Source organism: Mustela lutreola, chromosome 15 (assembly GCF_030435805.1).
Source record: "Mustela lutreola isolate mMusLut2 chromosome 15, mMusLut2.pri, whole genome shotgun sequence".
NCBI classification, from domain to species: Eukaryota; Metazoa; Chordata; class Mammalia; order Carnivora; family Mustelidae; genus Mustela; species Mustela lutreola.
In genome coordinates, this window is record NC_081304.1 from 45,207,375 (window position 1) to 45,431,654 (window position 224,280).

At 44.9% G+C, this 224,280-nt stretch overlaps 6 protein-coding genes across 12 annotated transcripts; 4 read left to right on the forward strand and 2 right to left on the reverse strand.

The window, feature by feature from the left end:
- Positions 1–13,630: 13,630 nt before the first annotated feature.
- TLCD2 (TLC domain containing 2) lies at positions 13,631–26,590 on the reverse strand. Of its 2 annotated transcripts, XM_059148918.1 has the most exons (6): positions 26,435–26,590; positions 22,095–24,394; positions 20,094–22,064; positions 19,802–19,884; positions 19,501–19,583; positions 13,631–18,948 (listed from the first exon to the last, which is right to left on the reverse strand). In XM_059148918.1, exons 3-6 carry the CDS (start codon positions 20,267–20,269, stop codon positions 18,496–18,498), a joined length of 795 nt encoding a protein of 264 aa, XP_059004901.1. In that variant the 5' UTR covers positions 20,270–22,064; positions 22,095–24,394; positions 26,435–26,590; the 3' UTR covers positions 13,631–18,495. The 2 variants fall into 2 exon arrangements, with proteins under 2 accessions (XP_059004901.1, XP_059004900.1); XM_059148917.1 differs by having other exon boundaries at positions 20,094–24,394.
- Positions 26,591–31,926: 5,336 nt separating this feature from the next.
- Positions 31,927–47,515, forward strand: WDR81 (WD repeat domain 81). 3 transcript variants are annotated; one of them, XM_059147908.1, is made up of 11 exons: positions 32,016–32,032; positions 35,238–35,883; positions 41,044–41,151; positions 41,405–41,595; positions 41,714–41,904; positions 42,196–42,361; positions 42,452–42,617; positions 43,279–43,965; positions 44,622–44,767; positions 45,049–45,228; positions 46,288–47,515. In XM_059147908.1, the coding sequence occupies exons 2-11, from the start codon at positions 35,355–35,357 to the stop codon at positions 46,606–46,608; spliced, it is 2,685 nt and encodes an 894-aa protein (XP_059003891.1). In that variant the 5' UTR covers positions 32,016–32,032; positions 35,238–35,354; the 3' UTR covers positions 46,609–47,515. The 3 variants fall into 3 exon arrangements, with proteins under 3 accessions (XP_059003888.1, XP_059003889.1, XP_059003891.1); XM_059147905.1 differs by having other exon boundaries at positions 31,927–35,883; XM_059147906.1 differs by lacking the exons at positions 44,622–44,767; positions 45,049–45,228; positions 46,288–47,515 and having other exon boundaries at positions 31,928–35,883; positions 42,452–42,562; positions 43,279–43,729.
- A 757-nt stretch (positions 47,516–48,272) lies between these two features.
- SERPINF2 (serpin family F member 2) lies at positions 48,273–55,602 on the forward strand. Of its 3 annotated transcripts, none has more exons than XM_059147910.1 (10): positions 48,273–48,386; positions 49,559–49,625; positions 49,771–49,809; positions 49,931–49,993; positions 50,289–50,490; positions 50,944–51,087; positions 51,233–51,436; positions 51,940–52,082; positions 53,623–53,827; positions 54,469–55,602. In XM_059147910.1, exons 2-10 carry the CDS (start codon positions 49,563–49,565, stop codon positions 54,879–54,881), a joined length of 1,476 nt encoding a protein of 491 aa, XP_059003893.1. In that variant the 5' UTR covers positions 48,273–48,386; positions 49,559–49,562; the 3' UTR covers positions 54,882–55,602. The 3 variants fall into 3 exon arrangements, with proteins under 3 accessions (XP_059003893.1, XP_059003892.1, XP_059003894.1); XM_059147909.1 differs by having other exon boundaries at positions 48,291–48,433; XM_059147911.1 differs by lacking the exon at positions 48,273–48,386 and adding an exon at positions 48,794–48,960.
- Positions 55,603–63,332: 7,730 nt separating this feature from the next.
- SERPINF1 (serpin family F member 1) lies at positions 63,333–74,978 on the forward strand. Its single transcript, XM_059148171.1, has 9 exons — positions 63,333–63,462; positions 66,258–66,336; positions 67,404–67,494; positions 69,679–69,877; positions 70,470–70,625; positions 71,257–71,460; positions 72,600–72,742; positions 73,920–74,130; positions 74,591–74,978. Exons 3-9 carry the CDS (start codon positions 67,411–67,413, stop codon positions 74,848–74,850), a joined length of 1,257 nt encoding a protein of 418 aa, XP_059004154.1. The 5' UTR covers positions 63,333–63,462; positions 66,258–66,336; positions 67,404–67,410; the 3' UTR covers positions 74,851–74,978.
- Positions 74,979–77,105: 2,127 nt separating this feature from the next.
- SMYD4 (SET and MYND domain containing 4) lies at positions 77,106–129,126 on the reverse strand. Its single transcript, XM_059148169.1, has 11 exons — positions 128,848–129,126; positions 127,776–127,923; positions 108,928–109,072; positions 101,470–101,559; positions 98,837–99,974; positions 82,653–82,835; positions 82,089–82,252; positions 79,682–79,814; positions 78,737–78,853; positions 78,403–78,526; positions 77,106–77,293 (listed from the first exon to the last, which is right to left on the reverse strand). The coding sequence occupies exons 2-11, from the start codon at positions 127,907–127,909 to the stop codon at positions 77,158–77,160; spliced, it is 2,364 nt and encodes a 787-aa protein (XP_059004152.1). The 5' UTR covers positions 127,910–127,923; positions 128,848–129,126; the 3' UTR covers positions 77,106–77,157.
- Positions 129,127–129,248: 122 nt separating this feature from the next.
- Positions 129,249–207,663, forward strand: RPA1 (replication protein A1). 2 transcript variants are annotated; one of them, XM_059148172.1, is made up of 17 exons: positions 129,249–129,403; positions 144,764–144,814; positions 145,851–145,929; positions 146,800–146,908; positions 161,702–161,790; positions 184,476–184,568; positions 187,385–187,517; positions 188,677–188,779; positions 191,105–191,173; positions 191,300–191,492; positions 191,651–191,790; positions 192,181–192,329; positions 195,112–195,244; positions 198,259–198,435; positions 201,969–202,076; positions 205,516–205,602; positions 206,649–207,663. In XM_059148172.1, the coding sequence occupies exons 1-17, from the start codon at positions 129,371–129,373 to the stop codon at positions 206,751–206,753; spliced, it is 1,851 nt and encodes a 616-aa protein (XP_059004155.1). In that variant the 5' UTR covers positions 129,249–129,370; the 3' UTR covers positions 206,754–207,663. The 2 variants fall into 2 exon arrangements, with proteins under 2 accessions (XP_059004155.1, XP_059004156.1); XM_059148173.1 differs by lacking the exon at positions 184,476–184,568.
- Positions 207,664–224,280: the final 16,617 nt, after the last annotated feature.

The following is a 224,280-nucleotide window of genomic DNA, read 5'->3' on the forward strand; positions in this document are numbered from 1 at the left end:
CTTTGTTTATTGAGTGCCCAGTATGTATCAGAGGTTGGAAATGCAGCAGGGGAAGAAGCCAAACCTTATGGAGTTCATAGGGAGCGGGGAGGTCAAGCAACCCAGAATTTTTTTTTTTTTTAAGATTTTATTTATTTATTTGACAGATAGAGATCACAAGTAGGCAAAGAGGCAGGCAGAAAAGAGGAAGCGGGCTTCCTGCCGAGCAGAGAGCCTGATGCGGGCTCGATCCCAGGACCCTGGGAACACGACCCAAGCCGAAGGCAGAGTTTTTAACCCACCGACCCACCCAGGTGCCCCGCAACCCAGAATCTTATAATGCAATGTGATGGGACTTGGAGGCAGGGCATTTAACCCTGCCCATGAAGTCAAAGAGTTAGACAATGAACCCAGAATAATAAACAAGCCTTGCGGAACAACATTGCTTGGTGTCTTTACCCCTCTCCTTCCATTTCTTCTCTTCTCTCTCTGGCAATGATTGCATTATGGAGTATATAGGGGACACCTTATAAATGCTTCTTGTTTTCCTCAGGCTCTGCCCATGTTTTGCTGCCTGAATTGTGTCCCATCTCGTGCCACCCTTGTTTCACTTCCTATCTCTCTTACTCCTTCCTAAAACTTTAAATCTGCCTTGGTCAACAGGTAAATTTGTTTGAATTCACACAATTTACTGTGGAGGATGCCAAGGAATTGCAACGGATACAATGTCCTAATCTGGTTTATAATTTAGGACTCAAAGGTAAAATAATTAGAGAAGAATGCAAAGGAGAGTTCAGGCAAGAGCTGGCTGGTGCAGAGATTCACACAGGTCACAGAAGGGAGAGGAGCATTAGTAAAGATTTGATGGGAATGGGTGGATGTGAAGGATTTGATGGAACAAAGAAAGAGGAAGGAAAAAAGAATCCCAAATGATAGAAAATGCTAGAGTTGGAGTTTAGAAAGAGGAACCAAGGGGTGCCTGGGTGGCTCAGTAGGTTAAAGCCTCTGCCTTGGGCTCAGGTCATGATCCCAGGGTCCTAGGATCGAGTCCCACATCTGGCTCTCTGGTCAGCAGGGAGCCTGCTTCCTCCTCTCTCTGCCTGCCTCTCTGCCTACTTGTGATCCTGTCTGTCAAATACATAAATAAAATCTTTGAAAAAAAATAAAAAAGAAAAGCTAGTGATTAAAAAAGAAAGAAAGAAAGAAAGAAAGAGGAACCAATATGACGAGCTCTGAAAACAGCCAGTCAATCAGTAGAAATTCCACTATCATCATTTTTATGTTCATAATTGTCATTGTCATGAAGGTTCACCTGTATAAGGTTCATATGTGTGCCCGGTATTGTTCTAAATCCTGGTAATCTCCTAGTATTGTCTATGGTTTTGCTAAAAGTACTAATGTCAATTTCTGGTTTTGAATTTTTCTGCTATCATCATGTAAGAAGTTCTCAAGTGGGTGAAAGGTACATGGAAACTCTCTGTACTCATTCATTTTCTGTCCCTGAGATCAAGTCTTGAGCTGAGACCTAGAGTTGAACACTTAACCAATTGAGCCATCCAGGCAGCCCCCCCCTTTTTAAAAGATTTTATTTTTGGTAATCTCTACACTCAATGTGGGGCTCTAACTCACAACCCCAAAATCATGTTCTCCACTGACTGAGCCAGCCAGGTGCCCCTGTTCTATTTCTAAACAGTATTATTGAGATATAATTTGCATTCCATAAAGTTCACCTGTTTAAATGATTTTAATCATTTAATGATTTAAATGATTAATGATTTAAATAATTAGTGATTTAAAATTAATCATTTAATGATTTAATCATTTAATGATTTTTAAATGATTTAAATAATCCAGTGATTTTAGCATATTTTCAGAGTTGTGCAATTACCATTACTATCTAGTTCCAGAACATTCTCATCATCCCAAAAAGAAACCTTGTACCCAGGACGCCTGGGTGGTTCAGTGGGTTAAGCCACTACCTTCAGCTCAGGTCATGATCTCAGAGTCCTGGGATCGAGCCCTGCATCGGGCTCTCTGCTCGGCAGGGAGCTGGCTTCCTCCTCTCTCTGTGCCTGCCTCTCTGCCTGCTTGTCATCTCTCTCTGTCAAATAAATAAATAAAATCTTAAAAAGAAAGAAAGAAAGAAACCTTGTACCCATTAGCACTCACTGCCCATTTCCTCCTACCTCCTACTCCTCAGTTCTAGACAACCACTAATTATTTTCTAAATGTATAGTTTTACCTTATCTAGACATTTCTTATGATTAGTATCACAATAGTGATCTTTTGTGACTGGCTTCTTTTACTTAGCATGTTTTTGAGGTTTGTCCTCAAAATATACACACGTATACACACATAGGTATACACACATCTATCTATACATATATGCCTACATATATATAAAATCTTCTTTGGAGAAATATCTACTCAGATCTTTTGCCTATATTAAAATTGTGTTGTCTTTTTATTATTGAGTTCTAAAAGCTCTTTATCCTAGATACAAGTCCCCTGTCTTTTATCTGATATGCAAACATTTTCTTTCATTCTTAGGATTATCTTTTCATTTTCTTGATGGCTTCTTCGAAGGTCAAAAGTTTTTAATTTAAATAAAGTTCAACCGGGGCGCCTGGGTGGCTCAGTGGGTTAAGCCGCTGCCTTCGGCTCGGGTCATGATCTCAGGGTCCTGGGATCGAGTCCCGCATCGGGCTCTCTGCTCAGCAGGGAGTCTGCTTCCTTCTCTCTCTCTCTCTCTCTGCCTGCCTCTCTGCCTACTTGTGATCTCTCTCTGTCAAATAAATAAATAAAATCTTTAAAAAAAAATAATAAAATAAAATAAATAAATAAAGTTCAACCTATCAAATCTTCTATTGCTTATGATTTTAGTGTCAAATCTTAAAAATCATTGTCTAATCCAACTTACAAAGATGTATCCTATGTTTTCTTGTAAGAGTTTTATAGTTTTAGCTCCTACGTGTAGATCTATGATTCACATCCAGTTATTTTTTGTGTTTGGTGTGAGATAGGGGTCCAAATGACTTCTTTTGCGTGTGGATTTTCCATTGTCCCATCACCATTTGCTAAAAAAAAAACTATTTTTTTCAGTTTTGACTTGTCTTGACCCCTCTGTCAAAAATCAATCGACCATTTGTTTCTTTCTTAATACTGTTTTATTCCATTTATCTATATATTTATGTTCTCTGCGCCACTTTTGCAATCTTTTTTTTTTTAAGATTTTATATATTTATTTGACAGGCAGAGATCACAAGTAGGCAGAGAGGCAGACAGAGAGAGAGGGGGAAGCAGACTCCCTGCTGAGCAGAGAGCCCGATAGGGGATCCTGGGTGGCTCAGTGGGTTAAAGCCTCTGCTTTCAGCTCGGGTCATGATTCCGGGATCCTGGGATCGAGCCCCACATTGAGCCCCACACTGAGCCCCGCATAGGGCTCTCTGCTCAGCAGGGAGCCTGCTTCCCACACCCCCACACCCCTCTCTGCCTGCCTCTCTGCCTACTTGTGATCTCTGTCAAATAAATAAATAAAATCTTTTTAAAAAATTATTTCAAAATAAAAAGTTAACAAATAAGGTAATTCGGGGATGCCTGGGTGGCTCAGTGGGTTAAGCAACTGCCTTCATCTCAGGTCATGATCCCAAGGTCCTGGGATGGAATCCCACATCTGGCTCCTTGCTCAGCGGGAAGCCTGCTTCTCTCCCTCTGTCTCTGCCTGCCACTCTGCCTGCTTGTGCATGTGCGCGCGCTCGCTCTCTCTCTCTGACAAATAAATAAACAGAAATAAATAAAAATAAAAAATAAGGTAATTTAATCCTCAGAACAACCTTAGAAGATACTATTATTATACCTATTTTACTGATGAGAGGCCCAAGTTCAGAATGATTGAGTCATCTGCCTAGGTCACATGGCTGATTACACAAAGTATTTGTCAGGTTTTTGTCTAACAACTTTATATGCATTAGTTCATTTAATTGTCACAATAATCCAACAAGGTAGTTGCCTTTTTTTTTTTTTTTTTAGGATTTTATTTATTTATCTATTTGTTTAAGACAGAGTGAGTGAGAAAGAGAGCATGAGTAGGGGCAAGGGAGAAGAAAAAGCAGACTCCCCGGTGAGCAGGAAGCCACCCATGGGGATTGATCCCAGGCCTCTGGGATCATGATCTGAGCCAAAAGCCGATGCTTAACCAACTGAGCCCCCCCAGGGTACCCCACTTATAGATGAAGAAACTGAAGATCAGAGAAGCTGAGCCACTTGCTCAAGCTCCCAAAGAGAGTAAATAATGGAGCCTTGGTCTTACTGTAAGCAACTGGATCCAGAACACATGGGGTTTTTTGTTTGTTTGTTTGTTTGTTTAATAAATTCTGCCCCCAGCATGGGGGTTGAACTCATGACCTCGAGATTAAGAGTTGCATGTTCTACCAACTGAACCAGCCAGGCGCTCCTGGGGCTTATGTTCTTAACCATACTGCTATATCATCTCCTATGGTCATGCTAAGAAGCATAATGTTGGGTGGGAAAATCTGTCCTAAACTGTAGCTGGTCTTGAATTCCAGAGCTTGGGTAGCATTTTGACTTTTTGTCAATAATTTGATCTATTTGTCAATGTTTTCCAAGCTTTTTCTTTTCTTTTCTTTTTAAGATTTTATTTATTTATTTGTCAGAGAGAGTGAGAGCGAGCACAGGCAGACAGAGAGGCAGGCAGAGTCAGAGGGAGAAGCAGGCTCCCCGCGGAGCAAGGAGCCCGATATGGGACTCGATCCCAGGACGCTGGGATCGTGACCTGAGCCGAAGGCAGCTGCCCAACCAACTGAGCCACCCAGGTGTCCCCCAAGCTTTTTCTTTTAAAGCTGGAAAACGTTTTTGTAAGTGGAATAACTTATAAATGAAGAAACTTTAAGACTTAAAGAGTTAAGAACTTCTCTTAAAATCCCTTAACTGGTCAAAGATAGTGTGAGTTAATCTGATGAAGACAAAGCTGAGAACAGATTTGAACAGAAAATATTACCTGCCATATTATGGACCATTCATTACAACCAAGACAGTCTCCTTATTGTTTATGGAGTTTAAAACTGGACTTGATGGATGCCAGGATGGCTCAGTCAGTTGGGCATCTGTGTTCGGCTCAGGCTGTAATCTCAGGGTCCTGGGATTGAGCCCTGGGTAGGGCTCCCTGCTGAGCAGGGAGTCTGCTTTTCCCTCTCCCTTGGCCCCTCCCCTCCACTCATGTTCTCTTTGTGCTCGCTCTCTCTCTTTCAAATATGTAAATTAAATCTTAAAAAAAAAAAAACCTGGGGGCGCCTGGGTGGCTCAGTGGGTTAAAGCCTCTGCCTTCAGCTCAGGTCATGATCCCAGGGTCCTGGGATGGAGCCCCGCATCGGGTTCTCTGCTCAGCGGGGAGCCTGCTTCCTCCTCTCTCTCTGCCTGCCTCTCTGCCTACTTGTGATCTCTGTCTGTCAAATAAATAAATAAAATCTTAGAAAAAAACAACAACAACCTGGAATTGGAGGTGTTTGTGGGTTATATAAATGAAGGACTCTTCTGGCTAGAAATACACAAGTTTTGAGTCTGGGAGCTCAGGCTAGATATTCAATCAACAGACCAAAGCTGATGCTAAAGCTATAAAAAGAGTGACAGAAAGACAGATGAGGAAGCCTGGAGACACAGCCTGGAACAGAAGGATGCCGGAAAAAGCCAGGGAAGTAATAGCTGGAAAGGTTGGGAGAGGCCCATAGGAAGGAAGAGCTTCATGAGAAGGAAGTCCTCTACCATGTTAGATGATGCAAGAAGTAGAGGAAGACTGGGAAAGGACAAGATCTTGCCAAAAAAGAATTATCTGGCCGAGGAGAGCAGTTTCAGAGAAATAATGGGACAGTAAGTTTCCTGGTTGCCAAGGAGGTTCATAAAACAATGAAAACAATGGGAATCAACCATTCATTTGAAAATTTAGGCATTAAAAAAGAAACAAGAATTTGGACTGTAGCAAGAGGGTTAAGAGAAACTGAGATAAGGAGGAAGGTAGATTAGAATCATTGAAGTGGCGGAGGGGCACTTGGGTGGCTCAGACAGTTGAGCTTCGTAGACTCTTGGTTTCAGCTCAGGTCATGATCTCAGGTCATGAGATCAAGGAGCCGCAGACTCCAGGCTCAGCAGAGAGTCTGCTGGAGGTTCTCTCTCCTTCTCTCTCTGCCCCTTCTTACATGCTCATGCTTTCTCTCTCTCAAAACAAATTAAAAAAATCTTTTTAAAAAATCTTAAAAAAGAATCATAGAACTGGCAGAGGCATCAGCAATTATGTTTCCAAAGTCCTATACAACACAGTAAGTCTTTTCAAAGCATACATGACCTTAAAGATGTCTTTCTTTAAGATTTTATTATTTATTTATTTATTTATTTATTTGACAGAGACAGCGACAGTTAGAGAGGGAACACAAGCAAAGAGAGTGGAAGAGGGAGAAACAGACCCTCTGCAGGGTTGGGAACCGGATGTGGGGCTTGATCCAAGGATGAGCCACCAGGCACCCCTGAAAGTTTATTTCTACAAAAGTTTAACACACACCGCCAGGTGCTGGCTGTGCCAGGGTGCTGGGATACAGAAGACAGCCAGTCAGATCAAGGCTATCCCTACTGGGAGTTTGCATTCTAGATGGGGTTATTAAATAGCTAGTTATACAGTTAATGTTTTTAGTTTCAATTGTTACAAAGTTATATAGTCTCATAGAATTTGTTACAAAGAACAGCTGCCTAATGTTCCTCCTCCGATTTCTCCCTCTCCAAAGAAAACTACTTTCACCAATTTTAGCTGATCATTGTAGCGTTTATTTTCATATCTCCAACTAAGAGTGTAATGCTACTTTTTTTTTTAAGTAGGCTCAACACCCAACACAGAGCTTGAACTCAGGACCCTGAGATTAAAAGTCACGTGCTCTATCAATTTAGCCAGCCAGGGCCCTCTGTATTGCTATGGTTGACTTTTTGCTTTCAGAGATTTACTTACTTCCCACCATAGAAAGTGGAGATCCAATTCTCCCCCTAGCCTCCCAAATATATGTATATCCTTCCCACTACCCCATTCTCCCCATCTGGTTAGTTTATAATTTTGGCAACATTTATAAGCAATGTTTATGTAATTGTGCATGCAATAACAATAGCTAGCCCTTATACTCTGTATTAGGCACTTTTCTAAGCACTTTGCACATGTTAATTTAATTCTTATGATAATCCTATTACTGTCATTCCATTGCACAGAGGAGGATACTAGGGGGCAGAAAAATCTAGTAATTTGCCCAAGTCCACATAGCTAATAAGTGGCAGGTCTGGGATTGTAATCCAAGCAGTCTGGCTCTAGAAGCCACAACCCCAGGTCCTCTCCCCACTCCATGTGGGAGGACACAGCAATGTTGGGTGTCCAGCCTCTGACATACTCATTATTTCCTGACTTCTTGGGTACAGAGGGCTGTGCCAAGCCCCACCTCCTGGGCAGACATTTCCTTCTTGCTAAGGATCCAGGCTATAAAGGTGAATCTGCAATTTGCCTGAACCTTCCCCCTAAGTCACTGCCTCTCCTGTCCCCCTGTTTAGCGAACTCACTTCCACCTGCCATTTGTGTGTCTATCATCAGTAATTTACGTGAGGGTTTTTTTAAAGATTTTATTTATTTATTTGACAGACAGAGATCACAAGTAGGCAGAGAGGCAGGCAGAGAGAGAGAGAGGAAGAAGCAGGCTCCCCACAGAGCAGAGATCCTGATGCGGGGCTCCATCCCAGGACTCTGGGATCATGACCTGATTTGAAGGCAGAGGCTTTAACTCACTGAGCCACCCAGGCACCCCTATATGAGGTTTTAATGTAAAAAAAACCAAACAAACCAAAAAACAAAACCATATTTTAAAAATCTATATTATGCCTATCTATACAAACAGTAGGCACAGATTTGTGGCTCATTCATGTAGTAAACTACGATTAGGTTTCCTTTCCTAAGCAACTGTTCATTTTATCTATAGTTAACAGATGCATCTGCTCAGTTTTCTATAAATCCTTTGGCAATTACTCCCCTGGCTCCTCATTAGTTTTTATATCTTTTCTCAAATATACAGACATATAAGGCAGCCGGTCAGTTTCACCTTTCCCAAAAAGGAAACTTTCAGAGCTTTATGACCTCTATAGATACCAGCTCCCCTCTCTGCTTGTTTATTGCGCAGCTCTCTTCCTAGGATACCCATTCAACATCATCCTGGAAAGTCCTTTCTTCCCTTTTATCTTGATTCCCCAGTTTTCTCCATCTGTGTACTCCTCTTTCTTCTTTAACTCCCCCAGCCTTTTTTGGTGGAGTGTATCTTCTAGTAGCTTTCTGAGAAGAGTGCATGGAAAATAAATTTGGGGGAACAATGCTCACACTTGATTGGTAATTTGGCTGGGTATGAAATTCTAGTTTGAAATAATTTCCCTTCAAATTTTTGGTGACATTACTCCATTACCTTTCAGCTTCCAGGATGCTGTTAAAAGTTCAAAGTTGTATTTATTCCTTGTGTTTGTATGTAACTTTCCGTCTCCTCTAGAACATTAATCTAAATGTCCTGAAATTTACCTATGATGTTGCTTGATGTAAATCTATTTTCTTTAACTGGTCTGGGCATTCCACAGAGCCCTCAATATGTAGTAACTGCAACTCATGTTCTTTGGTTTTGAGGAGTTGTCTTTCATTACTTCACTAATGATTTTCTTTCTCCTTTTCCCCTCTCTGTTCTCTCTTTCTGGGACTCCCATTATTATTTTTTATTTTTTAAAAAAGATTTTAGGGGGGCGCCTGGGTGGCTCAGTTGGTTAAGCGACTGCCTTCGGCTCAGGTCATGATCCCGGAGTCCCGGGATCGAGTCCCACATCGGGCTCCCAGCTCCATGGGGAGTCTGCTTCTCCCTCTGACCTTCTCCCCTCTCATCCTCTCTCTCTCTCACTCTCTTTCTCAAATAAATAAATAAATAATCTTTAAAAAAAATAAAAAAAATAAAAAAGATTTTATTTATTTATTTGAGAAAAGCAGATTCCCCAGACTCCCTGCAAGCAGGGAGCCCAATGAGGGGCTTGATCCCAGGACCCTGGGATCATGACCTGAGCAGAAGGCAGACGCTTAACAGACTGAGCCACCCAGGGGCCCCTACCATTATTATTTTTTAAAATAGACTCTATCCCCCAACATGGGGCTTGAACTCACAACCCTGAGATCAAAAGCAGCATGCTCTATTGATTCAACCTGCCAGGCACCTCTTCCCACTATTCTGATGTTGGGTCTCCCAGACTGGTCCCATGATTGTCTCATCTTTTCTCTCCTAATTCTGGGAGATTTGTTCAACTTTCAAAGTACTCTTTTTGGTTTTCTCTGAGTGCCTTTTTTTTTTTTTCTAGTTCTTATTTCATGGTTACAATATATTTTCTCGTCTCTCTCAGGAAAACAATAAGAGCTTTTCTGAAGTTTTATTCTCCATGCATAGTCTCTGTTTTCTGAGTGTTTTCCCGTTTTTCTTTTACTACATATACCATATTAGAGGCTTTCCTCAAATGCGCATAATTGGTTCTTTAATTAAACTTGCAATAAATACTTCCAGTGAAAAGTACAGAGAGATTTGGCCTAATTATAGAGGGAGAGTCATAGGCATTTCTTTGGGAAAAGACATGTTGGGAATGAACACTGAGAGGTACCGGGGTGGCTCAGTTGGTTAAGCATCTGACTCTTGGTTTCCTCTCTAGTCATTAATAATCTCAGGGTAGTAAGATAGAGCCCCATGTTGGGCTCTGTGCTTAGTGTGGAGTCTGCTTGTCCCACTCCCTCTGCCCCTCCTCCCACCCTACTCTTGTTCTCTCCCTCTCTCAAATAAATAAAAATTCTTAAAAAAAAAAAATAAAGGAGGGGTGCCTGGGTGGCTCAGTCGTTAAGCGTCTGCCTTCAGCTCAGGTCATGATTCCAGGGTCCTGGGATCGAGCACCTCATCGGGCTCCTTGCTCTGCAGGAAGCCTGCTTCTCCCTCTCTCACTCCCCCTATTTGTGTTCCCTCTCTCGCTGTGTCTCTGTCAAATAAATATATAATATCTTAAAAAAAAAAAAAAGAAATGATCACTGAAAAGTGAGAATACAAAAAAAAAAGCAAAGAAAAAAGAAAAGAAAAGTGAAAGTATATAAGAGGCAGGGTGTGGGCTGGGGGAGGGGAGCCAAAAAGATGGGAGCAGTGGGTAATGGGAAGACTACCAGGCATTGGCCATTGCCTGTGCAAGGTCCTGAGAAAGAGAGAGTGAAACAGTGAAGCACACAGTGCCACGAGTCTGGAGAGTAGATAAGGGGAGATCATGCAGAACACTACAGGTCATAACCTGAGTCATGCTTTTATTGTAGAAAGAAGCGTCTGGTTGGTATCAAGCAGGGGAATGACATGATCAGATATGCCTTTTAACAATCACCGAGTGGCTGCTACATGGAGAATAGTTACGGACTCATCATGATGTCACTCAGGCTATAGATAACAGTGACTTTGACCAGGGTGGGAAAGCAGAGATAGAAAGGAACGAATGGATGTAGAATCTATAACAGACTGGGGGATTAGTTAATCAGATATGTGAATATGGGATAGGAGGTGGGATGACACGCTTGATAAGGATTCTTAAATCCCTGACTCACACAGTGAGCTGATGGCAGTGCCATGCACAGACCAGGAAAATGCTGAAAGGCTACAGGTCTGGGAAGAAAGTACCTGAGTTAGCTTCTGAACAAGTCATTGGATGTCAGAATGCAACAATCCCATCAATGAGGTTGTTCAGGGCGCCTGGGTGGCTCAGTGGGTTAAAGCCTCTATCTTGGGCTCAGGTCATGATCTCAGGGTCCTGGGATTGAGCCCCGCATGGGACTCTCTGCTTGGCAGGGAGCCTGCTTCCCTCTCTCTCTCTGCCTGCCTCTCTGCCTACTTGTGATCTCTGCCTGTCAAATAAATAAATAAAATCTTAAAAAAAAAAAAAAGAGGTTTTTCATTCTCAGTCTGTGGATGACCCATTTGTACACTTCTTACCTTTGGTTTCCCTCCTCCGAATGACTCTTCCTTTTCCAATTTCCCACTTTAACAAAATCCTGGTTCCAGGTTTCTTGTAGCCAGGCATCTGGCCTGTTTACTCAATAGTATAAATACTTTACAAATACTTGTTTGTTTGTTTTAAGATTTTATTTATTTATTTGACAGAGAGAGAGCGAACACAAGCAGGGGGAGCAGCAGTGGGAGAGGAAGAAGCAGGATCTCCACTGAGCAGGAAACCCGATGCAGGGCTGGATCCCAGGACCTCAGGATCAAAATCTGAACTGAAGGCAGATGCTTTACCAACTGGGCCACCCAGGTGCTCCTAGCAGCGCTGTTCTAGGCCAGTGTGACAGCAGGACGTTGTGGCGTTACAGTTCTTCAGGCTTCTCCATCCTCCCCTAGCCATGCCCTGACCTGCGTTCTGGGGCAAACATTGTGCTAATCTCTCAGCCCAGGATTAACTAAGCCAACCAGTGAAGTTCAAAGAGGCAAAGGAGTCCTTTCAAGGACACAGGCAGGCAGGCCAGAGTGAGGAGGACAAAGCTTAAGCCCAAGAAATTATTTCCTATCCCTGGAATGTCAGACACGACCCCAGAGTGGTTTTGGAGTTGGGCGGTCGGCAGGGAGCCCTTTGCAGGGACCCCCACATTGCACAACACAAAAGGAACTCCCATTCTTCTACTCCTAAAGGCCACTGGGTTTACATCCTTCCTTCAGTTGCGAGAGCTCTCTAGGTCTGAGAATCGCTACTGTGTTTAGTTCCTACAGGAGATGTGGCAAGTGAAGGTTTGTTTCCCACCAGGTTAGAGGCAGGAAAAGAATTTGCTCACAACATGGAGTTCAGTGGTACTCTCGTTTGCAGGGGAAAGCTGAAATGGACCTCTGTCCTGCAGTTACTATATTCCTGAAAAGCATCGAAATCAATACTTGGTGACTGTGTCTGGCTTTCAAAATGAAGCATCCTGACTTAGAAATACCACTTCAGAGGCAATTTATCTGACTTGATTGATCTGCAGTTGTCAGGTGGCTCCTATCTTTCCACTTTGAAGTTTCTCCACTTCTCAGCCTTTTTATAAAGAAAGAGCCAATATAGTATAGAAGAAGGAGTCCTGAGCCAAAGCAAAGACCTGGATTCTAATTCTGACCATGCCACAAACTAGATGGGTGTGCTTGGATAAGTCACTTAACTTTTCTAGGTTTCAATTTTTTGCCAAAGGAAATAATAAGACTGGATAGTCTCAGGGAACCTAGGTGGCTCAGTCGTTAAGCAGCTGCCTTCTGCTCAGGTCATGATCCCAGGATCTTGGGATCGAGCCTTACATTGGGCTCCCTGTTCAGTGGGAAGCCTGCTTCTTCCTCTCCCACTCCCCTTGCTTGTACTTTCTCTCTGTCATTAAATAAAATCTTAAAAAAAAAAAAAGAATGGATAGTTTTGAAGGTGATGTTATTAACAAAGACTAATGGTTACAGGGGGAAACAAACTGAACCCATACTCACGTAAGCAAATCAAAAGTTTTTTGACTTGTGTAACTGAAATTCCAGGGAAGTTCTGGCTTCAGGCAGAGTTTGATCTAGATACTCAACTGATGATAGAAATTTTCATCTCTTCCTCCTCTTTCTGTCATGGCTTCATGCTCAGGGAAGCTCTCTTGCATCCTACTGGCTTAGCAATGTTAGCACACCTAGTGTATCTTAGCCAAAATTTCGAGCAGCTCAAGGTGCTGAGGCTCAGAACTCTGCTTCTCTGTCATGAACTCATTTTAGGAAAAGAGGATATGGTGTTTTGATTGGCATGATTGGGTGTTTTGATGGCATGATTGGCATATGCCCATGGACAGGGGAGCAAGAGAGGTGTGGTTTTCAAAGGAAAATCTCTTACTGTGCTAGGCAGGCAAAAATAGCAGGTGATATAATGGGGAAAAAATGGGTTAGAGTGTAGATTCTGTCACTAACTATCTGGGTAAACCTGAGCAAATTAACCTCTCTGAGCCTCAGTTTTCTCATCTAAATAATGGGATTAGTCTCTATCGAGTGGGGTTAAGCAGGATGAAGCATAAAAGATAACTGACATGTGGAGAAGCACAATAAATGTTCAGCTTGGGGTGCTGTGACTTTAAGTTAGTGATCCCAAGCAGACATTTCATTTCAATACAAGAGCAGTTCTTTAAAGAATAGTTTCCCTTATGTACTTTCCTGCTAAGTGATGGCTCATTTTCAGCCTGACAAATCCAGATTTTATGTAAGATAAAGCCTTGACAATTCAGTTATGGAGATTTCTGTTTAATTAATTTTCTTATTAACTCATGATTAATTTGGCTAAAAGAAAATTTGGGTTTCAAACCTTGGCATTGAAAATCACTCTAAATTGTCTGAATGCATTGGCTTGCTCTAAGCCCATTCTACTGAATAAACTGGGTTTGCTTTTTCATAGTGGAGGATCTTCAAACACTTGAGGGCTTTGTAGATCAAAAAGTTGGTGCTTAGAGGAGACCTTCCCAAGAAAAGCTTCCATAATCCAGTATTTCATTATAAATCAGACCATTAGAGCCAAGAAGAAGTGACTCAAAGAGACCACATATCACAAAAGCCTGATGCAATTATTTACATAGCAATTTATTAATTTATGATCAGGATAGTGGTTTGAGACCATATAATACCAATGTCCCCCATCCAAGAGAGCCACTCCCTTGTGCCAGAAGACAAATAATTCATCAGCCAGTAGCTTGGTGGCATGGAGTCAGTCTTGAGGACCACTTCACTAGGCCATGATGAGGTCTGACAGATCACTGCCAGAGTGGCCCAACTCATTGTACCGAATATAACATTTGCCAACCTCTGCATGTTTGAGCTTCTCTTTTCTAGGGACCCAATTGACCATGCTTCTGAAGGACCCATCATTTGTATCTGGTCCACACCATCTATAACTGGTCTACTTGATGAGAAATCTACTTAATCAGTTATAATCATAATGCCATCCTGCCTTCCTGAAGTTTCGCTGGGTTACCATGACGAAAATTTGTGTGACCCCCAATTGTTCAGATATTCCTTCATGTCCTACCCCCATGAGTAGCTAATCTCACCCTTCCTGTACAAGGTTGACTAGTTAACCCACAGAAACAGCCATATTTCCATAGCGGTCAAGGTCTTGATAGATCTCATAGATACTATCAACTATTACCTGGAGGGGTACTCACTGGAACCATGAATTTATGATAGTGGTAAAAGAAAACATGGAGGGCTTAGAATGAATCAATACTGACCTCAACACATACTTAGGGAACAGATTCCTGCCATGGGTTTGACACATTTCTTTGTCTTTGAAAACTCAGGACATTGTTTTTGTTAATCCAGACATTCAGTGAAGATGGCAGATTGAGTTTTGAAGATGCTACTTCTATGAAGGACACATACAGTTTGATAGAATTCTACTATTTCTCTACGTCACCTTTTATACATTTGCCTCTCTGGCTCTTATGTGATTACATGAAGTATCTCTGCTCTTATTTTCTGTCTGTATCTGCTTCTGGCTGTGGCAATTTCTCCTGTCTCTATTTGTTATTCTTCTCTTTGTGCTTTAATGACTCTGATGGGCATCTATCACAATCCCTCCTTATTTTTTGTCTAGGCTTTCTTTCTTCTTCTCTTCATCTATTTCCTCCTCTTCCTTGTTCCTTCCTTTGGATGTTTTTGTTTTGTCTGTCTGTTTGGTGTTGCGTTTCTTCTTCTTCTTCTTTTTTTTTAGATTTTATCTTTTTAAATTTTTTAAAAGATTTTATTTATTTGACAGAGAGAGAGAGATCACAAGTACGCAAGTGAGAGGAGGAAGCAGGCTCCCGCTTAGCAGAGAGGCCGATGTGGGGCTTGATCCCAGGACCCTGAGATCATGACCCGAGCCGAAGACACAGGCTTTAACCCACTGAGCCACCCAGATGCCCCAAGATTTTATCTTTTTAATGTAATCTCTATACCCAACATGGGGCTCAAACTCACAACGCTGAGATCACACATGCTCTATCAACTGAGCCAGTCCGGTGTCTTCTTCCTTTGGATGTTTATTTAATCAGTTGTCACCAACCCCCCCCCCCCACCTCTTCTTTCCCTCTCTGTGGTTCTCAGTCCCTTTGCCCATTCTTCCATCTCAATTTATATCCCTGATTCTGACTTCTCTTCATCTTCCTACCAGTCTCTGCCTATCAGTTCCTGTCAGGCTGTCTTTGTGTTTTGCACTGTAGCTGTTTGTCCTTTGTCTTTCTGCCTGTCTCCAACTCAACATATTTCCTACTTTCTTTTTCTGCCAGTGAATCTTCCTTTTGAGTGCCTCCTCCACTTTCTGTTCTGCTTCTCAGCTCCCCTGACTAACTCCCCTCATCTCTATTTCCCCCCTCTCTCTTGCTCTGCCAATCTTTCTAAATGCCTCTCTTACCTCCATCTCTCCTGAGTCTAGTTGTTCCTCCTTGTCACTCTGTTTCGTTGTCTAGACCATCTGTGCCTTGTATCCTTGGGGTCCCTTACGTTCAGCTTTTTTTTTTCTATTTTTCTGTACTGGTTATTCTATATTGAATAATCAATATAGAATAAATGTAATATATTCTATACTATATTTTTCTATACTGAAGACTATATACTAATGTTTATGACCATTTTATCAGTTCCATAACTTTGGTTCCTGTTGGCATCCATGACACTTTCTTCACATTTCTGCCAAGGATTCCCTGTCTTGCTCTCTGTCTCTCTTCACATCTGTCTCTTCGATACAGGTGATCCTTCTCTTTCTTTCAATCTGTCCCTCAATTTATGTGTGTCTATTTCTAAAGATTTTTTATTTATTTTTAATAAGATTTTTATTTATTTATTTGATAGACAGAGATCACAAGTAGGCAGAGAGGCAGGCAGAGAGAGAGAGGAAGGGAAGCAGGCTCCCCGCTGAGCAGAGAGCCTGACACAGGACTCGATCCAATGACCCTGGGACCATGACCTGAGCCAAAGGCAGAGGCTTTAACCCACTGAGCCACCCAGGTGCCCCTAAAGATTTTTTAAAAATTTATTTATTTGACAGACAGAGATCACAAGTAGGCAGAGAGGCAGGCAGAGAGAGGAAGGGAAGCAGGTTCGCTGCTGAGCAGAGAGCCTGATGCGGGGCTGGATCCCAGGACCCTGGGATCATGATCTGAACAGAAGGCCCAGGCTTTAACCCACTGAGCCACCCGGCCACTCCTTGTGTGTCTATTTCTATCATCCCTTTTGTCTTTCTCTAGCTCAGCTTTTGGCCAGGATTTTTTTGTTTTCATCTTCCTGTCTCTTGTTTTTGCTCATGTATCTTTTCTGTGGACAATTAGGGGTTATCTCTTTCTATCTGTTGTTTAGTAGAATAGCAATCTTAATCTTCTTTACACTTCCTATAACCTGGCTGTTCTGCCTGAAGAAAGGAGAGATTCTGCACCACAGTTAAAAAGAAAGAAAGAGGGGCGCCTGGGTGGTCAGTGGGTTGAGGCCTCTGCCTTTGGCACCGGTCGTGGTCCCAGGGTCCTGGGATTGGGTCCTGTACCGGGCTCTCTGCTCAGTGGGGAGGCTGCTTCCCTTCCTCTCTCTCTGCCTGCTTGTGATCTCTGTCAAGTGAATAAATAAAATCTTTAAAAGAAAAAAAAAAGAGGGAAAGAAAAAAAGAAAGACAGACAGCAGAAGTGGTAGTGGAGAGGGGCGCCTGGGTGACTCAGTCAGTTAAGTGTCAGACTCTTGATTTTGGCTCACGTCATGATCTCTGGGTTGTGAGATCCAGCCTGGCATTGGGTGTGGAGTTTACTTAAAAATAAAATTAAAGGGGTGCCTGGGTGGCTCACTCATTAAGCGTCTGCCTTCAGCTCAGGTCATGATCCCAAGGTCCTGGATTCGGGCCCCTGTACCAGGGCTCTCTGCTCAGTGGGAAGCCTGCTTCTCACTCTTCCACTCCCTCGGCTTGTGTTCCCTCTCTCACTATGTCTCTGTCAAATAAACAAAAATAAAATCTTTTTTTTTTTAAAGATTTTATTTATTTATTTGACAGAGAGAAATCACAAGTAGATGGAGAGGCAGGTAGAGAGAGAGACAAAAATAAAATCTTAAAAAAAATTAAATTTAATTAAAAATTTTTTTTCCTGTCTCTTAAATGCGATAAGAGAATGAGAACTGGGTGGTAAGAACCTACCCTAGGGGCATCAGGGTGGCTCAGTCAGTTAAGAAGAGGACTCTTGGTTTCAGCTCAGGTCATGATCTTATTAGGTTTGTGAAATGGAGCCTGCTTAAGATTCTCTCATCCCCCTCTTAAAAAAAAATAAAAAAAACAAATGGCAGGGGAAAAAAGAGAGGGAGAGCTTGCAAATGAATCCTAGAAGAGAGTTAGATATTCCTTAATCCCTCTGCAGTCAAGTGAAAGCCTCCCTTCGTCTACTTCTGCCTGTCTTCATTCTTCCATGAAAGCCTAGGCCTTGGAAAACGCTACACTTGGCACCCAGAATGGGTGTCTGAGTCCCTGCAATGGCTCTGGACTTCAGTACTTTCCTAAGAAGACAGACCTAGTCCCATGCTCTTCCTTTAAGAAGCTGCATTTTCTTTGAAGAGGTCAGAAGATAGTAAGAAAACTTAAAAGGCAGATGCTGGGCTTTTTAAAAATTTAAAAGGCAGTAGGACTCACGTTAAGTACAAACACGGTAGTGTGGCTTCAAGAACCAGAAGTATCAGCAGCGACTGTAGTGGACCAGTTCTTCTGTTTCTTGGCCACTAGTATGTCCATCCCTACTGGCTACAGATAGCACCTGTTGTGGCCTCCTCCGCTGCCTGGAATTTGGTCACAGGTGAGGTCTCTCTTCCCTCTGAACCCACCCCCTCCACATCAGATCTCTCTGGTCCTAATAAGACCTCACCTTTGGGGGCGCCTGGGTGGCTCAGTTGGTTCAGCGTCTGCCTTCAGCTGGGGTTGTGATCCTGGGGTCCTGGGATTGGGCCCCCTGTTGAGCTGCTCTCCCTCTGCCTACCACTCCCCCTGCTTGTGCTCTCTCTCTTTGTGCCAAGTAAATAAATAAAATTCTTAAAAAAAAAAAAAAAAAGACCTTGCCTTCCTTCACCTGTTCCTGTGCTAAAAGCGGAGGATGTCATTGGCAGTTTCACTTAGCTTCATGCCTCCTTCTTCCCCTTATTGGCAGTACTGGCTGTACCTCCAGGAAGTTTGCTGGAAGAAGCAGTCATTTGATGATGGAATTCACTGAACAATAGCCCAGTTTCCCACCATCCATGAACATCAGCATTTCTTCTCAGATCCTAGGAATGGGGGAGGGGTGTGAGTTACTTGGAAGAGGGACTGAGATACTGAAAATTCAGCCCAGTCCTTACCCCACAGTGGACTGGACACTGTAGACCACGATCTCCCTGTCCTGGCCCTACCTGCCCCAGGCCTGGCAGAAGAGGAGCCTGAGGCCTCTCTCTAGTCTTTCAGGAGGAGAGTGGCATCGTCCCTGGCAACAAGCTCACCATCACGATATCTCCTTGTGCCCCCAGTTTCCTTGTACCCCAGGATGCGTGGGCAGGGCCGAGCTCGCAGGACATCATTGACCAAAATACGTATGCCTAGTGTGATGCTTATGGCACCCACAGTGACCAACCCAGTTCCACTAAGGATGACCAGAGGGGGAGGAACCTGGTGTTGCTGCCGGATTAGCCACAGACTCATCCAGCCCAGAGGCACTAGGCGGAAGAGGGCCAGGGTGGCCAGGGTGGCCCAGCTGGCCACGCTGAAGGCCAGGGATGGGGCCTGGTGAGAAAGCAACAGCAGTTTCCGTAGGTGCAGGCAGACAGAGTTCAGCTCCAGGAGCAGAGACACCACACAGAGGCCCACGTACTGGTTGGACAGAATGGCAGTGCTGAGGCAGCTCACAACCTGGGGAACAGGGGTCAGAGGTCAGAGGACCTTCCATGATCTCCTGCCCACCATGTACCAACAAATCAGGCCTTATTAAGACAAGGGCTCACAAGGGTTTTGTGGCACCCTATCAAGAACCTGCCCTTTATAGCTGCCCTTATGTTGGGCCTTAAAATAACCCTTCCACAGAATGGAAGTAGCCTTGGCCTAGAGGCTATCTCGCCTGGGGCAGCAGCAGTAACTCCCTCCCCACAACTTCCAATCCGGCGCTTTCATTCCCCCTGGCTTCTTCCTATACTGGGACTCCCCTTTGTCAAAAAAGCTCCAGACGCAACATTTCTGCAATCAGATGGGACACCAGAGGGAATAGAAGCTACTTAGGCAGTGCTCAGACTCCAGCTGTGGCTAGCACTCAAACCTCTCCCCTGCAGATGAGGCCAAAGTTGGGGAGATCAAGCACCAACAAGGGTCAGAGACTTTGGGAAGTCATTGGACAGAAACCTGAAGAGAAACCGGGGACCCCAGACTGAGCATACCACCCTTCCTGTGTCTCCTTTCCCTAAGTCTCACCACTGAATGATGACAGAGAAGTTCCCAGGCCTGGCCCAAGGTCTGATTCAACAGCATGTCAACTCCATCAGCCAAGAAATAACCTATGGGCGTGGCATGAGGGGGGAGGGGCGTTAGGGTTCCCTAAGTAGTTGTATCTACTGGAGAGAAATCTTCACCCCCTCCTTTTGCCAGGTCTTTCGTTTCCTTCAACAAAGTTGCGAGAAATATTTGACTTCTATGGAAAGGGGGAAAGTGACCTGGAATTATCATTGGTAGATTGCTCCCCGACAAAACGGCCCAGTCTTCCCTGCAGACTCACCCACGGAGACAGCCACCAGCACCAGGGCCCAGGATGGGTGGCCGTTAATGGGGTCAGCAGCCATCTGAGGGTACAGCGACAACCTGTAGGAGGTGGGGGACCGTGGTCAGCATCGTGCAGACTCAGACCCCATTCTCCCTCTGTGCACCCTCACTCACCCATTCACACCCCCATGCCATGTCAGACTCTCGAGGTTCCGGTTGGATTTCGAAGGTGCCCGCCGGGTCTTTCAATCTCAGCTTTCCACCCCTCACCCTCATCCCGGTGCCTCCCGAATCTCTATACCCCGCACCCAAGCAGCGCCCAGACCCCTGTGAGCAGGCTGTGCACCAGGGAGACACAGATGTTCCGCCATTTCCAACTGTCCTGGGCAGCAGATCCTGGCGTGGGCAGCAGCTGCAGCATCCAATGCAGCCCCCGGAAGACGGCGAAGGAGGCGCCGGTCACAAGGAGCCCCCAGGACGCCATGGCCTGGCGGGCGGGCTAGGTCCGGTTCAGTCCCTTGGACCCCCGCACTCTCAGGCGGGACTCCTCCAAAGCCGGCTGCGGAGACTGTGAGCTGGTTTCCGGACAAGAATGGGTCTTTAGCCTCCCCAGCCCACCGCGGCTTTGGAATCCGCTGTAACTTTTCCAGGGCTTGACCACGCCCCCATCATTCGGCTAGGTGGCGATTGGAGCAGCCGTGGGGCCACGCCCCGGAGCCACAGTCACCGATTGCGTCCAGCCCTAGCGGGGGATGGAGGGTTGGGGGCTCCCGGCTGCCAAGCCTGGCCCGAGAGCTCCGTAGGACTCCCATCATGTCGATAGAGATCTTCCTTTCCCAATGCCCTGTGTCCCAAACCCCTCCGAGCTCCAGAAATAGGTCGCTAATCTCACCTGACACTCCCACAGGCCCCGCCCCGTTATCTTTCACCTCCTCTCCCCACGCTAACCTCTCACCTGCTGGTCCTTCTTCCCACGGGATCCTCACCGACCTTAAGGTAGAGGCCTGCGCACACCCACTCCCAATGCTTAAACATCGCCACCGCCCTGCTCCGCACCAACCCCCTTCTCAAATGTGGGGGCACCTCACTTCCTCGGAGCCACCCTTTCCACCTCCCGAGGTTTCCAGACCTTTAGCACATCTTAACAACCCGATGATTCCAACAGTCCCGTTCCCTTACACAGTACGTTCGAACGGAACAAGAACTCCCATTTTGGAGAAGCGACCCACTGGAACTCCTCCCCCCAACCACTTTTGGGGGCTCTACAGAGGAAACCTGCTATTAGGAAGGGGAGGCGAAAGGAAACCACTCAGGAAACCACCGAAGTCTTGAAAAGCACCCCCCCCCCCACCCACCCAGGGCTTGGTAGGTGAATGGAATTCTCTCTTCCAATTTGAGGCGCCAAGGAGAGGTCACGCAGGGTCACCTCAAGGTTGGGGCAGCATCAGAGAATAACAAAGACTGATAGGATTCCAGAACCTTTCTGCCTGGAGAGGAAAATCTACCCTCCCCCCCTTCCCCATCTTCCATCTCCTGGAGAGTGACAGGTTTTCACTGTTTTCCTTACTCCACTCCACACCTCTTTAGCTGGCTAAGAGCCAGCAATTCAGAGAGCTGTTTCCCTGTACCTGGAGAGGGTAGATTGCAGCTACTCCTGGAGAATGAAGTTCTCCACATTCTCACAACCCTCTTTCTCCACCAAAACCCCATTATGTCCAAAGGGCCAGGGGCACCCCTTAATTCCTCCCCACCCACCTCTCCAAGCTTTTAAAAAAAAATTACACTGATTCTTTTAAATTTTATTGTATGAAAATCATACTCAATATAGAATATTTTAAAGTTACAGAAAAGCCAAAGAGGAAAATTACAATGACTTTGTTCCACTGTTCAAAGATAACCACTATTATTAACATTTTGTTTTTCATGTTTTATGTATACAAGAATATACCCATCTTTTAAAAAACAAAATTGAGATCACATAATACTATTTTTATAAATTTTTAATATTCAAAGAGCATTTTTCTTTCCAAATGTTCTTCTACATGACTTTTAATGGCTGCGCAGTACTCCACCATCTGGATGGATATACAATGATTTACTTAAGGAATCCCCCATTGCAAATTTTTATTACAGCAGAAAAGAAATGAATTCCCAATCAGACAGTTGCTTCTCATTTTCTCTACTGCAATACTCGGATGAGCATCTTGTGACTAAATCTTTAATTATTTTCTTAGGATAAATTCCCAAATATAGAATTACTAGGTCTAAGGCGATGGAAACTTTTAGAGTATTTGAGACCTATCACCAACCTGACATTCAGGAAGGCTGTACCAATTGGCCCCTGCTACATGCAATGTATAGGAGTGTTATTTTCTTATTTCTTTGCCAATGCTGGTTCTTGTTTTTTTTTTTTTTTAAATATAGTTTGCTGAGGGAAAAATGCTTTCGACTATATTTGTCTTTCTTTAATTACTAATGAAACACATTGTTTTTCATGGTTTTATCCATTTGAATTTCTTCTCTGAATTTCCTACTTACGTCCTTTCACAGATAGTTCTTGCTCCTTGAGTCCACTTTATATAAAAATTACAAGGTAGGGGCGCCTGGGTGGCTCAGTGGGTTAAGCCGCTGCCTTTGGCTCAGGTCATGATCTCAGGGTCCTGGGATCGAGTCCCACATCAGGCTCTCTGCTTAACAGGGAGACTGCTTCCCTCTCTCTCTCTCTGCCTGCCTCTCTGTCTACTTGTGATCTCTCTGTCAAATAAATAAAATCTTAAAAAAAAAAAATTACAAGGTAAAGAGGTAGAAGTAGGAGAATGAAGCCACAGGACACTGTGATATAGTCTCCTATCTCTGAGGGAGGCAGTAAGTACACTGGAGAGAAATAGTGAATGAGGCAGATGGCTGGGAGCTTGTCCTTGAAGGAGGCTGGCTGTCCTTCCTTCTCCTAGGGTGTTTCTGTCCTTTATGGGTCCCCTCTGAGGGGTGCCCAGACAGAGCCCTGTGCTCTCTAGGCCTGGTCCTTCACTGGTCTTCTGCCTGCCTCTGTGTTCACAGGCTGTTCTTCCTCACTTTTACTTCATGATGGATCAGGATGGGTAAGGATGGCAGAGCCCTAGAACCAGGGCTGGATGGAGACACTGTGGCCAGTGAGGCGGGGAGGGGAAGAAAGGATGGAAGCAATGTCCAGGGACAGAGCAATCTTTGTTGCAGACTCTGAACGGACTCAGTCTACCCACACCCTCCACTGCAGTCCTATACCTCCTGCAGCTTAGACTGCAGGAGGATGGATTCGATGATCTACTCTCCCCTAAATCTCTGTTTCTCATAAATGGAGACTAGGATCCTGCTATCTCCACACCTCCTGCCCCATGACAGGACAGCTCCCTGTAGCCGCTGAATTTGGCCACATTCAGGTAGGGCATCTGGGCCATGGTTGAACCACACCAGAACTGAGCCCCAAGAGTTAGACTGCATCAGGAGCTGGGGTGGGGGTGGTAGGCTTATACTGCTTGATGTTCCAAAGGGCATCACATCCCACAGTTCACCTCTCCTGGTTCCTGGAGGGAATTTCCTGCCTGCACAAGCCTGAGCAGTCTCACAAACTATCCTGGAAGGTAAAGTGAGGGAAGAAACAGAGAACAGCAGTTGGAACCCTATCAGGGGCTGCAGTCCTGTTTTGGGTGGCAGAGGAAGCCTGGGGCCACCTTTGCATGGTGGGATGTCAATGGAAAGAATGAGCTCCTCCTGGTCCCCTGCACTGGTATAAACTTACACCCCCATTCTAAACTCTCCCCCATCCTCCTTGGGTCATGGTGTTCAGGGATGGGGGGAGGGGCAATAGCTTATATGGAAAGCTGTTTTGTTCCCACCCATAGGGAGAGGAGAGCCCAGGCTCTGAGCAGTTCACAGAAGTAGGCTTCTGATTCCCTCCTGCACACTCAACTGTGTGATTCCCCATCTCACAGGTGAAGAAGCCGAGACAAGATGTCTAATGGTCCCACATATAGGTGATTATTCCCAAATCTAGAGTCTGGGCCATCTAAGGAAATAGAGGGAAAGGTAAGACCATGGGGATGACTACTCACATAGGAGTTTCAGTATGACCTTTTCCCTGAAGAAATTTACTTTGGACCTCACCTGGAAAGGCAGTAGGAAAGAAAGGGAAACAAAGAAGGAGGGCCAAGAAAGACATCTGGGTAAAGAGGCAGACAATTTTCTTTGCTCCTGTTATCTTCCTCTTGTCACAGCAGTGTAGACCAACTAACCTTACTTGGTCACAGCCATCTATTCCCCAAACCAACCAGGGTCTCTAATCTAAAATTGTTCTCTCTTGCTGGGCCAGTCTGGCTGAAGGCTCTCCAACTGAACAGGTTCCCTCTCCCAAAAGGTATCATCACTCCCACTGTTCGGACCTTCCCAGCCCCAGCTCTGTCACCTTCCAGATGAAGGGGAAAGCAGCTCCTTCTCCTCTTCCTCCTCCTCCTTGAAGCCAGCGGCAGAGGGCAACAGTTCTTCAACTGGCAGCTTTAGCTGGGTCAGGACATAAAGCTTGCCACTGAAGAACTACTGCGGCTCAGCCAGGTGAGGATGTGGGAGGGACAGGCTCCTAAAAGGAAAAGGAAGACAAAATGGGAAGGATCTGAACAGGGCCATGTCACAGGGACACTGTCCCACTGGCCAACAAAAGTCCAGCTCCAACAGATGCTCAACCTTGTAACAAAGTGTTCTTGGCTTTGACCTGGGCCTGCAGGAGCGGTTAACTTCAGTAAGAAGCAAGAGGCAGTTCTAAACATACTTCCTTGTGCCTCTTTCCAGAACCAAAGGCTGTAGAGACTCAGGTCTGCTCTCACCTCTCCTTGCCCCATATATTCATGGAGGGTCCAGCCTCTTCAGCATTCAGAGAGGGCTGGTCTTAGAACCTGGACACACTGCACCAGTTGCTCAGGTACTAGGTGAGAAGTTGTACCTTAGGTCCAGAAATGTCAGTTCAGTGATCAGCCCAACTGACTTGTTCCCAGGGAGTTCAGCTGGAAGAGTTCTGGGGGCCCACATCTGGGAAAGAGTGAGGAAGGGAGGTCCAGAGTTTGGAAGGTCAGCAGAGGCTCCAGGGACTGCGAGGAGAGGACAGGGGACCAAAGGCTGGAGGGGAGGGAGGTATGGGTAGGGTGGATGGGCAGCTTCCCCAAGACTCTTAAATGCCAGGCATTCCGCTTGCGCATTCCGGGTACATCTGGTATGAATTCCAGGCTGTCTGCCGGCCCCTCCATGTCTGAACTTTGTTCCAAGTTCCAAGCCCCGCCCCCACAGTTCCAACGCATGAATCAGCAGGAAAAGCCGGGCCCTGCAGCATGGCCCAGGGAGGGGGCTGGGGGCGTGGCAGGCTTGAGGGCCTAAAGCTGGGGAGGCCAGGTCTGTGCTGACACTCAGTCCAAGGGCATGGCCCATGCCAGTGTCAGGAGCCAAGGCAATCTTGCCTTGAGACTTCTATACTCAGAGGGTAAGAAAGATTAAAGTGAGGGTGGGAGGTTTTCAAATTACAAAAACCCTCTTGGGGAGGCATGAACTTTGTGGTATCTTCCTTCCCCCAGGTGACCAGTCCAACTCCTTCCCACTCTCCTCTGTCTGAGCCAGCTCTGTTCAGCCCATAGGACTCAAGGGCTGCTTAGAGTCTGTGCCAAGCAGGTGCCCTTGGCTGCAGGGTGGGGTGGGCCCAGGTCACTGACCCTCTGACCAGCTGCTCCATCAACCCTTTGGCACCCTGACAATCCCTAGCCCAGTCTGACAGCCAAGATGACAGGCCAAATGAGTTGGAGAACTAGGGCCGGAGGGAGGTGGGGGCGATAGCCTAGCGAGAGGCCATAGGGAGGGGCCAAGAGTTGGCCGAGAGGTGGGGAGAGAGGGAGCCCAGTGATGACTAACCCAGGCGCCCCACCCAGCCAGCCGGCTTCCCAGGCGGTCAGGGCCAGGCCTGGGCTAGGGGCCCCACAACCGGACATGCTGGGGGGAGGTGCAGAGGTGACCTTCTCTGGGCCCAAGACGGCCAGTTAGGCTGGGGAGGGGGGGGTTAGAGTTTCCAGGTCCTCCTCCAGCCCGCTTCCCCCACCAACCGCGGTGAAACCCTAACCTTTGGGTTGCATAAGGCCCCCGCACCGCCGCCCCCTACTCCTCTCCCCTCCCCCCTTACATAACATCCCCTGGAGGGAACGAGAGGAGGGGCCGGCCCGCCCAGAGACCCCTTCCCTGCCAGGGCGCTCAATTGGCCCTGACCAGCTGACTGCCTGCAGAGGAAAACTACCTCTCCGCTACCCGCCAGGTCCAAACCCTCCCCAAGCTGGGAAGCCAGTTCTCGTATCCTCTGACCAGGGAGCGCCGAGGTTAGCTGCCCCCAGCCCCCTAGCCCCTCGTCTTCCTTCTAGCCACTCTGCAAAACCCTCCGCCACGACTGTCGTCCCGGACTCTTTCTTTAAGCCTCCTGCCAAACTACTCCAGCCAGTCCAGGCCCCCTCACCCCAGAGCTTCCCAGCCCCCGCCGCCCCCTCACCCCTCCCCCGGAAGGGCAGGGTGTGGCCACTAGGACCCTACTTTCCCCTATTACCCCGTTAGCATGGTTCCCTCCAGTGCGGCCGGGGCCCCAGCTCACACCCACCTGGTGCTGGGTGGGGGGGTTGCTGAGGGTAAGGGAGCAAATCAGTGCGTCCGTTCCCCACGGCCCGCGGCGCTGTGTCTTCCCAGCGCCCAGCACACACCGGCTCCAGTCTCCGATCAGCTGGCGGCGTCGTGACGCACAAGCTGCGATTGCACCGCCCAGGGCCAATCACCGCCCACTGCTGGGCAGCGTGACCACACCCACTCGGGGGCGCCAGCACTTCGTCCAGGTCCCGCCTCTCCCGGCGTCTTAGCTCTGATTGGCAAGGAGGCCACCCCTTCGCCTGGTGGAGCTGCGATAGACCACGCCCACAAACTCACAAGTTCGCCAATACATGAAAGGGTGTGGCTGAGGCCTCCGCCTAAGGCCGCTCGCTTTGAGGAGCGCTACATCAAACCAGAGTCCTAAAGAGCAGAAGGAAGTAAAGGCGTGTGTGTGTTTGCGGTGCACACTGGTCAATGTAGTTCTCGGTCTGACACCTCGTTCCCACAATCCAGCGCGCTCTGTGAGTTGGCATTTTTAAACTCATTTCTGAATCCATCCCGGCGAAGTCCTTAAAGGGCTACAGCCCCCACTCTGGGGAGCCGTGAGTGTTTCTTTTAGACTATCCCAAAACGGATTCGCTGACTTCTGCGCATGAGGCGATAGCTCCCTAGGGAAAGATGGAGCAGGCAAAGCAGCAGGAGTGGGTAGAACTGAAGATGGAAATCAGCCTCCGCTTAGCAGGCTCTTCCATTGCATGAGGACTCCTGAGGGCTTTTGGGGAAGGAAAACTGCCCACCTCGTCTAGTGCTAGCTTTCACTGGAGAGAGCTAGTCCTCCCCTTGTGGCGGGCTCTTACTAACCAGGAGATTTTTCTTGCAGAGTATGTCTCATCCCAATCGTAGTCAGAGCCTCTCAAGCAGCAGACTCCTAACAAAAGATTCATAGTACAGTCTTCACCTGAGGGTAGAAGCAAGACTTGTGGTCAGAAACTAGGGGATGGGTCATGCCAAAGTATCAACTGGTAAGCAAGCCCATCCTCCGCCTAATACCCCATTCTGTCCCGCCCTCGAGAAGCCTTTCACTGACTCAGACCTACTTAGAAGGGATTTCAAAGGCAGAGACCAATGAGGAGTCTGGCCCTTCCCCAGGGGCCAATCAGAGCCGAGGGGGGCGGGGAATGGGCAAAACCAAAAGGAACCCAATGACTTGGCAAAAGCTGCAGAACCGCTTATTTAAAGGGACAAGTCGGGGACTCGCGGCAATTTATCACCCACCCGCTTCCCCACCCCCCACCCCGCCCCCGCCTCCAAAGACAAACGTGTCGATAGGGACTCATGACTTTTCCATAGCCTCCAAATTGAGTGTGAGGGTAACTAAGCCGGAAGGATGAATCTCGGGTGTGAGATAGTTTCTCTGTACTAAACACCGGCTCCACCAAGTAATTGCTGTGGTTCCTAGGAGCTCCAGAATTGACTGCGTTCAGAACAGTGTGCCTTTAAGGAAACTTCCTGCCTTCCACCCCAGTAACAGCTGATTGTTGGAAAGTGTGACCTCAGGGGACGAATCAGCTGTTACCACATCCTCCTCCATCCTCTTATCCCCCCACACCCACCCCCCGCGCCTCCGCCCCAACCCTCTCCGGTCCTGAGGGAAGAAAGGAAATGGAACCCCAAATATGGGGAATCTGCTTGTATGTTCTTTACTCTTTCACTCCAAGACTGTCTGTCTCCCTCCCTCCCTCCCTCCTCACCTCCCACCCCCCCCACCCCGCCCCCACAGTCTGCTGGTTAGTTCTTCAGAGGTTCTGAGCTTGGAACGAGAAGTATTTCCTGTCTGCACGGTCAGCTCAGACCCGCCTTCCCAGGTCTAGAAGGAGGCCAGTATAAGGGAAGCCTAGAATGGTGGCTGGCTGGATGTGTGGGTGCTCCAGGAATGGGTGTTGGGGAAGGTCCAAGTGAAGGAGCAAACCAAACCTAGAGGAGAGGAATGGCTGTGGAAAGCAAGCCTCCTGGGGTCAGAACCTGCTCCCCAGGCCATGTGCCCCCTACTCCCTACTCTAGTTGCCCTGTTCCTTCCCAGACAGGGACCCCCTAAGGGGACTCTCTTGACTTTGCCTATTCAGTCCACTTCTAACCGAGGTGCCACCTGACCCTTGTTTTATTTAAACTCTCACCCTCCACAGCAAGGGTGCTAATGTGGGCTGCAGGAGGAAGGCATTGATTCTAGGAACCAGGGGCTTTGGGAAGTCCTCCAAGAAGGCCCAGGTAAATATTTTACCTCAGCCCTGAGCTAGGAGTCAGGGTTATTCCAGGACAAACTTAGTGTGAAGTCCCAGGACTGACTTGGCAAGGCTGGGAGAAACTGAGCAGGGCCTTGGCCAAGCTTGGAAGAAAGAGAAACCTCACCAGCTGCCCCCATTATCCACTATCCTTATCTTGGAAGTCCCGTCCTCTTCCTTCCCAAGGCCTTTGGGGTAGGCCCATCTCCACTTTGTTCTACTAACTCTCCCTCCCCTCACTCTCCCACCCCATAGGGCGAAAGAAAATGCTTTCAGTCCAGGGTTTCTCAACCTCAGCACTATTGACATTTTGGGCTAGATAATTTCTTGTTGTGGGGACTGTCATTTGTAGCATACTTAGCAGCATCCCTGACCCACTAGATGAAATTAGCAACACCCCTACCCTGCAGTTTGGACAACCACAAGTGTCTCTGGACATTACCAGATATCCCTGGTAGCCTCAATCTCCCCCAGTTGAGAATTACTGAATTAGACAATTCAGTCTAATTCCAGCCCTTACCAGCTCTGAACTTGAAGATATTCAACATCTCTGCACCTCAATTTCCTCATCGGCAAGAGAGTGAATAATAAATTCACGGTTTATTGTAGGGATTAAAAAAGGATTTTATTTGAAAACACCTAGCACTGTATCTGGCCCACAGTTGCTGCACTAAATGTTAGCTTCCTTCACTTTTCTCCCTGCCAGATCAGCAAGAACTAACCTCACTCAGCATGGGCTAACTGCCTGGGCAGCTGCAGCTTCCCTCCCCGACTATCCAAGTCATGACCTCCAGGAAACTCAATATTGAAGTTGGCAAAAGGGAGTATCTAATTTGGTCCCAGATTCCCCAAAGCCCAAGGGTGCTTGGGTTGGGATTCCAGGGAGCTGTTACAGATTTACAATTGAGCTGTTACAGATCATTACATCAAGATGTGGCCTGCAGATGACCTGCATTAGAATGAACTGGGGTGCTTCTTAAAAATTCAGATTCCTGGGTCTCACCCCAGACTACTGAATCTGAAGTACATCATCAAGTTTGAAAACCACTGTTTTAGACCTCCGATTGGGGAAGGTGTCAGTGCCACCAGAAATCTTAGTGCGCCAGTGCCCAGCATTGTAAGGCCATCCTATTCAAGAAAAGAATCCTTAAGTTAGTTACACTCAAGGTCATTGTTGATTGCAAGCGAAACCACTAGAGGGCAGAGCACACACCGATTTACGGGAGGAAAAAGCGCCTGCTCAGTCTAGGTAAACGGACCAGAGCAGACCAGGTGGACCCAATTTCATAGGTCCTTAGCAGCAGGCACTACCTTTTATCAAAACCCGTTCTCTGGGGGCGACTGGGTGGCTCAGTGGGTTGGGCCTTTGCCTTCGGCTCGGGTCATGATCCCAGGTGCTGGGATCGAGTCCCGCATCCGGCTCCCTGCTCAGCCGGGAGACTGCTTCCTCCTCTCTTTCTGCCTGACTCTCTGCCTACTTGTGATCTCTATCTGTCAAATAAATAAATAAAATCTTAAAAATAAAAAAGAATAAAAAAAAAAACAACCCGTTCTCTGCTTTCAGGTACTCAAACCAAATTTGGGGGTGTACATCGTGGTGAAAAAATAATACTGTATGGAGTGTAGTGAGCATTGGTTTTAGAATGAGATAGTCTGGGTTTGAATCTTGGCCCTACCACTTCTTTTCTAGGTGACCTTGGGCAAGTTACCTAAGGCAGTTAGTTACCTAAGGGCAAGTTACCTCCTCATCCTAAATGGTTATAAAAATATCTTTTTTTTTTTTTTTTTTTTTTTTTTTTTTTTTTTTTTGTCAGAGAGAGAGAGAGGGAACACAGGCAGAGGCAGAGGGAGAAGCAGACTCCCTGCCATGCAAGGAGCCCGATGTGGGACTCGATCCCAGGACGCTGGGATCATGACCCGAGGTGAAGGCAGCTGCTCAACCAACTGAGCCACCCAGGTGTCCCTAAAAATATCTTTTTAAGAGGGTTGTGGTGAGGATTAAACAAAACAAGATATGCAAAGGGCTTAGCAGGGTGCCTGGCTCCTAGTCAGTGCTCCAGGAATGAAGGTTGTTAAGTTTTTACTGCCCCAGGTCATGTGACCAAGCACGTCAGGGCTTCTGCTGCTTCAAAAAAGAGGATACAGATGGAATCAGATCACTGCTGATCCGTTTGTTTCCTCTGTAATTGGGACTTTAGTTTTTCTTAAGCGTCTTTATGGATCCCCCAAACCTCTACACCAAACTCCTCCATGAGGCAAAATCTCCTTCTAGAAGAGACAAAAAAAAAAAAAAAAAAAACCACCAACAAAAAAAACCAGCCAGTGGTTTTACTGCAATGGCCTATCTGTCCTGCAAATGAGTCACAACTGAGACCCCTAGAAGTCATCTAGTTTTGGTGCCAGTTCTCTGGTTTCTGCTCCTTGTCCTATGCTGCATTCCCCCATCCATCCCCCACCCCCCAGCCAAGGTAGCAACTGCAAGGCTCTGACCATAGCAGCAGGCTCTGGCACCTCAGAGGCGGATCTTCAACGGGAAGTCTTGGGGGAACAGTTCCTCCCAAGAACCACAAGCATCTGGGCCTGGGACACTTCTCTCCCTCTCAGATCCCCCAGAATTTGAAAGAAAGAGAGAGAAAGCCCCAAGAGGGCTGGGGCGCGGGGGAAGGATGCAGAGGGAGGACTCTAGGGCAGAAAATTAGTGAAACAGGTTCCAAGTTTCCATTTTGCCACTTGGGCAAGTCTCTCTGGTGGAGCTTGGTTACCACTTGTAAAGTATAAACAATATTACTATTTTTTCTACTTCAGGGGTTGTTGTAAAGACCAGATGTAATGTTATTGAAGAAATGTGTTGGAAAACTAAAAGCTGGTTCACTTGGTAGGTAGCATGGAGGCGCTGAAGGTACCTAATGCCAAAAGCCCCAGCTCAGCCTGCGGTTCCTTATCTGTAAAACCAGAGGAGCGCGTGGGATCAGCCCGCTAAAGGCTGGAATCCCCGGGAAAATCGTCCTCAAATCCGCGTTCTGGTGCATGCAGGAGGAAACAGGGAAGGGAGGGGAAATCTCGTGGGCCGTTCAGCATCCCCCTTCCCTGCACTCCCAGGAAACGAAGCCGCCACCTGACCAGATAAGAGCGCGGAGAGGGAGGGCACCGCAGTCTGCCAGGCGGTGGCGCCGGCGGGAGGCGCGGTCCGGCCGGCCCCTCCGAGCCACGTGCGGTTGTTTCCGTGCGGGGGTGATCACGTGATCCCCGTCAGCTGACCGGTCACGGCAGAGCCCGAATCCGGCGCCCCGCAGCCCCTGCCCGGCTGCGCCCGGAGCGCAGGACTTTGCAGAGGGGTAAGAGCGTCCCCGGACTCCCCTCCTCTGTTCCCGGCCCACCCCCGCCGCCTTGGTCTCAGCCCCGGTCCCTCGCCCATCCCTCCCCGCCCGGTCTGGCACCCCGGAAGCCGTCGCGGGCAGGGCCGTGGCCGGGCTCAGCCCCGCGCTGCCCCCAGGCGGCCGGGAGGGGATGGCTTTGGGGACCAAGGGGCGGGAAGTCCCTCTTACCCACGGGACGCACGGCTGGTCCCCGCCCCCAAGCCCGGATATGGAGGAGCTGCTCCAGAGCGTGGAGAGGGACCTGAACATCGATGCCCGGCAGCTGGCTCCGGCCCCGGGGGGCACCCACGTGGTGGCCCTAGTGCCTGCGCGTTGGCTGGCCAGCCTCCGCGAGCGCCGGCTGCCCCCCGGACCCTGTCCCCGGGCAGAGGGCCTGAGCGAGGCGGAAGTGAGGACTCTTCTGCAACGCTCTGTGCAGAAGCTGCCCCACGGCTGGACGCGCGTGGAGGTGCACGGGCTGCGGAAACGGCGGCTGTCCTACCCCCTGGGCAGCGGCTTGCCCTCAGAGGACGGCTCCAGCAGTCCCGAGACCCTCACTCGCTTCATGCAGGATGTGGCTGCGCAGAATTATCGCAACCTGTGGCGCCATGCTTACCGCACTTATGGGCAGCCCTACAGTCACAGCCCTGCCCCTTCAGCTGTCCGCGCGTTGGACTTAGTCCGACAGGCTCTGCAGAGGGTCTATGGTTGTTCCTTCCTGTCCGTGGGTGAGTTTCCCCAGGGCCCGTCATCTACAAGAGAGGGTGCCTGTCCCCCTCGGGGTAACCTGGCCTGTCCCAGTCTTCTGCGAGCTGAGGCTCTGCTCGAGTCTCCAGAGATGCTGTACGTGGTACACCCATATGTGCAGTTCTCCCTGCACGATGTTGTCACCTTCAGCCCTGCCAAGCTGACCAACAGCCAAGCCAAGGTGCTTTTCATTCTCTTCCGTGTGCTGAGGGCCATGGATGCCTGTCACCGCCAGGGACTGGCCTGCGGGGCCCTAACTTTGCACCACATCGCCGTAGATGAAAAGCTTTGCAGCGAGCTCCGGCTGGACCTGAGTGCTTACGAGAGGCCTCAGGAGGATGAGAATGAAAAGAGCCCTGTGGCAAAGAACGGGCCAAGTGTCAGACCTGGAGACGAGGGAGGAGAGGGACCCAGGTGTCCCACCTGCCGGGAGGAACTTCGGGGTCTTGTGCTAGATTGGGTCCATGGCCGCATCAGCAACTTCCACTACCTCATGCAGCTAAACAGGTTGGCGGGTCGACGGCAGGGCGATCCCAACTACCACCCAGTGCTGCCCTGGGTGGTGGACTTCACCACCCCCCACGGGCGCTTTCGAGACCTGCGCAAGTCCAAGTTCCGTCTCAACAAGGGGGACAAGCAGCTAGACTTCACATACGAGATGACGAGGCAGGCATTTGTAGCTGGTGGCGCGGGGGGCGGGGAGCCACCTCACGTTCCTCATCACATCTCAGACGTGCTCTCCGACATCACATATTATGTGTACAAGGCTCGGCGGACGCCCCGCTCCGTGCTCTGTGGACACGTGCGGGCACAGTGGGAGCCCCACGAGTATCCTGCCAGCATGGAGCGCATGCAGAGCTGGACACCTGATGAGTGCATCCCTGAGTTCTACGCCGACCCCTCGATCTTCTCCTCCATCCACCCGGACATGCCTGACCTGGATGTGCCAGCCTGGTGCGGCTCCAGCCGCGAGTTCGTGTCTGCCCACCGGGCCCTGTTGGAGAGCCGAGAGGTGTCCCAGGACCTGCACCATTGGATCGACCTCACCTTTGGCTACAAACTGCAGGGCAAGGAAGCTGTGAAGGAAAAGAACGTGTGTCTGCACCTGGTGGATGCCCACACCCACCTGACCAGCTATGGCGTCGTACAGCTCTTCGATCAGCCGCACCCCCAGCGCCTGGCCGGGGCTCCTGCCCTGGCCTCTGAGCCCCCACTCATTCCCAGAGTGTTGTTCCAGACCATCCAGGAGAGCACCGGCCGGGAGGACTTACCAGGACAGCTTACGAATGGGGCGGGCAGGCTGGTTTTGGAGGGCACTCCCTGCGAGGCTGGCTGGGCCAGAGACAGGCCCGGGGCAGGGGAAGATGAGTTGGAACAGGCCACGGAAGCTCTGGATTCCATCTCCCTAGCGGGGAAAGCCGGTGACCAGCTAGGCTCCTCTTCCTTTGTCTCCAGTCAAGCCCCACCAGGCCTCCTGTCTTTCTCAGTGGCCTCAGCCTCTCGGCCAGGCCGCAGGAACAAACCTGCCAGTGCAGACCCTGGGGAAGGGGATGAGGGGAAGATTCTTCTTCCTGAGGGCTTCAATCCTGTGCAGGCCCTGGAAGGGCTGGAGAAACTTGGCAACTTTCTGACCAAAGGCCTTGGGAGCCAGCTGGAAGTGCCTGAGCAGCCCCAGATCCAACCACCCGTGCAACTGCAGGAACTTCTCCATCGGGACATGCAGGCGCTGGGGGTCCTGTTGGCTGAGATGGTGTTTGCCACCAGGGTCCGAATGCTGCCGCCTGATGCCTCTTTGTGGGTACGCTTTGAGGCCGTCCGGGGGCTCTGCCTACGTCACCCCAAGGAGGTCCCCGTGTCTTTGCAGCCCGTGCTGGACAAACTCCTGCAGCTGAGTGGACCCGAAGGCCCTGCGGTGGCAGGGAGGGGCAAACTAGCCCCACTCTTTGAGTACAGGCCGGTCTCCCAGGGATTGCCCCCTCCCTGCCCGGCCCAGCTCCTCAGCCCCTTCAGCTCTGTGGTTCCCTTCCCCCCGTACTTCCCAGCGCTACACAAGTTCATCCTCCTGTATCAGGCAAGACGCGTGGAGGACGAGGCCCAGGGGCGGGAGCTGGTGTTTGCGCTGTGGCAGCAACTGGGGGCGGTGCTGAGTGACATCACCCCGGAGGGGCTGGAGATCCTGCTGCCCTTCGTGCTGTCACTCATGTCTGAGGAGCACACGGCCGTGTACGCAGCCTGGTACCTCTTTGAACCGGTCGCTAAGGCCCTGGGCCCCAGAAATGCTAATAAGTACCTCCTGAAACCTCTCATCGGTGCCTACGAGAGCCCCTGCAGGTTACACGGCCGCTTCTACTTGTACACGGACTGCTTTGTGGCCCAGCTGATGGTGCGGCTGGGCCTGCAGGCCTTTCTCATCCACCTGCTGCCCCACGTCTTACAGGTGCTGGCTGGTGTGGAGGCCTCTCAGGAGGAAAGCAAGGGCCTGGTGGGTGCCCCCGAGGACGAGGAGAGTGAGCTCCCGGGGGCCAGGCCCAGCTCCTGTGCTTTCAGGGAGGAGATGCCGATGGATGGTGAGCCTGCAGCCTCCTCAGGCCTGGGGCTCCCAGACTACACGTCTGGTGTCAGCTTCCACGACCAGGCCTATCTCCCTGAGACCGAGGACTTCCAGGCTGGGCTCTATGTGACAGAGTCCCCACAGCCCCAGGAAGCCGAGGCTGTGAGCCTGGGTCGGCTGAGTGACAAGAGCAGCACCAGCGAGACCTCCCTGGGCGAGGAGCGGGCTGCCGAGGAAGGGGGTGCTCCCATGGACAAGAGCAGCCTCAGGTCAGGCGACAGCAGCCAGGACTTGAAGCAGAGCGAGGGCTCAGAGGAGGAAGAGGAGGAGGATGAAGGCTGTGTGGTGGTGTTGGAGGAAGAGGAGGGGGACGGGGAGCAAGACGAGATCACCAGGACCTCTGAACTCACTCTCTCTGACACTGTGCTGTCCTTGGATACGGTGGTGGCCCGCGGTGGCGAGACAGATGGGGAGGAAGAAGAGGAGCCGCTGACTGAGCAGTCGGAGGGCAAAGAACAGAAGATCCTCCTCGGTGAGTTCTCAGGCCTTAAGGTATTGGCCAAACAGTCCTCTGGTCACTTACTTATTTATTGAACGAAGTAAGTTTTACACCTAGCATGGGACTCGAACACAATACCCTGAGATCAAGAGTCCCATGTTCTTCTTCTTTTTTTTTTTTTTTTTAAAGATTTTATTTATTTATTTGACAGAGAGAAATCACAAGTAGACGGAGAGGCAGGCAGAGAGAGAGAGAGAGAGGGAAGCAGGCTCCCTGCTGAGCAGAGAGCCCGATGCGGGACTCGATCCCAGGACCCTGAGATCATGACCTGAGCCGAAGGCAGCGGCTTAACCCACTGAGCCACCCAGGTGCCCTCCCATGTTCTTCTGACTGAGCCAGCCGGGCGCCCTGTGGGTGTTTTGTTTTATTTATTTATTTTTTTAAATTTAAATTCCGGTATATTTAACCTGGAGTGTTTTCTTAGTTTTCAGGTGTACAATATAGTGTTTCACCAATTCTATGCAAGACTCTGGGCTCATCACGACTCAAGTAATCCTTAATCCCCATCACCTGTTTTCTCCACCCCATCCCCTCTTCCCCTCTGGAGTTTGTTCTCTAGAGTTAAGAGTCTTTTTTTTGGTTTCTCTCTCTTTTTTTCCTTTGCCTTTTTTTTTTTTTTTTTTTTTTTAAAGATTTAGTTATTTGAGAGAGAGCACACTAAGCAGACTGCACCAACCACTGAGCCCAATGCAGGGCTCAGTCTCACGACCCTGAGATCATGATCTGAGCCGAAACCAAGAGTCGGACCCTCACCGACTGCCCCACCGAGGCACCCCATGCTCTTGTTTGTTTCTTAAATTCCACCTGTGAATGAAATCATATGGGATTGGTCCCTCTCTCTGACTTTTTTTGCTTAGCATTATACTCTTGGTCCATTCATGTTGTTGGGCGTGGCAGGGTATGATTCTTTTTTAAGCCTGAATAATATTCCACTTATATATATAAACTACATCTTATTTCTTAAGAACTTTTTTGGTGAGGATCAGAGAGGGAGAGAGCACAGACAAGAGGAGCAGCAGACAGAGGGAGAAGAAGGCTCCCTGCTGAGTGAGAAGCCCGATGCAGGAGTCAATCTCAGGACCCCGGGATCATGACCTGAACTGAAAGCAGACACTTAACTGACGGAGTCACCCAGGCACAACTAAACTACATTTTCTTTATCCATTCATCTATCAGTGGACACTTGGGCTGCTTCCATAGTTTGTCTGTTGTAAATGCTGCAAAAACAGGGGTGCATGTATCCCCTTGATTTAGTGTTTTTCTATTTTGGGGGTGAACACCAGTAGTGCAGTTATTGGATCACTACCCTATAGTACTATTTTTAACTTTTTAAAAAAGATTTTATTTATTTACTAGAGAGAGAGAGAGAGAATGAGTGGGGGGAGGGAAGGAGGAGAAGGGGAATCCCTCTCTGCAGGGATCCCAATGCAGGGCTCAATCCCAGGACCCTGGGATCATGACCTGAGCTGAAGGCAGATGCTGAGCCAACTGAGCCACCCAGGCGCCCTGATATTATAGTTTTAATTTGCATCTCCCTGATGGTGAGTGATACTGAGCATCTTTTCATGTGTCTGTTGGCCATTTTGGGGAAATGTCTGTTCGTGTCTTCTCTCCATTTTTTAGTTGGATTATTTGTGCTTTGGGTGTTGACTTGTAGCAGTTCTTTATATATTTTGAATACTAAGCCTTTATCAGATATGTCATTTGCAGATACGTTCTCCTATTTTTTAGGGTGCCCTTTAGTTTTGACTGGTTCCTTAGCAGCGCTGAAGCTTTTTATTTTGATGTCGTCCCAGTAGTTTATTTTTGCTTTTTTTTTTTTTTTTAAGATTTTATTTATTTATTTGACAGAGAGAGATTACAAGTAGGCAGAGAGGCAGGCAAAGAGAGAGAGGAGGAAGCAGGCTCCCTGCCGAGCAGAGAGCCCGATGTGGGTCTCCATCCCAGGACCCTGAGATCATGACCTGAGCCAAAGGCAGAGGCTTTAACCCACTGAGCCACCCAGGCGCCCCTTGTTTTTGCTTTTATTTCCCTTGCCTCAGGAGACATTTCTAGAAAGATGTTGCTACTGCTGATGTTAGAGAAATTATTGCCTGTGCTCTCTTCTGGGATTTTTATGGTTTCAGGTCTCATATTTAGGTCTTTAATCCATTTTGAGGTGGTTTTTTTTTTTTTTTTTAATTTTTTCTCACCATATTGAGTTTATTTTTGTGTATGGTGTAAGGAAGTGGGCCAGTTTGATTCCTTTTTTTATTTTTATTTTTGTAGGCTCCATGCCAGGTGGAGTCCAGTGTGGGGCTTGAACTCAAGACCCTGAGGTCAAGACCTGAGCTGAAATCAAGAGTAGGATAGTTAGCTGACTGAGCCATCCAGGCATCCCCAGTATGAGTCTTTTGCATGTAGCTGTCCAATTTTTTGCCATATATTGAAGAGATTGTCTTTTTCCCATTGTATAGTCTTTTCCTCCTTTGTTGAAGATCAGTTGACCATATAATTGTGGGTTTATTTGTGGTTTTTCTATTTTGTTCCATTGATCTGTGTGTCTGTTTTGTGCCAGTATCATACTGTTATGATTGCTACAGCTTTGTAATATAACTTGAAGTCTGGAATTGTGATGCCTCCAGCTTTGCTTTTCTTTTTCAAGATTGCTTTGGCTATTCGGCTCAGGTCATGATCCCGGGGTCCTGGGACCGAGCCCCGCATCGGGCTCTCTGCTCAGCAGGGAGCCTGCTTCCCTTCCTCTCTCTCTGCCTGCCTCTCTGCCTACTTGTGACCTCTCTCTGTCAAATAAATAAATAAAAATCTTTTAAAAAATTAAAAAAAAAAGATTGCTTTGGCTATTCAGGGTCCTTTATGGTTCCATAATAATTTTAGGGTTGTTTGTACTTGTTCTGCGAAAAATGCTGTTGGTATTTTGATAGAGGTTGCATTAAATTTGTAGACTGCTTTAGGTTGTTTAGACATTTAACAATATCCATTTTTCTAATCCATGAACATAGAATGCTTTTCCATTTCTTTGTGTTGTCTTCAATTTCTTTCATCAATGTTTTATATTTTTCAAAGTATAGGTCTTTTATCTCTTCGGTTAAATTTATTCCTAAGCATTGTACTTTTTTTTTTTTTTTTGGTGCAGTTTTAAATGTGATTCTTAATTTTATTTTCTGTTGCTTTATAATTAGCATATTAGAAGTGCAACCGATTTCTATACTTTGATTTTGGATCCTGTAACTTTGCTGGATTCATTTATCTGTTCCAGTAGTTTTTTGGTTTTGAGTCTTTATGGTTTTCTGTATATGGTGTCAGTTCACCTACAAATAGTGAAAGTTTTACTTCTTCTTTTATTTCTTCCTTACCAATTTGGATGCCTTTTATTTCTTTTTGTTGTCTAACTGCTGTGGTTTGAATTTCCAGTGGTGAGACTGGACATCATTGTCTTATTCCTGGCTTTAGAGAAAAAACTCCTAGTTTTTCCCCATTGAGGATGATATTTGCTGTGGGTTTTTCACATAAGGCTTTTATTGTGTTGAGGTATGTTCCCCCTAAACCTATTTTGTTGAGGGTGGGTTTTTTTTTTAAAGATTTTATTTATTTATTTGACAGAGAGAGATCACAAGTAGGCAGAGAGGCAGGCAGAGAGAGAAGAGGAAGCAGGCTCCCGCTGAGCAGAGAGCCCGATGCTCAATCCTGTTGAGGGTTTTTATCATGAATGGGTGTTGTACTTTGTTAAATGCTTTTTCTGCATCTGTTAAAATGATCATATGTTTTTTTTTCCTTTTTTAAAATATTTTATTTATTTGTTTGATAGTGAGAGAGAGAGAGAGAGAGAGCGCACACACACAAGTAGGGGGAGCAGCAGGCAGAGGGAGAAGCAGGCCTTCTGCTGAGCAGGGTGCCTGATGCGGGGCTTGATCCTAGGACCCTGGAATCATGACCTGAGCCGAAAGCAGACACTTAACGACTGAGCCACCCAGGCGCCCCTTACTCTGGTTTTCATTCAGCATTTCTGAGTACCTTGTCTGCGCCAAGGAGTGGATTGAACAGATTCACGTGTGGCATAGGTGTGGGCCTTCCTTCCTGGAGCTCACTCCTAGCAGAGGAGGGTACCTTAGGTAAAGCAGTGCTGTAAAGAACAGGGCTAGGTACTACAAGGAACTATAAGTAGGGCTTAGATCTAGTTTTCAGGGGTCAGAGAGGCTTCCATGAAAGTAGAGTCAAGGATGCCTGGGTGGCTCAGTCAGTTAAGCGTCTGCCTTTGGCTTAGGTCATGATCCCAGGGTCCTGGGATTGAGCCCCACGTTGGGTTCCCTGCTCAGCAGGCAGCCTGCTTCTTCCTTTCTCTCTGCCCTCCGCCTCCACTTGTGCTCTCTCTCCAATAAATAAATAAAATCTTTAGGAGGAAAAAAAGAGGTAGAGACAGTTGAGGCCCAGTGAATAGGAGGGAGCAAGGCAAAAGTGGTAGGGTCTGTAGTGGGAAGAGCATACCAGGCAGAGGGATCAGCATGTGTGAGGTTCTGTGACTCCATTAAAGAAGCAGTGGAAAGGGATGCCTGGGTGGCTCAGTCCATTAAGCCACTGCCTTTGGCTCAGGTCATGATCCCAGGGTCCTGGGATCGAGTCCCTCATCAGGATCCTTGCTCAGCAGGGAGCCTGCTTCTCTCTCTGCCTCTGCCTGCCACTCTCCCTGCTTGTGAGCTAGCTCTCTCTCTCTCTCTCTCTCTGGCAAATAAATAAATAAAATCTTAAAAAAAAAAAAAAAAAGAGAAGCAGTGAAAGGCTGGCCTGGTTAGACAAGGAGACTAGAGGGAAGAAGAGGGAGCACAGGCCATAGTAGGAGGGAGCTAGGGCCTGGCCAGGCCTCATTTAGCAGCTTAAGAAGATTCACTGAAAGGATGACCTTCCTGCAAGTTGTACCCAAGGGGAGGATTCTGGAGCAGCCTGGGAGCCAGGGTCACCTGGGGCAGTCCTAAAGCCACAGGTCCCCTCTGGCACTGTGAAACAGATGGTGCTAGTGTGGGGCACAGGCTGCTTGGCAGGTTTGCACCAGGAATGTCTAGGAGGGGTGCTGGGGGGTAGGGTGAGAGGAGTGGCAAGCCACCATTATCTATGAGCTCAGGGCCTGCTCCTGCCTTGCAGATACGGCCTGCAAGATGGTCCGCTGGCTGTCTGCCAGGCTTGGCCCCACTGTGGCCTCTCGCTATGTGGCCCGGAACCTGCTCCGCTTGCTGACATCTTGCTACGTTGGTAAGACCTGCAGTCGGTGCCGGAGAGGGGGCTCCATCTCAGACCCTCTGTCTGTCCTCAGCCCCCTGTAGGGCATCCTTCCCACTTCCACGTCCCTGCCAGGTCCCTGTCTGTAAGCTACTTCCTTCCTCGGGTAGGGCATGGTGTGGGCCCCAGGCTAGAGGGAATGGGAGCGGCTACCCTAGTTCCTGGAAGACTGACCTCCCCACTGCCTGCCATGAGCTGCTCGAGGCTACTGGTTCTTCCTTGGCAGGGCCCACTCGGCAGCAGTTCACGATGAACAGCGGGGAGAGCCCCCCACTGAGTGCGGGCAACATCTACCAGAAGAGGCCAGTCTTGGGCGATATAGTGTCTGGGCCTGTGCTCAGCTGCCTCCTGCACATCGCTCATCTGTACGGGGAGCCTGTCCTCACCTACCAGTACCTGCCTTACATCAGCTATCTGGTCAGTCACTGCTGGGGCAGCCTCAGGGGAGGCCGAGGAACTTGAGGGCAGACCTGAGCAATCTGGGGGTCCCAGGGGTCCATGGGCAGCCTGGCCCTCATCTACTCTGTGGCCCTAGGTGGCCCCAGGTAGCACCTCAGGCCCCAGTCGACTGAACAGCCGTAAGGAGGCAGGGCTGCTGGCGGCGGTGACCCTGACCCAGAAGATCATCGTGTACCTCTCGGACACCACCCTCATGGACATCCTGCCCCGAATCAGCCACGAGGTCTTACTACCTGTGCTCAGCTTCCTCACTTCTCTCGTCACTGGGTAGGCTGCTGCACCACCCCTGTGCAGGGAGTAGCCCAGCTGGGGATGCTGCCTGGGAGGGGCTGGGAAGCTTGGGAGTGAGACTGGGTGTCAGGAGTCCTGGTTCTGGATCCAGTGGTGCGACCCTGAGCAAGCCGCAACTCCTCTCTGTGCCTCAGTTTCCTTATCTCATTTGGGCCAATCAGTCTTAGAGCTCTGTTCATTGAAGGCTTTTTGGTAGATTCTGGGCAAGTCCTGCAGAGTGGGGGTCAGTGTAAGGGGGGCGCTGGAGCTTGTGTGCTTTCTTTCCAGGTTCCCGAGTGGGGCCCAGGCCCGGACTGTCCTGTGTGTGAAAACCATCAGCCTCATCGCCCTCATATGCCTGCGCATTGGGCAGGAGATGGTCCAGCAGCACCTGAGTGAGCCTGTGGCCACCTTTTTTCAAGTCTTCTCTCAGCTGCACGAGCTTCAGCACCAGGTAGGCAGACTTGCTTCCCTTACCTGGCTGAACTGGGCGGGGCAGGTGCCGTGAACTTAGCTGACATGCCCTGGGCTGTCCTGCCCCCAGGATCTGAAGCTGGATGCCGTGGGCCGCAGCGAGGGCCAGCTGCCGGAGGTGGCCTTCTCCGACGGGCAGCAGCGGCTAGTGGACCCCAGCCTGCTGGACGAGCTGCAGAAGGTGTTCACCTTGGAGATGGCGTACACAATCTACGTGCCCTTCTCCTGCCTGTTGGGTACTGCCCCGTCACATTCCCTTGCAAAGCCTTTGTGGCTCTGTCTCTTCTCCTGGGAGGGCTCTGTGCTCCCCTTGCCCCCCCAGACCCTGTAGCTGGTCTTCAGCACAGTGTTGTGCGTCAGACCTCACTGTCCCAAGGTGACACATAAACAGAGTGAGCATCAGCCGGCAGGGAGGCATGGGAGCTGGTCTAGAGTATCCCTGGGGAAGGCAGGGGCCTTGGGCCGATGTACGGACATCTCTAGGAATTTCTGAGAGGAATAAGTAGCCCACCGTCTGTGTAGCCTCACACTATACCTTGCAGGCCTGGCACTGCTGCGTGGTTATGTGTGTTGTCTCTTTGAATGGGAAGAACAGCCTTGTGTTCAGATACGTTATTGTTCCTCCACTGAAATCTGGGTCCTGAGAGGGGGAGCACTGGCTGTCTTTCTCACTGTTCTGTTTCCCATGTGCCACATGGTCCCCAGCACATACAGAGGATGTGCATGTGAGTGAATCCATGTCTTCCTAGGGAAGAAACAGGCTCAGAGATGAAGAGTTACTTGCCGAGAGTTCACAGCCAGCACCTGCCCTGACTTCTGTTCCCAAGCTTTGGCGGGGTGGTGGCAGCTGCCTGCCATCTTCCCTGATCTTAGGATTACTCCTACCCTCCCATCTAGGTGACATCATCCGGAAGATCGTCCCCAACCACGAGCTGGTTGGGGAACTGGCAGGGCTGTACCTGGAGAGCATCAGCCCAAGCAGTTGCAGCCCGGCCAGCGTGGAACCTGCTGTGCCCAACACGGGCCCCGAGTGGGACCCCCAGAATGGGGGTGGCCCACGGGATGACAGCCACTCAGGGACCTTTGGGAGCGTTCTGGTTGGGAATCGCATCCAGATTCCTGACGACCCACAGCCCGAGAGCCCCGGCTTGCTGGGCCCTGTCCCAGGGGTGGGAAGTGGGGGCGTCAGCAGCGAGGAGGACAACGCGCTGAAGCGGGAGCTGCCCCGGAGCGCCCACGGGCTGAGTGGGAACTGGCTCGCCTACTGGCAATACGAGATTGGCGTGAGCCAGCAGGACGCCCACTTTCACTTCCACCAGATCCGCCTGCAGAGCTTCCCGGGCCACTCTGGGGCCGTCAAGTGTGTGGCACCCCTGAGCAGTGAGGACTTCTTCCTGAGTGGCAGTAAGGACCGCACGGTGCGCCTCTGGCCGCTCTACAACTCAGGGGATGGCACCAGTGAGACGGCTCCGCGCCTCGTCTACACCCAGCACCGCAAGAGCGTCTTCTTTGTGGGCCAGCTCGAGGCCCCGCAGTACGTGGTGAGCTGCGACGGGGCCGTGCACATCTGGGACCCCTTCACAGGTGAGTGGGTCCAAGTGAGACCTGTTCTCTTGCTGCCATCCTGGACGCTGCCAGGCCTCTGGGTTCGAGGAGCCAGTGTTGGGTGGTTGGGGTGTAATGGTATAGGGGGTGGGGTGACCCAGTGAGGCCGCCCAGAGGAGCAGTTGGACCTGAGTTTGAATTGGTTCTGCCAACATATTTGCTGGGTGACCTTGTGTAAGTCACCTTACTGATGGAAGCATTAATTTTCCTGATCTGTAAAATGGGAATCAGAACAGGGTTAGAAGATGATGTGCATAGGCGTTTGGCTTAACATCTAGCGTGTCATACAAGTTTGGCAAATGGTTGCTTGATTGTATTTTGGCATCATGGGGGAGGAGAAGTAAGGTTAATAAGGTTTTTAAAGGCAGAGGGGATTGGGTAGTGTTGAGGTAGACTGAGGAGAAGTAGTGTTTGATCAGGGGGTGCCGTGGGAAAAGAAGAGGTTGCTCTGGGGAACCGGAGCCTGGCCTGGCCACAGAAGTAGGAAGGTGGGAGAGTCAAAAAGCATCTTCAGCATTTTCTGAGGTCCTCTGGAATATGAGAAGCAGATCCAGGGTAGGTCAGGGAGATAGGAAGAGTTGGGGTGCTTCTGTCAGCTCCTGGTACCCCAGATCCACGGTGCCTTTCCTTCCCAGGGAAGACCCTCCGCATGATGGAGCCATGGGACAGCCGTGTGCCCCTGACCGCTGTGGCCGTCATGCCTGCCCCCCATACCAGCATCACCATGGCCAGCTCTGACTCCACCCTGCGCTTCGTGGACTGCAGGAAGCCTGGCCTGCAGGTCAGGGCCGTCCGGTTCCCTGAGCCCGGGCCTGGATGCCCGGCAGGGAGGAGAGACCCCAAAGAGAGAAGGCCAGAGTGTCGTTTAGACCAATGACCCACAGCAGCAAATCCTGAGTGGGGGGGTTGGGCCTGACCTGAGATGGAGGGGGGGCCCTCTGCTTGATAGAGGGGGTGGGGATAAAGGATCAGGCCTTTCAACTGTGTGGGCTTGGGAGGGAGCAGGACCTCACGGAGAAATGGGTTGGGGTGGCACTTTAGCTTATCTCCCTCTGTCTGCAGCATGAGTTCCGCCTCGGCGGTGGGCTGAACCCCGGCCTCGTCCGCTCCTTGGCCGTCAGTCCCAGTGGCCGTAGCGTGGTGGCTGGCTTCTCCTCGGGCTTCATGGTGCTCCTGGACACCCGTACTGGCCTGGTTCTGCGTGGCTGGCCGGCCCATGAAGGGGACATCCTGCAGATCAAGGTGACTGACAGGTCCCTTTCCCCTCCTCACTGCTCAGCCCCGCCCCTGTTCTAGGTCCTCTTAGGGCCTACCCAGGACAGGCTCCAGCTAAGTTAATCTCCCTTTTACCTGCCCCAGGGCTGATGGACACAGAGGGTTAGGAGCCAGAGGCAGGCTATGGGGGCGGGAAGCAGGGGGTGAGCTGACCCTGCTGCTCCCTGGGGATGTTCTAATGAGTAACCCTTGTCCATATTTGCCTTGCTTGGAGGATCAGGGGTCAGGCCCTGTCCGTGACCCAGTTCAGGTTAAATAAAGCTCAGCTGGGAGGCTGTTTACTGCCCCTAGACCACGGAACAGAGTCCATGTCCCATGCTGGGCTGCCCTCATGGGGGCAGGGACATCCCCGCCTGGGGATCCTACCCCTACCCCCTCCCATTCTTAGGCACAGACTTCAGGGAACTGCCTGGGGAGGGAGAGCAGGGGAGGAACAGGGCTCTTTGTGGGAGGATATTTCCAGGAAGCTGGCACTTCCTCCCTGTTCTGACTGCAGCCAGGGGACCTGCATTGCCACTGCTAAGGACACACTGGCTCCAGCTGTGTCCAGGACCCCAGGGGACCCAGGGGTCCAGGTAGCTTTCAGTTCAGACCTTCCAGGGACGAATTTGGAGAGCTTTGGGGTCAGCCTGGGTGTTAATCCTGGCAGTGCTACTTACTGGCTCTCTGACCTTGGGAGGATTACTTAACTTCTCTGAGCCTCGGGTTCTTTCTCTGTAAAATGGGAATAACAAGAGCATTTACGTCATTGAGTTGTCCTGAAACTTAAATTTGGTAATATGGCATGCCGCACACAATGCCTAGAGTGAGTGCCCAAGTTACAGTGATGACTAGGTTAAAGACACCTGAACACAGTGACGTCAACCAGCCCTTAAATGATGTGGTGGAGGAGGCAGCTGGTCTCCTGCCCAGGACCCCTCTGTCTTCCTGGGAGATCCTGTGCGAGTAAACAGAAGACCCTGGAACTCGTTGGGCACATGGGAGGGCTCTGGTCTGGCTGGCTCAGGCTCTCTTCTCCCCGAGCAGGCGGTGGAGGGCAGTGTCCTGGTCAGCTCCTCCTCCGACCACTCCTTGACCGTGTGGAAGGAGCTGGAACAGAAGCCCACGCACCACTACAAGTCTGCCTCTGACCCCATCCACACCTTCGACCTGTATGGCAGCGAGGTCGTCACTGGCACAGTGGCCAACAAGATCGGCGTCTGCTCCCTACTCGAGCCCCCCTCCCAGGCCACCACCAAGCTCAGCTCTGAGAACTTCCGAGGCACGCTCACCAGCCTGGCCTTGCTGCCCACCAAACGCCACCTTTTGCTAGGCTCGGACAATGGGGTCATCCGCCTCCTGGCGTAGGCTGAGGCAGGGCTGGCCCATGAGGGTGGGCAGACATCCCCCCCAGGAGTCCCTTCCTCATCCGTGTTTTCCCAGCAGCTCCCTCTGCACAAGCATCAGGCGCCACACTCCAAGTGGCCATGTGGCCTGCAAGCTTTGGGGAGGCAGGAGTCCAGGGTCCCAAACTGCCAGAACCACCAATGCTGCCAGAAAGGATCTCCTTCACGGCCTGGGGGAGCTGCTGCCCCTAGTCAGCAGGAAGCAAGAGAGAGAGCATGGGAAAGCATTGCCCTCCCTTCTCCCTGGCTCTGCCCTCTGGGTCTACATAAGGACAGGGAAGCTCTGAGAAGAGGAACGGAGATGGGCCCCGGCTCAGCCAGTCTCCAGCCGAAGATGCCCCCACACCTTGCTGAGCTCGGTACCCCAGTCTCACAAGGACAGGACAGCTGCTGCAGTCCAGGACACTGATGGTGCTTGGACTCCAGTCTCTAATGAGGGCTGGCCGTGGTCCAGGAGTTAGGGCCTTGGGCTGGGGTTTAAGTGTCCACTCAGCCGGGCCCTGCCCAGTGTGGGACCAGTAGGGGAAGAAAGAGGGCAGGACCAGGGAAGGGAAGAGGGACTGGGCCAGCTGGTGCCTGGCCAGGAGTGACCCCCTGCCTTGCCTGCCCAACCCTCACCACAGTGTTTGTGCCTTGAAACTGAGGAGGCAGCCCCTGGGCCCAGAACCCTCATGGTCCGACACCCTGAGAGAAGGGGCAAGAATGATCTCTGCATCTCAGGTCTCTCCCAGGGGACGGGAAGGCCCAGGCATCCTGGGACCCACATATTCGGGAGCAGAGATGAGGTCTGAGCCTGTGTCCCTGCTGCCTCCTCATTATTTGCAATAGATGTAAATATGACCAATAAATCCTTTGGAAGAGCCATGGAACTGAGGGATACTTTTCTTGATGGTGGTATCAGGGTGGGGAAGAATTACAAATGGGCAGCTTCCAGGGCCTTGAGGAGAGGGCGAGAAGCTGGGCAGGAAGGTGGGAGACAGCCTGATCATTGCCCGTGGGTGCTCCAGGGGACAGGCCTTCTGGTGCATGCAGCCCCAGGCCAGTTTCTTGAACCCTCAGCCTTGGGGGAGGGTAAGGAGGCAGCGCTCCTGCTGGGAGGATCCTGGCTGGGGCTGAGGCTCTCTCTCCTCTCCCCACCCCTTCCAGATCTAATCTAAAGGCAGCCAATCAGGATCCTGGGCTTGTAAGGCCTGGGGATGGGCATCCTATCTTGGGTTCTCCACGTAGGCTCCTGTGGCCTCCCTTTCCTTCCCCTCAGGATGGGGGAGAGGAAAGGAGGTTGGAAGTGGGAAGCTGGATGTGACCCTGAGCCCAGCTCTGTCCTTGGGCATGTCACATAGCCTCTCTAACTGACTAGAGTGGGGTTGCTGGGAGGCCCCTGTCCTTCCTGGATCTGCTCTACAGATGAGAACATTCTCCTCAACTTTCCTGAACCTCCTTTCTCCAGGCTTGGGGGGAAGGAAGGGGGACCCAAATCCACAGGGCCTCCAGGTAGCTGTCTCAGGATTAGATGCCTTGGTGGGAATGGGGCTTCCGGCCCCAATATCAATGTTTAACCGGATGTGCAGGTCAATATTTACCAGAAGAGAAAGCAATCTGAACAGGGGTTGGCTGAGAGCAAAGGTCCCGGTGGGAGGGGAGGGCTCAGCTAGGCTGACTGGAGCCTGAGCAAAGTGTGGGGAGTACCCAAGTGGGGCCAGAGAGGAGTACATCGTGTGCAGCAGCGAGGAGCCTGCGGAGGTACAAGGGGAGGGGTGGCTTGGCCTGCTGTTTGGGCAGGAGAGGAGGTAAGAGCTGCTGTCCTGGCTGAGGGGGCCTGGAGTGAATTGATTCAGAAGGCTTCTCATTTCCCAGCCTCCTGGGGGGGATGAGGAGCCAAGGTGGGGTTTCTGGCAGGACTCCCCCTGGGACTTGAAAAACCGGAGGACTTTTCTTGACAAAACAATTCAAAAGCCCAGGTTGGAGGTCAGGGGCCCTGTGATGGGGGTGGGGCCAGGGATGATAGAAGAATCCCTTGGAAGGACTGGCCCTGAGATGGAGGCGGGGTTGGAGTGTGTGGGACCTGCTCTGAGGCCAGACCAAGACCTGCCCATCTCCACCTGCCAGCCTGGCTTCCCGGAGCCGACCTGGACAGAGTTGGGGGCCAAGGCCTGTGTTTCCCATAAGTCCAAAGGTGGCTTTGTCCAGAGCCATTCATTGGGCTCTCTGGCTGGGTCAACAATGCTGCTCTCCAGCCTACCCCACCAACCCCGCTGAGACTTCAGGGACTCAGGCCTGTCCACCCTTGTGGTCAAGACCAGACCAGCGAGAAAAGGTGGGCCCTGTGGACAGCAGGTTGGATAGGAGCCCCAGTATACAGGAGGCTTTGGGGGAGGCTTCCCAGAGGAGGGGCCTTGGGCTAGGCGGACAACAGCCCTATTACTGAGTGCCAGGCATTGTAATCAAGGCTCACAAAGACTGTCTTATTCTGGTCCTCACAATATACCATGGGAGGAGGTAGGGACTTTTGCTACCATTTTACAAGAAAAGGCAGAGTCCAGAGGAGTTAAGGGAAATTATCTAAGGTCCTCTGGGAAGAGACAGAGTCTGGATTCCAATCCAGGTGGGACTCAAAAGGCCAGGCCTTGAAGAATGAGGATTTCTTTTGTTTTGCTATTTCCCCTATGAGCCAAACCATTTTCAGTGCCCCAAATGTGAAAAACTGGAAAATACAGAGGGGTTAAAAGCAATTCAGGGGGACATCCCATGCCACAGAGATGGGAACCACCACTGGTGTTTGGGGGTGTGCTGGCAGTAGCTGGGTGTCCCCTCAGCAGTGGAGGCTCAGGATCTGCCAAGCCAGGCAGCGTGGGGAGTGCGATCCCACGCGGAAGTGCCGCCAGGTGGGAACAGTGGCTTCCTGTCCCGCACAGGAACATGGCGCTGCTCTGGGGGCTCCTGGTGCTCAGCTTGTCCTGCCTCCCCGGTTCCAGTGTGGTGGTGAGCCTGGGCCTGGGTCTGGGTGGGGCCGGGAGTCAGGTGGGGGAAGCGCCAGGGGTCTGGGCAGGAAAAGGAGGGGGCTGAATCAGGGGAAGGTTTGGCTCTAAGGGGGTTCCCTCTCCTCTCTTCATCCTTTTCTCAACAGTTCTCTCCTGCCAGTGCCATGGAGCCCTTGGACCAGCAGGTACTGGGGAGGGAGAGGCATGAAGGGGAGGAAGGCCCCGAGGGGCCTCACCTGTGGCTCCCGCAAGGGTGGGGGAACCTGTGGGAAGGGTCACGCTCCATTTGCTTCCTCCCTTCTTCAGCTAATGAGCGGGCAGACCCAGGAAAAGCTGCCCCCGCTTACCCTCCTCAAGTTGGGCAACCAGGTACAACCAGGTGGGGCTGGGGGAAGGGTGGGCGGGGTCCGAGGGAGGAGGGCCAATCATCAAGGGGCGAGGGAACCGGGGGGCGGGGCCATGAGGCGGAGCCCAGAAGACCGAGGGTGGGAGGCACCAGAGGGAAGGACCCGGTCTCTATCAGGCCTTTGTGTGACCCTTCCTCGTCCCTCTCTCGTCAGGACTGAGACAAGGCCCTGCTGTTCTCAGGCACAGGGACTCCGAAAGGGATCCTTCACACAGAGCTGACTCCTTAACCCTCTTGACCCCTGATCTGTCCTTGTAGGAGGCCCATGGCCATACTGCCCTGAAGAAGTCCCAAAGGGACTGCAAGGGGGCCCCAACTCCGGAGCAGACCCGCAGGTTGGCCCAGGCCATGATGGCCTTCACCACAGACCTGTTCTCCCTGGTCGCCCAAAGGTCCACCAGCCCCAACCTCATCCTGTCGCCTCTGAGTGTGGCCCTGGCCCTGTCTCACCTGGCACTAGGTACCGTAGCATCGTCTGTCTAGACCAGCAGAGCTGAGAGGCCAGTAGGAACTCACTACTCCACAGTTTACTAGTGGGTGCTTCCTTCATTGGGGGCACTTGGCTGTTTGGTAAAAAGGCAGATTCCTGGGCACACCTCCAGATTCCTTGAGTCAGATCCCTGGGTATGGGACCTAAGTATAAGCTTCTGGTGATTTTTATGTAGCTCCACTGTCTTCGCCGGACCGGAGGCTCTCACTGTGGGAAACCGAGGTCCAGGGAGGGAAAACAACTTGGACGGGGTGAGGTCACCCAAGATAGCCAGCAGCAGAGATGAAGGTGGAACTTGGGGGTGTTCAGTGGATGCGAGAGGTGAATGCCTGTGCACCACGGGCATTCAACAGGGACTGGAGTGCACAGCAGGGCCGGGAAAGAGCCGGCAGCCTGGGCCACAGCCAATGTGGTCCCCTCCAGGTGCTCAGAACCAGACACTGCGGAGGTTAGAGCAGGTGCTGCATGTGGACTCAGGGCCCTGCCTCCCTCACCTACTGAGCCACCTTTGCCAGGACCTGGGCCCTGGGGCATTCCGATTGGCTGCCAGAATGTACCTGCAGAAAGGTAGGTGTTGGTGCTTGGATCTCCCTATAATGCTCTTGGGTGGACAGGGGTGATGGGGATGGGGTTGGCCTCAGGTCGCCAGTCTGAGGATTGGTGGCTCTGGAACTCAAGCCCCTGGGAACAACTTGTGGCCCCTTCTGCATAGGATTTCCCATCAAAGAGGATTTTCTGGAACAATCAGAACAGCTGTTTGGTGCAAAGCCCGTGAGCCTGACGGGTAGGAAGGGGGATGATCTGCTGAACATCAACCAATGGGTGAAGGAGGCTACAGAAGGGAAGATTGAGGATTTCCTCTCTGAGCTGCCAGATGACACAGTGTTGCTTCTGCTCAATGCCATCCACTTTCAGAGTGCGTTCCTCCTCTCCCCAGGTCCCCCACCTGCCCCATAGGCTGCCCCTATTCCTGCCCCATAGGCTGAACCGGGCTGTGAAGAAACCTTTGTTCTGAGAGTCTCTCTTTCTCCTCAGGGCTGGGCCACGAGGCAGGGAGCTCTTCGGGTTGTGGCTTGGGGGAGGGTAGGAAACAGGTAACAGTGTGCCAAGGAGGGGCCCCAGGAATTGGATGAGGCTGTTGTAAAGAGAGAACCCTAGGAGGAAACTGAGTTGGTGGGGAGATGGGGGGTGCTCCTGGGAGCATGGCGGGGCACAAGAAAAAAGCAAGCCCAGATTTCAAAAATGCTGCAGGGAAGAAACCTCAGATCAACTGAGTGTCACCTGGCACAGTGCCCCTTGGGGTTTTGACCTCTACCTTTTGTCCTTTGAATGGGTTCTGGGTGGGACAGAGAAGAGATGGGTGGTAGAGAACCTCCCCCTGCCTGGGTCTACATGGCCCCTGCCTTCTGCTGGATCTAGGTTTCTGGAGGAGCAAGTTTGATCCAAGTCTCACCCAGAGAGACAGTTTCCACCTGAACGAGCAGTTCACAGTGCCTGTGGACATGATGCATGCCCACACGTACCCCCTGCGTTGGTTCCTGCTGGAGCAGCCCGAGATACAGGTCAGCCCTGATTGTCCAGGCTGGGAGGTGGTGTAGGGAGGGGTGGGCTGTGGGCAGGCACAGGGGTGAAGGGGGGTGTGCCCTGCCTTCCCTGCAGTCATGTCCCTGATACAGGTGGCTCTGGAAGCCCCCCCCCCCCAACCTGGGGGACTGAGCTTCCAGGCTCTTGGAAGTTCATGAAGCTCATAAAACGATACTGGGCATTTGCTGTGTGCCAGATACTGTCCTAGACATGGGAACTCACTAGCACGTGGGAGACCAGGTCCCTGCTCTCAACAGGAAAGGAAAGTATACAAATGAACCTAAATCACAGGATCATTTCAGATAGGGTATGTGCTATGGGGGAAAAAAGAAAGTGATCATTTAGTGACTGGGGAAGGTATTTTAGATCCAGCGGTGAGGGAGTGTTCTTTGAAGAGGGGCCCCAATGGAGAACCAGGTGATCTTTGGTTATAGGGGTTTGTTACCAGGGTCCATGGGTTGGTGGGGCTGCAGAGGAAGCCACCCAATGGCTACAGAGCCACTCAGGCCAAGGCATGCCTGAGCCTGGGCTCTGTGACCTGTCACAGTTCTTCTTAGAAGGGAGGATCTGGTTGAGATGGATGTGTCCATATCCTTCTGGAACATTCTGATTGGATAGAGCGCTATGTGAGACTTGTCTAAGGGAAGGCCTCCCTTGCTTCTGGCCACAGTGTGGTCCTCTCAGCTTGAGTGGGGATCCCTGGGCCAGTCAGCTGTGGCAGAGGCGGCCATGTTGGTTAATTTCCCAAGGCAGCATGCCACAGGCCTCAGCCTTCTGTAGCTCTCCTGAGAGGGGCTGTGGGCAGCGCAGGCCCTTGGAGTAGCATCCCTTTTCTCTCCCTTCCACCCTGATAGGCAGCTCCTGCCAGACTGTGTCCTGCCCACTGTCTCTTGGGTCCTGGCCTCAGCCCTCTTCTTCACACCCTCTGCAGGCAGACCCAGGCAGTGAGATGTGGGGCTCCCCCTTCCCCCTCCGCCAACCCAGGGGTTCTGCTGCCTGGCTGCTCTGTCTAGAGACCAAAGAATCTGCAGCTGTCAGGAATCATGGAGCCCAGTGCTTCTCATACTTACGTAGCTGCAGGAGCCCCATTCATGTGAAATTACCTCATAGCGCAGTCTTACATACAGTGGGGCAGAGTCACTACTGAGGGGTGTGGTGTGGAGAGAACCACCCTTTGCAGTGGCTCCCCAGCAGAACCTGGAGTGGTCTGAATCTGAGACACCGAGGGGATTTCTTGACCCAAATCACAGGGCCAGCTGGTAACAGATGAAGGAAGAGGAAGTCCCCGTTTTTTGAGCCGATGTGTTGATACTCCACTGGAGTGTCACAGGTCTGCCTGCCATGTGAGCAAGTAGTATGACTCGACTTCATGGGTGAGGAAGTAGAGGCTTGGGGAGCCCAGACACACACCTGAGAAGATGGCCCTGGTCCATCTGTCTCTGAAGCGAACACTGACCCAGACCCCAGCTGGTCTGGGCACTTTCCTGTTCTCACATGGTCTCCTTTCCGCCTTGGTAGGTGGCTCATTTTCCGTTTAAGAACAACATGAGCTTTGTGGTCATTATGCCCACCCAATTTGAGTGGAACGTGTCCCAAGTGCTGGCCAACCTGAGCTGGGACATCCTGCACCAGCCCTTACTTCGAGAAAAACCCACCAAGGTCCGGCTTCCCAGGCTGCATCTCAACTATCAGCTGGACCTGGTGGCCACCCTCAGCCGGCTGGGTAAGGAGGCTGGGCAGGGGACCGCCCTCTGGGTCAGGCTAGGCAGAGCGAGTGAGCAGGGAGCCCCCTTGCTGGCTGTGGATCCGAGTCAGAGAAGACTGGTGTCCTGGCCTTTTCTGGAGCTTTGGGAGGTCAGAGGGCTTCCTAGGACCTCCCCCCCCCCCAACCCACAGGACTCTCTTTCCTGGGCTGAGCTGGGGTGCCCCAGGGAATGACAGCCTGTTCCATCCAAGAGTGAACTTTGCAGACTCCAGAGCCTGGGTAGCATGTGGGTCTTGTCGGCTGTCCTGCAGGGGCGCTGCGCTAGACACTGGGTGTCCCCAGCTGACAAGACTGAGTCACGTGCAAGTGGGCAGATAAGGAATCAGGTATTTACAGTTCAGCATAAGGGATAAGACAGAGGGCTTCTCTCCCCTTCACTGGAGAAAAGGCTCCCCTCCCGACTTTGGGGTAGGGGATTGGGAAGGGCTTCCTGGAGGAAGTGACCTTGAAGCTGATACTTGGAGGTTAGGTAAGAGTTAAGCAGGGATCTGTGGGTTGGACTAGTCCCTTGGCCAGAATGCCAAATATCGTCCCAGGCAGGTCTGGGCAGCTTGTGGGGCAGAAGGCAGCTTTGACCTGTCACCTCCTATCCTGGGCAGGCCTGCAGGAACTGTTCCAGGCCCCAGACCTGCGTGGGATCTCTGACCAGAGGCTGGTGGTAACCAGCGTGCAGCATCGGTCCACGCTGGAGCTCAGCGAGGCTGGCGTGGAGGCGGCCGCCGCTACCGGTACGGCCATGTCCCGCATGTCTCTCTCCTCCTTCAGCGTGAACCGCCCCTTTCTCTTCTTCATCCTTGAGGACACAACCAGCCTGCCCCTCTTCGTGGGCAGTGTGAGGAACCCCAACCCCAGCGCGGAGTGGGAGCGCAAGGAGCAGCAGGATTCGCCGGATGACAGGGACTACTTCCAGAATCAGAAAGCCTTCCCCCGCGGAGACAAGCCCTTCGGTCCTGACTTGAAACTTGCTCCCCCCTCAGAGGAGGACTACCCCCAACTTAATTGCCCCAAGTGAGAGGCCAGCTGCCAGCATCCTGAGTCCCTGCCTGAAACAGCCTCTCCACTCCTGGGACTCTTTCCAGACGGCTTGGTGGGATTACAGCAGGGGCCTGGGTGGGCAGTCTGGGAGCGGAGAGGGAGTCATCTTCTCCGGTCTCCTCTCCTCTCCCGGGGAGTTTGGGGTGGGTGGGGCCAGGTCGAGGGCAGGACTCCAGGAATAACGGGTCTGGACCCCACATCCTTTCTTCCAAAGTGGCTCAAATGTTGTCCTTGTTTGGAGCTTGGGCAAAGGGACAGCTGTAGGTCCACTCTTGTCAGGAAGGTAGGAAGGTCTTTCCCAAAGCTGGCTGGGGCACTTCCACGTTTTTTTACCAGAGAAGGGGGCACAGGAGGGATTGGATACCTTGGCTGGGGAGAGGAGAGTTAGGCCCCCAGCCGTGGAGCCCTGTCTGGCTCTGTGGGTGGGGGCCTAGCCTTCCATATAGGCACTTCTGCCATAACCGCCCCTGGCCCTGCAGCCTCCACCTGCCCTGATGCTCCTGTCACCACAGACGCCCCGCTGCTCCTAGGAGATACCGACATTGCCAGGACTCTCCCTTCCTCCTCTCTCCTCTTCTTCCACTGCCCAGGTGTCTCAGGGGCTGAGGCGGGACGGGAGGCCAATAGTTCCCTCGGGCTCTTTTGTAAAGTTTTTGTAGTGATTTTTATGACATCTGAATAAAGAATGAATGGCCCTGGCTGCTTTGAGGTCACTATTCTGGGCACACACGGGGGCAGGGGGGTCCCTGAGGAAGGCAGGAGGAGGTCACTGGCTGCACAGAGCACCACGCTGGGCCTGGGCTGGGACAGCAGGCAGCCCTCTCTGCCACGTCTGTTCTCTGTTCTCGGCCACTTGCCAGCCTGTCTCAGCACAGTCCCCTCTGGCCTCGCCAGCCCTCTCCACAGCCACCTCCACGCCAGCCTGGCTCTGCTCTCGGCCGGCTCCTCTCTAGAGGCCTCAAGCCGCCAGCAACAGGGGTGGCTCAGAATAGCGCTGGCCTCCCGCTTTGGGAGAAAACTGGCAATTAGGGAGCCCGTGGAGTTTCTAATTACATGCCAGTCCTTTTGCCAGGCGCAGGCGCCCGCCAGCCGGGGGGCAGGCTGCCGGGAGCAGTGGCTCCAGCAGGAGGCTGTCAGCGCCTAAGGATTTGGGGGAGGTGGCTGGACTTGCCCTGGGCCCCCTGGGGTGGGGGCAGCATGGGTGTCCACGTGTGTGGGCCCTTGTCTGTGAGTGCGGGGTGTCCCTGTGGCTGCAGCTACCCAAGACCCTGAAGGGCAATGGTCAAGAGCAAGGGCCTGGGGTGGACTCCTGCTTCCTACAGCCCAGCCATGTGGGGAGAGGTAATACACAGAACAAGTGAAATCGATGGTGAGGCAGAGGGTGGGAAGCACTGTGGGAAGTAAAGCAGGGAAGTCTTCCCTGAGGAGGTGGTGTGGGAGCAGAGACTTGAATCAGGAGTAGGAAGTAGAGGCACCTGGATGGCTCAATCAGTTAAGCATCTGACCTCAGCCTAGAGCCCACTCTGGGATCTAGCCTCACATCAGGCTTCCTGCTCAGCAGGGAGCCTGCTTCTCCCTCTCTCACTCCCCCCCGCTTGCATTCCCTCCCTCACTATATCTCTCTCTGCCAAATAAATAAATAAATAAATAAAATCTTTTTTAAAAAATGGAGTAAGAAGTAATTGGAAAGTTAAATTTAGCAAGGCACCAACTTAATTTTACCTGCAAAATCTTTCTCAGCTCTCTCTTCTCCATCCTGGCTGTAGGCCCTGGATCTAGTCGTCACGCCCAAGGGTCACTGCCCTTGCCTCCTAGGTTCTTCCTGCTGCTGGTCTGGCTGGCTCTCATCTGCATCTCCCTGCAAGTCCTTATCAGAGCCCCTGTGCCCAGCAGTGTGTTAGGCTCTGGGGATGTGGCTGTGAGCAAGCAGACACGATCCCTCCTCCCCCTCTCCCTGCCCCCCACAGCCTAAATCTAGTGGTAGAAGGGGCTAGACAGGACACAAATTGACATCTTCTGTTGAAATATAGTATGCAAAGCACATAAGTCAGAACCATACAGGAATTAATGAATTTTCTCATGAATCATATATCCCTGTGCAACCAGCACCCTCATCAGGAAATCGTACTTTCTCCTGACTTTTTTTTTTTTTAATATTTTATTTATTTATTTGAGAGAGAGTGAGCGAGAGAGAGCACAAACAGGAGAAGCAGCAGGTTCCCTGCTGAGCAGGGAGCCCAACACAGGGCTCGATTCCAAGACCCTGGGATCATGACCTGAGCTGAAGGCAGATGCTTAACTGACTGAGCTGTCCAGGCGCCCTCACTCTCCTGAATTCTTCTTCTTCTTCTTCTTTTTTTTTTTTTTTTAAGATTTTATTTATGTATTTGACAGAGAGAGATCACAAGCAGGCAGAGAAGCAGGCAGAGAGAGGAGGAAGCAGGCTCCCCACTGAGCAGAGAGCCCGATGTGGGGCTCGATCCCAGGACCCTGGGACCATGACCTGAGCTGAAGGCAGAGGCCCTAACCCACTGAGCCACCCAGGCGCCCCACTCTCCTGACTTCTAACAACAGATTGCTCTTTCCTGTTTCTGAACTCCATGTAACGGAATCATACAGTCTGCTCTCTTGGGTCTGGCTTCTTTCTTTCAACCTCATGTTTGTGACCTTCATCTGGGTTGTGGATGGCAATAATCTATTCACTGTGGAAAACTTTAAAAAAAAAAAAGATTTTATTTATTTATTTGACAGAGAGAGAGAGATCACAAGTAGACAGAGGCAGGCAGAGAGAGGGAGGGGGGAGGCAGGCTCCCCACTGAGCAGAGAGCCAGATGCGGGGCTTCATCCCAGGACCCCAGGATCATGACCTGAGTGGAAGGCAGAGGCTATAACCAACTGAGCCACCCAGGCGCCCCTCACTGTGGAAAACTTTTAACTGAGGGGTACCACGGTCTGATCTAAGCCCTAGAAGACTTGCTTGGCTGCTGGGTGGAGAACAAAATGTAGAGGGACAACCGTGGGTTAGCAGGCAAGAGACAGGCAGTGTGGCCCAGGGTGTTGACTGTGAAAATGGAAGAAAGGGGTCAGCATGCAGAAATATTTTGCAGGTGGTGCTATAGAGTTTGTGGGTAGATTGTACAGGACATGAGGGAAAGGAAAGGCTCAAGGCTCATGGGGTTTATGGTTCAGATTTCTGGATTTTTTTTTTTTTTTTTTTTTTTGAGAAAATGGGTTTCACTGAGATGGGAACCAGGCTGAGCGACAGATCTGACGACTGACTGGAGATTTCTATTTTGAACATGTCATGATTGAAATGCCATACTAATGTAGACCAACATGGGATAGTTCAAGTCATGTCTGTAGTGTTTGCTGTAGTGTTTTGCTCTGAGGAGTGTTTGGATGATAAATTGTATGTTCGTCCTACCTACTGGACATCCATATGGACTTGTCAGATAGGCTGTTGGATATCTTGGTCAGGGCTGGAAGTGTATATTTGGGAACATACAGATGCATTTAAAGTGATGGAACTGGTGGAAGTAACTTTTTTTTTTTTGAGTCCGAGATAGAGTGAGAGAGCACAAGCAGGGGGAGTGGCAGGCAGAGGGAGAATCAGGCTGCCCACTGAGCAGGGAGCCTAATGTGGGACTCAATCCCCGGACCTGGGATCATGACCTGAGCTGAAGGCAGATGCTTAACCCACTGAGCCACCAAGGCATCCCTAGTAGAATAATCTAAGAGGGGATGTAGATGGAGGATCTACAAGATCCCAGGATCAAGTGAGCAAAGGAGACAAAGGAGACCAAAAAAAACAACAAAAAACAAAAAAATGCAGCATGTGAGGCAGGAGTGTAGGAAATGGAAGTGTATGAAGAGGCAGAGTTTCAAAAAGGAGGAATGGTCTGCTCTCTACTGCCTGCTCTCCAGGGAAGAGATGTCCTTTCGGTAGTCAACATGAAGGTCACCCACGAACTTGGAGACAGTGGTTTCAGTGGAGAGATGGGCAAGATTGCAGTTGAGGAGGGAATGGCGCTAAGACAGTACAAACACAAGAATAATTAGCTCTTTCCCTCCTGGGAAAGAGTGAGAAAGGAGACAGGAGAAACAGGCAGTAGCCTTAGGGGATGTGGCATGAGAAGGTGTCCCCAAAGAGGGCAGTGACAGAGGATATTTGAGAGGGATATGGGGATTAGGCAAGAGAGTGGCCACTTGCAGGAGCAGAGCCCATGGAGAACACAGTGGAAACCCCCTCCTTCAGTAGGAGTGGGACACCCTTGATGGCAATTGGAGGAGGAGGGATGACTTTCTCTGTAAGCTACCATGAGATAACTGGAGCACACAGAAAGGTGTAGTCAACTGCACAACGCCATTGCTCAGCAGACAGATCTGTGTTGATATAAGTGGCTTCCCAGCACAATTTCTCAGGGCTGTAAGACTTCTCCACCTCCACGATAACATTCTTGTACACGCATACTTTGTGCACCCGTGTGGAGTTCTTCCAGCGCACACGCTTAGGAGTAAAAGTGCCGAGTTGTGGGTTTGGGTTTACCCATCTTTAATGCAAAGGCCAGCACACAGGGTTATGCACAGCTTTCCCCTTTGGTGCCAGATTCTTCTTTGAAGTGGTTGTGTCAGTTTACATTCCTACTTCCTCACCAGCAGGGCAGGAGGGATCCTGGTTGTCCACACCCTCACCAACACTTGGTCTTGTCAGATGTTTAAATTTTGCCCATCTGCTGAGTGTGAGATGCGCTCGTGAAATTATGGTTTTGATTTGCATTCCCCTGATTACGGTAAGGATGAAACATCTTTTTTCAGAAGTCTATTGGCCTCTTAGGATTCTTCTGTGAATTACCTGGGACTATGTTTCTGCTGAGTTTTTATTTTTTGTATTAATTTATAGTTTTTTACTATATTAGCATTCAAAATCTTTTTTGTCAGTTACCTGTGTAACAGATATTTTCTCCTAGTGTAAGGCTTTTGTTTACATTTTTTTTTTAACAGTATCTCTTCCTGAAAATGAGGTTTTAACTTTAGTATCAAATTTATCAATCTTTTGGGTGGCTCAGTTGGTTGAGGGGTCTGCCTTTGGCTCAGGTCATGATCTCAGAATTCTTGAATCTAGCCTTGGGTTGGGATCCCTACTCAGTGGAGCGTCTGCATGTCCCTCTCCCTGCTCTCTCAAATCAATATATAACATTTTTTTAAAAGAGAAAGAAAGTTTCTGCCAAAGCAGAAATTGCTGTTCATATTTAATCCCTAATGTAGCTAGAGCTACTTTTTGTGTATGGTGTGAGAGAGGGATCCAATTTTAATTTGTCCACATGGATAGTTATGCCCTTCCTGCCTCTCTGTGCTTAGTTCATTCTCTCTCTCTTTTTGTTTTTTAAGATTTTATTTATTTATTTGTCAGAGAGAGAGATAATGAGAGAGAGCACAGGCAGACAGAGTGGAAGGCAGAGTCAGAGGGAGAAGCAGGCTCCCTGCGGAGCAAGGAGCCCGATGTGGGACTCGATCCCAGGACGCTGGGATCATGACCTGAGCAGAAGGCAGCTGCTTAACCAACTGAGCCACCCAGGCGTCCCTCTCTCTCTCTTTTTTAAGATTTTATTTACTTATTTGACAGAGAGATCCCAAGTAGGCAAAGAGGCAGGTAGAGAGAGAGAGGAGAAAGCAGGATCCCCGAGGAGCAGAGAGCCTGATGCGAGGCTCAATCCCATGACCCTGAGACCATGACCTTAGCCGAAGGCAGAGGCTTAACCCACTGAGCCACCCAGGCGCCCCAGCTTAACCCATTCTTATTCATCCTTCAAGATTCAGCTTAGGTTCATATATTCCAACTACATTACCACAATTCCCTACAGAACAATGTTGTCCAATAGAAATATAGTGCAAACTACATATGTGATTGAAGATTTTCTAGTAGTCACATTAAAAAAGAAATAGGTGAAATTAATTTTAATAATATATTTTATTTAACCCAGTATATATAATCAGCATTAAAATTATTGAGATACTTTACAATATTTTTGTCATATTAAATATCCAAAGTCTGGTGTGTATTTTACACTTAGAGCAGCTCAGACAGGCCACATTTTGGGGGCTCTGTGGCCACATGACTAATGGCTATTGTACTGTATTGGCTGTAGAGACTGCTGGCATAGAACATGTCACATTATAGTGGAATGATCTGTTTTCATACCAGCCTTTGTTACTGGTCAGTAAATTTCTGGAGTGTGACACTGAATCTTATTCATCTATCTCTTCCTCCTCCTCCACATATCTATTTAGTGCCTTGCATAAAGGTACTCTATTTTTTTAAAAGATTTTATTTATTTATTTGACAGAGAGAGAGAGAGAGAGCACATTAGGCAGAACGGCAGGCAGAGGGAGAGGGGGAAGCAGACTCCTTGCTGAGCATGGAGCCGGATACAGGACTTGATCCCAGGACCCTGGGATCATGACCTGAGCCGAAGGCAGACGCTTAACCCACTAAGCCTCCCAGGCACCCCAAGTAAAAAGATTTTATTTATTTATTTGACAGATGCAGATCACAAGTAGGCAGAGAGGAAGGCAGAGAGAAGGAAGCAGGCTCCCTGGCAAGCAAAGAGCCTGGTGTGGGGCTCGATCCCAGGACCCTGGAATCACAACTCGAGCCAAAGGCAGAGGCCTTAACCCACTGAGCCACCCAGGCGCCCAAAAGGCTTGAACCCTGAGTGTTGATACATTTTTTTATTACATAAAGCTGAATCTTGTGCACTGGGAATTTCTACCCAGTTCTGTTCCCTGAAGCCTCACACAGGGTGATGTTTCCCTAAATTTTCTCTTCCTTCAGCTAAATATTCCAGAGCGCTCTCCAGCCCTACTCTGAGCTCTCCTCCAAGCCACCACAGGATTTTGGGCTGCACTCATATCTGCCTAGAAGGCATTTTGTTACACTAATTATTTCCCATGTCAGCATTTTTTTTTTTTAAAGATTTATTTATTGGGGTGCCTGGGTGGCTCAGTGGGTTAAGCCACTGCCTTCGGCTCAGGTCATGATCTCAGCGTCCTGGGATCGAGTCCTGCATCGGGCTCTCTGCTCAGCAGGGAGCCTGTCTCCCTCACTCTCTGCCTGCCTCTCTGCCTACTTGTGATCTCTCTCTGTCAGATAAATAAATAAAATCTAAAATATATATATATATATATATATATATATATATATATATATATATATATATTTACTTATTTATTTATTTGAGAGAGAGGGAGAGCGTGCGCCCATGAGCAGGGAGAGAGGAGAGGTAGAAAGAGAAGCAGACTCCCGACCTGGGGATCGTTACCTGAGCTGAAGAGAGTCACTTCACCGACTCAGCTCCCTTGGTGCCCCCCGCCCACATTACTATTTTATTTTATTTTTTATTTTTTTTAAGATTTTGTTTATTTATTTGACAGACAGAGATCACAAGTAGGCAGAGAGGCAGGCAGAGAGATAGAGAGAGGAGGAAGCAGGCTCCCTACCATGCAGAGAGTCCGACGCGGAACTCGATCCCAGGACCCCGAGATCATGACCTGAGCCGAAGGCAGCGGCTTAATCCATTGAGCCACCCAGGTGCCCCTATTTTTTATTGTTTTAAAGATTTTATTTATTTATTTGACAGACAGAGATCACAAGGAGGCAGAGAGGCAGGCAGAGAGAGGGGGAAGCAGGCTCCCCACCGAGCAGAGAGCCCGATGTGGGGCTCCATCCTAGGACCCTGGGGTCACAACCTGAGCGGAAGGCAGAGGCTTTAACCCACTGAGCCACCCAGGCGCCCCAACACATCAGTATTTTAGATTCCCAACCATGATGCAAGGTCCTAAGCATCCCAGGTGAGTGGGGCCAAGGTGTTGTCCTAAAGGTGACCTGTACAGTGCCCAGGCCGTGCCAGGCACACACTCAGCCTCCACTCAGGACCAATGGTTAAAGCACAGCTCAGTTCTTCCTCTGGTCAGATATTTTTCCCACCGCCCTTTCTGATCTTCAGAAATCACAGAATTCCAGGGCTGAAAAAGCAAAGAGACATCCCAATTCCATCTCTTCCCTTCCTTTTTCAGCCAAGGAAAGCCACGAGAATTGTCTTCTCCAACTCCCAGTTAGAGTCAGAGCCAAGGACCAGGAAAATCTAGAGTCCCAGCACAGCAGCGGGGTTTGCTCTGGTCTGGCCTGCTTTCCAGGCTTCCTCCAGAGGACTGTTCCTCAGCCCTGTCTCCCACCCAAGTGGGCCAGGGTGCCCTCTGGGGGTGGGACCTCAGGCAGGAGGCAGGCCAGGGCCCTGGAGGAAGGTCTGCTCTGTGTGTGTGTGTGTGTGTGTGTGTTGGGGGTGTGGGGTGGAAGGGCAGCAGTGGGTAAAAGTTAACATCAGGCAATGATGCAATCACAGAATCTGAATTGAGTGCAGGTCGCTTTAAGAAAGGAGTAGCTGTAATCTGAAGCTTGCTGGGCTCTGGACTGGGAGGCGCTGCAAAAGCTCTGGGTATTTGCTGGAGCCCCTCAGTGTGCAGACAGACCTAGGCCGGTGGCAACTGCGGCACACCCACAGGTAAAGCAGCTCCCCCTCCGGTGTGAGAGCATCAGGGCAAGACTGGAGAGGGTCCCCTGGGCTGGGGGAGGCAGGAGACTCCAGGGATCAGCAAAGAGGGATGCAAGGGAGAGGAGGTGGGGGGACAGTGGCCCCTGCTGCTTGGGCCCCGGGGAGAGAGGATGAGAGAGGGCAGAGGGAGTTGGGGCTCAAAGGCCCAGGGCCCACTTTTCCCCAAGCCCCACTGGGAGGAGAGTCTGGGAAGACTTTTGAATGAAGTGGGTGGGTAGCCATGGGGAGGGCTGTGGTGGGAAGGGGCAGAGGACATAGCTGCAGGCTAGTTCTGAGCAGCACCTCAGAGGGGCTCTGTGGCCCCCGTGCCTCCTCCCCCAAGGAAGGAGGTTGCCCCTGAGCGGGGCTTCCCTGGGGCAGTTAGGAGGCAGCCTGCTCCCCTCGCCCAGTGCAGCCTTGGCTTGGGCTCAGCTCCCTGCTTCTTTTTCAAGTTCAGCTGGTGCTGATTTCCAAGCCAAGCCACTACTAGCCTGTTGAGTCCTGCAGAAGACTGGAAGGGAGGACACCTGGGCCCTGTGATCCAGCACCCACCTCTTCTCTTTGGCCAAATTAGTTGCCAGTGAACACTCGGAGATCTATGGGCTTTGGCCGTTGGCAAACAATGACTGCTATTTAGTGCAGCCTGTGGGGGGGTTTGGGGGCCTGTGGCCCGTGCTGGAGAGGATGGCTGCCCGCACTCTTTCTGCTCCTGGGGGTAAGCCACAGCAAGGGGAGGGTCTGGGCCCCATAAAAGCCACAGGCTTCGCAGAAACCCCATCATCGTCTGGCCCAGGCCTGTCCACCAGGAGTACAGCCCCTGGGGGCCAGGGAGCTCTGCTTCTAGGGCCGGTCCTCCTGGGGTGTGCAGAGCGAAACTCATGGGTTCCCCTGGCCTCACTCACTCAGGTTCCAAGACTCGAGAAGGAACGCTGCCTGGGGACCGGCAGGGTCGCCAAGGTAGTGGGCCTGGAGGGCACGCCCGGGTCCGCCCTTCCAAAGCCAGGAGGGAGGGCGGTGTCCTTCCCTGCACTGCCCAGGAGGTCCACTGCCATGTGGCTTTAGGCTGTGTGGTGCTGGAAGGAGGAGGAGGAGGGATGGTGTTTGTCTCACAACTGGATTTAATCTGAAACACATGTATTGGCTCAAGTTTATCCGCCCAGCTGGAATGCAAGATCACAAAATCCCAGTGTCTCCTGATTTTGGTAAATGCAGCAGAAAGGAAAGCCTGACCTTGGCCCAGCAGAGAGAATATCTACCTCCTCCCCATGCCCTCCCACTCCTAGGGGGACCCGAGTCTGGCTTAGATACTGCCCTTTGGACGGATGGCATGAGTGTCCCTGTGTCCCTGGCCAGGCGGTGGCTGCCTGCCCTCAGGCCACAGAACAATCACCTTGGACAGGGCATCGAGTGGGCTCAGAGGGACCCCCAACCCCAAGTAGATTCTGACTCTCTGCCCTCCCAGGGCCCTTTTGGGGGGCTCTCCATAATCACTCCTCTTCCTCCATCCTTAGGGTGGGGAGGTGGAGGATTCAGAGGCCATGAAAATACTACCTGTCACAGCGACTGGCTGTGGGCCAGCTGGGGACGCATGTGCTTTTCATGGCCAGGGTCCCTCATCTTATCTTTAGTCCTCAGTCCCCCAACATGGGGACCATGATCCCACAACCTGGGGCTTGCACTGACTCTGTGAGGACTCCTACAGAGAAGGTTTGACCTCCAAGCGCATTTGAACTGTGAACTTGGTTTTCATTTTTTTTTTTTTAAAGATTTTATTTATTTGACAGACAGAGATCACAAGTTGGCAGAGAGGCAGGCAGAGAGAGAGAGGAAGGGAAGCAGGCTCCCTGCTAAGCAGAGAGCCCAATGCAGGGCTTGATCTCAGGACCCTGGGATCATGACCTGAGCTGAAGGCAGAGGCTTTAACCCACTGAGCCACCCAGGCGCCCCATGAACTTGGTTTTCTTAAACACTATGCCAGGCTGAGCCCCGTGTCCCTCCTGTCTCAGCTCCCTACCGGGGCCAGAGGTGCTAGGGGTAATAGCATTTCCTATACCCTTGCCGCCTAGAAATCTCAGGGAATTTTGTGGTCTCTGATACACCAGTCTGCTGGGGCTCAGGCAAGAAGACTCCTCCTAGCTCTGGGGTGCGGCTGGGAGGGCGGAGAGAGCAGTTGTGAGACTGTCTGGTGTTCCGGGTCTCTAGCTGGTATCAAAGAAATCTTGTCCTCGTGGCTCAAGGGGAGGTTCTCTCTGAGCTCCAGGGGCAGCTGGGCAGGAGAGTAGCTGGGTGAGGACTTGGGGTCTGTGGGACTTGCTCTGGGACACAAGCTCCAGATCAGGGTTTGAGAAGAAAGCTGGGCTACTTCCCACTTGCAGTCCAGCCACAGACTGAGCAAACTCTGAAAGGTGGTCCCTTCTTTCGTTGCCTTTCATCTCTCCAGTGTTGTCCAGTGGATTATCTGGCTTGATTCTAAGGACTTCCACCAAAAATCACACATCCCACTCCCAACTTTCCTATTTGCTCTGAGAAGTCAGAAAAGTATGTGTGTTGCGCGTGTGGGAAGGTATTGATGGGCATAGAAATGATGACCGTGAACATGCCGGAGAGCCTTGGCCAGTGTGTCCGTGCGTGTGCATAGGGCAGGTGAGGGTCAGGGAACACAGATGTTATAAATTGGTGACCTGGCAATATGGGTGGTGGCGGGGGCGAGACAGGGACCAACCGAAGGTCCTAATTACTGAGATCTTGTCCCACTTTTTAAACAGAAGGTCCCTTGGAAGATCCTATCTGTGGGACCTCCCAGCTGCCTTCATCCCCTCGCACCCCACATCCTAACTCCAAGGGGTGAGTTCATGGACATGCAGGAGGCTGAGGGATGGTGGCAGACATGGAGCCCTGAACTCTACCCCCAGATTTCCCTTTTCCCTTGTGGTTCAGGGGCTAGAGGGAACTGGTTGGAAGAGGCCGCTGCTGGGGATGTGAAGGGTCCTGGGGTTGTTTAACCTGAAGGAAAGAAAGCTCCGAGGGTTTAAGAGCTATTTTTGAGCTAGTAGGGGGCAGAGGATCTGGCTCCCTAGGAGAGAAGGGGGGCCCTGGGGTTCCAGGTGTAGGGAGACACATTTTTAGCTCTAGGATCACTGCAGAGCTCACCTGCCTTTGTGCTGTTCATTTCTTTGGAGACGTGACCTGATTTATTGCTCATATCAAGAACTATCTGGTTTCCATTTTGCAAGAGAAGATGCTGTGAGTTCTCAAGAGAGCTATTAAGACACAGAATTGAGATTTGAACCCAGGCTCTCGGCCCCTAGACCCAGTGCTCCTTAGCAGGAGAGTAAGAACTTTCCATAGAGAACTATCTCTGAAGGGAATGAGTCCCTTATGAGGCCACAGGTTCTAGACCAGAGTAATTCGAGGACAGGGTCTGAGAACTTCCTGGGGATGGCGAGGAGCTGGAACAGATGCCTCCCTTCTCTGTGTTCTGTAATTCTACCTATGGGAACTAGATTCTGTCCCATTCTGACATTACCCCAAATTCTGTATCATGAGCTGGTCCTGTGTCTCCAGAGAAGAGCCATGCTTTGCATTTCTGCTAGGCCACAGCCACACAGAGGAGCCCACTGCTGGTTCTCCATGTCCCCAGAGTCCATGACCCTGGGGCTCGAGGCCCCCAGATCTCCTGACACACACAGGGGGACAAAAGCACAGACTCATCCTGGGGCTGTAGGCCATGAGGCAGGTGGAGGAGTGGCAAGGCACTCAGAGGGAGGGATCGTCAAGTTGAAGGTCTGCTTCCAGCCTGGGGAGGTCGGAGTTAAGGTGCCTCATCCTGGCAAGCTCCTGCGCCCCACTCAGGGTGGCTGGCGGAGCAGGCGGTGGGTGAGGGGGACAGCCCACTCCCTCTTTTCTTGCAGGCTCAGGATGCAGGCCCTCGTGCTTCTCCTCTGGACTGGAGCCCTCCTCGCGCACAGCAGCTGCCAGGACAGCGCGGGCAGCCCCCAGGAGGTCAGCGGGGTTGGTGCGAGGCGAGGTGTGGGCAATCCCCACCCCTCCTTAGCAGGCAGTAAGGGGGATGGGGCAGACATCCCGGTTCCAGGCCAGACTCTGGCCTTCCTGTGTAGATAAGGCCTGGATTTCTCCTTCAGCAAAACAGACAGAAAACATCTCACCTTGCCTTTCAGGGTAACACAGCGGAGACAGAAATAAGATCCCAGAAGGTGAAAAGTGAAGGCAGTCTAGCAAGCCCGGGGGTATCCCTTTCAGTGAAGACCTTTTCTCACTATCTTGGGGCACTCGTGGGTCTCACTGACAGGATGGTGGTCCTGGATATTTGTTCCGATAGCAACCAGAGTGCAGCGGAGATGTAAGCATGCAGAAAGGTCCCTTTGCTGTCCGGAGGAAGCACGGTCAGACTGTGGAGACCGATGCTGAGAATCTCAGGCTAAGGGGCAGTGAGGGCCCAGGGCAGCCCGGGCTACTGGCTGGAGTCCTGGACGTGGTCGAGAGTTCTGGCTCTGCCTCTCACTTCTTAGCTTTGTTACTGTAGACAAGTCACTTTGAAATGAGTCCGTTTCTTCCTCCCTCCCCCCCTTCTTTCCTTCCTTCCTTTCCTCCTTTCTTCTTTTTAAATTTCTTTTTTAAAGATTTTATTTGTTTATATTTCAGAAGAGAAACAGTAAAAGAGGGAACACAAGCAGGGGGAGTGGGAGAGGGAGAGGGAGAAGCAGGCTTCCTGCTGAGCAGCGAGCCCAATGTGGGGCTTGATGCCAGGACTCTTGAGACCATGACGAGAGCTGAGCGCAGATGCTCAACAACTGAGCCACCCAGGCGCCCCCCGAGTCTCTTTCTTATCTGTAAAATGGGATTAAAAATACCTATCCAGGGGGACTTGGGTGGCTCAGTAGGTTAAGTCTCTACCTTTGGCTTAGGTCTTGGGGTCCTGGGATCAAGTCCCCGCATGGACTCCCTGTTCTCCCTCTGGCTCTTCCCCTGTTTGAGTGCGCACATGCGCTCGCCTTCTCTCTCTCAAATAAATACTCTTAAAGAAAAAAAAAAGATTTTATTTATTTATTTGATAGACAGAGATCCCAAGTAGGCAGAGAGGCAGGCAGAGAGAAGAGGAAGCAGGCTCCCTGCTGAGCACAGAGCCTGATGTGGGGCTCGATCCCAGGACCCTGGGATCATGTCCTGGGCCAAAAGCAGAGGATTTGACCACTGAGCCACCCAGGCATCCCACAAATAAATAATCTTTAAAGAGAAACCAAAACTACCCTTGCAGGGCTCTCGTGGCCAGTCACCTACTTTTTACCTACTGAATACCTGCTCTATAGGGGCTGGGGCGGGGCAGAAATATAAAGGACTCAGATCTTGCCTTCAAGGAACTCAGTCTTTTGAGGTATCAAATAGATCAACAAGCAGGAAATGAAGTGACTCCAGTGAAGAGAACCAGCACAGTCTGGCACATGGTAGGTGGTTAATATGTAAGTGGGAGCTGATCCCCTAAAAAGTTCAGGAAACCAAAACGGGCCTTCAGCTTGGGGTGATTAGGGAAAAGTTGTGGAGGAGATGCTATGCCATCAGAGGCCATAAAAGATGGGACTGGGGTTGGGGGAATCACAGGAGGGTCCAGGTAGAGAGTTGGAAGCAGTTAGCAAAGGGGAAGACAGGCAGCTTGCTCTGGCCTGAGAGCAAGGTTCCTTGGAAGGGAGGGCACTCTTCTCTTTCTCTCTCTCTTTTTAAAAGGATCTTATTTATTTGTCAGAGAGAGAGGGAGAGAGTGCACAAGCAGGGGGACCAGCAGGCAGAGGGAGAAGCAGGCTCCCAGATGAGCAGAGAGCCTGCTGCAGGACTCGATCCCAGGACCCGAGATCATGACCTGAGCCGAAGACAGACAGTTAACCAAATGAGCCACCCAAGCATCCCTCCTCCCTCTTTTTAAGTATGTCACAGGCCTGAGGCTCACAGGTCACTAGTGTTTAAACCTGGTCAGCTAATTTCTATGTGGGACTGCCTGTCCCCAGCCAAGAACTCCGGCAGGATCCAGGATCACACTCTCCTTCTAACATTAGGCTACATGTAGGGTACTCAGCCAGGACATTTCTAAGGGGCCAGAAGGACAATCCCACTCAAAGCAACAAGGGTTCCCATCACACACAGCTCATCTCTGATGGTCCTTGTACTCAAATCCAGGACGCCCCAGCTCCCGACACCACAGGGGTGCCCGTGGAAGAGGAGGACCCCTTCTTCAAGGTCCCTGTGAATAAGCTAGCAGCGGCCATCTCCAACTTTGGGTATGACCTGTACCGCGTGAGGTCCGGCCTCAGCCCAGCTGCCAACGTGCTGCTATCCCCCCTCAGTGTGGCTACCGCTCTCTCTGCGCTCTCGCTGGGTGAGTTCTCAGATGGGGACAGCCTGGGGTGCCTGGAGTGGCCTGTGGCCCCTGCAGAGAGGTGGTGAGAGAGCGGCCCACTGGGGTCCCTTTGCGTGTACCTACAACCCCCGACCCCAGCTCTGCGGAGGGTGCAGAGCACTGCTGACTTGGGGACATGGCCTCACGACCACTTACTGATGATGGGATGACTTTGACACTCCGTTCTTAACACAAGCTTCTGCGTGCCACCCCCTACAAGCGGGGGTGGTCCTTGCTCTTACTTGGTCACAGCTGAGTTCCCGGTGGCGTGGTGGGGCATGGGGAGACTCATGAGCGGGTGACCACCAAACTTTCTGGTAAGGGCTGTGGCCAGAGAAGCACGGGGGCTTGAACCCTCCCTCCGGCCCTTGTCACTCTCTCTAGGCCTGATGGCCTTCACCTGCTGGAGGAAAATCTTGTTTTTCTTCCACTGCCTTCGAATTTCTCGCCCAGCAAGAATGCCACCAGTATGAACAGTGGAAGACCAAGAACGTGGTGTCCCACCCCGGGAGCTGGCCTGACCTGGGCCCTGGTGGCCAGGTATTAAGTCTCCCACCCCGCTCTCTGGCAGGAGCGGAACAGCGGACAGAATCCACCATCCACCGGGCCCTGTACTATGACCTGATCAGCAACCCGGACATCCATGGCACCTATAAGGAGCTCCTTGCCGCCGTCACTGCCCCCGAGAAGAACTTCAAGAGTGCTTCCCGGATCATCTTTGAAAGGAGTGGGTCACCTTGCTAGCCTGGGATGCTGGAGGAATTTGGGGATCTATGCTCTATGGTGGTGGGTGGGCGGTTTCTTTTCTTTTCTTCTCCTTTTTTTTTTTTTTTTTTTTTTAAAGATTTTATTTATTTGAGAGAGAGAGTATGAGAGAGGGAAGGCTCAGAGGAAGAAGCAGACTTCCCCCTGAGCGGAGAGCCTGATGCAGGACCCGATCCCGGGACTCCAGGATCATGACCTGAGCCAAAGGCAGTTGCTTAACCGACGGAGCCACCCAGGCACCCGGGGTGTTTCTTTCTAAACACTAGATCACGTCTGTCCAGGCTGGGCCTGGTGCTGGTGGGCAGGAAGAGGCCCCATGAGCTCAAAAGGGATCAGAAAGAGGAAGCAGAAGATGGTGGGAGGGCCCGGGGAGTGCGGTAACCTGAAGAGAAACAGCAATGAGTGAAATTTGTTGTTCCCTGCCCAGCGCCTGGGGAAGCTGGCGGGGAGTCTGGGCAAGTCATGGGAAGTCATTAGGCAGGAAGTCAGGGCCTGCTGAGTGGTAAACCAGAACCTCAGCCTGGCGCGCTCTCCCAGAGCAGATGCTGGTTGGGAGCTCAGAGCACACTTACCCCTACTCCATCTCTTCCCAGAGCTGCGGATAAAATCCAGCTTTGTCACACCACTGGAGAAGTCCTATGGCACCAGGCCCAGAATCCTGACTGGCAACCCTCGCTTGGACCTTCAGGAGGTTAACAACTGGGTGCAGGCCCAGATGAAAGGGAAAATCGCTAGGTCCACCCAGGAAATACCCAGTGGAGTCAGCATTCTCCTCCTCGGTGTGGCTCACTTCAAGGGTGAGGGCTCCACTTCTCTTTTGGCCAAGGGTGGAGGGTGGGTGTCAGAGGGGCTGGGGAAGGGGGGACGTCAGAGACAGAGTTCAGCAGGAACTGAGAGGCGAAGCCAGAGGATGACCTGGGGAAGGCACCTGCCTGAAGGCTCTGTGCTTGTCTTCTGGGCCCAGGCAAACCTGCGGTGTGTGTCTACAAAGTGTTAAGAGACCATGCACAAAGCCTAGCAGGGAGAAGAAAGTGCTAGCACTCGGGGGCCTGTTTGGGGGTGGGCACTGTGAGATTCGTGCTGGAGTCAGATGAGGGTCAAAGCCCAGCTGGGCCTTCCCTGGCATCAAGCCCTGCACAGGCCTCACCTCTGACACGGGATGACACACTTACTTCAGAGGCTGTCTACATTGCCTCGTGTCTTCACACCAGCCGGAGCCCTGTGCCCAGGGCACAAGTATTCAGCAAACCGTTAGTTCTCTCATAGCATGCTGCTGTGGTGACATGCCTGAGACTCCTCCACAGGCCGTGTGAAGCTGGCCCCATTCAGAGAAGACTTGGGTGGGATTTGGGGCAACCTCTTCTTGAAATGCTTTTCTGTAACTTCTGTCTATCAGGCAGTAGCTAGTGGGACCCTGACCTTGAGAGAGGCCCTACTTGAAGCACTGATCTCCGGAAAGTGAGAGAAGCCATTACAGGCCAGCATATAAAAAGTCAACTTCAACGTAGGGAGCTTGGTTACCACCTCATTGTTTGAGCACCTGCCAGTGCCTCTGCCCCTCTGGGCTTCAGTGATTTTCCAGAGGGGTGATGTCGGGGTCCCTTGCAGCCTGATCTCCTCTGATCCTGTCCCCCAGACACCTCACTGTGAAAGGAGACACCAGCTGACTTTTCTCCCAGGCCATCACAGAACTTGTATGATCCAGATGGTCAAACCAGTAATTCCTCCCGAGTCTCTATATGGAAGGTATTCAGATCCTTGACCTATTGTAGTCGGGCCTGCACGTTCTCAGACAGAGCTGTTCCCTGATGTGTCAGGGCCTCTAAGATTCCTTTAGGCAGACACCTTTAAACCATAGGCTTTGGTCTCCCAGCCCCAGTCCCAATGCCTGTCTGGTCTCCTGGGGCTCAGGGTACTCCCATTTGTTTCATTTCAGGGCAGTGGGTAACAAAGTTTGACTCCAGAAAGACTTCCCTTCAGGATTTCCACTTGGATGAGGAGAGGACCGTGAGAGTCCCCATGATGTCAGACCCTAAGGCCATCTTACGCTATGGCTTGGACTCTGATCTCAACTGCAAGGTGTGTAGGGGCTGGATGAGCGGTGGGCAGAGGGGAGGACAGAGACAGGCAGGATGGCATATAGTGAAATAGGCTGACCTTTGAGATGGGACAGCTGTCTAAATTCTGCCTGCTGTGTAGCTTTCAGCAAGTCAATAGCTTTTCTGAGCCTTTCTTCTTAAAATGAAGGATGGGTCTCGAAACTCATCCTCCTAGGGTTTGCTGTAAGGATTAACAGATAATGTGAAATGGGCCAAGACTGGGCAAATCACATGCTGGTGTTTTCTTGTCTTTTCCCCCTTCTTTCTCTGCCTCTCCTTTTTTTCTTTCTTTGGGGGGATCTTTTATTTCTAGAATTCAAAGCCAAATTAAAAAAAAAAATGGTCACACACCCTAAATGGCTGGCATTCTAAGTCTTTCACAAGCCTGACATCCTTTAATTCTAAGTCAGTAGTTCTTAAACCTTTTTCTTTGGAAATCTGACAAAACGCCTAAAACACTTGAGAGAAATGCCGTCTGTGCACACACGTATTCTGTATATGGGTTCAGGGGCTGTTAAGACTCCTGATGTTGTCTGTCCCACAGACCTAAGGTTAAGAACCTCTGCTCCAAAGACCCATTTTATTTTATTTTATTTTTTAGAAGATTTTATTGTTGAGAAAGAGAGAGAGACCATGAGCAGGGGGAGTGGGAGAGGGAGAAGCAGGCGCTCCGCTGAGCAGGGAGCCCGACACAGGACTCAATCCCAGGACCCTGGGATTGTGACCTGAGCCAAAGGCAGACATTTAAACAACTGAGCCACCCAGGTGCCCCCAAAGACCCATTTTATTACTGCTTCTGTGTTCCTATGCTCAATACCCCCTGTTCTAGTCCAGGGCTCTGTAAATAACAGCTGATCAGTAACTACTGGCAGACAATCTTTGGGAGAAAATTCTTTCAGCTCATAATTTCAGTTGGTATTAGGCTAAGGTAAGAAAAGACAACAGTCTACGTTTTTTTGAAGGAACTTCAGTAAACATCTTGTAGCCAGAAGGCAATGGCCAAGAAGGACAGTTGTTAAAGAGATTAGGGGCTGGGGAAATCACGGCCAAGGAACCCCACAGCAGGAGAGGAGAAGGCAGCTTGGAGTGTGTGTGTCTAGCCCTGGGCTCTCCGGGTCCAAGGAACTAACCCACGTGCTCCCTCCCTGTGGTTTCAGATTGCCCAGCTGCCCCTGACTGGCAGCATGAGTATCATCTTCTTCCTGCCTCTGAAAGTAACCCAGAACTTGACCATGATAGAAGAGAGCCTCACCTCTGAGTTCATTCATGACATAGACCGAGAACTGAAGACTATTCAGGCAGTCCTGACCATTCCCAAGCTGAAGCTGAGTTACGAAGGCGAAGTCACTAAGTCCCTGCAGGAGATGAGTATGTCTGCCAGACCACTCTGCTATTGGGGTGGGTGGGGTTGAGCTTTTTGAGCTTTCTGCCTTGCTAAGCAGCACTCAAGGGCTCTGTGGCTTTGTGGGGAGGCCATGGATGATTCCTTAATTCTACTAACACTGGAGGGGAGGCATGAACTGCCCTTATCAGATGCATTCCTTAGTCCCTACATCTCGAAACAGAACACTGCCTCTCAAAACACAGGTCTGTTGAGCTGGTTTCTGGTCTTAACCTCACTCGCTGGTTTTTGAGTGCTCTTGGGCAAGTCACTTGAACACTATCCAGCCCAGAGGTCTACAGACCTCACTGAAGGTCCAAAGTGGGGTTCTACTCCCAGCTTGCCTGCCTCCTTGAGAATCAGGATTTAAGAACCAGGACTCTACTCTTGCGCAGGGTGCTGGGGTAAAGGCCGCGTTTTAACGGAAATCTCTCTCAATTTCTGCAGAACTGCAATCCTTGTTTGATTCGCCCGACTTGAGCAAGATCACAGGCAAACCTATTAAACTTACCCAAGTGGAACATCGCTCTGGCTTCGAGTGGAACGAGGATGGGGCAGGCGCCGCACCCAGCCCAGGGCTCCAGCCTGCCCGCCTCACCTTTCCCCTGGACTATCACCTTCACCAACCTTTCATCTTTGTACTGAGAGACACAGACACAGGGGCCCTTCTCTTCATAGGCAAAATTCTGGACCCCAGGGGCATTTAACGGTGCAGTTTCACGTTCAAATACCCTGGAAGAACAAAACCCTCGAGGGATGGCAGATAACATATGACAGGAAGCCTGCCCCCATGTTGTTTCAGTGTATACTTTGCAATAAAGTGCTTTATCCTTAACCTTTGTTGCCCTGTTCCTCCTCCTGTTTTGAGCTCTGTTAAGTTTAATATGAAGATAAATAGCCCTTTTGAGATCTGCTGGTCCTATACTTATAACCTGGGTCTCTCTCTAAACTCTGCAGAAAGTCACCACTTCAAAGAGTTCATAGTTATCGTCACGGTATAATGCAGGGCCGGAGTCTCTGCTGTGGGAGTGTTTATGCACTAGGGCCACTAATCTCCAAGGGGGCATCTCCTATCCCCACAATCAGTGGGGTATGCTCTTAAATAAATCAAACCTTAGGGTATTTTTTTTTTTTTTTAAGATTTATTTTATTTTAGAGAAAGAGAGACAGAGCACGAGCAGGAGGGGCACAGGGAGAGACAGAATCTCAAGCAGACGTCAGGCTGAGCGTGAGGCCTGACTCGGGGCCTGATCTCACGACCCAGAGACCACGTCCTGAGCCGAAACCAAGAGTCGGCTGTTCAACCGACTGCACCACCCCAGATGCCCCCAGAACTTTAGCTTTTATTTTTACTTATTTATTTTAAGCTTTCACTTATTCATTTGACAGAAAGAGCACAAGCAAAGGGAGCGGCAGGCAGAGGGAGAGAGTGAAGCAGGCTCCCCGGCAAGCAGGAAGCCAGACACTGGGCTGGATCCTAACCCCAGGATCGCGACCTGAGCCGAAGGCAGACGCCCAACCGGCTAGTCACCCAGGCGCCCCAAAACTTTAGCTTTTCATGCAAGCACAGCTATCCCCCTAGTCAAGCTAATATCACCTGACAACACAAGCTAACACATGGGCAGATAGGAGAGGTAAGTCATAACTTAAGGAAATGTTTCATAAAGCATTTAAGGAAAGCTCCCAAGTACACCTAAAATGGGAATGTGACATGTGAAAATTCTAAACACATTCATTTTAGGGGAGCATGCCTATTTTACAGACTATAACACGACCTTTTTTTAGGAACACAAAACACGACAAGTGTTTGGGACAGAATATAGAACTGTCCTCAGGACTAAATATTCAACAAGAAAAATCTATCTCCACGAAAAAAAAAACAAAAAACCCTCACTGGCCACTGCACCCTACCACAGGGAATGAGTAGAAAGAAGAATTAAATGAGCTTCTGCCTGACCTTCATTCACATGTTTGAATGTAAGCTGTGTTCTAAACACTCAAGTTTCCTGAAAAGCCCCTGCCAGACATCTTGAGGCTATTCATTTCCTGACTGTAAGGCTGAGGCTAGCAGTGGGGACTTCCTGGGCAGACTGGGGCGGGGAGGGTGTCAACCTGATGTTCCCTTTCCACTAACTCACTGGACCCACCTGGTCCCAGACCGTGACACGGCAACCTGGGTTCAAAACAGTGTGTCTCCCAGCCTTCTGGCCGGGATGGAAGTCTAGACTACTGCTCTACACATCTAGTCTGAAAAGAGCTATCACCTCTCCCTTCTGTTGCTCAAGTCTGAAACCATAAGCAGCAATGCCAGTGCTCTGGGGCACCTTCTGAAGACACCCCCAAGTGGCTTAGGACTCCTGCAGTTGGATTTCCCTTCCTGGCCTGGGGAGGTCCAGCAGAAGGGAGTCTCTTTTCAGGAGAAAGGAGGCCCCCATGTCATTATCATAAGCTTGATTGTATTAGTGTTTGGTCAGGAGGTCTGCCAAGGGTACAGAAGGAGAGGCAGATAATAAAGACTGGAAAACTGGTAGGAGACAAATTTAGAGTTGCCATCCCAGGAAGAGACTGCCTAACAATAAAGTGGCCCCATACTTCTTTCTCTACTCACAATTTACACCATACTAGTTTTAACAAAGGATTCGAGAAAGCTAGCTACCACACACGAAATGGTGTCTCTGGAAGTAAGGAGCCTCAGTGATTTCTTGCTTAATAATTATTTTTCAATTACAACACAACTACTAAGAGCATAAGTGCCCACTGGAGTGGTATGTAACATTTCATTACTACTAGAAACCACAGGAATGTTCCAGGGAAACAGATGATCATCATTTAGTGAGGTGGAGTCTCGCCAAAAGCCCAGGCTAACATCCAGATGCCTGCAGATCAGCTAAAATCCCTTTAAAGGGCTTAGGCTCTCCAGACACTAGTTTTACATCTTTTCTGGAAACTGGGAGTTTTTACGGGAGGATGGTTAACTATCTGAAAACCTTGGGATCCTACACTGAAGGCCCCAGTTAGATGGGTGGCGAGTCCAATAAGCAAGATTTCATCTTCTGTAGCTCCTGGATCTCGTCACTGCAAGGGCCATAGTGCACCAGCAGAACCTTTTCGGCCCTCTCAATTGTGTTCAGTGCTTCTGGGATCGCAAACCTGAACCGAAGGAGGTAAAAGGAGTGAATCCACTCATTCAGTCAAGCAAACATTAATCAAGGGCCTACTCCCACCCTGTGAAGCATACAAAGTTGTCGAAGATCAGTTTGTCTTCAAGGATCTCACACTCAGGAAGGGTAGGGGAGAGACTTTCACAAGCACACTGCAAGGCAGAGTTTGAAAACAAAGTGAAGAGAGAAAGCATGAAGATTCTAAGGTCCTGAGAAACAGGCAAATCTCAAAGGGTTCCATCGGGGATTTATCCCAGGGTTTACTCAGGAGTCTTCACCTTCAGGTAACCAAGCCCACCCCAGACCTGACTGCAGCCCTGTTCTCTTGACCCAGTGGGAGGCCTCTGCGTCTCAGGTGTCAGGCCCACAGATCATTCATAATCTTAGAATCGAGCTTCAAACATTGCCTCGCCCTCAAGTGCACCAATGGCAGCTTTATCAAGGCTGGAAGGAAATGCTGCATCTAGAAATAGGGCCTCCCCATGATCTCAGTGGCAAAAATGGATGACATCCGCATAGACTGTTCTTTCCTTTAAACCTTCAAAGCAGGGTTTCTCTGCCTTGACACTACTGATATTTTGGGCCGGATAACTGTTAGCTGTGGGGGGCTGTCCTGTGCATTGCAGGATGTTTAACAGCATCTCTGGCCTCTGCCCTTGATATGACAACCAAAAATGTCTCCAGACATTGCCAAATGTCCCCTGGGGGCAAAATTACTCCTGGTTGAAAACAACTGCTTTAAAGGAACAGGATGGGGGAAGGAAGGTCCCCTGGAGTTAAAGGTGCTGAGAACAAGGGCGTGAGGGAGGCGTGAGGAAGCAGAAAGCTGAGGAGAGCCGCTGAGATGTGGGTGGTGGGGCCATATGGGAACTGCTCCCTAGGAATGTCCTTCAGTGCTAAGAGCTTTCCCTGTATCTCTCAGGAGGAAATTCTAGAGCTTCCAGTTTATCAGCAAAACAGAAGGAAAGGAGTTTTCCTAAAGGGGAGATTGAGAAGTTTCCACGTGCTTAAAAGCACCACAGGAGAAAAGGAACGCTGAAGAGCCTAATAAAAAAGTGTGTGGCCCAGAGGGCATTAGGAAACCAGAGAAAGACTTACCCATTGAAAAAGAGCTGGGCCAGTTTGAAGAGCTCGTGGCCCATTTCAACACTGGATGGCCCATGCTGAGCCTCAACCACTTGGAGACTCTTCTGCAGATGGGCAGCTGACTTCTGCCAGTCCCCTGCAGAGAAAAGAGAAATCTGGTTCTAGAAGAGAACCATAGTCAACTGTCAATGAACATTTTCAGGGTGAGGAAAGCTCAGTGGAAGGGGAGGACCGCTTCAGCTCAAAGACCGAGAGGTGACCAACCAGATGAGGCTGGGCTCAGGACCAAACACATGAGGCACACATGGTCTTTGCAGCAGAAAATGAAGACAGACACGTGCCATACCTAAGGCAGCGTATGCCTGCGCCAGGGCATCCTCCATTTCGCCTACCACGCTGTGTTCTGGTGACAGGAAGTTCTCGGCATCGTGTCGGCACCCCAACAACAGCTGAATGGCTTGCTCTATCAAAGCAAAGGAAGGAGGCCTCGTTACTACATAGACCCAGTTCTAGAAACGAGAACCCAGCTCTTAAGTTCCATACTGGCTGGGCCGAATGGGGAAACCCCACTTTGTCCCCTTGTTGTGACAGACCCACAGTGTTTGTTCCCATAAAGCTGTTGTTCTCTCACAGCTTCTCTTTCAGCAGAAGAGGTGTGAGGTGAGGCCTCCCCACATGGATCCTGGGTTTCCAACTTCAAGTGGCAAGATTCCACTTACGATCATCATATCTCTTGACTTAGATATCTAAGTTTAAGGTCAACTTTCACAAAGTCGGGTAAATAAATTTCTATGACGTCAAGTTCTAAGACAGAGTTTGCAGGCTTGTGGAGTTCCACAAGCCTCACTGAAAACAGCAGGATGCTTCTGTCCTCTAGGCACAGGCTCCACTGCTCCCTAGACGAGAGGAGGCTCTGAGGAGAGCAGAGCAATCTCTCTAGGAAATTAGGCCATTAGGCCCTGGAATTAAAATAAATGACACCGAACTTCTGGAACTGCACAAAGATCACGGATGTCAGAGATAACCCTTTAGTCATCATGGGGTACTTGAACTTAAGGTCTCTGCTACCCAAGAGAACAACAGCTTAAATCATCTGGCCCTTTACAAGGACACAGCACAAACTCAGGCGGTTCGGGCTCTGTCTCACTGGCCTGCGCAGCCATCTTGTGGCTGGCACGGGGATAATTACATGTAATTGTTCAGTCATCACTGCGAATCCTCAAGTCCAAGGTGATCCCAGAATAAATACAAAGGGAGGGGCTGAAGGACCAAAGCAGGGAGCAAGTCTCACCTAATTGACCGTTTCCGAGAAGCTTCTGGGCCCCCCCAACCTGCCGCTGAAGGTCCTGTACCCGAGAGATGAGGTGATCCCTGCTGACCGATTCCATACAGGACGTGCCGCCACAGCTCAGAACGTCACCTCCCTGTGAAAGCCAGTTTTGTCTTTATTCCTGTACCCCCATCGGTTAGCAACACCGCATGTGTTTTACATTATAGGGTCACTCTGCAGCTTCCAACCCTATGGGGCAAAGAGATGCCCTAATAATACACCACGACCAAAGCCTGACTCAGTTGGGTTTGACGCAGCAACTCTAGTGAAAGCCCTAGGCGATCCATCCCTGAGATTTAATTTTTGCAACCAAAATTAAACTGGCACAGATTAGAGTTTCCTTCCATCTCTATACCCCTCTCTTGGGTCTGTATGGGTCCAGAACTTTGGATGACGGACAGATTTCCAGTGATTATGAAGAAGCCATCAGAGTAAAGTCATTGAAATCACTCTGTTATGCACCTGAAATTAATGCGACATTGTGTGCCAATGATACTTCCATTTAAAAAAAAAAAAAAAAAGGGGTGCCTGGGTGGCTCAGTGGGTTAAAGCCTCTGCCTTCAGCTCAGGTCATGATCCCAGGGTCCTGGGATAGAGCCCCACATCGGGCTTTCTGCTCAGCGGGGAGCCTGCTTCCTCCTCTCTCTCTGCCTGCCTCTCTGCCTACTTGTGATCTCTCTCTGTCAAATAAATAAAATTAAAAAAAAAAAAAAAAAAAGAAAGAAAAAGAAAAAGCCAGGGGTGCCTGGGTGGCTTATTCAGTTAAGCATCCAACTCTTTGGTGCCCTGCATTGGGCTCCATGCTCAGTGCAGTCTGCTGGGCATTCTCTCTCCCTTTCCCTCTGCCCCTCCCACTAGTTTTCTCTCTCTCTAAAATAAATAAATAGGGGCGCCTGGGTGGCTCAGGCGGTTAAGCGCCTGCTTTTGGATCAGGTCATGACCCCAGGGTCCTGGGATCAATTCCTGCATCAAGCTTCTTGCTCAGCAGGGTGTCTGTTTCTCCCTCTGCCTGCCTCTCCTTCTGCCTGCCACTCACCCTGCTTGTGTGTGTGCACTCGCTCTCTGACAAATAAATAAAATCTTAAAAAAATATATATTAGGGATGCCTGGGTGGCTCAGTTGGTTAAGCGGCTGCCTTCAGCTCCGGTCATGATTGAGTCCTATATCGGGCTCCTTGTTCTGCGGGGAGCCTGCTTCTTCCTCTGCCTTTGCCTGTCTCTCCGCCTACTTGTGATCTCTCTGACAAATAAATAAATAAAATCTTAAAAAAAGAAAAGAAAAGAAAACCAATAGAAAGAGATGCCAGGAGAGGCCTTCCCACATCTGACCTTAGGTTTGTAACTTCAGCTTTACAACACGACCAGCTCTACAATATACTTACGGCTCCCCAAAGAATACCATCTCCTCAACAGAGAAAATTTTTGAGGTGGACTTTGGCTATTTTTTATTTATTCACTTATTTATTTTGGGGCAGAGGGGCAAAGAGAGAGGGAGAAAGAGAATCTGAAGCAGGTTCCATGCCCAGCATGGAGCCCCACACTGGGGCTCGATCCCAGGACCCTGAGATCGTGACCTGGGCTGAAATAAAGAGTTGGACGCTCAACCAGCCACACCACCGAGGTGCCCCATTTGCTGTTTTTTAAATGCCAGTGTCTCGACCCTCATTTGGCAATGGCAACGTGATTTCTCATGGGGATCCTCTCCCATCCTCCCACAGCCAGTGCCTGGTGGCCAGGGGGGTGGCCATGTGGCTTGCATCTGACCCATTCCTCTGGGCCAAACGGCTGGAGGAAAACGATGGGAGTCTGATTAGCCACCAGCCATGGGTATCAGGTAAATGAAATGCCATAAAATTTTTGCCCAGACTGCTGTTAGAGGAGCACACATTTAGCCTCCCAAGCCAGAGGCTGTGAGGCTGGATATCTTGCTACCACCAGAGGAAGTCTGTTTGGGCTAATCGAGAAAGCAGAATTGAGGGAGGCAGAGAGAAATTGGGTCTTGGTGGCATTATCTGAGCCCTTGGATCTCTGATTATCCCGTGTGTGTGTTCCCCAAAAAGAGAAGAAAGTGGGGAAAAAAAAAAGTCGTTAGCTGAAATATCCTCATCCTGGGACCTTTCAGTGATTTACTTGGGCAAATAACTTCTCAGGGTCTTCCCAACCCCAGACTGGTTCAGGGGGGATTTTCTGTTATGTGCAAGACACAGGGGGCCAGCCTCTCATGTAGTTCTGGGAAAAGGTGCGGGCAAGATGGGCTGAAGGGGAAGACACTGCGGCTCTCAGCCTCTCCTAAAGATGTACGGCCTCCGGGCTGGATGACAGACCAGTTCCAGCAAATGTGGAGAGAGGAAGGGAGGAGAGAGCTTCACCTGCAGGAGCGCTCCGCAGCGGCCACAACAGAATGCCTCCCACCGGGGCCCGACGGTGGCTCTGTGCTTCTCCTTCTGACACACCGGGCAGCTGCAGTCAAAGAAGTACTGAGCCCTCAGCTTCTGCTGCCTCTCGGCGACGGCCATCCTACTGTGGTGAGGCCCTGTGGAGAGACCACACTTGGCCGATGTTGAAGGCAAGGGAGAGTCGAGCGCTACTTACAAAAACTTCAGCTCAGCAGGAGCGATCCTCCATCATGCGATGAGTACCCTTACTTAAACATTTGTGGCACTAGATAGAGAAATAAGCTTCTAAGTTGCAAGGGAAAAAAACCCCTAAAGCTAGTCTTTGCCCGTTTTTTGGAAGAGGAAGTTTATGGGATTAAGCAGGGAGATACATGATAGCTTAGACACAACAGGGCCAAGGAAGGAGGCCAGGAGCCCCCCCCCTTTTTTTGGCCTCAGTGTGTACTGCCTTCACCTGTCTGGGGGTTTGCTCATTCTCATTCGCCCTGTCCTTTCCTGCCAGAGAAGGGTGGCCCGTGATGAGGAGGGAGGGCTCACCATAGCAGTGCAGTATCTCTTGCCCTTTTGCAATCTTCTCTGATGCTCGGACGGTGGCGACGGTGCTAACGAAGGACATGCTGGTGTTGGGGCTGCAGGAGTGGTTCAGGAGGCTGACAACAGGGAAGATGCCTGTTGCAAGGCGGACCTGCCTGCTGTTGGTGACGTTGTTCTCTTCAGATCCTGAAAGCGTACAGGAAAAAGGAAAAATGTGTCAGGACATTAGTCTTGGCCTCGCTGTCCATCCCTCAGAAGATGAGCTGGGCCACTGGGCCTGAAGCCCATCTGAGTCAGAGCTCTGGAGCCGGATCCAACAGACATCAGATGGAACATGACTCACAGCAAACCCTTGTCCCCAGGAAGCAAAGCAAATGAACACATGAAAAGTCCACTGGAATCCTGGAACCTAACCACTGTGTCTCAATTCCAGAAAAAATTCAAAGATTAGAATGCATTAAATAATAATAATAATAATAATAATAATAAAGGAACTGTCAGTCGGGAGCCTTCTAGATAGACAGCTTCATAATGTTCCCCAGGACACAGAAATGAGAGTACCTGCTGAGGTTATTTCCCAAAGGCTTCTATAGTTGAAGCTGCTTTTGTTTAACTGGTCTTTGGTTAGTTAATAGAATAAGTAACCTAATTGTTCTCTCAAACTAAGTAGGTTTATAATATATTTTTAAAAACCGTATTTCTTAAGCTTACCTGGTTCCTTGAGCCGTCTGTCCCAACTTTGTGGGAAATCAGACAGCAGCAGTTGTCATTGAAAAAAACCTCTCTGGGGGCACCTGGGGGACTCAGTTGGTTAAGTGTCTGTCTTGGGCTCAGGTCATGATCCCAGGGTCCTGGGATCAAGCCCCACATCGGTCTCCCTGCTCAGTGAGGAGCCTGCTTCTCCCTCACCCTCTGCCCCTCCCCAAGTGTTCATACTTTGTCTCTCTCTCTCTCTCAAAAATAAATAAATAAAATCTTTGGGGAAAAAAACAAAAAAACCCTAAAACCTCTGTGGAAGGGCCCAACTCAAGAGAGTCTCATGTCCCAAACAATCTCTTCTTAGAAACACAATTAAACAGCAATTTAACGACATGATTGAAAATTGGGAAGGAAGGAAAAGGCCTTCAAGCAGTGAGGCTATTTCTGCACCAAAGCTCCCACATTTAGATTTACAGATGAGGAGGTCTGTATCCTCTCATGCAGTCCTATTTGCTCTTATTTTAGCCACGGTTTTAAATGGCTTGGTTATTCAGTTCCTCAGCCCAGAGCAGTCGAGAAACAGAACTAATAAGAGGCAGGTTTTCTGACAATGGCAGGAGACAGGAAGACAGACAGGAGAGGGAGGCAGAAAACTTACATAAGAATAACAGCCTCAGGGCAAACAAAAACACTAGTACCACTCAAGCTTTACGCTGTGACACTTTCTTAACCAGAGGTTCCTAGACTGATGGCCTATCTGAGTGGGTTTTGTAATAGCCATACCTACCCATCTCAGGGAGACGGATGCACAAGATAGATAACCTTGGGCATCCAGAAAGGCTTGAAGTTGTGTTTGGTAGCCTTGGTTGGAAGCACGAGGAAACTGTATTTTCTTTCTTTTTAAAGACTTATTTATTTATTTGACAGACAGAGAGCACAAGTAGGCAGAGAGGCAGGCAGAGAGAGAGAGGAGGAAGCAGGCTCCCTGCTGAGCATCGAGAGCCCGATGCAGGCAGGGCTCCATCCAGGGCTCGATCCCAGGACCCTGGGATCATGACCTGAGCCGAAGGCAGAGGCTTTAACCCTGAGCCACCCTGGCGCCCCAAGGAAACTGTATTTTCAACAGAACTGGTTGAAATCTGAATGATTCTCATACTTCAGAGGGAAGCTTTCAGTTTTCCGCATAACTGAAAAGCCATCAGCTAATTGTCCCGTCCCTGTGTATGCCAGGAATTTCAACACACCAATCTCCGAAGAACTGAAGTAGTCGAAGGACAAATGCAATGAATAAAGAAAATATCATGAACCACCATGTGGAAATGTTCTAGAAAGGAAAACACTAAATACAGGAATCATGTTGTCTCTCTGCAGACCATTCTATTATCTGTTGCTATGGAGGACGAGAACAGAACAAGTCAATAAAATTCACAGGGAATCCAAATGACTCAATTGGAGTCAACAGTCCCACAAATTGTATTGAAATCTCTCATCAGAGCTGCTCTTAAGTATTCGGCAGATTTTAGTTTACCCTCCCTTCCCCCCTCCAATGCCTACCTTCTGGTGGATGTGCTAATGAGCAGTGAAAATGCTAAAAGGTAGGCAGCAGGAAGGAGCAGTACAGGGCACGAACAGTTTGTAGTCTGAATAATCAGCCTCTGCATAATTAAAAGTTGACTTGCATTCCCAACTACTGATAACTGGCAAGCTGTATTAACAGTTGCTAAAATTTTCCCAGAAAAAAATTATCACAATACAGTGAGTAATGTCAGCTTCGTGAATTATTTATAGATGATTCTCTAACATAAGTAGGCCTAAGAACTGAGTGGGGTGAATATTTATGTCAGAGTTGAGTCTCTAATTATTTCTAAAAATTAAGTATTAACTTAAAAAAATTATCCAATATTTTGCATTAGTCATCTGTTAGCAGAGATAATGGAAAGTGAGAATATATATGTACCTTATCAACTAAATTTAATATGTGACATTTCGTGTATAAAACAAAAACCAAAACAGAGAGGGAGTGATTCTTTATTTTACTAAAAGGGTACACTGATAATATCCCTTAGTGGATTTAAAATGGATTCAAGGGGGCGCCTGGGTGGCTCAGTGGTTTAAGCCTCTGCCTTCAGCTCGGGTCGTGATCTCGGGGTCCTGGGATCGAGCCCCGCATCAGGTTCTCTGCTCAGCGGGGAGCCTGCTTCTCCCTCTCTCTCTGCCTGCCTCTCTGCCTGCTTGTGATCTCTGTCAAGTAAATAAATAAAATCTTAAAAAAAAAATAAAAAAAAAAATGGATTCAAGGGGCACCTGGGGGTCCCAGTCAATTAAGTGTCTGACTCTAGATTTTGGCTCAGGTCATGATCTCAGGGTTGTGAGATCAGGCCTTGTGTTGGGCTCCACTCTCAGTGGAGTCTGCTCTCCCTCTCCCTCTGCCTCTCCCCTCATGTGCTCCCTCTCTCCCTCTCTCTCCAATATATACATAAATCTTTAAAAAAAAAAAAAATGGATGGGCATCTGGGTGGCTCAGTTGGTTAAGCAACTGTCTTCAACTCAGGTCATGATCCTGGAGTCCCAGGATCGAGTCCCGCATCAGGTGCCTTGCTCTCCCTCTGCCCTCTCCCCTCTCATGCTCTTTCTTACTCACTCTCTCTCTCTGTCAAATAAATAAATAAAATCTTTAAAAAAATAGCTTATTAACTCTTAAAAATGGGATTCAAGTACAGAAAAAAGATCCATTCACAATACTTCCAGAATATACCTATCCTGGTAGATATTTTGTACCACAAGAAATTTGTGTGTATGTCACACAAATAATCAACCACACAAACTGGAAGTAGATTCCTTGGCTGCTGAAGAGTGAAAGCAAAGGCCAGTGAACTAATCTGAACCTACATGGAACCTCATTAAGCCTTGTAATGAAGCCAGATACATCACAAATCTGCCATTCCCTCTGAGACAGAACCATACGGACCAAAGTCTACAATATCATCAATGGCTAGTTCTGTGCCTTAAGATTCATACCAAAGAAAGGTTTCTGAGGAATGCTGATTAAGTAGTATTTATGCAAAGATAATAACATACACTTTCATAGGTTTCATTCAAAGCCTATCCTAGTTAATGCCTGAATCCTTCTGTGCTGCTAATGAAAGACCTGCTAATGAGATTCCATAAGAACACTAACGGGGAAGTGTTGGAACCCCAAAGAAATAATAAGAAGGGATATATCAAGATTAGAAATATGAGCTGACTAAAACAAAATTAGAGGGCGCCTGGGTGGCTTGGTGGGTTAAGCCGCTGCCTTCGGCTCAGGTCATGATCTCAGGGTCCTGGGATCGAGTCCCGCATCAGGCTCTCTGCTCAGCAGGGAGCTTGCTTCCTCCTCTCTCTCTTTCTCTCTGCCTGCCTCTCTGCCTGCTTGTGATCTCTCTCTGTCAAATAAATAAATAAAATCTTAAAAAAAAAAATTAGATAGGATTCAAAACTGAAAGTGAACATTGCTGGTAGGAGTGTAACTGGTGTAACTTTCCTGGAGGGCAATTTTGCAGTATTTATCAAGTGCCTTAAAAATGTTCTTATGGGGGCGCCTGGGTGGCTCAGTGGGTTAAAGCCTCTGCCTTTGGCTCCGGTCATGATCCCAGAGTCCTGGGATCGAGCCGCGCATCAAGCTCTCTGTTCGGCAGGGAGCCTGCTTCCTCCTCTCTCTCTCTCTGCCTGCCTCTCTGCCTACTTGTGATCTCTGTCAAATAAATAAATAAAATCTTAAAAAAAAAAAAATGTTCTTATGGGGGCGCCTGGGTAGCTCAGTTGTTAAGCATCTGCCTTCGGCTTAGGTCATGAGCTCGGAGTCCTGGGATCGAGCACCACATCAGGCTCCCTGCTCAGCAGGAAGCCTGCTTCTCCCTCTCCCACACCCCCTACTTGTGTTCCCTCTCTCTCACTGTCTCTCTGTCAAATAAATAAATAAAATCTCAAAAAAAAAAAAAGTTCTTGTAAGGGGGCCTGGGTGGCTCAGTCAGTTGGGCTTCCAAGTCTAAATTTCAGCTCAGGTCACGATCCTGGTGTCATGGGATCAAGCCCCACCTCAGCAACACTTGAATCTGCTTGAGTTTCTCTCTCCCTCTGCCCCTCTCCCAGCTCATGCACTCCTGAAAACATGCTCTCTTTCTCTCTCAAATAAATAAATCTTTAAAAAAATAAAAAATGTTCACATTAAAAAAAGTTCCTATTGTTTTAATTACTTTTAGTATTTAGAAAACTAGTTAATATCACAAAAGGAATACATGGTAGTCAGAAAAAAATTACAAAGTAAAAATTATAAAGAAAATAAGTCATCTGTGAGCCTATCAGCCAGGTACAATAGTTTGGGGCATTTTTTTCTAGGCCTCTGTCCAGTCTTATATATGAAATTCCCATGTGATACACAGCAATTTGTAATTTACTTCTCTTCACTTAACACATTATGGCCATTTCTTTATATTCTAACCTAAAATGCATATTATAGCTAAAAAAAAAAAAGAAGGCAACACAGTAACCCTGCCAATGTGATAGGGAAAAATGGTATCTTGTTTTAAGTACAGGAGAGGCTAAACAGGACCATATTTACTACTGCTTTGATAAAAGGCTTGCTTATGTGCCTTTTTAACAGCCTTTTAAAGATATAATTTATCTACCATAAAATTCACTTATTTTAAGTGTACTAATTCATGATTTTCTTTAGGAAATTCATATAAGGTGTGCAACCATTATCACAATCTAGTTTTAGATTTTCACCACTATTGTATATGTTTAAAGACTGACTTTAAGAGCTGCATAGTTCCTAGAAATGTTCTTTCATTTTGCTATTTTCATTTTAGTTTATGGGCTTTTTCTTCCCTGGGGTTGGTTTGCTTTTAAAATAAAAACTCTTTCGGGTGCCTGCATGGCTTAGCTGGTTAAGCATCCGACTCTTGATTTTGACTCAGGTCATGATCTCCTGGTGTGAGATTGAGCCCTCAGTATTGGGGAGTTGGCTTGAGATTCTTTCCTTCTGCCCTTCCCCCCCACTTGCATGTGTACCCCTGCTCTCTACGGTGAATAAATAAATCTTTAAAAACAAACAAAAACAACTATTTCATGTATTTACAGTGCTCTGTGCCAGCAACTTTGCCCAGAGTTTAGCTACACATGTTTTCTGCTGGTCTTTCCCGGGATTATTCACATTATTGCATTCATCTAGCATATGGTCTTTTTTTTTTTTTAAGATTTTATTTATATATTTGTTAGAGTGAGAAAGAGAGAGTGCAAGCAGGCAGAGTGGCAGGTAGAGGCAGAGGGAGAAGCAGGCTCCGCGTGGAGCAAGGAGCCCAATGCGGGACTCAATCCCAAGACACCAGGATCATGACCTGAGCCAAAGGCAGCCGCTTAACCAACTGAGCCACCCAGGCATCCCGCATACGGTCTTTTTTTAAAAAAATATTTTATTTATTTATTTGACAGAGAGACACACAGCAAGAGAGGGAACACAAGCAGGGGGAGCTGGAGTGGGAGAAGCGGAGGTGGGGGTGGTGGTTAGGGGGAGAAGGTAAAGCAGATTCCCCAGACTCCCTGTAAGCAGGGAGCCCAATGAGAGGCTTGATCCCAGGACCCTGGGATCATGACCTGAGCGGAAGGCAGACGCTTAACAACTGAATCACCCAGGCGCCCTAGCATATGGTCTTTTACCCTCAAGAAGGCTAGACTTAAAAAAAACAAAGAAGGCTAACCTAGGCTTGTTCATATGGCTACACACCATCATTCCAAGAAAATGACAGGGAAGCTACAAGGCCTCTTAAAGCCTAGACTCCAAAGTCACACAAGGTCACTTCTACTGCATTCCAAGGGTCAAAGTAAGTTACGGGGCTGGCCCAGATTCAAGGGCAGAGAAAACAGACTCTACCTCTTGACTGGAGAGAAAGCAGTATGAAGTTGCAAAAGGGCAAACATACAGGGGTGGGTGAAATTGTTGGGGTTATCTTTGCAAACAATCTTCCCCAGAGGCCCGGAGGTTCATCCAGTCCTCTCTTTATCCATAGGAGGATACTGAGGGAAATTTTTCTGACATTAGCAGTAGCAACAGCTTTCTAGATACATCTCCTGAGGCAAGGGAAACAAAAGCAAAAATAAACTACTGGGACTACATCAAAATATAGCTTTTGCACAGCAAAGTAAATAACCAACAAAACTACAAGGCAACCTTCTAAACAGGAGGAGGTATCTGCAAATGACAGATCTGATAAAGACTAGTATCCAAACTATATAGAGAACTGATACAACTCAACATCCAAAAAACAAATAATCCATTTAAAAACGGGCAGAAGACAAGAACAGCCATTCCTCCAAAGAAGACATCTAGATGGCCAACAGACACATGAAAAGATGCTCAACATCACTCATCATCAGGGAGATGCAAATCAAAACCTCACACCTGTCAGAGTGGCTACAATAAAAAACTCAAGGAACAATAACGATGGTGAGAATGAGGACAAAAAGAAATCCTTGTGCACTGTTGGTGGGAATGCAAACTGTTGCAGCCACTTTGGAGGACAGCTGGGAGTCTCCCCAAAAAGTTACAAATAGAACTATCCTATGACCCAGTAATTGCACTGCTGGGTAATTACCTAAGGAATATGAAAATTGGAAGGGATATATGCACCTTTATGTTCCTCGTAGCATTATTTACAATAGTTAAACTATGGGAACAGCCTAAGTGTTCACTGACAGATGAATAGATAAAGAAGATGTGGTCTATATACAATATAGTATTACTCAGCCATAAAAAAGGAACGAAATCTTGCTGTTCTAACAACATAGATGGAGCTAGAGAGTATAATGGTAAGCAAAATAAGCCAGTCATAGATAAATACCATGTGATTTCACTCATATGTGGAAACTGAGAAACAGAACAAGGGGTGCCTGGGTGTTTCAGTTGGTTAAGTGTCTGCCTTTGGCTCAGGACATGATCCCAGTGTCCTGGGATTGAATCCTGCTCTGGGCTCCTTGCTCAGAGAGGAGCCTGCTTCTCCCTCTGCCCCTCTCCCCACTTGTGCTCTCTCAAATAAAAAATAAAAAAATAAAAAAAAGAAAAGAAAAGAAACAAATGAGCAATGAAAAAAAGAGAAAGAGAGAGACAAGCCAGGAAACAGACTCTTCAAAAGATGGAGAATAAATTGATGGTGGCGAGAGGGGAGGTGGGTGTGGGGATGGGAGTAATAGGTGATAGGGAGTAAGAGTACATGTGTGATGATGAGCACGAATAATGTATATAATTGTTGAATTACTATATTGTACACCTGAAACTAATATAGAATTGTTGGGCACCTGGATAGCTCAGTTGGTTAAGTGACTGCCTTTGGCTCAGGTCATGATCCTGGAGTCCCGGGGTCAAGTCCCACATCGGGTTCCCTGCTCAGTGGGGAGTCCGCTTCTCCCTCTGACCCTACTCCCTGCTGTGCACACACACTCTCTCTCAAATATCTCAAATATTTATCAAATAAATAAAAAAAATCTTTAAAATAACATTGTCAACTACACTGGTATTAAAGAAAAGTATACTAAGTGAGGCACACAGAAAGGTTAAGCACTCTGAGTTCATATGGAGAGTTAACGGTTAGAATCAGTGGAGAGGAAACCCAGGCCTATTGCCTCCCAGTCCCATATTTTCATTCCTTCAAGGATCTCTTCCACCCACATTCTCTGTCTTCTTTGGTGATTATAGTGTTCTTGATAATTTGGTCTTTAGGTTAAATCTAGCTATCTTTAATTACTTAAATGGGATATTCTATGTTTTAAAAAGCTTCCCTCACCCTAAGACCATGTAAGTGTTCACTTATCTTTTCCTAGATATCTGATGGTTTAGTGTTTCCCTGTTTAACTTTTTAATGATTTAACACTTTTAGGGGACTATTGTATCAGTACCATCCTGTCTTTCATTACTGTAGCTTCATGCTGATATGAAATCTGATGGTACCAAGCCCCTTCAATACTCTTCTATTTATTATTATTATTATTATTGGAGCGCCTGGGAGTCTCAGTTGATTAAGCCACTGACTCTTGATTTTTGGCTCGGGTCCTGAGATAGGGCCCTGCCTCCAGCTTCAGCTCTAGGCACAAGTCTGCTTGAGATGTTCTCTCTCCCTTTCTCTCTGCCCATCCCCCAACGCTCATTCTCTCTCACTAAATAAAATCTTTAAAAAATATATATTATTTTTATTGAACAGGTTATAGAAGAGATGTAGTTAAAAAGACCAGAGCAAACATCATCATCAGGCTCCTCTGATTCTTCTTTCTTTGCCTCCATCGCCTTCTCACTGGGGGCAGCAGTGGTGCCAGGATCCCCCTGATGCTGGGACGGCTCCACCAGTGCCTTCATTGCTAATGGGACTCTTGGTCTTGACGCTGGCCAAGGCCTTTGCAAACAAGTAGGGTGGGAAGGGTTGGACATTTACACCAGGGACTCTCTAGGAGGACACTGATGGTAGCCTTGGTGAGCACCACCAGGTCCTGTGGGATGAGCTCGGGGAGGGAGGGTGTGGGCTTCCGAGTCCAAGGATTCAGTACTCTTACAAAATGGCTATTTTCGGGCACCTGGCTGGCTCAGTGGGTTAAAGCCTCTGCCTTTGGCTCAGGTCATGATCTCAGGATCCTGGGATCAAGCCCCGCATCGGGCTCTCTGCTCAGCAGGGAGTCTGTTTCCCTTCCCCTCTCTCTCTGCCTGCCTCTCTGCCTACTTGTGATCTGTGTCTGTCAAATAAATAAATAAAATATTTTTTAAAAATGGCTATTCTCACCACTTATTCAAGATGAACTTTAGCATCAGTGTCCAATTCCATGAAAAATCCAATTGTGATTTCATGTGGAACTGCACTGCACTGGCTGGGGGAATGCAGGGGAACTGCCATTTTTAGTTTTCAGTGTTTCTATCTCAGAGTATGGTCTGTCTCTTACCCGAACCTGTGTATCCCTCTAAGTTAACATATGTTTGCATTTCTGGATGAAACCCTTCTTGGTCATCTCTTGGCATTCCTTCAATAAACTGCTGGATGTGATACGTAAGTGATTTTCTCAGGATTCCTACAGTGATATTCACAAGTGAGACTAATCTATAGTTCTTATCCTTGGCTTTGCAAAATGAATGGGAAAGGACTCCAGGTTCCCCCATGCCCCGGAAAACTTTATATTGTATAAAAATGATCTGTTCTTTAAAAGATATTTTTTGTATTATTAAAAAATATGACGACAGATGCCTGGATGGCTCAGAAGGTTAAGCATTTGCCTTCAGCTATGGTTATGATCTCAGGGTCCTCGGATCAAGCCCCGTGCTAGACTCCCAGCTCAGCACGGAGTCTGCTTCTCCCTCTCCTTCTGTCTCTCCTGCTTATGCTCTCTCTCTCTCTCCTAAATTAATACTTAAAATCTTTTTAAAAAAATGTGGCTAAATATGGTCCTTAGAAGTTTTAAAGAACTTACATGGAAAAGAGTGGGTCTGGTTTCTTTTTATGGATATATGTATATATATATCTAAGATTTTTTTTTTAAAGATTTTATTTATTTATTTGAGAGAGAGACAGTGAGAGAGAAAATGAGTGAGGAGAAGGTCAGAGGGAGAAGCAGACTCCCCATGAAGCTGGGAGCCCGATGTGGGACTCGATCCCGGGACCCCAGGATCATGACCTGAGCCGATGGCAGTCGTCCAACCAACTGAGCCACCCAGGCGCCCCATATATCTCTAAGATTTTATTTATTTGTCAGAGAGAGACAGAGAGAGCACAAGCAGGGGGAGCCACAGAAGGAGAGGGAGAAGCAGACTCCCTGCTGAGCAGGGAGCCTAATGAGGGGCTTGATCCCAGGACCCTGAGATCATGACCTGAGCAGAAGGTAGACACTTAACTGACTGAGCCACCCAGGCGTTCCTGGAAATATTTTGATAATCTTTAAATTTTCCTACAGTCACTGGATATTTGAAGTGTTCTCTTCCTGAGAAAATGTAGGAAATGTGTTTTCTACAAGTTTTCTACTTAATGTTTTCAAATTTAAGAGTCTAAAATGATATTAAATACTTGCTTAAAATTTAAAAATTAATTTATATTATTGGCTATACTCCTTCATTGCTCCTAATTTTGTGGGCTTTTTTCCTTACTAAATAGATATCTTAATTAGATTTGCCAAATCTCTGTCTCTATCAGGAGTCTACATACTGTAACCTGTTGGCCAAATCATGCAGACTGCCTGTTTTTGTAGAGTGTAGTCTAAGAACTGCTTTTACATTTTTAAGTGGTTGAAAAAAAAAATGAAAAGAACAATGCTCACTATGTGAATTCTAAGAAATCAAATTTCAGTGTCCATCATGAAGTGTTCCTGGAACCTGGCCATACAGTCATTTTCTGCATTGTCAATGGCGACTTTGGTGCTGCAATGGCAGAGCTGAGTCAGAGACGCCATGGCCTGCAAAGCCTAAAATATTTACTGTCTGGCCCTTTACAGAAAAAGTTTACTGAACCCTGTGATGAGGAGAACAAAGACAAAAGAAAAGTAAGTAAAATTAAATTTCCTTACAACTTGTAGCCCACTGACAAATACTTGAGACAGGCAGAGTACCACAATCCTCAAGGAGCTCACAACTGACTTAATGTTAAAGCTTTCCTAGAGGCAAAAAGCAACCTTAGCTTGACAACAGCCAGTCTTCCAGGATTCTCTCTCACCCTCTGCCTCTGCCTGCACCACCCCCCATCCCATGCATGTGCGCATGAGCTCACACTCTCAATAAATGAAAGCTTATTTGAAGATTTTATTTATTTATTTGATAGACACAGCCACAGAAGGAACACAGCAGGGGGAGCTGCAGGCAGAGGGAGAAGCAGGCTTCCTGCTGAGCAGGGAGACTGATAAGGGGCTTGATACCAGGACTCTGGGATCATGACCTGAGCCAAAGGCAGACGCTTAACCAACTGAGCCACCCAGGCGTCTGTGAAATGTTAATTTTTAAAAAAAAATTTTATTTATTTATTTGAGAGAGAGAGTGAGAAAGAGCACATGAGCAGGGGCAGAGGGAGAGGAAGAGTGAGAAGCAGGTTCCCCCTGATGTGGAACTCGTTCCCAGGACTCAGAGATCACAACCTGAGGCAACGACATACGCTTAACTGGCTGAGCTACCCAGATACCCCTAAATGAAATCTTTAAAATAAATAAATAACTGAATAAAAATATATACATGGGAGAAAAGGACGACTAAAAGCAAAAATATCAAAATCTTAACAGTAATCAATTCTGAAGGTAGAAGTATGGGGGACCGCTACCTTCTTTGAACTTTCACTACAGTTTTAAAATTAAAAACACTGATTCACACAGTAACCTTATTCTTGTAAATTTTTAAAATGGACTGGGGGCACCTGGGTGGCTCGGTCAGTTGAGTGTCCAACTCTTGGATTCAGCTCAGGTCGTGATCTCGGGGTTGTGAGATCAAGCCCCTCGTTGGGCTCAGAGGTCTGCTTGAGGTTCTCCTCTCCCTCTCCTTCTGCCCCTCCTGCTGTTCTCTCTCCTGCTCACGACACATGCTCTCTCTCTCTCCAAAAATAAATAAAGAAATCTTTAAAATGGATTGTATGCCTTTCCATTATTCTAGTTTTCCTTAACACATGAAAATCCTTTTGGAAACTTCCTTACCTCTACCCCCCAACTTAAAAAGTATATAATCAATCACTACTCACAACCCCAGTGCAGCTCTTTCTGACCATGGGTCCTATTCCACGCTTTAATAAAAGCACCTCTTGCACTGAAAATATCTCAGGAGTTCTTTTTGGCCATTTGCTCCTGACCCACAACACATCACTATGGTCTAACGCACACAAGTTTTGATAGATGTATGTACTGAATGCCATAGTATATTAGTTATTTTGGCTTCAAGATCCATATTTTTGATATATTTGATCAAAATCAGAGTGGTATATTAAAGTTTCTCACAACTATGGTGTTTTTGCTAGTTTTTCCTGGTATACTTAATAATTTTTGCTTTGTAGTCACAATCTCTATGTTTCTGAGAGCGAAGATTGATGTATTTCAGTGTGGTAAGTGTCCTATAAAAAAATAAAATTCCTTCTTTTTATTAGGTACCTTGGGTACCTAATCTTAATATTTCATATTAATTCCAATATCCTGATTTGCTTGTGATTCCCAACATGTCTTACCCAAACATTCTGTGTTACTTTTGTAAACAGAGTATACCTGGATAATTTTTTTAACCAATTCTGAAAGATTCATTTCACTTTATCATCTTGTTGCTCAGTGAACTGGTTTTTACTTAAAAAATTTTTATTTTAAAGATTTTATTTATTTATTTGACAGAGAGATAGCACAGGCAGGGGGAGCGGCAGGCAGAGAGAGGGGGAGAAGCAGGCTCGACATGGAGCTCGATCCCAGGACCCTGGGATCATGACCTGGGTGGAAGGCAGACACTTAACTGATGGAGAGATCCAGGTGCCCCTCAGTGAACTGGTTTTTATGTTTTTTTTTTTTAAATTCGATTTATTTTATTAAAAGATTTTATTTATTTGACAGAGAGAGATCACAAGGAGGCAGAGAGGCAGGCAGAGAGAGAGGAGAAAGCAGGCTTCCTGCCGAGCAGAGAGTCCGATGTGGGTTCAATCCCAAGACCCTGAGATCATGACTTGAGCCAAAGGCAGAGGCTTAACCCACTGAGCCACCGAGGCGCCCCTGAGTCAATGTTTTTAATTTTAAAACTGTAGTAAAAGTTCAAAGAAGAAGGTAGCAGTAACCCATACTTCTACCTTCAGAATTGATTACGGTTAAGATTTTTGTATTTTTGCTTTTAGCTTCCTCCTATGTATATGTTTTTATTTAGTTATTTAATTTTTTTAAAGAGTACACTTATCTATTTTTTAAAAAAAGATTTTATTTATTTGGCAGAGAGAGAGAGTGAGCACAAGTAGGGGGAGCAGCAGGCAGAGGGAGAAGCAGGCTCCTGGTGCGGCTCGGCAGATGCTCAATGACAGCCACCCAGGTACCCCTAGTTATTTATTTTAAAGATTTCACTTATTTATTTATTTTGAGAGCAAGCTAGAGAGAGAGCATGCACACTAGTGGGGCAGGGAGGGGCAGAGATAGGGGGAGAGAGAGACTTTCAATCAGACTTGTGCTGAGCAGGGAGTTCAACCTGGGGGTCGATCTCACGACCCTGAGATCATTACCTGAGCTGATATCGAGTTAGACGCTTAACCGACTGAGTCACCCAGGTGTCCCTCTTTATATATATTTTTAAAACATGAGGAAAGGGGCACCTGGGTGGCTCAGTGGGTTAAAGCCTCTGCCTTCGGCTCAGGTCATGATCCCAGGGTCCTGGGATTGAGCCCCACATCAGGCCCTCTGCTCGGCGGGGAGCCTGCTTCCTCCTCTGTCTCTGCCTGCCTTTCTGCCTCCTTGTGATTTCTATCTGTCAAATACATAAATAAATATTAAACAAACAAACAAACAAACAAAAATAAGGAAAAAATTGTACATAAAATATAGAGCCTGACAGGTAAAGCCAACGTCTCCGATTCTCTTTCCATCACTCCAGGTAGCCGGTATCATGCTATGAATCTATTTCCCCCATCCTTATTAGCCACAGATCATACAGGTATTCCTGCCTATACATACATTTACTATCCAAAAGTTTATTCTCAACAATTTGTGAAAAATTTTACCTGAAACTTGCGAGGCAAATAAAAACCTGACTATAATGATATGTAATGCACACAGAGCAAAAACATTTAGGCTAAGATTCTTTGACAGTTACGGACAGGCCACTGGAGGAAAGCAGATGGAAGTCTCCTTTGGTGCCCATGGCTTGGCCATTCTGCCACAGGGATTCAGCCTGCTATTGTTTAGCCTGTTATTGTTTACCTGGACAGTAGTTTCTATAGTTTTCAGAGCTCCTGGCATTTGTATCTTTTTTGTATATTCTATTAAGTACTTCAGAGGCAAGACACAATAAAATCAGGAGTCGGTAATTTTCTGCCACTATAATCTGGAAGCCCCATATACTGTTTTTTTTATATTCACAAAAACAAAAATACATGAAAAAATATTTTTTAAAATGCCAGTGAATGTACCCAAGGGAAAATATAATTCCAGAAAAACACCCAACAGATGTATTTTAGAAGGTAGCAATGGCTCAAAGAAGCCAATGGAAGCAGAGGAGAGAATGGAGACTGGCTTGCAATGGGATTTCCTAGCATTATAGGATGAAGCCAGGGCTATTCTGGGGGTGTCCCATGTGCTTCAGGATGGGGAAGACAGTCTTTCTCCAAAACACTTCTCGTGAAACGCCTACACACCATATAACTTGGCAGCTGCATTAAAATTAAAGATAAAAACATACATATAAAAGGTTGATGAAATTCTAGATTACCTAATGTGAGAAGTTCAAAAGAGCTAAGCATGCATAGCTTCCTAAAGCCACATTTACATCAGGCTGTCTATAAATCTTAGGTTTAGGTAATATCCAATTTTTCCCCTCAAGAGAGTTAATTAGAAATTTGAGAAAGGTATAATGACCTAATTGAATTGAAAGACATTATCTGCTAAAATGGAGATCACACAATATAAGTACCAGAAACACTGTTTCTTTTCTATAGTATCTGTTGTTAGTACAGTGTCACTCATGATGCTGGCCACAGTCAACCTCTCCATCTACCTTAAATAGACTTGTCTGTAGGACCTGGTTCAGGCAAGCAGGTCTAGGCTGGTCTGTGTCTAGAGGCGGCCCCTAGATTGTTGGTCCCTGGCCAAAGGACAGCCCAAACAGGCTGGCCAACCGTTCCATACTGTGTGAAAAGCTGTGCTTGGCCAGATTACTCTCTTGGAAATTTAAAACAGAAGGACAGAAGAAATCCGTCAGTTGGAAAGAGAAGAGAGAGTAGCTGAGTCACATGAATAAGATTTTGATACCTTAACTCAACGGCAGACTCTTCTTTTTTTTAAATTAAAAAAAATATTTTATTTATTCATTTATTTGAGAGAGAAAGTGAGAGAAGCAGACTGTCCGCTGAGCAGAGAGCCCTATATAGGGCTCAGTCCCAGGATCCTGGGATCATGACCTGAGCTGAACACAGATGGTTAACATACTGAGCCACCCAAGCGCCCCGTGGACCTCTCTTCTTTCTGCAGTCTTATTATTTTAGTTCTCCTTCACTATAAAAATCCCTCCGTAACAGGGTTTTTAATTTTCAAGTGTATTTGTAAACAACACCTCATCTTCACAACTCAGTAAAGTTAGGTGGGATTAAACTACCTGTTGCTGAGACAAGACAACTGAGGCAGAGTGGGCTCAAAGAGTTTGGGTCACACAGCTTCTCAATGTTGCAATCATGGTAACACAGGACAGTTAGACCACCACTACTGTTTTTGTTCACAGTTCTTTCCTCCCAGATGTGAGCAACATCAAGAACAACAGAGTAAGGCAAACAAAGCTCTCCTCTTACCTGTCTGCTGAATGGTAGTTATGGCCTGAGCATTGCACTGTAGCTGTAACATGTGCTTCAACATGGCCACTCCCCAGGTACTCAACTCGGAACACAAGATAGGAGGTGCTGCGGCGTCTGGCTTCGAGGAGTCGGCTGCTTCCAGCTGCCTGCAGAGCGCCGACACACTGAGGGCACAGAGGAATTTGTATTCTGGGCTATGGTGCTCAGTATGGGGCAAGAGGTGGAAGACAGCATTGTAGTTATTTTCGTATTTGCCGTTGACATCACAGCCTGGAACTGGGGTCTGAACTATGTTGCCATTCTCCTCACTCTCCCCTCCCAGGTCAGAACGGAGTGTGTGTACCGGAGTCTCGCTTTCAGGTGAGCACATGTCCTTGTTACTAATCTCACTGCTAAGCTTCCTTATGACTTTGCTGGCACCCTCGAATCTAGCTAAAAGGGTCGCCCTCAGCGCGACGTGGCAGAAGATACCCAGTGTGAGCAGCAGCCCCCCGAGAGGACACTCTCTGTTATGGTAGAGACCCCAGGCCTGCTGCATACACTCGTGGCTGCAGTACTTGGCATAGCTGCAACCGTCACAGGGAACCATGGCCAGAGTGTGCGTCAAACATCGGTGACAGTAGAGGTCCCCATTTGTGACTCTGGTATCCCACTTGTTTGCTAGGCCTTGATGTAGTGGGGGCCTTTCTCCCGGGTTAAGGACACTCACGAAAGCATCCTCCTTCAACAAGAGCTCTCCAGGGAGAATATCTTCTGTGGCAATCAGATAGCGGCCTCGTAAAGGGTCCATGCACAGGCTGACAGAGGACGAGGCACAAGGAATCTGTTCATTCACCTCCCTTAGGTCCATATCCTCAAAGATTTTCGTTAGAGTTGTTGGGAAGGTTGCTGTGAGCCTCTCCCTTTCTTGTACTTTCATTTTCAGACGACACAGGTTTCGCTGCAGAATTTGAAACTGGGCAGCTGCTACGGTTGGTTTGGCAGCAAAGTTACTTTCAAGATCCCTGATGGTCTGGCCTGCCTCCTGTAGTCTCCCCAGGGTCACCAGACACTCGACCTTTCGCAATGTCACCTTGGGTTGCAAACTTTCTGGATACCCATGCATCTGTGCCCTTGTGATATCTTTAAGACACATCTGAAAATAGAAAGGAAATCCCCCATGAACCCCTTGGACCTGACTCTTCAATGTCTACTGAAAATCTTAACAAAAATCTACAGGAAAGTTAAAGATGATTAAAAATGGAGCGACTCTAATTACATGCTCGCTTATTTCTTTAAATCATATTCTGCTGTGTGATCTTTTAAGAAATTAAGTCATACTTGCCAAAGATATTGAATTTAATTGTCTTATTAAATATTCCTGTTTTGAGGGCAAAAAAAAGTCTTACAGACAGAAGAATTGTAGTGATTAAAGGAGTAGGCTTAGAAGTCAGACAGATCTGCAATCCACTCCTGACTGCATCTTACTAGCTGTATGACCTTGTGCAAGCAACTTAATTTCTCAGTATCTTAGTGTTCTCATCTGAAAAACATAGATACCTCACAGGGTTGTTTTAAGGATGAAATAAGGTAATATACCTAAAGTGCTGAAAAGAGCACATGCGTTCAATAAATGGTAACTGCTGCTACAAGAAGGGAAATAAAAATAACCAATGTAGAGAGGTTATAAAGGGTTACATAGTTCACAAGTTCTTCCAACTGTTGTCCTCAATTGCCTAGGACTTTCCTGCTTAGGGCCTAGGGTTAAATTCTTGCTAACCTCTTTTATTTTATTTCATTTTTGGAGAGAGAGACAGAGAGAGAGATGGCAAGAGTGGCAGAGAGGGGCAAAGGGAGAGGGAGAGAGAGAATCTTAAGCAGGCTCCAACCAGCACAAAGCCTGACATGGAGCTCGATCTCAGGATCCTGAGATCATGACCTGAGCCAAAATCAGGAGTCAAGACACTCAACTGACTGAGCCACCCAGACGCCCCACTTGCTTGTCTCTTTCAGTTCAAAGGGCAATAAGTGTGAACTTGTGATTATTCAACTAGCTCTTAACTCTAGGACATATTTTAAAAATTCCTGGAGCATTCCAAAATGGATGTTACCAAAATGACATTTGAGAGCTTGGCTTTAGCCACCAACTGGGGAATGAGAAAAAAGCCACTCCCTCAGAGGCATATACAGGCATTTTGGCGCAACTTCTAGTTGCCCATTCAAAATATGTATGGAGGGTGGACCATATTACCGCAGGGATAACCCTGAACATGCTCCTTATTAAGAAACAAACAAACAAGTAAATAGCTTAGAACCTGAAGTATTATTAGCAACACATCTCACAGCTCATCTTGACACTGAGAACTGCTGACCCACTGGATATATATAGTTCCTGGCCCTGTGCCATATGCCAGGACTCCTGTCAACCAATACCACCCCACATAATCACCTGTGTGACAGGTAAAACTAATCAGGAGAAAGAAAAAATGCATCAGAACAAATTTGGGAGGATACCAATTTTCTTCCAACTTGACCAGTTCATAGCAGGGGCCAATTTTAGTGCTCTAAGGTAGGAGCAGAGCTGAAGGTCTAGTCTTCTAGTGAACCCCCTACCAATCATTTTCAAACACACCAGGCACCCCGATACTCACTTCATACTCATCCATGTAGAAGAGGGCCGCAGAGCGATTGGCATAACACAGTGAAATGTCCGCAGTGTGAGGCCTCGCATGGGATATTCCCTGCAAAACAATGAACCAGTTAAAGACATCAAAGGAAGCTAGAATTTTAAAACATAATTTCTATACCCAACTTGGAGCCAGAACTCATAACCCCAAGATCAAGAGTCATATGCTCCACCTACTGAGCCAGCCAGGCACACCAAAAACTAGCATCTTTAAAGTGTTTCTGGGGGTATACCTGGGTGGTTTCGTCAGTTATGTGTCTGCCTTCAAGTCAGGTCATGATTCCAGGGTCCTGGGATCAAGCCCCAGGTCAGGCTCAGTGGGTAGTCTGCTTCTCCCTCTCCCTCTGCTGCTTCCCTGTTTGTGTTTGCACACGCACTCTCTCTCTGACAAACAAATAAATAAAATCTTCAAAAAAGCCCAACTTTTTTTTTCATATAATAAGGGCTATACTATGAAAGATAATAGGAAATTGGTAAAGTTAGTGGATCTCTTTGTGCTTCGGCTTCATTTTTAACTACCTTAGAGCCAAGCCGTGAAGATCAAGTGAGGAAATAAATATTCAAAGCACTTTGAAGACAGCAGCATCAGATGGAGCTTCAGCCACAAACAATACTGAAGGTAAATGAAAATGGAGGAAAATATTGCAAGCACAATCCTGCACATAACAAAGGGTGAGTGGCACAAATAGAAATTCACAGAAGAAGAAACACTAATGATACTTATTTCTTAGAAAACAAATAGTTCATTTGTGGATCACAAAATATATGAAAACGAAAGCACACAATGTTTCATTTTTTTCTACCACCAAACTGGCAACGATTAATAATTATCATAAAGGCAGCATCTTAAACCACTGAAGAAAAGATAGAGATTACTCAGTAAAATTATTGTGACCAGAAGGTAGTCACTGAAGACAAAGCTGGCTCTCTATGATAAACCTTTCATTAGGATAAATTCTAATTGGATCAAAATCTTAATGTAGGGCGCCTGGGTGGCTCAGTGGGTTAAGCCGCTGCCTTCGGCTCAGGTCGTGATCTCAGGGTCCTGGGATCGAGTCCCGCATCCGGCTCTCTGCTCAGCAGGGAGCCTGCTTCCTCCTCTCTCTCTCTCTGCCTGCCTCTCTGCCTACTTGTGATCTCTCTCTGTCAAATAAATAAAATCTTTAAAAAAAAAATCTTAATGTAAAAAATGAAACTTGTGGAGCACTAGAAGAAACTATGGGAATAACCTAAAGCGATGTTGGAGTGAGGAATCCCTTTCTAACTATGATACAAAACCCAGAAGTTTTATAAGAGCTTAATAAATTTGACTACATAAAACATTTCTTTACCAATAAAAGCAATCTCAAAAGGCAAACATGGAATTGGAAAAAATATCTGTAACTCCTATCACAGGCAAAGGGCTCATTTCTTTACTTTATAATTAGTTCCTACAGATCCATAAGATGATGACCAATAATTCAATAGGAAAATATGCAAATAATAGGAACAGAGAGTTCTAATGGGAAATATAAATGGCTCGTAAACATATGAAAAAATGCTCAACTTCATTCCTAATCAGCAAAATACAAATTAAAACTCTACTGGATTTTGAAATGATTATGCTAAGGAAAATAAGCCAGAAACACAAAAACCAGTATTGTATGATTTCACTTGTATGAGGTGCCTGGAATTGGCAGTATCATAGAGACAGAAAGTAGAACAGAGGTTGCCTGAGGTGAGGGGGAAGGGAGGTATGGAGAGTTATTGCTTGTTTGGGTTGGTGAGAATGTTCTGGAAATGTATGATGATGGCTGCACAACACTGTGAATGTGCTTATTAATGCTACTCCATTATATATACTTAAAAATGGTTAAAATGGAACATTGTAGTGTGTATTCTACCACAATAAAAAGTTTTCATCTGATAAATTGAGAAAAATCCCTATTTTTTACCTATCAGACTGGCAAAGATAAATAAAATTGATAGTGCACTGAGTTGTCAAAGGAGTGGGAAAATGGGCGTTCTGTTATGTTGCCAGCGGGAGTATAAGTTGGTTTCACGATTAGGAAGGGCAAGTTAGCAATATGTATGTATCTTTCACATCCATCTGTATCATTTATATCTCCATTACACCAGCAATTCTTCTTGAATTTATCCTACAGATAGAAGCCTTTACCCTAAAGATATGGACAAAATAACATATGCAAAGTTTCTCAACACTAGGTTGTTTGGAATAGCAAAAGATAGGAAACAACTTAGATCAATTATGTATAGATCTACAAGACACTGGTTAAATAAACTATATATCCATATTATGGAAAATCATGTAGCTATCAAGAAAAGAATAAGGACGCTCTTCATGTACTGATGTAGAATGATTTTCAAGATACTATTAATTGAAAAAAGCACGGGGCTGAATAGGGTATACAGAATGTTATTTATATAAAAAGTGTGTGTGCAGGAATAAGAGTATTTGTATTCATTTTTATATGCCAAAGTATCTCTGGAAAGATACATTAAAAAAAGAAAAGATTTATTTATTTCCTTGAGAGAGAGAGAGTGCTCGCATGTGAGCAGGGGGAGGTACAAAGAGAGAGAATGCAGCAGACTCCTTGCTAAGCATTGAGTGAGGAGCCTGAGGTCTTCATCCTAAGACCCTGAGATCACGACCTGAGCTGAGATCAAGAGTCAGAGCAGCTTAACCAATGAGCCACCCAGGTGCCCCTGGAAAGATACATTTAACCAGGTTCGCTTCTGGTGTTGTGTAAACAGGTGGCAACGGGAACAGAAGAAATAGACTATATTATAAATATACTCTCTACTTTTTGAATTTGAACTATGTAGATACATTTCCTATTCAAAAATAAATAGAAGGGCACCTGGGTGGCTCAGATAGTTAAGTGTCTGCCTTGGGCTCAGGTTCATGATCCTAGGGTCCTGGGATCAAGCCCCCCCTGTGAGCTCCTTGCTCAGCTGAAAGTTTGCTTCTCCCTCTCCTTCTGTCTCTCCCCCTTCCTTGTGCTCTTTCTCTCTAGCTCTCTCTCAAATAAATAAATAAAATCTTTAAAAATAAATAAATAGATAAACAATAAAATCTTTTTGTTTTTTAGATTTTATTTATTTATTTGATAGGGAGAGCAAGAGCGCAAGCAGGGAGAGCTGTAGAAGGAGAGGGAGAAGCAGGCTTCCTGCCAAGCAGGGAGCCCAATATGAGGCTCTATCTCAGGACCTCAGGATCATGACCTGAGCCGAAGGCAGGTGCTTAACTATTTGAGCCACCCAGATACCCCAAAATCTTAATAACTAGTACTGCCTCCTCTCTTTCTACCTGCCTCTCTGCCTACTTGTGATCTGACGAATAAATAAAATACTAAAAAAAAAGGGGGGGGGCACCTGGGTGGCTCAGTGGTTTAGACCTTTGCCATTAGCTCAGGTCATGATCTCAGGGTCCTAGGATTGAGCCCTGCAGCAGGCTCTCTGCTCAGCAGGGAGCCTGCTTCCCTCCTCTCTTTCTACCTGCCTCTCTGCCTACGTGTGATCTCTCTCTCTGTCGAATAAATAAATAAAATCTTAAAAAAAAATAACTAGTATTGCTAAGGACATAGAGAAATGAACGTTCCCATACTTCACTAGAAGGGTTATTAACTAGTTCTTTCCTAGAGAACAATTCAGCATCAAGTACCAAAGGCCTTAAAGAAATACATTCAACTGACCCAGCAATTGCTCTTCTCAGAATTTATCCTAAAAAAACCATCAGATATGTAAAAATATTTACATAGAAAGACGTTCCTTTATAGCTCTGCAATACCAAGCAATCTGCCAGCATTAGGAGACATTAAATCAAGTACAGTTCCCTGTAATGGAACACTGAGCTAGCTGTAAAAAATCATGGGCTAGTGGAAAATTTAATAACACGAGAAAATGGTCACAATAAATTGTTGAGGGAAAAAACCAGATTACAAAACAGTAAGTGCAGCATTATCCCAATTTTGTAAAAGAAAAACATATTTTCGGAGGAAAAAGTGTCTGGATGGATATAAGCAAAAATGTTAACAGTGCCTATCATTGGTTATGGGATTTTTTTACTCCTTATGCTTCTCTCTATTTTCCAAGTAAATTACAAAATATAGTACTTTGATAATGAGATAAAAACAACAAATATTATTTTTAAAAAGAAAGAAAAGAGCAGCTTTGTAGAAAACTGCAAAGTGCCATAACCACCAAAATTTTAGCTTCATGCAATAGGAAGGCTCATCTCCCTCCATATCCAGAGCAAGCCTTAATTTTTTTTGTCTGATTTCACTTTTTTACTTGTTTTCCTTGAAAAACTTCCCATGGGATCACATTTCTGATGGGCAAGCATTAAGTAGAAGAAATTAGCTCTGAAAAAGAACTATTAAGCCATTTATTAGTGTATCATTAAATCTAGTGAACCTTAATTCTTCAGCATTCACTAATGCTTACAGGAGTCCAGTAAATACTTTATGTGACAACATTACAAAGCAGAGCCTTCATCAGTCCCAGAGCTTCTTGTTCTAAGTCTGATAGTTGCTGGAAAACTAATTCCAAATATTAACACTTGGCCCTGGTAAAGATTCAGAGTAGGGGTACACCATTCAAGTTCATACTCATTCTTTCAATATGCAAGATCACAGATGGGGGGGTAGGGGATCGGTTCACTCTTGCTTTAGGCCCATATTTATCTCTTAAATATAGAAGATAGTTTATATAAGAAAGTTTATAGAAGATAGTTTATAGAAGAAAGTCTCTCAGGGGTCCTGTTTCAGTTTCTACCATGGAAGCCAGACAGTAAAGGCAGCAGATTGATAAAAGCCACTCTTTCTCATCAAAATCTAACTCAGTGATGCTTAATTTTAAATACTGGCATACCTCATTTTAATGTGCTTTTCAGACATGGTATTATTTCCCCCCACAAATGAAAGGTTTGTGGCACTCCTGCATCGAGCAAGTCTGTCGGCACTGTGTAATGGCATTTGCTTACGTTACGTGTTACATTTTGTTAATTCCTGCAATACTTCAAGCCGTTCATCATTATTGTATTTGTTATGGTGAGCTGGGATGAGTGACAATCACTTGCTGAAAGCTCAGATGGTGGTATTGTTTTTAGCAATAAAGTATTTTTAAATTAAGGTATGTATACATTTAAAAAAATTTTTTATTTATTTTCAGCATAACAGTATTATTTTTTCACCACACCCAGTGCTCCATGCAATCCGTGCCCTCTATAATACCCACCACCTGATACCCCAACCTCCCACCGGCCCTCCCGCCACTTCAAACCCCTCAGGTTGTTTTTCAGAGTCCATAGTCTCTCATGGTTCACCTCCCCTTCCAATTTCCCCCAACTCCCTTCTCCTCTCTAACTCCCCATGTCCTCCATCCTATTTGTTATGCTCCACAAATAAGTGAAACCATATGATAATTGACTCTCTCTGCTTGACTTATTTCACTCAGCATAATCTCTTCCAGTTCCGTCCATGTTGCTACAAAAGTTGGGTATTCATCCTTTCTGATGGAGGCATAATACTCCATAGTGTATATGGACCACATTTTCCTTATCCATTTGTCCGTTGAAGGGCATCTTGGTTCTTTCCACAGTTTGGCGACCGTGGCCATTGCTGCTATAAACATTGGGGTACAGATGGCCCTTCTTTTCACTACATCTGTATCTTTGGGATAAATACCCAGGAGTGCAATTGCAAGGTCATAGGGAAGTTCTATTTTTAATTTCTTTTTTTTTTTTTTAAAGATTTTATTTATTTATTTGACAGAGAGAAATCACAAGTAGATGGAGAGGCAGGCAGAGAGAGAGAGAGAGGGAAGCAGGCTCCCTGCTGAGCAGAGAGCCCGATGCGGGACTCGATCCCAGGACCCTGAGATCATGACCTGCGCCGAAGGCAGCAGCTTAACCCACTGAGCCACCCAGGCGCCCCTATTTTTAATTTCTTGAGGAATCTCCACACTGTTCTCCAAAGAGGCTGCACCAACTTGCATTCCCACCAACAGTGTAAGAGCAAAGATAACAGTCAAAATAAACAAAGAGGCAACCCACGGAATGGGAGAAGATATTTGCAAATGACAGTACAGACAAAAGGTTGATATCCAGGATCTATAATGAACTCCTCAAACTCAACACACACAAAACAATCATATCAAAAAAAGGGCAGAAGATATGAACAGACACTTCTCCAATGAAGACATACAAATGGCTATCAGACACATGAAAAAATGTTCATCATCACTAGCCATTAGGGAGATTCAAATCAAAACCACATTAAGATACCACCTCACACCAGTTAGAATGGCCAAAATTAACAAGACAGGAAACAACATGTGTTGGAGGGGATGTGGAGCAAGGTATGTATACATTTTTTTTTAAAGATTTTATTTATCTGATAGACAGAGATCCCACGTAGGCAGACAGGCAGGCAAAGAGAAAGAGGAAGGGAAGCAGGCTCCCTGCCGAGCAGAGAGACCGATGCGTGGCTCAATCCCAGGACTCTGGAATCATGACCCGAGCCGAAGGCAGAGGATTTAACCCACTGAGCCACCCAGGCGCCCCAGGTATGTATACATATTTTGTAGACTTCATGCTATTGCATACTTAACGGACAAGGATATGGTGTAAACAACCCTTAGGTGCACCAGGAAACCAAAAAATTCACTTGACAAGCTTTACTGAGATAGTCTGGAACCAAACTCATTATCTCCTAGGTATCTCTGCCATCTGTTGACAACCTTCCAAATGGAGTTCAAATAGGCTGCAGCAATTGAACTTATTTTCCTTTCAGACTTCTAAGTCATACTGGTTGTAAACTATCACTGTGGCTAGCCAAAAATTGAGGTGCTCTCTAAACTGGAACTATCAAACCAACAGCCTCGTTGGTCATCAAATAAAAATGGCACGCAATTCAAAGACAGCTAACAGACACTGGACAAGGCAGAGCCAGGGGTCCAATAAGCCTATAGTGCTACAAGGTATCTGTGGGAATCTGAGAATAGAAGTTTCTGGATGAAACCCAGGACACACAATACAAACTACCTGTTGTCCTGGCATATAACCAACAGCAGAATTTTGCCGGTTTTCTTTCTTTTTAAAAGATTTTATTTATTTATCTGACAGAGAGAGGGAGAGATCACAAGTAGGCAGAGCAGCAGGCGGGGGCAGGGGAGCAGGCTCCCTGCTGAGCAGAGAGCCCGATGTGGGGCTCCTTTTCAGGACCCTGAGATCATGACCTAAGGCGAAGGCAGAGGCTTTAACCCACTGAGCCACCAAGGTGCGCTTGCCGGTTTTCTTTATCAAATTCAATTTACAAATTATAAACAAAGCAACCAGTGGCTACACAATTCAGCAAAAAGCTTAAATACACATTGCTAAATTGTTAACATAGCCCTTTCTGCTGAGCTGGGGGTGACTTACCTTAGAGTACAGCACTGTGGCTCCCACATAATCCTTCTTCTGAAATTTTTTATTTCCTTCTTCTCTGTAGAAAGGAGGAGCATTGGGGTCCTTTCCCACAAGGTAACCGCTAGCGAGACTTTTTAAAAACGTCTCATCCTCAGGCCTTCATGAAGAAATAAACAAAAAAGAGCACACATTTGTTATTTCAAGAGAAGCTCCTAACCATTGAACTTGAAATGGGAGTACCTATAAAACCCTGGGATTGTGTCATGTAATGTGAATGGGGGAGAGTGACCTTGCCTAAAACAATGGATTCTTTGCTAATAATTTCCTTCTTCTCTACTCCCTTTCTACCTTTAAAAACCTTCCCTTTCCTGTAGCCCTTTGGAGCTCCCCTTTGGAGCTGCCAGATGGGATGCCGCTCAACTTTTTCTTTTCTTTTTTTTTTTTTAAGATTTACTTATTTGAGAGAGAGCGCATAAGCAGAGGGAAGACGTAGAGGGAAAGGGAGAAGCAGGTTCCCCTCTGATCAAGGAGCCCGATATAGGGCTTAATCCCAGGACCTTGGAATCACGACCTGAAGGCAGATACTTAACTGAGCCACCCAGGCAACCCAAGATGGTGCTCAATTTATGAATCAATTAATAAAGCCAATTTGATTTTTAAAATTTACTTGGTTGACTTGTATTTAACAAAGGAAATCACACAGCAATTCTTTTTTTTTTTTTTTAAGATTTTTATTTATTTATTTGATAGACAGAGATTACAAGTAGGCAGAGAAGCATGCAGAGAGAGAGGAGGAAGCAGGTTCCCTGCTGAGCAGAGAGCCGATGTGGGGCTGGATCCCAGGACCCTGAGACCATGACCTGAGCTGAAGGCAGAGGCTTTAACCCACTGAGCCACCCAGGCGCCCCAATTCTTTTTTTTTTTTTTTTTAAGATTTATTTATTTATTTATTTGAGAGAGAGAGCGAGAGCGAGAGAGAGAGCGCGCGCACAAGCAGGGGGAGCAGCCAAGGGAGAGGGAGAAGCAGGCTCTCCAATCAGCAGGGAGCCCGATCCCATGACCCTGGGATCATGACCTGAAGCCAAAATCAACAGTCAGATGCTTAACCAACTAAGTTGCCAGGTGGCCCTAACACAATAATTCCTTGGTACTGTGTTTTCAAGTAATTCTGAAAGTATTTTAGCCTGAAAAGCTAAAAAAAAAAAAGTATACAAATGCTCTATATTATAGTAAAATTAAGAAATTTGATCTAAGGGGCGCCTGGGTGGCTCAGTGGATTAAGCCGCTGCCTTCGGCTCGGGTCATGATCTCAGTGTCCTGGGATCGAGCCCCGCATCGGGCTCTTTGCTCAGCGGGAGCCTGCTTCTCTCTCTCTCTCTGCCTGACTCTCCACCTACTTGTGATTTCTCTCTCTGTCAAATAAATAAATAAAATCTTTAAAAAAAAAAAAAAAAGAAATTTGATCTAATACACACACAAATATACACATATACTGGCAATGGAGACTATACCTTTCTTCCATCAAGGAGAAATACTATAGAAGACCCTAGGTTCTCTCTTTGACTGTAAAGCAATAAAGTAAAATACGCATAACGTGAAAACTAAAAATTCTCTTAAGCAACTCTTGGGTCAAAGAAATCAAAATCAAAACTTAAGAATGTTTAGAAAAGTGTATTTCAAATTTTTGCTTACAAAGACCTGTAGTAGGGAATAGCTTTTAAATTATGATTCAGGGGTGCCTGGGTGGCTCAGTGGGTTAAGCCGCTGCATTCGGCTCAGGTCATGATCTCAGGGTCCTGGGATCCAGTCCCACATCGGGCTCTCTGCTCGGCAGGGAGCCTGCTTCCTCCTCTCTCTCTCTCTGCCTGCCTCTCTGCCTACTTGTGATCTCTCTCTGTCAAATAAATAAATAAAATCTTAAAAATAAATAAATAAATTATGATTCGGTATGATGCATCTGAGTACGTATATATTGAAATTTCACAAAACGTTACTATGCATGAGTTAATATCAAATACCTTATTAGTATTTAAACACAATATAGAAAAAATCTCAACACAAAAACAAAAATTAAAAAAGATTTAATTTAATTAAAAAATTTAATTTAAAAGGTGCTTGGGGCACCTGCATGGCTCAGTTGGTTAAGCATCCCAACTCTTGATTTCAGCTCAGGTCATGATCTCAGAGTCCTGGATTGAGCCCCATGTTCAGCTTTGTGCTCGGTGCAGAGTCTGCTTGTCCCTCTCCCTCCGCTCCTCCCCACACTGGGGCTCTCTCTTTAAAATAAATAAATAAAATCTTTAAAGTGTGCTTGTCTGCTTTAAATAAATTCCAGTCTAAAACACTATGAGGACTATACCCCATGCATATCTGGTGTACCATAAGGCGTGTTCTTTTTTATTTTTGTGTTAAATTAGGTTAACCCCGAAAATCCTAGTTCAAACGAAAAGATTGTGGTGAACTGCAAAACTCTTCTTGCCTAACAATGGATATTCTTTATCCTAATCCAAAATGATGATAAATTCAATATTGTCTAATTGTTCTTCAGGGCAATTAACAACTTAGCTGCAATCATTTTCTTTTCTTTAGGTACCAAGTTAACTCAGTAATTGATTGAAAGTTTTCAAAAGCAACTGGATGTTCTATCCTTTGTTTTTTTTTTTTTTAATATTTCAAATTTTCTTCTGGAATAGTACAATAAGAATTCAAGGAAGTGAGATAAAACAATTTTTCTAATTAATCTTTTTATGGTGATAAAATATACATGAAAAAATTTACATTTTAGCCATTTTTAAGTATACAGTTCAGTGGCATTGGGCTCACTCATAATATTGTACAATCATCACTACCATCCATTTCCAGAACTTCGTCACCACTGCAAATTGATACTCTGTACTCATCAAAAGATAACTCCCCACTCCTCCTTCTCCCTAGCCTCTGATAACCTCTATTCTATGTTCTGTCTCTATGAATTTGTTTATTCTAGGTACTTCAGGAAGTGGAATCATACAATATTTACCCTTTTATGCCTGGCTTATTTCACTTAGCATCCTATTCCCAGGATTCATCCCTATTGTAGCATGTATCAGAATTTCATCTTTTATGGATGCAGAATATTCTATTCTATGTACATACCAAATTTTGTTTATCCATTTATCTGTGGATGGACACTTTGGTTGTTTCCATTTTGGACTATTGTGAAAAATACTGTCATAAACACTGGTGTACAAATATATCTGTGCAAGTTCTGTTTTCAATTCTTTGGGGGTACAAATGTAAAAGCGGGACTGCTGGATCATAAAGTAATCCTAGTTTTAATTTTTTTTAAAGATTTTATTTACTTATTTGACAGAAAGCACCAGCTGGGGGAGAGGGAGAAGAAGAAACAAACTCCCTATTGAGCAGGGAGCCCAACAAGGGACTTTAGTCCAGGACCCTGGGATCATGATGTGAACTGAAGGCAGACGATTAACCCACTGAGCCACCCAGGCGCCTAATTTTAATTTCTAAAAAAGTTCTAATTTTTTGAAGAATTACACTGTTCTCCAGAGTGGCTATACCACTTTACATTCCCACCAGCAATGCACAAAGGCTCCAGTTTCTCTACATCCTCACTGACGCGTGCTATTTTTGTTTTGTTTTGTTTTTTTCCCTAGGAGTCATCCTAATGAATGTGAGGTGTTATTTCATTGTAGTTTTGATTTGCATTTCCCTAGTGACTTTTCATGTGCTTATTGGCCATTTATATATCCTCTTGGGAGAACTACTTGAGTAATTTGTCCATCTTTTAAAGTTTTTTATTTTTTTAATTTGAGAGAGAATGAGTGAGTGAGAGCATAAGCAGTGGGGAGGGCCAGAGGGAGAGGGAGAAGCAGACTCCCTGCTCAGAAGGGAGCCTGATGTGAGGCTTGATCCCAGGACCCCAGGATCATGACCTGAGCTGGAGGCAGACACTTAACTGACTGAGCCACCCAGGTGCCCCTTTTGTCCATTTTTTAATAGGTTGTTTGTTCTCTTGCTGTTGAGTGTAAGAGTTTGCTATATATTCTAAATATTAATTCTTATCAGATATGTAATTTGCCAGTATTTTCTCCCATTCTCTGGAATACTTTTTTTTTTATTTGACAGACAGAGTAGGCAGAGAGGCAGGCAGGGAGAGAGAGGAAGAAGCAGGCTCCCTGCTGAGCAGAGAGCCCGATACGGGGCTTGATCCCAGGACCCCGGGATCATGACCCCTGTGGGATGCTTTTTTAAAAAGTCTTTTTATTTTTATTTTTAGTAATCTCTCTGCCTAATGTGGGGCTTGAACTTATGACCCTGACATTAAGAGTCGCATGCTCTATTGATTGAACCAGTTAGGTGCCCCCCCATGGGTTGCCTTTTTACTCTGTTATTATCTTTTAATGCACAAAGTATTTTAATTTTCATTTGTTGTCTATTTTTTCTTTTGTTGTCAGTGTTCTGGTGTTGTATCCAAGAAAATACTGCCAGCCGGTCATAAGCTTTTGCCTTAGGTTTTCTTCTAAAAGTTAGTTTTAGTGCTGAAATTTTAAGTCCCTGGGCTATTTTGAGTTAGCTTTTGTATCTGGTATAAGGTAAAGGTCCAACTTCATTCTTTTCATGTGGATTCTAATTAGGGAGCAGACAGAAAGAATCAAGATTCTTCTTCCAGTCTTGCCTTTTCTCTCTAGACACCTATAAAGGGAAAGCCTCTCTTGTCAACCAGCAAAGCATCAAGTCCTAGCCTCAGCACAGGGTACAGAGGATAGTACGTCTGATAATTTTTTTGTTTTTCATGACTGACTTTTTTGAAGACTCAGGACAAGAAATGTTCCACACTCTGGTTTTGTGTCACTGCTTCCTCATGATCAGGTTCAGATTAAACAATTCTTGTCAAGGATATTAGTACATAGACGAATCTGTATATTTCCTATTGCTTCAAGTCAGGAGACATATAATATCAAGTAGTCCCCACTGATGATGCTAAGTTTGGCTACCTGCTTAAAGTGGGGATTGTGGATCTCTCCAATGTAAAGATACCTTTCCCTCTGAATTTAGTAAGTAATCTGAGGGTCATACTTTTAAACCATGTGAATAACCTGTTCCAATGGGCTTTCTTCTAATGGTTTGAACATCCATCGATGACCACTGCCGCAATCAGTTATTATCCTGGGTTATAAAATGGTGATTTTCTAGTTCTATCATTATTTCTAAATTTATTAATTGGCTTTCTGTAAGACAAATGTTTCCTCCTTTCTTTCTTTTACTTATTTATGTCTTTGAGTATAGCCATAGACTTAAAATAATTCAATGTTAGAAACTATTTTTAGGGGTGCCTGGGTGGCTCAGAGGATTAAGCCTCTGCCTTTGGCTCAGCTTATGATCCCAGGGTCCTGGGATCGAGCCCCACATCGGGCTCTCTGCTCAGCAGGGAGCCTGCTTGCCCCCCCTCTCTGCCTGCTTCTCTGCCTACTTGTGATCTCTCTCTCTCTCTGTCAAATAAATAAATAAAATCTTAAAAGAAAAAAATAAAAGAAACTTTTTATAATACATTTTGATGCTCCATTTGTTCTAAATTTGGCCAGTGGGAACCTCTTCAGGTTGTCCCTTATGTTCTCTTTATATACAAATCCATTAGTCTTTTAATGCTTCCTTGCTTTCTGGTACAACAAGGTATGCCAGTTGAATCAGTATAAAATCAAAACAAACAGTGTGAATAATAGGTCTGTTTAGGATTTCCCAGGCAGTGAGATATTATTAATTGTGGGGGAGGGTCATTGTCCTCAAAAGGACCATACTGATAAAAGTTACCTATCTTGGGAAAACATTCCTCAAAGACTAAACCAGCACGAAAGAAAAGTATATGCCTGGGTTTAAACTTTAAAGGCCCAATTCATACTTTTATTTAATGGACATTCATACAGAGTGTAAGTTTAAATGTTTTGGTCATTTCAGATTATGATTGAATAGTTTTACAAACAAGTCTTCAGAGCTACCTTGTTCTAAGTAAAGCAGTTTGGGGATGAAGCAGTGACAGATACATAGAAAAAATTAAAATGGAGGCAATTATTAACTACAGGGAAAACAAGAATTGTACAAGAAGAGAAATGTAATTCAAAGTCTATGGTTCATATGAGTAGACATAGACATTTGTTTAACCAACATTATATTCTATTGATTATATTACATTAAAAGCTATAATATAGTTACGATGATGAGGCAAAAACAAAGTATATACATGTGATTTGGAGTTAAGAGAGCAAAATTTGACATCTATAGCTAAAAGTTCAAAAAACAGCAGTATTAGTATACTGTTTAGAAATATGAAATTAAATACCCAAGAAAACAATTAAAGTAGCATCCTCTGGGAAATGGGAATGGGGAAGAATGAGACAAAGGGTTGCTGTTTTTATAAGTTGTGAATTACTATTTGACTTCTTGGGCTATATGTGTATTATTTTTATAAGTTGTGAATTACTATTTGACTTCTTGGGCTATATGTGTATTATTCCGATAAAAATTTCAACTAAAAATGGAAAATATGGGGCACCTGGGTGGCTCAGTCATTAAGCATCTGCCTTTGGCTCAGGTCGTGATCCCAGGGTCCTGGGATGGAGCCTCACATTGGGCTCCCTGCTGGGCAGGAAGCCTGCTTTCCCTCTCCCCCTGCTTGTGTTCCTTCTCTCACTGTGTCTACAGCAAATAAAAAAATAAAATCTTTTAAAAAATAAAGGAAAATGTTTCCATTAATTAATTTTAAAAAGATTTTATTTGTTAGATCAAGAAGGAGAGTGAGCACAAGCAGGGGGCGTGGCAGGCAGAGGGAGAAATGGGCTCCCCACTGAGCAGGGAGTGCGATGTTGGACTTGATCCCAGGACCCTAGGATAATGACCTGAGCCAAAGGCTCAGTGGCTTAAGTAACCAAGCCACTCAGGCATCCTGAAAAAAATAAAATAATCTAGTCTACACATTTTTACAGGATATTTCCACTAGTCTTTAAGAATCAAATGATCCCTGCATTATATGAACTATTTCAGAGCATAGAAAACAATGGGAAGCTCTTCAGTTCGTGCTAGAAAGCCACCATAACCCAGATACCAAGAGTTGACAAAGCATGGGCACATGCACATACATGCACACACACAAGAATATGAAAGCTAATATAATTAATGAACACAGATATAAAATTAAAAGTATCAGAAAATTGAATCAAGCCATGTTAAAAGAAAGATGGATAATAGAGTTTATCTCCAGAACAGTTCAACTTCAGTACATATACAAATGTAAGTCCTATAGTAACAAATCAAAGGAGAAAAGGAAAATGACTGTTTCATCCAAAATATATTAAAAAATAGTATTTGATAAAATTCAATACCTATTTATGATACAATATAGGCAACTTCCCTTAAACTGAAAACGGGTATGCACTATAAACCTATGGCAAATGTCCTAACTGGCTGTTACTATTCAATATTGCACTGGAGGTCTAACTAATGCTATGATAATTAAAAGATAAAATAAGGGATAAAATATTAGAAAAGAGGATTATTCTTTGTAGATACAGCTATTTACATAAAAATTCCAAGTGAATTGGCATAAAAACAATAAAATATGTGAAAATACAATTAGTGGGCCAGTTATAAGATGAGAAAAAATTCCTAGCTTTTATTTATACCACCAATTATCAGTTAGAAAATGTAATTGGGGGAGAAAAAGTCTTATTCACAATAATAAAAACTTACAATAAGTAAGAATAAATCTAAGAGGGAAAGTATAAGACTCATACAAAGAAAACAATAAAACTTAAGGAACTTAAGGCTATAAAAGACGCCTTAAACAAATGGCAAGACATACCCTTTACTTGGATGAGGAAATTTAACATTGTAAAGATGTCAAGTCTCCTTAACTGTATCTATAAATCCAACATAATCCCCAATAAAAACCCAGTATTGTTTTTTTGAAGAACATATTTACTTGACAGAGAGAGAGAGAACACAAGTAGGCAGAGCAGTAGGCAGTGGAAGAGGCAGAAGCAGGTTCTCCACCGAGCAGGGAGCCTGATGCAGGGCTTGATCCCGGTACCCTGGGATCATAACCTGAACCAAAGGCAGATGCTTAACTGACTGAGCCACCCAAGTGCCCCCCAAACCCAGTATTTTTTACGGATCCTGACAAGCCAACAAAAGTTACAAGGGGGAAATGTACAGAAAATACCCAAGATATTCTTGAAAAAGAATCAGTATACATGTGTGTGGGAACATGGCCTAAGAGAAGCCATGTCTATACCAGACTTCCATGCTTTTGCGTGCTCCTTCCTTCTACTTCTGATAATAAAATCTCAGGGAGAAAACCATTTCTTGTGGCTGAAAAAGGACTACCCCAATGTGGCAAAGGGGTTGAGCACGTGCTAATAGGCCTGGACAATCAGAAAGGCCCCAAACCTTTGGTTGAAAGGATTCACTGGCAGTCAAAATCAGGTTGATTGGAGTCCAATCCAGACCTATTCTGCCCAAACTCTCAGGGAAGATGGCCTCTTTTCTTGTGGTTCAGGTTGTGCTCAAGCCTACCAATGTTTATTATGCCCATCAGGTGTAGAGTTTGTCTGAGAGATGAAGAGATAAAGTCTGATGCCATCCAAGGCCACGGATTAAAATCTGCCTTTGGATATCCTAGTTTCATAGTGTGCACATTTCCTAAATGAGCTAGGTTTCTGTCTCTTGAAACTGACAGAATTCTAATATGATACTATAAAGTCACAGTAAAAACCCTTTAGTTTTGGCATAGAAATGGAGTCTAGGGCGCCTGGGTGGCTCAGTGGGTTAAAGCCTCTGCCTTCCGGCTCAGGTCATGATCTCAGGGTCCTGGGATCGAGCCCCACATTAGGCTCTCTGCTCAGCAGGGAGCCTGCTTCCTCCTCTCTCTCTCTGCCTGCCTCTCTGCCTACTTGTGATCTCTGTCTGTCAAATAAATAAATAAAATCTTAAAAAAAAAAAAAAAGTATTTTTATAATCTTGGAGTAAACCATCCTAAGCAAGAGACCTAACTCAAAAGCCATAAAAAATGACAGATAAACCTATATAAAAATGAAAGCAAACACAATTTATATACAATGCAAAAACACTGCAAGTAAAACAAAGAGAAATAGGAGACTAGGAGAAAAATTAGTCACATATATAGCAAAGAATTATATGGCCAGAGTTTTAAAGATCTCCTATAAATTCATAAAAGACAGACAACCCGGTAGAAAAATGGGCAAAGGACACAAACGAACAGCTTATAGAAGGAATATAGATGGGCTGTGATGTTAGAAATGATGCATTCCTTCACTAGTAATCAGAAAAATGCAAAACAAAACAAAATGAAACAAAACAAGTACTAGACATTTTTATCCTGAAGTTTGGCAAAATTAAAATCAAAGACTTGCTTTCTAGTGTCCTCAAGGATTATACAGAAGTGATTTTCATACATTGTTCATGGTAAACTGGTGAAGTCTTTTTGGAGAACAATTTGTCAGTATTTATTAAATTTTAAAATACTCATAACAAGTGATTGCAACCATACCTCTTCTAAGAATCTATCTTAAATTCTTAAATACATATACAAAAACATATAAAAAAAAGTTGTCCGGATGCCTTTGTGGTTCAGTTGGTTAAGCATCTGCCTTTGGCTCAGGTCATGATCCCAGGGTCCTTGGGTCAGGTCCTGCATCAGGCTCCTAGAACACCAGGGAGCATGCTTCTCCCTCTGCCTGTCTTTTTCCTTGGTTGTGTGCACACACTCTCTCTGACATATGAATAAATAAAATATAAAAAAAAAAAAAAAAGCTGTTCACTGTCACATTGTGTGTAACAGTAAAAATACAAGTGGAAATAACATAATTGCCCCTTGGGGCGCCTGGGTGGCTCAGTGGGTTAAGCCTCTGCCTTCGCCTCAAGTCATGATCTCAGGGTCCTGGGATCGAGCCCCCCATGGGGTTCTCTGGTCAGTGGGAAGCCTGCTTCCCTCTCTCTCTCTCTGTCTGCCTCTCTGCCTACATGTAATCTCTGTCAAATAAATAAATAAATATCTTTATTTATTTAATAAATAAAATCTTTTAAAAAATATATAATATAAATAAAATATATAATATATATTTTATTATATATAACATATATGTTATAAAATATACATATAATTGCCCCTCAACAGGGAAAGAATAACTACATTATGGCATAACTATACACGTAATATCATGGGGTTGCCCAAAAGATCACGGTGTGACATTGGAGAAAACATCCTAGAATAAAGCACATAATATTATCCAACAGAATAAAGAAACAGATATGCATATATTTATTTACAATTATAGGAGAATATATAAAAAGAACTAAAAACTCCAATAAACAGTGGTTATTTCTGTGGAACTGAATGAGAAGGGTAAAAGAGAAACTTTCCTGTTAAACTTCAGTAAATATCATTTCAAATATGATGAATGTATTTCTAACTTGTGAACATTTGTGAAAAAGAAGACTAACAAGCAGACAAAAAAATAAACAAACCCCAAACCCAACTATTACCCTAATTGTACCTAGTTTATACCCAAACTACCAAGGCTCAATGCTGTGCTCGTTAATTCTTCCAACCAAAATCTGAGTTCCTGCTATTTGCGAGACACTATTGATAGTTGCCGGCACAGAGATAAAGATGTTAACACTGAACTTCAAAGATATGCATTAAAAGCTCTCATTTATATGTCATATTGAGTAGCAATATGTGCCAGTTGATAAAGAGCTTTGTACATATTTCCAAACTGTCATCCGATCAGTATTTATTAAATACCTGGGTTTTTGTTTTGTTTTTTTGACAGAGCACTGCTCTTGTCTGCAGAGAGAGAGAGAGACACAGACAAGATGTACCCTCATGGAGGTTATAGTTCAGTAGTGAAGATAGACAATAAGCAAATGACTACACAAATATATAAAGGAAAGTTAGGTAGTGTTGTAAATGTATAAAAAGTGAAGGTGAGCCAGTTGGGACACAAGAGAAGGCTTTCCTGAGGAAAGATCTGGGTGACCCGGAAGGATAAGCAGAACTTAATTTGGGTGTAGAGGAGAAGAGAGAAACCAGGAAAAGCATTTCAGGCAGAAGAAATAAAGGGAGTCAAGGCCGTGTGGCAAGAAGCAGCAGAGTGCATGTCAAGAAGTTAAAGGCCCATATGCTGAGAATTGGAGTGGGGTGAAGAGGAGGCCAGGCAGGGACACTTGGGTTGCTCAGTTGGTTAAGCATCAGCTTTCGACTCAGATCACAATCCTGGGGTCCTGGGATGGAGCTCCACATCGGGCTCCCTGCTTGGCAGGGAGGAAGTCTGCTTCTCCCTCTCATTCCCCTCCTCTGCTCTCGCATGCTCTCTCTCTCTCAAATAAATAAATAAAATCTTTAAAAGACAAAAAAAAAGGGGGCACCTGGGTGGCTCAGTGGGTTAAGGCTCTGCCTTCGGCTCAGGTTGTGGTCTCAGAGTCCTGGGATCGAGCCCTGCTTCCCACCCCCTCTCTCTGCCTGCTGCTCTACCCACTTGTAATCTCTCTCTCTGTCAAATAAATAAATAAAATCTTTAAAAAAAAAAGAAAAGAAAAAAAAAAGAGGAAGCCAGGTAGATAGGCAGTGGCCAACTGCAATGTCTTGCTGGCTATATTAAGTTGAGAAATTAGGCTTTCTTTTAAGAACAAAGAAGATTCCTGAAGGACTTCAAGTGAGAGCAATAGAATCTGATTTGTTTTGAAAAATGATTCCTGTTGGAGTAGAGGAAATAGTCTGGAGGGAGGTAAGTATGCATCTGGGAAACAAGACAGTCATGGTCTGGCTACTGGTACTAATTTGGATCAGGGAGGTCAAGGGAGCACATTGTTTCTTTTGGTCAAATTCCCACCAAATTAGTGGCTTAAAACAAACAAAAATGTGTTATCTTAAAGTTCTGTCATGGAGCTCAATGGGCTAAAATCCAAGTGTTGATAAAGATGTGTTGCTTTCTGGAGGCTCCAGGGGAGAATCTGCTTTCTTAACCTTTTCCAGTTTCTAGAGGCTGCCTACATTCTCTGGCTTGTAGCTCCCTTTCTCTACCTTCAAAACCTGCAGTGCTGCATCTCTCTGACGATTCTTTCACTAGTTCTATTTCCCTCTGACCCTTCTGCTTCCCTTCTCCACTTTGTAGGATTCTTGTGATTACACTGGGCTCACCGGAATAATCCATGCTACTCTGCCTATCTTAAACTTGGCTCATTGGCAATCTTTTTTTTTTTTTTTTTAAATTTTATTTATTTGACAGAGAGAGATCACAAGTAGGCAGAGAGGCAGGCAGAGAGAGAGAGAGGAGGAAGCAGGCTCCCTGCTGAGCAGAGAGCCCGATGCGGGACTCGATCCCAGGACCCTGAGATCATGACCTGAGCCGAAGGCAGCAGCTTAACCCACTGCGCCACCCAGGCACCCGGCTCATTGGCAATCTTAATCCTATTTGCAAACTTAATAACTTAACATATTTGTAAATTCCAGGGATTTGGATGCAGAGAACATTGGATTATACACCTACCACGTAGGAAAAGGGGGAGAATCACCTTGATTTTATCGCAAAATTTTAAATATGTTTTGCGGCTCTCTTGGGGATTAGAAAATGAATCCCTGATTCATTTATCATCTTCAGTTAGTACTTTTGCCATTTCCCAAACTATACAGATGAACCTTAAAACAATTTACCTCCATTTGCCCATTTGTCTATTACCATGTCTCACTTCTAAATGTTCTAAGTCTCATAAAAACATTATTACTATCACTGTTTTAAATAATGATTTTAAAAATATTTAGTCACATATTTATCTTTTCTGATACCTTTCATTCCTTTCTGCAACTGCATGCTTCTATCTGGGATGATTTTTTTTTTTTTTAAGATTTTATTAATTTGAGAGAGAATGAGAGAGAGTGCAAGAGTGGAGACGGTCAGCGGGAGAAGCAGACTCCCCGATGAGCAGGGAGCTTGACACTGGACTCCATCCTGGGACTCCAGGATCATGACCTGAGCTGAAGGCAGTCACTCAACCAACTGAGACACCCAGGCACCCTGGGATGATTTTTCTTTAACTAGGAACTTCTTCAGTATTTCTTGAGGCTCTAATCTGCAGAAGATGGTCTCTCAGAATTTTTTTTTTTTTGGCGGGGGGAGGGGGGGTTTTGAAATACCTATATTTTGTATTCATTTTTGAAAGGTACTTTATTACTTTTTACTTTTAATTTTTTATTTAAAAATTTTTTTAATGTAATCTCTACTCCCAACATAGGGCTTAAACTTATGACCCTGAGGTTAAGAGTCACAAACTCTCCCGACTAAGTCAGCCAGGTGCCCCACATGTCTAGTAATCTTTTACTGTGTTCCTGACTGTGCACAGAAGACCCAATAAAGCTAGATGACATTTTCCACTGTCAAAGTACCCCCTCTCCTATGTTAGGCAGATAGGATTAGGGGCCGGCTAACCTTCATCTAATTGAAAATTGAATTGGATCAGGGTGGGGCTACCATTTTGTTTCTTTTTTTTCTTAAGATTTTTTTTTTAAAAGTAATCTGTACATCCAACATGGGGCTCAAACTCACAACCCCAAAATCACGAGTTGCACACTCTACTGGCTGAGCCAGTAACCCCTGTTTTCTCCCTGTTCCTTGGTTTAGTCCTCCTAAATTTGTTTGTTTGTTTTAAGATTTTATTTATTTATCTGACAGAGAGAGAGAATACAAGCAGGGGGAGTGGGAGAGGGAGAAGCAGGCCTCCTGCTGAGCAGGGAGCCAGATTTGGGACTCAATCCAAGGACCCTGGGATCATGACCTGAGCCAAAGGCAGATGCTTAATAACTGAGCCCCCCAGGTAACCCCTCCTAAGCTTTTGGCTGAAAGCCTGAAAGGTCTCTGTCTCCTCATGCCTAAAATCTTTGGTCTCAGGACATTTTGAGCTTAGATTTTTAACCTACCATACTACAGATGTTCAAAATCTGGCAAAGGTGTTAAGGGGGAGAACATTTGTTCCAAGCCCCTTTCTACTAGTGGGATCTTACTCACCATTGTTGAGACAGTAGAAATTTTATTCTGCCTTTTTGGTCAGCCTCTTGCACTTCCTAAGAACTCAGTAAATGTCCCAGGAGATAAACCTACTGTTTGGGCCTTGAATTTGGGCCTCCTCTATTTTTTAAAACATTTATTTTTTTAGGAATCTCTACACCCAATGTGGGGCTCAAACTCATGATCCCATGATCAAGAGTTGCATGCTCCACTGACTAAGCCAGCCACACCACCCCCCATGAGTTATTTTAAAATACAGAATGGTTGGGGCGCCTGGGTGGCTCAGTGGGTTAATACCCCTGCCTTTGGCTCGGGTCATGATCCCAGAGTCCTGGGATTGAGCCCCACTTCGGGTTCTCTGCTCAGAGGGGAGTCTCCTTCCCCTCCACCCCCACCGCGTCTGCCTCTCTGCCTACTTGTAATCTCTGTCTGTCAAATAAACAAATAAAATCTTAAAAAAAAAAATTACAGAATGGTTCATAGGTTTCTAGCTTTAGGAACTGAAATAAGGCAGTGCAATTTACTAAGATAGGTACCACTAGAAAGGACTATGAGTTTGATTTTGGGTATGTTGAATTTTAAGGTTCATAACATTATATTTTTTATTTGACAGAGAGATTGATATATACAGAGAGAGAGCACGTGCATGCGCAAGCAGGGGGAACGGCAAGCCAAGAGAGAGAGGGAGAAGCAGGCTTCCCTCTGAGGAGGCACTCAATCTCAGGACCCTGGGATCACAGCCTAAGCCAAAGGCAGACACTTAACAGACTGAGCCACCCAGGAGCCCCTGAATTTTAAGTATCTTTGAGACTTTAAGTAGTCCGCTGGATTTAGAGATTTGAGTCTCAGAAGAGAGGTGAGAGCTGGACATAGAATTTTCAAGGTAATCAGCATATAGGATGTAACTGACCCGTCATGGATATGAATGAGACTATCAGTTGAGAAAACACAGCGGAAAGGAAAGAGCCTAAGGGCACCTGGGTGGTGCAGTTGGTTGGGCTACTGAATGCCTTTGGCTCAGGTCATGATCCTGGAGTCCCGGGATGAAGTCCCTCATCAGGCTCTGTGCTTGGCAGGGAGTCTGCTTCTCCCTCTGACTGTCTCCCCTCTCATGCTCTTTCTCGCTCACTCTCTCTCTCTCAAGTAAATAAAATCCTTTTTTAAAATTTTTATTTATTTGACAGAGATCACAAGTAGGCAGAGAGGCAGGCAGAGAGAGAGAGATAGAGAGAGGGCGAAGCAGACTCCCAGCTGAGCAGAGAGCCTGATGCAGGGCTCGATCCCAGGACCCTGAGATCATGACCTGGGCTGAAGGCAGAGGCTTAACCCACTGAGCCACCCAGGTGCCCCAATAAATAAAATCTTTAAAGAAAAAAAAAGAGAGAGTCTAGGCTGGAGTCTGGAGGAACTCCAACATTAAATGACCAGGCAAATTCTCTTGGTTTACATTCCTTTCAGTACACCAAAAATTCAAATGATTCTTGTGGATTATGACATCTTGCTGTTAGCAAACCATACCATATTACCTTTGGATAACTCTGCCTATTACTATTTCATCAACAGGTGTCTATCATCTTTAGAAATTCTATAAAGGGAATCCACACATCCTGCAGAGCTTTAGACATTATTTTTTAAGTTGTAGGTCACGACTGAGTGGGTTATGAAATCAATTTAGTGGGTCCTGATTACTATTATTTTTTAAAGATTTTATTTATATATTTGGGGGGAGGGGAGAGGGAGAGACATCTTAAGCAGACTTTATGCTGAGTGCAGAGCCTGACAAGGGGCTTGATCCCACGACCCTGAGATCATGACCTGAGCCAAAACTAAGACTTGGTAGCTTAACTGACTGTGCCACCCAGCCTCCCTGATTAGTATTTTTATTTATTTGTATTTTTAATTTTTTTAAAAAAATTTTATTATCTTTTAAAATATTTTATTTATTTACCTGAGAGAGAGCATGAGCGAGAGAGTGCTACCAGCAGCAAGGGCAGAGGAAGAGGAGAAAAGAGACTCCCCGCTGAGCAGGGAGCCAAATGTGGGCCTTGATGTCAGGACCCTGAGGTCATGACCTGAGCTGAAGGAAGTTGCTTAACCAACTGAGCCTCCCAGGTGCCCCTATTTGTACTTTTTAAAGATTTATTTATTTTAAAGAGAGAGAGAGAAGGGAGAGAGCACGCACGGGGTGGGGTGGAGGGAGAGGGAGTAACTGCTATGTGGACTCCCCACCAAGCACGGAGCCCCACACAGGGCTGGATCCCAGGACCCTGAGATCACCACCTGAGCCAAAATCAAGAGTCAGATGGTTAAGCAACTGAGGTACCCAGGCACCCCTAATTAGCATTTTAAAATGAGAGAGAGGAAAATATCAAAGTATACCATAGATAGTAAGCATCTACATTCTGTTCCAAGGTGAACTGATCCAGTATGTGACTTGAGTGGCCCTGTATGACCCCCAAATTTCTATCTCTAGCCCAATGCTTGCCCCTAAATGCCATGTTCATTTTGAAAGCTCCACTTGGATGTCTATTAGACATCTCAATCTGAACAATGAACCCCTGATCTTCTTTCCCCAAAAGCTCCATCTGCCGCCCTCCCAGGTGATGGTAAATTCATCCTTCTTAGGCCTATATCCCCAAGCCACGTTTTACCTCTTTCATTCTCCAACACAGTACATCTCATCTTCTTCTCATCATTCCCTCAACTTCTTTAGGGAATTCTATTATGTCTACCTTCAGAATCTAACCACTTCTCACCTACCTTAACCACTACCACTCCAGTCCAAATTATCATCACCTCATCTCTCACCCGGATGAACGCACACGCCTCCCAACAGGTTTCTCTAATTCCACACCCTCTCTTCTATAGACTATTCTCAACACTGGAGTCAGAGTGATCCCTTGAAACAGGAGTCAGCAAATTCTTCCTATGGAAAGTCTGAGAGTAAACATTTAGTTTTTTTGGGTCAAGAGGAAAATCAAGGCTATTACAGAGGTGTATCTACAACAAAAGAGAAGATAAATTTCTATTAAATTTTTGAGAAAATTACAATAATTGAGTTTAATTTTTTGTAATACAGATCTACTTTTAAAAAAATACTTATTTGAGGGGCACCTGGGTGGCCAATGGGTTAAAGCCTCTGCCTTCGGTTCAGGTCATGATCTCAGGATCCTGGGATCAAGCCCCACATCGGGCTCTCTGCTCAGCAGGGAGCCTGCTTCTTCCTCTCTCTCTCTCTGCCTGCCTCTCTGCCTACTTGTGATCTCTGTCAAGTAAATAAAATCTTTTAAAAAAAAACAAAAAACAAAAACTTATTTGAGGGGCGCCTTTGTAGCTCAGTGGGTTAAGCCTCTGCCTTCCGCTCAGGTCATGATCTCAGGGTTCTGGGATCAAGCCTCGCATCCGGCTCTCAGCGCTCTGCTCAGCAGGGAGCCTGCTCCCCCCATCCCCTGCCTGCCTCTCTGCCTACCTGTGATCTCTCTCTCTGTCAAATAAATAAATTTTTTTTTAATTTTTAAAAGATTTTATTTATTTATTTGACAGAGATCACAAGTAGGCAGAGAGGCAGGCAGTGGGTGGGGATGGAGTGGGGAGGAGGCTCTCAGCTGAGCAGAGAGCCCAATGCAGGGCTTGATCCTAGGACCCTGGGATCATGACTTGAGCTGAAGGCAGAGGCTTTAACCCACTGAGCCACCCAGGTACCCCTCAACTTCCATCTTTTCAGCAAAACCATAAGTGATCACACTATTTAATACTACAACCTCCAATCTCACTCCTGGCACTGCCTATTTCCCTTACCCTGTTCTATTTTAATTTTTTTTCTATTATACATCGCACTTTTAACATACTATATACTTTGCTTATTTATGTTTACTGTCTGTCCCACCTTTGCCAGAACTAAGTTCCTCAAGAGTAAGTATCTGTGCCTATTTTTTATTTACTAATGTATATTTCTTTCTTTTCTTTTTTTTTTTAAGTAAGCTCTACTGCCCAATGTGGGGCATGAACTCACTCCCCTAAGATCAAGAGTCACATGCACTACTGACTAAGTCAGCCAGGCGCCCCTCACTGATGTATTTTTGCTAAGCATCTAGCACAGTGGCTGGCACAAACAGATGTCCAATAAAAATTCACTGAATGTTTTGGGAAACTCGTTTCAATTTTCTATTTATGTATGTACATACTAGGCTGTGATATAAAATAGTATTTTTTTAAAGATTTTATTTATTTATTTGACAGAGATCACAAGTAGGCAGAGAGAGAGAAAGAGAGAAAAGCAGGTTCCCACCGAGCAAAGAGCTCGACTCAGGGCTCGATCCCAGGATCCTGAGACCATGACCCGAGCCGAAAGCAGAGGCTTAACCCACTAAGCCACCCAGGTGCCCCTAAAATAGTATTTCTTACTGAGGACGTTAGTCAGTCAAGAGAGTTTGAAAAATACTGGGGTTAGACTATATGACTTCTAAAGTCCTTTCTCAATTTGAGCACCTATAAATTTCTATGTGTAGCTAGTAAATGCCCACTATATCTTTTGGGAGATAGCAAAGTTCACAGCCTAATTTCTGTAGCAAGGCATTGATTATTGAAACATAACACTGACACCAAAAAAGTCATTAGCATCCCCACCTGTTCTGTAATAGTAGGTTAAGAAAAACTGGAAATAGCAAGAAATATAAAATCTGAACTTAATCCTTCTATGAAAAAGAGATAGAAAGTGAGAGCAAATGACAAAAGAGAACATTTTCTCGATCAAAATTTCCCAGGTTAAAGCTTTCACACACTTACTGAAGAAGCGACGAGGAGTGAAGAAAGATATCCTTTAAAGTGTCTGCCGTAGAAATTGTGTCCTGAATGGACTTTGGGAGCAAAGACCATTTCTGAAATATATATGATTTCCACTCATCCACAGGCAGATCCATTCTACCTTAGGTCTCTAAAATGAGTAAGAAAATAAGGAATTCAGATTTCTACAAATGCACAGTCTAGGAAAAAAAAAATCAAGATTTCACTCAAACAAATGTGATGCAACAAAAATCATTCTTGTGGTCTTTTCCTGTAGTTTCCATGCTGAGAATCTATTTTCTCTCACACGTATTCACTGAGCATCCTTTTATTTAGAAATATTTACTGAAGGCCTACTTTGTTCCACACACCAGGCTTGCCTATTAAACCTCCATCTTCCCAAGCTCCTCAGGTGAGAAACCCGAGACATTCCAGATTTTTCTCTTTCCCCAGCTATTAAATTAACAAACGTTTCTATCTCTTACACAGTTCAGATTTTTCTTTCAGTTCCCAGATCATTTCTTTATTCAAGTCCTCACCATCTCTGGTCTGGCATTCTTTCCAGTGTCATAACTAGTCTCCATGGACTCAATTCCCTACCCTACCTCCTAAATTCAATTCATCCTCCATATTGAAACAGATGTCAGTCCTCTGCCTTAATCAATGAATGCTCCTCCAAGCATTTAGGAAAGCCCAGTACAAATCTGACCCCTGGGCTCATTTTCTAATGCCCAAGTCTCACCTCCTCCTTTGTACCCTACTGTCCTGAGCCACTTAAAGCCATCCTTAGCTTGCCAGGCTATTCACCTCCCTAGTTTTTGCATAGGTTATGTTTTCTTCCGGGAGCATCCCTCCCTCAGAGTCCGCCTCGCAAATTTGCACACACCCTTCAAGACCAAGTTTAAGTGGCACCTCCTCCAGGAAGCCTTCCCTGATTTTCCATCTGCGACCGCAGTACACTTTGTATTTCTCCTGAGGCCCAAATCATGTCTACCTGGAGTTAGGGCTACTCACTGCGGTAGCTCCCTCGACAGACTATGCTCTCCTCTGAGGGCAGGGACCGGATCCTATTTACCTTCGCAGATTCCCCTTGTGCCAAGCTCAGGGTCTAGCAATGGCGGGAGATCGGCACTTGGATTGCCGAAGGAATCAAGTTACTGCTTTGCCTACGGCTAGCAGCAGAGGTGTCAGGGAATAGCTCTCTCTTCGGGGCTAACAATTGGTCGGCGCAGCAAAGGCCCGAGCCAGGTTTTTTTCCGAGAACCGTCTAGGAAAGCTCTCGGGACTGGACCTCACGCCCAGAAAAAGAACCCGCGTCATCCTTGGCGCGCCCCACGGCTCGGGCCCCGCCCCCAGGCGCAGCAGTGGCGTGACGAGGTCCTGAACCCGGGCTTTTGCATGTCACGTGGGCTGCTCGCAGGTTCTCGGCCAATGCCGTGGCTGCTCCGCTCCTAAGCCCGCCCTTGTGCCTTGCGCATGTCAGAAGGCGGGGGTGGTGCCTGCAGCTACTTAGCCCAATAGCTTGTGAGCGCGCGGGGTCCCGGGAGTGAGCGGGAGGTGCCGAGGAGCGGGAGCGCGGGAGTTGGCGCAGCGCAGTCATGGTGGGCCACCTGAGCGAGGGGGCCATTGCGGTGAGGAGACACCTGCGGGCAGCGGGGCTCGGGTGGCTGTGGGCCCTGGGTTTTTGGGGTTGGAGAAGGGAGAGAGGAGCTGGAGGCGATGGGGAGAAAAGGCGGGAGAAGATTGGCGGGGTTGGGGGGGGACCGTCGGGTGACTCCCTACAATTCTCACCATCTCCTCGAAAAATTTTTACTCTTGTCTTTTAAACATGTCCATGTTTTTTCTACTTAAGAAAACGAAGCAGAATTAACTTGATCGTCCCCCATCACCCTCTTTCTGTCCCCTATCCACGGCCTAACTTCTCTAGAGTTGTCAGTTTTCATCTCACCACCCGTTAACAGACTCCAATCCGTTGTTCCCTCCATCACTATAGAAAGAACCTTGGCAGAAGTTAGCAGTGCTTCCAAGTCGTTAAATCTAACAGACACTTTTCAGTTTTTAACTTAACCTGAGTTCTCAGCAGTGTTTGAGAGTTACTCCTTTTGGCCAGTTTTGAGCATTACTTCTTTCTGGTAACATTCCTTTTTGGCTTCTCTGACTTGGCTTGGCTTGGCTGGTCTTTCCTCGTCTTATTTGCCGGTCCCTCGTTGTAAGTTTTTGTTTACTCAGGGTTATGTCCTGTCCTAGGCCCTTTGCTACCAAGACAATCCCATTACCAACTATGTCGGTTGCTCACGCATTTCTTTTTCCGGAGCCACCTTTACTCTGAAGGAGAAACCTCTGTAATATGTCTGCCTACCTGATACCTCAAAGGCATTTTAAACTCATTGTGTCCCAAAGCAAATCCGTTATTCTGCTAAGTTTGGGCCTCTTGGTGTTCCTTGTCTGGATCAATATCTCTATTATCCATCAAGATATGCTAGCCAAAAATTGTGGAATCATTCTTCCCGCAAACTTCCGTCACCTTAGATGTTCAGTTCATCACCCAAATCGGTGTTTTACCTCCACAACGTATTTCTTAAATCCATCTATTTTTCTTCCACTCTGGCACCACTGTTTCTTGCCTGCACTACTGATTTCCACCCAACATAAACATCTTCTCTATCCATTCATCTATCAGTGGACACTTGGACTGCTTGTATACTGCCACAACATGGGGGTGCATTTCGAAATAGTGTTCTCGTATTTGGGGGGTAACTACCCAATAGTGCAGTTACTGGATCCTAAGGTAGTTCTATTTTTAACTTTTTGAGAACCTCCGTACTGTTTTTACCCAGTTTGCATTCCCATCAGTGCATGAGGGTTCCTTTTCCACATCATCCTTGCCAACACTTGTTTCTTGTGGTGTTAGTTTTAGCTATTCTGACAGGTGTAAAGTGATAGCTCATTATAGTTTTGATTTGCATTTCCCCGATGATGAGGTATCTTTTTCATGTGTGTTGAAATGTAATGTTGAGGGGCGCCTGGGTGGCTCAGTGGGTTATAAAGCCTCTGCCTTCGGCTCAGGTCATGGACTCAGAGTCCTGGGATCAAGCCCCGCATCACAGAGGTCTCTTTGCACAGCAGGAAGCCTGCTTCCTCCGCTCTCTGCCTGCCTCTCTGCCTACTTGTGATCTCTGTCAAATAAATAAATAAAATATTTTTTTAAAAAAATGTAATGTTGAAAAGTAATGAGTCATTACTTTTTCGTGTGTGTTGGCCATCTGGATGTCTTCTTTGGAGAAATGTCTGTTCATGTCTTTCTGCCCATTTTTTAATTGGATTATTTGTGTTTTGGGTGTTGAGTAGTAGCAGTTTTTTATATATTTTGGATACTAAGCCCTTCTCAGATCTGTCATTTGCAAATATCTTTTCCCCTTCAGTAGGTTGTCTTTTGGTTTTGTTGACTGTTTACTTTGCTGTGCAAAAGCTTTTTATTTTGATGTAGTCCCAGTAGTTTATTTTTGCTTTTATTTCCCTCGCCTCAGGAGGCAGACCTATCTAGAAAGATGTTGCTACTGCTGATGTCAGAGAACTTACTGCCTCTGCTGTCTTCCAGTATTCTTATGGTTCAGCTGTCACATTTAGATCTTTAATCCATTTTGTTTGTGTTTGCATATGCTGTAAGAAAGTAGTCCAGTTTCATTCTTTTGCATGTTGCTGTCCAGTTTTCCCAATCCCATTTGTTGAAGAGACTGTCTTTTTCCCATTGCGTATTCTTTTCCTGGGCTTTTCTGTTTTGTTCCATTGGACTGTGTGTTTCTTTTTGTGCCGGTACCATACTGTTTTGATGACTGTGGGTTTGTAATATAACTTGAAATCTGGAATTGTGATGCCTCTGGCTTTGTTTTTCTTTTTCAAGATTGCTTTGGCTATATCAGGTCTTTTGTGGTTCCTTACATATTTTAGGATTATTCTAGTTCTGCGAAAAATGTTATTGGCATTTTGATCGGGATTGCATCAAATGTTTAGATTTCTTTGGGTAGTATAGACTTTTCAACAATATTTATTCCTCTAACCTACAAGTATGGAATGTCTTTCCATTTCTTTGTGTCTTTCTTTTTTCTTTTTTAATTTAAATTCCTGGTATATTCTGTATTTTTGCAGGTTCTTTTCCATCTGCCTGTGTGGTTCTTCACGCTCCCCTCCCTGGGTAATATCAATCTCAGCTCAGTTAGTTTTTCAAAGAAACCTTCCTTAACTTACTAGCCTAATTCCCTTTATTTTGAGACCATGATTCCTGCTTGTTCATGTATTACCTGTGTGACTTTGGGCAAGATACTAAACTTTGCCTTTTCTCTTCTGTAAAATGAGGGTAATTATACCTAGTACCTATTGCCTAAGGTTAGTGGGAGAATTAGGTGAACTATTACATTTAAAGTGCTTTAGTTCATGCCTGGTACACAGTAAATGTTCAGTATATGTTACCTCTTAATATCGCAAATGTAATTTTATACTTATTTGCTTTTTATTTGACTAATATTAGTTTTTTGTCTTCCCCACTGGATTGTAAATTCTTGGAGGCCTGAAATTACATCTATTTTTTGCTCAAAGTAGTATCCTAAAGACCTGGAGCAGTGATGGCAAGTTTTAGATACCCAGTAAATGTTTGCTAGTTGCATATGAGGCAGTGAAAAAAAAAAAAAAAGACAGAGCTAAATGGGGAAAAACAGCTGAGTGGAGTTACTACTTGAATAAATTAGGAACAATTAAACCTGAGAATTTATTGAACTTGTAGTTCTCATTTACTTACAGCTGCTACCTTGCACCTTTTAAAAAAAAAAAAAAAAAAAAAAAAAAGATTTATTGGGACGTTAGGGTGTCTGAGTATCTGCCTTCGGCTCCAGTCATGATCCCAGAGTCCAGGGATCAAGTTCCGAATTGGCCTCCTTACTCAGCAGGGAGCCTGGTTCTCTCTGCCTGCTGCTTCCCCTGCTTGTGCTCGCGCTCTCTCTCTCTGACAAATAAATAAAATAAAATCTTAAAAAAAAAAAAAAAAAGATTTATATGAGAGAGCAAGCGAGAGCGCATGACTGAGCCACCCAGGAGCCCCACCTTGTGACTTTAAGGCAAATTAGGAATTGTTCTTCACTTTTAGAAAGAATGATTATGGTGTTAATAATTTGATCACTTGGTTTTTGCTGTATTCAAAACTTTGGAAACCTATTTCTAGTGTTAGGTCAAGCATTACTTAAGTTTTATTCATAAATGACAAAGAAAATTTTTGTGTTTGTGGTGATAGTGTGGGGAACCTTTGCCAACTGTGATTATCATTAGCTAAAGCAAGTAGTATCATTTTCGTTCAAAAGACACAGGCCCAAAGGCTAAGCAACTAACATAAATAATAGAGGCATTTGGGGCAAGAGCTAACATCATAAAAGAAGAGATTGTACATGGAAGTATTATGGTAAATAGGATAAATAGCATTTGTATCTTAATTTATTGGGTAATATAAAAAAGGGGAAGGAAACTAGTATTTTTGCCTTTTCCAGTGTGCCAGATACTTTATCTATAATAGTACTTACAGTAACTGTAAGATAGATTTTTATAATTACCTGCACCTCACAGATGAAGAAATTAAAGTGCAGAGAAGTTAAATACTTTGTCAGTGGGGTGTCAGTCAGATTTGAATACATGTGCCCTTGACTGTTACATTCTGTTGCTTTGTATTTTTTTTAACTGAAGTATAATTGACATACAGTATTCTGTTAGTTTCAGGTGTTCATCATAGTGATTTGGTATTTTTATACATTAGGAGTAATGATCCCCAGGATAAATCCATTTACTGTCTGTTACCACACAAAGTTACTACATTGTTATTGACTAAATTCCCTGTTGTGCATTATATCTCCATAACCCATTTATTTTAGATCTGTAAGCCTGAACCCTCTTAAACCCCTTCACCATTTCACCTGTACCCCCAGTCACTCCTTACTCTTGTAACCAAGAGTTTGTCTCCTCTATGAGTCTGTTTGTGTTTTGTTTTAAAGATTCAACATGAAATCATATGTATTTGTCTTCTGTCAGGCTTATTTCATTTAGCATAATACCATGTAGGTCCACCTGTGTTGTCACAAGTGGCAAGATTTCATTCTTTTTTATGGTTAATATTCCTCTGTGTGTGCACACATGTGTGTATCTTTAGCCATTCATTTCTTTATGGACACTTAGGTTGCTTCTTTACCTTGGCTATTATAAATAATGCTGCAGTGAACTTGGCATGCATGTATCTCTTTGAATTGGTGTTTTGTTTTCTTCAGGTACATCCCTAGAAGTGGAATTGCTAGATCACATCGTAGTTTGGGTTTTTTTTTTTTTTTTTTTTTTTTTTTTTTTTTTTAAAGATTTTATTTATTTATTTGACAGAGAGAAATTACAAGTAAGCAGAGAGGCAGGCAGAGAGAGGAGGAAGCAGGCTCCCTGCCGAGCAGAGAGCCCGATGCGGGACTCGATCCCAGGACCCTGAGATCACGACCCGAGCCGAAGGCAGCGGCTTAACCCACTGAGCCACCCAGGCGCCCCCGTAGTTTGGTTTTTGATTTTTTGAGGAGCCTCTGTACTGTTTTCCATAGTGGCTGCACCAGTTTATGTTGCTCACCAACAGTGCCCAAGGGTTCCCGTTCATCTGCATCTTTGCCAACACTTCGTATTTTTTGTCTTTTTGATAGTAGCCAGTCTGATTGTGGTTTTGATTTGCATTTCCATGATGAATAATGGTGTTGATGATCCTGTGTGTCTGTTGGCCATATGTAGGTCTTTGGAAAAAATGTCTCCTAAAGTCTCTTGTCCATTGTTTAAATTGGGTTTACTTTGTGTTTTATATGCAATGTTAATTTGGAAAATTTAAGGCAATTTTATGTTAAGTGTACATATCATGTTGTATGTCCCAGAAGATTTAATCTTATATTCACTTTATGATGACACAAATTTAAAAGAATAATAAATTAATACATGCATGTGGTTTTAAAATCAAATAGAACAGAAAGGTGTTTTATGAAATTACTGACTTTTTGTGCCACCCTGCCCCAGTTCTATTCCCTAGAAACTTAAAAAAAAAAAAAAATCACCTTTATTGAAACTCAGCACTGGTTTACACTTAATAGAAACTGTAATGTATATAATAAGTCATCAAGATGTGTGCAGTTTGATGAGCTTTGGCAAATGTATACAGCACTCTGATCTCCTGCTCCTTGCCTAGTCCTTGCTTCCAGTGTAGGTAAACTAGAGTTTTGATGTCTGGTTTATGTCTCCAAAGGTTAGTTTGATTATCTAAAACTTCATGTAAACTTGTGTCTGGCTTCTTTGTCTCAGCAAAATGTTTTTTGAGATTTATCCATGTTGTTTCAGTAGTTTGCACCTTTATTGCTGAGTAGTACTCCATCGTGCAAATAAACATAATTTGTTTAATTTACCTGTTACTGTTAAACATTTGGGTTATTTTCATTTTTTGGCTGTTATAAATGAAGATGCTATGGACATTTATGTAAAAATCTTCTTGTGAAAATATATTTTCATTCCTCTGGGATAAATGCCTAGGAGTGTTGATTAATTGCTGGGTGGTATGTTAAGTGAATGTTTGTAAGAAATTTCCAAACTTTTCCATATCCATGCCAGCTCTCAGTTTTGTCATCTTTTTAAGTCAGCTATCCTAGTGAATGTGTAGTGTTTGCATCTGTGTTCATGAGTGTTATATAGGTCTGTAGTTTTTTCTTTTTCTTTTTCTTTTTTTAAGATTTTATTTATTTATTTGACAGAGATCACCAGAGAGATCACAAATAAGCAGAGAGGCGGGGGGTGGGGGAAGCAGGCTCCCCGCTGAGCAGAGAGCCTGATGCGGGGGCTTGATCCCAGGGCCCTGAGGTCATGCCCTGAGCCCAAGGCAGAGGCTTAACCCACTGAGCCATCCAGGTGCCCCTGTGGTTTTTCTTTCTTAGAATGACTTTATTTTTTCTTTGAGGTAAACCTAACATCATAAAATGAGTTGGAAAGTGTTCTCTTTTATTTCCTAACATCGTTTATGGAAGATTAATTTTTTTTTAAAGATTTTATTGATTTATTTGATAGATCACAAGTAGGCAGAGAGGCAGGCGGGGCGGGGGGTGGGGGTGGAAAGCAGGCTCCCTGCTGAGCAGAGAGCCCAATGCGGGGCTTGATCATAGGACCCTGAAATCATGACCTGAGCAGAAGGCAGAGGCTTCCACTGAGCCACTCAGGTGCCCCTCATTTCTTTTTCTTTTTCTTTTTTTTTTTTTTTTCCTTTTTTTGGTCTTTACATGTTAGGTAAAATTTACCGGTAAAGCCACCTGGACCTAGTGTTATCTCTTTAATAAGTATAATAGTATCTAGCTTCTCTACATTTTGTATGTCAGTTTGATAATTTGTGTTTTTCAAGGGACTTACCCACTTAATCTAAGTTGTTTCATAAAGTTAATTTTTTTTTAAGGTTTTTATTTATTTGACAGAGAGAGACACAGAGAGAAAGGAAACACAACCAAGGGAAGTGGGGGAGGGAGAAGCAGGCTTCCTGCCAAGCAGGGAGCCCGATGTGGGACTCGATCCCAGGATCCTGGGATCATGACCTGAGCCAAAGGCAGACCCTTAAGGACTGAGCCACACAGGCGCCCCTCATAAAGTTATTTCTAAAATCCCTCATATATACGTGGTTTATTGTGATGCATTTTTCAATCCTTTTTTTTTTTTCATTTTTCCTTTCTGATATTGAGAATATTTGTTTTTCTTTTTCTTAATCAGATGAGGTAGAGGTTTATCAGTTTTATTGATCTTTTCAGAGAAGCAACTTTTGGTTTGTTTTTTTCTGTTGTTTATCCATTTTCTATTTTATTGATTTCTTGCTCTTTTTAATCATTCCTTCCTTCTACATGCTTGAGTTTAGTTTATTCTTTTTCTGGCTTCTTATGGTGGAGGCTTAGATCATTGATTTTGGACCTTTTTTCTTCTCTAAACATTTAAGCTCTAATTTTTCTAAGCATTGCTTTGGTGAATCCAATACATTTAGATAGATTGTATTTTCATTTTCATTCTGTTAACAATACTTTCTAACTTCTCTTGCAGTCTCTTTTTCCACAGGTGGGTTATTTAGAAGTTTACTTTTTACAGGGTGCCTTGCTGGCTCAGTAGGTAGAGCCTGTGACTCTTGATCTCTGGGTTGTGAGTTCAAGCCCCAAGTTGGGTATAGAGATTACTTTAAAAAAAAAGTTTACTGTTAAATTTCCAAATATTTCGAAGTTTTCTAGACAGCCTGTTGTTGGGATTTTTTTTTTTAAAGAATTTATTTATTTATTTGACAGACAGATATCACAAATAGGCAGAGAGGCAGGCGGAGAGAGAGGAGGAAGCAGGCTCCCCGCCAAGGAGAGAGACCAATGCAGGCCTTGATCCCAGGACCCTGGGATCATGACCTGAGCCGAAGGCAGAGGCTTTAACCCTCTGAGCCACCTAAGCACCCCTGTTGTTAGGATTTTTAGTTTAATTCCAGTGTGGTCAAATAACATACTCTCCGAATTCAGTCTTTTAACATTAACATTATTGAGACTTGTTTTATTTCCCAGGGTATGGAATCTTGATGAAAATCTAGGCACGCTTAAGAGACTGTGTATTCTGCAATTGTTAGAAGATTTAATTAGGTCAAGTTGGTTGATAGTTTAATCTTTCACATTCTTCTACATACCTATTAAAAAGATTTTATGTATTTATTTGAGAGCAAGAGATCACAAGTAGGCAGAGAAGCAGGCGGGGTGGGGGGGGGGCGAGCGGATACAGGCTCCCTGCTGAGCAGAGAGCCCGTTGTGGGGCTTGTGGGGCTCGATCATGGATCATGACCTGAGCCGAAGGCAGAGGTTTAATGACTGAGCCACCCAGGTGCCCCTACATTTTTTTTTTTTTAAATCTATTTACCTATCATTACTGAAAGAACAGTGTTGAAACCAACAATTATAATGGTGGACTTGTCTATTTCTCCTTTTAATTCTGTAGGTTTTTGCTTCATGGATTTTGAAACTTTGTTATTAGGTGCATACATTTATCATTGTGTCTTCTTCAGGAATCAACCCCATTATTATGAAATGTCCTTTTTTATCTCTGATAATATTCCTTGTCCTGAAGCCTTCTTTGCCTGCCAGTAATGGTATATCTTTTTCCAATGTTTCATTTTTAACCTGTCTCTTTATTTTTATTTTTTTAAAGATTTTATTTATTTGACAGAGAGAGCTCACAAGTAGGCCGAGAGGCAGGCTCCATGCTGAGCAGAGAGTCCGATGTGGGGCTCCATCCCAGGGCCTTGAGATCATGACCCTAGCTGAAGGCAGAAGCTTAATCCACTGAGTCACCCAGGTGCCCCTAACCTGTCTCTTTATATTTGAAGTGTATTTCTTCGGCATTGTGGTTATTATTTTTTTAAGATTTTATTTATTTATTTGACAGAGATCACAAGTAGGCAGAGAGAGGAAGGGAAGCAGGCTCCCTGCTGAGCAGAGAGGCCGATGTGGGGCTCGATCCCAGGACCCTGAGATCATGACCTGAGCCGAAGGCAGCGGCTTTAATCCACTGAGCCACTCAGGCGCCCCTGAAGTGTAATTCTTGTAGACAGCAAATAGTTTGATCTTACCCATTCTGACAATTTCTGCCTTTTAATTGGAGTCCTTGAACCATTTACACTTAATATAGTTTGGCTTTAAGTTTTATATTTTGCTTCTTGTCCCATCTGTTTGTTGTTGTTGTTGTTTTGCTCTTACTGACTTCTGGATTATTTATGTTTTATGATTTGAATTTATTTCCACTATTGATTTATTAGCTGTACTCTTTGCTTAACTTTCTCAAGGATTGCTTTAGAGCACTTCACCCTCATTCGGATCACTATCACAAAATAGACTGGGTGGTGCAACAGCAGATTTAGTTTTCATAGATTCGGGAAATATGAGATTGAGGTTCCAGGAGATTCAGTGCTGGGTGAGGGCTGTGTTCCTGGCTTGCAGCTGCCATCTTGCTGTGTGCTCACATGACTTCATCTTTGTGGGAAAAGAGAACCCTGCTGTCTCTTCCTCTTCTAGGGGCAATAATTCTGATATGGGGTCTTCATCTTCATGACCTCATTAAAACTAAGTACCTCCAGGGACACCTGGGTGGCTCCGTTAGTTAAGCCGCTGCCTTCAGCTCAGGTTATGATCCCAGGGTCCTGGGATCGAGGCTGCATCGGGCTCCTTGCTCAGGGGGGAGCCTGCTTCTTTCTCTGACTCTACCTGCCACTTTGCCTGCTTGTCCTCTCTCTCTCTCTCTCTGACAAATAAAATCTTAAAAACAAAACAAAAACTAAGTACCTCCAAAGGCCCCCATCACACTGGGGGTTGGGTTTCAACATACGAATTGGGGGAGAAGAGACACAAATATTTAGTCTAAATGTTTAGTGGTTCTCTCTCTCTTTTTTTTTTTTTTTGTTGAGTATGGTGGATACACAACATTATCTTAGTTTCAGGTGTGCAACACAGTGATTGGACAACTCTGTTTCTTATGCTACACTCAACATCGAGCATTTTGATCTCAGAATACTCTTTTTTTGGGGCACCTGCGTGGCTCAGTCTGTTACACGTCTGCCTTCAGCTTAGGTCATGGTGGAATGGAGCCCCACATTGCACTGGGCTCCCTGCTAAGCAGAAAGCCTGCTTCTCCCTCCTTCACTTCCCCTGCCTGTGTTCCCTCTGTCACTGTGTCTCTCTCTGTCAAATAAATAAATAAAATCTTAAAACAAAAAAAAAAAATACTTTTTTCACTTAAAGATTTTTATTCATTTAATTAATTATTTTAGAGAGAGACAGAGAGTGACCGCACACTCAAGCGGGTTGAGGGACAAAAAGAGAAAGTCTTTTTTTTTTTTTTTAAAGATTTTATTTATTTATTTGACAGAGAGAGATCACAAGTAGAGAGGCAGGTGGAGAGAGAGGGAAGCAGGCTCCCTGCCGAGCAGAGAGCCCGATGCGAGGCTCGATCCCAGGACCCTGAGATCACGACTTGAGCCTAAGGCAGCGGCCCAACCCACTGAGCCACCCAGGCGCCCCCAAAAGGAGAAAGTCTTAAGCAGACTTCATGCCCAGTGCCCATGCCCCTGACCCTGACATGGCCTGATCTCCCAACCCTGAGGTCATGGCCTGAGCCAAAATAAAGAGCTTGACAGTTTGAGCCACCCAGGCAACCCGATCTTAAAGTACTATTAAAACATCGTTTTAAGGGGCACCTGGGTGGCTCAGTGGGTTAAAGCCTCTGCCTTCGGCTCAGGTCATGATCCCAGGGTCCTGGGATCGAGCCACATGTCGGGCTCTCTGCTCAGCGGGGAGCCTGCTTCCCCCTCCCCTCTGCCTGCCTCTCTGCCAACTTGCGATCTCTGTCAAATAAATTTTAAAAATTTTTCAAAAAACATTGTTTTAAGATGGAACTTTTTTAATAAGATATCTACCTTACCATATTTGAAATTATAACTGAAATATTTATACATTTAAGGTAATAATAAACTTCTAACATAAATAACATATTGGGATGCCTGGGTGGCTCAGTTAAGCAGCTACCTTTGGCTCAGATCATGATCCCAGGGTCTTGGGATTGAGTCCTGCACCGGGCTCCACGCTCGGTGAGGAGCCTGCTTCTCCCTCTGCGGGCTACTCCCCTTGCTTGTGGTTGCGCTCTCTCTCTCTGACAAACAAATAAATAAAACCTTTTTTTTTTTTAAAGGCAATAACATGTTTTGTGAAAAAACACTATTATATTTCAAAACAAATAGAAAATTGATATTGTTTTACATTTTGGCACATTGCTTTAACATCTGACTTTAGAAGATATGACAGCTAGATTTTCATATCAGCTTCTGCATTCAGTATATTGATATTTTTTGAGGGGGTGATCTCTGAAGGAAATCTGGCCTCAGGTATGTAGTTGGAAAAAGAGGAAGTATTTTAATATTTCAGGCTTCTTTTTTGATTCTTGTGATATTATAATATAATAAGGAACATGTATTTGGTCTTGGGGCATCGGGGTGACATAGTCAGTTAAACATGCAGTTCTTGGTTTCAATTCAGATCATGGTCTCAGAGGCTGGGATCGAGGCCCGAGTTCGGCTCTGTACTCAGTCGATTCTCTCTCCCTCTCCCTCTGCCCCTCCCACTTGTGGTCCGTGAGCTCACTCTGTCTCTCAAATACGTAAATAAATCTTAAAAAAGGAGAAAGCGTTGGAACTTTCAACCCTAAATTCCCCCTGTCCTGCCACTGTCCCCCAGGGAGTCAGGAGATGGATCCAGTCACCAATAGTCAGTGATTTGATCAATCATGCCTAGGCAATGGGACCTTCAGAAACCCTGAACGGCAGGGATCAGAGAGCTTATAGGTTGGTGAATGCATCTACATGCTAGGTGGGTCACACACCCCAGACTTCACACAGGGGCAGAAAATCCTATGCTCCGTACCCTTCCAGACCTTGCTCCTATTTACCTCTGCATCTGGTGGTTCATTTGTATCCTTTATAATATCTCTTATAATAAACCAGTTACATGTTTCCCTGAGTTCTTTGAGCCTGAGGAGGGGGTCATAGGAACCCCCAATTTGTAGGCAAGTAAGGCAGAAGTGTGGGCATCCTAAGGACCCACTACTTGAGGCTGGTATCTGAAGTAAGTCAGGGATGGTCTTGTGGGATATCCTCTAACCTTTGGGATCTACACTAACTCTAGGACAGCCACTTGGTGTCTGCAGAGAATTGCTTCACGTGGAAACCCACACATATGGTGTCAGAAATGGCTGTGAATAGACAAAGTTTTTCTCTAATTCTATATCAAAACTCAACAAATGGTAGTTTCTTAAAGGTTATTTGAAATGTAAAATTGGTCTATGTTGTGGCACCTGGGTGGCTCAGTCAAGTAAGCATCTGCCTTCAGTGCAGGTCATGATCCCAGAATCAAGCTCCGTGTTGGGCTTCTGATCAGCAGGGACTCCTTCTTCAGCCTGCTTATCCCTCTGCATGCTGCTCCCCCTGCTTGTGCTTGCTCGCTCATGCTCTCTGATGAATAAGTAAAACCTTTTTTAAAAAAAAAAAAGGTAAAGCGGTGCCTGGGTGGCTCACTGGGTTAAAGCCTCTGCCTTCATTCAGCTCGGGTCATGATCCCAGGGTCCTGGGATCAAGCCCCGAGTCCAGCTCTCTGCTCGGCAGGGAACCTGCTTCCTCCTCTCTCTCTGCCTGCCTTTCTGCCTACTTGTGATCTCTGTCTGTCAAATAAATAAAATCTTTAAAAAATTAAAAAAGTAAATAACGTGTTTTTGAAAAACAGCTATATTTTTCAAAACAAATAGGAAATTGTATTTTCCCTGTCTTTCTGCCCCTCCCCCTGCTGATGCTCGCTTGCTCTCTCTCTCTCAAATTAAAAAAAAAAAAAAAAAAAGAATTGGTCTGTCTTGCATTTTGAATGGATCTTTTGCCTCTGCATTATTTATAATGCCATGCATTGGTCATTTGGAAAATGCTGACTCACTGCATTATGCAGATCTTCCAAATATTGATATGTTTTATTATATAACCAGAATTTATGCTTATTAATCTTACTAATTTAATCCGAAAAGTTTGTAAACATGGAGAAGCTGTAAAGCTCATTGTTGGTGAATAGAAGTTTTCAAAAGTTTTGATTTCACTAAAAACCCCTTTTATAATTGACAATAACTGTCGTTTTCCTTAAGAACAGGTTCACCTTATTTTTGAGAAAATATTGGCTGAATTCTGAAGTTTGAATAACCAGTTTGTCCTTTGGCCTTGCAAATAAAAATGGTGTTCTGTAAAAAAGCAGTTGGTTCAACTCACAACTCAACTGCACGAATGCTTTTCCTTGGGGTAGCAGTTAGTACTCTAGTGTGCCACAGAAGTACTTTTTGCCTACTTCCCATACTGTTAACAGAGTATTTTAAAATTTTTTAAAATATTGAGTTGTGGGGCACCTGGGTGGTGCTGTTGGTTAAGCGTTTAACTCTTGGTTTCAGCTCCGGTCATGGGATCAAGCCCTGTGTCAGGCTCCACACTCAGCTTGAAATCTGCTTAAGAACCTTTCCCTTTGTTTCTCCTACTTGTGCATGTGTGCCTGTGTGCATGCGCGCCCTCTCTCTCAAATAAATAAATCTTAAAAAATATTGAATTGTTTTGGCAGACAGTTAATTTACTTGCAAATCAGCTGATCCCTCAGAGATTGGAATGGGTCTAGAATAGCTTTTGCTTTGGTCTAGTTTAGTTCTGCTTCTAAAGCATGCCCTTTCTGGGGTTTCTACTGAATGCAGCAGATGTTTATTGAGTTTTCTGTCCTCTGGCTGGTTAGAACTCATCTAAATTCTAGCCTGTGTGAGCTCCACTAATTTTTCAGTTTATAACTCTAATAACTCTTTGCCTGGTCTTGTAGAATCTCATTCTTTGTATGCACAACTTAAAATTCAGTCAGAGACTCAAGGGAACCCCTGTATAGGTTATTGAAGCTCTTTCTCGGTGTAGCTTGCTCATCTCTGGTACTCTGCATCCATGAAATCCAGCTAACTTGCTTCCCTAAACTCTGATCTGTGCTCAGTAGGGATACGCATTCCTTCTTGGGGTCCCTTGTCCATTCTGTGATCTAAAAGTACCTCTGTGCTGAAGGCCAGAATGGTCATAGGGTTCCCCTCATTTCAGTGATCACAGTCTTGGTCTACTTGTTGTCTTGTATTTGAAAACAGTTTATATTTATTTACTTATTTATTTATTTGACAGAGAGACAGGGAAAGAGGGAACACAAGCAGGGGGAGTGAGAGGGAGAAGCAGACTTCCCACTGAGTAGGGAGCTCGATGCAGTGGTCCGTCCCAGGACTCTGGATCATGACTTGAGCGAAGGCAGATGCTTAACGACGGAGCCACCCAGGCACCCTTGAAAACAGTTTATATATTTTTGTCCAGGTTTTAGTTGGTGGTTGGAAGAGCTAGTTTGGTACCATTTATTTCAGCATAAACAAAAGTAGAGCCCAGAGAACCAGTCTTCATTGCTGTTAGTTTTTCCAATGGTTACCTTTATTTATTTACTTTTTAAAGATTTATGCATTTATTTGAAAGGGAGTGTACATGCATCACAGTGGGGAGGAGGGGCAGAGGGAGAGGGAAACCTAAGCAGACTCTGTGCTGAGTAAGGAGCCCAAGACGGGGTCTGATCTGAAGATCCTGAGATCATGACCCAAGCCCCAAATTGAAACCAAGAGCCAGATGCTTAACCAACTGCATTAGCCAGGCACCCCCTGATATTACCTTTAAATTATTTTTATTTGGGGGGCACAGAGGAAGAGGGAAAGGAAGAGAGAATCTTAGTGTGGAGCCTGATGTAGGGCTCCATCTCACAACCCTGAGTTCATAACGTGAGCTGAAATTAAAGAGTCAGATGCTTAACCAACTGAGCCACTCAGGCGCCCCTTTTTAAGATATTATTTTCATAATTGCTAATGGAGTTAAAAGATTTAAAATTCAAAAGGTATGAAAAGAAGATTGTGTGAGATCTGCCTCTCACATGTGGCCCTCACTCATCAGTTTTCTCATCAGAGGTAACCAGTATTATATAAACATCTTTTTAAGGCTGCATGATACTCTTTTAAGGATTTGCCATACTTAGCTAATTCTCTATTAATGGGCACTATGGCCAAATCAGTGTGCTGTTCTGAATAAGAAGTACATATGTAACCCCTGTATTTTGGATGTAGTAAGTGTATCCTTGTTGGCAAGCATGTATCTCATCTCTATGATTTTATGATTTGTCCACAGTGATAAAACTTAAATGATTTTCAAATGATAAGCTCCAAAAAGCCTCTTGGATAATGTTCTCTGTAGCTTATTCCAAATACCACACTGTAAAAATATGTCAGATTTTGGTCATGATTTAAAGGTGTATCTCATTCTGTTTTTACTCTTTCAGGCCATAATGCAACAGGGAGATACATCCATAAAACCCATCCTCCAAGTCATTGTGAGTACCTTTGAATATTTTATGTCAAACATTTAAAAAAGTTGGATGTAATTATAAGTTACATTTGATGAAGCACACACAGATTTGTCCATTTTAGGAAATTCTCTCCATCATCCCAAAAAGTAGCTTAGTCTTGTTGTAACCCTAAGAGAGGAAGCAGGCCTTTCTTTTTTCTTTCCCCCCCCCCTTTTTTTTTTAATATCATGCTAGCCAGAGCTAACTTTGGGGGTTCAGATTTGAGGCTTTGCCTTTCTGTTCTTTCCACAATTGATGGATACTGTAGTGCTACCCATAATTACTCCTGCCTCCTTACTTTTCTTCCTGCCCTGAGGTTTGTCTTGCTCAGATCTGCCTGCAATGAATGTAACTGCTTAAAATTCTTCATTAACCCTATCTTTCATTTAAGGGGTTCTTAAATTTTAGGGAGAGTTTAAAAAATGCACAGAAGCAGCATCATGAATCATACCTGCAGATTCTGAGTCATAGGCCTAATGACCTCCCTGTTACTCCCAAACTCGCTGCCACTTGTCTTAAAGCTCTGTTTGTGTATTTCACTTCCTTTGGAGAGCTGCTCCTGATTTCCTTCAACTTGTGATAAATGTCTTGGCTTTGCCCCCATGTCATGTGCATAACTATCTTATGTCTCTTTGCCTCTGTCTCTGCCTCATTTGTAAGCCCCTTTGGGGCAAAGATTTTTTTTTTCTCATTTTGTATTTTTAGCATGTTTTCTATGTAGCACCTTGTCCTGTCCTTTTTAAAATTAATTTTCAATCAAATTTGAGTTGAGAGCGAACAGAAGAGTATTGAAACTCATTTTATTCTCTTCTAAGTTGTGTTTAATAATGTTAATACAGAGACGGTGGTGGGAAAATCATCAGATCCAGTTTTCTTTTGCTTGGGTTTAGGTGTCAAGAGAATGGGCAAGCAGTTAGTGTTTGTTGAACTAATGGCAAACCCACTCTTCTGCCACTTAAGTTGACTTATCCCTGGAGACTGGGAAGACAACCTGACTAATGAATCAAATTTTCTCTCCTAGAACATCCGTCCCATTATTACAGGGAATAGTCCACCCCGTTATCGACTGCTTATGAGTGATGGCTTGAACACTCTATCCTGTAAGTATGACGTATGAACCTAGGAATTTGCATTTATTTTATTTATTTTTTTTTTTAAGATTTTATTTATTTATTTGACAGAGAGAAATCACAAGTAGATGGAGAGGCAGGCAGAGAGAGAGAGAGGGAAGCAGACTCTCCGCTGAGCAGAGAGCCCGATGTGGGACTCGATCCCAGGACTCCGAGATCATGACCCGAGCCGAAGGCAGCGGCTTAACCCACTGAGCCACCCAGGCGCCCCGGAATTTGCATTTAAATAACGAAAGAACACGCGGCATTTTGACTGCAATAATTTGGGGCATTTCGGAAGTGTACATTTGCTTGGCCATGCACTTCATTCAGACAGAATTACGGCTGGCAGAGAGCATTCTCACAATAGCCTGGATCTAGTGGAAAGCTGCCACTTGGCTTAATTAATTTTCTCTAACTGGTGCTCTGTTTTCTTTGATTAATTTCCCTCAGGATGGTATTGACATTTAGTGAATATAATGGATTAGCTGTCCCATACTTGCCTTTTTGGGGATTTATTTCTGTGTTGGAAACTTTACAAGGGAGAAAGAGAATTTGCAGACTATTGCTTGCTATCTCTAGTCACAAGGTGAAGAACATGGAAGAGACTTTTTAGTCTTTGTCATGAAACTTGAATGATGGAAAAAATTATTTTGGGCACTTTAGGAAATACATTTCAAAGTACCAGCTGATGTTTAATGCAGTAGATTATATTGTTTTTCACTATGCAGAATCTGAGTGGTTTTACTTTCAGAAACATAGTCAAGGCATTGTTTTCCCTTGCGAGTCCAGGTGTGATCAGCCTTCAGATTGTCCTGCCTGAAATGCTGTGGGGACTAAAGTTATCTCTATGCTTTTCAGCTTTCATGTTGGCAACACAGTTGAACCCTCTTGTTGAGGAAGAACGATTGTCTAGCAACTGTATTTGCCAGATTAACCGATTCATTGTTAACACCCTGAAAGATGGAAGGTATGCAGTGTTTTTCTTTCTTTTGGGGGGTTTTCTCTGGGTTTATTGTGTTGTGGAATGGGAACTAATTTTTCAACAGAGAAGTCCATTGGATGCCAAAATTCATTTAGGAATCAAAGACAATGATGAGCTTTCAGCTAAGAGTTTACAGCTATTGAGATTTGAACTTGGGTGACTAAAACATGGCACCAAAGGAAGAGAAATATGGAAACAAATTGGAAATTTCAAAGCAAGAGATTAAAGCAGAATGCAGAACTTTTATTTCTAATCCCTTCAGAAGCTCTGTTTTTATGATTTGCTTTTGAAGTATCTGTTAATGAAAAAGGGTTACTTATAAGAGCAAAACTGATGTGATTAATTATGTAATGCTGCCCCTTTTTTGCAATCTTCAGTCTTTCATGGTGAACTTTATTCAGCTAATGTAGAGTGTGCTGAATACTGATAGATGCTACATGCTACAGGTGCCGTGGTTAGCAGCACTGTCACTCCTGGGTAACTGTTGCTAAAATAGGACGTTTTTTGTTGGGGAGAGGCTTTTAAGTTTTTTATTTCCAGTCACAGAACACATGGGAAACAAATGTAGCAAGCATTCCCTTCTTAATAAGAGTATGTCAGTGTATGTTACCGTAGTATCTGTACGTTTTGCTTTGTATTTGTTTGCTGTATCATTGTCCTTCTTTTGACTTTGAGCTTCTCCTTCTTAACCTTGGATATCTTTTATAAACAGCAGATGATTTTAGAGATCAATTTGAGATTTAGTTGGTGAGTTTATTCTGCTTAATTTATTATTGATTTTTTTCTTAATTTTTGTGTTTTTACCATGTTTTTGCTTTATTTTCTTTCTTGCCTTGGATTGATTGAATTTTTCCTTTTTTTTCATCTACTGGTTTGAAATGTATTTTATTTGTGCTGTCTTTCATTTTTTGTTTGTTTGTTTTTTTGTTTTGAAGATATTCTCACATTAAAAAAAAATCCACATATGAATTAACAGAAATTCTAAAATAGGTCTGTATTTTTACCATCCTCTTAAATAAAGTACATGTCTCAAAATGGTCTATATTCAGTGTTTTAGGTCAACTTTCTTTTTATTTCCTTGAATTAGTATATTCTCTATATAGACAGCCATTACTTAAACTTTCCCATAGTTAGTTTCCCTTTGTCTCCTTCATCACACTCCTTCCTTTTTAGTTCAGTTCTCATTTTCCTGAAGAATATCTTTTAGCAGCTCTTATAGGGAAGGTTCATGAATGATAAAAATCTGTCATCTAAAAATGTCTGTTTCATTCTCAGTTAAATGAGTTTAGGTGTGGAATTCTAGGTTGATAGTTTCTTAGTTCTCTGTAGCATGTAGTGGGATCCTCACCCACTACATGAATTTTGTGTTCTTGTCATTCTGTTCCGTAAAACAACTTCTATTATACAAGTAACATATACGTAAATTATAAAACTCAGATGAATAGGGATTGGCTCCATTAGTAGAGCATGCAACTTCTGGCTGTAAGTTCTAGCCCCACACTGGGTGTGGAGCTTACTTCAGACAAAACAAAACAAACAAAACAAACAAACAAAAAACAACAATTAAGCTTACATACACAGGGGTGCCTGAGTGGCTCAGTGGGTTAAAGCCTCTGCCTTCGGCTCAGGTCATGATCCCAGCATCCTGGGATTGAGCCCTGCTTAGGGCTCTCTGCTAAGCAGGAAACCTACTCCCCTTCCTCTCTCTCTGCCTGCCTCTCTGCCTACTTGTGATCTCTGTCTGTCAAATAAATAAATAAAATCTTAAAAAAAAAAGCTTACATACACAAAAATAGCTGTAATTCCACTGTCTATGAATAACTAGTCTTAAAAATTTTTTTGTTATCCTTCCAGAATTTTTCTATAAATGTAAGTACTTACAAGTTTTTACTTTTTAAAAAAAAAATTCATAATATGGTTTTATATTCTTTTTTTAATAGTGGTCATTTTTACATGTCCCTAGATAAACCTCTGTGTCATATACATATATGTAATTCATTTGGGGGGCGGCAGGCAGAGTAGGCAGAGGAAGCAGCAGGCTCCCCACTGAGCAGGGAGCCCAGTGTGGGACTCAGTCCCAGGACCCTGGGATCATGACCTGAGCCAAAAGCAAATGTTTAACCAACTGAGCCACCCAGGCATCCCTCCTTTATGTCATATATTACTTAGTCTGTAATAATTTACCATATTTACCAATTTATTTGTACCAAATTATTTACCATATTTACCAATTTACCATAATTTAGTTAACATTTAATATTATATAGTATTTCACTATCTGAAATTTTTCACCAGTGCTTCTTAGAATATATTCATAGCTCTTTGTGTATTTTTAGGAAATAAAATTATTTTAATAAAAATGACACAGAGAATCATCGATTTAAGCAGTGTAATAAAAGGCACAAAGAAGGAAAAAATTGTCAAAAACTCATAGAACCCAGAAATAACTGTATCATGATTTAGTGAGCATCATTCCAGATATCTCATGGTGTGCATTTATCAATTATTGGTGGATAAATAGAAATAATTTTGATAGTGGAATGACAATATATATATTGATACTGCTCTCTTCCTTCCTGAATATATCAGTCCAAAGCCATTAGGTGGGGGCAGGCAAGGTAGATGTTTACAAGGGAGGGATGATGATGGCGATGGTGATGGCATGGAGCCAGGTATTAGCCCAAAGTGAGGAAGGTATCTTCGTGGGCTAGACAGCGGGTTGGAGAGAGATAAGGAGAACACAATGTGGGGAGAGGGTGGCCGTGGTCCAGAATGGGTTGTCAGAACCCAAGTAGGGTGAGGCAAGAGTTTGTGTGGCTGTTGGACGCTGAGCAAGGGATGAAGGCATCTGGGGGTGTGGGGGTACGGCCCAGCAGCAGGTTGTTGGGGGAGAGGAGGTTCTTTTTTTTAAATAGGGTGTTGGTGGTCTTAGAACTAGGTTTGGAAGCTCTAGGAAGGAGCATTCGGAGGAGAGTGCCCATGTGTGTAGCAGTGGCAGGTGGTGACAGGAGATTGGTTACCTGTGAGGGGAATTGATCTAATAAATACAGTGAAGGCTATGAGAGATAGCCAAGGGAGAAATCTGTGATTCTGGATTAGAATGGAAGGTTTCAGAGTGAACTCAAGGTTTTGGTCGATATGAACATTTAGTTTGGGGTTTTAAAATGACACTTTTTTGGAGTGCCTGGGTGGCTCAGTCGGTTGAGTGTCTGACTCGATCTCAGCTCAGGTCTTGATCTCAGGGTTGTGACTTTCAGCCCTTTTATTGGACTCCATGCTGGGTATGGAGCTGACTAAATAAATAAATAAATAGTTCTCTCTCTTTTTTTCTTTTTTTTTTTTTTTTTTTTTTCTCTCTCTTTTTTTTTCAATCTTTTTTTATTGTATCTCATTTCAACTCAATTTATTTAAACTAAATACAAAATTTCTCCCACCTCCTACTCCTTGCCTGTAACAACCACCAATGTGTTTGTTCTCTGTATCTATGAGCTTGTTATTTATTTCTACGTGTTAAGAGAGATTGTACGGCAATTGCCCTTCTCTGACTTCACATAATGCCTTGGAAGTCCATCCGTGTTTTCACAGATGGCAAGACTCTGTTCTTTGTTATGGCTGAATAATATTTCTGTGTGTGAGAGAGACAATTTCTTTTTTTAAAGATTTTATTTATTTATTAGAGACAATTTCGTGAGCAGTGGGGAGGGGCAGAAGCAGAGGGAGAAGCTGACTCCCAGCCACTTGGGGCTCGATCCCAAGACTCCCCATCATGACCTGAGCTGAAGGCAGACAGTCAACCAACTGAACCACTCAGGTGCCCTGTGTCACAGTTCCTTCGTCCATTTATCTGTTGGTGGACACTTACGTTGTTTCCATATGTTGACTTTTGTAAATAGTGCTGCAGTGAACATGGGGGTGCATATCTTTTTGAGTTAGTACTTTTGTTTTCTTCATATGAATACCCAGAAATGGATTGCTGGATCTTACGGCAGTTTGCTTTTTAACTTTTTGAGGAATCTCCATACTGTTTTCCATAGTGGCTACACCAATTTACATTTATACCAACAGTGCACAAGTGTTCCTTCTCCATATCCTTCCCAACAAGTGTTATTACTAGTCTTTTGAATAATAAACATTCTAACAAATTTGAGGTGCTATCTCATTGTGGTTTTGATTTGCATTTCCCTGATTCATGATGTAGAGTATCTTTTCATGCACCTGTTAGCTAACTGTTCCATTGTCTTTGGAAGGACATCTGTTCAGATTTGGTGGATGTATGAGTATACATATATTGTGCATGTATGGGTGTATTCCCTAGATCTGTCTACTGAGAGGGCTTTGGAACAGCAATACCCCAAAAGCTGTGAGCCCACTGAGCACCAGATCTTGGTTTCTGAATGCCATTTCACACTAAAAGGAACTAGGACTTCTTGGAGGGTGGCTTGGTACAGGCTTGGAAATTACAAGATGAGCCTGGAATATCTTAATGTGTCAGATGGTAAGGAAGTGCTCAAAGGGAGATGGGACCCTGTCAAAAAGAGAAACTGGCTTACAGAATCTTACACTTGCCAAATCTAAGGCAACTTATAAACTACAATAAAAATGGGAACAGAGGGGGAATGGACATTTTTAGAGAGTATGTGCTATGGTGAGTGCTGTGAATTGTGTAAGACTGATGAATCACAGACCTGTACCCCTGAAACAAATAATACATTCTATGTTAATAAAAAAAAAATGGGAACAGATTATAGCCTGTTAAATACAATAGGAGTTCATAAGTCCATACTGAATAGAGGAATAAAATGGGGGAAGAAAAAGGCTTTTTTTTTTTTTTTTTTTTAAGATTTTATTTATTTATCAGAGAGAGAGAGGGAGAGAGAGTGAGCACAGGCAGACAGAATGGCAGGCAGAGGCAGAGGGAGAAGCAGGCTCCCTGCCAAGCAAGGAGCCCAATGTGGGCTCGATCCCAGGAGGCGGGGATTATGACCTGAGTCAAAGGCAGCCGCTTAACCAACTGAGCCACCCAGGCGTCCCGAGAAAGGCTTTTCTTAAAACAGAGTGCCATCTAACAAATGTAGAAGGAATGATGGGATTAGAAAAATAGCCCTTTGGTAACCAACATGGGCTTAGTTTATACAGGAAACGGCTACTGTGGCTGCTCTCACAAATTAACACAAACTTGGTGGTTTGTTGTTGTTAAAGGTTTTATGTACTAGACAGGAACACAAGCACGGGGAGGAGGAGAGGGAGAAGCAGGCTCCCCCTAAACAAGGAGCCCCAGTGTGAGACTCCATCCCAGGACCCTGGGATCATGACCTGAGCCAAAGGCAGATGCTTAACCCACCGAGCCACTCAGGCGTCCCAAACTTGGTAGTTTATATCAACAGAAATTATTTGCCTGGAGGTAGAAGTTGAAATCAGTTTCACTGGGCTGAGATCATTTTGTTGACAGTGGCATGCTCCCTCTGTAAGCTCTAGAGAAGGATCTGTTCTTTCCCTCTTCCAGCTTCTGGTAGTTGTTAGCATTCCTTGGCTTTTCATTACCTCAGTCCAGTCTCCGCCTCCACGGTCCCATTGCCTCCTCTCTATGTTAGCTCTGCCTCCCTCTTACAGGGATACATGTGGTTGCTTTTAGGGCCCAGCAGAGGATCCAGGATAATCTTGAGAAATTTCAGTCCTTAATCACATTTACAAAGTCCCTTGTCCCATTCACAGGTTTCAGGGATTAGGAGGTGGATATCTTTTGGGGGGCCATTCAGTCTACCACAGATGCAGAAAAGGGTGAAACTTTGCAGAGTAACAAGTTATTTATGGGGTTAAAGTTCCTACCCACAACTTAATTACTAATTGTTAAAAGGAGCAGAGGCAGAGCGCCTGGGTGGCTTAGTGGGTTAAAGCCTCTGCCTTCGGCTCAGGTCATGATCCCAGGGTCCTGGGATTGAGCCCCACATCTGGCTCTCTGCTCAGCAGGGAGCCTGCTTCCTCCTCTCTCTCTGACTGCCTCTCTGCCCACTTGTGATCTCTGTCAAATAAATAAATAAAATCTTAAAAAAAAAAAAGAAATGAGAAGGGTTAGAAAAATTAAAAAAAAAAAAAAAGAAAAGGAGCAGAGGCAACTTTATAGTGGAAGAACCTGGCAGACAGCCCCTTACTGCAATGATTAAGGTTAACATTACCAGCAATGGGACAAATAGAAAATGTGTATTACCTAATAGGATGCAATGAGAACACAGCATCACTAATATTTTACCAAGGATGCATAATCTGTATTTAATCATGAGGAAGCCTTAGGTAAATGAAGGGACATTCTACAAAATAAGTGACCTCTGATTTCTTTCTTTCTTTCATTTGCTTATTTGAGGGAGAGAGTATGAGCCAGGGAGGGACAGACTCCCAGGGAATAAGAGCCAGGGAGAGAGCAGACTCCCTGCTGAGCATGGAGCCTAATATGGGGCTTGATCCTAGGACCCCAAAATCACAACCTGAGCTGAAATCAGGATTCGGATGCTTATCTGACTGAGTCACCCAGGTGTCCCAATGACCTCTGCTTTTCAGATTTCAAGCATGAAAGTAAAAATGTTGTATACACTGAGAGACTGTTCCAGATTGAAGGAGTCTTGAGAGATTTGATAATATAACAAGTGATCCTGGACTAGATCCTTTTGCTAATGACGTCATTTAAATAGTTGATAAAACTTGAATAGATTCTGTGAATTAAATGGAAAAATTCTTTGGTTATGTTTCAAGTTCAGTGGCTTAACCAGGCTATGTCTTAATGTCAGTTGTTATTACTATTTTTTTTTTCTGTTATATGGTATGCCTTTCAGTCTGCAGAGTCTTTAATGCTATTTTCTATTTCATTTGAGCTTTAAATTTTACTTATATACTGTCCTCCCTTTGTGTCTTCAGTTTGCTTTAGTCTTTTTTTCTAATGCATATATTGAATTAAGTCAAGATTTTGCAACATAATAGTAGTTCAGTTCTTACCTTTCTCCTTGCTGTTTTTTGACGTTTATCATGTTTAAGTGTTAGATGTATAATGGTAATACGTTTGCTCTACTTTTGTCTTAACTTCTTGAGCTCCCTTTTTCTTCCCAATCTCTTGTTTTATCTCATCTTTTGGGTTTTATTTCATTAAATTCTTAGTCCTATTTCTCAAACCACTGTTGGAAAGTATTATTCCCTTTCTTGGATTATGCTTTCTTTTAGATCGGATTCTTTAATTATCTCTGCCTCCTTTGTTCCTTTTATTTTTATACACTTTCAAATGTTGCATTGTTGCTTTGTCATTTCTTTTTATCTTGTTCGTGTTTGATGTGAATAGTTCTGTCAGACTTCATATTTGCTTTGACGTAGTTTAGGCTAGGTGCCTCTCCTTGCCAATCTTCCCACATGGGACCTGTTATCTGCCACTCCAGCCCACCATTGAGTGCCTGAGGGGTGCTTTCTATCCATTTTCCTGTCTTCTGAGGTTTGGTTATGGGAGAAGGTAGAGAGTTTTGCTCGGGTTGAGTACAAAAACTTTGGCTTCATTTTCCAATCAGGGGTAGAATTTCACTCCTATGGGCTTTGTTTTATTCTACCATGTCAGAATGGTGGCATGTCTTGTGTTCTTTCTTCTGTTGAGAACCTGTGTGTCTTTGTACAAGTTTATTTACCCTTTACTTTTTTTTTTTTTAAGACTTTTATTTATTTATTTATTTATTTATTTGACAGGCAGAGATCACAAGTAGGCAGAGAGGCAGGCAGAGAGAGAGGAAGGGAAGCAGGCTCCCTGCTGAACAGAGAGCCCGATGCGGGGCTCGATCCCAGGACCCTGGGATCATGACCTGAGCCGAAGGCAGAGGCGTTAACCCACTGAGCCACCCAGGGACCCCTACCCTTTACTTTTTTGATGGTCATTTAGGCTTATGCCATACAGGGCTTCAGTTTATCTTTATGCGCTCATGCTATTTCTGAAGCGCAGATTGCTTGAATTAGTATTGTGTGGGGTCAAAGGACATGTCTTGCAGAAAATATACCAGTTGATCTACCCATTAACTTTGTGTAAGAGTGCTTGTTTCTGAGTAAGCAAATCCAAAAAAAACAGATTAGTGTTTCCCCAGGGTTGGGTAAGTGGAATGGTATGAGTGATATCTCAAAAAGCTGATACCTAAAAAACAAAAAACAAAAAAACCTATTTCTCCTTAACCTTGTCAACATACTGGATACTCTTATTTTTATGAATAATTGTTAATCATCATTTTAATTTATATTTCCCTAGTGAGATAAAGTGTCTTTTCATATGTTCATGGAATCTGTAGTTCTGTTTTTTTGTTTTTGTTTTTTTTTTCTATTTTTTTTTTTTAGAGGAGAGAGAGCACAGAGGGAGAGTGAGGGAGAAGCAGACGCCCTGCTGAGCACAGAGCCCAACGTGGGGCTAGATCCCAGGACCCTGGGATCATGACCTGAGCTGAAATCAAGAGGTGGACACTTAATCAGCTGAGCCACCCAGGCGCCCCATATATATTCACGTTGTTGAAGCAACCTTGCAAAATTCATTAGGTATTTCTTTTTTTGTTTGTTTCCAATTTTTACTTAAATTCTGGGTGCCTCAGTCGAATAAGTGCTGGCCTTGAGCTCAGGTCATGATCCCAGAGTCCTGGGATCAAGCCCTGTATGGGGCTCCCTGTTCAACGGGGAGTCTGCTTCTCCCTCTCCCTCGGTCCCTCCTCCTTTTTTTTTTTTTTTTATTTTTTTTTTTAAGATTTTATTTATTTATTTGACAGAAATCACAAGTAGGCGGAGAGGCAGGCAGAGAGAGAGGAAGGGAAGCAGGCTCCCTGCTGAGCAGAGAGCCCGATGCGGGACTCGATCCCAGGACCCTGAGATCACGACCTGAGCCGAAGGCAGCGGCTTAACCCACTGAGCCACCCAGGCGCCCATCGGTCCCTCCTCCTTGATTGCTCTTTCTCTCTCTCTCTCTCTCTCAAATAAATAAATAAATTCATTCTGATTAGTTAACATACAGTTTAATACTGATTTCAGGAATAGAATTTAGTGATTCATCACTTACATATAACACCCAGTGCTCATCCTAATGAGTGTCTTCCTTAATGCCCACCTTCCCCACACCTCCCTTCTTCTATCCTCAGTTTGTTCTGTCTACTTTAGAGTCTCTTACGGTTTGCTTCCCTCTCTTTTTCTTCTTTGCCTTTCCATATGTTCATCTGTTTTGTTTCTTAAATTCCACATATCAGTGAGTTCATACGGTATTTTCTTTCTCTGACTGACTTCTTTTGTTCAGTATGATACACTCTAGCTCCACGTATATCTTTGAAAATGGCAAGATTTCTTTTCTTTTTTTTTATGATTATTTATTTATTTATTTGACAGAGATTACAAGTAGGCAGAGAGGCAGGCAGAGAGAGAGGGGAACCCGACGTGGGGCTTAATCCCAGGACCCTGAGATCATGAAGGCAGAGGCCTAACCCACTGAGCCAGCCAGGCATCCCAAGATTTCATTCTTTTTGATGTCTGAGTAATAGTTCTTTGTGTGTATACCACACAGTGTGGTATACACACATATCTTCTTTATCCATTCATCAGTTGATGGGCATTTGGGCTCTTTCCATAGTTTGGCTATTGTTGATAATGATCAGTGCCATAGTTATTGTTCTTTGTCTTTCTTTCTTTCTTTCTTTCTTTCTTTTTTTTTTTTTTTTTAAGATAGATTTATTTATTTATTTATTTATTTATTTGACAGACAGTGATCACTAGTAGGCAGAGAAGCAGGCAGAGAGAAAGGAGAAAGCAGGCTTCCCGCCGAGCAGAGAGCCCGATGTGGGGCTCAATCCCCGGACCCCAAGATCTTGACCTGGACCAGAGGCAGAGGCTTTAACCCACTGAGTCACCCAGGCACCCTTTGTTCTTTTTCTTTTTTTTAGTAACAGCTTTATTGAGATATAATTTACATACAGCTACAATTCATCCATTTAAAGTGTAGAATGATTTTTTTTTTTTTTTTATTTTGAAGATTTTATTCATTTATTTGAGAGAGAGAGCGTGCATGAGAGGAAAGCGGTCGGCAGGAGAAGCAGAGAGCCTGATGTAGGACTCAATCCCAGGACTCCAAGATCTGTCTCTTAACCAGCTGAGCTGAAGGCTGTCTCTTAACCAGCTGAGCCACCCAGGTGCCCCTAGAATGGTTTTTAATATGTTGATAGAGTTGTGCAGTCATTATCACAATTAATTTTAGAATATTTCATCACCCACAAAATAAACCCTGTACCCTTCAGCTGTCACTCCCTAACTCCCCATTCTTTCTAGCCCTAGAGAACCACTAATCTATTTTCTCTCCACATTGGCTTATTCTAGATATTTCATATAAATGAAATCCTAAAATATGTGGTCCCTTGTGACTGGCCACTTTAATGTAGCATAATGTTTTCAAGGTTTATCCATGTTGTGCCTTGTACAAGTATTCATTGCTTTGTGTGGGCAAATCATATTCTGTTTTATGAGTATGTCATATTTTGTTTACATATTTGTTTGGACATTTGGGTTTCTACCTTTTTGCTGTTAAGAATAACACAATGGGGGGGGGCGGCTGGGTGGCTCAGTGTTAAAGCCTCTGCCTTCGGCTCAGGTCATGATCCTGGGATTGAGCCCTGCATCAGGCTCTCTGCTCACTGGGGAGCCTGCTTCCTCCTCTCTCTCTCTGCCTGCCTCTCTGCCTACTTGTGATCTCTGTCAAATAAATAAATAAAATCTTTAAAAGAGGTAAAATTTTAAAAAATAAATTAAAAAAAAAAAGAATAGCACAATGGACATTTGGGTGTAAGTTTTGGTGTGGACATTTTCTGTTTTATATATATAGGAAATGGAATTGTGCGTCATATGGTAACTTTATGATTAAATCTTTGAGGAAGTACCAGACTCTTTTCCGAAGTGGCTACTGATTTATATTCCCACTAGCAGTGTATGAGGGTTCCAGTTTCTTCATGTTCTCACCAACATAGGTAATTAAATCTGCCATGGTGTTTTCAGTTAAAGTGTCATCTGTAGAATAGTTTAGTATAGTAGAATAGTATCTGTAGAATAGTTTAGTATTTTCAGGTGAGGTCTTCTTTTACTTTTTGCCCCCCAAAATTTTCTTGGCCTCTCTTCTCCTTATTCTTCCATATGAATTCCAGAGTCATATAGTCAAGCTGAAGAAAACAAAAGTCTCACTGGAATGCAAGGAATTGCATTAAATTTATATAGTATTTGATACTAAGTCTTTTCATTCAACAATATGGTATGGAGGGGCTCCTGGGTGGCTCAGTGGGTTAAGTGTCTGCTTTTGGCTTAGGTCATGATCCCGGGGTTCTGAGATCAAGTCTCACATTGGGCTCCCAGCTCAGAAGGGAACCTGCTTCTCCCTCTCCCTCCGTCTGTTGCTCCCCTTGCCTGTGCTCTCTGTTAAATGAATAAGTAAAATTTTTAAAAAAATATATTATGGGAACTGAGGGTTGCTGGAGGGAAGTTGGGTGGAGCGGTGGGCTAAATGAGTGATGGCTATTAAGGAGGGACTGGATGTGGTGAGCCTTGGGTGTTAGATGCAACTGATGAATCACTGAATTCTTCCCCTGAAACTAGTAATACAGTATACGGTAACTAAGTTGAATTTAAATAAAAAATTTTAAAAATAAAAAAGGAATATGATATGTGACCCCATGTATCCCATCATCCAGCTTCAAATTCTCACCTGATACTGGTCTTGTTATACTATATCTCTTCCACAGCTACCCTCTTCTATAACTTTGAAACAAATCTCAGACATCATATTATTTCATCCATAAATATCTTAGTATATATCTTTAAAAGATAACGTGTTTTTTTGTTATTTATTTAATTTAATCATTTTTCTAAAGTAGCCTCCATGGTTGGACTCACAGCCCTGAGATTAAAAGAGTCATATGCTTTATCGACTGAGCCAGCCAGGCACCCAAAAGATAACTCTTTTTTAAAAAAATACCATTTTACACCAGGAATATTAAATATCCTGTCAGCATTCTGTTTCCAGCTCTTTGTGTGTGTGTGTGTGTGTGTGTGTGTGTGTGTGAGAATAATTTCATCTGAATCAGGATCCAAAGTAAAGTTCACACTGTAGTAGGTTAATACATCTGTAGGTTCCTCCACTATCTTTTTTCTCCCTTACTGTTTGTTTTTGTAGCTTTAAGTTTTTACTTAAATTCCAGTTAGTTAGCACCTTACTGTTCATTTGTTAAGCCATTTTGGGGCACCTAAGTGGTTCATTCAGTTAAGTGTCTGCCTTTGGCTCAGGTCATGATCCCAGGGATCGAGGCCCACATCAGGCTCCCTGCTCAGCAAGGAGTCTGCTTCTCTCTCCCTGTCAAATAAATAAATGAAATCTTAAAAAAAAAAAGAGAGAGAGAGAGAGAGATTAAAATTAAGAAAAGAAACCAGGTCATTTACCTTTTAGCCTCATGCAGTTTCCCACAGTCTGGATTTTGCTGGTTGTATCTCTGTCAAGTTGTAATATGTCCCTGTCATCTGTGTTTTCTATAAGTAGATATTGGTATGTTCCTTTGATATGCTGCTGGATTCATCTTGCTAAGTAGGATATATATATGTACATATACATATATATTTATATATTTATCTTTATATATATATATAAAGATAAAATTAATTTTTTGAGCTTATTTTCTCTTAGGTTTTGGTATTTAGCCAGTGCTAAATTATTGATAAGCCTGGAGTAATTTGGATAATTTTAGAAGGTAAATATCTACCAGATTTTTTTTTTTAAGATTTTAGTTATTCATTTGACAGAGACATAGTGAGACAGCAGACACAAGTAGGGGGAGTGGGAGAGGGAGAAGCAGGCCTCCTGCCAAGCAGGGAACCCGATGTGGGGCTCGATCCCAGGACCCTGGGATCATGACCTGAGCCGAAGGTAGATGTTTCAGCAACTGAGCCACCCAGGCGCCCCTCTACCAGTAATATAACTTTGATATGAAAGCCTGATAAAGGTAACAGAAACTCACCAATTATATATAAAAATCCAAAATATAGCGATCAGACTATATTTTGACCATTTGAAGAATACATGATGAAGTTGGGTTTGTTATTGCTTAAATATTCCTCTAGCGGTGCCTGGTTGGCTCTGTTGGTTGAGTGTCTGCCTCTTGGTTTTGCTTGGATATGGTCTTGGGGTTGTGGGATTGGGCCCCGCATCAGGCTCTGTGTGTGGTGCCAAGTCTGCTTGAGTTTCTCTCTTTCCCTCTCCTGGTCCCTCCCCCTGCTTGTGCATGTGTTCTCTCTCTCTCTCAAATAAATAAAATCCTAAAAAAATATGTATATATTGCTTTAAACCATCCACTTCTTTTCATCACCATTGCCATGACTCTAATAGAGGCCACCACCTTTTGGTCTCCCTGCCTCCAGAGTGTTCCCTTCAAATTCCTTCTTCATGCTTCAGTTCTTTTTCAAATATACACATGGTCATGACATTCTCATTCAAGTCTGTAGTGAGCAACAGCTGTGGATACCTGGAGGCCATCTACTTACGTTTGTAGTGCCATCTGGTAGGAGAGATTGATAATAATGAAATAAAGGGTGTATAAAATATATATATATGTATATATATATATGTAGTTAAATCAACACAAAGTGTATGTTCATAATTCTGTATTAATATATATTAATTAAACCCAAGAGAAGTGATGTGAAGGAAAGAAGTCATGACTGTAGAGAAAAGTATAACAGAAATCTAATCTATGCTAAAGATGAAGGAAGTGTCTCTTTATGAAGTGGTTTGAGATAAGAGCAAAAAACGAGCTCTAGCTGAGGGCAGAGTGAGAGAAGGCCATGCCAGTCAGTGAGAGGCACGTACAAAGGCTTTGTGGCAAGAGAGAGCATGGTGCAAACCAGGAGCCGAAAGCAAGCAGAATGGCTGGAGAGCAGATTATCTCAGTGATGAGATGAGCTGGAGAGAGACTGGCAAGGCCAGCTCACACAGAGCCTTGTAAGCTGTGTGCGAAAGGTTTTATTTTGGGGCTAAGGTTCTTGGAAAGTTATGGAAAGGTTTGTTTTATTTATTTATTTATTTATTCTTAAAGATTTTATTTATTTATTTGACAGACAAATCACAAGTAGGCAGAGCAGCAGGCAGAGAGAGAAGGGGAAGCAGGCTCCCTGCTGAGCAGAAAGCCCGATGTGGGGCTTTGATCCCAGGACCCTAAGATCATGACCTAAGCCGAAGGCAGAGGCTTAACCTGAGCCACCCAGGGGCCCCTATTGAAAGGTTTTAATCAGAGTCAACAGTAGGTGAAAGACCTCTTAGGTTCTTAGATAATAATTATATTAAAAAATAGTTACAGGCATAATTTTTTCACTGGGCAAAGGTAATTGTTTAGGTAAGTATATGTTTCTGAAAACAGATCATCTTTTGTTGTGCCACATATTATTGTGTTTAATCTAAATTCTCATCATGTCATTTGCTCCTTGAAGATATGGTTTGTGGTAAGGACACTGCATTTTAATTAAAGAACTAGATGGAAAATGAAAACCCTGCAATCATAAAAAGCCTCAGTAATGATGCAGTGAAAGATTAAGGAAAATATTTACATAGGAATTGATATCTTTCTCAAGTTATTCAGTAATGAAAACCCGTTGACGAACGGAAATCGTTTTATCGAAATGATTATTGGGGGAAAGCTTTTTAAGTAGCTTGTCATTTGAAGGGCTTCTGAATTCATTTTTTTCTAACTTGTTTCTATTTCTTTGCCTTCATAGGAGAGTAGTTATTTTGATGGAGTTAGACATTTTGAAATCAGCTGAAGCCGTTGGATTAAAGATTGGCAATCCTGTGCCCTATAATGAAGGTAAAATTCTTTTTTATAGGTTGTAGCTCTCAGTTCAATACCTCTTTATAGATCCAGAATTCTACCTTTTGGGTTCAGTTTGATTTGTTGGTCTTACTAAGACTAGTGATTTGGAACCAGGTTAATCTTTCAGGATTTTCAGTGCTAAAGAAATTAAGGTAGGACTCCAGAGGAAAACCCTCTCCTCTGTTTTTCTCTGTGCACAGCTTCTTTCATCCTTTCGGCTTGTCTGTCACCACAAGTGTGGGGTTTGTCACACATTAAGCATTTCTCTCATTTTCCACGGACACCGCCGGTGGTCCTACCATTCAGTTTAGTTATGATACTCTCTATCTGAATTTAGCATCAGGTTCCACAGGTAAAGACTGAGGCCCACAGGGCTGCCTCCACACCCCTCTGTTACCCCCAAACCCCAGTTCAGATGCCAGTCAAAAGTCCTAGGTAGTTATTTGTGCTTCTGGCCAACTGGCTGTAAATTGGAGTTTCCCACAACCCCCTCCTCAGGTTCAATTAGATTAATGAGCGAGAGTGGCTCAGAGAACTCAGAGAGCAGCCAGGTAGAAGGGGTGTACTGAGCAAGGCATGTGGGAAGGGGTGCAGAGTTTCTGTACTCTCTCGGGGTACACTGTCCTCCCAGCACTGCCATGTCTTCACCAACAGAAGCTACCAAGCCCCATTCTTTTGGCTATTAAAGAGGCCTCCTTAGTTAGACATGGTTTTAATAATCATTGGTCATTGGTGATTGGTTCAACCTCTAATCCCCTCCTCTCTCCTCAGAGGTAGAGGGTGGGTACTGAAAGTTCGAACTCTAATCACATGGTTGGTTCCCCTGGCAACCATCCCCATCCTTAGGGGCTTTCCAGAAGTCACTTCACTGACACTCAGATGTGATTGAAATGGGTTTCCTATAAATAAGCTGCCTGTATTCCTCTTATCACTTTGGAAATTATAAGGGCTTCAAGAGCTCTTTGCCAGGAACCGTGGATGAAGGCCAAAAAATACTTGTTATATCACAATATCACAAGCTCGCATTGGGAAAAGAGGAAAAGTTAGAGAATGTAATGGAAAAATATCCCATTTATAATAGATTAAAAATAAATACATAGGGGCACCTGGCTGGCTCAATCAGAGGAATGCGTGAATTTGATCTCGGGGTCATGAGTTTGAGGCCCACTTTGGGTCTAGTAGAGATTACTTAAATAAATAAAACTTGAAAAAAAGCAAATATATAGAGGAATGTTAATGAGAAATGTGCTTTCTTAAATGCACGTTTTTGTATGTATGTATGTATTTATTTATTTATTTATGTTTTTTGAAATTGTAAAGCAAGGGGCACCTGGCTGGCTCAGTCAGCAGAACATGTGACTCTTGGTCTCAGGGTCATAAGTTTGAGTTCCATGTTTGGGGTAGAGTTTACTTAATTGAGGAAAAAAAAAATCTTGGGAAAAAGATATATAAAGCAAATGCTACTGGCTGGCTCAGGCAGTAGGATATGCAGCCCTTGATCTTGAGGTTGTGAGTTTGAGCCCCACATTGGGTGTAGAGATTACTTAAAAATAAAATCTTTAAAAAACTAATAAAAAAATGTAAAGCATATTATCTTTTTTTGATAGCACTCAGCACACCAGTAGTCGTTAGAATAATTTCTGTGTTTATTGCCAGGCCATGAGTAAACTCCATGAAGGTGGAGACCATTATTTGTTTATTCTTTGCTATGTCCCTGGTGCCTAACTTTTATTTTTATTTATTTTATATTTTTATTAAATAAAGCGCAACAACAGTGGCCATCCACCTCTTTGTTTGCACCTCTGTGATCAAAAGCAGCTTTAAGAGCACAGATCCCCAATATTTGGAGGGCAGGGTCCATTTTGCCGGCCTTTTCCCCAGTGTGCGAGCGAGCTGCTCTAGGAACAGGTGCACTGCAGCCTGCCACTTAGCTGCGGCTCCAGGGGTGGATAGTCGTTACTGCGCTAAGAGCTGGAATTGATCACAGTTTACCATCCAGATCTTTTCCTGGGAGTTGCAAGCCTTCCGTAGACTTTCAGATTCTTTTTTTTTTTTTTTAAAGATTTTATTTATTTATTTGACAGAGAGAAATCACAAGTAGATGGAGAGGCAGGCAGAGAGAGAGAGAGGGAAGCAGGCTCCCTGCTGAGCAGAGAGCCCGATGCGGGACTCGATCCCAGGACCCTGAGATCATGACCTGAGCCGAAGGCAGCGGCTTAACCCACTGAGCCACCCAGGCGCCCGACTTTCAGATTCTAAAGTAGTTCTATCAGACAGGTTCTGCCAGTGCAGTTATACTCTAGATTGAGAGGTAGATTCCTGGTACTTCTTACCCCGCCATCTTCTCAGAATCCTCTCTCAGCAGTGATTATCTGTTGACTGAGTTTTATTTTATTTTATTTTTTTAAAGATTTTATTTATTTATTTGACAGAGAGAGAGAGATCACAAGTAGGCAGGCAGAGAGAGAGAGGAAGGGAAGCAGGCTCCCTGCCGAGCCAGAAAGCCCGATGCGGGGCTCGATCCTAGGACCCTGGGATCATGACCTGAGCCGCAGGCAGAGACTTTAACCCACTGAGCCACCCAGGCGCCCCAGAGTTTTATTTTCTTGTGAAAATATACAAAAAGGCCCAATAAAATGAGAACAATTTAATTACTTTAAATAAGAGACAATGATCGTTCAAGAGAAAGGCAAAGAATCTTGTGAAGGGAGATGGCTTATCTGCCCCCCACCAAGCCTAATAAAAATAAAATTAAAAAATAAATAAATAAAAATAAAAAGAGGCACCTGGCTGTCTCAGTCAGTAGAGCATATGATTCTTGATCTCACGGTCATGAGTTTAAGCCCCATGTTGGGTGTAGAGCCCACTTAAAAAAACAACTAGATCCTCACTGTTACCAAAATAAATTCCAGATTAAAAAAAAAAAATTTATTTATTTATTTGACAGAGAGAGAGAAAGGACACACAAGCAGGGCAAGCAGCAGAGGGAGGAGGAAGAAGCAGGCTCTCTGCTGAGCAGGGAGCCTGATGTAGGGTTCAATCTCAGGGCCCTGGGATCATGACCTGAGCCGAAGGCAGACGCTTAACTGACTGAACACCCAGGTGCCCACCAGTTTTTTTTTTTAAGGTAGAAAAAGAGGGGCACCTGGGTGGCTCAGTTGGGGTTAAGCATCTGATTTCAATTCCGGTCATGATCTTGGGGTGCTAGGGTGGAGCCCTGCATCAGGCTCCCCACTCAGCAGGGAGTTTGCTTGTCCCCCTTCACCTTCTTGTGCTTTCTCTGTCTCTGTCTCAAATAAATAAATAAAAGTTAGAAAATGAAACCATCTAAAATAATAAAGACAATGGGGCTGCGTATGGATTGGGATAATTCACAATGAATGTTTGAATACAGTGAAATAAAAAAAAGTTTTGTGTGGTAAAAATAAAAAGGTATGTGAACTTAAATAGGTTAAAATGTTAAAAAAGATAGGATTGATAGGGTCTCCTGGCTGGCTCAGTCAGTAGAGCATGTGACTGGATCCATGGTGGTGAGTTTGGGCCACACTGGGGGTAGAATTTAGTTTAAAAAAAAAAAAAAAAAAGAGGCGCCTGGGTGGTTCAGTGGGTTAAAGCCTCTGTTTTCAGCTCAGGTCATGATCCCAGGGTCCTGGGATCAAGGCCCACATCAGGCTCTCTGATCAGCAGGGAGCCTGCTTCCCCCTCTCTATCTGCCTGCCTATCTGCCTTCTTGTGATCTGTCAAATAAATAAAATCTTTTTGTTTTTTTTTTTAAGATTTTTATTTATTTATTTGACAGAGAAAGATCACAAGTAGGCAGAGAGGCAGGCAGAGAGAGAGGAGGAAGCAGGCTCCCTGCTGAGCAGAGAGCCCGATACGGGGCTTGATCCCAGGACCCTGAGATCATGACCCGAGCCGAAGGCAGAGGCTTCAACCCACTGAGCCACCCAGGCATCCCAATAAATAAAATCTTTTAAAAAAAAGAAAAGATGGGACTGACAAAAGATTAATATCTTTAATATTTACTGAATTTTTTTATAAGAGGAAATTATTTTTTATACTCTTTGGTATTGGTGTTGAAATTATTTTTTCCAAGGAAAAATACTCCAGTAGGAAAGCAAGCAGGCATCAGTCATTTGATGAGAAGAGGGTGTTCTCTGTGAAGAAAACAAATGGCCAGTACATAACAACAAAAAAAAATACTTAGTTTTTTTTTTCTAAGATTTTATTTATTTTTTTGACAGATAGAGAGGGAACACAAGTAGAGGGAGTGGGAGAAGAAGAAGCAGGCTTCCCACTGAGCAGGGAGTTCTGAGCAGGACTCGATCCCAGGACTCTGGGATCAAGACCTGAGCTGAAGGGAGATGCTTAACGAATGAGCCATCCAGGTGCCCCCCAAAAATATTTAGCTTTATTAGTCATTATTTCTTGTACCTGTTTTTAGGGAGATAACATTGTTTTTTTCCATTAAGTGTTTTGTTGGCTGTGGGTTTTTTGCATATTCTTTTTATAAGTATGAAGAAGTTTATTTTCAATTCCTAGTTTGCTGAGGGTTTTTATCAGGAATAGATGGTAAATTTAGTCAAATGTTTTTTTCTGTGTCTATTGATGATCATACAGTTTTTCCTTTTTTATTGGTTAATATGAGTTATATTCAGTGATTTTTGAATGCTAAACCAATTTGTAGTTTCTGGGGTAAGTTTTATCATCATGATCTATTTATACTTTTTATATATTGTTGGATTTCATTTGCTGAACTCTCTTGATTTAACCATTTGATTTGATTTGATTGGAAATTTTTGTCTGTATTATGAAGGATATCAGGCTGTAATTTTCTTACAATACCCTTGTCTAATTTTGGTGTCATAGTAATCCTGCCTCATAGAATGAGTTAGAAAGTATTCCCTCGGGACACCTGGGTGGCTCAGTTGGTTGGGCGGCTGCCTTCGGCTCAGGTCATGATCCTGGAGTCCCAGGATCGAGTCCTGCATCAGGATCCCGCTCAGTGGGGAGTCTGCTTCTCCCTCTGACCCTCCCCCCCTCTTAAGCTCTCTCTCTCTCAAATAAATAAATAAAATCTTTTAAAAAAAGTGTTCCCTCTTAAATTTTCTAAAATAGTTTATGTAGAATTATTACTTTTTACTTAAAATGTTTAGTAGAGTTTCCCAATGAAGCTATCTGGGGCTGATACATTTTTTTAGAAACGTTTTCCACTACAAATGCAGGGTTTTTTTTTTAGCAGATATATGTAGGGTTATCCAGATAATCTGTTTCTTTTTGAGTGAGTTGTAGTAGATTGTGTTTTAAGGAATTCAACCATGTCACATAAGTTCTTGGATTTATTGGCTTGCATAAATGTAAACAGGCTAGGGGTGCTTGGCTGGCTCAGTTGGTAGAATACGTGACTCTTGATCTCAGGGTTGTAAAATCAAGTCCTATATTGGGCAAAGAGATTACTTAAAAATAAAATTTTTTTTAAGATTGTATTAATTTATTTGACAGAGAGAGGGATGACAAGTAGCCAGAGAGGCAGGCAGGGGTGAGGGAGGAAGCAGTCTCCCTGCTGAGCAGAGAGTCCGACACGGTGCTTGATCCCAGGACCTTGAGATCATGACCTGAGCCAAAGGCAGAGGCTTAACCCCCTGAGCCACCAGGCGCCCTTTAAAAATAAAATTTAAAAAAAATAAATAAAAGTAAATCGTCTGAAAAACCCCAATTAAGTGGCAGAAATTATCATATTGGATAATGTGAATAAAGTAGTCCATTATTCCTTTTTTTTTTTTTTTAAGATTTATTTATTTATTTATTTGACAGAGAGAGAGAGAGAGAGATCACAAGTAGGCAGAGAGGCAGACAGAGTGAGCGAGGAAGGGAAGCAGGCTCCCTGCTGAGCAGAGAGCCCGATGCGGGACTCTATCCCAGGACCCTGAGATCATGACCTGATCCGAAGGCAGTGGCTTAACCCACTGAGCCACCCAGGCGCCCCTAAAGTAGTCCATTATTAGCCTTTTAGTGTCTGTAGAATCTGTGATGATGTCACTTCTCTCATACCTGATGTTGATAATTTGTGTTCCTTTTTTTTTTTTTCCCCCCCTTTAGCAGTCTAGCTAAATGATTTATCAGTCTTGTGGATCTTTTCACAGAACCAGCTTTTGGTTTCATTGGGGGTTTTTTTTCCCCCTCTTTTTATATTATCTATACTGTTGACTTTTTTATGCCTTGATCTGTAATGTTTACTTACCTCTCTTTACCTTGCATTTTACTGTGTTCTTTCTTTCCATTGCTATATGTGAATGCTGGGCTCATTGATTTGAGACCTTTCTTCTTTTCTAAAATTAAGAGTTGTTTAGTGTTAAAAATTTACCCCTAAGCACTGCTTGAACAGCGTCAAGCAAAGTTCTGGTGTTACAGGTTTTATTCTGTTCAAATACTTTCTAATTTCCCTTTTAATTTCTTCTTTAACATTATATTACTTTTATGTATATTTGGTTTCAAGTATTTAAAGATTTTTCCAGAGATCTTTCTATTATTGATAATTTAGTTCAACTATGGGTAAGTACCATATGTTATATGACCTGAATTCTGTTATTTTATTGTTCCAAGTTGTGATCTCTTGTGGTAAATTTTGTATGTACTTGAGAAGAATTTGTTTCTGTTGTTGGACACAGTGTCCTATAAAATAAATAAATGTCAGTTAAGTCAAGTTGGTTGATTGTAGTTGTTCAAGTACTGATTTTCTATTGACTTGTTCTATCAGTTATTGAAAGGGATTTGTTTCTGTTGTTGGTCACAGTGTCCTATAAAATAAATAAATGTCAGTTAAGTCAAGTTGGTTGATTGTAGTTGTTCAAGTACTGATTTTCTATTGACTTGTTCTATCAGTTATTGAAAGGGATTTGGAATCTCTGACTATAACTGTGGATTTCTCTATTTTTTTCCTTGAGGTTGTATTAGGTTTTGCTTCATATATTCTGAAACTCTGTTAGTAAGTGCATTAAACATTTAGGATTATTATGTTTTTTTATGAACTGACTTCTTTATCATTATGAAATGACGTTATCATTAACAAAATTCTGTGCTTTGAAATCTTTGTCTGCTATTAATATAAGCACTTTGTTTTTGATAATAAAAATCCTAGAGAATCAGGTTTGAAAAAGTATATACATATAACTTTTTTAATTTTTATTTTAATTAGTTTAATTAATTTTTTAATTAATTTCTTTTAATTAGTTTAGCTTGGTATATCTCTTTCCATCCTTTAACTGTTCACCTATATTAACTGTATTTCTTATAAGCAGAGTATAAGTGGGTTTTGCTCTTTTATCCAGTTTGATAATTTCTACATTTTAACTGGGTGTTTAGACCATTTATATTTAATATAGTTATTGGTATGGTTAGTTTAAGTCTGACATCTTGCTATTTGTTTTTTATTTATCCCCCTTTTCTGCCTTCTTTTGGGTTGAATATTTTTTGTGATTGCTTTTATTTCCTTTGTGGACTTATTTACTGTTGTCTGTACTTTGCTCTTTTTAGTGGTTTGTTTAAGGCTTATAATATGCACTTTAACTTATCAGGGTCTGTCTTTGAGTGATGCTATACCACTTCACATACAGTGTAAGAATCTTACTTTTTTCTCTTCCCTCCCAGGTCTTGTGCTATGCTTGTCACACATCTTACCTATGTTATAAGCCTCTTGGTACATTGTTATTGTTTTAGTTTAATTAGTTATCTTTTAAAGAGATTTACTTAATAATATCTTATATATTTACTTATGTAGTTGCCATTTCTGTTGTATGGATTGATATCTTCCACTGTTATTTAGACTTTATTGTAGTGGAGATCTGCAAGTGATGAATTCTTTCAGCTTTTTTAGGTCTGAAAAATATTTCACCTTTGACTCTGAAAGACATTTTTGCTAGGCATAGAATTCCAGGTAGATTTATCCTCCCTCTCTCCTTCCCTCCCTCCCTTGCTTTCTTTCTTTCTTCCTTAGATTGATTGATTTATTTTAGAGGCATGGGGACAGAGGGAGAGAGAGTCCTGAAGCAGATTCCCTGCTGACTGCAGAGCCCAATGAGGAGCTCAGTCCCGGGACCCTGAGATTATGACCTGAGTCAATCAAAAGTCAGCACTTAACTGGCTGCTTAACCAACTGAGTCACCCAGGTGCCCCTAGATTTTTCTTTCTGTGTATTTTGAAGATGTCCTCTTGCTTTCATGTTACCGGTACCACGACAAGTCTGTGATCATCTCTATCTTTGTCTCTGTTCTTTTTTTTTTTTTTTTTTTTTAAAGATTTTATTTATTTATTTGACAGACAGAGATCACAAGTAGGCAGAGAGGCAGGCAGAGAGAGAGAGGAGGAAGCAGGCTCTCTGCGGAGCAGACAGCCCAATGCGGGGCTCGATCCCAGGACCCTGGGATCATGACCTGAGCGGAAGGCAGAGGCCTTAACCCACTGAGCCACCCAGGTGCCCCTTTGTCTCTGTTCTTAACATGACTTTTTCGCTGACCATTTTACAATTTTCTGTCATTAGTTTTGAGCAGTTTGATTGTGATATACCTTGGTGTCATTTTCTTTGTGTCTTTTGTCTTGATGTTCATGGAACTTTTAGGACCTCTACATGTATAATTTTCATCAAATTTGGAAGATTTTTGGCCATTATGTCTTAAATGTCTTCCCCATCCTTTGAGTCTCCAATTTTTTATATATATGCTGCTTGAAGTTGGCTTATAGTTCATGGGTGCTGGGTTTTTGTTTGTTTGTTTTGTTTTTTTCTTCTTTTTCATTTTGCATAGTTTTATTGCTGGGCATTCAGATTCACTGATCCCTTTACTAATCTTGTTTCATCTGCTATTAATCCTGTTTGGTATGTTCTTTTTCCTCAGTCATTGTAATTTTCAGTTAATTAAAAAAAATTTTTAATTCCAGTATAGTTCACCCGCAGTGTTTTATTAGTTTCAGGTGTATAATATAGTGATTCAGCAATTCTGTACATTTTTCAGTGCTTATCATGATAAGTGTACTCTTAGTCCCCATTACCTATTTCCCCCACCCACCCACCCTCCCTTGTGGTAACCGTCAGTTTGTTCTCCATAGTTAAGAGTCTGTTTTTTGGTTTGTCCCTTTTTTTCTTTATTCATGTGTTTTGTTTCTTAAATTCCCCATATGAGTGACATCCTGTGATATGATACTTGCCTTTCTCTGACTAATTTCACTTAGCATTAGATTGTCTAACTCAATCCATGTTGTTGCAGATGGCAGGATTTTTGTGTGTAGCTGAATAATGCCACATTTTCTTTCTTTCTTTCTTTCTTTTTTAAGATTTTTATTTCTTTATTTGAGAGAAAGAAACAAAGAGCGCAAGCAGAGGGAGAAGGAGAGGGAGAAGCAGACTCCCCGCTGAGCTGGGAGCCTGACGTGGGGCTCGATCCCAGGACCTGGAGATCATGACCTAAGCCAAAGGCAGATGTTTAGCCATCTAAGCCACCCAGGTGCCCAGTGCCACATTTTCTTTATCCATTCCTCTATCAGTGGAGACTTGGATTGCTTCCATAATTTGACTTTTGTAAATAATGCTACACTAAGCATCGGCATGCATATATCTTTTCAAATTAGTATTTTCTTGGAGTAAATATCCAGTAGTGGAATTACTGGATCATATGGTATCTCTATTCTTTCTTTTTTCCTTTTCTATGTGTGAACATTTGTATTAATGGAGACTTTAATCTGATAAAGTCTGCCCCCAATCAGACTATTGATTATTTCTACTTGTAATTAGTTAAATCAAAGAAAAAAATGTAAATTAACTTCAAAAAATTTTAAATTAACTTCAAGTATATACCATCAAAAATAATAACTCACTTAATGTGGTCTTATCTGTTTTATGATATCAAAAGGTTTTCTCTTTCCCAAATAAAGATTCTAAGATAAATTCAAGAATCCTTTGAATGAGAAAAGATGACACCTTCTAAAACAGTGAGTTTACAAAACAATGCAGGGGATCACTAGGCACACTTACTGTAAGAGAAAAGTATATCCAGTGAAAAGGAAATTTAAAACATGACCTTAAACTTTTATGAAAAATTTTAACAAGGGGCGCCTGGGTGGCTCAGTGGGTTAAAGCCTCTGCCTTCGGCTCAGGTCATGATCTCAGAGTCCTGGGATTGAGCCCCACATCGGGCTCTCTGCTCGGTGGGGAGCCTGCTTCTTCCTCTCTCTCTCTCTCTGCCTGCCTCTCAGCCTACTTGTGATCTCTGTCTGTCAAATAAATAAATAAAATCTTTAAAAAAAAAATTTTAACAAAACCTTTCGTTCATTTACTTTTAGCTGTTCCATAAATACTAGAAGATAAATTGAACATTTTTGTATTGAAACTTAGAAAAATGTCTTTTTCCATAAAGTAAATATCCATCTTTCCCTTTGGCTCCTTCTAATCCTTCTTCACTGTGCTGTTCTTCCAGATTTTTGGTTAGGCAGGTGGTTTCCAAGCTGACTGGGTTTTCCAGATAGCTTCCTGCACGGGGTTTTCCAGTCACTGGACCTATGATTTATCCAACTTTGAAAATGACTTTGGCCCATTCATGTTTCATGTGCTTTATTCATGAGACAGGTATAGCTTTGAGAAGCCCAGCATCCCCAACTATGCACAGCTGAAGAGCATCATGAACAAAGTAGGCTTTTCACCTATTAAAATAATTATTAATTTAATAAGTAATAAAATAATAATTAACAATAATTTATATTAATAATAATTAAAATAATTAATAAATAGAGATCCAGAATAAGCCTGATCACTCTCACTTTAGCTGTTTTTTTGCATTGCCCTTCCAGTCACCTTCCACATGATCCATTTGGCAAGGGCAGACCAATGAACTACTGACATTATGTGGCTTTGGTCACCTCCTAGCTCTCCTTTCCCTGTGTATGTCCTGGTGGTTCGTTTTTTGAGGAACCTCCATGCTGTTGTCCAGAGTGGCTGCACCAGTTGCCTTCCCACCAACAGTGCACAAGGATTCCTTTTTCTCTACATTCTCGCGACACTTGTTGTTTCTTGTGTTTTTTATTTTAGCCATTCTGACTGGTGTGAAGTTGTATCTCATTATAGTTACGATTTGCATTTCCTGAATGACAAGTGATGTTGAATATCCTTTCGTGTGTTTCTGCTCTCTGTATCTCTTCTTTGAAAAAATGACTGTTCATGTCTTCTGACCATTTTAAATTGGATTATTTGTTTTTTGTTATTAATTTTTTTAACTAAATCTGAAGAGATGATGGTAATCAATGAATATTTGGAAAAGGATTTCTGACACAGGGGTGGCTGGATGGCTCAGTCATTAAGTGTCTGCCTTTGGCTCAGGTTATGATCCCAGGGTCCTGGGATTGAGCCCTGTGTTGGGCTCCCTGCTCAGTGGGGAGCCTGCTTCTCCCTCTTAACTCCCTTCGCTTGTATTCTCACGGTCTCTTTCTCTATCAAATTAAATATACAAAATCTTTAATAAAAAAAAAAAAAAAAAAAAAAACAAGAACAAAAACAGGGCGCCCGGGTGGCTCAGTGGGTTAAAGCCTCTGCCTTCGGCTCAGGTCATGATCCCAGAGTCCTGGGATTGAGCCCCACGTCGGGCTCTTGCTCCACCTGCTTCCTCCCCTCTCTCTCTCTCTCTGCCTGCCTCTCTGCCTATTTGTGATTTCTCTCTCTCTGTCAAATAAATAAAATCTTTAAAAACAAAAACAAACAATTACAGGGTGTTCTGTTGTGTGACTGGTCCATAATTTAACTAGCCTCAGGTTGATGACCCTTGGGTGATTTGCTGTAACAGTCAAAACAGTACTGTAGGGAATAGCTTTATATATGTGCAGGTGTGTGGGCTGAGGTGGTTTGACTGCCAGAAGTAAGGTTGTTGGATCAACGGATAGATGCAACAGTGGTAGGTGGATATGGTTGGATTCCCCTCTGTAGCATGGTGACATTCTGCACTCCCACCCGAGTGCCTGAAAATACTGGCTTCTTCACAGCTGTGCCAACAAGAGTATGTTATTAATCTTTGGAATTTTTACCAATCTCATAGGTGAAAACTGGGATCTCAGTGTAGTGTTTCATTTGTCTTATGAGCAATGTTTTAAGTTGAGAGTTTTTTATTCTCTGTGAACTGTTGTATTCTCCATTTTTATTTTGAGTTGTCTTTTTCGTCTCCATCTTTGAGAGTTCTCTAAAGAGTAGGGACATTAGTAGTCCTTTGTCTCTGAGTTGTGAAGGCTTTTTTACATTGCTTATGGTGGCCTCTTGCTATGCAGCAGTTTTTTTGTTGCTGTTTTTTTGAAGTTGGATTTTCCAATTTTTTTTTTTTAATGATTTTGGAGTTTTGAGCCATTATTAGGAAAGTCTTCCTTACTCTAAAGTTGTTAGGGCATTCACCCATGTTTTATTCTAGTACTTACATGATTTCACTTTTATATTTAAATTTCCCATGTCACTTCTGTCTTATAATTGGTTTCTCGGTTTGTGGTGTTTTGCACTTCACTTGTCACGTCATTTGGAATTTGTGGGTTTTCTCTGCCCCCTCAATTCACTGAACATGTCAGCTCTATGTGGGACATTTGTGTCTAAAGTGGATAGTCATTCTTATTGCTCTATATGATTTTTAGAAGTGGGAAAACTTGGTCATCATTCTTCCTCCAGAAATGGAACCTTTTGGATTTTAATGTTTATGTACACAAAACATAGTAATTTGATGCTTAAATTGGAGAGGGAAAGCTGGACCTATTTAGGTAAAATTCTAAAATCTTAAGTTAGAACATTACATTTGTTTTGCTGTAATAAATTTTTGTACAGGGGGCACATTGGTTATCTTCTCAGCCTTCAGGACAAAGCAATGGTTAACATCTCTGAAATCTTTGGATGCAGTAGGGTTGAGAGAGAGATGATTGTGCTCAACTTTATCACCTTTGGCCAGATTTCTGATGTTTTTATGTTGTATTTGAGTGGTTGCTTTGGACATTTTGTGTTTCAGGTGCAAAAGTATTTGAGATAAAGTTGGAATTGAAAGGGTTGAAGGTAATTATCGCTTGGGGTCAGAACCATAGAACCAGGGAAAAAAACTCCTTTGTCCCCATACTCCATTCCACTCACTCTGCCCTTTCTTCAGGGTCTATTAAAGTGCAGAGGGATGAGAGAAGATTTTACTGTTCAGGATTATTTGCTATTGAATTTCATTGTAACCAGATCAATAACACTTTGTTACTTGGGTCATCATGGAAATAGCTTTGTTACAGTGGCTATTACCTTATGGTGTATTTCACAGAAATGGTTTCTAATTGTCTATTGTGAAGGCAAAGAAACTGTTATTAGTGAGGAGAGAAGTAAAGTTAGATTTGTATCCTCCCAGCACTTAACCCAGAACCTGTGACATATCAGGTGAGTGGTAAAATTGGCTAAATCCAGCCCTGGAAATAGGCAGAGGAATTCCAAAATGTGCACTGAAATTATTTGGCAGAGTACCACGTTAAATGCAGATACTTACAGAATTTTCCAAATGTGAGAAATAAAACTTCAAAACACACTTCATGTTTCATATGATACTGGACTGGATGATTTTAAACTTCTGTATCTACCACTATGTTTTTGTCATTATGTATAGCATTGCTCTGTGTCTATACTATTTCCAGCAATATTTTACTTAGACATTAATTCTCAAGCAATATTTAGTTTAAAGTATTTTTCATTATTGAAAGGTGTTAGTTGGAAATTTTTTCAGCCTGATTTTGATCCCTTTCTGCCAAGGGGGATTATTTTTTTTAATTTTATCAAATGTTTTTTTTCCCCCAAAGGGGATTTTTAATTATTGAGCATTTATTTATTTATTTATTTTATTTATTTATTTTAGTTGTTGTTGAGAAAGTACTTGCTTGTAAGAAATTAAGTTTTTGTTACTCTGTATACCGCATATCTGTTAGCTAATTTTTCTCAGCTGGTGGCTCACTTACCGTATTTTATGTATATGTGTGCGTGTGTGTGTATAATTTTTTTAAAGATTTTATTTATTTGAGAGAGAGTGCACACGAGCAGGAGAGCACAAACAGAGCAGCAGAGGGAGAGGGAGAAGCAGACTTCCCACTGAGCAAGGAGCTTAATGTGGGGCTTGATCTCAGGACACTGAGATCATAACCCAAGCCAATGGCACCCAGCTTAACCAACTAAGACACCCAGGAGCCCATATATATATATATATATTTTTTTTTTTTTTTAATTAAGAATATATATTTTTTAATTTTTTAGAAGATTTTATTTATTTGTCAGCGAGATGGAGATAGTGTGAGCACAAGCAGGGAGAGTGGCAGGCAGAGGGAGAAAGCAGGCTCCCCAGTGAGCAGGTGAGCAGGGACTTGGGACTCAACTCCAGGACCCTGGGATCATGACCCAAGCTGAAGGCGGATGCTTAACCAACTGAGCCACCCAGATGTCCCTATATTTTGAAATTTCTTTGAAGTGATCTCTATACCCCAATATGGGGATTGAGCTCACAACTCTGAGATCAAGAGTGGCATGCTCCGCTGACTGAGCCAGCCTCACTTAACCATTATACTGATAGTAGAAATGGTAAGTGCGACTGCAAATAACTTGAGAAGCCAGAGTATGCTTTTTTCTCCCAAAGAATATTTATTTATTTGTTTGAAAAAGCACAATGAGGGGCAGAAGGAGAAGGGAAGCAGACGCCGCACTGAGTGGGGAGCCTGATGCAGAGCTCCATCTCACCAACCTGAGATCATGACCCTAGCTGAAATAGTCATACACTCAACCGACTGAGCTACCCAGGCGCCCTTAGAGTCTGCTTTTAAATGTCCTATTTCCCCCTGGTTCGGAGACATAGAGCAAAAGAGTCTTAAAATTATCACCTTGATTCATTTTACTTGAAATGGTTTCATTTGCAGGTGGCACAAAACAGATTAGCATTAGTTGATTCTCTGCATTGCTGCTTTGGGATATAATTTTAGTTTTTAGAAAGATTTTCATTTCGCTGTAGAGTAATTTCAGGTTTTGTGATCAGCAGCTGTGTTGCAGTGCATTAAATTGAAAGGCAATTGTTGCTATTTAGAATGCACTAGGACTTCCGTTGTCCATTTGGTTTCAGTGCTATCTCTTACCTCCTGTGTCAGCTTTGCAGGTGTGGTCCAATAGCAGGAGTTAAGGATTGCTCTAATAAATGAATGACTTAGTAACTTTTCCTGACTGCTGTGTATCATGGTTACTAGTTATGTTCTGTGTAACTAGAGTTTTGTCTGCCAGAATTAGTTGCTTACAGTTAAAAATTAACTAGATGGTGGTGAACTGGATGGATCTATTTTAGACAAACCTGGTTAAGACTAGGTTCTGGGGGCGGTGCCTGGGTGGCTCAGTCATTAAACATCTGCCTTCAGCTCAGGTCATGATCCCAGCGTTCTGGGATCAAGCCCCGCATCAGGCTCCCTGCTTGGCAGGAAGCCTGCTCCCTCTCCCACTCCCCCTGCTTGTGTTCCGTCTCTCACTGTGTCTCTGTCAAATGAATAAATAAAATCTTAAATTTAAAAAAAAAAAAAAGACTAGGTTTGGAGGACACCTAGGTGGCTCAGTGGGTTAAGCCCTGCCTTTGGCTCAGGTCATGATCTCAGGGTCCTGGGATTGAGCCCCGATCGAGCTCTCTGCTCGGCGGGGAGCCTGCTTCCCCCTCTCTCTCTTTGCCTGCCTCTCTGCCTACTTGTGATTTCTGTCTGTCAAATAAATAAATATTAAACACACACAAAAAAGAAACCCAGTTTAAAAAATAAAAAAGACTAGGTTCTGCCTCCTCCAGCTGTGTATGACTTTGGGCAAGTTACTTGACCTCTTTAACCCAGTTTTCTCATCTGTGAAATGAACATAATAACACCATCTTTGTCATAGGCCTAAAGATTAAATGGGATAATCCACTTAACCTCATACCTGGTGCATAGTAAGTACTCAAAGATTGGTAGGTGTTATTAATATATCTGTTATAAGGCCTAATTGATTTCTTATTAAATATGCTATATCCTTCATCGAGTCTGAGAATACAATGATTGTAATAGACTGTGCTATGTATTAGACTGTATTATGTACTGCTAAGAAATTACAACACATAAATCACCTGTTGGATTTTTTGGGGACATGCATGTTGGCTTTGGGATTGATCACCTGTGGATGCGATTTCAGATGAATTCCTTGCTGGCCACCCTTTACTCTCCTCTGCTTCTCAACCTATCAGCAAGTTCAAATCAGCCATTCTTTTTAGCTACCCTGAAATTGTTTTCTACCTGCTTCCTTACTAATCTACCTTAGTATAAAAAATATACATACTGTCAATTTTTTATTAAAAGAAATAAGCGTTAGGGCACCTGGGTGCTCAATCAGTTATGCGGCTGCCTTTGGCTAAGGTCGTGATCCCAGGATTCTGGGATCGAGCCCCACATAAGGCTCCCCGCTCAGCGCAGAGCCTGCTTCTCCCTCTCCCTCCCGCTCCTGCTCTCTCTGTCTCTGTCTCTCTCTCTCTCTCTCTCAAATAAATAAAATCTTCTAAAAAAGAAAGAAATACACTTTAAGGATCCCTGGCTGGCTCAGTTGATAGAACATACAGCTCTTGATCTTGGGGTCCTGAGTTTGAGCCCCAAGTTGGGTCTAGAGGTTACTTTAAAAAAAGAAAAAGAAAGAAAGAAATGCGCTTTGTTGTGCTAGCAGAACTGTTCCAGCTTCTTGTGCACCACAGTTCTGTGTGGCTCAGAGTTAGTACCTGTGAACAGACGTACAAGACATTTCTTACACTTTTTACCAAAGGGAGTTACCATTGTACTGCTTTTGTGTAAAGCTTTTCATCACTCTTGCCCCAACTTTTTTTTGTTTTCTTTTCTATTTTTTTTTTTTTTCCTGGTAAATAAACAACACTTCGTTCCTAAGGAATAAACTTCTCAACTGAAGTCCCTTGTCCTCACCAGAGAGCTGTAATGGAACAGGGATTTGGGCTTCAGTTCTTCGCCTCACTACAGATGAGATTTTGCTTTAACTAGCATTAAAGCTAGCGGTTAATTGCACTTGTCCCAAATCAAAATATTCCAAAATTTTCAAAGGTTTTATTATTTTATTTTAGAGAGCACAAACAGGGAGAGGAGTGGGGTAGGGCGAAAGAGAGAGATGCAGGCTCCCCACCCAGGCACCTCCTGATGATTACCTTTAAACGATGGCTTTTTAAACACAAACTAAAAGCCTGATTGATACTCTAGGTTTTTAAAGATATTATTATTATTTTGGAGGAAGAGGCTGGGGGTGACGGAAAGAGAATCTTTTTTTTTTCTTTTCTTTTAAAATTTTATTTATTTGGGGCACCTGGGTGGCTCAGTGGGTTAAAGCCTCTGCCTTCAGCTCAGGTCATGATCCCAGGGTCCTGGGATTGAGCCCTGCATCAAGCCTGCTTCCCTTCCCCTCTTTCTGCCTGCCTTTCTGCCTACCTGTGATCTCTGTCGGTCAAATAAATAAATCTTTTTTTTTTTTTAAAGATTTTATTTATTTATTTATTTATTTATTTATTTATTTTTTAAAAGATTTTATTTATTTATTTGACAGAGAGAAATCACAAGTAGATGGAGAGGCAGGCAGAGAGAGAGGGAAGCAGGCTCCCCGCTGAGCAGAGAGCCCGATGCGGGACTCGATCCCAGGACCCTGAGATCATGACCCGAGCCGAAGGCAGCGGCTTAACCCACTGAGCCACCCAGGCGCCCCAAAAGATTTTATTTATTTATTTGACAGAGAGAGAGAGATCATAAGTAGGCAGAGAGGCAAGCAGAGGAGGAGGGGGAAGCAGGATCCCCGCTGAGCAGAGAGCCCAATGTGGGGCTTGATCCCAGGACCCTGGGATCATGACCTGAGCAGAAGGCAGAGGCTCAACCCACTGAGCCACCCAGGCGCCCCATGGAGAGAGAATCTTAAGCAGCTTCACACCCAGTGCTGACTGGGCCTGGTGGAGGGCTTCATATAATGACCTGACCCAAAACGAAGAAGTGAGACGTAATGGACCATAGCACCCAGGCGCCCCTCCAAAATGTTTAAATAGAATACTTTGTTCTTTAGACACGTGTTTTTCCCCTTATTTCAACTGTTTGGAAATATTTTATATTTAGGTAAGTTGTCTGGCTATGTAGTTTGAATTTCTCTGTATTTTTTCTTATCCTTATTGGGAATGAGGGTGAACAACTTATATACCAAGCTGGTATTTGAAAGAAGTGTGTATAAGGCATATGGTAAAAATGGGGTTGGGAGAGAAAAGATTGACAGATTTTTAGCAACTGCAAATGGAATATATATACATACATATACATGTATGTATGTATATATATATAAAATTAATTTATTATTTTTAGTTACCTACGTGTAGACTGGCAGACATTTAAACATGAGTAATTAGGATTTTTATATGTGTTCAGCCTGGAGTTTCTCAACAAAGACCAGCTGAGCCCTTCCTTGTACTCTACAGATATTTCTCCAGTGGCCATTATGCTAGTTTAGTTGTAAAGTAATGAACAGTATTTTGTGTAGTGTTGTTTGCTTTTTTTTTTTTTTTTTTAAGGTTTTTTTTTTTTAATTTATTTATTTGACAGAGATCACAAGTAGACAGAAAGGCCGGCAAGAGAGAGAGGGACGCAGGCTCCCTGCTGAGCAGAGAGCTCAATGCGGGGCTCGATCCCAGGATCCTGGAATCATGACCTGAGCTGAAGGCAGAGGCTTTAACCCACTGAGCCACCCAGGTGCCCCTGTTGTTTGCTTTTTAATTAAAAATCCCCAACACCAAAAAAAAAAAAAAAAGAAATTATAATACATTCATTTTAACTCACGTTAAAATGTCAAAAAATATTCAACCTAGAACAGGTAAATAGTCAAGTTATGTTACTGAAAATTGTGATAAAATACTCAACTGAATTTACATCTTAATAATTAAGTGTGTAGTTTGGTGGCATTAAGTACATTCACGTTGTTGTATAACTATCAATGCCATCCATCTCCTGAACTTTGTTTGAAGATTTTATTTATAAGTAATCTCTACACCCAGTGTGCAACCTGAACTCAGAACCCTGAGATCAAGAGTAGTGTGCTCCACTGGCAAGGCCAGCCAGGCACTTGTACAGAACTTTCTCAGTCATTGTCTCAAACTCTCTCCATCCATTAAACCATAACTTTCCATTCCCTACTCCTTCTGGTTCCTAGTAATCAACTGTTTTTTCTGTCACTGTAATTTGATTACTCTAGGTACCTCATAAAGGTTAGTTATGTTTTTAAAGAAATTAAATGTTAAGAGATCAGCACTGTCCTGTGACCATGTCCTCTTCAGGGAGACACTTGATAAAGCAGGAATGGTAATGAGGATGGGGCCTTAGATACGTTGAAGACCATGGAAGTAGGGTGGAGTGGGGTTTGTGTATTTTTATGGCCTCATCTTTAAATGTTGAAATCTTTTGGATCTTTTGAATATATTTCATGAAGCACGTTAAGAATAGTTTTATTTTTCGGGGCGCCTGGGTGGCTCAGTGGGTTAAGCCTCTGCTTTCGGCTCAAGTCATGATCTCAGGATCCTGGGATCGAGCCCCGCATCGGGCTCTCTGCTCAGCAGGGAGCCTGCTTCCTCCTCTTTCTGCCTGCCTCTCTGCCTACTTGTGATCTCTCTCTGTCAAATAAATAAATTAAAAAAAAAAAAAGAATAATTTTATTTTTCTTTTCCAGTTACTTAGCTCCATTACTGTTTACTGAGCAACTCAGTTTTTCCCTACTGGTTTAAGAAAAGGTTTACTTTAAAATTTCAAGATGTTGGGTGCCTGGGTGACTCAGTCAGTTAAGTGTCTGCCTTTAGCTCAGGTCTTGATCCCAGGGTCCTGGGATTGAGCCCCATGTTGGGCTCCACACTTACTGTGGAATCTGCTTGAGATTCTCTCTCCTCCCTCTGCCCCTCCTACTTGTGTGCATCCTTGCTTGCTTTCTCTCAAATTAATTAACTAATTTTTAAAAATATCAACAGCATTTTCCAGAGAGCTAGAACAGATAATCCTAAAATTTGTATGGAATATTTACAAAAGACCCTGTATAACTAGAGCAATCTTGAAAAAGAAAAAACTGGAAGTACCAGTAACTCCAGACTTCAGTTTGTAGTACAGATCATAGTAATCAAGGCAGTATGGTAGTGGCACAAAAATAAACACACAGATCAATGGAAGAAAACAGAAAACCCAGGAATAAACCCACAATTATATGATCAATTAATCTTTAACAAAGGAGGAAAGAATATACAATGGGAAAAAGACAGTCTCTTCAACAAATGGTGTTGGGGAAACTGGGCAGCTCCATGCAAAAGAATGAAACTGGACAACTTTCTTATAGCATACACAAAAATAAACTCAAAATTGATTGAAGACCTAAATGTGAGACCTGAAACCATAAAAATCCTAGGAGACAGCAGAGACAGTAATTTCTCTGACATCAGTCATAGCAGCATCTTTCTAGATACATCTCCTGAGGCAAGGGAAATAAAAGCAAAAATAAGCTACTGGGACTACATCAAAATAAAAAGCTTCTGCACAACAGAGGGAACAGTCAACAAAACTAAAAGGCAACCTACAGAATGAGAGAAGGTATTTGCAAATGACAGATCTGATAAAGGCTTAGCCTCCAAAATATATAAAGAACTGTTACATACAATTCAATATTCCAAAAATAACCCTGTTAAAAAGTGGGCAGAAGATATGAACAGACATATCTCCAAAGAAGATCTTGAGATGGCCAACAGATGCAGTGAAAGATGCTCAGCATCGCTCAGCATCAGGGAGATGCTGTTCAAAACTACAGTGAGAGCTCCCTCACACCTAACACCTGTCAGAATGGCTAAAAACCAACCACACAAGAAACAACAAGTGTTGGTGAGGTTGCCCTTTGGTGGGAATGCAAACTGGTATAGCCACTGTGGAAAACAGTATGGAGGTTCCTCCAAAAAGCTAAAAATAGGACAACCTTAGAATCCAGTAATAACATTACTAGTATTTGCCCCCCAAATACAAAAACTTGAATTCAAAACAATATATGCAGCTCATGTTTATTGCCGCATTATTTACAGTAGCCAAATTACAGAAGCTGTCCAAGTGCCCTTTGATAGATGAATGGATAAAGAAGATGTGGTACATATATACAATGTAGTATTATTCAAGCATAAAAAAAGATTGAAATTTTGCCATTTGCAACAACATGGATGAAACTAGAGAGTATTATGCTAAGTGAAATAAATGAGTCCAAGAAAGACAAATACCTTGTGATTTCATTCATACGTGAAATTTAAGAAAGAAAACAAATGAACAAAGGAAAAAGAGAGAGAAGCCAGGAAACAGACTCAACTCCAGAACAAATTGCCGATGATCAGAAGGGAGGTGGGAGGGGGGTTGGGTGAAATTGGGGATTAAAGAAAATAAAATTAAGGTCTTAATTTTTCTCCCCATAGGAAGAACTGAAGAATAAGCAATTCTGTTTTAACCTTTTTAATTTTATGCTAAATTTATTTCACTCTAATGGCATAGTTAACTCTCATTTTGTGGTACTAGTTAAGAGAACTATTGGCAGAAGGAAATGAAGTCAGTGTATAATAGTCCCATTTGAGTGAGGGCTTTGGGAAAACCAGCAGGAATAAGCCTGGTGGTTGGAGAAGGCAGAGAGACAAGGTGGCAGGCAGGGAGCCTTTTCAGCAAGGCTCGCCATTTTTGTTCGTAGGACTTTCTAGGAAATCTTTCTTGGTGAGCCGCCTGGATTAGGTTGACTTCTACTTTTAGTGCCTTCACAAAGGCAAAAATCAAATCCCATAAACCTGTTCTTTTTTTAATTAGGTGTATTTTGCAATTTTAACATTCTTCAACTCCTAAACATTTGTAGAAAGGGTTGAGGAATAAATAAATAGTCTCATGGTATGGCATTTCTTATTTTCTGCTTGAGAGACATGTTCCTTTCCCCTCCTTTCCTTTTAATCTTCCCGTTGCCTTGACACACCTGCTTCTGAACTCCATCTCATCTCTCCCTGCTGTGACAGTTCCCTAGCACTTCACGGTACCTAAGGCTCTTACAATTCTTATTTTCCACCAACTGTCAGTTGCAAAATAAGGTTGCTTTGTTTGGGAGGGAAAGGGTAGAATCCTTTCTGAATGTCTCCTTTTCCTTTGAAGCAGGAGCACTTCAGAGACAATTGAACTGCTTTTAGGTTTTTCTTACCACCCAGCTTTTTCTTCTGATAGAGCCTGCCGTGAACACAGTTCTGTTGATGACATCGATTTGTTGCTATGGAAATAGTGGTAATGTCACAGATTCAGCCCAGTGACTTTACTTCAGGTTCATGCAGGAGAAATGGGCAAGGCTTTAGGAGAGAACCTCATTAAAACTGAAAGCCATCAATTATAAGCAGGTGAAAGGTAAATGGAGCCAACCTTTTATATAATGAAAACAGAAGTGAACCCCTAGCAGATTGACAGCACGCAGTTGAATACCCCAGCATGAATTCTGACCCATGAGAGTCTTTGACAGAATAAAAAATTTACACGTTCTCTGAGTATTTCTTTTACTTAAGTTTAAATCTTTTAACCTGCATTATTTGCACTGAAATTGTCTTTCTTCTGATCCTCAGGACACGGGCAGCAGCAGGTAGTTCCTCCCCCTGTCTCAGCGGCCAATCCACCAGCCAACAAGCCCCCGCAGCAAAATGGGAGCTCAGCAATGGGTAAATAGCCACATGAGGACATGTGCTAATTATATGCACCAGGATTCTGAATGTTTTGAAATGTAACCTGAGACTAAAGGGAATTTTCAAAATGCTATTCATGATCGTTGCTTCTTGCAAAGGAGAAGCCCAGTTCTTACTGTAAAGTGTGTGATTGAACAAATCATTAAAAATAGTCTTTTAGGGGCACCTGGGTGGCTCAGTGGGTTAAATCCTCTGCCTTTGGCTCAGGTCATGATCTCAGGATCCTGGGATCGAGACCTGCATCGGGCTCTCTGTTCAGCAGGGAGCCTGCTTCCCTCTCTCTCTGCCTGCCTCTCTGCCTACTTGTGCGCTCTCTCTCTCTCTCTCTGTCAAATAAATAAATTTTTTTTAAAATAGTCTTTTAACGATACTTAATATGCTTCTTTTTTCAGGATGATGCACTGTCCTCTGTTAATAGTAGTTTATCTGGTACTTGCTCACATCTTACCTTTTACACTCTCTTGACTTTGCGAATTTATATACCTTTTAAATTCTCACCTTTTAACTATTTGGAATCCACTTGTCTCTCTCCAAGTTTCCCACGTGAGGTTCTCATGGATATTTATCTTAATGTGAAGATGGTATCATTTATATTGGTCATAGGTCCTGCTTCCCAGACTCCTGGATGAGAAATAGTTTTTCCCTTTAACTCTCTGCAGTAGGTCCTGAGAGGCTATAATGGAATCATTTTGTTTACTTTCTGGCCTTTGCTTTAGGAGCTGCTATTGAAAATGATGATTTGGGTTAAATTTATTTTTAGAGGTTGGATTTATTCTTAGAAGTTCTTTTTTCTGTCACAGCTTCTTATACACCACCTCCTCAACTCCCCTCAACCATTAGTTGCTAATTTTCAATGCTGAGATTTTAAGAAATTAAGGTTAAGACATAACTAATGTTGCTGTGAAACTTTCAGGACATGGGACTTTTTCCCCATTGGTCTTTGATATTTTTATCTACCTTGCAGTATCTGTCAATCTATCTCCTATCTCTCTCCCTTTACAAGTGGATCTTTTTTTTTTTTTTAAGCTTTTTTTTATTTATGTGACAGAGAGCGCACAAGCAGGGGGAGCAGCAGGCAGAGGCAGAGGGAGAAGCAGGCTCCCCACTGAGCAGGGAACCTGATGTGGGACTCCATCCCAGGACTCTGAGATCGTGACCTGAGCCAAAGGCAGACGTTTAACTGACTGAGCCACCCCGGTGCCCCATAAGTGGATCTGTTTATACACAACTCCTAAATTTGTACTGTTGAAGGAGGTCTTAGAATAGATTTAGTGTCTAAGATGGTAAATAATCTAATAGTCACTTCCTTAGGCTGAACTACAAATAGTATGTTGTTATTCTCCCTTCTCCCACAGATTTATTTTCCCAATTGTCTATCTTTGGGTTATGTTAACATTTTTTTTTTTTTTTAAATCAGTTAATGTTGTCCAAACACACATCAGCTGGATGGCAAAAAAGAAAAGACCGGCTGTGTGTTGAGGGGAAGCATGTATGTGTGTGTGTTATGTAATTATATCTTTAGAGTATTAGGTATGTATACACATGCATATATTCTTCAAAGTTCATGGGCTGCCTTGCATAATCTTGAAGCAGTTATTACTGTTGTGCGTATAGTTCTCGCTTGACTCCCCAGTTAGAATAGAAAATGTTAAGATCCAGGACAGTCTATGTATAGTTTTTACTAAGTGCTACAAATACCTAGAATAGTGTCTTACAGGCTGCGGAAACTCAATAAAGAAATGCTGAATAATGGTAGATTTACATTTCCAGCCAAATTCCATCCTAAAGAAATGCTTTGGTAGGGAAGATAGGAAGTAATTGGACTAAATTGCATTTTCTGCATTTAGAGGTTGAAACTTTATAGGAACTGTGCGTATAAAGGAACGCGTGTGTTTATAGGCTTTAGTTACCTGCTCTTTCCAAGTACATGGGAGCTGCTCAGGCTTGGATAAAGAAGCAGAAGGGATCCTGGTGCCCAGCTGCCTAGCTGTCTTGAACCAAAAACTGATTCTTGCCCTTTGCTCCCAATTAAACCCAGTCCCACAGATTTCATTCTAGACTTTCCAGCCCTTTAGACCAGTTGAACACACAGAGTTCTCTGAAGATGTTTTGAGGTAAAATATTTGTGATAGGTATCCTTCACCTCAGATGATTTATTCACTATGTCGCTTACCTCCTAGCCTTTCCTTTTGTTTTTGTTTTTGTTTTTTTCCTTAGGCAACTAGTGACCTGCTCTCAGTTTTACCAGTCAAGAGGGTTGGTTGATTTTCTTTCTCTGACCCATTATCTTGCCCATTGATACAAAGGACAGTTTAAGAAGGATGAGCCTCCAGGGCACCTGGGTGGCTCAGTTGGTTGGATGTCTGCCTTCCGCTTGGTTCATAATCCTGGGGTCCTGGGATGCAGTTCCCCCTGCTTGTGTGTGTGCGCTCTCTCTCTCTGTGTGTGTCAAATAAATAAATAGAATCTTTGTGGGGCGTGGGGGGTTGGTAGAAGGATGGGTCTCCAAAAGAGCAGTGTCTGGACTCAGTACAATTATTACCTTGACTTCAGTCAGCAAATACATAGTAGTAAACTTCTGTGTTCCGAGCCTTCAATTCTCAGTCACTTTTCTAGCTTCCTATTCTGGTCTCTTTTTGATCTCCATATCTCTCGATTACTTAAAAGGTAAAACTTTACCTCTTATTTTGTGTGATTTCACCAGCAACACCTCAGTCATTGAGAGTTAATACAAAATGTATATAAGATTTACATAGAATAATGATGGTCCTCCTTTGTGTTTGTTTTTAAAGGTTCCACTGCATCTAAGACTTATGGGGCCTCAAAGACATTTGGAAAAGCTGGAGGTACCAGCCTCGGGAATAGTTCTGGAGGAACACAGGTCAAAGTGGTACCCATTGCCAGCCTCACCCCTTACCAATCCAAGTGAGTTAGTCCACGGAGTAAGTTCAGAATGTACCTACGATATGATGTTAGAGCTTATTATGGGCTACGGGCTCTTGAGTTATTTATGTGTGCACTTCAGGGTTACCACACATAAAGTAAGTTTCATCTTTTTTTTCTTCCATGGGGGGAGGAGGGTACAAATTGTGGCAACCTCTAACTCTTACTGTGAAAGAATGGCAAGAGAAGCAATCTGCTATAGCCTATGGAGTTTCATTTGTTTTGAAAGAATTTGAATTGAAAAATATTTAATGCTTAAAGGACCCCTTTATCGTCTTATGAGTAAAAATAAATATTTGTTGTAATTCAGAAGGCGTTTCATCTCCTCATGCTATAAATAAGTGACTTTTAGTCTTAAAAATTGTTACTATGATTTAGTTGACTAAGAGAATCTGTACTGTTTGTGTAGCCACATTAATATACCCTGAACAGATATTTTCCATTAAAAGTTAATTTTAGCCATTGAAAATTTGTGAGTTCTCTTTTCAGAATTCTTTCAGATATGTTTTTATCTAACCTTCAAATTTTTTGCAGTGCAGGGAAAATGGCTAAGGTAACCAATGTGTCCCAACACTTGCGTTCAGTATGAGCCCCTGGACTATGTATTGGATCTTGTACCTCCTTTTTTTTGGTGACCTCTCTCTGAGGTCATACTGCTTTAGCATGTTGTTTTCTTTTGGTGGCTTACCAACACCATGTTCTATAAGTTCGTATTTATATTCAGGCTGTGTTAGAATGGAGACAGAAGCTTGACACCAGTTTTATCAGTTCCCATAATTGAAAATAGTGGCAGAATATAATTGCTGGTATTACTGCATCTTCTAGCTTAGAACCTTTTATTAAGGGGATACCGTTGCCTTGGTGATGCTTTTTGGAAAAGGGAGAGAGTTTATAAATTTACTAATTTGACAGGGGAATGAGTTAGTGTTAAATCATCTTGTATGTTTTACTACTTGCTTATTCTACAAACTGTCAAACCTGTGTGTCATCTTGGGGTTTTAATTAGCTGGGTTAAAATACAGCTTACGTTGAAAAATGGAATATGCATAAGATGAGAGAGGCTATAGGAAGACGATAGGGAACCTTTTAGATCTTTCCCAGGTAAAACTCGGAGCACTGATATAATCTATTTGGTTTTTAGGTGGACTATCTGTGCTCGAGTTACCAACAAAAGTCAGATCCGTACCTGGAGCAATTCCCGAGGGGAAGGGAAGCTTTTCTCCATAGAACTAGTTGATGAAAGTGTGAGTATTTGCCAAGTGGGGAAATAGGAGTAATTTGAGAAATGGGGCTCATCTCTGTGCAAGGCTATGTGATGAAAAACAGTAGTAGACCAAAAATAAGCAGGATTGTTACTATTGTTTGTCCTCTTTTATAGTCTTCTGGTGCTCTCTGGGGGCAAAGGGTTAAAGATCTTTTTTTTCCCCCGTTGTGTGCAGTGGGGAGGAGAGAGAATCTTAAGCAGGCTCCATGCCCAGCTTAGAGCCAGACACAGGACTCAGTCTCTCATCCCTGAGATCATGACCTGAGCCTAAATCAAGAGTCAGACATTTAACCAACTGATCTTGCCAGGTGCCCCAAAGGATTAAAGGTCTTAAATAAAATCCTATTTTTTTTTTTATTTTTATTTTTAAATTTTTTATTTTAATTTATTTATTCTTTTTAAGTAGGCTCTGTACCCAGCATGGGGCTTGGACTCACGACCCTGAGATCAACAGTTATACTGAGCACCTGGCTAGCCCAATAGGTAGAACATGCGACTCGACTCTTTTGTTTTTGTTTTTAAGATTTGTTTGTTTCTTTGAGAGAAGGAGCGCATGAGGTAGGGGAGGGGCAGAGGAGATGGAGAGAATCTCAAGCAGACTCCCCACTGAGTGCAGTGTGTGACCCAGGGCTCGCTCTCATAGCCCTGAGATCATGACACTGAGATCATAATCTGAGTCAAAACCAAGATTTAGATGCTTGGGGCACCTGGGTGGTTCAGTGGGTTAAGCCTCTGCCTTCAGCTTAGGTCATGATCCCAGGGTCCTGGGATCGAGCCCCGCATTGGGCTCTCTGCTCAGCAGGGAGCCTGTTTCCTCCTCTCTCTCTCCCTGCCTGCCTCTCTGCCTACTTGCGATCTCTGTCTGTCAAATAAATAAATAAATCTTTAAAAAAAAAAAAAAAAAGTTAGATGCTCCACTGACTGAGCCACCCAGGCGCCCCTAGATTGTGGCAAAATCAATGATCAGAACCTAATTTTTTACCAGATTATCAGTCTAATCTGTCAGTTGGCTTAAATTTCAGCCCTTTGTTTAAGTTTCTTATCCATCTGTAGTTTGTCTTAGTTTGTTTTTTTGTTTTGTTTTTTGACAGAGATCACAAGTAGGCAGAGAGGCAGGCAGAGAGAGAGGGGGAAGCAGGCTCCCACTGAGCAGAGAGCCCAATGTGGGGCTCGATTCCAGGACCCTGAGATCATGACCTGAGCTAAAGGCAGAGGCTTAACACTGAGTCACCCAGGCGCCCCTGTTTGTCTTAGTTTTAAGTAATCTCTACACCCATCGTGGGGCTTGAACTCACAACCTTGAGATCAAGAGTCTCGTGCTCCTGTAACTGAGCCAGCCAGGTACCCCCATCTATGGTATTTTGACTGATGGAAAAGTAAAAGTGAAAATCAAATCTTAGGCAACTTGAAAACATGATGTATTGTAACATTTTGGCAATGATTCCCAAATATGTTGTAATCCCTTGCTTGGTAGGAACGTGAGGGCAGCTGGTGAATCATTTGGCTCATCACACTTCCTTGTGGGATTCATTCGTGTCACACAGTGTTCAGAATTTATTTTTATTTTTGTTGTCAGAATATTAAAATCACTAGGTTTCTTGTGGTTTTTTGTTTGTTTGTTTTGCCTTTTTTAAAATGTTTAACTTGAGGTTAATAAAACTCCACAGTAGAGGCGCCTAGATGGCTCAGTGGGCTAAAGCCTCTGCCTTTGGCTCAGGTCATGATCCCAGAGTCTTGGGATCGAGCCCCACATCAGGCTCTCTGCTCAGCAGGGAGCCTGCTTCCTCCTCTCTCTCTGCCTGCCTCTTTGCCTACTTGTGATCTCTGTTTGTCAAATAAGTAAATAAAATCTTTAAAAAAAAAGTAAATAAAGCTCCACAGTAGGTTAAACCCAGGTTGTTCACTCTGGTGAATAACTTGAATATGTGACTATAAAATGTGTGTTTCTGGGGAGGTGCCTGGGTGGCTCAGTCGTTAAGCATCTGCCTTCAGCTCAGGTCATGATCCCAGGGTCCTTGGATCGAGTCCCATATGGGGCTCCCTGTTCAGTGGGGAGCCTGCTTCTCCCTCTCCCATTCCCCCTGCTTGTGTTGCCTCTCGCTTTGTCTCTCTCTGTCAAGTAAATAAATAAAATCTCTTTTTTAAAAAAATGTGTGTGCTTCTGGAGTGTCTGTAGCTCTCTCACACATCCCATTTGTGCCTGTGTCGACTGCCTTAAAGATGTCATTTTGACACAAGGTGTCCTCTTTTTCAGGGATAAAACTTAGTAAACACAGTTCTGACCTGCTTTTGCATGCTTCTGTAGGGTGAAATCAGAGCTACTGCTTTCAATGAGCAAGTGGACAAGTTCTTTCCCCTTATCGACATGAACAAGGTAGGGCGGTGTTACCCTGAGAACTGAAACTGTTGGGTGGTACCGTGAGGAGTGGGGGGACTCTTGTCCACTAGTGGTAAGAAGTTGTTTAATCTACCCATGTTCCATGGCTTGCCTCTTGTACAGGTCTATTATATTTCTAAAGGCATCCTGAAGATTGCTAACAAACAGTTCACAGCGGTTAAAAATGACTACGAGATGACCTTCAACAATGAGACTTCCGTCACGCCCTGTGAAGATGGTCATCATTTACCTACAGTTCAGTTTGATTTCACAGGGATTGGAGACCTGGAGAACAAGCCTAAAGACTCACTTATAGGTAAGTCTGTGTATGAGAGCAGAGAGAGTTGTGATGACTAGTTTTGTTTGCAGCCTATAAAGGAAGTGTAAGACTTAAGGGCTTGCCATTCAACCTTTGATCAGGCTGTAATGGGGGCCTTGACCCTATTTTGCTGACATATTGTGCCTATATTTTAGACATAATTGGGATCTGCAAGAGCTACGAAGATGCCACCAAAATCACAGTGAAGTCTAACAACAGAGAAGTTTCCAAGAGAAATATCTATTTGATGGACATGTCAGGGAAAGTGGTGACTGCTACTCTGTGGGGAGAGGATGTAAGTATTAGCCTTGAGCAGTCAGAGCAGATGCAGAAGGCAGAGACCAAGAGAGTCAGGCAGCTGTCTTGCCTTAAAGCTTTGGGGTTTTTACCGTGTAGGCCTTCCTAAAAAAGGATCGAACTGGCCAGGCAGTATCTGAAACCCTTTATGGCTGTGATCTCAGTTTTACACAGTGAAATGATGTTTCCTCTGACTCTAGATTAGTTTTGCTGTATCTTTGAACAGATTCTTGTGTGCGAGGTTATCTTGGATAGATTCCATGTACCACTCACGGCATTTACTCTGATTTTGACTGTTTTCCTTATTTTCTGTAAAAATGTTCCGTGTGTTCTTCCTGCTAGTGACACCTTTTCACTGTATTTGTTTGGTGTTTTTGTCATTACTCAGGCTGATAGATTCGATGGTTCTAGACAACCCGTGATGGCTATCAAAGGAGCTAGAGTCTCTGATTTTGGTGGACGGAGCCTTTCTGTACTGTCTTCAAGCACGGTCATTGTGAATCCTGACATCCCGGAGGCCTATAAGCTTCGTGGATGGTAGGTTTTATGGGGCTACACAAAGGGGTTATTTGAGCCCGGCCTCTGAGTCAGAAGAGCTGGCTCTTTGGGCCCTTATGATCAGTATGTGAGCCATCTATAGAGCAGAGGGCTTTGTTACTGAATGGAGCAGTTCCTATATTTCTTGGAAGCATTATGCCTTCTGAGAGGATGGCCTTAAAGCCCTTAAACTGACAAAACTGTAATCCCATGACAAACCCAGAGATTCTGGAGGAGGCCAGCTGAAGGGAAGTACTGCTGCTGACCTCAAATCCTGCCGAAGTAAGGGGAGGCCAGGCTCTCACGGCTGTATGCTGAAGGACCATGGGCGGGAGGCCACTTTGTTTCCTAGGTTTAAAGCTGCAGGCTTCTGTGGGCTGGGGGAGGAATGTGCTTCCTTGTTCTGTCCAGTTGTTGGTTCTGATCACATCTCCTGGTGTGTGTTCACTGGGCTCTGATAAAGTGCGGGGGGAACAATGGGCTTTTGTTGGCATTATGTTGTTATTCCCCAAGCACTCAGGGGATGAGGAGAGCCTATTAAAATCTCCTCACTATATCTAGCTTTGTAGGGTGTTAAAACCCTGCCTTTAAGGAGCACTTCAAACTGAAACACAGCATGCAAGAATTGATGTGGTCAGGGAAAACACTGCAGCTAGCTTGAGCTTTAATAATTTGTGTAGCTGTAGTCCCGGAGGGGTGTGTGTCTGTTTCCACCTCTGTCCTAGGGCTTTAGTACTTAAAGAATTAGCTCCTGTGACAGACTTCTCACTTTTATTCTGGGTGGACCACTAGCAGCACTAAAATTTGAATAATTTCGTGAAACAGCTACTAGAGCGTTCGTGTCACTCAAGCCAGCCTCCTGAGTATCCACACGTATCCGTAGGTAACTATCCCAGTAGCTGGCAGGATGGTAGAAGGCAGGGCCTGTTTGAGGTCTGACCAGAAATAACCACAGCTTTGGTTTGTCCTCATTGCTTGATTTTCTTTCGGGCCCTAGAGCTCGAACCCAGGTTAATTGCATGCCCATATTAAGGTCTTCGTATTTTACTTGTCAATAACAGTAATCCTGGGCGCCTGGGTGGCTCAGTGGGTTAAGCTGCTGCCTTCGGCTCAGGTCATGATCTCAGGGTCCTGGGATCGAGTCCCACATCGGGCTCTCTGCTCGGCAGGGAGCCTGCTTCCTCCTCTCTCTCTCTCGGCCTACTTGTGATCTCTCTCTGTCAAATAAATAAATAAAATCTTTAAAAAAAAAAAAAAAAATAACAGTAATCCTGGTCAACATCAAAAGACACACCTGTCTCCAGAATAAAATAACTGGCACTGATCAAAGAGAAGTTCAGTGCACACACCCCACCTAGGCAAGGATTGGAGATGTTAGATCTTGGTTATAAAAATGTGGGATTTTTTTTATTCTAAGAAGGGCTGCCTCTGTCCTTGCTCTGTTGATTCCTGATGAGCTATCTTCAGTGGCAAATGCCTCCTTGGAGTTGCTGAAACTAAACTGGTGTAGCTAGTAGTGGTGAAACAGATTTATGGACCTTGCTGTGCTTCTGTGACGGATTTAGCTGCTTACCTGACAGAATGTGAAGGCAATTGTCTGCGGCTTAGGGCAGCAACCACTCTGTTAGATGGTCTCTTTGTAAAAAGCCTGTTCTGTATGTGGTTAGCTTTTAGTCAGCCTCCTTTTAGATGACATTGGCATGTTTTTAATCTCAGACTGACTCTTCCCTGTCACAAGTATATTTCTGAGCCACTTTCCTTCATATCACCTGTTACGTGATCAAGAAGTAGAATTATTTTTATTAATAACGTGGCATAAATTAATGTCAATCTTGATATTGGCATAGGTAAATCTCACTAAGAAGATAAATCTACAAGAAAATAGATGTCTTCTGTTAAATTACTTTGGGTTATAGAGACCTTTAAACTCTATATCAGGCTTTTAAGATTTTTTTTTTTTTTTAAAGATTTTATTTATTTGAGGGGTGCCTGGGTAGCTCAGTGGGTTAAGCCTCTGCCTTCGGCTCAGGTCATGATCTCAGAGTCCTGGAATTGAGCCCCTCATCGGGCTCTCTGCTCGGCAGGGAGCCTGCTTCCCCCTCTCTCTCTGCCTGCCTGTGATCTCTCTCTCTCTCTCTTTCTGTCAAATAAATACATAAAATCTTAAAAAAAAAAAAAAAAAAGATTTAATTTATTTGAGACAGAGTACAAGCTGGGGAAAGGGGCAGAGAGAGAGGGATAAGCAGACTCCCCACTGAGTGTGGATTCCAAGGCAGAGCTCAGTCCCAGGACCCTGAGGTTATGACTGAAGTCAGGCGCTTAGAAGTCAGACACTTAACCAACTGAGCCACCCACATGCCCCAGGCTTATAAGATCTTTTACCGTGGGAACATGCCATCATGTTATAATATGGGACTGTCACTTTCTATGCTGATATATGTCAGTAATGATAAAAATGCAGCTATTGACTGAGAATGAGCATCAGTAGCCTAAAGAACTATGTACCGGATGCTAATTTAAGAAAAGGTTGTTGTATTTTGGTACTGTCTTTCTTGACCACTGGGGGGCATCAAAGCAATTGAGATAAAAAAAGGTCATTCCCTTCCTGCAGTTCACTTAAGATACAAGCAGGAAGATACTAATTTCAACCCATGTGACCAGGACCCATGAAAGTTGGACAAGTAGGGGGTTGGGAGTATGGATAGCCTGTATCTGGCATTCAGAAACAAGTGGCATGTTCAAAAAATATAGAGTGCCTGTCATTTCTTTGTTTATTTTTCAGGTTCGACTCAGAAGGACAAGCCTTAGATGGTATTTCTATCTCTGATGTAAAGAGTGGAGGAACAGGAGGAATCAATACCAACTGGAAAACTTTGTATGAGGCTAAATCAGAGAACCTGGGCCATGGTGACAAGGTATCCCACATTCCTGACTTTCTTCACAAAAGCACATAAATGGTGCAAAAAGATGAGTTTTCAAACTTGATTCCTGGTACTGGCTATCAGATGTTCTTCCAGAGCTATGGTTCTTATGCAGAGCTCTGACCAGAGCATGGCGTGATGGCTGAGAACCAGTGCCAAAGTGAGGAAGCCATGTCTACATGTTGTAGCTCTCACGTGTCTTGAGGCAAAAAAAAAAAAAAAAAAAAAGTTAAGAACTTGGAGAGTTGTTTAATTCTTAGAGGGATCTTATTGAAGTGGTAATGACTTCAGATCCATGTTTATTTTTCCTGATTTTTCCTGCAAATTGAAATGCCCACATACCAAGAAGATGTGTTTGAAGGTTAAAACCAACCCTGAGGGGGCGCCTGGGTGGCTCAGTGGGTTAAATCCTCTGCCTTTGGCTCAGGTCATGATCCCAGGTCATGATCCTGGGATGGAGCCCCACATCGGGCTCTCTGCTCAGCGGGGAGCCCGCTTCCTCCTCTCTCTCTCTCTCTGCCTACATTTGATGTCTGTCAAATAAATAAAATCTTTAAAAAAAAAAAAAAAAAAAAACCAACTCTGAGCATTAGCAAGGCTCCATGTCAGACATCAGGCCATTCCCATGGGCCTTCGCTGGCTGCACAACACTAACCTCTCATGGGCTGAGCATTTGCCACTATTCTCTCATACGAAGTGCCTCTCATATTTGACATTAGTTGTAGCTTCCTTTTGCTGTTTGTATGTAATTATGCTCTTCCCATCTTGATCTAAACCTGTATTCTGCCAGCAGTTCAATATTTAAGTCACTTATTTCTCCTTTATGCCCTCTAAAACACAATTCCTACTTTTATTATTTTCATATTACGTAATACAGTTTTTATTCATTACTGTCTCATTTTGCCGCACTCCCTTATCCGTCATTGTCATCAACAACCCATTATGATGCTGTCATACAGCATCTTGAGAATTAAAAATTAGACAGATCTGTGTTGCCCTGTCAGAGGAACCTGAAGGAACTCTTCAGGTTCTCTTAAAACCCTCTTAGATCTACAGTGTCTAATAAGAAAGGCCTGGGGAGGGGATGGTGGCTGGGTGGCTCAGTTGGTTGGGTGACTGCCTTCGGCTCAGGTCATGATGCCAGAATGCTGGGATCGAGTCCCACATCAGGCTCCCAGCTCCTTGGGGAGTCTGCTTCTCCCTCTGACCTTCTCCTCGCTCATGCTCTCTCTCACTCTCTCTCTCTCAAATAAATAAATAAAATATTTTTTAAAAAAGTAAGAAAGAGGGGCGCCTGGGTAGCTCAGTGGGTTAAAGCCTCAGCCTTCAGCTCAGGTCATGATCCTGAGTTCCTGGGATCGAGCCCCGTATCTGGCTCTCTGCTCAGCAGGGAGCCTCCTTCCCCCTCTCTCTGCCTGCTCTCTGACTACTTGTTGTATCTCTCTCTCTCTCTCTCTGTCTCTGTAAAATAAATAAATAAATAATCTTTTTTTAAAAAAAGAAAGAAAGAAATCAGGCTTGGGGGCACCTGGCTGGCTCAGTTGGAAGAGTGTGTGACACTTGGATCTCAGGGTTGTGAGTTCGGACCCCCGTTGGGTATAGAGATTACTTAAAAATAAATAAATAATGTTTTTATTTTATTTATTTTTTTTAAAAGCTTTTTTTTTTTTTTTTTTTTAAAGATTTTATTTATTTATTTGACAGAGAGAGATCACAAGTAGGCAGAGAGGCAGGCAGAGAGAGAGGAGGAAGCGGGCTCCCTGCTGAGCAGAGAGCCCGATGCGGGTGGGACTCGATCCCAGGACCCTGAGATCATGACCTGAGCCGAAGGCAGCGGCTTAACCCACTGAGCCACCCAGGCGCCCATAAATAATGTTTTTAAAAAAGAAAAGAAAGCAGGCCTGGAGAGCACCTGTTTGGTCCCCAAACTTTAAAGTCATGCATTGAATCTGGATCTTACCTGAAAATACAGAAAAACTCAATAGACATTCTCCTTGGAGACTTTCTCCTAGGGAGTAATCTCTACACCCACTGTGGGGCACAGACACACGATCCCGAGATCAAGAGTCTCACACTCTCCTGGTTGAGCCAGCCAGGCACCCAGAGACTTCCTTTCTTAGAGCCTTCTAGAGTGAAGCCCCACCCTGAAACATTCACATTATTGTTTGGCCTTTTTGGTCTGAGACATTGGGAAGCCCCAGAGGGAGCTGTTCATCCCCCAGAATTATTTACTCTGTATCCTCTCCATGGGAGTTAAAAGGCAAAACAAATAGAGACAACATAAAGCCAGAGCACATGACTTAGTCCTTGCTATGCTGACTTCTCAGAGATCTCCCCGGGTTGACGGCTTAGAGCAGGGTTGACACATGGCTGCGTGCCTGCGTTTGCACGTCGTGTGGGGCTGCCTGGGCACTGCAGCTGCAAAGTGGGGAGCTGAGACAGAGACGGTGACTGCATGGCTCGCAAAGCACAAAGTATTTCCTGGCTGGCCAAGGAATACCTGGTTACCAAGTTTGTCACCAGGGCCTAGACAAAGATGAAGGAGAATGCAGATCCCAGAAATCACTGCTGCAGTTTTTCCCGTGGGAGGAAGGCTAGCCATCGCTCCCCAGGTTCGCTTCATTCCCCCTGTATTTCCTCCATCTGTTACCTTTGGAGAGTCAGGAATGGGAGGAACAGATCTTCATCTCTTGAAGTCTTTGTCTTTCATATTGTCTTTTTCTGTTTTTAATTAACTAATTTGGTCTAATTTCGAATTTACATTTATTGTTAAGGGATAATACGCTTTAGAATGTCGTTTGTTATCTTCATAGGTTTTGCAGTCAGCACAAGTGATTTCAAAAACTATAGCATAAATTATTCCCTCTAAGGCCATTGTGATCTTAGGGATTCGAACGTGGAAATGCTTAGCACTTACATGTCAGGGCAAGCTTTGGGCTGCCTCCAAGTCCTCTCTCGAATGTAACAGGCCTTGTGTTCTAGGTCTCATGTCACTCTTTTCTCCAAAGGCTGACTATTTCAGCTCTGTGGCAACGATAGTGTATCTTCGCAAAGAAAACTGTATGTATCAGGCCTGCCCAACTCAGGACTGCAATAAGAAAGTGATTGATCAACAGAATGGACTATACCGCTGTGAGAAGTGCGACAGTGAATTTCCCAGCTTCAAGTACCGCATGATCCTGTCGGTAAGTAGAATGGGTAGATGGGGAGTCCTGTGCTGTTTCTGGAGTCCCTACCAAGTGGCAGGCCCTGGAGAGACGACAGCAAAAATAAGATCATTTGGGGTAGGAAGCCTGCAGATGAGTAAGTGTTAAAGAGCTTCTTATTGTTCTGTAAGTCCGGCAAGTAAGGGGCCTTCCGTTCCACTGAATAGCAGTCTGTTCTACTAAAAGCTTTTTTTCCTACCAGAAAGTTGCATTTAGATACCCAGCTGATTTGGGTTGCTGTGTGTGTAGTATAGCTGTAGCATTGGTGACACTCTCCTGCTAACTGTTATGGAGATAAATTAATTTGAAATGGCATTTCTGGAGAGCAGTAATTATACTTATACAGCCAATGCCTATATTTAGTTATTTTTCTTGTAGATAATCTGTTCATCCTAGCCTTCATAGAGCTGACTTCTCAGGAATGTGACTGCATACTGATGTGGGAGTGTGGCTTTTTTGCATTGTAAGAATTGTTTCTGTTTTAAAAACCTTTAAAGTGAAGGGGGATTTATTTATTTATTTATTTATAAAGATTTTGTTTATTTACTTGACAGAGAGATCACAAGTAGCTGGAGAGACAAGCAGAGAGATGGGGGAAAGCAGGCTCCCCACTGAGCAGAAAGCCCAATGTGGGGCTCGAACCTAGGACCCTGAGATCATGACTGAGCCGAAGGCAGAGGCTTAACCCATTGAGCCACCCAGGTGCCCCCATTTTCAAATATTTTAACTCGGGTTGGGTTGGCTCAGGTCATGATCTCAAGGTCCTGGGATCGAGCCCCACATGGGGCTCCCTGCTCAGAGGGAAGCCTGTTTCTCCCTCTCCCACTCTCCCCGCTGTGTTCACTCTCTTGCTGTTCTCTGTCAAATAAATAAATAAAATCTTTTTTAAAAAATCATAAGTGATAATAAAGGTGTAAGAAAATAGGTATTATTGCATTTTTCTAGAGGGTGATTTGGCAGTAATATATCAGGAGGCTTTAAAATGTTTATATTTGGGGTGCCTGGGTGGCTCAGTCAAATAACTGGCAAATTCTGATGTCTTCGTGGTATTCCACACTACAGATATATAATAAAGGAATTAACCAGTATAAAATGAAGAAAGTTTAAGTTGCATCGAAGTTTTCAAAGTAACAGCAACAAATAACTTTACATAGCTGTTACATTTCTGATGATTTCTTTTTTCTTTTTTCTTTCTTTCTTTTTTTTTTTTTTAATATTTTATTTATTTATTTGACAGAGAGAGGGAACACAGCGGGGAGAGTGGGAGAGGGAGAAACAGGCTTCCCTCTGAGCAGGGAGCCCCATGTGGGGCTCGATCCCAGGACCTTGAGATCATGACCTGAGCCAACCCAACCCAAGTTAAAATATTTGAAAATGGGGGCACCTGGGTGGCTCAATGGGTTAAGCTTCTGCCTTTGGCTCAGGTCCTGGGATGGAGCCCCCCACCCACCCCCCACCCACCCACTCTGTTCAGCAGGGAGCCTGCTTCTTCCTCCCTCTCTGCCTGCCTCTGCCTGCTTGTGATCTCTCTGTCAAATAAATAAAATATTTTTTTAAAAAAATTTGAAAATGGCAAATATATGTTCAGATTTATTAAATGAAATGGCAAATTTTAAATGGTATGTTTGATATAGTCTTGAAATATGTACGCACAGAAAACAGACTGAGAGGTTAAATACCAGAGTGTTGATTGAGGTTGTTTTTGGTTGATTTCTAGTTTCTTCTGCATTTTCCTTTTTTTTTTCTTGTAATAGGAAATTTAAAAAAACTTTTTAGATGAAAAAATAAAGGATTTTACTTACCCTTTGTATATTCTAATTGCCCCTTAAAATGTTAGTTCAGCAGGAAAGTTCTATGTTTAAGCTTCCTGTTTTTACAGAAAATAAAGTTAACTTTATTGAACTAGGATGGAGAAAGTGGTTTTAGATGGTTTATCAGACTTTCTTGACACTCGTAAATAGGAATCTCAGCACACTGGTCTCACGAGATGGTGTCTTCATTGTCACCCTCCTCAGCCCTGTTGAGCAGTGCTCTTTGCCTCTAGGAATAGCACGATGTAAACAAACTGTGGGTGTGAATCCTAGTGTGTGATATATCCTCTCATATATGTGAGTGTTTTTGACTTTTCTTCTCCCCTATTTTTTCATCATTACTTTTGATATTAAACCTCCATGTGTATGCCAAGCAAATATGTAGAATCATCAAATGGTACCTTCAAAACAAACCCCTGTGCTTTCTTATTTGTACTAAGACTTTTGCTTTAGCAACTGGATTCTGTGTGATCCACTTTCTTCCCTGACTCTCCCCTGTTTAATTTTACCATGGTCAAGTGAAGACACTTGATCGCCCATTTCTGTTGCTAGGTAAGTTTGGCGGCTCGATGAAGTCCCTTAAGTTCAGGCTTTTAAATAGTCTGGGATGGGGACGCCTGGGTGGCTCAGTTGGTTGGACGACTGCCTTTGGCTCAGGTCATGATCCTGGAGTCCCGGCATCGAGTCCCGCATCGGACTCCCAGCTCCATGGGGAGTCTGCTTCTCTCTCTGACCTTCTCCTCATTCATGCTCTCTCTGTCTCTCTCTCAAGTAAATAAATAAAATCTTTAAAAATAAATAAATAAATAAATAAATAGTCTGGGATGTTCATCAGTGACTAGAACTAGTCTTATGGAACTAGTGACCGAAGGATGTACAGTTAAAATGCAGAGAACCTGCTATCAGTCTTTGGAGGCTCATTCAAAATCTTTAGTCCAGGGTGCCTGGGTGGCTTCATGGGTTAAGCCTCTGCCTCTGGCACAGGTCATGATCTCAGGGTCCTGGGATTGAACCCCACTCCGGCTTTCTGCTCATCAGGGAGCCTGCTTTTCCTGTCTCTCTCTGCCTGCCTCTCTGTCTACTTGTGATTTCTCTCTCTGTCAAATAAATAAATCTTAAAAAAAAGAAAAAAAGAAAACTTTAGTCCAAAGGGCATTGCAGCTGGAGGAGAACCTAGTATGGTGTACCTGGATTGTCTGTCTGAGAGAGAGAGTTTAGTTGGATTGTTATTTCCACTGAGATCTGAAATCACATATCCACAGCATATTACGTTCCTGCTGTGATCCAGATTTACCTTTTAAACTTCTTTTTTTTTTTTTTTTTTTTTTAAAGATTTATTTATTTATTTATTTGACAGAGAGAAATCACAAGTAGGCAGAGAGGCAGGCAGAGAGAGAGAGAGGAGGAAGCAGGCTCCCTGCTGAGCAGAGAGCCCGATGCGGGACTCGATCCCAGGACCCTGAGATCATGACCTGAGCCGAAGGCAGCGGCTTAACCACTGAGCCACCCAGGCGCCCCCTTTTAAACTTCTTTCTGCAATATTTTCCACATTCTTTTGAAAGAATATATATAGCATATATAGTGGTATTGGTTTTTCCCCTGGGAATTATTTTAATGGATGGAAAAAGTTAATCTTCCAGTCTCCTGAGTATGTCTTCCTTTTATTTTCTTGGTGAAATTAATATATAATGTGTCTTTTAGGTAAATATTGCTGATTTTCAAGAGAATCAGTGGGTCACTTGTTTCCAGGAGTCTGCAGAGGCCATCATTGGACAAAGCACTGCTCATCTTGGGGAGTTAAAAGAGAAGGTTGGCCTCATCTTTTATTACTGTAACAGTTGCCAATAACACCCTTTTTTTGCTCTTTAATTTTTTTTTAATTTCTTTTGAGTGTTGTATATAGTTTCTCGTTCTGATGATTGTTTAAGAGCTCATCTGATTCTGTCGAATTTTGTCTACCTTGGGTATGCTAACGATGAGTAATCAAGTAATGTATAAAAAAAGTGCTGTATGGGCACCTGGCTGGCTCTTTCGGGAGAGTATGCAACACTTGATCTCAGGGTTGTGAGTTTAAGCTCCACATTGGGTGTGGAGACTACTTTAAAAAAAAAAAAGTGCTTTAAAAATAACACTTTACAAGTATAAGCCACTTATTTCTCCTGTTACCGTTAGCACACTACAGTTGATGTGCCTACAGTTACTTGAGAGCTGGAAGGATTCTTCTGAAGTAATCTGAAGTGCACATGTGCCCTTTAACATAATAAACACCTTCCTGAAAAGCTGAGTCAAATCCTGGGTTAAACTCACATATAAGGTACTTGCTATTCCAGGTCTTCAGAGGCAGTTCTTACGAAGTAACTTTCTTTCCTAAGATGACTATCCATTTCATTTCTATAAATTTATATTTTTATATATTAGGTTTATTTAATGTAGGGAATAGATTACCAATTATGCTAAAATGTAGGAAAGATACTAGAGGAAATGTGTAAAGATGGGGGCACCTGGGTGGCCCATTCAGTTAAGCATCTGCCTTTGGCTCAGGTCATGATCCCAGGGGTTCTGAGTTCGAGTCCCGCATTGGGCTCCCTGCTCAGCAGAGATCTGCTTCTCCCTCTCCCTTCATCTTCTTTCTCTCAAATAAATCATTTTAAAAAATGTGTAAAGATGATCAATGAAAGCTCTTCTGGGCCACACAAATTAGCATCTAACTGTACTTCCCCCCGCCCCTTTTCCTCCAAATTGGTTATAAAACTTATAAATAAAACATTAAGGAAAAACACACACACACTCCACTAGGAAAAAAAATACTTGTCATTTGGTGTGTTTTTCTTATTCTTTCCTGTCTTCATTTCGTCCATTCGGTCCCCACCCTTCCCTGACACACGTCTTTTAAAAATTATGAGATCTCTGAAAATAATGCAGCAAGCCCTTTCATAGAAATAACCAGAACTGACTTTAAAGTATGATGGTATCTTTCCTCTGTTTTTCCTGGTTCTTTATTTTCATATCAGATTTTAAGGCTCGAGGCAGCTTTTCAGGGTTTTTTATGAGCTTATTACCTTTGACTGTTTTTACTTCTGGTGAATGAGGACATATAGAAACGTCCCTCAGGAACCATGATATTCTTGGAGGACATGCTCCATGCTTTCTCTAGTCTTGAAGAATAATGGCAACTGGTATAATTTTCTTAAGGTTAACACATCATTTTATTTACATATCTGAAAGCCTGAAAGACTTTGTGTGTATATGTGAAGTAACTTTTACAAGAGTTCGATGTAACAAAGCCATTTTCATGTCTCATGTGGCTTGAAAAGATACTGTTTACTGACATGAATGATTAATTTTATATAAAATTACTGCAAATTAATTTTATGCGTATTTATATAAAATCCTTGCTCTGATTTCTTCCCGTTTACCAGACTTTTTTTTTTTTTTTTTTTAAATAAAAAAAAAGCTTAATTAGTGGGGTGCCTGGCTGGCTTAGTCAGTGGAACATGTGACTCTTGATAGTAGAGGTATGTATTCGAGCCCCACATTGGGTATAGAGATTACTTTATTTTTAAGAAAGGTAAATAAAGCTTAAGTAGTGTTTGAGGGACAAGAGAAAGAGGGAGAGAACTGTGTGTTTCAAACTTTTCCTAGTCTTTACCCACTTCACCTGCCTTCTTTACTTGCTCACAAATCACTATAAATGCAGAGACTAAGACAGTATGGCAACTTAAAGGTTTTTTTGCTTGTTTTTTTCTCTCAATTCTTTTTTTTAAGATTTCATTTTTATTTTTTAAGGTTTTTTTGTTTTTTTTTTTTTAACTATTTTATTTATTTGTCAGAGAGAGAGAGAGCACAAGCAGGGGGAGCAGGCAGAGGGAGAAATGGGCTCCCTGCTGATCAGGGACCCTGATGCTGGGCTCAGTCCCAGGAACCTGGGATCATGACCTGAGCTGAAGGCAGACTTTTTTTTTTTTTTTAAGATTTTATTTATTTATTTGTCAGAGAGAGAGCGAGCGAGAGCGAGCACAGGCAGACGGAGTGGGAGGCAGAGTCAGAGGGAGAAGCAGGCTCTCCGCGGAGCAAGGAGCCCGATGTGGGACTTGATCCAGGACGCTGGGATCACAACCCGAGCCGAAGGCAGCCGCTTAACCAACTGAGCCACCCAGGCGTCCCAAGGCAGACATTTAACCTACTGAGCCACCCAGTCACCCCTTTAAGATTTTGTTTTTAAGTAAATCTCTGCATCCAGTGTGGGGCTTGAACTCAAAACCCTTAGATTCCATCACAAAACTTTTGAAGTTTAGAAATTGTTTTGTTTTGTTTTTTTCTTTAAATATTTATTTATTTATTTATTTATTTATTTGACAGAGATCACAAGTAGGCAGAGAGGCAGGCAGGGAGAGAGGAGAGCAGGTTCCCCGCTGAGCAGAGCACCCGATGCAGGACTCGATCCAGGACCCTGAGATCATGACCTGAGCTGAAGGCAGAGGCTTAACCCACTGAGCCACGCAAGCACCCTAGAAATGTGTTTTCTAAGAGTGGTTTAATTATTTTTATTATTATGGTGAAATATGCATAACATAAAATTTACTTTTTTAACCATTTTTAAGTTCAGTACACTCATTAAATACTAATTCTCCATTTCCCCTTCCTCTGGCCCCTGGCAATCATTCTACTTTCCGTCTCTGTGAATTTGGCTACTGTAGGTAGAGTATTTTAGTATTTTAATAAAATTCTATCTAAATAGTTTTATGTAATGAAATGTCACCTGTAGATTAGTCATTCCTAAGTAATTTAAACCACTGAGGGCAAAAAATTTTGAGAGAGGTTTTTCTCAGAAGTCTTTTCAAAAATATTTTTTTCTCTTGGGGTGCTTGGGTGGCTCAGTTGATTGAACCTCTGCCTTTGGCTCAGATCATGATCCCAGGGCTCTGGGATTGAGCCCCATGTACAGCTTCCCGCTCAACTGGGAGTCTGCTTCTCCCTCTTCTCTGCCTGCCACTCTGCCTACGTGTGTGCTCTCTCTCTCTCTCTCTCTCACTATCAAATAAATAAATAAAATCTTAATAAAAAGTTTAAAAATATTTTATTTTTAAGTAATCCCTGAACCCAATGGGGGGCTCAAACCTACAGCCCCAAGATCCAGAGTCACATGTTTTTCTGACTGAGCCAGCCAGTCAGCCTTCAAAAATTTTAATGGATATTTTCAAATGGTCTGATAGCTTCCATGCCTAAAGTTTTACATTTGTTTTTGCAGAATGAACAAGCATTTGAGGAAGTTTTCCAGAATGCCAACTTCCGATCTTTCATATTCAGAATCAGGGTGAAACTAGAGACCTACAATGTAAGTGGGGTCTCCTGGGGTGCAGAAGGGTTAGCAGTGGGGACCTTCTCTCTGTCACCCACAACAACAGTACGGTGGCAACTGTCACCTAATTGCATACTATGGACCAGACCCAGTGCTAAATATCCTGCGTTTATTACTCATTGACTCTTCCCAGAGCTGAGGTTGATTGTTTTGTCTGGTGTTGAGCATCTAGTGGGAAATGCTGTGTGCTCTCTTCAGTTACAGCCTGGGGGGTTTTTGTTGGTGTACTGACAAAGAACAGTAAGGTATTGAGTGGACTCACTTCCATGAGGAAGTGAACCAGACGGTGCACCCTTTCTGGGCACCACACCACCCTGCCTCCAAAGGCACTGTTGAGTCCTGATGAGCGAACGAGGAGTTCTGAAACTTGTTTCAGGGGTTCCTCACTCTGTTGTGTTATTATGCCCTAACTCTAGTACCTGCTAGTAGGGGTGTTTGTTTCTGGAGGCACTGAATGAGGGAGTCAAATGTCTGTGATAGAATGACAGAGTGAGGCGGGACCAGGGGACAACTTGAAGGTTCATGCAGCGCTCTCATGGTGCAGACAAGGAAGGTGAAGTGCAGAGAGGTTGTATCCTGGAGAGCTGAGATGGCTGCAGACCAGGCCTTCATCCTCTGCCGCGGGTGCTTTTGCTTTCATACCACTCTCAAAACTAGCTGTGTGGCTCCAAGCAAGTGACTTCTCTTCTCTGGGCTCCTGTGTCCCCCTCTGCAGAGAAAACAAAGTGACCTAGATCAGCCCGCTAAGGCCCATCCCGTTGAGATTCTAAGTTTCTGAGAGCTTGGGATCACAAAGGAAGGTTGAAGAGGGGCTTCTGTCCACACTCCCAGCTCCGGAAGTTCCAAACGGGGCTCTCGCGGGGGATGGCTTTCTGTACTAGGATGACTGAACACTAAGTCCCGCATGCCTTTGTGTTCGCTCCCGCTGGGATCACTGAAACCCCTGAAGCCAAGGGGGTTACCACCAGCATTCCGTGCCAAGGGCTTTCCTCCATTGACAGACTGCTTTTCTCTTCTTGAAGGATGAGTCTCGAATTAAGGCCACTGTGATAGACGTGAAGCCCGTGGACTACAAAGAATATGGCAGAAGGCTGATCATGAACATCAGGAGAAACGCGCTCATGTGAGAAGAAGAGCAGGGCTGATTGGGCAGAAGTTTGAAAAAGCAGAGCTGAAGTGAAACCAGTTCATTCTTCCCCCTTCTCTTCGTCCCTTCCCCCATGACATTTCCACATGAACTGCACGGCGCAGGTGGACAAAGCGCTTTCTTCCCTTGGGCGCATCTTGGAGCCCGTCAGTACTCACTGATACAGGCAAAGGGAAACGGGCTCCGACAGCTGTGGTGTACACGGCAGTGGGTCAGCCGGAGGGTAGCGCGGGGCCAGTCACTCCCTCTGTCTTCGGGGTTTTGTCAGTTTTATTAAGATTTCATTATCTTCAAGCAGGAATTATGTCACAAGTAATTGACCCTAACTCTGCAGACAGTGAAATAAATTATGTAACGAGGGTTTCTGCCTCTCCTGCGGTGACACCTTCACAACGTGGGTTCCCTCTCAGGATGGGGAGCCAAGAGGGGGTCATGCGGAACCCGTACTTCAGTGAGTGTGTCTTTCTGGAATTCAAAGCCTCTCTCATTCTGGAGGTGCCACATAGTTGTTAATGCTTGGAATGGCAATAGGGTAGAATTATTAATCAAAGACATATCTTTTATATCTGAAGAATATCCCTCCTTCAGGGTTTAATAGACTGAGTCAGATGGGTCTGATATTAATCAAAATTGTCTCTTCTGAGGAAAGCTGATAAGCATTGACTTGCTGTCCCCCAGGGACATCCAGGCAACTACAAAGCATTGCTTTAGTTTTCACTTCAATTAATGTTGCATTTTGGTTGGCGGATGCATACTTTTTCTACCTGTACATATTTCTTGCATTTGTATGTTTCATTTCTTGACTAAAGCTATGTTCAATAGAAGGGATTTTGAAGGAAGAAGCCCTTTGTTTCCCCTGCTTTGTTTTAATAAACAGAATATTCTCTTCATGTGAATCCTACTTTCTTTGAATGCAAAGGGTTCTTGTAACTGGAAAGCAATTAATTAGCCTTCATAATAAATGTTCACTTGGGGGAGATGTTAACTCATTACAGACTCAAAGATCAGTCTGAGGCATAGAGATCACTCATCCTAATGTTTGTGACCCGAAAATGCATCTTTTAAAAGAATGAAAACCCTGCAAACAAAAAGCCATTGTGCTCCAGAATGCTGATCATCGGGCACTTTGGGATCTTATTGATGTTTACACAGCATTCTAACACCAACCAGGCTCTGAAATGTGTACAGACAGTGAGCTAGTAAGAAAACAGTAATTATGCTACTGGGCCTTTCAGTCAGCAAGAGCATGCTTGCTCTGTGTGTTCCTAATCATATTAATTATCTATCCAGTTGCCGCGACCCACCACTAGGCATTGGCTGCACATCTCTCTCCCTGAGCATCCAGGCTGTGTCGCAGTCCGCCTGGCCGGGCAGGTGCGACATACAGTGGCCCATCGTGGAGCTGGAGAGCGATGACGGCCTGGCCATTTCGTCCTCACCTGTCTTCTGTCCGGAGGCAAGTGGCCAGCCCTAAGCCGGATGACTTCTGTTCCTCACAACAGACAGGGTCTCTCTCAGGCCTGCTGATAGTTTGGGCACATCCCAGCCTCAGTCGGTGGTCATTGGGCTGCACTTGCCTGTGGGGCTGAGGCTTCAACCATTTCTATGGAAGCTCTTTTCCGCCTGACCTTGCTTATCAAGCACGGACTAGAAAATTACAGTCTTCGGCACAATTCTGGATTGACAAATTGTGGGTTGGAAGTGGTAATCTAGCTTTCAGCCCAGTTACCAATCTCACATTCCACTCCTCCCAGCATTCCCTATGTTCACGTTCACGACGGCTCTCCCTTGTGGGGAGTGAGTTACCCTGACACATCTCAGGACCACTGGACCCGGCGTCAGGTGTCCTCAGTGACTGGTGAATCCATGGGCCGTCCTGGGGGAGGGCGGCTCCCTGGAGAGAGGACGTTTAGCAGATTTCCCTACTAAAAATCAGATCACCAGGAGAGGAGCATCAGAATTGGCTCCACTTAGGCTTTTAAGAGATCTAGGTCCCTGAGGATGGCCTAAATAGATTCTGGCCCGCAGTTCTTGGAATTCTCTTGGATATGGTTTACCCCAAAAGGCTGTTCATGTTCTATTTCTCATCTTTCACTTTGAGATCAATGTTTACTTTGCGTACACCATGACATCAGCGTTAAGCAATTAGGAAAAAATCTAATCATTTTGCCTTCATTTAAATGGTTCTTGGAGTTCCTCCAGTCTTATTGTGAAAGAGGCAAGAAAAAAAAAAGCAATAATCTGATTTCTGTCCATATTTTCAGTGTTTTATGCTTTCCATTAAAGCCTTGCTAATCTCTAGTGTGCTGTTCATTTTTGAACTACAGGGTCAAAATTTCCTCCCTCCCCCACTTTTTTTTCCCTGAGTGGCCTGTCTTGGAAAAGTATAAATAATATTGATCGTGGTATTTAATACTCTAATGAAACCCGTGCCTATTGACTACATAATTAATATACTGTCTAAAAGTGAAGTTTGGCAGCCCAGTGTATAAAGGTTTATATTGACTTGTGTTTCTTTGGCAATATGCCTTCTAAGATTTTATTTATAAAAAGTAAAACGGGGGGGGGGCGCACCTGGGTGGCTCACTGGTTAAAGCCTCTGCCTTCGGCTCAGGTCATGATCCCGAATTCCTGGGATCAAGCCCCATATTGGGCTCTCTGCTCAGCAGGGAGCCTGCTTCCCCCTCTCTCTGCCTGCCTCTCTGCCTACTTGTAATCTTTGTCAAATAAATAAAATCTTTAAAAAAAAAAAAAAAGCAAAACGGGGGTGCCTGGGTGGCTCAGTCATTAGCCTGCTGCCTTTGGCTTAGGTCATGATCCCAGGGTCCTGGGATGGAGCCCCGCATCGTGCTCCCTGCTAGGTGGGAGGCCTGCTTCTCCCTCTCCCACTCCCCCTGCTTGTGTTGCCTCTCTTGCTCACTCTCTGTGTCAAATAAATAAAATCTTAAAAAAAAAAAAAAAAAAAAGAAGTGAAACAGGTTGTTGAGTCTCCTTTCCTTTTCACTCATTAGAAGGCCACTGCTCCCCTAGTAAATTGATTGTTTCCTTAGAGGATTTCTACCCCATCCCCATCCACACCCCCACCCCATAAAACGTGGTTTGTTAGCTCTTAGTCTCATAATCCACTCTTGGTAGAGTTCTGGCTTTTATAAACACTTTTGGAAATAATCCGCTTTCCTCAAAAGGGATAGAATTTAGATGTTTGATTTTCATTTGTTGAAAAAAAACTCAACTAAGTACATTTGTTATTAAGCTGGTAAGTATGGTTAATGTCTATTGAAAAGGAAAGGAATAGGGTCTCTTCGGCCCATTGATTATCTCTTACATAAGTAATCCATGTTTGTTATAGAAGAACAACCTACAGATAAGAAAAAGGAAATTACCCATAATCCTACAAATCACCAATAACCACTTGTGGAGCTGACTTTTCTAAGCATACATGCATATAAATGTAGTTTTAATTGAAATAGGATTATACTGTGTACGCTATTCTGTAACACTTTTCTCCTAGCACTCTAGGATGGACATCTTTTCTGTTTCAATAAAAGTAGATCTGCATAATTTTAATTGGTATTTGGCTGTGTGGATATATATATTTATTGAGCCAATTCACTTGCTGGATGTTTATATTCCCCAATTATTTTTAAATTTTATTTTGTTAAGATAGAATTGGCGTATAGAGTTTCATTTTAGAGTTACATATACTTCCTAATTGCTATCATAAAACCAGTATTTGGAGTGCCTGGGTGGCTCAGTTGGTTAAGCATCTGCCTTTGGCTCAGGTCATGACCCCAGCGTCCTGGGATCGAGCCCCACATTGGGCTCCATGGGGAGTTCTGCTTCTCCCTCTCCCTCTGTCTGCCCCTCTGCCTACTTGTGCTCATTTTCTCTCTCAAACAAATTAGGGGTACCTCAGTGGCTCAGTGGGTTAAGCCTCTGCCTTCAGCTCAGGTCATAATCTCGAGGTCCTGGGATTGAGCCTGCATTGAGCTACTTGGCGGGGAGCCTGCTTTTCCCTCTCCTTCTGCCTGCCTTTCTGCCTACCTGTGATCTCTCTGTCAAATAGATAAATAAAATTAAAAAAAAAAAATAAGGGGCACCTGGGTGGCTGAAATAATTGAGGCTCTGCATTCAGCTCGGGTCATGATCTCAGGGTCCTGGGATCGAGCCCCACATCGGACTTTCTGCCCAGCAGAAAGCCTCCTTCCCCCTCTCTCTGCCTGCTTCTCTGCCTACTTGTGATCTCTGTATGTCAGATAAATAAAATCTTTTTAAATAAATAAATAAAATCTTCAATAAAAATAAAAATAAACCCAGTATTCAATGAGCAGGGACATCTATCCTTTGTGGCACTGTGAAAATGTCTGCCTTCTCCACTTGTTGGGTTAGCTTTTCTGATGGCTTTCTCCGTGCCTTAGCCCAGTGATGACGGCTCTAACTCTGTGTGCCATCAAAGGCTGGCAGGTGATTTGAACAGGTCCTCCGGAATCCTCTGGAGCAAAAGCAGGTAGATGAATGTAGGGAGGAGAGAGAAAAGGAAGGCTCCCAAGCCATAGATGTTTCTACCCCACCTACCACATGGACAGAGCTGTGGCTCTGAAAAGGCCAAGATCCTCTAGATTTCTGCTAGTGTGGCAGGAACGGCCTCTTGAGAACACATTTAACTTGCTTTATCAATCAATATATGCCAGTGATTCTTCATCAAAAGCTCTTAGTTAATGATTATTAAAGCTTTTAATTGTATTTGTGATGGCGGCTTTCTTGTCAAGAAGAGTAAGGGAGCACCTGTCTCCTTTGCCTGTGCTGTCCTCCTTGTTTACAAGTGATTTGAAATTAAGATACCTTGTCCCGGGGCGCCTGGGTGGCTCAGTGGGTTAAGCCGCTGCCTTTGGCTCAGGTCATGATCTCAGGGTCCTGTGATCGAGTCCCGCATCAGGCTCTCTGCTCAGCAGGGAGCCTGCTTCCTCCTCTCTCTGCCTCTCTGCCTACTTGTGATCTCTCTCTGTCAAATAAATAAATAAAATCTTTAAAAAAAAAAAAAAAGGTACCTTGTCCCCAAGAACTGTGGTTTATCTGGAGCAAGTCTGGGGACTAAGCAGTAATATCACAAGTCAAATTAAAATTCAATAAATTGGGGCATCTGGGTGGCCCAGTTGTTAGCGTCTGCCTTTGGCTCCGGTCATGATCCCAGGGTCCTGGGATTTGAGCCCTGCATCAGGCACCTGGCTCAGCGGGGAACCTATTTCTCCCTCTCCCACTCCCTCTGCTTGTGTTCTCTCTCTTGCTGTGTCTCTCTGTCAAATAAATAAAATCTTTTTTTAAAAAAAGAAAGTAAAACTCAGTAAATGGGCCAGCACCCAGCTGGCTCAGTCAGTCAGAGGAGCATGTGACTCTTCATCTTAGGGACTGTGGGTTCAAGCCCCACGCTGGGCAGAAAGATTCCTTAAGAAAATAAAAAAAATAGGGGCTCCTGGGTGACTCAATTGGTTAAGTGACTGCCTTCGGCTCCGGTCATGATCCCAGAGTCCCAGGATTGAGTCCCACATCCAGCTCCCGGCTCTGCGGGGAGTCTGCTCCTCCCTCTGACCCTCTCCCCTCTTCATGCTCTCTCTCACTCTCTCTCTCTCAAATAAGTAAATATATAAAATCTTTTTTTTTTTTAAAGATTTTATTTATTTATTTGACAGAGAGAAATTACAAGTACATTGAGAGGCAGGCAGAGAGAGAGAGGAGGAAGCAGGCTCCCTGCTGAGCAGAGAGCCCGATGCGGGACTCGATCCCAGGACCCTGAGATCATGACCTGAGCCGAAGGCAGCGGCTTAACCCACTGAGCCACCCAGGTGCCCCTATAAAATCTTTTTTAAAAATAAATAAAACTTGGGCGCCTGGGTGGCTCAGTGGGTTAAGCCGCTGCCTTCGGCTCAGGTCATGATCTCAGGGTCCTGGGATCGAGTCCCGCATCGGGCTCTCTGCTCAGCAGGGAGCCTGCTTCCTCCTCTCTCTCTCTCTGCCTGCATCTCTGCCTACTTGTGATCTCTGTCTGTCAAATAAATAAATAAAATCTTTAAAAAAAAATAAAAATAAATAAAACTTAAAAAAAAAAAGAAAAAATATATGTCAGTAAATGGAGAGATCCCTGGAGACTGGAGTGTTCAGGAAAGCTTTCACAAAGAATTGAGTGACAGGAGACTCACAAATTATAGCCTTCATTTCCATCAGGGGCCGTCTGGTCTATATGGAAGATCACGAACAACAGCTGATAATGACCGTGTGTTCTGTGTCGCCGCAGACGAAACTGTGTAAACGCCATGAAAGGTGCACCAAAGGGCCCTGAGTTCCTTCTGCATGTCTGACTACAATAGAGGTAGGGGCTTACAACTTCTATTGCCAGATCCTGTCCTAAGAGTCTGCGATTTGCCAGTAACCGGTGGGTGTGCTCGAAGACCTTGAACCTCACCATTCTGCCAGCCTCTCATCTTTGCCAGGCTCTCCATGACCGTCCCCTTGCACCCCCTGCTTCTGATCTATTGCTAAATCTCAAAAATGTATAATTTTCAAGAAAACAGTCTTCCCTTCTCCAGCCTTGACGCCGAAAGACCATGCGAAAAACTGAATACCACCTGCCTGGGGAGAAATATTTATAACCAGTTCAGAAGTGAGCATGTAAACTTTTCATAAATGGTGAGCCCTTCTTATGAAACTGTACCTGCTCCCTAGTGGATTACCCAGTTGGTAATTGGAAGTGTGTGCTGTCATTAAAAATGACAGCTTCCTCACATAACATGCTTGGTGCTTGTAAAATGCAGATAACTCAGCCTATATATAACTTGGGTGTGTTACAGCTTCCTCCTGGCCGTTAGGTAACCCAGGGGCTGGCGCCTGGGAAAGCAGGGGAGCTTGAGGCAGGCAGTGGTATTGGGCTCCTGAATGCCTTGCCCTGAAACGGAGTCAGAACAACCAGAACTTTTTTTTTAAAAAAAAGCCCCCACTGGACTCTCATCTCTCCTCCCCCAGTTGACACCGCTGTTCACGTTGAAGTTTATTTATATCTTCAGTCAGCCACGGTGCAGAGGTCATTTCTGTTGGCCTCAAATTTTAGAGGCTTATGTGTTTGCCTAGGAGAGCTGCTCTCCCTGGCACTCAGGCTTGAAATGCAAAGTCTGTCTTTTGTAGAAGCTTCCCCGTCTCCATAGCACCCCCTTCTCCCACCACCACCATCACCATTCCCTTCTCCGCTATTTATTTAAAATCTGAATAGCTGTAGAAGGTGCATCCCTATAAATGAGCTCTCCTCCTGTAATGGGTTCTCTCCAGGCAGCAAACCTTCCATAAAGGAGCCACTAATTAAGCAGAAAACGGTTTGTCTTGCTTAGCCACGTTCCATGAATCCAGCAGTCAATTTCGGCGATGGCAACATCCTTCTTTAGAGCTATGATTTTAATAATATTTCTCTGTCTTTCTGCCTGCGGTTGGCAGGGGAGGGGTGTTGTGTGTGTGTCCCTGTTCCTGTCTTGCTTTCCTCTTTAAGAGAAGATCCCTTTCCATGGATGTCCCTTTCTATGAAAATCCCTATTAAAGTTACTCTTCCAGGATCAAGCTCACGCTGAGCCTTCCCAGCCAGAGCGCAGTGCTGTGGGGGAAGTGCCATGATTTGCAGTAGGGGCACGCACAGGTCTTTGGGGAAGATGCCTGTCAGTCTTGGGTGGTGAGAGGCCTGAGCGGCTGTCCCCCTTCGGTCTGAGGTACAATTGAAGGTGTGAGCACACGTCCCCGGGCCGCGTGCTGCCCGTGCCTTCTAATAGCACCTTTAGCTCCGGGATCCAAGTCTCATTTTGCGTGTGTGATTAAATCGCGGGTGGCTAGGAAAAGCAGAGCCCTCTTAATTAGAGAGCGACATTCTTGCATAGGAGTTGTGTTCCGTGCGTGGCATCATTGTCACGGCAAATTACCAGCTAGGTTAAATATTGAGCTGGTAGTTCACAGAGCTTCAATTATTCCCCCCCCACACACCTCCTCCTCCCCTCGCCATCACCTGCTATCCTGCACTTCTAACTTGATCTTCTGCCAAGTGGTAGCTTTAAAGTGAGGCTTAGAGAAGATACACTTTATGGCGGGAGCAATAAATCTGGCTTTGGGCAAGTTAGAGGATGCCCAGAACATGAATGAGGGGCACAATTTTTGCTGGGTGTGTGGGGGTGCACTGGGGCCATCTCACGGGCCGTCTAACTCCAGCCATAAAACTCCTAGGTCAGTCAGTATATCTTGCGCGGGTGTCTCCAGCGTGAAAACCCTACATTGGGGATGCCACAAGAAACACAAAGGGAATGGAAGACTTGGTCCCTTCTCTCTCACTTGGAATCCATGATGGGGATCCACAAAACAGAAGCACACACTTTTTATAAACAAGCCAAGCAACCCAGAGCAGACCGAGTACACGGTGGCAGAGAGGAGGAAACCGTCGGGTAGAGGCGAGTGGTCATGATAAAGCTAGGGACCATGGACTGGCAGGGTGAACAGAGAGGTACTTGTCCAGGCGAAGAACCAGCGGTGCACAGGCATAGGAGGAGGACAAAGTGGGCCAGGTGCAGGGGATACCAAGGAAATGAGTTTGGTTTGAGTGGTATCGCCTTTTGTTAGAAATAATAAACGAGATTGAGAACATGAGGAGTGCAGCCTGGATGGTGATTTTCTGGGAGCTTAAGGCTTAAGCCCTGTGGAATGCAGGTCTCAGCGAGTGTCCTTTGTCTTTAAGTGACCTTTCAGTGGTTCCTAGAACTGGGCTTCTGGCTCACAGAGGCTGGGGGGAACATTGTTCCAGCTCAGCCCACTCTGCTTAGCCGGCTAAAGAGCTGAGGAAATCCTGTAGGGATGATATTGGAGTGTTGTGCACTCAATTCCTCACAAGCGTCCTGCTGGGCTGCTCATTTTCTCTGGACAAAGATAGACTGGCTCCCTCTCTTGTTGATGGAATGAAAATTCTCTCTTGCATTATGGCTCATGTGATAACTTTGGTGGCCGTGGTGTGGGGATAAGGAAGAGTCTCTTAATGGCTCTAGTTAAACCTGGTAATATCACTCCATCAACCTTCAGCCTGCTGTGGGTATCTAACCCAGATTCGCATTCCTGAATGTCTAAAACCTGCCACTGGCATCTTCAAAGTGCTAAAAAGGAGCTGGCCGTCATTCGGCGATTTCGTGGAGCCACGCGCTCCTTTCTTGACTCTGGAATTGTGCCTCTTCCCCTGCCAGCTCCCCAGCCCAAGGTCAGTCTCCTTGGATCAACTTGGGAAGTCAAAGTTATTTCGGCTACAGCATCCCCCTTGGCAGTGTCTTAGCTGCTGGCACGCTGGTTTAATGCCCCCAATGGAAGAGAACTCATTTTATTCTGGAAAATGGGGAAATGAATTTGCTGCAGGACCTGCCCAGGTCTAATTAGTCCAGTCTGCGAGCAGGGCTTGCTCCGCGTCTGAGGCGTGTGTGCACGTGCATGGTGTGTGTGCGCACGTGCGTGGGGCATGTGAACGTGCGTGCCCTTGGCTACAGTAAGACCTGCTCCGCATGGCGGCTATTGGTTCATGTGCACCCACTTGAGTCCGGCGCTCCAGAGAGCTGGTGGGTGTGGCCACCTCACAGCCCATTTGCCTTCCTGAAATGGTCTCATAGGGAAAGTAGCCAGGTCAATGTCGAGGCAACTTTTTGGTGTGAATGAAAAAGCCCAGGCCACAGGCTGAGGCCGAGGGGCGGGGGAGAATGGAGAGGGACTGGGAGAAAAGACACAGGTGGGAAAGAGGTCACTGTAACCTAAATTAAATAATGGGAATGACAGTCATGCAGCCTCGGACGGAATTACAGGACCCTGACAAAGGGCTCTCCTGGGAAACGGGGCTCAGCCTCCTGTCCTGGAAGTCCAGGAAGGGGATCATCTCTCCACCCAGCCGGGGGCAGGAGGAGGGCCTGCGGCTGGAAGCGAAAATCGCTGGAGCATTCTGTTTCCATAAAGATGGAAACACCGGAGTGAGCTGCGGGCCCCTATCTGTACGCAGCATCCAGAGAGGATGGCATGAATGTTTCCGGTGTGCTCGGGGTAATTAGCTTTGAATTACCATGTGCATATTTTCAACATGTAAATGATCATCCCAGGTTTTCGGAAACAGTTTCACACGAATTCGAATTCTAGCGGCTCCCTGCCCGCGCCCCCCGCCGCCCCCCGCCACCCCCCACCCCCCCCCGCCACCCCTCCCCCCCCCCCCCCCCCCCGGGAAGGCCACCGGGCGGGCCGCGCTCGGTGCAGCCGGGCGGAGCACAGCGGCTCTGCGGCTTCGGCGCAGGCTGGGGGCGGCGGGGTGCGCGCTAAACCCTTGGATAAAGGGGGATTAGGCTGCAGCCGCGGGTCCTGGCTCAGCCCGCTTGCCCAGGACTCTCCTTCCTCCAAGCCAGCGTGGTCTGTGCCAGTTTTTCAAAACGATTTGTTCAGCTTTTAAGTTTTCCATTGTGCATGAAAAGGCAATTCCGTTTGGGTCGGGGTTTTGTCGGTTTGGGGGGAGGGGTTTGTTTTGTTTTCCCCTTCTTTATTTTATTTTATGAAGACCTGGGCAGCGGGGAGGCTTAAGAGATGACTAGCCAGGTAAGAACCACATGCGGTATTTTACACCGGCAGACTGCCCTCCAGCAACTTCAGTCTCCCCGATGTTGGGCCCAGAACGTAAACAGCAATTTCTAAAATCCCTGTATCAGTAGGGAGTGGCAAAGGCAAAGGTTTTCAAGCCCTGGAGCCTCCTTCCTCCCGCAAGAACCTGTTCGAGGGGGCGCCCTCCGGAATCCTACACAAGGCCCTTGGAGGCCCTTTGGGCTGTGGGAGGAGACGTTTAAAGTCAGCTCTCCAACTTCGTGGGCCTGGATGCAGAGCGGTGGCTTGGAAACACGCCTTGCGTCCTCTTCTCCCTGGTAAGCGTTGTTTCTCCAGCAGGGGGGGCTGGGAGAATAGAAACTAAGAGCCGGTGCCTAGGACCTTCGAGTGGGAGCTATCTCTGCTGAGATCCTGATTGAATGAAAATTGTTCATTATGCAAACTGTCTGGTTCAACACACAGAGGCAGCCCCCAGGCACAAACCCCAAGTAGTTGCTTTTTCTCTCCCCAGATAAAAACATATGAATTGCTTTGATGTAATCTTATAACAAAGCCTAATAGAAATTTTATTTCTTCTGAAGTTGCCTGTCATTTCTTATTGCCCCCCTTCCTCTGTCCTATTAATACCCTTACAGTCAGGAATCTGTGGCTGCGTTCAGACTGCGTTTGAGGATGAGAGTAGTGTGTTTGGTCCAGGTTATTGAAATACGGTTACTACACTGCTTGCAATATGTTTAATCTTTTGGTTCCCCCCACCCCTCCCCACACTACTATTTATCATTTTAATGGAATGCTACAGAATATCACATTATGCAATGTGTTTAAATTGATAAATTGTATTAGAAAAATATTGGATAGGATGTTTTAATGGTAAGTGGGGTTTTGTAGAAATATTTTCTCATTAGTAGATCAGCTGCTTGCAGGGAGGAAATTGTAAGGATTTGGGAATAAGCTATATTTATGACCTATTTGGCTAATTAAAATTAAAGCATAATTTTAGCATGAAGTTCCTGCAAGACTTTGCAGAGGGTGGAGGAAGAAACTTGCCCAAATCCAGTTAACTTTTAAATGTCAGTTGCCATAACAACTTCACATGAGCCATATTTTTACTTGAAAATTCCTTTTAGGATTCAGTTGCTATAATAATTTGCCTCAGCTCTTTTTAGGAGGCATATTTTCCCATTTTCCTTTTGTGATCATTTCAAGGCTTTCATTACTGGAACAAAAATGACCATGTAAACCTCAACCCTTCCTTCTTCCATGTACCGGAGCAGAGTGGTCCCCCCAAAACAGAAGTGTGGGCTACGGGGAATTCGTCTGTGGGAAGGCTCTCCCTGGCCACCAGAGAAAGGAGTCAAGGGCTAGGGGTTCGTTGCTGTGGGAGCCAGTGCGCTTCTTGGTGGAAATTATTGAGTCAACAGAATTTTTTAAGTGTGACTATTCACCTTTTCTGTGTCCTGGGGGTTTCGCACAAGGCAAAGACCAGCCTGACCCTCTGGAGAAGGAATGGGTCCACTCCTGTATTCTGAAGCCCTCAGCGGCTGCCGTCTACTTGTTGGGTCTAAGTATTGGCATTTGATGACTAAGTGAGGCAATCCCGAATGTATTTACTTGGAAGCAAAGTGGTAGCAGAATAAAGTTCAGTGCCCTTTCTTTCGCTGTTCAGCTGTTAACCTTAATTCCTTAGATAATATGACCTCAGAGAAGCACCTGCGACTAAGATCTCTTCTGGTCACAGACACACTGGAGGGGACTAATTGCTGCCAGTCTTGAGATCTCTCTGGAGCCCGCATTGTCATTGCTGAGGGCAAGCCTGTGAGCCCAAGGAAAGGGTCTTACGAGTGAGCAGAACACTTAATTTCAAGAAGACTTATGGTCCGTCTCCTTGAAGGAGCTTGGTGCTCATCTCCCATGTCCCTGGTGGAAGCTGTGGTCAGGTTTCTGACTTGACGTCACCCGGCTTTAGTGGCCACTGATCCTCTTCCTGGGTCTTGCCCTGGACCTTCCTTTCTCTCTCCCATCTCCTTTCACCCCAAGTCTTGGGTGGGATCTCACATTGTCACATTTTCTGGGACTCTGAAGCTTGTAAGGGGACCATGGGACTCCTGCAAAGTGGATAGTAGAGAGAGAGGCACCCCGGTTGCTAGCCGGCCCTCCCCTGGGGTTCCCCACTGGACACACTCCTGGTGTCCCCACCTTCACAGTGAGGGGAACATCGACACCCCCACCCCCACCTCATAGGGCAGAAGGGACAATCAAATGCAAAAGTTTGTGGGAAAGAGAATATAATAATAATTATTATTATTCTATTTTTCCTGTGGGTGATCCAGCCTTTGGAGGTGTGGAGCTCATACTCTGGAAAATCCAGCAGAGCTGGCAACATGAGCTGCTCTTTTCAAACCTCAGTGATGTGCCCCTGTGAGATACTTCGGGGAAGGTTTGCATCTGTTTGGGGATGTTCGACATTCGGGTCGTTCTGCACACGTCCGCTGAAATGTAATACTTGACATTTCTCAAACATTCATCAGTTGTGCTTTTTTTTTTTTTTTTTTTTTAAACCAAGGGTAACTGAACTCTGTGTTCAGGGAAATTGAAATAAAACATTATTGCTTGGTTTAGATGTGGAACTGGAGATTCTGCTTCATCTTAACCCTCCTCGGAGGACTTTCAGCCTTTCCCCACCTTCCAGCCCCCAGGCGGAGGAGACAGACTGTTCCTTCACGCTCCAGGGCAAGCTGCAGGCAGGTGGGGAGGGCTCTGCACAGATCTGGGCTCAGATCCCTTACCTTCTACTACTTAGCTGACCTCAGAACTCCTCCCCTCGCATACAAGCCACAGGTGACTACAATACAGGCCTTTCAGGTAGGTCGTGAGGATTAAAAATAATATACTTAAAGCACCTAGCAGATAGTGGTCTAAATTCCCAGCCTGCGGTGCTGGTTGTGGAATCATGGAATCATGGAAACTCCTCCAGCGGGTCTGGCCACAGCTGCCCTGTGACCCCTGGGGAGATATTTTCATCCCCTCAACTGATTGGAATGAGACAGGTTCTAAGAGCCTGGTGGTGACCTTCATCTCTAGAGTTCCTGAAGGCAAATCTGGGACAGTGGGTGTGGATAGCCTTATAGGTAGGTCACTTTTGACTCAACTGAAGGAAGTGTTTTCTAATTATTAGAACCAACCAATGACATAATAGGTCACTTTAGAATATAATGACTTCCATCCCTTTTCAATTAAGAAAAGGCTGGTAAACACTTGCAAAGCCCCTGTAGAGGAGATGTCCTATGCTTGGCCTTTGCAACTCAAGGCTCCCGGGTGAGGACAGTTGGTGAGCAGGTATACCCTGGCTACACTCGACTTCTGGCTCCTTGGGATGCCCCGTGGGCGAGATGCTCCGTCCTGGTCGGCCATCTTAGAAAATACCTCAGAGACAAGGCTTTAGGGGCTGAGTGACACTCTGAGACCAGGAAATGGTTTTGAAAAGAGTGGCCTGGAAAAGAGAAAGAAAGGAAGGAAGGAAGAAAGGAAGGAGGAAAGAAAGGGAGGGAGGGAGGGGTGTGAGCGAGGGAGAGAGGAAGAAAGAAAGCAGGAAGGAAGGAAGGAAAGAAGGAAGGGAGGGAAGAAAAGAAAAGAAGAGTGATGGCCTGGTTGGAGGAATGGCTCAGTCTCCCTGTGGCTTTGTTAGGGAGCCACAATTGCAGTTGTTCCAAGGGCAGGCAGGGGGTCCAGTGGGAGGAGGACCAGTCGTAGAGAGAAGGCTCTGTCCTGGGAGTTCTCCAGATGGCTTTGGCTGTCAGAGTGGGTCGAACACAAGCTGTCCAAAAGGTATGTCTAAAGGAAATTGGGAATGGGGCCTTATTGGTCAGATCATCCTGGATGTGGGTGGTCTTGAACTCCAGCGACAAGTGTCCTCAGAAGAGAGAAGACATAGATGGGAGCTAGGCCTCCACAAGCCAAGGACACCTTGGATGTCTGAGGCACCTGAGACACCAGGATGGCTGAGGCACGGAACCAGTGTTCCCTCAGAGCCTCCAGAAGGGGACAACCCCTACTGACACCTCGATTTCAGACTTCTGGACAGAATAAGTTGCTGTTGTTTTTAGTCAGCCAGTTTGTGGTTGTTCGGCAGCCCTAGGAAACTCGAACCGCAATTGTTCTACCATCTTGAATTCCCTCGTGCTCTTTCAGCTGGGTCAGTGAGGGGAGCCAGGGGATCACTCATTTTTCCATTGTGTTCTGGGACCAACCGTGATCCTTCATTCCGGGGGGCTCTGCTGCTAGGCTCCTCAGCTCTGTATACTCCCTCGTCTCTATCCCCAAATGCCTCCTGGCATCTGCTTTCTTCCATGTCAGGTAAAATGCTGTTGTATTCTTAATGGCTAGGGTTTTATTGCTTAATGAGGTCTGAGCCACAGCATGAAGGAACACGGGGCCATTAGCACAAGGCCTATGCCCCATGCAAAAAAAGGCACATCACCCACCGGAAGAACATTTCTGAAAATCACCTTAAAAAAAACAAAACAAAACAAAAAAAACGAAGCACCAAGCATTCCATAAACAGCTCTCAGCCGTAGCCTGCCAGCCATAAATTTAATCTGTTCCGACCTGGACACAGCTGTTTCCCCCTCTTTTCTTCAGCATCTTATTCCGAACTGGCAGCAGCCAAGTGCCCATTGTCATTGGCAGTGAGTTTTCATGTTGAAAGACACTTTAATGAGAGAGTTGGCACCACATCGTGCACCTTGGTGGGCATTGTTCCCTCAGCAAAGTTTTTAGCTAACGAGTTTGGGGTTTTTGATCTCAAAAGCACTAGGGAGACAGGCTGGAAGGTCCCGGCGGTGACATCCCTTTGGAGACAAGCATGGGCCGACGCCATTTTCCAGGAGTGGCAGATCTGCCTGAAAGGGGTCTGGAGGCAGGCCCCGCAGGAGGGGTGGGCATGCTGGGCCCTTCCAGCCCACCCACAGCAGCCCCCACCCTCGCTCCTGCCTGCTCCCAGAGAGAACCCCAGAAGCACTGCGTGTGCTTCACTGAGCTATGGTGGCCCACCCCACTTTTCCAGAAGATGCGTTTCTTCTATGTGCAGCCCAGGATTAGCATGGAAATAGAGACATCATTCTTTAGGGGACCTCTGTTGACATCTCCTTCACACATCAGGATTGGGGAATCAGTCCCTGGGCTGTGCTCTGAGGAGAGAGGATACATTTATCCTGTCTCCTGGCAGGTGGTACCCAAGGAGCTCCGGCATTGGACCCTATCGCTACAGAATGTCAAACATTCTGGTCGTTGGCAGATTCTCCCAGCCAGGCTCCAATGTCTGAGGAGCAGCGGCCTTTCTAATTCTTGGGACTAATATGAACCTTTAAACCTTTTGCTCTTCTTTTTTTTAAATTTTTTTATTTTTTATTTTTTTTGTCCCCTTCCTTTTCATATTCCTTTCTGTCTGTGTGAAAGCACTAAGCACTGAATGCTGCTAAAAATGAAGGGAGCTGTCAAAAGTCAGAATGGAAGGGAAAAATCAAAGTCACCCCCAGCGGCAAAAGCTGAAAGGCGCGTCGTGACCCGTCCCCACTCCTCAGTGGGATGGAGAACGCGCCAGCCTGATGGCCGCCAGTCTACAGCCCCGTGCGGTGGTGAGGGGCGCGGGGCCCAGGGTACTACCCAGTCGATGCAACATTTAAACTGCTTCCTTGCACACACCTTGCACACCCCTCTGCTTCGCTTCTTAATCATCGGCAGCATTCAACTTCCAAGAAAGCCTCTCTTGCCCACAGAACCCATTCCTCCCCTGTCCCGTGCCCATGCCATGGCCTCACATAGACCACACAGAACATAGAACGTGGGGTGACACGTTGTATGGCAACAGATGGTGGTCTGGGGGTGAGGGTGGCAGTCCCCAGGCTGGGAGGGATGCTGGCGGAGAGCAGGTCTCCTCCACTGGAAGGCAGGGCACCTGTAATGGAGTCATCGGTGGTGGCACAGGGAGGGGGGCTGGAGGGAGAGGCAGGAAGCTGCAGCACGAAGTGTCAATATGATGATTGTTGTCTCTTTCACGGGAAGTAAATAAATCAGCTCCATGTAGATTCACAAGGAGGCTGCTGATGCTGTGTACTTACACGGCGTCCTGAGCCTGGCCTCTTCGGAGACGTTGATTCATGTAGCTGTCCAGCACCCTCGGAGGGTGGCGGTGGGAGAGTTATTATCCCTCCTCTAAAGCAAGGGGCCGAGAAAGGCTAAGAGGCGACGAGCTGGGAGTGGAAGACGGCGGTCCTAGCAGCACGGTCGTGCGCGTGTCCCTGCCACTAGATCATGCTCCACTTAGAAGCAAGTAATTGTCAGGTAACCTATTTTTCGGGGGCTAATTTCAGCATATGAGGACTTTGTCTCCTCCGTATCTTTCTTTGCCTGAAAAATGTATGATTTTATGGAGCAGGAAAGGATGATGATAACCAGGTGCCACGCGCGTTTGGGGAACGAGGGTTCAGGTGTGAGAGAGCAGCAGGAGGGGACTCAGCCCAGTGCCCAGCCCCCAGCCCCACCTGAACGGATTCCCTTCAGTACATGGATGAACACTCGGAAGGGGAAAATGGGTTGTCTATGCGGAATCGTAAGGCTTATGGCCCTAGGTTTCATGAAAATGTGGACCCGAAATTATTTTCTCATTAGGAATGTGTTGACCAAGTGTCCCAAGGAAGGGCTGTGCCTGGGAGAAGTAGCCAGATGCTTCGGCTGTGGGTTCTGCTCCTCAGCCATGCTGAGGCAGGGGAACAGCAGCTGGGTTTGCACATGGTGGGGGAGTGCATGAGTCTTGGCGGCAACCCCCACCCCCTCCCACCCTCAGCGTGCTCAGCCCTGTCTGTAGGATGGGGAAAACCGGGAAG

Bases quoted from the DNA above. Each gene is read 5' to 3' on its own strand.
- TLCD2 (XM_059148918.1), bottom strand. From the start codon at position 20,269: ATGGCGTCCTGGGGGCTCCTTGTGACCGGCGCCTCCTTCGCCGTCTTC. The intron at 19,584-19,801 runs GTGAGTCTGCAG...CCACGCCCATAG, and splicing joins GCTGGTGGCTGTCTCCGTGG to GTTATTTCTTGGCTGATGGA. The intron at 18,949-19,500 runs GTGAGACTTAGG...CCTGTTCCCCAG, and splicing joins TTCTCTGTCATCATTCAGTG to GTTGTGAGCTGCCTCAGCAC.
- WDR81 (XM_059147905.1), top strand. From the start codon at position 32,205: ATGGCTTTGGGGACCAAGGGGCGGGAAGTCCCTCTTACCCACGGGACG. The intron at 41,152-41,404 runs GTAAGACCTGCA...CTTCCTTGGCAG, and splicing joins GCTGACATCTTGCTACGTTG to GGCCCACTCGGCAGCAGTTC. The intron at 41,596-41,713 runs GTCAGTCACTGC...CTGTGGCCCTAG, and splicing joins TGCCTTACATCAGCTATCTG to GTGGCCCCAGGTAGCACCTC.
- SERPINF2 (XM_059147910.1), top strand. From the start codon at position 49,563: ATGGCGCTGCTCTGGGGGCTCCTGGTGCTCAGCTTGTCCTGCCTCCCC. The intron at 50,491-50,943 runs GTACCGTAGCAT...GGTCCCCTCCAG, and splicing joins CCTGTCTCACCTGGCACTAG to GTGCTCAGAACCAGACACTG. The intron at 51,088-51,232 runs GTAGGTGTTGGT...CCTTCTGCATAG, and splicing joins CAGAATGTACCTGCAGAAAG to GATTTCCCATCAAAGAGGAT.
- SERPINF1 (XM_059148171.1), top strand. From the start codon at position 67,411: ATGCAGGCCCTCGTGCTTCTCCTCTGGACTGGAGCCCTCCTCGCGCAC. The intron at 69,878-70,469 runs GTGAGTTCTCAG...GCTCTCTGGCAG, and splicing joins TCTCTCTGCGCTCTCGCTGG to GAGCGGAACAGCGGACAGAA. The intron at 72,743-73,919 runs GTGTGTAGGGGC...CTGTGGTTTCAG, and splicing joins ACTCTGATCTCAACTGCAAG to ATTGCCCAGCTGCCCCTGAC.
- SMYD4 (XM_059148169.1), bottom strand. From the start codon at position 127,909: ATGGATCTGCCTGTGGATGAGTGGAAATCATATATATTTCAGAAATGG. The intron at 82,836-98,836 runs GTAAGAGGAGAG...GTACGCTTTCAG, and splicing joins AACTACCATTCAGCAGACAG to GATCTGAAGAGAACAACGTC. The intron at 77,294-78,402 runs GTAAGTCTTTCT...CCTTCGGTTCAG, and splicing joins GCCCAGCTCTTTTTCAATGG to GTTTGCGATCCCAGAAGCAC.
- RPA1 (XM_059148172.1), top strand. From the start codon at position 129,371: ATGGTGGGCCACCTGAGCGAGGGGGCCATTGCG. The intron at 146,909-161,701 runs GTATGCAGTGTT...TTGCCTTCATAG, and splicing joins AACACCCTGAAAGATGGAAG to GAGAGTAGTTATTTTGATGG. The intron at 198,436-201,968 runs GTAAGTAGAATG...TGTGTCTTTTAG, and splicing joins AGTACCGCATGATCCTGTCG to GTAAATATTGCTGATTTTCA.